The sequence below is a fragment of the Herpailurus yagouaroundi genome, unplaced genomic scaffold (assembly GCF_014898765.1).
Source record: "Herpailurus yagouaroundi ecotype Mexico unplaced genomic scaffold, PumYag 181, whole genome shotgun sequence".
Classification (NCBI taxonomy): Eukaryota; Metazoa; Chordata; class Mammalia; order Carnivora; family Felidae; genus Herpailurus; species Herpailurus yagouaroundi.
In genome coordinates, this window is record NW_024412412.1 from 17,438,555 (window position 1) to 17,726,912 (window position 288,358).

The window sequence follows — 288,358 nt, forward strand, 5'->3', positions numbered from 1 at the left end:
ATGCCAAGGGGTGCTGATGTGCACTGACAGAATGGGGAGTGGGAGAGGGCTGGGGAAAGTGCTTTCACAGATACGGAACCACCAGTGTCAGCCCAGGCCCTTGTTATATGTGCATCATGTGCCCTCCTGTTGACCTCCCAGACACTCTGTGGACAGCCACAAATTCCCCAGAAGGCCAACCGCACGCCCCCCCCCCCCCAAACCCTTGCAATTGGAATCATTATATAATGAAAGTTTCCACTTTCGTCAGAAACACCAAGGGGAAAAAATAGTGTTATTATGTCAGTACATTGCTCATTAACACATATACACACACGGAGGCCTAAGAGTGGGTCAGTTTTTTAAAACTATTATTTATAGTCAAATTCTAAGTCAAATGTATTCAAGTGTTCACCAATTCCTTCTCTCTCTCTCTCTCTTTTAAACTTTATTTTGAGGGTTAGGGTTAGGGTTAGGGTTAGAGAGAGAGACAGAGAGAGAGAGGCAGAGAAACAGGGAGACAGAATCCCAAGCAGGCTCTGTCCTCAGGGTTTGATCTCAAGAAGGGTGAGATCATGACCTGAGCAGAGATCAAAAGTCAGACGCTTAACCAACTGAGCCACCCAGGCACCCCTTTTCCTTTCTCTTTCAAGAGAGAAGCCAAAGTTTGTTTTCAACCATCAAGCTTTATTTAGGTATTATTTACTTATCTGAAAATACACCCGTTGTGTGTGTGGAGATCAATGTTTTTTAGTGAATTTATAAAACTGTGTAATCATCACTACACCCCAGTTTTAAAATGTTTTCCTGCACTTCCATAAGTTCCTCATGTCCATTTGTAGTCAATCGCCTCTCCGATCCCCAGCCCCAGGCCAAGCACTGACTGCTTTCAGCTCTACAGATATGCTTGTTCTAAAAATTTTATACAAAAATTGTTTCTCGGCCTTTTGGCTAAGATCATGTGTAAAAATTTTACACAAATCAAATAATACAACAGGGGGTCTTTTTTTGAATGCTTCTTTCACTTAGATGATTTTGATGTTCACCTGTGTTGTGTATGTGTCAGTAGCTGATGCCTTTTTATTGCTGAACAGTATGAACAGTATGCCAATGTATAGATATACAGCATTGCTTTTGTTATCAGTTCACTAGTTGGTAGACATTTGGGTTTCTGATTTTGGATTACCATGAATACGCTGCTGCGAACATTCAGATGCAAGCCTTTGTGCAGATTTAAGTTTACACTGTTCTTGGGTAGACAGCCAAGAGTGGAATTTTTATTCCAGATGCTAAGTTTATATTTAACTTTTTAAAAGAAACATTGCTTTCCAAAGTGATTGCATCATTTTACATTCCCTTCCGCAATGTATGAGGATTCCAATTGTTCCTTGTCAACACTTGTTATTATCTGAATTTTGATTAGAGCCATTCTAGAGTGTGTGAAGTTATGTCTTACTATGATTTTGCTTTGCATTGACCTAAAGATTTATGATGTTAAGCATCTTTCCAAATGCTTACTGGATATTTTTTATATTTTCTTTGGACAAATGTCTATTCATATCCTTTACCCATTTTTTAAATTGGGTTGTTTGTTTTAAAGTTTTATTTTTTATTTGAGAGGGACAGAAGCAGTATGAGTGGGGAGGGGCAGAGAGAGAGGGAGAAAGGGAATCCCAAGCAGGCTCTGTGCTGCTGACGCAGAGCTTGATGTGGGGCTTGAACCCATGGAACCGTGAGATCATGACCTGAGCCTAGACCGAGTTGGATGCTTGACAGACTGAGCCACCCAGCCACCACAGGGTTGTTTGGTTTTTTTATTATGAGTTGTAGATGCTGTCAACTGAAAGGAAGGCACTCAGGGTAGGTTAGTAAATGCTTTATTCATTGTCTTAGTAAGAACACAGCCCAGGAAACAGTCCTTCGCATTGCTCTGAAGAATAGCTCTGGAGTTATAGGGGATTATATGTCAATAGGGGAATGGGGTTTACACGCCTGCAAGCACTTCTCCAAATATTTGTGTGTCACAAGGCATACGGTTTGGTTGATAAAATTAAGGTTTACTGATTTCCACATAGACATGTGTAAGACCCCTAGGTGATCTTAATAAATTATGTTTCTATCATAATTGATTATTCAAAAATATCATTTGCATGCCTCTGCTTAACTGATTTTCCAGTTCTTCCTGTTATGTTTTTAAGTTTTTATTTTTAATTCCAGTTAGTTAACACACAGTATTATATTAGCTTCAGGTGTACAATACACTAATTTAACACTTCCATACATCACCCTGCATTCATCACAGGTGCACTACTTAATCCCTATCACCTAGTTCACCCATGCCCCCCACCCACCTCCCTCCCTTCGGTCAACCTTTGTTCTCTACAGTTAAGATCTCTTGGTTTGCCTCCCTCTTTTTTGTTTCCCCTTTCCTTGTTTGTTTTGTTTTTTAAATTCCACATAGGAGTGAAATGATATGGTATCTGTCTTTCTCTGACTTATTTTGTTTAGCAATATAATCCCCAGCTCTGTGTCATTATAAATGACAATATTTCATTCTTTATGGCTGAATTATATTGCATTATATAATGCATTGATAGGCATTCTTCTTTTGTTGTTGTTGTTGTTGTTGAAGTTTCCTTTTTCTTAATAATTTATTTTTTAATTTACATCCAAGTTAGTTAGCATATAGTGCAACAATAATTTCAGGAGTAGATTCCTTAATGCTCCTTACCCATTTAGCCCATCCCCTCTCCCACAACCCCTCTAGCAACCCTCTGTTTGTTCTCCATATTTAAGGGTCTCTTATGTTTTGTCCCCCTCCCTGTTTTTATATTATTTTTGGTTCCCTTCCCTTATGTTTACCTGTATTGGATCTTAAAGTCCTCATATGAGTGAAGTCATATGATTTTTGTCTTTCTCTGACTGACTAATTTCACTTAGCATAATACATTCTAGTTCCATCCACATGGTTGCAAATGGCAAGATTTCATTCTTTTTGACTCCCAAGTAATACTCCATTGTATATATATACCACTTCTTCTTCTTCTTGGTGATGGAAAGTATGGCTGTTTCCATCATTTGGCTATTGCAGATAATGCTGCTATAAACATGTACATCTATCCCTTTGAATTTGCATTTTTGTATTCTTTAGGTAAATACCTGGTAATGCAATGGCTGTATCACAAGGAAGTTCTATTTTTAACTTTTTGAGGAACCTCCACACTGTTTTCCAGAATGGCTGCACCAGTTTGTATTCCCATCAACAGTGCAATAGGGTTCCCCTTTCTCCACATCCTCACCAACATCTGTTGTTTCTTGTGTTGTTGATTTTAGCCATTCTAACAGGTTGGGGTGGTATCATATTGTGGTTTTGACTTGTATTTCTCAGATGATGAGTGACATTGAGCATCTTTTCATGTATCTGTTAGCCATTTGGCTGTATTCTTTGGAAAAATGTCTATTCGTGACTTATGCACATTTTTAAATTGGATTATTTGTTTTTGGGTGTTGAGTTTTATAAGCTCTTTACATATTTTGGATAGTAATCCTTTATTGAATATGTCATTTGCAAATATCTTCTCCAATTCTGTAGGCTGCCTTTTAATTTTGTTGATGTTTCCTTCCCTGTGCAGAAGCTTTTTATCTTGATTATGTCCTAATAATTTATTTCGTTTTTGTTTCCCTTGCCTCTGGAGACATATCTAGAAAGAGGTCGGTAAGGCTGATGTCAAAGAGGTTGCTGCCTGTGTTCTCCTATAGGATTTTTATGTTTTCATGTCTCACATTTAGGTCTTTAATCCATTTTGAATTTATTTTTGTGTCTGGCGTAAAAAAGTGGCCCAGTTTCATTCTTTTGCAAGTAACTGTCCAATTTTCCCGACATCATTTTTTGAGGAGACTTTTTCCCATTGGATATTCTTTCCTTCTTTGTCAAAGAGTTATTGCTGTAGGTTCATTTCTGGGTCTTCTATTCTGTTCTATTGATCTAGCTGCCTTTTTCCCTCCAATACCATACTGTTTTGATCACTACAGCTATGTAATATAACTTGAAGTTGGGAATTGTGATGCCTCTAGCTTTGCTTTCTTTTCTTTTTCAAGATGGCTTTGGCTATTTGGGGTCTTTTGGGTTCCATACAAATTTTAGGATTGTTTGTTCTAGCTCTGTGAAAAATGCTGTTGGTATTTTGATAGGTACTGCATTCAATGTGTAGATCTCTTTGGGAAATATAGATATTTGAACAATATTTGTTCTTCCAATCCATGAGCATGGAATGTCTTTCCATTTCTTTGTGTCCTCTTAAATTTCTTTCATCAGTGTTTTATAGTTGTCAGAGTACAGGTCTTTCACCTCTTTGGTTAGGTTTATTCCTTGGTATCTTATTTGTTTTTGGTGCAACTATAAATGAGTTTGATTCCTTAATTTCTCTTTCTGCTGCTTCATTATTGGTATATAGAAATGCAACAGATTTCTGTATGTGGATTTTGTATCCTGCAATTTTATTGAATTCCTTTATCAGTGCTAGTAGGTTTTTGGTGGAATATTTCAAGTTTTCTATATAGAGTATCATGTCATCAGCAAATAGTGAAAGTTTTACTTCTTCCATACAGATCTGGATGCTTTTTACTTCTTTGTGTTATCTGGTTGCTGTTGCTAGGACTTCCAGTACTGTGTTGAATAATAATGGTGAGAGGGAACATCCCTGTCTTGTTCCCCACTGTAGAGGGAAAGCTCTCGGTTTTTCCCCACTGAGGATGATATTAGCCGTGGGTTTTTCATACATGGGCTTTATATGTTGAGGTATGTTCCCTCTAAACTTACTTGGATGAGCATTTTGTTTTTTAATCACAAATCGATGTTGTACTTTGTCAAATGCTTTTTCTGCATCTATTGAAATGGTCATATGGTTCTTATCCTTTCTTGTATTAATGTAGTGTATTATGTTGATTGATTTGTGAACATTGAACCACTCGTGCAACTCAGAAAGAAATCCCACTTGATCATGGTGAATGATTTTTTAATGTATTGTTGGATCCAGTTTGCTAGTATTTTATTGACAATTTTTGCATCCGTGTTCATCAGGGATATAGCCTGTAGTTCTCTTTTTTAGTAGTCTTTACCTGGTTTTGGTATCAGGGTAATGCTGGCCTCATAGAATGAATTTGGAAGTTTTTCTTCCTTTTCTTTTTGGAATAGTTTGAGAAAAACAGGTATTAACTCTTCTTTAAATGTTTGGTAGAATTCTCCTCTTAAGCCATCTGGCCCTGGAATTTTGTTTGTTTGGAGGTTTTTTGATTACTCATTCAATTTATCTTCTGGTTTATGGTCTGTTCAGGTTTTCTATTTCTTCCTGTTTAAGTTCCATAATTCATATGTTTCTAGGAATTTATACATTTCTTCCAAGTTGTCCAATTTGTTGGTATCTAGTTTTTCAAAGTATTCACTTATAATTGTTTGTATTTCTGTGAGTGTTGGTTGTTATTTTTCCTCTTTCATTTGTAATTTTATTTATTTGCGTATTGTCTCTTTTTCTATAAGTATGGCTAGAGGTTTATCAAATTTATTATTTTTTTCAAAGAACCATCTCCTGGTTTCATTGATCTGTTCTATTTTTTGTTTGTTTTTTTTTTTTTTTTGTTTTAGTTCCAATATAATTTATTTCTGCTCTAATATTTATTATTTCCTTCCTTCTGCTGGCTTTAGGCTTCGTGTATTGTTCTTTTGTAGCTTCTTTAGGTTTAAGGTTAGGGCGTTTATGTGAGATTTTTCTTTCTTCTTTAGGTGGTTCTGTGTTGCTATATACTTTCCTCTTAGGAACACTTTTTTCCTGCATCCCAAAGGTTTGGGCCATTGTATTTTTTAAAATTTTCTTCTTTGATTTCCTGTTGATCTATTCATTGTTTACTAGCATGTTGTTTAACCTCTATGTATTTGTGGTCTTTCCAAATTTTTTCTTGTGGGTGACTTCTCATTTATAGCATTGTGATCAGAAAAATTTGAATGGTATGATTTCAAGTTTTTGGTATCAGGGTAATGCTGGCCTCATAGAATGAATTTGGAAGTTTTCCTTCCTTTTCTTTTTGAGGCCTGATTTGTGACCTAATATGTGATCTATTCTGGAGAATGTCCCGTGAGTACTTGGGAAAAATGTGTATTCTGTTGTTTTAGGATGGAATGTTTTGAATATATCAGGTCCAGTGTGTCATTAAAAGCCATTGTTTCCTTGTTTGTTTTCTGTTTAGATGATCTGTGCATTGATGCAAGTGGAGTGTTAAAGCCCTCTACTATTATTGTATCAGTATCAATTTGTTCCTTTATGTTTATTATTGTTTTATATATTTGGGGGCTGCCATGTTGGGTGAAAAAATATTTACAGTTGTTAGATCTTCTTGTTGGATTGTCCCTTTTATTATGATGTAATGCCCTCCTTTATCTCTTGTTACAACCTTTGTTTTAAAGTCTAGTTTGTCCAATATAAGTATTGCTTTCTTTTGCATTCATTAGTGTGACAGACGTTTCTCCATCCCCTCACTTTCAGTCTGCAGGTGTCTCTCAGTCCAAAATGAGCCTCTTGTAGGCAGCATATAGATGTGTCTTCTTTTTTGTCCATTCTGACACCCTATGTCTTTTTATTAGAGCATTTAGTCCACTTACATTCAAAGTAACTACTGATTTATATTTACTGTCATTTTATTACTTGTTGTTTCTGAAGATTTTCTGTAATCCTTTCTTGTCTTTGTTACTTTTAGTCTCTCCTTTCCACTCAGTGAGTTCCCTTTAATATTTCTTGCAGGGCTGGTTTAGTGGTCATGAACTCCTTTAGTTTTTGTTTATCTAGGAAACTTTATCTCTCCTTCTTTTTTTTTTTTTTTTTTTTTTAATTTTTTTTTTCAACGTTTATTTTTATTTTTGGGACAGAGAGAGACAGAGCATGAATGGGGGAGGGGCAGAGAGAGAGGGAGACACAGAATCAGAAACAGGCTCCAGGCTCTGAGCCATCAGCCCAGAGCCCGACGCGGGGCTCGAACTCCCGGACCGCGAGATCGTGACCTGGCTGAAGTCGGACGCTTAACCGACTGCGCCACCCAGGCGCCCCTATCTCTCCTTCTATTCTGAATGATGGCTTTGCTGGACAGAGTATGCTTGGTTTTTTTCTATTCAGCAGATTCAGATTTTTCCTATTCAGCACTGTAAATATAGCAAGCCATCCCCTTCTGGCTTGCCATGTTTCTGTTGAGAAACCTCCAGTAAGCCTTATGGGTCTTCCCTTGTAAGTTAAGGATGGCTTTTGCCTTGGTGCTTTTAAGATTTTTTTCTTTTTCACTATATTTTGCAAATTTACTTATAATATGTCTTGGTGTTGACCTGCTTTTGTTGATTTTGATGGGAGTTCTCTGTGCCTCCTGGATCTGGTATCTGTTTCCTTCCCCATGTTGGAGAGTGTTCAGCTATTACATCCTTAAGTAATTTTCTGCCCCCTTTTTTTCTCTCTTCTTCTGGGATTGTCATTACATTTGATAGAGTCACTGACTTCCCTAAGTCTATTCTCATGTTCCATAATTCTTTCTCTCCTTTGTTCAACTTCATTATTCTCCATTATTTTGTCTGCTAGGTCACTAATTTGTTCCTCTGCTTCTTCCAGCCTGCTCTTCATTGTATCAAGCCTGTTTCCAATCTCATTTTTTAAACTCTTTTATCTCTGTGGTAAGGGTATCCCTGATTTCTATCCTTTCTCAAGCTCAGTGAGTATCCTTATGATTGTTGCTTTAAATTCTCCATCAGGCATGTTACCATATCTATTTTGCTTAGATCTCTGGCCATGGCCTAATCTTATTCTCTCATTTGGGATAAATTCCTCCATCTTGGCATTTTGTCTAGGTCTCTGCCTTCATCTGTGTATTAGAAAAGACACTTATGTTTTCTGCTGTTCAACATAATGTCTTTATGAAGAAGAGCTCATGTAGTGTCCACAGCCTGGCACTTCAGGGAGTGTCTCTGGTGTGTGCTGCCTGCACTGTGCTGTTGTGTTGTGGCTTCTCTGTCCTTCAGGCTGGTCGTCTGCAGAGGCTCTCCTCGCCTGTTGTGGGCAGTGTTTGGTCCTTGGCCTGAGTGTGGTGAGCTTTAACTAGGTGTGCTCCGGTCTGCTTGTGAAATGATATCTGATACTACTTTCAGGAGAACTAAGGCCCTGCAGGACTCTCTGGTTGGGAGATGTGGTGTGGGCAGGGGTTTGTGCTGGTTTTCTGGGGGGAAGGGCCCACCCCATTGGGATAAAGGCAAACTTGGCAGAGAGGGGTAGTTTCACCACAGCACATGGGGTTGGGGCTTGGTATAAGCAAGTTAGGCAGCCAGTGTAGGTGCTGGCCTGCTTTCTGCAGGTGGCTCTATCTTTATGCTGAGGGGTAGGAGAAGGAAATGGCTCCAGTCAGCTCCTTTTTTCCCTTAAGAGGTGTCTCCATGAACACTGCCTCTCAGAGACATGCTCCAAGAAATCAAATAATCTCCCAGCTGTGTACCCCAGGAGTTTTTCAGATCACTGTTTCCATGCTGTCTGCTTCTGGTGTTTTTGCCCCCTCTCATTTCCAAGCCAATGGCTTTGGGGAAACTTTCTCCTTGTGCATTCCCCTGCGTGCTCCTCTCTCTCTCACTCTTCTCTGTGTCCATGGCTCCCTCCTCTCCACAGTACCCACGATCCATTTCTCCCCTAAACTACATCTCTGCCCTTCCTATCATCCTTGATGTGGCCTCTTCTCTCCCATTAGTCAAGGAGTTTGTTCTGCCAGGCTGCAGGTCTATTTATGGGGTATTTAGGATGATTTAATAATTATCTAGTTGTATTCAGGGGATGAGACAAGCCTCAGGTCCTTCTACTTCACCATCATCTCCCCTCTCCTATAAGCCAGTTCTTCCTGTTATTGGTATCTCCTTCAGGTATCAAGGAGTCACAGAAGGCATGGGGCATGGAAAGGTCACAAAAGGCTGACATCAGTCACCTACTACAGTTTTAGTGTACAATGTTCTTCATAGATTATGGATACAAATCCTTTATAAGATACATGATTTGAAAATATTTTCTATCAGGCTAGGGTTTGTCTTTTAACTTTAATGGTATCTACTGAAAAACAAAAGTTTTAACATTTTGATGCAGTCCAATTTATCAATTCTTCTTTTATAGATCATGATTTTAATGTTACATCTAAGAAATCATTGCCTAACACAATTTCAAAAATATTTTAGCTCACATTTCCACTAGAATTTTTACAGATTTATCTCTTACATTTAGGTTTATGATCCGTTTTTCATTGATTTCTGTGTATGGTGTCCTGTAAAGATTTAAGATTATTATTATTGCTTTCTTTGCATATGAATATCCAATAATTCCATTGCCATTTGTTGAAAAAAATATCCTTTCCCCATTGAATTTCTTTGGCTCCGTCAAAAATCAATGACCATAAGTATTAGGTTTATTTCTGAACTTTCTATACTGTTCCATTGATCTATATGTCAATTTATGCTGATCATACTGCCTTGATTATTGTAGCTTTATAATAAGTTCTGAAGTTTATAATAAGTTCTGAAGTTCCCCTTTGTTCTTTTGTAAGTCATTATCCCTGTACTACTTCTTCCACTGTAGGCAATGGTTTAATTTCTAATCCTAGAAGATTATGAAAGAAGAGATCATCTTTTCCTTCACACCTCTCTCATGTGTTAGGATCTTCTTACTGGCTCTTATGTAAATCAGTTTTTGCAACATAACATACCACCTCAGAACTAGTGGCTTAATAGAACACACATTTATTTAGCCCACAACCCCAAGAGTCAGCAATTTGGGATGTGCTCAGCTGAGCAATTTTTTCTCTGGCTCTTTTTCATGTGTCTGTGGTCAGCTGCCAGCCCCTTTGGTAGTTCTCCTTCCGGAGGTTGACTGGATGGCAGCTGGGGCAGTGGTGGGTAACTGGGTCATGTGTTTCTCACCATCCACCAGGGTAGCCTGAGCTTGTTTCCATGGTGGCAGAGTACCAACAACTCTAGAAGGAAAACTTTTCAATTCTCTGCTAGCGTATCCTCTGTCCCGTTGGCCTAAACCAGTAAGAAAGCCAAGACTAACAATAATTTGGAAGAGTTTTGCCAAAAGTGAACACAAGGATGTATGAACTAATCGAAGGTACTGCTGGGGTCAATCTACCACAGTTTTTGGCAACATGGTGAAATTACCTGCTTCAAATATGAAGAGAACCAAGTTTCTGAGTATGAACCAATCAAAATTTAGCAAACCAGTTATTTCAAAGTAACAGTTTGGGGTCATTGGGACTTATTCTTCCACAGATTTCCAATCCATAGAGCCCACATCTCATCCAGTAGCTAACACCAAAGACTAAGGACATAGGGAAAGAAAATGGTTCCTTATAGTTTTCCTTAGGATCACAAAACTTTTAGATTGGGGAAACTAAAAGAGTCCAAAATATTTCCTCAATTAGAACATTTAGGGACCTTCAATTCCAACCCTTCCTATCTTAACATGATTTACTTTTAGAACAGAATAATCTTAGAGATCTTCAGGATCATAAAGACCAAATCTGAAGGTTGTACCTTAGAGCTTCATTGAAAGGGTAGTGCTCTTTACCTGACTAAGTCTAAGCACCAGGGCATCCTGACATTAGGATTCACCACTCCTGTATAAATAATCAAACCACACAAGTGTTTTCCTGTATTTTTTTCTGGAAAAAACATCACAAGCAGCTATTAGCGTTTTGGTAAGAGATGAAGCTTTAATTCCTAATTCATAATAGTCAAAATTAAATCATTTTTATCTTTTTTCTCACTATCTATGTTAGACTCTCTGCTGCCATCACTGTTATGAAAACATTTGGAATATTTTAGCAAATGCGTGGGCTTGGAAGTAGATGAGAGGCAGGAAACTGCACGGTCTGGGCTCAGATTGGTGAGTTAAGATTACCTGCTTCAAGCTGTAAGTATTTGGTGAATAGTTTCAGTATGTTATAACAGTAGCTATGGATTAAATATATTCTTGAAAAAAAATTTTAATGTTTATTTTTGAGAGAGAGAGAGAGAGGGGGGGAGAGAGAGAGACAGAGAATGAGTGGGGGAGGGACAGAGAAAGAGAAAGAATCCAAAACAGTCTCCAGGCTCTGAGCTGATAGCACAGAGCCCAACATGGGGCTCAAACCCACAAACCGTGAGATCAGGACCTGAGCCGAAGTTGGACGCTTAACAACTGAGCTACCTAGACGCCCCTAAATATATTCTTTGGGTCAACCAGGAAAACTCACCACCTGTGACATTATATTGAAAACAATAATTTAGCAAATAGCTTTGCAAATATAATCTCTTTGAAAACTGGGGTAAATCTGAGTTGTCTTTATTTCAGAACATTATAGATAAAAGCTGGATCAATATGAGAATTTGGGAAGACTTTTCTGGCTAACCTAACCAATTAAATCAATTCCATCCAGGCAATATAAGTAAAGTTGATTTTCTCCTCCTCAGGCAAGTTTGTTGATTAAAATGATTATTTTAGTATTTTATGGTGGGACTGCAGATGTGGAACTGGACCCGACAAATTTAAATCATTGCCAGTCCAGATCACTTCAGGTGCCTAGTAAGACTAGTTGCTGTTTTTGTTTGTTTATCTGTTTGTTTTTTAAGGTTTATTTACTTATTCTGAGAGAGAGACAGCATGAATTGGGGAGGGGCAGAGAAAGAGGGAGAAAGAGAATCCCAAGCAAGCTCTGATACAGGGCTCAAACCCACAAACTGTGAGATATGACCTCAGCCGAAACCAAGAGTTGGATGCTTAACTAACTGAGCCACCCAGGCACCCCAGGACTAGTTTCTTAATGTTGGTTGTCCTGGCTGTCATTGTATAAAGAAGCTTCTGAGGAAGTGAAGGCTTGTCCTTCCTCAGAGATAGGTGTAGTTGCCGCCTTGTAGAATGGAGGTTTAATTGAATCACCTGCGGGCTTCAGACTCTGTTTAAATACGTGGATGAAACAAGAAAGATGATGCCTGACAAAGACAAGTGGCTTGGTTAATTAAATTAGCAGTGGAAAATTTACAAGCTTTAATTAGTATAAAATAAGCCACAGAAATAAAGATAGTGATTAAAGCAGACTAATCTGATGAGAATCACAATGTGCGTTGTTACAGGCTAGTTGATGGTAGAGACTCCCCAGCGGAGTCTGGCCAGATGCAGGAACCCACTTGGAAGAAAAGGGTACTTTGCACCCAAGCTTGGAGCTGCCTGTTGGATTGCTAAATCATTTGGGGGGGGGGGGGATTATGCCAGAAAAACACTGTGAGAAGCGTGGGCACTGGTGAATTGATAAAAGCCTTCTTTCTGGGAGAAAGCCTATAAAATCCATGACCACCTACAGTGAAGGGAGCTAAAATTAAACTTCAGAACCCTCACTAGCTGAGCAAGATTTCACCCAGCCTCTCAAAACTTCAAACTTATGAAAAGTCTGGAGAGTCAGAAGGTGGTTAAGTTGTCCATACTTTCTTAGTTCACACCCACACAATGAAAGCAGTGTCCATTCGAGACATTTAGACAAAGAATATCCAAGTATCCTGTGTGTTGAGAGAAATGTTAAATTCAATGCAGTACAAATCACAACATTAAATTACCATGTAAATCCTCTCCAATGTTCAGTTTCTTGATCTAACTTCTATCAAATTAATTTTAGTTTATGAGTGTAGGTAGATGGAAACTGTCCATTTCCCTTCAGCAATTCCCAGTTCTCCCCCTATTTTCTGGTTTGTAAAGCTTCCAATCACCTCAAAGCCGAATGCTAAAACAGGTCACGTGTCTCCATTATTTTCTATGTGCATATGCGGCATCGTGCATGAGGCTCTCGTAATGTTTAGATAGTCATGCACCAACATAAACCGTGACAGAACTTCACTTTTCAAACAAATCATAACCAAAGTTTTTAGAAGATATTCAATTATATATTAAATAAAATGGCCTGGTTTATATTGACTTAGGCTTCTAATATTTGGTATCAACTATTTTAAATGTTTATTCCTTCAGTATGGGTTTATTATAAGAATAGATTTTCCTTCGGTGTTGCAAATGCTGAGACATAAGAAGAAATTCATTTTAAGTGGCTCGTCTTATGACAGAAGGTTATGGCCATTTCAAATCAAATCATTTAAAAAAAATAGACATTTTTATTGTTAATTTGATGGCATAGATTTCAGCCACAATTGTGTCACCGTGGTCTACTGAGATGATTTAGTTCAAAATAAACCAACATTCTTCACTATAGAGTTTTCATTAAAAATATCTACTAAAAGAAGAGAATTTTCTTTGGTGCTTATGGCCAGAATACAAAAAGGTGGAGTGAACGACTGCCAAAATATACTTGGATTAAGTTTATTAATTCACTTCGTTATCTGTATCTAATTCATCAATTATAATTCACAATATATAATTGATGGCTATCACAAAAGATGATATGAAGTTCAATTTCAATTGCACTGCTATGCATTTGATAACAGAAATGTTTTTTTCTCAGCCAATGAATGTTTGTTGAGAACCCCAGAAGATGCAGGATTCTGTCCTCTGCGTTGGTATCTTTTTCAAAGAATATATGTGATCTGATGAATAGATAAGATAGTTATCTTTCTTAGATTTTTAATAGAGACACACTGCTAATGTGTATTCAATACAGATATTTAGAGATACAAATAATAGCTAGGTAGGACATTGATTCTTTAAGTTCAGAGTCTGTTCTCCCTCCCTCCCTCTCTTCTCAGTCTGAAAGCTCTTAGGTGGGGCTGAGCAAAGCGGGCAGCTGTAAGTGGCAAAGGCAGTGACACAGGACAGGTGTTGCTTGAGCAGGTCAAGGATGGTGTCTGCACTGACTGGGGTGGGAAGTTGAAGCCCCACTGAGAGGGGTTGGGATAAGCAGTTTTCCTGCACAGGGAAGGACAGGTGGAATGCTTACGGAAGCCCCAGAAATGGGTGGAGAAGATCGACTGGGTGAAGAGTCCACCTGTGGGATGATTATGGCCTGGCCTGTGGCGTTGGGGCTGTGGAGGGTGCAAAGGGCATGTGCATAGCCTGCCAAGGAATACAGAGCCCAAGAGGGAGGAGGAGGCTCCCTGTGTGCGGGCACCGATGGTGTGAGCCACCACGGGATATGAGGGCTGAGAACAAGGTGAGGAGGGCACCCTGGTGGGAGACAAAGGTGATGGCAGCAGCATCTGTGTGCAGATTGGAGCCCTGCATGCAGACGGTACCTGTGCAGGGGTGAGGCGACTGTGGAGGGGGTGGTAAGAGAGCATCCACATGGGATTAGTGGTGCAGTGGTTTGCTGGGGGCACTGGTCACCCTGCGGCGACTGAGTGAATAAGAGAGTATAATGAAGATAAAAAGAGACAAGTTTCTCATTGTAAGAAACTGAGAAAGAAAAAAAAAAATGGAACAAACCCATGGGGTTAATTTGGAATTATGGTATTGGTTTGAACTCATGGTTTTCAGTATATAAGTATAGATAGATATATACCTATATAAATATTGATCAGGATGTACGTGTGTGTGTATATCTATATCATATGTGCATGCACACACACACATATATTTACTACCTGTATCCAAAGAGAGAGCTTAAGAGCAATGATATTCTTGTGTCACCCAGATGCTGAAACCTAAAATCCATGCTCCAGTAAAAGAACTGGGATGCCTTGGAGAAATGGCTGATTCTAGGACGGATCAGGATAATTACATAATAAATGTGAGGTATCTCATTATGATGGAAGATAAGGAAGTACTCAAAAGAAAGAAGAGGACATTTCAAAAAGACATAGAAATCCAGATGGCCAAACAAGAAACAGGTTTAGCATCAAAACAAATAATAATAGTAAACATGTTCCTTACAGTAGACTACCAACTGCTTAAGGTATAAAAAGTAAGAGGAAAACCATGCGGCAACCATCGTAATAATAATTCAGGCAAGAAACATCAATGGATGCAGTGAAGTGGTAGAAAATTTGATGAAGAGTAGAATAGGCTCTTAAATTACCTTCACAAAGCGATGAAGAGTAATTTCTTCTGTAAAGAAATCTGCCACACAAAACTTAACCAAGTGATCAAGGTGAACATTAACATACAGGACAAAGCAAAATGACATAGCGCTTGATAGGGTGCAATGAGACCATAGCATCACATTCACGATATCTCTGCCAAAAACAGATAGCCCAAACATAATCATGAGGAAACATCAGACAGCCAGAGTGGAAGATATTTATCTGAACAACTGGCATGTAATTTTCGAAGTTACCAATGTCATGAAAGCCAAGGAAACCCCAAGGAACCATTTGAGATTGCAGCAGATTCGAGAAACATGGTCACCAAATAGGGTCCTCAATTGGAACCTTTTGCTAAAACACATACTCTTGCCCAGTTGGGGAAGCTTGTATGTGGATTAAATGGTGGTAATAAATTAATATTAAGTTCTTTACTTTATTTATTAAAAAAAATTTAATGTTTATTTTTGAGAGAAAGAGAGAGAGAGAGAGAAAGAGACAGAGTGTGAGCAAGGAAGGGGCAGAGAGAGAGGAAGACACAGAATCTAAAGCAGGCTCCAGGCTCCGAGTTCTTGCACAGAGCCCGCCTCTGGCTTCGAACTCATGAGCTGTGAGATCATGACCTGAGCTGAAGCTGGACGCTTAACTGACTGAGCCACCCAGACATCCCCTAGGTTCTTTATTTTGATTATTATATTGGGACTTTGTAGGAGAAAATATTACTTGTAGGAAGTACATTCTAAAATAACTGAAGGTAACAGGACATAGAGGCAGCAAAACTATTCTGAATGTTTGAAATCATTTCAAATCATTTCATTGAAAAAAAATATATCAGGAGTCTAAAACAGTCTGTTTTCCAGAGCTGCCTTTGTTATGACCTGGGTGTTTGAGGGAGGAGGACAAATCACTTCAACTCTTTATGTTTCTATTTCTTCACCTCTTAAATAAGGGAGTTGGACTAAAGCACCTCAAATCTCTTTAGAGATCTAATACCATCAGGTTCTCAGGTGTCAATCAGGAACATTGTACTTAGGGGTTAGGCAAGAAGGGGTAAGTGGTAAAAAGCTCTGGAAGAGGAATCATCCTGGTTGCATTTTGTGAGAGTGGAGATTCGCTGTGTGCCAGAAAGAGGAAGAGGGATTGTGCAGGCAAGGAAAGTGCTCAAGCATGCAGTCTGAGCAGAAGTTACACAACAGGAAGAGACAAGATCTTATCTTTTTGCTGAAAGGCTTCTTGATTCCCCTCCCTCTCTTCATCCCACCTTCCTTCCTCCCTCTAGCAGTTATTAAGCAGTTCCCACATTCAAGGCACTGGGTGAAATACTGTGGAGGGTAGAGGCAGAAAGGATAGTTTCTGCTCTCAAATTGTCTTCAGTCTGGTAGAAGAGGAAACACACAGATAAAGCAACAGCAACCACAGCACCAAAATCCCCCCCAAACTCTGCTTAAACTACACCAAGTTTGCCACTCTGAGGTTCAGAATTGAATTAGCCTCTTTCTTGTCCAACAATCATTCTCCCTCCCCTCCCCCAAAGCATTCTTTCCCCTTATTTGATTGTTTTATAGACTAGGTGACATGTGGCATTGATAGCTGTATGTTTCATCAGGAAAAAAATAAGCCTTGGTCAAGTGAGCAGTACTCTACAGACTATCTGCTTAATGCCTCTAGGAATAAAATGGAATTTATCTCTTTGATTTTTAAACCTCAGAGAAACTCTGCTTCCCTTTTCCTACCACAGGAAAAACTGCAATTTAACAATTGATACATGAAATGATTAATTTTATTAGGGTGAAATTGTGAAATAAAATACAATGTGGATTGGGTTCCTCTTAATATAAGCCATCTTTTTAAGCTGGTAAAATAATAATATGTATTAATTTATATAATATTGTTATAACACTGTACTGTGCATTATATTGTAACATCAGGGAATTTATATGTATGCCACTGAAAATCAGTAAGGGACTTAATCCACAAAATCCATATTATTTTCTTTATCAGTCATTTTGAAAAGACAGAAAATTATAGTGCTTGAATAAAATATGTTTTTAAAACGAATTTTCCAAATAAAATTTCCCCTAATGTTCATCCTTGTTCATTAAGCCCACATAAAAGGGACCAAAGCAGCCATTAAGTGGAGGTTCAATGGCTCTCTGTTTAAAGGGAACGCTACGGTTCCAACCCATAATGTGTCTATTGTTTTGGAAAATGCTAATTGTTAAATTGATTGTGATATTCATGTTCTGGCACTCCAGTTGAACACTGCACAATGCCCCATGTGATGATGGAGAAGAGCTTGCTGTTTGATGCACAGTGCTTGGCATGTCCACGTCTATCTCAGTTGTGAAAGGTTGTTTCAGGGCCTTGTTTTTCTAAATGTGAACGGCTCAGACAAGAGAATGGTAACACAAGATACTAAATTATGCTTATTCCTTTCATCAGTGAAGTCGCTCAGATGAATAGATGGGGAGCAAGGAAACTGCATGTTACATATTTATAATGGATTCTGAGGGTGGCTGAGAAAGCCAACGCAGCTTGGTTGAGTGCAGGATGTACTGGGAGTTGGGAACGTGGTTCTGGTCCTGCTCTGGCTCTCTCTGACTGTGACATTGGCACATTACTCTTTGGGTTCTTATCTAAGAAGAGAGGATTAGGACAAAATATTTTCTGAGTCCCTTCCAGTGCTTTTAATATGAAATATCACTATGTTAAATTTCTCACTTGTTACGGCACTTAATATGGAAAACACTGACAAATAACTTCCAAGTAATTTTTCATCAGATAGATACCAAGTCCCTTTTATGTTCTGAGAACTGTGTCTATACCAAAAGTGTAGGATTAATACATGTAGCATGTGTTATCAGGAGTGTATAATTTAGCCTAATACTGGCAGACTAATGATAAATTTAGGGCGGTGATATTATAACAAGTCCCATAATATAACTAAATGTAATGCACAATCCCAGATTTGATGCTCAAACAGAAAATAAATATTGCTATAATGAACATTGTTGGAAAAATTATACTGAATTAATATCAAATTTCCTGAGGGAGATAATTGTATTGTGGTTATTTGAGAGAATATCCTGGTTCTTAGGAGAGACATGCTGACATATTTGGGGTCATGATATCTGCAACCCAGTCCCAAATGATTCAGTAAAATGTATGTTTATGCACACACGCTTATACACATGTATGAGAGAGGCTGAAAGCAAACACAGCACAATGTTTACAATCGGTGAAAGTAGTATATGGATATTCCCCCCCCCCCCCTTTTTTGAGAGAGAGACAGCAAGAGGGGAGAGGAGGGGCAGAGGGAGAGAGAGAGAACCTCAAGCAGGCTCCACACTCAGTGTGAAGCCTGACGCGGAGCTTGATCCCATGACCCTGGGATCATGACTTGAGCCAAAATCAAGAGCCAGATGCTCAATGGACTGAGCCACCCAAGTGCTGGGTATTGCTTTATGATTCTTAAATCTTTTCTGAACATAATAGCTAGAAAAAGTAATGTGTGATAAAATGTTACAGGAATGCAAGGATAATTTCATGCAAGATAATTATAATAGCTAGTCTAATAAAACAGGATGTTAAACCATCTCATTTTATAAGTCTGCGGCCCCACAGATGAAACATATTGGTGACAAGTGTCCAGTGATTGATTGTGAAGAGTAGCTCCATTCTCATCCCCCACCCCCACCCCCACTGGACGAGGTAAGATGTGGCCCAGATCATGTCCAGCTCATTGGTTTCTTCCAGCTCATAGGCAAGAAGATTATTCTGAGGCACAAGAATGGTTAAGTAACTTGCCCAAGGTCACACAGTAGGTGTGACCAAGGAGTCAAAATCAGGCTTTGCCAAGTGGTCTCCTACCTTTACCACTCTATAGTGCCTCTAATAATCTTATGTGAACTCAGTTTGGATGTTTCATGTTTTCTTTTTCTTCTTTCTGTCTACTTTTGCAAGTTTAGTTTGGAACAAAAATGTCCAAAGGAGCTCAAACCATGGTTGGATTATTATTAGTGAATTAGACAAATTGAAACTTTGCTGATCGGATTACTTCCAGAACCCTGATCGTTGTGATTTGGCCTGTCATAATGATTGTAAATGGTTATCAGTGATTTATCTGGTCATTGATTTTGAAGACTTTTAGAGCAATAAGATCTAGTATATGTAGCAAATTGGGTCTTTAAGTATATTTTTAATGCATATAAAATCTGTATATCTTAAAGGAAATAACATCCAATTCATCATGAGGAGAACTGAGATTAAAATAGGAAGACTGATATTGAGCACACCTCCAAACTTTTCTCAGCGCTACTCTTACAGGAATGGTGTCTCAGGAAAGATGCTAGATCAGCTTGAGGCAGGATAAGACTTCATTTTGAGTTTAGGGAGCTGTAAGTATTTTGGAAGATACTCAGGAATAAAGTCATGAAATTTTCTTTTCATGTTCATAAAAATATAAGGCACCATCACTTAGACAAAGACACTTTGGGGTGAAAATGGTGAATGCTCAAGAGCCTTTAGAAAAATTATCTACAAGGGTGCTTTACTACTAGAAGAGGAACTGGCATGGGAGGAGAGAGGTTACACTTTAAACTTAAAGGAATATGGTAATCTTTGGATTCTGCAATTTGGAGCAAACTAGTCTTGCATTTTATTCCTCTGGTGTTTGTTTCTTTTCACTGTGAAGATTCAACCTTCAAAGCAGAACCTGACAGGTTGTGCTCTGCTCATCCAGCCTTCTGGGCATCTGTCTTCAGGTGAATTATAGCAGCAAATCCGGGGGTTCACTCCTGTTCTTGGTGCTCGTTCATCTCAACCGAGTGGCAGCAGAGGCCTTAAATGAGCCATACAGAAGTGCGTGCCACAAACATCTTCAACTGGGAGTTTTGAATAATGTTGCTTTTAGGTTTTCAAAAAAGTTTTCTCCTGTTCATCACGAAGCCTAATGAAAGCCTATTTTGCATTCTGAGAGGAGGAATTGTAATGTGAAAATGTCTCAGAATCCAAATTATTTAAGCAGTAATCCAAAGAAGTTCCTTGTCAGAAGCAATATTATTTTGTACGTGCTACAGAAGAGGAACCCTTGAGCGCTAACCCCCCAGAACTCTTGAACAGTGACTGGTGTGTATATATCGTGAAGAGAGTTACACCATTAATTCTTGATACGTAACGCATTCCTTTCTTTGTATCTGATATTATTTTTTTTTTTAATTTTTTTTCAACATTTATTTATTTTTGGGACAGAGAGAGACAGAGCATGAACAGGCGAGGGGCAGAGAGAGAGGGAGACACAGAATCGGAAACAGGCTCCAGGCTCTAAGCCATCAGCCCAGAGCCTGACGCGGGGCTTGAACTCACGGACCGCGAGATCGTGACCTGGCTGAAGTCGGACGCTTAACCGACTGCGCCACCCAGGCGCCCTGTATCTGATATTATTTTTAATAGTATTTCTGTCAATTCTCTTGAGATAACAAGTTGTCTACATTGGAGACATTTTTATTCATTTTGTCTGAAATTTATACCTTTTCCTCATTTTACTTTCTTTTTTTCAGTTTTACTGAGATGTAATTGATATACAGCACTCTACAAGGTTAAGGTGTACAGCATAATGACTAGACTTACACATGTTGTGAAATGATTCCCACAATAGGTTTAGTTAACATCCAATATCTCATATAAATACAAAAAAAAAAGGTTTTTGTTTCCTTGTGATAAGAACTTTGAGGACTTCCTCTCCCAGAAACTTTCAAATATGCTGTATAGTTGTGTTAACTATAGTCACCACGTTATACATTCCACTCCCAGGACTTGCTTATATTATAACTAGATGTTTCTTCCCTTTGACCACCTTCCCCCATCTCCCCCACTCCTTGCCTCTGGTAACCACAAATCTGATTTTTTTTTTCCAGATTCTAGATGTGACTGAGATCATGAAGTATTTGGTTTTTTTTTCAATATATGAAATTTATTGTCAAATTTGTTTCCATACAACACCCAGTGCTCATCCCAAAAGGTGCCCTCCTCAATACCCATCACCCACCCTCCCCTCCCTCCCACCCCCCATCAACCCTCAGTTTGTTCTCAGTTTTTAAGAGTCTCTTATGCTTTGGCTCTCTCCCACTCTAACCTCTTTTTTTTTTTTTTCCTTCCCCTCCCCCATGGGTTTCTGTTAAGTTTCTCAGGATCCACATAAGAGTGAAAACATATGGTATCTGTCTTTCTCTGTATGGCTTATTTCACTTACCATCACACTCTCCAGTTCCATCCACGTTGCTACAAAGGGCCATATTTCGTTCTTTCTCATTGCCATGTAGTACCTCCATTGTGTATATAAACCACAATTTCTTTATCCATTCATCCGTTGATGGACATTTAGGCTCTTTCCATAATTTGGCTATTGTTGAAAGTGCTGCTATAAACATTGGGGTACAAGTGCCCCTACGCATCAGTACTCCTGTATCCCTTGGGTAAATTCCTAGCAGTGCTATTGCTGGGTCACAGGGTAGGTCTATTTTTAATTTTCTGAGGAACCTCCACACTGTTTTCCAGAGTGGCTGCACCAGTTTGCATTCCCACCAACAGTGCAAGAGGGTTCCCGTTTCTCCACATCCTCTCCAGCATCTATAGTCTCCTGATTTGTTCATTTTGGCCACTCTGACTGGCGTGAGGTGATACCTGAGTGTGGTTTTGATTTGTATTTCCCTGATGAGGAGCGACGTTGAGCATCTTTTCATGTGCCTGTTGGCCATCCGGATGTCTTCTTTAGAGAAGTGTCTACTCATGTTTTCTGCCCATTTCTTCACTGGGTTATTTGTTTTTCGGGTGTGGAGTTTGGTGAGCTCTTTATAGATTTTGGATACTAGCCCTTTGTCCGATATGTCATTTGCAAATATCTTTTCCCATTCCGTTGGTTGCCTTTTAGTTTTGTTGGTTGTTTCCTTTGCTGTGCAGAAACTTTTTATCTTCATAAGGTCCCAGTAATTCATTTTTGCTTTTAATTCCCTTGCCTTTGGGGATGTGTCGAGTAAGAGATTGCTACGGCTGAGGTCAGAGAGGTCTTTTCCTGCTTTCTCCTCTAGGGTTTTGATGGTTTCCTGTCTCACATTCAGGTCCTTTATCCATTTTGAGTTTATTTTTGTGAATGGTGTGAGAAAGTGGTCTAGTTTCCACCTTCTGCATGTTGCTGTCCAGTTCTCCCAGCACCATTTGTTAAAGAGACTGTCTTTTTTCCATTGGATGTTCTTTCCTGCTTTGTCAAAGATGAGTTGGCCATACGTTTGTGGGTCTAGTTCTGGGGTTTCTATTCTATTCCATTGGTCTATGTGTCTGTTTTTGTGCCAGAAGTATTTGTCTTTATCTTATGTCACTTAGCATAATGCCCTCAAGGTCCATCCATGTTGTTAAAAATGACAAAATTTCCTTCTTTTTTTTTATGGTTGAATAGAGATTTTCCTTTTGCTGTTATCCTGTGACAAATACAGGCCATAATATGAATTAACCGTTGGTTGCATTTAATTGATTTATTATATAATGCCTGCTTTACTTTCTGGTTGGTTCATGTATACAAGTACTGTTTCTGTTCAGTTTGGGAGACACGCTGGGGCCTCAACAGAGAGGGGGGGAATTAAAGTTATACACAGGATCAGGCTAATGGAATTCTCCTGTGGAGAGCTGGTGGTCTGTACACGGGGAAGGCTGGTGTTTTATATAACAGTGCCCAGGAAACAGTGGTGACCTTGGTGACAATCCAGGTAGGGTTGCTGTCCCAGGGATCTAATCAGTTGAATAGGACATGGACACAGGAAGTCACCAGACAGGGGTAAAGATGCAGTTACAAAGATGTGATCACCTTAGTTTCAGGGAGTTCTAGCTTTAAGGAAGGTCACAGCCAGAAATTTAAGGGTGGAGGGAGTATGCCTAGTCCCTGAGGTTAGAAGTTTGTTGGTAACGTCTTAATGCATTTGAGGTCTAACCAAAAGGGCTAAATTTCAGGGTAGAACCCCAGCCCCGGTGGCAGAAATAGTAGGCTCTCTCCAGAATGCAAAGGGTCTTCAAGATAAATTCAGACTGTGACGAGGCCTTAGTCTAAGCTGGTGACTGGATTATGGATACTGAGTTGGGTCAGAAAAATAAATTCCATTTTTCTTTGTTGGTAGTCCTGGGGTTCATTGCCAGTTAGGATTTGTTCAGGTGCTTAGTGAGGCTAAATTTTTCAGATACAGGATCAACAGTCTTAGGGAAGACTTCAGCGGTCAGGAACCAATAGATTATAAAATTTTTGAAGATGCTTATGTCTGTTTCTATCTCAGCTCCCAAAGCCTGGCATATGGCGGATACTCAGAGCTGAGTTGATATTTGTGAATTGTGCAGTCTGGTTCCCAAAGGATATTAAGTAAATAGTTACATCCATGTCAAGATTTGCATGTCTAGATCTGCTTAGAATGATTCTAGGATATATTCAGATGAAAGATCTAGTTTATTTTCCTATTTATGAGAATGATATTTAAAAATATTTCCTTTTAGTGTTTCACTTACTAAACTAAGTTAAAATATTAGCCCTTTTAAAAACGGAATTAAACCTCATACTCATTTCTTTATACCTCTAGATCAGTTATTAAGAATGCAATTGTGGTGAGGCTTGCCACATTGAAAAATTAACATTACGGAGATGATATTTCTGCCAACTTCAGAGTTAAGACATTGCTGTCATTATTAAAGCAGGATATTTTTCATATATATAAATGACACTTCTGAAAACAATTAGAGGAAGTGCCACTTGAACATTAACGGGGGATTTGTCCTATGTCATTCACATTCCCTCAACTTACTTGCCTTAGGAATGTTGCACAGACTTACATCTCTCATACATTTTGTCCTCAGGGGTAGTATATTTCTTCCCCCCGCCCCCCATACAGCAATTCACAATCCAGTGTAACAAAGCATGTATATTTTCCATTGTATTCCATTATTTTTCCTGCCTAGGGGCTCTGTTTCCTTATAAAATTGTGCTTGCTGAAATTTCCTTGGTAGTTACTAAGTTCAACATGCTCTTTTTTCCATATACGAGACCAAAACTCAGAGAGTTCACATAACTTTTTGCCTGTGGCCCAACAGTTGCTAATGCCTACATCCAGATATCCCATTTTCCAAACTATTCATTTTTAAATACCATCTATCTCAAATTTGAAAACCACTGATGAAGTACTTATTTGATTATTTTTTATCACCATCTATAACCAGTGGATTTGTATGATCCCTATTGCAGGCTTCTCCCCTTTTTGAGTACCGTCTACTGTTCTCTAATTAACTCCATTGTCAAGCCACATGACAACATCTAGATATCTGAAATACTCTGTAACAAGTCTTTGTGTTCTCATGAAGGGCAATACTTAAATGAAAAAAAATTTTTTAGGGCACCTGGGTGGCTCAGTCAGTTCAGGGTCCAACTTCAGCTCAGGTCATGATCTCATGGTTTGTGGGTTCGAGCTCCGCGTCCTGCATCAGGCTCTGTGCTGACAGCTAGGATCCTGGAGCCTGCTTTAGTTTCTTTGTCTCCCTCTCTCTCTGACCCTCCCCTGCTCATACTGTCTCTCTCTCTCTCCCTCTTTCTCTCTCTCAAAAATAAATATTTTTTTAAAATTTTTTAAAAAGAAAAAAAAACCCAGGAAAACATTTTTTAAAGTAGCCAAATATCCAAATGTTTTCTAAATTCCCATGTTTAGGGACACCTGGGTCGCTCAGGTTGGTTGAACACCCGACTTACTGGGCTCAGGTCGTGATCTTGCGGTTTGTGACTTTGAACCTTACATCAGGCTCACTGCTATCAGCACAGAGCCCACTTTGGATCCTCTCCCCCCCTCTCTCTCTGCCCCTCTTCTGCTTGCGCTCTCTCAAAAATAAGCATTAAAAAAATAAAAATAATAAAACGAATTCCCATATTTATGGCATTCTGTGGAGAAAGTCTCCAGATAAATATCTATAAACTTCAACCTTCAAACTAAAATGTCTTCCACGTGGATATTTCCTAAAGTCTATCCATGTTGTTCTGTGTAAGAAACTGAAAGACTAATGTTGCCTCTGCAGAAATACCAACTTAATGTTTTTGAATCCATCTTTCATATTACCTCATCTATTACAATGTAACTACATTTACGTTTATATGGGTATTGTGTTCTTGATGGTATCTTCTGATCTGTATCATCATCAACGTGAACATTAAGCCCATAATTAATGTAATACCAGCAAATAGAAAGTAAATATTTGCCAAGCATTATCAATTAATATGTACTCTGGGCCACGAATTTATGTATCTCTCTGTATCTGCCTTTTTTTTCTTTATAGATGATGTTGCATAAACATACTCAAATATTCTGAAAGCTCAGGTTAACTGTATTTAAAATCATATTTTGCATGGCAATACAGGCAGCAATTGGCCTTGTGCAGGCACTTCTTTGAAAGGGATACAGAAGGGTGCCTGGTTGGCTCAGTCGGTTTGGATTTCAGCTCAGGTCATGACCCCAGGGTAGTAAAATTGAACCCTGTGTTGGGCTCCAAGCTGGGTGTGGAGCCTGCTTAAGATTTCCTCTCTCCCTCTTCCTCTGCCCCTCCCTTGCTCACCAAATGTGCTCTTTCTCAAAAAAAAAAAAAAAAAAAAAAAAAAAAAAAGGATATTGAAATTGTCATTAATTCTCATTTGCATTAGATTCAAGTTTATATCCTGAATAATGCCTCATGCACTTATATTGCCTCAGGATTTTATAAATTACTCCTATAAAAATAAAAAGGAGTTAATTGAAAAGAACAGAACTTATAGCATACTAAACAATATTTGGCTTATTAGTTAACTCACGTATATAAAATTAATTTATAAACATTATGTGTGTGTTTAATATAACTCTATATGTATATGGCCACTCATTTATGTATACATACTCCTGCCCACATAGTCAGTACCTATTAATTGAGCACTTACTTGATTCCAGGCACGTGGCTAAGACAGGAAATACAGCATGAACAAGACAAACCTGGCACCCATTCTCCTAGATCCTGTCAGGCACAAGAGCGCCCCTAACTTCTCCCTCGGCAGGCATGGCACAAAGACGTCCGTGCCCCTGAGCCTGGATCTCCTCAGGTCGGGGCTCTTTGGCAGGGCTCTTTGACTAGATCAAGAATGGCATGGGAATCAAAACCTATTTGCCATTCCTGACTGTATATTTACGTGTATACGTAGCAGGCTGTTAAATTAGATGTTTCCATCTAGAGACCCAGGCACAATAGATAACAAGAACCAAAATAAAATTTGCCCTAGACTACCATGATGAAAATTATTAATTCAAGTTTGAACTTTTTATTTGGGGACTGGTTACATGATTTGGGGTCTCTTTCCAGGAGCCCTTCAAGAAGATCAAAAGTAAGGGTTGACTGAGATTGGGAAACGATTTTGTGAGAACAGTTTCTCTGTAGAAATGGTATTAAGAGCCACAGCGCCCTTAAGGGGTATAGCCCTTTCACCTAAGGCTACGGACGACTTGGCAAGTTTGCAGTTAAAGGACCACAGGGCACTGGTGCCCCAGTCAGGCTCGAGAAAGCTGCACTGGCTTGTGTGGAAGAGAAGAATGCTACGGTTGGGAAGAAAATTCATTCCTCACCAACACACGTCGATAGGGTGTGACTCCAGCATCAGAGGGCATCACGCTGATGACATTTAAAAATGAGTCCTGCCCACAGGGTTTTCCCTCCCGGGTAAGAGGATCCAGGTGCTAACTAGGCGTCCCATCGGGGACAGAAGCTGAAGTGGGACTGAAAGCCACAGGCTCAAGGAGAGACACTGCCATGTCACAGGAGTGGCAGTTGATGGGGCCTGCAGAGGGAACTTCAAAGAACTCACATAAGCACCTACACAGGAAAGTCAGCTTTAAAACACCTGCAAGGTCTAGAGAGCATGACACCTGCCTATGACAGTGGTGGTCATGTAGGAAGTACAGGTATTTCCATCAATTTTATATCTAAGCTCCCCAAACATTAGCTGGTGGAAGCAGAAAGGAAGCTTCTTCTTCCCCACTGCTTGCTACAGGCTTCAGCTGAAGGCAGAACTGAGATTTAAGTTTAAATAAAGTTAGAACTTTGCAATATCTGGGAAAGGAAATTTACACTGCTTGAGCAAATTTGGTGAAGTTATCATAGCCCTTTCTATTATCTCAGAGTGGCCAAAAGGTTTCTAAAGGTCTTCATTGTCACTCAAGGGCAGGAGATGGGCTGCAAATACTGAATGGGTTTAAAGGGATGGAGGGAAGCAAAAATAAAACTGCTTATATAATTCACTCATTCATTTATCCATTCATCCAGTGAATATTTATTAAACACCTTCTATGTGCCAGGCACTGTTTTCAGTGCTAGATACATGTGAGTGAAAAAAAAAATACTAAAAAAAAAAATCTTCTGCTCCACAGAGTTTTGTTTTTAATTTTTTAAAAATGTTTTATTTATTTTTGAGAGAGAGACCAAGTGTGCATGGGGGAGGGGCAGAGAGGGAGGGAGCACAGAATCTGAAGCAGGCTCCCAGACGCAGGGCTCAAACTCACGAACCGCGAGATCATGACCTGAGCTGAAATCAGACACTTAACCAACTGAGCCACACAGGCACCCCTGCTTCACAGAGTTTCACACTTACGGAGTGTATGTTTAATGTCAAGGAGACGCATACACATAAGCACACAATGATGAACAGGTGTACGAGTGAGTTGCCCAGACATTCTATTTTCTACCATTTCTTTACAGTTTTGGTGAAACCCAAAGGTAGTATAGATAAGGAAATCTCATGATTCTGGTCTTCTCTGTTGACCTGATTATATGTGAGGCTGTCCTTGAATGAGTTCTATGATCATCTTCATTCATATTGCCGTATTCCTGCATCATGGTTGCTAAGTTAATTACCCAGCTCTCCTAGTCTGCAAAGTTCAACCTTAAAGTACTGCTTTTTTCCCCAACTATGTATATAACTCAACTTAATTTGGCTTTGGATATTTTGTTATAACACTTCAGGTTTATGCTTAAAATTGTTTCCAGGGCATAAAAATGGGCCACTGTCCTGCTCCTCAGTAAACAAGACCATTGAGAAGAAATCTGGACTGTGCTGACAATTTCTGCATGCGTTTCCAGGCAGGGATGAATGCGAAGGATTTGTATAATGCAATTTAATCAGGATCTGGCTCATCATTTGCTTTGACCACTCCTCTCTCTTCCCCCCCTGACTCCCAAATGCACACGGAGACATAGCTTGCCCAGCAGTTCCTACTGGTGCAGGGCTGGACAAAAAGATCACTTTGACTCACAATGGGAAGAGAAAAATGTTTATGCTGAATGCTCTGTTGTGGTGTAAAATATCTTAAATGTAGTGTGTAGCTGTCTTTCTGAAAAATTTGCTCTATAATTCTTTCATCTTCACTTATGTGTGGTGGACCTAACTTAAAACCAATGAAGTCCAAATTTTACAGTTGAAACATTTTGATCATTTAGCAGAAGGAAAATGAAGTCCTCTTTTAATTAAAACATTAAAATAATTAACTGATCTATATTTAAAATGAAAAATTTATAAAACACATAAAATTCTAAATTCTTCTGACAGACATTTGCTTAAAAACTTTTTGGGCGTACCTGGCTGGCTCGGTTGGTAGAGAACGTGACTCTTGATCTCGGGATTGTGAGTTCGAGCCCCACACTGGTCATGGAGCTTACCTAAAAAAATAATGTAAAAAAAGCTTTTTGAAAATATCATGCCCAGTTTCTTCTCATAACAGGGGTACCTGTTGCCTAGTTTCGGGCCCATAGGCTTTTTTAAATGCCATATTGATGTTCCTTAAACTGTCACTTGAAATTTTTTTTTAAGTTTTAGTTCTCATGTATAGTAAGAGCCCTTCAATGTTTTTGTCAATGTAATTTAGCATTATGAACACCCGGGTTGGATGAACAGTGTTTATTTTATACTGGGCCACTTCTACTTGTGATATGGATAAATAACATTTTACCGTCAAGTTTGTTCAACAAAACCATTATTGCTTTCTTGCTGTGCAGACACGGCATTTGTTTCTGCGTCTGCTAAAAAATAGTACTTGCCTTTGAGAAGCATATCATCCAATGTGTTGGGACGAAAGAGAAATGTAGATTGTCATTTATACTTTTATAGTGCATAGGATGTAAATTTGTAATTTTAATAAAATGTGTTAAAAGCCGAGGTAAAAATATGTGCAGAATGTTACCTATTTCTTTCTAATTTCTAATTCCTGACTAACTCCTATTAATGACAGACTGGCACTCTGACACGAGACAATAGGTTATAAGGAAAGGTTACACATAAAATTGATCAGAAAGACTGCAAATGCTGTTGTTGCACACATGAACTGTGAAGGGTGCTGTTAATCCTGAAGAAGTATGTGTTAATAAACAACGTATATTGAATATACTGATTAAAGCTGTCTGATTAATCCAACAGTAAGTGCTCTAGAGCCATTAAATTGAGCTTTCAGAGAATTATCATCTACTTGAATCTTTTTAATTTATCAAATGCTCCTAATATATTATTTACCACTCACTGGTTTTTGAAGTCACAAGAGTAATGCTATTTGGACACTTAAAAATACATAACTGGAGATAAATTAGCAAAATAATAAATCATCCAACAATTCATCTTACCTTTCTAACCTTACGTCATAGTTAAAGTGTTACTCACAAGTAAATCTCTGGAGACACTGTGATAGTACAGTGCCTAGTTTCAAAGTACGTATTCATACAAAATTCCCTTTGCCTGCCAGCTGGAGCTAGAATTCGAGAATTGTACACTTCAAGTACATATTTAAGGAAGAGCAAGTATGTCGACAGGCTGTGATAGAAGATACATAATGAACAGAGTCCACACACTCAAAGCTTAAGTGTTCAGGGAAGTAGAAACTATGTTATGGGACCAGAAGATTTAGGGAACATTACAATAGCCACAGACGTGGCTTCATCTAAACATTAACATTTTATAAAATACAAAAATACATATTGTTAGTTTTATGAATAAAGTTAAGAAGTTTTTAGATGGGATGAGCCCATAGCGGTTGAAATCAACATCACCTGCAGACCTCTGACGGTCAAAATGATTCTGTCCATAGAATGAATAAATTAAATAAAATAAAATTTGCAGTTGCGTGTATGGGTGAGCATTTCAGTATAAATAACATTAAATTAGACGTGGCTATTCTTCTACATATTGCCATTTTTGTCCTGCTCACAATCCATTTGCCATTTCTCCCCAACTCCCAGCTCGCCCCAGGGAAGTAAGATAGAATCAGGGAATCTGAAAGAGTAGTGTGATGTGTGCAGGGAGTAGAGGGCACAGACAGAGCAGGAAGTGAAATGTCGAGTGGGTACAAGAAAGAACAGGAGCCCAGGATAAACCACAGCAAGATGGAATCACGCTCTTTTTAGATGTTACATTTCAAGGTTGTTCCTGAGTTTTATTTTTTAGGAACTCCTGTGGTATTTGTTGAATCTGACCATAATTTGGTCCCTGGGGCAAAAGGGCAAATGTTTTGAAAGAGTTTCTATGTATAGATTTGGCGGGGGGGAAGCATTTTTATTCTTATACAGAGATTTCTAAAGTCAGTAGTTGGTTGACCATCTGAGAATCTCAGTCATTATTGTTGCTTCCCCAATGATGGAGGAAGATATGATGCCATTTGATGCCTTGTCATTTCAACCTTCTTGCATCCGCTTTCCATCAGATGTTCCCTAATATAGTTTATTAAATCTGAAGCTGCATACCCATTATTGAGTAGCTCCTAAATAGTTTTTAGGCAAAGTATATCATAACAGTTCAATAATACTCTTCTTACTTGACTTTAAAATGCCTTCTCTTAGTCTGTTGTTGCAAACAACATTTTATTCTATACAATATTTAGGTGAAGGACCATGGGAAGGAAATGTAGAATTAGTTGTAGAGATAATGACCATTACTATAGATCTTAGTGTGTTGAAAAGTGGGTGTCCTGGGCAAATTCTACAGGTAGAATTCTGACAGATGGGATCAAATATCTCACATATAAGAAATTACCCCTAGAAATATTCCAGCTTTATTTAGAAAAGTAGCTAATTTTTTGTGAAAATGCAGTTCTGCCTCTAATTTTAGTGCATCTAGACAGAGAAACACACACACATATGTGTATATATGTATGCATATATAATATATAATCCTATATTTATGTAATCATATTATATATAGTCATTATAAACATATATATATATATATATATACACACACATACAAATAAATTTGTCATCTAAAAAATGTTCTAATGGTAAGACTATGGGAATACCTTTGGAACCTATAAACATCATGCTTTTTGGGGAAAGTGTTCATTTTCTATATCTATTTAAATTATTCTTTTGAAAAGCATTTCATAGGCTTTCTGCATGTGCAGGATGTTAGGTAGAAATCTAAATTATATTCTAGTTTGGTGGGAATATACCTGCCTTTAATACATCACAATGACCTCACAAGAGGTATTTCTGTTGCCTCACTTGTAACTCTGTGATGTAAATTTTGACGCTTCACAAATTGGCTCTGATGGTTATGACATCAACAACTGCTATACATCTCCTTGGTTAGGTTACATGCTTAATTAGTCATGTTTCATTTCCTTTCTGGCTTTCACAGAAGTTTCTCTTACATGACATTAGTTTTGGAAGACAGCATCCTCTGAGGACTCCCATTCCCCCATCTTTAGAGAAATTCCTTCTTGAAAGAGGCAAATTAGCACAACGTTGCACCCAGACAGGAAAACGGGGTTCTGGATGTGGAAGGTGACTGCGGACAGAGATTTCAAGATCAAAACTTTCAAAGTATGTTTCTGCCACTTCCCGTGTCACGTATGGGATTGCACTTCGTCTCTCTTTACTTCATTTCACCTGTCAGTTAAAAAGGGCATAATATTTATGTTCACCATGTCTTGCAAGTCTTTCAATTTTTTGATTTTTTATAATGAACTCTTTGTTCGTATTGAAGCAAGCCCATATTATTAACAAATGATACGGTCACAATGAAAAACTCCCTTCCTATGCAGAGAGCCCAAGGGACAGCTCCCTTTCCTATTTTTCAGCTGTACACCTTTGCAAATGGATGAGCCTTGCGCCACTGCCTAAAGGTCAGAAAGCAAAGGATCTGCTGATTCAGCAGGAAGGATAAAACCCTAGAGTTTCCATCTCCCTACCTAAAATACCTAATCTCTTCTTCTTTGTGGAAATAAAACCTGGGAACACTTAGGGAAGACCAAAGTTTGATTTTTGCTGAGACCCCAAAGTTTTGTCCATAATGTCTGTCTTCTGGGACTCTATTATTCTGGTAGCTGCACCAGAGAAATAAGAGTTCAGGTGTAGCTCACCCAGCTCTCAAAGGTTCTTAGAACCACAGTCTTCACCACTGTGCACAACTCAAGGAAGCTTTCTCCTGCAGTTGTTTGTTCATTTAGAATGAGGGAATACACATAAACTCCTGACCCATTGGACTGATGGAGTCCAAATTTTGAAAATATCTTCCCATTTTATTCTTTTTCTTATCTCTCATCTGGTGTTGTCACTCCAATGAAGAATACTAACACTAAAGATCTTTTTTTTTTTTATGTTTATTTCTTTCTTTTGAGAGAGAGAGAGCACGGAGAAGGGACAAAGAGGGAGACAGAGAATCCCAAGCAGGCTCCAGGCTGTCAGTGCAGAGCCCGACAGGGGGCTCAAATTCATGAACTGCTTGATCAAAACTGAGCCAAAATCAAGAGTAGGATACTTAATCTAATGAGCCATCCCAGGTGCCTTAAACTAAAACTAAACTAAAAACTAAAGATCTTAAAGCTAAAGTACTTAATTCTAATTACCATTTTGGAGCTAACAGTTTTTAGGGGGGCAAAACTATCACAAACACTAAAATTAGATTTGGGGACTGTTTCCATTATAATTGTAAATTTTCTTCACATTATTACCAGCCTACTTCTTTCAGTAATAATGAGGAATACTATGGCCATCGCTGTTTAAGTCTATGATTTAAAGTGTGTTTACTATTTCCCATGTAGCATTAAGCACTAAACTAAGAATTTCACCTGCCGAACTTGAATTTCACTTGACAGCCATAGCAGGTGGCCACTGTTACTGCCCTCATTTTATAGACGAGGTGTAAGAGGTTAAGAAGCATTTACAAGGTCCCATCCCAGTAATTGGCTGAAAGAGCACTGAGACTCAGGTTCGTCTGCCTTCAAAACTATCTGTGCCCTCTCCTGATGACCATGCAATGCTCTGTTAAATAGCATGATGCACTACTGGTTAGAGACTTCTCATGTGAATATTTTTTTCACTGATTTAGGGTTACAATAATCCCATAAAATAGACTGTCAATGTAATAACAACTGCCAATGTAGTCTGTACATTTTATAGCCTGATGAATAAAAGAAACCTCTCCTCTTCTACGTGAGCAGGAGAGTGGCTTGTTTGGGTAGGTCTCCTCTTGTGCCTGATTCCCCAAAACCGTAGCCTCTATGTTTCTAGTCTCTGCAGAATTCTCTAGTCTGCTACTGTGGCAGGAAGAAGGCATGGGAAAGACGCAGTCATCGATTATGTGAGAAAAGGGATTGAAATGAGAGACACAACCCGTCAAAATTTCTTCTTAACCACTATGAATGCCTCAACATCGGTCAGATGTTCTTTTGTGTGTTTCTCCAAAGTGTGCTTACTGATTTTCTTTTCCAATAAATTTTAATTTTTAAGTGGTACATACATATAATAAAAACTTAAATAGGAAAAAAAAAAAAAAAAGACACCTAAAGGGCGTGTAACAGGAAAAGTCTGTATTCTCTCTGTTTCACCTCTCCCACTTTCTAGTTTCACTGTCCAAAGTGACATTCAATTCCTTCAGCTCAGTCCACTGGTGGTAAACCTCCATATCTCTAAAGAATATGCTTAGTAGGCTGGTACTTGACTTTTTAACTGCTGATATTACTTTCATCCTATTATAAGAAGCATGACATGAAGCATTTCACAACTTTGGCTAAGTCAACAGAATGTACTATCAGTCACTGATGAACTAAATAATGTCCCAGAAAATTAGCACATACTTTTGTATTTTTTTTTAATATATAGTTTTCTTCTCCATTCTGTTTTCTGTCTCTGGAATGACTGTTTTTCAGGTTAAATCTCTAATATCCTATATTCTTTCTCAATTTTTTTATCACTGTTATTACATAGTCTTAGAACTATTCTGTTCTTTAGCTTCTGAGCTTTTCTACTTATTAGTTTTTATGTATCAACTTTCAAGCACTATATTTTGATCTCTAATTATGCCTCTTTAAAAGTAGTGGATTTTATAATTTAGTGGAAGCACTGTCTTCTCTAATCTCTTTGAGGATACGGATTATAGGATTTATTTCCCTTTTGAGTGTGTACATGTGTCTCTGTGTCTGTATATTTGTTATTTCTTTTGCTTTTATATCTCTCAAATTCTGCATTTTCTTTCAATGTCTTGTGATTTTTGTCCATAAACTTATTTTTTTAATTTTTTAATGTTTATTTATTTTTGAGAGAGAAACAGTGCCAGCAGGGGAGGGGCAGAGAGAGAGGGAGACACAGAATCTGAAGCAGGCTCAGGTTCTGAGCTGTCAGCACACAGCCTGATGCGGGGCTCGAACCCGTGAACTGCGAGATCATGACCTGAGCTCAAGTCAGACGCTCAACCGACTGAGCCACCGAGGCTCCCCTAAACTTATTTTCTAAGAGCAAGACTTGAAAAAATTGTTGATTAGCTCTGTTTTTTTAAATTAATTAATTAATTAATTTTGAGAGAGAGAGAGCAGGGGAGGGGCAGAAAGAGCGAGAGCGAGAGCGAGAGCGAGAGCGAGAGAGAGAGAGAGAGAGAATCCCAAGCAGGCTCTGCAGTGTCAGTGAGGGGCTTGAATCCATGAACTGTGAGATCATGACCTGAGCTGAAAGAGTTGGACACTTCACCGAATGAGCCACCCGGGGAACCCCAAGAAGCTCTGCTTAGGAGGAGACGACTTGTCAGTTATTGGCACCACTAGAGCACAGGTCAATTTAGCTTTTCACTAGGTATGTCCAAACATCAGTATCCAGAGGCCTTTCGGAGAGGAATCTGCTGAGAAGTCCTTATCCATCTCCTATGACAGGCAACGCAGGGCGAACAGGGTGCAGGAGGACCAACTTGTGTGCAAGCATTCTGAAGTAGGTCCAGAGAAAAGAGTTGAGAATTCCATAATCCTCAATTTGCGTTTCCTTTTTTCCCCTACTTTATTTTGCTCACCCCAATTCTCTACTGTGTTTTGTGCCCCCATATCCACAGATTCTGTCCAAATGATCCACAAAAGAGCACCCAGCCTCCTGAGGGGGTGAGAGTGGATGATTTTCTAGAAAAACAGAAATTAGGATATTGATCTCACAAAATTGGAAAAATTTAATAATCTGTTTACCATAAAGTAAATATTATTTCTATTTTAAAAACATAATTTATTTTCAATTGCACAAATATTATATTAATCTATTCTCTTTTGACCACATTTGACCAATACAAATAAAATCTTTTTCCGCTACAATCAACTTCAATCTCCTTCTCTCTTCTTAATAATAAAGTATTATTAATTTAATATGTGTGCTTCAGTGACCTATAGTCTGTGTACGAAAACTGATTCTCAATATTTTTATTATAATTTACGTTCACGTTTCTTTATTGTGGTGGTTCTCCAAGTGTTGTGCCCTGATCAGCAGCAGTAGCATCGTATGTGAGGCTGCTAGACATGCACATTCACGGGGCTAAAATTAACAACTCGGGAAACAACAGATGTTGGTGAGGATGCAGAGAGGTTGTTACACTGTTGGTGGGAATGCAAACTGGTGCAGCCACTCTGGAGAACAGTAAGGAAGTTCATCAAAAAATTAAAAATAGAGATATCCTACGGCCCAGCAACTGAACTAATAGGTATTTATCCAAAGGACATAAAAATGCTGATTCGAAGGGGCACATGCACCCCAGTGTTTATAGCAGCCCTGTCAACAATAGCCAAAGTATGGGAAGAGCCCAAATGTCCATCGACGGATGAATGGATAAAGAGGAAGTGGTATTTGTATACAATGGAATATTCCTTGGTAATCCAAAAGAATGCAATCTTGCCATTTGCAACAATGTGGATGGAACTACAGTGTATTAGGCTAATCGAAATAAGTCAGACAGAGAAAGACAAATATCATATGATTTCACTCTTCTGTGGAACCTAAGAAACGCAACAGTTGAACATAGGGAAAGGGAAGGAAAAATAAAATTAGAACAGAAAGGGAGGCAAACCATAAGAGACTCATACAGAGAACAAACTGAGGGTTGCTGGAGAGGAGGTATGTGTGGGGATGGGCTAAATGGGTGATGGGCATTAAGGAGGGCACTTGTTGGGATGAGCACTGGGTGTTATATGTAAGTGATGAACCACTAAATGCTATTTCTGAAACCAATACTGTACTATATGTTAACTAACTGGAATTTAAATAATAAAAAAACAAATGCACATTCATGGGCTCTACTCCAGACCTACGACTGAATCAGAAGCTCTGGCGATGGGGATTAGCAATCTGACATGCTCTGAAGTTCAAGAACCACGGATCTTGAGAATTCACAGTGATGATGGTGAAGACAGATTATGAAAATTGGTCCAGAAGTCCAGTGTTCGACAATGTTCAGAGATGACAGAACATGATGTTTCCTGTCTCTTCGAATACTTTTCATGAATACTTCTCATGGTAGGTCAATGAATAATGATAATAGAATTTAGATCATGGAGAACTTAATCCTGGTCTTATTGTTGAAGACCAGGGAAGAGAAAATACTTAGATTCCTCCGGCCCTCCCACTCTCCTAAAAACTCTAGGGAAGCAGCAGGGTTATTAGAGATGACGGCAATGGTGACACCCTTTTTCAATGCTTAATAAAAGCTGGACAGAAGCAAACGCTTTCTATCACCATCTCTTACCAAGCAGAGAATAAGATTACATTTCTGGCTGTTTCAGTTCAGTTACACATCAAAATTGTATTTCCCTTTACACACTAGTAAAAACTTCAGATTAAGAATTTGGAGAATCAGATGCTTGCAGGGACTGGGCTGTTTCTTAAGAAGCTGTGCACCACTGGGAAAATTACTTTTGCTCACTGGTCCCTAATTTTTCCCATGAGCAAAACAGAAATTGGACTGTATGACACTCTGTCATCCCAAGATCCTGAACACTGGTGATACAAGGCAGAAGGAACTCTAAAACGAGGAGATGCCTCCAGGAAATTGGTTCCCGTCACCAAGTCGGAAAAACTCCAGAGCCTGGACATTCCTTATCTCATCTCCCTTTGGAGGACCTCATGACTCATGGCTTGTCCTGCCTTTTCTTTCTTCTTCTACAACCTACCCAAGGCCAGCCTACATCTCTCGGGTGGCACTCAGCTGCACACACTTGCCCCGGGAACACGTGCCAGGAAAGCAGCAGGTGGAGTGGTCCTTGCCATGGAGGAGGGGCTGGATTAGCGGGGGGCTCTGCTGTGGCTCCTCATCAGTGAGCAGTGACATGGCTGGGAGGCACTGGCCTGGTCAAAAGAACGTTCTTTCACTTCTAGCCTGTTCCCAGCACGCTCCACGGAATGTACTATGCTGGCTAAGACTAAGAGTGTAGATAACATAGCCTCAAGCACAATCCTATCTCCTAATTGGAAAATTCCAGGACTGTAGGGGAAAGGTGAGGTGGTGGTGTTGCGCATCAGGCGACAGGCAGCTTAACACTCACGATTTGATTGAGAAAAATGGAATTATTTTATAGTCCAGTGGGGTCCGAATTGTTATTCTACTCAGATCTTTATTGCTTGGCCCTTGTTAATTTAATAAGCAATCTGTATCCCTGGTACAGAAAACAAATAGGTTTTATAAGAGAGGGTCTAAAACTGAAGTGGCAATAACATAACCGAGAACATAGTTTTATTTATTTTCCTCAGTGGCAGATTGTATTTTCTGTAATTTCTGTGCAAACAAACCAATATGGTATTCTTCTGAAGGGCATAATTGGAATGACAAAACTGTGAAGTCTCCACTGACTGTACTACCAGGGAAATGGACGCGGGGCCACAGTAATTTAATTTTACCAGGAGCTACTATTCGACTAGATTACCACAAACACGAGGAAACTTCTGCAACACTTCTCACACACTTTGCCCCCAAATATTGCTTCTGCTTTGGAGAAATTACTTTCCTAAAATAGCACCTAATTAAAAAACATCTGTGTGTACAGTGAACAATAACTACATTAATATGAGTTAACCCTCTAAAGAATAACTCTGGCATCTTTTTCTTTGCAAATGTCTCTGGGCGACGTGCCAGGAAAATACAATAAAATTTACTAGCCTGAAAGTTGTGTCTTTCCTTTCCCTTTCTGTCTATCCATCATCTATGCCATTCTTAAAAAAAAAAAAAAAAATTCTTATGATTTTACTCGAAATTTGAGAACCTTGCTTTATAAGGCAGAAAACTGCCTTATATTTTCAGTGTTACAGTTTGTTTCAATGGCACGATATTACAGTCTCTTTGTAAAACCATCATCTTTCTTTGAAGTTGATTCCACACATTTTCAATGATCTATATTTTACACATACTGATGCAAACCCTTCATCACTACACCTCACGGGGCTCTCATCCCCGCCTTGTTGCACTTTGCATGGTCTCTTCCTCTCTCTGAATCATAAGTCACAAGGAGGCAGGGCCATTTCCAAAATCAATTCCTGGCAGAAGAGAAAGGGCCTCCATGCATCAGGAAACCATTTCAAAGGTTAACAGTTTATCCAAGGGCATTAATTAAACTTCTTTCATAAATAAAGGCTCAGTGCTGTCAAAAGGTGGAGTGCATGAGGAGACAATTCCAAGGCTATAGCTTCCTTCACAAAAAAGAAATGAAGCTCTTCTCAGACAAAGCCTATTAAGCACACTCACTTCCAGATTGTTAGATGTAACAAATGAGCTGGAGAGACAGACCGCGGAAGAGCCCTTAATTCAAGGAACAAAGGACACTTTCTATGTTTTCTGGCATTGTGGTCCCGTCTCTGAAAAATTCCAAGAGCACCAAAGAAGGGGATAATTAAGCAATGATTAATACCAAACCAAAGATGACTCTTGAGGTTCATTTGATATCAATTTCCTTCAGGGAGAGTATCTGCTTATTCCTTATAGCACTGATCCCCATCTATAAGATTAAAAATTACACAGCCCTTATTAAACAGTTTAAAAGAAGTGGAGAATTTTCTTCCCTAAGCTTTGACTGATGAGATTCTCTGCCAATTTATAAAATAAGAAAAATGGAAAAATTACAGAATAAACCATCATAGTCACTTTTGTTAGTGAATTTTAATTTTTAGGTTCATTTTCAGCATTGGGCAAAATAACATCAAGGGCAAGGAAATAAACAGCCTGACTTTTGTTGTCACATGGGTACCAAGCCATATCAAGATGAAGTGCAGGCATTAGAAAATTGTAAGTGAATACTGGGCAAACAGAGACCCAGAGCAGCTTATCCACTACTAGGCACGTATTTCTTCGATGTGAGTGAGAGACATTGTTATGGATTACACAGAAAGTAGATAATGCAGAAAGAAAAATCAGTTTAAAATATATTTAATAAAGGGGCACCTGGGTGGCTCAGTAAAACATCCAACTCTTGATTTTGGCTCAGGCCATGATCTCACGGTTCATGAGTTCGAGCCCAGATTTCGAGTCCCCATCGGACTCTGTGCTGGCCGTGCAGAGCCTGCTTGGGATTCTCTCTCTCTGCCCCTACCCCACTTGTTCTCCCTCTTTCTCTCTCTCTCAAAATAAATAAATAAACTTTACAAAATATTTAATAAAAGTTCAAAAGATAGTTTAAGAGGTCTTTTTTTTTGTATAGAAATTCAACTGAGTTTTAAGTGGAGACATCATAGCTGCTAAATCTTTCAAAGCTAATTGACACAAAGGGATAAAGTATAATCAATCCCTAAGCTTCAGCTTCAGGTTTTTATTTTTGGTCAGAAGAACTCTTTCCAGGCATCCATTTGCAGTGGCTAGACATTTTCCCTTTCTCTTGAAGACCCAAATAGTTAAGGGCAGAAAAGCAAATAAGGTGGATTGTTTTTAAGGTGGACAATGTCAGGGATGGCCAGGCCTGGATACTGGCTAAGTGGATAAAGGCAAGGGAGACGTACCGAACGTCTGACCACTACTAGGTACAGGGGATGGTACCACCCAGAATCTAAAGCACCAGAGGCAAGGTTAGGGCCCAAGGTGCAGAGGAATCAAGAAGAGATGAGGAATACCTCCCAGGACACAGAGACGTGCTTCGTTCCATTCTGAGAGTAGATTTTCTGACTGAGACAGAATTGGCTTAAGAAACCATAACCAAGATACACTAAAGATTCAGCTACTTTATTTTTTCTAAATATTTATTTATTGAGGGTGGGGGAAAGGGAGAGAGAGAGAGAGAGAGAGAGAAAATCCTGAGCAGGCTCCACACTGTCAGCTTGGAGACCAACAAATGACTCGACCTCACAAACTGTGAGACTATGACCTGAGCCCAAACCAAGAACTGGACACTTAGCTAACTGAGCCACCCAGGAACCCCAAGACCCCCCATTTTAAATCACGTGATATCCAAATCTTCTCATCATATAAAGAGAGGTTGGTATATTCTATGTAGGGAACCATACTATAATAGCAGGGAGTATCTCATTCAAAACTAATCAGGGAATCAAAACCCAGGGAGAAAACGAGATTTGGAGCCTTGCAGGGCCCTGGAATTCATAGCCCAGAGACTAGAATTGTGGAGACACAGAAATCAGATGAGGGATCCAAGAATTCCAGAATTGGAATACATGAAAATAAAAATCCCACAAAATAGATGAATCTGACAATTTTCATCAAAAGAAGATACAAATACATAATATTATGAATGAAAAGGGGCCCACACTACAAATAGAAACTAAAAAGATAATGAGAACGCTACCAATAACTATGTTCCTATAATTTTGGAATCTGAGATGAAACAGAAAAAATGTAAGGGAGAATATATATACATGCAGACATGATTTCAAGAGGGTTAAAAGCTCAAGTAATCTGTAGATATTAGAGAAGTTAGTCTGTAAATCTTCAAATAAAACAGCTAAATAAAAATAAAAACAAAAAATACTGAAATAAAACAGCAGAGCCAGGAGTTTTACAAATGAATTTTACCAAATGTTCAAAATGCAGGCTATCCTTTTTTTTTTTTAATTTAACAAACTCTTTCTAATGGTCAGAAAAGAGGGAATATCTAACTTATTCCACAAGAGAAGTATAATCCTTATATCAAAAGCCAGATAAGGCATGTAAGAGGATACTACACATCAATTTTACTCTTTAAAATATATGTAAAAATCCTAAAAATAATAGAGATTTAAAAAACTAGAAAATCAAATCCAACATATATTTGGAAAGAGAATATACCAAGACAAGATTGGGTTTACCCTAAACATATAAAGAGGAATAATCTTTAAAAAAATGTTCTTCGGTTAGAATATTGTATACTAAGCTGGATCCCCATAACTGCTCTTAAAGGCAAGACTTTTTTCTTCTTTTTTTTGGTAAATTATTGTATTCCTAGTCCTCAAAACAGATCTATACCCGTAGCAGATAGATTAATAAACTAATTATTGTGGTTGTTAAAGTGAATGACAAAGGGTGTACAATCTCATACAATATACATTGATAAAATACACACCATATGTTATCATATGATATGTATGCATTTTAAGTAAAGTAATGGAAGTATGTGTAACACAAAGAATAAAAGTAACTGAAGACTTAGGCAAACGTGAACTATGTATAAGAAAGTAAAAAGATAGCTTCTAAAATGGTCCCAAATTCCTCACCTTTTGGTATTCATGCTTTTGTACAGTTCTCTTCCTTAGAATATAAGCTAGACCTAGTGACCTCCATCAAATGAACAGAATACCCCAACAGTGATGGAACATCACTTCCAAGATCAGGTTACAAAAAGACATTGACTTACATTCTATTCCCTCTCTATTGCTTTCTCAGTTGCTTGCTCAAACTGCCATGCAGTGAGCCATCCTATGTAAAGGGCCCTCTGGCAAGGTACTAAGGGGGGGGGGGGGGCTCTGACCAACAGTCAGAAACTATGGAACACAATCCAGCAACTATGGAATACAATCCAAGAAACTGTGATGTGCTGAATCCTGTCAGCAATCATGTGAGTGAGTTTGGAAGAAGATCTTCCTTTTGACAAGCTTTCAGATGAGAATACAGCCCAGGCCAAAGTCTGATCACAAACTATGAGGTCCTGGGGCAGAGGCACCCAGCAAAGCTGTATCCAAAGAAATTGTGAGAAAATAAATGTTTGTTGCTTTTAAACGCTAACATTTTAGGTAATTTGTTATGCAGCAATAGCTAACTAATACAGTTGGGAATAAAATAAATACATCATAATGTATATTTTTGTATTAGCTGGTGGATACACAATTGCTAGAAGCCAAGATCCTGTCTCTAAGTTAATGGAGAGTCAAAGCAAAGAGGGACATGGTTTACATGTAACACACTGTTCAGATCATAAACAAACTTTAATTGCTTAGGAGAATCATAGCGTTTCTTCATTTGGGAGCCAGAAGCTAAAAGGACCAGTAGGAAATATCTCTTCTTTTTAAGGTGATCTCTGGTAATAGACTAGGTTATGTCTTTAACATTATCACTACACTGAATAAATAATGATCCACAGGTCCACTCTCAATAGCTACCATCTCTCAATATTTGTCAATGACAGAATACTGAAGCTTTATGAGTGCTTTTATGAGAGGCTACAAAAAGAGTATAAACACATGATTCTGATGGTCAGGCTTGACCTTAGAATAAAATTAGAACATCCAGATGTATGGATGAATTAAGGCTCTAAATATTTTTTTAAATTTTTTAATGTTTATTTATTCTTGTGCGAGAGAGACAGAGCACGAGTGGGGGAGGGGCAGAGAGAGAGGGAGACACAGAATCCGAAGCAGGCTCCAGGCTCCGAGCTGTCAGCACAGAGCCTGACACGGGGCTGGAACCCATGAACCGTAAGATCATCACCTGAGCCGAAGTCAGACAATTAACTGCCTGAGCCACCCAGGCACCCCCTAGCTCTATTCTTAATAAGAATTGGTGAGCATAAACTTCACGGTTGTAATCGGAGCCAAGAACCAAAAGTAAAGATAATTTGTGATGCAATTTTGAAAGAGGTCCATACATTAAAAATAAATCAATAGGGCAGAGGGTAGGATCAAGGTCCTTCTACAAAAAGTAAGTATAATATCTGACGCTTTTCCAGTACCCAATATAGACAAGTCACTGCAATAGGAAGTTGTTCATGTAGGAAAAAGCAAGAGCAGTCCACCCTTTTTCAGCTCTTGTGGTCAATGCCAACTACTTATGGCATGTTATCTTGTCTGTGAAATACAATAGGCCTATGGAGGGCTACCAAAGCTTTCCAGGCCCCATAGTTTCAGATGTTATGCATTTCTCTCCTTGGAAGTGCCCATTTTATCTTGAAGTGGGAAATAACTACATAAGGTGTTCAGAAATGGATAGTATCTGCTTACCTTCACTCTCTAGTAGTATATATACCCTCAGAAGGTCAAGTTTTACTTTCTTCAAAACCAGATGACCTTAAAACAGGAACCTTATGGGGCGCCTGGGTGGCGCAGTCGGTTAAGCGTCCGACTTCAGCCAGGTCACGATCTCGCGGTCCGTGAGTTCGAGCCCCGCGTCGGGCTCTGGGCTGATGGCTCAGAGCCTGGAGCCTGTTTCCGATTCTGTGTCTCCCTCTCTCTCTGCCCCTCCCCCGTTCATGCTCTGTCTCTCTCTGTCCCAAAAATAAATAAACGTTGAAAAAAAAAAACAAAAAAAAAACAAAAAACAGGAACCTTATAACAGGAACAGCATATTTCATGTGCTATACAAGACTAGGTAATAATTTTTTCAATTAGAAGATTTTATTAAATCTACTTCTCTTTTCCTTATACCCCTATAATTTTCTGCAACTATTACTTTTTCTGTCATACCTATCTTCTTGATATATTTGATAGGCTTTCTGTTTATGTAGCCTATTAGAAGAGCAAATCTTTTCTGCTCTGTCTTTTCCTCAATATGACCAAAGGGAACATGAAATCATGGGGATTTATGGAGGGAGATTTGTAAGTCTTTTCTTATTTAGTTGTACTGTGAGATAGAAGTTAACTTTTGGACCCTCTCTTCAAGAACAAGTTATTTTTTATCAAATAAGTTCATGTTGTGGATCGGACACGGATGAAGTGTTTCTATTATAACCTTGTTAGGTGTGTTAGAGTGCTCTGAGTTCTAGAATAATGGTTTGCTCTCTTGCACACACTTGACTTCCATTTCCGACTACCCTCTCTGAACCACCCTTGGACTGCTGGAGAGTAAATGTCTTTTCACATAAACCTGAACAGTCTGAGGACAGCTAAACTACTCACTGCAGCCATTTTAATAGACACAGCAGATTAGCGCATGACTGCCTCAGCTATTGTAACCATTACTGATTGAAAACACAGTCTACAAGAACCAATTAATAATGTCATGGCTGCTTTGTAGCTTGTTGAACTCACGTGGCCTTACCCACTGGTAATTGTGGCACTCTAGTGTTCAAGGAATAATCAAAACTTACAAGAAAAATAAAACTATAATGAAAACCATTTTAGAATATGAATGTGGCATATGTGAATTGAATCACTCATTATCCAAATTTCTTAGTTGACTTGTTCAGTATTTAGATAATGATCCCAGTTAGATATGGAAATGGTGAGACCAACTGATATTACCTCAAATGTACTGAAGAACATTCACATATGTGGAATAAAGTATTACCCAAAATAATTAACATTCAGCCGCAATTACAGAATGAACATATTGCCTTCTCTATCTCAGCACTGCTGTGTTTTATTTTTTATGGGACTTACTTATTTAGTAACTAATCTAGGATATTTGGTAATTTACAGTGAGGCTCCTCATCATTAGTGTGAATTAACAAAATGGCTCTGTTGTCCTTGGTAATTAGTTTGAGTAGGAAATGAGGAAAAGACGACACATTTTGAGGGTTGCTCAATACTACCTTTATCTTTCTTTAATGTCTGTGAGCTAAATATGGAATTTTAATTTCCTCCCTAATTATCGAGGAGTTTTTTTGCTAAATGGGCATATCCCCCAGGCACACTTGCTTATTTTCACAATCTGTATTTTCACCTCACTCTTCTGAAGTGTGTTATTTATGAACTTGCACGGTAGTTCCCAAACATTTCTACAGGAAAGAAGGAAAAACTAACCACTGTTAAACAGCACTGAAGAAGGTGTTAAGCCTTCTTCAATGATATCATCTCCTGGGGTCTTCCCATTATCGCTTTGAAATGGTGTGGGGCCTGTTGACATGAGTACTTTCCTGGCATTCCAGGTGGGTAAGCTGGTATTCACACTTAGGTCTAATTCTGAAGCCCACAATCATTGTGACAAAACAGCACATTCTGGTGCACATCCTGAATTGGCTTAAATTTGGTCATCTCTTAAGCATTCCTTCTCAGTTACCCTTGTCATGTGAGGCTGCATAGCCTTCATACCTTTAGCTGGTCAGGGAATATGAGATATTCAAGTTCATATACCTCTATCTCCCCTAGACTTGGCAGATTCCATGGAAACTATTTCTGTAGGCACCAAAAATTCTTCTGATATTGGTATCAATGGACACTTTCTGCCCAAGTAGAGTATGTGAAATATTTGAGTTAAAACTGGGCCTACACTGGAATATATATCTACACTCCAATCAAACAAGCTAGATAAAGACTTGTCATTTGGGTCAAATCCTACATTGCCAACATAGTAAGAATGCAGCGACACTTTATCGATTGTGACATATATTTTAGGCTTTTATCCACCTACTGCTAATAGGTAATAATTATCCAAGTTTTTCAAATGAGAAAAATGTGGTTAAGAAGTTCACCCCAGGGGCGCCTGGGTGGCTCAGTCGGTTAAGCGTCCGACTTCAGCTCAGGTCACGATCTCGCGGTTCATGAGTTTGAGCCCCGCGTCGGGCTCTGGGCAGATGGCTCAGAGCCTGGAGCCTGTTTCCGATTCTGTGTCTCCCTCTCTCTCTGCCCCTCCCCCGTTGATGCTCTGTCTCTCTCTGTCTCAAAAATAAATAAGACGTTAAAAAAAAAAAAAAAAAAGAAGTTCACCCCAGGTCTCATAGCTAGTAAGTGGCGGTGTGAAACTACTATTTTCAACTTGCCCATCATTGGCTGACAATTTCTATTTTCCTGGTATTAGTTATATGTAATATTCTCTCCTAATACTGCCCTTTGGTATTGCATTTATTGTGCTAAGATTTTTTTGTCTGCTCTACCAAGAATTATAATGGTGATTGCAGAAATTGTTTTGAAATCAGTGGTAATTCTTTATATGAAGAGAATTTTGAAAATCCAAATCTTTCATCTTATTACGAAATTAAGACAAAAAGATATAGCAGTCTTCCTGTTGACACAAAGGTAAAACAGACCCTTATGCTTTATAGTCTATTTTCCCCATACAGTTCTTGCTTCATACCTTGAGAGGGTCATCATCCCTGGATTTCCAGATGAGTATTATTCAGAAATTCAGGTAGTGAGGACGAGTAGGTTGTGGCCACTCACAGGGGTAACCAGCTCTGAGAAGAATGATATAAACTTAGATTAAAACAAATGAAAATGCCACTTGCGCTCAGTTATTATTAACCTCACTATGACCAATGATCACACGTAGGGATCTAGCTATAGCTTTGGAAGGGAGACTGATTAAGGACAAGTATTAATGATAACAAGACTGTAAAGAGCCTAAGCTTACCCCAAATTGCCATTTACTGTTCAAAAGTCTTAAAAAGAGAAAATTATCAGAGGATTTATTTAATATGGCTAAAAATAACTTGTAGGTTCAGAAGACCACTCTTATTCTGTGGTCTTCCAAAGCTTCAATTGCACAATGTCAATTTATACATATATTTATACATTTTATTTCTCCATGTGTAATAAGTGCATTAAACATATACAAAAACAGAAAGTAAAATTTATCAAATAAAATATATTCTTCCTATGCTCCTAATGTATTGTCTTGTGATCTCTCTTCCCTTGGATTTTTTATATTCCAATATGGAGCCTAACTCAAATTTTTGCCTTCATGTATTAGCTCACAGAGCTTATATACAAAAGCTATAATTTGGTGTTTTTAGTTCTCATCTTACCATGTTAGGTAAACTGTGGATTATCTCTAGGAAAGTAACAAACAGGAGATAAAGCCTTATTTTACAAATTCCCCAAACCGTGATAGGAACTTGATTGGAGCAACAATGTTCCTATTAACACTGTGCATCACCATACAACTTCTGCTGAATGTATTACACCCTCAAAGAGATGATCCAGTCAGAAGTTGGAGAAAAGAAAAGTATCTGAGTGGTATGTCTGCCTATTCATATTTTCCACTTCTAAATCATATCCTTCTACTGCAAACAAGAAAGGTGGGTTGGGGAGGTCGAGGAGTGAGTGTAAGAAGCAAGGGAACTACAAAGATAGGGAGGAAAAGAACAGACAAAGAAGAGAGGAGAGAGGAATGAAAACAGGTAAGGACATTTGTGAGGACATGATTTACTCTCCAGTAGGGCAAAGTGAAAGTCAGTTAGGCCACCAAAGACCCAGAAGCCCCTTTAGCGACCCTCTGTTGATGGCTTCTTTCCCAGCTAAGTGGGGAAACTGGTTGCATAAATTGCTCAAAGTGCTATTGAAATCTATCTCCTGGAGGATTCTGGAATATGTCTCTATTTGAAGAGCCTCCTGACTGTGACAATGACAAACACCCATTGTAGGACATTGAGAGATGGTGTTAAACTGTGGAAATACAGGGCTTTGTGATTCACATACTGCAGAATATATGCCTATTGATTTTTCTTTTCTTCTAAGAAAATGTCCCTTTGATACATTATGGCTGCAAGATTGGAAAGTGTAGTTTTTGTTTTGTTTTGTTTTGTTTTAAATTGATTTCATTTGATTTTCCAAAAAAATAAATGACATAGAGATTCCATTCAGGTGGACAGTTGTCACACCAAGTATGACACTCCTATAAGTTACCTGGGCCTTAAGACTATTGGCATCTCAGGCACATGAGTGATATGTACATTTCAAGGAGGATTTACTATTTTCTCCACTCCTCCTCCAAGTTTCAAAGGGACAAAAATTACCAAGAGCCAGGAAATGATACTAAAACACCTCACTGGATTTGTAAGATTAATATTTTCATATTCATTAAAAGAGAGAAAAGCTCATAAAAATAATCCACATTATCATCATGATCACATAGTTATGCTGTGAGGCAAATTCATCTATTGGCTACCTACATCTCTCTTTGTATCTAATCTGTTATTCTTAGTCCTTTCTTTAGCAATTGAAAAGAAACTGACAAAAGTTAAGTTTTTTGTTCTTTAGATGCAGTTTCTTTTAACAGCACAAATATGTTTGATAAATGCTAGTTTTATATATGTGATTTATGGCATATGAAAATGATCTCTTGCTAGCTGTTTTCAAATGTCTGTTCTCTTCATGCTAATTGAAATCTAAATGGGAAAATAAAACCAAAAAATCTAGAATAGTTATCTTAGGACAAGTGTTTACAGCCCTTTAAACCGTTATCTACATGATGAATTGCATAGGAAGGAGCCACAGCCATTGAATGCAAAGTAAGAGGTTTCTGCAACGGTTACATTTTATAATTCCCCCTTGATACTTAATTCCTGGTGTGAAAACAAACAAACAAAAAAAAACTTTTGGCTCTTTATTAGCTAACTTGAATATATTTTGTGGTCTACATGAAGTAAATTCTTCCAGGAGTTAATAATCCAGAAAGTATACTTGGTACTTTGAAACCTCTTCGGAGTCATGTATTGTTATTTCATCCAGGATTACACTTTTTGAAAGGAGCGTGTTACCAAGTTAACTGTTCCGTGGGTGCCAGAGAGAATGAAAGCTAACTCAGGGAACTGACAAGAAACTTGGAATAAGCAGCCTTTTTTTAAAAATCCCAGGTCTTCTTAAATAAATTTTATAACAACCTTGGAAAAGTAATTTAACATCCTTTTCCCAATTCATGAAATAGAGGAGGATTGCACTTCATTTACAGGAAAAAAAATTTGTGACACTCAAAAATGTTGATAATATAAATTGGGATGAAAATAAAAACTGTGTCATGTCTTACACCTTTTAAAAAGTTAGAAGTTGTCGAAAATTATGTAAGAAATTAATTTTTAGCCTTTTCCTATTTGTGTTACATTGGGGATTTGGGGTTACAAAAGAATCATAAACTTTGAAAACTGGAAAAACCTCAGAAATAATCTATTTTACAAATGAAGAACTTAAGATCAAAGTAAGTAAAATGGCATGTCCGAATCCTGCTGAAGTTATCCTTCTTAGCACTCAGGTAAGACTGAAAATCATCATCACGCACCACTGTGCCTTCTCGGAGCAAACCCCACTTCAGCCTTATGATGTGAAGTTTGACATGGAAGACGCTTCCACATTCTTATTTGACAATGACTTTCTGGCAGTAGTTGTTCGGTCTGGGGATATTGTTGATGATGATGATGATGATGATGATGATGATGATGATGATGATGGAGGAGGAGGAGGAGGGGAAAAAGAATGAATGAATGAATGAATGAATGAATGAATGAAAGAAAGAAGATGGAGGAGGGGGAGGGGGAAGGGAGTAGGAAAAGGAGAGGGGAAGGAGGGGGAAGGGAGGAGGAAAAGGGAGAGGAGGATGGGGAGGGGGAGGAGAAGAGGGAGAAAGAGAAGGAGAAGAAGGAAAAGGAGAAGGAGAAGGAGAAGAAAGTGATGAAAACAGCCATCACTTACTTGTTCAGGGGTCACCATAAGCCCTTAGTTAAAGGGTTTACTTTGAAGCCCTTAGGATGCATAAATTTGTTTAATTCTCACAGTGCTCTGGGATTGCTACTATATTATTTATATTTTCCAAATGGAGAGACTGAAATAGGTTCAGTACTTTATCAAAGATCAGACATCTGGGAATGGGCAGAGCTATAATTCAGGGTGGTTCCAAAGCCTGTGTACAATATATGAAGCCCCAAGTTAAGGCAGTCAGGACAAACTCCTTAGAAGATGAAGCAGTATTATGAAAAAAAGATACATACTATTGTATTCTGAAGTGCTTAGCACTTTATTATTTTTATTCTTGCTTTCTTTCATTTAACCAGTATTGATGACCACCTCCTCTGTGCCAGGCTCTAGGTTCTATGGGGGCTTACAAGCAGTGAAAAAACAAAACAAACATGGGCCCCATCCTAACAGAACCTACATTCTCATGGAGAGAAGCAGAAAATATACAAACAAATAAGTACGCAATAGTTGTAAGTACTCTGAAGGAAAGTATCACATGCAGTGCCAGAGATCTCTCTCTGTTGGGAGGGGACATAGAGGTTGAAGTTTGAATGGTGAGAAGAGACAGCCACACCAGGATCTAGGATGAGAGAGTTCTTGGCCCCAGAAACCAGTTATGGCAGAGGCACAGTGGCAGAAAGGCACTTGTAGTTGAGGCACAGAAGGCAGCTATGGAACTGTGGATTCATAAGCTGGCTGGGAGGGAGAGTTGGAGGAGGGAGGTGAGTATGGAGAGATAGCTGGGCCAACGAATTTGGGTTTTATTTGAAGTCACTGGAGGGAGCCACATGATTTGATCTATGCATATCTATTCTCAGAGATAGGCTCATATTTTCTGTGAGAACTAGACAGTAGATATTTCAGGTTTAGTGGACTCTCTCACGTGGGCACCACTGTCACTGCTCAGTTCTGCAGCTGTGGTGTGAAAGTAGCCATGGGTGACACATAAATGAATGAATATGGCTGTGTTCCAGTAAAACTTCATGTACAGAATAGTTTGCTGACCTCTCTTCTAAAAGATCACCTGCGCTGCTATGGAGATAGGACGAAGATCTGACAATTATAAAGAGTGAGAATCCCCTGTGTAGTTCAGACAGGCATACTCTCAGAGCAGGGTCATGTTCAAAGAAAAGCCAATCCCACTCCAAAACACACCTGTAAAGCAGTCGTAAATCTTTGAAGAGGTGCCTCAAAAAGAATGTCAAGGAAGATTTCCTTTCCTTCCTCATAATAGACAAGCCCTCCTAAAATCCTTATTTATCATTGTTTTCCCCAATCTCACATATAGTGCTGTCACCTAGATTTTTCTTCCTCTCTCCAAACTCACCAAATCCAGCCCACATCGACTCTAATCTTCTCCTCCTTAGTTCTTCAGAACCTACTATTTCCTTTCATGCCAACAGTTTTCGGTTTTCACTGACTCCACCACTTTGTAAATCATCCATAATCCTCACCGTGTCTACCTTTTCTCCTTTCATGTTTTAATTTACATTGACTATAAATCTAATTAATCCCTTGAAAACAGCCTTGACTTCCTTGTTACTCCTTGGCAACATTGTTTTTACCAGCAAAATCCCAGACTTGGTTTAAACCCAACTATCTTACACTGACTTCCTGAGCTCTGTCTAGGTCCATGACCATGATGCCACCTGACAGTCCACCTGACCCCAATCCCAGCACCTTCCCTTGTACAGCCTCCTTGTTCACTCTTTGAAAGAGCAGTTTTATGACTTTTTCTTTCTCTGCTACCTCTAATATCCCCTCATTAAGATTTCAGTGAATGACATTTTCACATATTAGTTGGAAAACAGAAGTTCTCGGAAGGCAACTTTTTTTCCCACCATTAAATCCGTCGAAACATTTCTATCTTTATCCACATGTCCCACCTTCTGTTCTCTCCTGTGATAGTGGATGAAGGACTCCAGCTCCCATCAAAGGCAGGTCCTTCACCAGTGTCCTCAATCTCATCTTTTTTCACTTTGAGGATTTTATCCTGCAAATAATTCTCCTTGTCTTTGTTTTGTTTTGTGTTTTGCATTTCAGTGTTACATTCTTTTCTGGATTATTACCATCCACTTGCTTTAGTATTTCCTGGTTTAAGAAAACCCTGCTCTGGGCATACAGACCCATATCTCCCTACAACTACTGTCCTAGTTCCCCTTGTCTCCATCCACACTGTCTTCACAACCCACTCCATTTGGGTTTCCATTACCACCAATCTGCCAAAACTACTCTTGTCCAGGTCACCAGTGACCTTCATGATATGCAAGCCAATGGTCAATTCTCTAACACTGCTGAATTTTCTCTCTCAGAAATATGTGACATCATTCATCACTCCTTTCTTTAAAAAGTTCTCCCGGGGCGCCTGGGTGGCTCAGTCGGTTAAGCGTCCGACTTCAGCCCGGGTCACGATCTCGCGGTCCGTGAGTTCGAGCCCTGCGTCAGGCTCTGCGCTGATGGCTCAGAGCCTGGAGCCTGCTTCCAATTCTGTCTCCCTCTCTCTCTGCCCCTCCCCCGTTCATGCTCTGTCTCTCTCCGTCTCAAAAATAAATAAACGTTAAAAAAAAAAAAAAGTAAAAAGTTCTCCAAAACATCACAATTTCATGGCTTTCTTTTTCTTACTTCACTGATACCTATGTATTTCAGTGTCTACATTGCCTTTTCCTTCTGTGCTCAGCACCTTAATATGTGGATCTCAGACTTTGGTGCTATGCCCTGTACATATCAGGATCCAAACCTCTCCCCTAGGATATCTCATCTAATATTAAGGTCTTAATACCGTCTATATGTTCATGACTTTCACATCTATATTTTCAGCCCAACCTCTCCAGAATCATGTGATCACCTATTTGACATCACCACCTCCTTCTCTAACAGGGAGCCCAAATTTAGCAGAGCCCAAAGAAAACTCTTGTTGGTTTTATCACCTAATTTATTTCTGCTCTTACATTTCCATCCACCCAGTTGCTCAAGACTAAAACCTAGAAACTAATGTTGGCACTTCAATTAGCTTCAGTTTCTGTATCTAACCCCATGCTGAGTTTTGTCAACTTTATCTCCAAAATATACCTGGTATTGATCCATTTTTCTTTTAACCTCTACTGTGATCTTCATATTCCATGTCACTTTCATCACAGCATGAGATGCAAAAATTTGCCATAAGTAATCATTAAAAAAACAAAAGCATGATTTCTTAGCAACCTGAAGAAGATCACATTTTGTTCCTATTCAACATCTTCCAGGGGCTTCAATTGCCTTTATATTCAAATGAATAAAGTTGAAATCCTTCATCATAACCTACATGCACCCTCTTCTCTCTCCACCTTCACCTCAATTTTTCTGCCTCTCATCCACTACATTCCAGCTAATAGGTACTGACTGTTTCACATCATTGTTTTATCTCCTTTTTGCCAAGGCCTCTTCAGATCACCCAATCTAATAGAATTCATTCACAGGTAATTTTTAACATCATTATTCTGTATTACTTTTCTAGGAACTTCTGATCATGTCTGAAATGATTTTGTTTGAACAAGTACACAAGAGTGGGGCCTCATATGTTTAGTTTCACCAGGACCTAGAACTGTCTCACACAACGCAGGAACTCAATAAATATCTGTATAAGACATGAGCCCTATTTCTTCTCCTTAATTCTCCAACAATACATCTTTCATCTTTATCTTTAACCTGTAAAATAAAGGCCCAAGAATTGGTCAAGAATAAATAGACTCCTTGTCTGTAGGCAGAAACTAAGGCTAGTCCATGATTACATTAACATTTTATTCCAATAATTAATAAAAATCCACATCTATTGAGTTTTCTTATGTCTTTTATTTCTCTTTATATCATCTAATTTACCTTATGTATTATAATGGGAAGTGGGTTTTTTTTTTCCAATTATCCCTCCTTGAGAGAGCATCCCTTCCTTATTCTGCAGTAATTCTGCTGGAGCCCTGTGATCGGGTGGAATTGATCTTGCTTTCCTGGACCAAAGGCTGGACCCTTTGGACCCATGACCTGGACAAAGTCCTCCTCCCTGGAAACCACAATTAGCTCAGGCTGGTCACATGATCAAAGCATGACTAATTGTTTCTAGGAATTTAAGAGTAGGAAAGTTGCTATATTTTTCTCTGACAGTTCTGGAATTTTATGGGATGTTATAGCTCATAGTACCAAAAAAAAAAAAAAAAAAAAAAAAAAAAGAATGAGCTAGCCACTTTGTAACCATGTTCATAAGACCTGGCTACTGACTGGGAACGAAGCTAACCTAGGGAAAATAGTCATGAATGGTGTAAAGAAACAGAGGAAGAGCTATTGTTTGAGCACATGGATGCCATTTGAGTCAGTTAGCACTTACCATCTTTAGCACTTTTCAATAACTCATGATCGTAAATTCCTTTTTTGCACCTAACACTAATTTGAATTGCATTTCTAAAACCCTCATCCTATGAAGTCTTAACTAATTCAACTTTTCTTCTCATTTTACAGTTGGAGAAAATGAAGCTCAGATAGGTTAAGAAACTTGTCAGAAAGAAAATTTTTTTTTAATGTTTGTTTATTTTGAGAGAGAGAGAGAGAGAAAATCCCAAGCAGGCTCCTTGCTATCAGCACAGAGCCTAACATGGGGCTTGAACTCATGAACTGTGAGATCATGACCTGAGCCAAAATCAAGAGTTGGATGCTTAACCAGGTGCCCCCAGAATGGAAATATTTGAGCAAGCATTTCTGAATTCAAGTCCTATGCTCTTATTCATTACTATATTTCCATATATCAGCAGACTCAGGAAATCTTCATGGATTATAGCTTGAAATTTCATATTCATAAACTACCCCTTTCAAAATTTGATTCTAATGGTAAATAGAATAGGTCTAATATGGACCAGAATTTCAATCATCCTGATAATATTTAAGAGTTTTTCTTCCACTTTAAATAAAATGTTTTATTAGATTTTTTTCCCTTTGGTGTATATCCAAGTTTCTGCACAGGAAAAAACATATTACATTAGCATAATGTTTTGAATTTTATATTTGTTTTTTATTCTGATTTTCTCAATAACCATTATCTAGTCATGGAATGAAGCTCAATTAAATGATGGCATCTGAAGCAATTAAAAATTATGTGGAATTATGTAGATATTGAGATAAGGGTTCATAAAATTTATAAATCCATACCCACAATTGAAGTAAATGTGCAAAATTGATTACTAAGAGAGCATAGGATCTTTTAAGACAGTAAAATATATAAAAACATATTCTCTCCTATATTGGTTGCTTTCCAAATTACACAGAATGAATATGAAAGACTAAAGGAATACAGGTAGAAAAAATAAAAAATACTTAAATTCTCATTTCATACTATTGGTAAGCATTCCAGAACGCACAAATAAGTAAAATCAACATTAGCTAATGCAGGAATAGGAACAAACAAACTAGAACATTCTTTCACTTAGAGGGGAGGTTGACAGAACTCAAAGTTTATGCATACTGAATTGCACCACACTAATGGTCTCATCATACATCATTTTGCTTTTTGTAGATGGTTCTACTGCCCACTCAGTTCATCAAATCAGAAAAGTTTGCCATCTTAAGATTCCTCTCTGATTTGGGTTCAACTTCCCTGTTAGAACCATTTCAGCTTGGCCTTCCTGTCTTACTGATCTTTTTTTTCAGCTTTAATGAGACATAATTAACAAACAAAATTGTAAGACGTTTTAAACGACAGTGTGATGATCTGATAGACACTGTCAAAGGATAACCCCCCCATGAGTTATTTAATGCATTCGTCACCCCACATATTTATCCCATGCCCTTTTGGTTTTGGTGAGAATATTGAAGCTCTGGTGTCTTAGTGAATTTCAACTGTACAATGCAGTGGTACCAACTGTAGTAATCAGGTGATATATTAGATCCTCAGATCTAACATATTCATCCTAGAGCTGGAAGTTTGTGCCATTTTACCAACTTCTCCTGATTTCCCCCACCCCCTACTGATTCTTAAAGACTGGCCACTGCCCTTGTTCAGCATCTCTTGCTTGCTTGATAGTAGAGTCTCATCTTCTTATTAGGCTTTAGTAGGCTCTATTACAATCCAACCTCCATAAAGCTGCTAAGTGGTTATTTAAAAGAACAGAATTGACCATGTCACTTTAATGTTTAATACCCTTGAAATCTCTGTTATTTGAAGGATAAAGTTTAAAAATAGGCTCATCCAAGAAGCATTTATTTGTTAGTCACCTTACCTAGAGATGGGATTCAATGTGGAATAAAATATGGGTCTTCCCCTAAAGGAATGTGAACATAGGTTGGGGGGGGTGCTGTGGAGTCGCCCCACACCAGATCATTTCAATATAACATTGAAGGCATTACTACAGAGGGAACCCAGAGTGTAATGGAGCTCAGTGCAGGCAGATTTAGCATAGCCTAGATTTTCAGGAGGGTTTCCTGGAAGGAGGATGCCAGAGTTAAGGTCTAATAAATCATCCAGGCTCAGAAGGAAGGGGAGCATAAAAGGTTATCCAGGTAGATCTAGGATCAGAAGAAACCATATCAAAGGATATAGCATAGCATTTCTCAATAACTGCAAGCAATTTAGTATTATGAAAACACGAAATGTGAGGTAGGAGGTAGAGGTTCAGACGCGTGGAGAAGAAAGTAGAAATGAGGTATTATGAAGATCGCATGCACGACACAATCATTCAACAACTACTGATTGTTTACTGAAAGCTGCAATCAGGCAGTTGCTGAAGACGCAGAGTAAACCTTAAGTAACTAGAGTTGATAACATTGTATTGTAGACTTGAAATGTGCTAAAAGAATAGAACTTAAATGTTCTTCTCTCAAAAAATAATTAAAAAGAGAGATAAATATACGAAGTGATAGATAATTCCTAGAAGGAGGAAGTCCTTTCACAAAGTACACGTACATCAAATCATCTCAGTGCGCACTTTAAATATCTTGTAATTGTGTCCGATATACCTTAATAAAGCTGGAAAAAATGTGAAAAAAAGGGAATAAAACCTCCTTTCAAAGAACATGCAATCTAGCAGATGGCACCAGGAAATGCTGTTGAAGTTGTTATATTTAGTAGAACTTCTACACACAGAGCAAAGAATTCCAACTCTAGATCATTGCCCTGGTGTTTCATTGTTGGGGAGTCTCCTGAGATGGCTGGGAGTCCTTGTCTGGAGTTTCCTGTTACTGCCTTTAGCTGTTGCAGAAAAGACATGTAACATTTGGGCTGTGCCTGGGTCTCCCACAGGGGGGCTGGCCCTTTCATCAGTCTTTGCACAGTGTCATACAGTTAGTGACAGAGAATGGACCTGAATTCTCCAACACTCCATGGTTCTTCAAGGGATGAGGTAAGGTTCCTGCCCCTCTATCCACTACTTTCTCTGTTCTCCGACAAGTAGATGGATTACTAACCTCATTGGCTCAGAGTTAGGGAATGCTTGACTGGCCACATTTACTTACTAAATAAGCGTGTCTCATTGGTTTCCTACTCCATAAAGCTGGCTAGACAAGAAAGCCAACAGATATCTACTTTTGTCCTCTTTTTTTCCTCACATGTGAGCAGTGCTTGCCTTAGTTTCTTGTGGCCATCTGGTGGTACGATTCATTCCTGGGGGAAGAACAGATTTTACTTGGGTCTAATTTAAGCCACCCACCTGCTCAGTTCAGTTTACCGAACATCTAGGTTTTGTGCTTTAGTGTTAATAATTGAATGGCATTCTAATTTTGCTTCCATTTGTACCACTTAGGTATCCCATCAGAGCAGACATGAAGCCCTGGCAACACTCAGGTGTCCCTGGGAACTCTGGATAATATCACACCTTAATGCCTTTGGAACCACACCCTATAGCTGTAAATGCTCCCCTGTTAGTGGGGAGTAATACAGAGATACTTGGTTTTAATTCTATTTACACTGATATAATTATATAACCCAGACAACTATACTGATGGCAGTCCATTATTCATCTGGCAAATTGTTTCATGTTACACGTGACTAATTTGATCATGATTTGTAATTTATGTGGGATTCTCCTCCCTTCCCCACTGCGATAACCTAACATAACCCATTTGAATTGAATCCCTGTGTGAACACCAGATCAAGTTCATAGACTATCCTCACACTTGTCAGAAGAGAAATATTTACCTGAAGGCCTTTTAAGGCATTTGAAGAATGGGAATCAATGCTTTCTCTTCTGGGCAAAACTGGTAAAAATTCGAGTAACTCTTTTATTACATGTAACAAAAGCTCTTGAACAGAGCTATTGTTAGACTCTATGGATAATTATCAAGGGAAATGCTAAGCTTCCTTCATTAAACACTTGTAGAAGTTATCTTGGTGAGACAGAATTCTTGAAATAAAAAGCATTACTTTGATGAAATTCTGTGTTTCCCTTCGATACCATAATACTATGCCATATTAATATTTTTAAGATTAAAAATCTTAAATCTTGGTGTAACATTTACCATGAGAACTATAACTTACAAAAACTTGTTGTTCTCAAATATAAAGAGTAATGGAATCTGTAATCTATATATACCCTCCCTGCTACAGTTAATGATGGCTCCATTACTTGAAGTGCTCAATAAACCAACTGTTTCATTATGCTGATGACGTGATCAACAAAACTGCTAACTTCACCAAATGTAAGGTTTATACATAAATGGAGACAGGCTGTGGATTCTAGTTGTTTTAGCTTCTTCACATCAATTAAGAAAAATCTTCACAGCCCCATGCACTTCTGGAGGAAGTGTGTGTGTGTGTGTGTGTGTGTGTGTGTGTGTGTGTGTGGTGCAGGAGAGCGACAGTCACTATATTCCACAAGCCATTTATGCTGTACCGAAAATAAGAGGTCAGTTTTTGTATAAAAAATACCAGTTTTACCTTTAATTGTTTTCTTGGAGAACATACCTGCCTTAGTTTTGTCTTTAATTTTTTATTTCTTTTCAGACAGTTCATCTCACTTTACAATTGTGTGGCAGCTTTGAAAATTTGTAGGTGGTTGTTAAAAATTTTACATTTCATTTCAGTTCCAAACCTCAAATAATACATAATTTTTTGTGGGTTATTATTATTCTGTAATTTAGCATTTTCTAAGGATTTGATGCTTTACAACTGTATGGGTACTTAACATCATGATAAAAAGTTTTCAGTAAGTTACATAAGAATATGAATAGTATTAACACAACCTTCTGCCCTCTGAGCCAGTGTTGATTTTATGAAGTCTTTTTGTGTTCATAAGTACAATACTATTGTACCTATTGAAGATTCACTTGACTTTTTTCCATATTCTCTTTAGCAAAAATTGAAACATTGTTCATGGAGGGTATATAACTTCAGACTTAATATGATACTGCCCACATAGAAAGTTTCTTTTTAAAGTGCAATATTATATTACAACAATCAGTGACTAATAAATATAAATAATTCATGTGGATGCATATACATGCACACATTTGATAAATTTATAAAATGATATGAAAAATATGGAAATTCTTTGTGCCAATCTGATGAGTGACATACAGAAGAAAAAATAACTTAAGATTAATAGTATCTTTCCTAACACAATGAAAATTCAAAAAGTTACCCAAATCCAGATGAAGTATTTAGAAGGTTAGAAAGAAAAAGCAGTCATTTGCTTTCTTATATTTGTACTCTATCCAGTTCAAGACTGGAAGCAAAAATTATAAACTACGGAGGAATTGCTATGTTGGGCCATGGAGTCTAGCCCCAAATTATAGACTACCTATATCCCGAGGATCATCCCCTATTTACCAACTAAATTACTTCCAGAAGCCAAATTGTTCTTCAGTAGTAAATTGGGCATTTAGGAAGTCTTGCACATTGTTTAAAATCCCTGAAAGAATCCCACACCCTGTGCAGGGCTGTGCTCTCGCATGGCAGATATTCGACACGAACCCCTGAAAGTCCCCCTCTGCTCTGCTCAGCGTGTGCTCTCGGTCCTCCCCTGACATCCAAGATGGATCCCCCAAACTTGAAGAGCTGTGAGGATGTCATGCCTCATGGATAGGGTACACCCAATTAATGTGGTCTCTCCAGTTTTCAGTCCTGCAATTCTGGGAGAATCTTATTAATCTTAGGATATAGCCTTGACACTGCTTTGTGCCAGACCGAGGCGTAGTAACCTGATGAGACCGTCTCCTGATGAGCTTTTCCAAACCCTGATCATAAACCAGTTATGCAGCCTGGGCGTCTAAAAATAAAGAATATGCTTCCTTCTAAAGAGGAAATATCCTTTCTGTGCTGCAAAATTTTCATCAATGTACACTTTTAGATGACTGCAGGATGCCATCTATTTGGACTAGAATAAGAAATGTTCATTTAACCCCTGCCTCCGGATGTTTACATATTGGTTGTCATGTAAACTTCCCTAAAAGTGATGTTTTTATAAGGAAGATAGGTTTTGGGTAGCACCTTCCTTTTTCTACATTACTTTTCTCTATACATTAACATTTCATGGCTGTAAGGAGAGCTCCACAAAGACTTTGTGGTGTCACATGATAGCATATTTTAGCGTTCAAATACTGTGTTTTATGCTGATTGAAAAATGACAATCTAACTTATGGCCTCTGCTTTTCCTCTTGTTTCCTTCTATCTTCCACTCTCCCCCGACCTGAGACCTGTCCAGAGTAAATTAACATTAACGATTTTATTTGGTTCCAAGAATGCCTTTCTTCCCCTCTCCATCCACCTCTCTCTCTCTTTCTCTCTTTCTCTTTCTTTCTTTCTCTTTCTCTTTCTCTTTCTCTCTCTCTCTCTCTCTCTCTCTCTCCCTCTCCCTCTCCCTCTCCCCTTTTTCTTTATTTTAATGTTCACAGGAGTGGGAAACAAATGCTCTAATCTGTATATACAATTCAAATGATCAAATGTGCTTGGGAACTAAGCTGGACTTCTATGGGTTAAACAAAGTTCAGTTTGAGCACTTAAAGTGTGTGAAAATGAGGAGTACTAACTAATTCTCTTCAGATGTCTGTGCGTGGAAAACCAATACAAGCCGATTTGCTGGGCTTTTGTTTGTTTTTTTTTTTTTTTCTTGCACATCACGGTGGTGTTTTCTTTTCTTTCTTTTTTTTTTTTTTAATTTTTTTTTCAACGTTTATTTATTTTTGGGACAGAGAGAGACAGAGCATGAACGGGGGAGGGGCAGAGAGAGAGGGAGACACAGAATCGGAAACAGGCTCCAGGCTCTGAGCCATCAGCCCAGAACCCGACGCGGGGCTCGAACTCACGCACCGCGAGATCGTGACCTGGCTGAAGTCGGACGCTTAACCGACTGCACCACCCAGGCGCCCCATACGGTGGTGTTTTCAATAGCTCTTTTGCACCAATCAGTAACAGGCCACAATGGTGACATAAGCCTTTTGTTTGCCTCATCTAACTCTGCCCCATTTGCCCTCCTCAGATCCTGCCAACATGAGGAACAAACACAGCCAACACTGGCTGGCTCACAACGTGCCCAGTAGTTCCTGTAACAGAGGGAGGCATTCCAGTGCCCTGTCTGATCCTTCTGACCTCTGACTTCTCTGGATCCACTCTAGCTAATCTTCTTGAGATAAAAAGGCAGTTCTTACTAGGTTCTTACCCTCAGTGCCTGCAAAGCTAAGAGAAGAGCGAGAGGATGGTGTTTTGTCTGCCTCCTGAGTACTAAGGTCTTGGAGTAAGGTCGCAAATTACCAACAGCCTGACTTCCACACCTCGTTTTACCCTTCTCAACAAAATGCGCTCTGGGGCTTAATTGCTGGGCCCTCCTGGCAGCCAGCTCTTTCTTGCACACTGTTGAGCAAGGGTCATGAAGGGTGAGTGGATCATAGGGAAACCTTGTATGTGTATTCTATATGCCTCAGATCACTAAAGGGAGCTATGCAAACATATCAATTTGAGTATCTATCCCTGGGGCTATATTTATGTTCTGGTAAGAGCAGGGATCCAAAACCTAAGACTGCTAAACACACCTGACTGACCGAAAAAAAAATTGACCTTGTTTCCATGTATGTTACTAAAAGAGTAAAACAATCATTTAAGCAACATAAAAAAGAAACTACCTGAGACAGAAAGAAATGACATTTATAAAGACAACCTGCCATTAACGTTATTTTTGCAGAATGTGTATCTTCTTATAGCTTTGTTTTGAAACTGTTTAGATGATGTCAAAGCTGCATAGTTTAAAACAGCAGTAAGATGAAAATAACAAGATAATAATAGTAAAATAATAAAAAGATTTCTTAATGGCCACTTTTTTCCTTAAAAAAATTTTTTAACGTTTATTTTAAGAGACAGAGAGCATGAGTGGGGGAGGAACAGAGAGAGAGGGAGACACAGAATCCGAAGCAGGCTCCAGGCTCAGAGGTGTCAGCACAAAGCCCGAAGTGGGGCTCAAACTCACAGACTATGAGATCATGACCTGAGCCGAAGTCAGACACAACTGACTGAGCCACCCAGGTGCCCCTTAATGGCCATTTTTCAAAAAGTCTAATAATAATCTGATACTTCAATAAGATCCCAAGACTTTAATATGTCCCTCACATTTTACATGTGTTATTTTAAGTAATTATTATATAATCTTGCTGAGGAATTCTTGTTGCTTTCCATTTCATACAAAAGAAAGCTGTGGTTCAGAGAGGTTTTAACATCTGGTCCTGGTCACAGGGTTTGTAAACAGTAGACCCAGGACTGAGTTCTTTTCCTATCACCGACGTTCTTTTGCGTGTTTGAAATTTATTAATAGTTTAAATTGTTCTTTTTTTTTTTTCTCTTTGGTGTAACACTGCCATAGTGACCACAAAAGAAAGAGATCAATTCGAAATGGTTTCTTCTAAGACTTCCTCCTTGGACTTGACCACTGACATAATATGCGCCTGTGTCTGAGCTCTCTCCACTCCAAGAATGAATGAGCCCCAACAGTTCATGAAATTGAAAGGATTATAAAGTGCTGTATTGGAAAAGGAGCAAGAAATCCGAGGAGCATCTATTAGCTGCAACATGCCAATAAAGACGGAGCCGGCACTTTTCTGGCTCGGCCAGCGCCTGCAGCCTCGCATGCCCACAGAGGTTCGTTAGCACACTGAACTCGCCTCAGTCTTGGAAACAAATTGCAAAAGAGAGAGATAAACTGTGAGAAAGTGACCCTTTTATAGCAAGATGGTAACGGTAAAAGGAGAGAAGTAGCCTAGGTAGCTCATGCTTTTCAAATGAATACAAATTTTCAATAGGAAGGAAGATGCAGATTATAGTAGATTCTTAAAAATCAGGAGTGCAAACTTGTCAAATCACTCAGTTGCACACCTGAAGTTAATGTAACATTGTGTGCTGACTATACTCAAATAAAAAAAAATAGAAAAAAACACAACACAAACTTTAAACACTTTGATGCTTCTTTAATTCACATTTATCCAATGACTCTAGTAAAAATACGATTCCCATGTTGAAACGATAATGGAGTTAGAAGTAAAACTCATGACTCATGTTTTGTGCATTTACCTTAGTTCATTAAACATCAGTGATTCTTTGGATTGAACCATTTTATCCCTTCTGCTGCAAATTCTTGAAGTGAAAAGATTCTTGCATTTCTTTTTTCTTTTTTTGTTGGGGGGGCAGATACTACATAGCCATAGTAGAAATAGTAAGAGACAAAATTTAAAAAACTGCAAATTCAAATGTATTATTATCTTTAAGGGAAATTCCAAAGACAAATTTCTCTTCATTGTATTCAGATTTGTGCATAATTTCTTATTAAAACGTATTAAAAGAGACATGTGCTATTTTTTAATGTTTATTAATTTGTTTTGAAAGAGAGAGAGAGAGAGAAAGAATCTCAATGCGGGGTTCAACCTCATGAACTGCGAGATCAGGACCAGAGCTGAAATTAAGAGGCAGATGTTTAACTGACTGAGCCACCCAGGCACCCTGAGACATGCACTATTTTTAAGAAGGATAATACAGAAACAACGAAGCAAAGGTTTAAAGAAAATGGAAAGAGGAGTCCCCTAGGAAAACCACACTTATCTGAGATGTAAAGCGCCACATTGCAAACAGTAAGACTCTTCTAGTCCAACCCACAGGATCTATTAGCTCTGCCTCTATCTAATTGACTTAAGGAAAATCACTAAACCTCTTGGAATATACATTAAGTGAGGGGAAGTAATTCACGTGAGTGTGGACTGTGAGGTGCATTACTGATACCTGCTTCTATTGTTTATCAGTAGCTACCTGAACTCCCATCTTACAATGATCAGAATATCTAAAGAAAAGGAATCATTGACATCATGGTTATTAGCATTTTTAAACAACTAGTTATAGCATTCTTGTCTTTTAACGATGAATTCATTGCTCCTTTCCCATAGCTCCATGACAGGAGTTGGGAGTTACTTCTGGCACCTTCTTGCAGGTATTTCCTAAAAACTGCTGGATAGAAAGTGCTCTAAAGAGACACTCACTTCTTACCCCATGACCTTTCTCCAGAAAAGCAGCAAATGCCTACAGCTCTCTCACATTCATGCACGTTCTCACAGCTCACACCTACCCCACCTGTGGTCCCCAGAGAAGGTTTTGCTTCCTGGACCATTTGAAATTCCCTGCCACATTATTCATTTCACTACCTGGCACAATATAAGGTTTTGATGTAGCTCCCTTTCACAATCCAGAGTCCAGATAGTAGAGATTTCCCAGGGGCCACTCTGCTTAGCTACTATTGCCATGTGTATTTCGAATGGCAAAATCATTTCACTGCAAATATGAGACATTCTGTGTGTGTGTGTGTGTGCGCGCGCGCGCGCATATGTGACCTAAGAAATGCAAGAAGTGAATGGTCATATTTTTTAAAAAGCAACTAAAATGAGAAAACTATTAAAATCTTGGTTAGAACTCTAAAAGGTCTACAGAGGAAACTCTACAATTTAAAAGGCCGCCCAGCCCCATTCTTAGAGATCTGGAAATGCACGTGTTTCGTGTCGTCTCTGAATGTGCCCCTCTTCCTGTCTGATTGAGCTTGACCAGCAGCTTCTGACTCAGGCCTACACTGGTTACACATGGTTAGAGGAATGTTAATTACCACCTGTAATCTGCACAGTATTCTGGAGAAAATAACAAGGGTAACTACCCTTGATGGAGAAAGATAATAGAAATGTAAATGCCATACTCAAAGGTATGGGAATTTCGTGGGCACGTATTTGGGCAGGAACGGGGACCCTCCCATCTTACCAACTCAGGTAAGCACCTGAGGAATAGATTCACCCAGCCAGAGAATGTTAATGCTGATGTTGTAGTCGTGAAGCGATCTTAACAAGCATCCATTCTTTTCACAGGTAAGGAATCTGAGGCTTGAAGAGACTTAAGTCATTTGTCTCATGTAACAGAGATAATAAAATTTAGTGGAGGAGCAAAAGAAAAATATTTTTGAAATTTTACGTTAAGGAGAGTTCCTTAAAATTTTTATTTAGTTTTAATGCTTTCTATTGGTATTAAAATATATTCATCCTTTTCTCCCATCTTGTTGGAATCCGCAATACTGATAAAACGCTATTCCCTGTCTCTTACAGATACTGACATACAGTTCCCTCTGTACCTTCTCCACTTTCAGACGATGGCTGATTCTATCCTTGTCATCCTGAACATTTTAGTTTTCTTTAAGACATGATAAATTAGCGAACAAAAGGAACTCCTTTCCATGACAGAAGCACTTTTGGGAGGCTGAACATACACCTCTGATTCAAGGCTGAGTTATTATAAGAAAAACAGAAAAGGAAGGAAGAAGGTTTTACTTTCCCACCGTTGAAGACAGTTTGTCAGGACAAGAGACAGACACACAGAACGTGCACAGACTTGCACTTCCATTCGGTGATGAATAGGGCAAGGGTTTCACCCATGTTGTCTTTAAAAGCACTGCCTGGAATACAAGATGACATGGTGTTTCTGGAATACAATTCTGCTTGAAAGGCCAAGAAAAGGTGATAGGTTTTTAATGCACATTTGGGTGTCTTCAAGCTCTCTTTCTATAACCAGAATGGAGATGTTGCTGAAATGCTGTCCTCAGAGAAAAAAAGCAAACTGGTTAAAATTCCATTATGTTTCTCTTTGGCTGGCATTGTATAATTGAAGACATCTTCAAAACAGAAACAGAGTGTAGCTTCTTGTGGGGTGGGGGGGAGAGGAAAGCAGACATCAGATGGCAGAGAAATAGAAAAAAAGCATTGCAGCTCCCCTGCAAAGAATACATCGCTTTCACCAGGAAAGTTCCTGCTGCCCATGCTTCCTTCATGAAGTCCAGTCCTTTTGTCTCTCTGCCACCAGAGCCATGTTTCCACCTTGATCTGATCTTGTTTCTATTCTCAAAGCCCTTGGCTTGCTTCGTTTTAGTGGACGCCTCAGACTTAGGCCTACTGTCTCCCCATCTCCCCTCACTCCCTGATTGCCAAATCACTTTGCCCTAATAAGTCTCACTTAAAAACAAAAACAACAATCCTACCTGTACTTGATACAAGTTATCTCTTTTGTCTGGACTGTTCTCATTATTTCAAAGTTCTTTCCATCCTTCAAGGTACTGTCAGCTCCTAGATCTCCCAACGGCAAACCTTCTCTAATTTTCCTGTGTGCAGTGAGTACGGCCATCCAGTCCGGATGAGCCAATGGGTGCGTGACCTCTAGCAGCCACATGGGGCTCTGTGCTCAGAAACGGCCTGCACCTGCTTTGACGCCCTGCTGCTGCCATCTTAAAGCAGGGCTTAACATTTTTGTTTTGCACTGGACCTGCAAATAACACACCTGGGCCTTCCTCCCATACTCCCGAAGTTAAGAGTTTCGTGTCTCCGCTCTAACAGTTATCATCCACATTGCTTTTCGCAATTATTTCATGCATCTCTACCTCCACTAGAGAGGAAGCTCCAGGAACCATAGATCTCCGGTCTCGGGTTCCCACAAGCACCTGCAAGAGCAGTTTGCACAGAGTAAAGTATTGACAAGAAGGCGAGAATACTGCTCAGAGTCCTTCAGGAAAGAAAGGAATAAAACCAACATCTACCGAGGATGAGAGTAGAAAAGCTAATATGTTTTGCAAACTTAATATGCACACATCACTGTGCTCTGCACCGCACGAGCAACAAGTCTAACCTCATCCCCAAAACTTGAGGAATAGGTGCTATTATAACTGCATATAACTTCATATGCCAGGTAAGGGACCAAAGGCTTACAGAGGGAAGGTGTCAGAGGTCACAGAGTAAGCGGCAGAACCAGAGTCAGAGTTGTGTCTGGTTCATATAAAATTGATGAGTCTCTGCTCTTAACTCGTACAGAATTGTGAAATGTTTAAGCAATAAAAAAACCTACCTATGTTCTGACTGGAACCAAGGCCAAGGTAACAAAATTGGCCTATCTCTAGCAGTCCCAACCACGAGTTCGTAACACCCAGACTTTTTTTAATGTTTATTTATTTTGAGAGAGAGAGAGAGAGAGAGAGAGAGAGAGAGAGAACATGTACACAAGTGGGGAAGGGGCAGAGAGAGAGGGAGAGACAGAGACAATCCCAAGCAGGCTCTACACTGTCAGCACAGAGCCCAACACAGGGCTCAATCTCAGGAACCGTGAGATCACGACCTGAGCCGAAGTCCAGAGTTGGACGCTTAATCAACTGAGCCACGCAGGTGCCCCACGTACCCGGACTTTTAAGGTGTCAAACCAATTTCTAATAAAAAAAATCCTATTTTAGGATACATAAACATTTTGCTAGATCTGCCTGTAGCGCCCCCACCTAAAGCCATCCCTTTAACACACAAACTGTCTCTATACTTTAAAGTTATTTCTGAGTCATAAAATTTTATATGTAGAAAGAAAAAGTGCTTCAGACTCTCTCTGAAAGACAGACAGCCTAGGGAGAAGGGAATATCATGGATTCAGCTGAGCAAGTGAATATGGTGGAAAGTCAAACCTGCACCAGTTCTGGGCCAGGACCCTCAGGCAGGTCCACAAGGAGGGTCATGGTTTTCCACTCCCTTCTAACCACCCATAAGCACACCAAACTCAGGAGACTGATGACAAAGGATTAGCGTAAAATGACAATTTACTGAGTTATGTCCATTAGCTGTTTTTCCTCATTTACTGTTAAAATTAGGTTTCGTATAGTGAACAAAGCAGGACTTCTGTTTCACTGCTTGATCCAAATACCTAGCATGGATGAGATGCATATAATGCTTGGAATATATTATTTTAGGAATTTGCATTAAACACATCAGGATATTTCCAAATACAACATATATCTGCCATAGCCCTGAATATGTATTATTTTCTGCAGCACAAGAGAGATTTTTCAATAAAAACCTCATCGGGGTCTGTCTTGCATGTTTTCAACTTAACTAAGCATTCAGAAGCTTGAATCTTTTTACCACTGTTACTCATCTCAGTTGTTTTCAGTAAAAGATTCAGCTTTCACTGCTTCATCCTGGAGGGACCATTATTACCACATCCCTGAGTCTCCTGAAGCTTCGAGTTGTTTTCAACATTATTTTTAAAATTCTTAAAAGAATCATGTCTCTTCCTCCCAACCCCAAAAGAGCACAATAGTAAGGCATAAGAGGTTTGGGCTTCTACTTGGACAAAACTGTACTGATCCAGCATATGCCCACTTCTGCAATGTTGCTCCAAGTTATCTCAGTGCATACTTATTCTCAACCCCTGAAAACCAAAATTCCCCTTAGTTAACTCTAAGGACAAGCTAACCTAGGGTGTCATGTTCCCATCGGGTCCCAGTTTGATACATTTTTAATCCTAATTTTGGAGACAGAGAACCATGTATACAATGACTGATAACAGGTAACGTGTATCAAAACATAGTTCTAATATCACATACATGTCGATTTTGGTGGCAACAGGGAATTTATGAGAAGGATCCAATCTCTTTCTTCCCCAAGTCTTGTGTTTCATAATTTTTCCAGCTGACTAATCACTTTGAAAATCAAACCTTTTTCACTGCAAAATGAAATTGACTTGGGCTTCCACTTCAGATAAGTCAACTGGTCACAAAGCATCTGGTAAAACTGCCAGATAAAGGGCAATGGTTGTATATATTTTTATTAATGCCAAAATGTAATCTAAGTTACACCTACAGTTTTGGATGACAATAAGAAGTTCAGAGAGTTCCCAACTAGATAGTAGGTTACTCATCTGTCATCTTGCAAATGCAGTATTTGAAGGAAATCCATTGTAGAGAATAAAACTTGAGGTTCTTTAGACCCAAAAGCGAGAAGAATTTTTAAAAACTTTAAGTATGTTAGTAAGGACCACTCAGAGAGAGAAGGCGTTTTGTATTTTATTCCACATCTACCTAGGAGTCTTCTAGCTGCTGGAGATGTTAATTGCGACTTTACAGAATGAAAGGGCAGGAATTCTTAGTTCTTTTTGCAGATGGAGAAACTGAGGATGAAATTAAGTTACTTGCCCAAGACAGGACAGTAAATCTGGCTCATCTATTTCCAGAACTTAAGTTCTTTTCATCAAACAATGGCAAGAATCATTTAGATATTAAAATGGCTTCAGGTTTTTTAGCATCTTGATCTTCACTTTCGAAAGTAAATGAGAAATGAGATAGTTTTTACATGTTAGTCCCTACGTGGCTAATAATAAAAGGTCTGTATTTATTTACTTAGAAATTCCTTAATGGCAAAATTTGTAATAATAATCAGGGAAGAACGAGTGATGACTTCTTTCAGTTCCCCCTACAAAAAAATTCAGACAAGAATTTTTCTTTCGCTTCTGCATGCTTCATCGACAGGTGATATTTAAAGTGAAGTTACCAGCAGATCATACTGGGAATCAGTTTGTGCCACAAGGCAAAATAAATCGACCATATTAGAAGAAAGGTTAATAGTCACCTTCGCTAACCCCAGCTTTTGCACCGGGTTTATTATCACCCTTGAAATAGAAGCCGCGTGATCAATTTCAAATATCAGAGCATAACACACACTCCACAGGGAACCCACGAAAGATGGCAGAGGAGGCAATGGCTCTCCAGCTAGAAAAAACCCACAATTTTGATCGTGCGTGGAAAACATCAAATTAAAGCCAGTACTTGGTATTGACTCAGCATACCAGCTTCTCCCAACATTCTGGCTGAAGTTTAATCTTCTGCTAACTCCCTGGAGTGAGGCCTTTACTCCTGTGGCACCCATGCTGGCAACACAGAATTGAACAGGTGCTGGCTTCAAGGGAAGCTTAGGATTTGTTTCTTCAGATGTGCAAAAGAATGCTTACAGGAAAGTGTCTCATAAACAGCTTATAATATGTAAAGAGTCAAGAGGAGTGAGGTTTACAAAGTTCCTTCTTTTCCTACGAATTGATCTCAGGTTTGATAGAAGTTTGTTTTAGAAGGATATTCTTTTTCTGTGTTCCCACGTTGGTCTTCAGTCCTCTGTCAAAGATTTCTTGTCATTGGCTTCCTTATTGCTTTTATTTTGCATAGCTTTATATTAGTCATGCCTAGACCTGTGTGGTCTTTAGCACACTGCTTCTCCTACATCCCAGCTGACGGCACGATGTCTTTCTGTATGTCAGAATGTTGGAGGCATGGAAGGCAATGATGCAAGAGTCACAGTTGTCAGAGTAGGTTGGAGAAGGCGGCCAACTTCTCCATGGACAGTAGCCCATGGACAGACCCTGTCTGGACCCTGGGCTACTCTGGAAATCTAGAAGATAATATCATTGCACACAGCACCAAGAAATAGAGCATTCTGACACCCCGGTAATAGGCCAGTAACTTGGGGGTCATTATTTCACTATGTGGTTGGTGCCAAGAATTTATACTTTAGGCGAATATCAGGATAATTCCACAGGATGTGAAGACAGCAAACTTGAATGAATGAATGAATGAATGAATGAATGAACGAACGAGTGAATGAGAAAGCAATATGAATTCTATAGATGAATTCAGACTTTTAGAGATAGCACTGAGAGATAATCTTCCAGCACTATGAAAGACAGTTCTACAATGCGTGAGTGTCTAAGTGGAGCTAATGATCTTCTAATTGCCTACTGTGTGCTCCGCACCATGCCAGGTACTTTACATTTATGATTTATATAAATACAGGCAATCTTCCTACTAATTATCTGAGAGCCAAACTAGAAGATGATACCCACTGATCCTCACCCCCTGGTGTCTGTGTCTTTGTGCAACCTGTGTAACCAGTAGGATATAGAAATGATGGTGTATGACTTCCCAGGCTAGATCATACAAGCCACATGGCTTCTGTCTTGCCTACTCCTGGATCACTTCCAGACAGAAGCTGGCTGCCATGTCATTAGAACACTCAGGCAGTTCTATGAAGAGGAACACATATGGAGGAACTGAGGCTTCCTGTCCACAACCTGCACTAACTTGCCAAGCACGTGAGAGAAGAGTCCTCCAACCCCAGGCCAGCCTCCAGATGACTGCAGCTCTAACCGATTTCTTGACTGCAACCTCGTGAGAGACCTTGACTGCTACACCATGGTTCTAGTAACCAGCTAAGCAACCCCCCCCCTCACGTTTCATGACCCATAAAATTTATGCAAAATCATAGGTTTTTGTTGTTTTATTGTTTGTTCATTTAAGCCACTAAATTGTGAGGTCATGTATTATACAGCAGTAGACAACTAATAAAGCTTTTATTGTCTTTGCTTTACAGATGAAGAAGTAAAACGTATGAGAGCTAAAGTTACAAAATCCTAAACTTTACTGAGCACCAACCGTAAGGCCTGGGCCATCGGAACTGACCAAAGCACGACACAGGAGCCAAGGAGGAAAGCAGCCAGGAGTGGATGAAGAGGCTGAGTTCATTTGCTCATCCATTCAACAAATAGTTCTGGAGCGTCTACTAAGTGCCAAGGGCTGTCCTGGGTTATGAAGATGTAGCAGTGACCAACACATAAAAATTCCCTTCCTTCTTTGAGCTTACCGTTTAGTGATGGGTGACTGATGATAAAAACACACAAAAAGGTAAGTTAGGAAATCCAGTAGAACTTGAAGGAGAAGCAGGTAGAAGGAAGAGAAAGACCTTGGAATTGATTCCTTCCTGCATATGCAACCCTGTAACAACCTTTAGGTGAGGCTGCCTAGGTGCACAGCACTGCCCTCGGACTTGAAGCCTGTTAGGCGGGGACCTTTTTCTCTTTTGTACACACATCACGTATCCCATTTGATAAGAGTTTAGCCTGGCATATAATATGTGTTTAGTAAATATTTATTGCAGTGACTTAGATTCTCAGAAGAATAAAACTTTGGCGAAGTTAGCTGCCTTAGCGGTTAAACATTCTTCAGCTATTTTAAGGCAAGCGTGTTAAACCAGAGTGAATTCTGCCAGTGTAACTCCTTTTCCATTATCTAGGAGAACAAAACTCATTGTGTAATAAATGTGATTTTCTTCTCAGTAGCCAGACCTGACATTGAGTATGTGAGATCTTACACTCTAAATGGAATATATGAAACATTCAGTGAAGATTCTAGAATCCTCCTAGAAACAAAATACGAGACATGGTTACAAGATACTAAAGCAGACATCCATGGGCCAAAGAAGAAATCAGTCTCACATAAATACAGATTTCCTTGGTCTGCTTAGTTCTACAAGGATCTGTGGGAGCTACACATAACGTACTTCCAACACAATACAGGGAAGTCTAGAGGCTTAATGCTTCATGGTCACAACTACACTGGGGGCACAGGAGTGTCTCTTTTAAACCTTACACTCTAAAAATATAAGTACTACCTTTATAGAAGGGAAAAATTTAGCACTATGTGTTGATCAAAAAGATTTATTACATTATAAAATATTAATGCTCAAGAAAACTTCAAATATCAAGAGGTTCAATCCCCCTGCCCCCAAAGAAAAGTCCAGAGAAATGAAATGACTAAGCTAGTACCCATGCCTGGATTTTAGATGAATCCTTTTAAGAATTCTTATACACATTGTGTTTCTTCAAATAATTCAGATACTGTCCCATGTTGATTCCCAGGAGTTGGCTGGTTAATTCCCAAGGGACTGTCACTGAGCTGGCACAGAAGACAGTATTGCACCCAATTTAGAACTTGGTTCTAGAATCTTATGATCTTCTCTCAAACACCAAATCTATCATTTGCTGAGCAAAGTTAATTGGGCAATTTGAAAAGAATTACTTAATCTTTTTTTAAATATGAAATTTATTGTCAAATTGGTTTCCATACAATACCCAGTGCTCATCCCAACAGGTGCCCTCCTCAATGCCCATCACCCACCCTCCCCTACCTCCCACCCCCCAACAACCCTCACTTTATTCTCAGGTTTTAAGAGTCTCTTATGCTTTGGCTCCCTCCCTCCCTAACCTCTTTTTTTTTTTTTCTTCCCCTCTCCCATGGTCTTCTGTTGTTTCTCAGGATCCACATAAGAGTGAAAACATATGGTATCTGTCTTTCTCTGTATGACTTACTTCACTTAGCATAACACTCTCCAGTTCCATCCACGTTGCTACAAAAGGCCATATTTCATTCTTTCTCATTGCCACGTAGTATTCCATTGTGTATATAAACCACAATTTCTTTATCCATTCATCAGTTGATGGATATTTAGGCTCTTTCCATAATTTGGCTATTGTTGAGAGTGCTGCTATAAACATTGGGGTACAAGAGCCCCTACGTATCAGCACTCCTATATCCCTTGGGTAAATTCCTAGCAGTGCTATTGCTGGGTCATAAGGTAGATCTCTTTTTAATTTTTTCAGGAACCTCCACACTGTTTTCCAGAGTGGCTGCACCAGTTTACATTCCCACCAATAGTGCAAGAGGGTTCCCGTTTCTCCACATCCTCTCCAGCATCTATAGTCTCCTGATTTGTTCATTTTAGCCACTCTGACTGGCATGGGGTGATACTGGACAGCAATATGCAAAAGAATGAAACTAGACCACTTTCTTACACCATTCACAAAAATAAACTCAAAATGGATAAAGGACCTGAATGTGAGACAGGAAACAATCAATAAAACTAAAAGGCAGAATGGGAAAAGATATTTGCAAATGACCTATCGGACAAAGGGCTAGTATCCAAAATCTATAAAGAACTCACCAAACTCCACAACCGAAAAACAAATAATCCAGTGAAGAAATGGGCAGAAGACATGAATAGACACTTCCCTAAAGAAGACATCCAGATGGCCAACAGGCACATGAAAAGATGCTCAATGTCACTCCTCATCAGGAAAATACAAATCAAAACCACACTGAGATTAATCTTTCTAAATCTCTTATAACGTTGAAGTAAAAACAATACATATCTCATGGGGTTTGTGAGGATTAAAGGCAACCTCATAGGTCAACTGCTAGGGTAGCTTCTTAGCACACATAGAACCAGTTCTATTTGAAACACTGTTATTGTTGTTGTTATAATCAAGATTCTCAATACGGATAGGATGAACAATATAGGTGTTAAGTAGACATGTGATGATCATTTCACAATATATACAAATATTGAGTCATTATGCTGTACACCTGAAACAAACATGTTACATGTCAATTATATCTGAATAATAATAAGTAGATTCTCAATATTTTTAGAATGCCCTGAAGTCTAAGAGATAAGATGCTCCCCATGAATCAAAAGAGGCAAGAAGCAGTGTAGTCCAATGGCTGGCACCTGGTGCAAGCAGGCAGAGACAGTAACAGGGAAGGGGGTTCCTTTGGCTTCAGCCTCATTCCCAAGTCAACTCAAATAATGGAAATGAAAAAAAAAATGTGCTTGTTAAGACAAATTCAGCATTAAAGCAGGTCCCTAAGGCCCCCTTTTCTGAGCCTGCCATTTCCAAGCTCCTTTAAGTAGAAATTCTCACCAATTGTCCTCCGAAGGAAGATGGGAAAAGTGACTGGGTGTCCCCTTGGTGATATTTTATACTCCAAACTGGGCATTAACATTAGAGAATTATATTCACAGGGAACAGAGACCCAGTTTGTGAGCTTAGGGGCAGGAGCACATGAGTCTAGCTCTCAAAGAGGCAAGAAATCTTCAAGTCCAGAAGTCTCCGTCGGATCCCATGGTACAGAGTTTGACACAAGTACGAGATCCTCAGATTGTGAGCCTGCACTTGAATCTGAACCAGGACCCATGGTGTCTGCCTACAGGGAAAGGAGATAGGGTTCTTAGACTTTGATGTGTCGGTATAACCATAACCTTATCAGAATCAGGCATCGCTGGGACTAAAATGGCTTCAATCTGGGAAACAACATGGGAGTGGATTTAGCCACGGCAACTAAAAGCTTTAACCCCTGGAAATCAGGATGAAAATGCTTTCCCTCCCTTGGACAGGATTGATTCAGAAACCTGATGAGGCCTGTGGATGTGTATCTGCAAGTGGGTTTGCGTGTGTGCAAATGTGGTAGTACGTCTGTGCTTTTTGGAACACAGGTTTCTGATCAACCTCTCATTATAAAAAGTAGGTTGGAATAAGGCAAAATCTAGGGCAGTGAGGCCAAAGAGCTTACATTTATTCTTGTGCGTGTAGCATGCGATTTGTTTTATTTAGGGATATTTATAGTATCACGATACATCTATAATACAAAGTGAGATTCCTTTGTATACCATAGGTCACAGATATGCTCAAAAATTCATCATCTATAGATCTGTAAATATGTCTACATCTAGGAGTAAAAATGTTTGATTACTGAATACTTCCATTTCTAAATGTATCAGAGTGGGGTTTATCTGTATGTGTTTGTAGTTGGCAGAACAATCACCTCTAAAATATGTCCCTGTCCTAGGGGCACCTGAATGGCTCAGTCGGTTAAGCGCCCGACTTTGGCTCAGGTCATGATCTCATGGTTTGTGAGTTTGAGCCCCGTGTCGGGCTCTGTGCTGACAGCTCAGAACCTGGAGCCTGCTTCGAATTCTGTGTCTCCCTCTCTCTCTGCCCCTCCCCTGCTGGTGCTTTGTCTTTCTCTTTCTCTCTCTCAAAAATAAACATTAAAAAAATGTTTTTAAATATGTCCCTACAAACTTTGAATCCCTAATCCTTACAAACTTTGAATATATTAAATTACATGGTAATGGGAATTAAGGTAGCAGATGAAATTAAATTAATCTGCTGATTTTAAAATAGAGAGAGCACCCCGGATTATCCAGGTGGGCCTGTTGTTAACCCCCAAGGTCCTTCCTTAAATGCAGAGGAGGAAGGCAGAAGAGTCGATGTGAGTGACAGGATATGAGAAAGACACGATTGGCCATTGCTGGCTTTGAAGACATCAGGAACCTATGAGCCAAGGAATAAGGAAACTTCTAGAAGCTGGAAAAGTCAAGGGAATGTTTTCTTCCCTGGAGTCTCCAGAAAGGAATGAAATTCTCTGACACCTTGACTTTAGCTCACAGGGACCCAGCTCAGACTTTGATGTCTAGAAGTGTAAGATAGCAAATCCATACTGTTCAAACTACTAAATTGGTGGCAACTGCTTACAGCAGCAACAGAAAACTAACATAGTTATACGCGTTTTTAAATTTTATGAAAACACAACTGATTTTGAAAAGTGAAAAATTCAGAAGATGCTTCAGTACTTAGTCTGAGGAGTTCCATCTGGAAGTCAGAGCACAGGAATGGTGTTTTTGTTCCATCCAACATCCTCATAAATAATACTTATGTTATCTCATGTATACTCTTTGACGCCTTGCAAAACTGCACACCACGCCATATATTTCCTAAACAGCAACATTTAGAGCAATCGTTTCCATTTAAATGCCACTTTCTACAACCATTTGTTTCTTTTTTCTTTCTTTAATGCATTTTAATTAAAGGTAAGAAGAGAATAAAAAAGAGATGGGAGAACTACGGCAGCTGTAATGTGCGGGTGTAAGATATTGCAGTCTGAAGCCTTATGCTCAGTCTGAAGGTAGGATAACAGTGATTATAGATATATTTCTAAATGAAATTCTACATAAATCCTAGCTTTCAACATGAGACCTTATGGCAGTCCAAAATAACACTGGTTCTTTGTGAATACACAGTGTTTTTTCGTGATATTTAATTAATTCTAATGATGGCAGTCTATGTTGTAAGCGTACACTCAACAGAGAGACATCTTATTTAGAAAATATAAAAATTGCACAAATAATTATTGGGTGAATGCTTGCAGTTGTTAAAAAAGTGCCAGTTTTGAACATAATATTTTAATGCGCAGAATTGCTTGTCCTCGCCTAAAACTTGCAAAATTAAACAGTCGATGCAAGAAGTCTAAAACTATACAAAGGATAGTCCGTTTAATACTGGCTTCCTGGGGCACCAGGTTGGCTCAGTAGGTTGAGAGATCAACTTCGGGTCAGGTTGTAATCTCATGGTTCGTGAATCTGAGCCCTGCTTGGTGCTATAGGCACGGATTCCACTTTGGATCCTCTGTCCCTCTCTGCCCCTGCCCTGCTCACACTCTCTCAAAAATAAATAAACATTAAAAAAAAATACTACTTTCCTTCAGGGACTCTACTGTATTTAGACCAACTGGAATGTGCTTAGGGAGAGCAAACTCATTTTAACATTAGCATAAGCAAAACAAGTGTACCTCAAAAATATTCTACTGTGAAAGGTCTCTGTCACCCTCTGCTTTCCATATACATTGCTATCTTTTAGTTATCATGAGTGATCATAAAACCTGTGAAATACATTTCTAGTAAAATGTAGAAGTCAACAATGGCAAAATTAAAATAAATAATATCCCATTTCCTACATCATTAGGCTAATAGAGAATACTATTTGTGTGAATTGCAGGAATTGCTAGTGTATTGTCATTCATTATTAATAGTAATAATTTTCTTGCCATGGAACTAGTAGCTGGCCTTGTATTTTAAAATACAGTTAAGTCCCACTGCTCCTTATCTACCTCATAAACAATTCTATTTCCTGATGTTCCACTCCTCTTTCTATTGTAAATTCTGCTTAAGCCTTTCAACATATTTATGGAAATTAATACCTTACTGACTAGAGTTCAGGGAGGTATTTTTAATTTATACAATAAATATGCACACATACAAAGCTGAAGCAAACATACCCACTTCGGTTCAATTATTTAACACTCAAAAGGAGAAATAATAAACTCTTAGTACTTAATATTAAGAGTTAAACTATGTAGAGAGAGACTTGGATTTAATCTTTCTCTACTCCTACCCAGTTGTATGGTCTAGGGCAAGTTACTTATTATATTTGAATCTCAGTTTTGGTCAAATGGTCAAAATTATCATCTAAGTACTATATATGTTCATTTAAATTAAACACAGTATATTGCCTACCCCAAAGTATCCTACCCCTGACCCTCTTCTTTCCCACCAGAACCCTGATTTGGTTCAGATAGTTTGACCTGAAGGTAAGAAGACCCAGAACCTGTTCTAGAGGTAGATATGACCTCCACTGGCCAATGAGATATAAGGAGGGAAGGAGTCAAGGAGACTCTCTTCATCTGTCGCCTGCGTTTCACTTATGTACACAATTGCAAGAGAACGTGGTGCTTTAGGGTTGCTCCCCCATCTAGTGGCTGAGAAAGCAAGGAAGATCAGGAGAGATCCCAGCAACCACCTACTTCTGAAATTACTATTTGGTGGGAAGAAGCCCTTCTTGTTTCAGAACTGTTGCTAGGGTATTCTCATATTTTCAGCTGAACTCCATACCTACTAGGGATTTAGAGACTGTTAATGCACCAGGAAAGGTTAATGTTACTTTAGTAGAGTATAAAGTATTCCACAACAGATATTGGTAATATGTTTTGATAAGTTCCCAGATGGAAGAGAAAATTCCAGTTGAGAAAATTATGGAAGACTTCATGGAGGAGAGATCAATCCCATTGGACTTTGATGGGTTTTCAGTCTTTGAGCATGGAAAGGCTGGAAAGGGCATGTGACAGGATTCCATTTTGAGGGACCAAATGCTTTCCCATGGAGATAGTAATGGTTCAAGCTTCAGGGTAACTAGGAGGAGAGCAAATGAGATATGTGAATATCTGGAGTTTTTACTCAAGACTCCAGGTTTTCCTTCTCTCCCAAAGCTCTCCAAGCATATCATCTGTGGGTTCTTTAGGACTTAGACCAAATGAAGCATAGATTTAGTTTGATAACTGGCTTTAATAGTTTCAGAACATATGCTTCTGCTTAAATTTTCTGGTTTTATTATTTTTAAAGAAAAATTCATTAATTTAGTTTGTCAATTAGTAAAACACACACACACACACACACACACACTCAACAACGATTCGTAGGATTTGTGCTACTTGATTTCAATATCACCACTAAGCAACACACAGTGTACATGTAACAGAGAACAAATGGGCAGAGAAAGAATAAAGTATGCACAACCCCATCTTTGATTATTCTATAGTATAGGCTGGGCATGGTTGCTATCATCATGGCTCAGGCTCTGGCATAGAGAGTGCTCCCACGGCTGATCCAGAATACTCAGGGCTGGGATGAGCCTCTCCCCACACCATGTTATAGGCTAGCCTAAAACTGGCTAGGGCCCACTTAGTTTCTCTCAGAAACAAAAGGCATAACAAAGAAACCTCAGGCCCAGGAACAGAGCTAGGGAGTATGAGATCACATGAGCTATTGATTCCCTTGTATTCCCTGGCTGGGCTGGAACGAAACCAGAAATAGAAAAGGTGGGATTTGCTCACTGTCACATAGTATCTCATCGTCATGTCATCTATTTTGAAGCATTTCAACTCATCTTCAACCTTTTCCAAAATTTTTATCTCTTTGGGTTTCTCCAACTGACATTTTTAGAATTTTCCTATTTTTGGTGGAAGTCTATTTTTGAAAGACACATCTTTGATTACCTTGAATAATTAAAAATAAAAATAATATTGAAAAAAATTACAGAGACCTATGAATAGACAAGGACTGACAGTTATTAAATATTATTATGTTAGACAATAGTATGATTTTGTTAGGTGGTGTTACGAGGCATTAATTTTGCAAATTGGTAGTTTGCTCAGTTACATGCTAGTGAGTGGTGAAATTAGGATATAACTTAGTTCTTCCCTTTGTTCATTCATGTCTACTGTAGCTCAGTGCTTACCACACTGGATAGGGGGTAGAGAAATTAGAAACAGAGAAAGAAAGAAAAAAGACTACAGTTTAAATTCAATCAAATTTTTGATTTTTTAATCAAGGGAGTCTACATTGATCAAGTACAGAGGAATCATTTGTTGTCAGAGTAACTGATCTTTTTGTTTGTCTTTCTTAAGGCTGTGCATTTTAAACACTCAGTGAAAGAGAAATTAGTGACACACTGAGATGAAAACAGAAAATGTCCCGTACCTAATATAGTTACCATTAAATAGAAAACACAACAATTCTTGGTTGCACGTCTACTAGAAGTAAGGTGCATCCTTACACATGAAGATAAAGATATGGTGCTTGTCTTTACTTGAATATATTATGCCCCTACATTGTGAGGTATAATTGTTCATAGTAGTTTGAAGCCGCTAAAATAGGTATTAATTTAAGACCAGAAAAAATATATTAGGATCAATTCTTACTTTGTACCACTGACAATTAAAGCATGAGATAATTAATGACTTCTGAGGAATGATCAATGTTTAGTTTTAAAAAGTTTTGAAATAAAGATTATTTTAGGCTTTAAAATTTTAAACTTTTAAAAATTAAATAAATGTGACATTTAAAAAGAGGGCTGTTTTCCCTTTAGTTTTTGGACTGTATTCTTTGAACAGCCCCATTAACTAAAAATCAATCTTAATTGATAGTAAATATTTGCCATAATTTTAAGAACTCTGAAAAAAATGGAAGTCATCAGGTTTTAATAGCATAGCTTTGGGGATACAGTATACACCTAAATTATATTCACCCGTAACTTACTACATAAGTTTGATTAATTTAAGTGTGTGGTAAGTTCTTTCTTGTTAATATAAATGGAACATTAGTGTTTCAAATAGAAGAGGAAATAGAGTAGAAGAAACAACACAAATATTCTAGATTATCTGGGCTGTTTTTAAATGCTTTGTTTCTTCTCTTTAATTAGGTTATATCTCCAGTCTATAATTGAATTAAAATGGTTGTATCTAAATAATCAAATTTCCCCCATACATGTTTCTTTGGTAACATCTAAATGTTATAGTGTAACATGTACAGTCAAAGGATGGTGTTAAGTCTTCTAAAAGAAGTAGAACTGTATGCTTTTAGTCCCCTCCCTCATCCCATCAGATTTATTTGTAACAATGTAAAAACAGAATTTTAAATTACTCTCATATTTTTACACTGTGTTTTTTTTTACCTCTGGAGGATGAAATTATCTAATTTTTATTTTGTTTTACTTTATTTTATTTGCACTCCCTGAATTTTTTAAACATCAAAATACAGGGGCGCCTGGGTGGCGCAGTTGGTTAAGCGTCCGACTTCACCCAGGTCACGATCTCGCGGTCCGGGAGTTCGAGCCCCGCGTCGGGCTCTGGGCTGATGGCTCAGAGCCTGGAGCCTGTTTCCGATTCTGTGTCTCCCTCTCTCTGCCCCTCCCCCGTTCATGCTCTGTCTCTCTCTGTCCCAAAAATAAATAAACGTTGAAAAAAAAAAAATTTAAACATCAAAATACAAACTTTATAATCAGAAAAAAATAAGGCTGTTTTATTTTTTAAATAATCATTTTATTATCAAAACCTTATCAGAATAAGGGAGAATCCTTGCCATTTTTAATGTTGTAGACACATTATTCACTAAGGATGATTTGTTAAAAAAATGAAGTCCATGATCCTCTAGGGTTAACTACAATATTGTATTGAATGGATTAGTGGATAAGCTCATAAATGCTGGCATGGAAGGGGTAGAGTTGAGATTCCAGCTCCGTTGTTTGTTATCTGTTTATCTTGGGCGAAATAGATAACGTCTTTTTTCTTCAGCCTCCTCTTATGGAAATGGCTGTAAAGATAGTAGCTAGCTTATAGGGTTGTGTGCATCCAACGTGTTAATCTACATACACAGAGCTTTTAGCATGATACCTGACACATAGTCAGCACTCTTATGATGCTATATTAGGTGTATTATGAGCCATTAATAGAATATGAAACACTGTAGAAAAAATAACTTAAAAGACAGAAAATAAAAAAAATATTAAAAAAAAACCCCAAAATATCCACTAGTATTTCCCCCAGGCCCTTTTCTCCCTGGAATTACTCTCTAGATAAGAGGGAAATTGAATGTTTGGCTTAAAAAGACAGAGGTGAATGATGCCAGCAGATCTGTGAGCACTGGACACACAGATAATTTATGGAAAAGAAAATACAAATGACTAATTAGCAATGAAAATTTTACAACCTTAATAATAATCAAGGAATTGTAAATTAAGTATAAGATGTGGTTCACTTATCAAATTAGCAAAGATTATCAAATAAAGGTGAAAACCTAAGGCTTCCAGGGTCAGAAGCACATTTTTACACACTGCAGATGGGAATGGAAATTAGTCAACCCTTTTGAAAGCAATTTAGCTACATACAGAGAAAACATGTAAATTACATGTAAATTACTAACTCTCTTTTGGGGGAGTTATGCTAAGGAAGTAAAGAAATGTTCATGGCAGCAATATTTATAGCACTAAAATTTTCAAATAATCTAACTTCCAACAAGAGGTGATTAGTTTAATAAACTAGAATACAACTTCACAGATGGATATTGCAAAAAAGAGGGATAATAGTGATACTCATAAGTAATTTCTAATGACTTATATTGGACAGGGAGTGCTACTGGATTAGTGCTGATTTAGTTTCTTCTATGTGTGGGGAACTCTGTGAGCATGTTCTCCTAGTCTTATGCTGCCCCATCACTCATCCCCTGACATGACTGGTAAATTCGGGATAGAAAACTGGACATGAACTGCTATATACTTTTTTTTCCTTTGGGAAACCTTCTGCTGTTTCTCCTCAGCAACAGAATCTTTCTCCAGAGCCATATTCTTTCTACCCACATAAGAAAGCCTGTTGTTCTATCTGGTGTTGCCCAAGATAGCGCTCTATGTCTACCTACTTCTGAGATTCAGTTAGAGAGCTTATGTGACCATCACATGAAGCCAATTAGGCAAGCTTAGCCTTTATTAATAAAAGTGGTATATTGATTTCCCATCTCTTTTTCAAAAACCTGGTGGGAAAGAAAAGTGTTATATTCTAGAAGTCTCTCCAGACATGCCAATATTTGAAACTGCCCATTAATAAAAGCTCCATAACAACTTCCTCCAAAATGTGGAAGCGATTTTAAATCAGTAAGTATATTTTATTTCATAGTTTCTGTGGATCAGAAATCTAGGCATGGCTTGGCTGGGTGCTGCTGCCTCAAGTTCTCTCACATGGTTGCAAGAGCATTTGGGTGAGGGCTGTGGTCTCATCTGATGGCTTGAATGGGGAGAATTTATTTCCAAGCCCATTCATGTTGTCAGAATTCATTTTCTTGCTGGCTGTTGGCATGAGGCATCCCTCAGCTCCTTGCCATGTGAGCCCTTTCACAGGACAGCTGACAACATGGTAGCTCCCTCACAGTGAGTAAGGGAACAAGAGATATTGTGCAAGACAGAAGGCACACATGGTCTGTTTGCAACCAGTTCTCATAAGTGGCATCCTTCTTAGTTCTGCCATATTCTATTCTCTAGAAATGAGTCACCAAGTCCAGTCCACTCTCAGAGGGAGGAGTTTGCATAAGGGTGTGAATGTAAGAAGGCTAGGATCTCTGGGGAGCATTTTAGAGGCTGCACATCCCCCAAACTAACATTTACCACAAGGCATACACATACATTATCACATTTAATCTTTGTAACTGCCCAGTGAGACAGTTATGTGATTATCCTATTTTTAAAATCATGAAGCTGAGACTCAAAGATGTTAAGCATCTGGCTTAAGAGCTCACAGGATAATAAGTGGTTGATCAGGTATTGGAACTGTGGCCATCTGCTCTCAGATTGTGTCCACTTAACCACTTGGAAAATAAGGGAAAAGTGAAGTGTAGATATGTGAATGCATTTCAGGACCCTAGTCATGTTAAAAAATACACAGAAAAAGGTGGGAGAAAATATGTTAAAATGTTAAAAACATTTAAATCTTTGTGTGGAAAGACTATGGATGGATACCTTTTTCTATTTCTTTGTGTGTGCATATTTATTGTCCAAAATAAGCTGACTTTTCCTTTATCTACTATGGGAAGAAGCCATGAGCCAAATAGAAGATATCCTGTTCTCGTGGAGCATATACTAGTGCACCAAGGGTGTGGCAGACGGAGTGGTCCACCCTTAATGCAGACGATGAAGGGCATATTGTCTGTAGAGAACTAAAAGGAAATAATAAACCCGCCAAATGTCAGTCATCTTTTAAATATTACTCAATTTTAGACAAATTCAGGGGTAAAACAGTCTTTCCTCCTGGAGCATACTGTTCCCAGCATTCTTCCCCTTCACCATTTGATTAGTCTGGGGAGAGAGAAACACGGACACACACGTGCATACACACACACATGTTTATATGCATGTTTATATATGCATAAAATATATAAGTAAAATTATTTATTTATATATAAATAAAACTATGTTAGTACTAAATTCTACAAAAAAAAAAAAGCAGAGTCTAGGAGATAGTACATGATGGGAAGGAGTGCTTTTTAACTAGGGCAATGACATATAAATGAAGAGATGAATAAACTGAGGAAGCAGTCTCTTATGGGGGGCCTGGGTGGTGCAGCCGGTTAAGTGTCCAGCTCTTGATCTCAGCTCAGGTCATGATCTCACAGTTTGAGAGAGTTCCAGGCCCTCATCAGGCTCTGTGCTGTTGGCACAGAGCCTGCTTGGGATTTCTGTCTCTCCTTCTCTCTGCCCTGTCACCGCTTGTGCGCTCTCTCCCTCTCTCTCTCAAAATAAATAAACGAACTTAAAAAAGTTGAGGAAGCATGTGCTGTTTTTATAATCAGAGAAACACAGACAAAAACTAGAACTTGGGTGTCCCATGGAACCTACGATCCATGAAAATTTTACTATTCTTTCCTTTCTACATCCAGTTCTTTAGTCATCCAGTTAATCTAATTTTATTGAGTGTCTACTATGTGGCAAGCACTTTGCTAGGCACTGGGAATTTAAGAGTGAGAAAACTAGATACTGTGTCTTCTACCATTAGTTTTAGAACAGAATGGGGAACGCAGTGTTAATCAGAGGATGACTGAGATACAGAATTGTGAACTGTGACAAGTCCTAAGAGGAAAATGCTGGGCTGCTTTGAGAGAAGAAAACATCTATGGGTGGTCGGTCGTGCAGTCTGCCACGGAGGTTACTAAAATTGCAGTCACAAATGCCATCCATGTGGGAAAGATTATATAACAAAACAGAGAATCAGGTTAAGGTAAGCACCTTGACAGATTTCAAAAAATTAATGGTCAAGTACAGGGAATGAGCTGCAAGGTTCCCTGAGGGGAACAGCTAGGTAGAATGAAGGTCAAGTGCACATCAATGGAAGAAGGCTTTTCCAGATGAAGGCGAGGGCAGTGGGCAATAGTGTTGAATGAGGTGAAAGGTCAGGTGGACTAAGAATGAAAAATACCTCAGTATTTAGTGACCTCGGTATTAGTAAGCCTAAGGACAGCCTTTGTAGATTGGAGGGGACTGACAAGTCAATGGAAGAAAAGGAAACAGAGACCACATGTGTAAATAAGTTTTAAAAGATATTTGAAATAAATAAACATTTTAAAAAAAAGGAAAGGGGTGCCTGGGTGGCTCAGTTGGTTGAGTGTCTGACTTCGATTCAGGTCCTGATCTCATGGTTCATGAGTTTGAGCCCCACCTTGGGCTCTCTGCTGTCAGTGCAGAACCCATTTTGGATCCTCTGACCCTGTCTCTCTGCTCCTCCCCGGCTGACGCTGTCTCAAAAAGAAAATATTTTTTAGAAAGACAAAAGATACGCGATTATAAAGAAGAAAAAAAAAGGAGTAAGTTGGTAGCTGAAAAGTAAAGCCAAGAAAGGGTTTTGGATTTCCTTTCTTTTTTAAATATGGAAGAGACTATAGTTATTGACATACAATGACTGTGATTTTGTAGAGAGAAAGGAGGTTGGCTGACAGTGGGTGTTACCTGAGGAGGATGGGGAAAGAACCCACACAGGTTTAGAAAAGAAGGAGTCTCCTTTAAGACCTATTGAAAGTCCTAGTCCTGCAGTCCAGCCCTCTCTTTCACGCAAACAAAGGGAACCTTTAAAATGTTTAAAAAGTGTAGATGCTTAGAATTGGGGAGCCATGAAATGCAAACATCATGCCCAAAGATATTTTTCCTTACTCATTTCACTTTTTAAAGCACTTTTATATGAATTCATTATTTTTATCCCCACGACAACCTGGTGAGGTTGTCAGGACACACGCCAATCAATTCATGTGACTTATCTATGGCAACCCAATGTCAATCTTGCTATTTATAAAGTATCAAGTGCCCCAGATCTCTTGACTGTCATGCCAGTGCATTTTTTAAAAAGTACACTACATCCTCCTTGGCTTCAAAATCCGTTAAGTACAATCACGAAATTCATAGCTTAAAGATATAAGTTGAAGACAGTCAAGACAACACCAAAGAGAAGGTCTGGCTCATTTACATCTTGAGATCCAGTGAGCTGTTTTCTTTACTCTTATCTGAAGGGAACTACTTCAAACACCAAACATAAAGTATGCTCATGAAACCCACAATGTCTTCCACGTGAATTGCAGTATACAGTCAATAACTGCTTGCCTTTGTACTTTTTCAAAGGTCTGCCTTCTCAGTACAGTTCACCTGAACCAACCCTGGGGACAGAAGCTCTCAGAGAGCCGAGTTCCTTAAGCTCTGAAAAACCTCTCAGAACCCTGTGCTTCTTGTTCTGAGAACCCTGTGCCTCTTGTTTAATAATAAAAGCAACAAAGAGTGGAGAGAGCCTTTGCAGTTGGGGGACATTGGATATTTTTTCACTAGATTTGTGTGTATGCAGGAATATTCTGGAAAAAAAAAAGCTGAGCTATACAGAGGTAAGTAATAACATGAATACAATTAAATAAATACTGTTAATACTTATCGAGTACCTACTATTTTCTATTTTCAACAGGTTAAGACCATCTCAACTTAGTGTTTTACTATTAGTCCATTTTTAATGCACAGTCTCTTGACACAGCATTAATCCTCTTATCAAATGAATGCCTTGGCTGGTACACATACGGAGACCTGGATTTCCTTGGAAGCACAAGGAATGTAGACCATAGCCAACTTTTTGGAGACAGGCTATAGCCTTTTCCAAAATGTAATGAGGGGCTTAGAAAAATACTGATCTTATTTCCAGCTCATCATTTTGCTCTAAGACACATTCAGGGGTGCAGTCAGTTCTTGTCCATTCTCTTCTCCAGCCATGCTGAGCTGTCCCATGTTCTGTCATAACTCTTGGCATTTATAAATCCTCTCCCTGTTTCTTGGAATCCTCTTCATCTCTTCTCTCACCTCCAAACTCCGTCTCCCCCTGACACCCCTATTAGTCTCATTAATTCCAATTCACCCTCATTCTTGCTCTATAAAGTCTCCTCTGACCACTGTGCCTCCCAGAGCGTCTGCATGAAGAGTCATGACACTGTCTGTCTTTCTTTGTACCACCTCTCAGCCAGATACCAAAGAAGGAAGATTCCTCAGGATAGAAATGATGCCTTGGACACGGCTGAATGTCTGGAGCCTAGCACAGTGCTAGATACATTTAAGCATTTGAATCCAGAACTGTTGTTGGGCCTTTGGCCATTGTTGGCTCCTGCTTACACTACTTCCATTTTCCCCTAAGATCAACTAATGGTATCTATTTTGCAAGGTACTCTAAAAATTAGTGTTCACTCAACACCAATTTATCATTGTTTCATTTGGAAATTATTTTACTTTAGACCAGTGTTTCTCAACGAGGACATGAGCCATTTAGCAATGCCTGGAGACTTGTCATAACGGGCCTACTGGCATCTAGTGGATGAAGGCCAAGGATGTTGCAAAACATCCTACAATGCACAGAACACTCGCCACAACCACAACCAAAATTATCTAACCCAAAATGTTAATAGTGTGGAGACTGAAGAGCCCTGCTTTAAGACTATTCTCAGTCTTTTTTATGTGAGCCCATCATTTCTTCTTCACTGTAACTCACTGGCTTTTTATGGTATACACTGTGCTCATTTCACACTGTGCCTATTCTACTTGCTAGGGTAACAGGTGAAGTGTGGTTGGCAATGGGATTTAAGGCATAAGAATAATCCTTTCAGAACTTGGAACTGAGACTGTACAATCAGGCATTCACTAGGTATGGAATAATTGCCAAGCATTAGTATTCTAAAATAACCACATACAAAATGTTCTGGAAATTTGTTGAAATAAATTGATTATCTGTAAGAGTTACGCTAATTCTTTTCAGTTACCTTGGATTATGTGGAAAACAGAGAAGCAGCAGAAGTAATGAGATTCAGTTTATCCCCTCTTTCTATGCAGGTTGTAGGGCTGGGATTTACTTCTGAATGCTGCTGCTATGCTCAATTTTCCAAACAAGTATGAGGATTTGTGCTCAAACTTCTCAAAGCACTTGAAAAATATACTTTGTTTGACCTCAAGTCGTTTAAGGAGTTCAGCAAAACCTCACGCACTTGAGGATAGGTCAACCTATAGTAGATATGTTTAAATCCAGCCTTAAAAAGATTTGGCTCCTAATCATTTTATAGTGATTTTACAGTTTGTATTGATTTTCTTTTTCTGCTAAATTCTATAAATTGTATAGAAATTCTTTCTTACATTCTACCTGTGAGGTTGGTCATTCCATTTCAGTTTTCTTCTCAAGACTCGTGTGATATTTTCCTTCCCCCTTGATTCTTTCTTCTACAACTAAATATCCTACAAAGGAATGCCTGGTAGTTTCAACCAGATTGAGTGTTTACCTGATGCCCAGACTACTGGTGGCTTGGTTAATTCCACCAGATAACTCTAACATCGGAGTATACTTACTATAATGAATTTAATTTTAAGTGACTGGCCATAGTGGTCAAAATGGCAGCTTTTAGCCAATACATGCAGAGGAATAAATGAAATACAAATCTCGGACTCTGGATTCAGGGTCCTATTTTCACACTTAATTGCTTTATATATAAATGATGGGAAAAAGGGAGGAGACCAAGATCAGGGAAAGGTTGACTATAATGGAAAACCTGTAGAAGGCACAGCTTCAGGGTTGGTTTGATTTGACAACTCATCCTTGTACATGAAAGAACTGGTCCTTCTCATGTTCCCATCCACAGTATTTGTGTTTTCCTAAGATTGGCTGCCTATCCATGATAGCAAAACGCTATTGTTCCAGGGTTTGATTAGCACATCACACAGACTAGAAGAGAAAGTGTTTCTGTTGGTTTATCTAAAAGAATGTGAAAGTTTCTTTTCCAGAAATCACTGCAAAATTGCCCATGCATCTCACTGGCCCTTAAATGTCATGTGCCATTTTCTAAAACAAGGTCTGACCAGGATAATGCCTAAACTGACTGACTTAGGCCTGGAAAATGGAATCCGTTTTTAGAACAAGAGGGTGGCATTATCCTGATTTGGTTCCCCCTGAAAGTGGGAGTGTACATCCTTCCCCATGTTCTGTTACAACGGCCAGTTTTGTCTGTCTGTCTGTCTATCTATCTATCTATCTATCTATCTATCATGTAAATTCCTAAGATCAAGCCCTCTGACTTATTTCCCTTCATATTTCCAGATCACAGCACATTTCCTTTCATATCACAGCCACTCAAAATTTTGTTCAATATGAACCAAAAAGGAGTTTTCCGATATAAGCTGCTATTAGGCATGTTCCATTTCATGGATTCTAATGTCACTCATTTATTTTTTTTTTTTTAATTTTTTTTCAACGTTTATTTACTTTTGGGACAGAGAGAGACAGAGCATGAACAGGGGAGGGGCAGAGAGAGGGAGACACAGAATCGGAAACAGGCTCCAGGCTCTGAGCCATCAGCCCAGAGCCTGACGCGGGGCTCGAACTCACGGACCGCGAGATCGTGACCTGGCTGAAGCCGGAGGCTTAACCGACTGTGCCACCCAGGCGCCCCTCACTCATTTAGAGTATATGTGATGCCTGGGAATAAACAGGTGAACAATGATCCAGTCCGTGCTCTTAACGAATTTATAGTCTTAGAAGAGAGACTAAGACAAGTATATAAATAATTTCAAAAAAATGCAACAACACTACAGCAGAGCTGTAGTGAGGCACTTGCTAGACTTTTCTTGGAGATGAGGAGGCATTCGAGAGGAAGTCACACCTAAGTAGAGATCTGGAACACTTGTGGAAGTTCACAATGAGAGGCGGCACATGGGGAGGGGCAGGAAAAAGAAGATGGAGATGGCTATGATAAGACATGTTATGATGTCTCCAATTTACTTCACACAGTATCACTGGATACAGTGTGATTTTATGTATGTTCCATGGGGGTGGTCAGGAACACACATCTCTGTGTACTTCCATTATACTCTTTCTTTTCTTTAGGGCCAAGCCAATCATTCTGAAAGACACCTCTCTAGTCATTGTGTGTCCTGTGGCAGCCCTGGATCTAGGCAGCTGGGGTTGAATTCCAGTGTCCACTGCTCTAATCAGGAACACACACCTTTGGGGTATTCAGTTCATGTATAATGAGGAACATAATTCTACAGAGTCAGCTCCTGAAAGTGTTTCATCTTTATTATCTTCTATCAACACCAGAGGGGTTTGTTACTTAGCATAGTTAACCTTAGAAATGCGTCTGAATTGGTGACATTAGGAGTTTGCAGGTTAACATGATGGATGTTAGAAAGAGGCTTTGCACTGGTGAGACAATGGTGTTCAAAACATGTGGACTGGCCAATGGTACAGAACAGAGAACCCAGAAATGGACCCACAGACATATGGCCAACTCATCTTTGACAAAGCAGGAAAGAAAATCCAATGGAATAAAGGCAGTCTCTTCAGCAAGTGGTGATAGGAAAACTGGACAGCGACATGCAGAAGAATGAACCCGGACCACTTTCTTATACATACACAAAAAAACTCAGAGGATGAAAGACCTCAGTGTAAGACAGGAAGACATCAAAATCCTCCAGGAGAAAGCAGGCAAAAACCTCTGTGATCTTGGCCGCTGCAACTTCTTACTCAACATGTCTCTGGAGGCAAGGGAAACAAAAGCAAAAATGAACTACTGGGACCTCATTAAAATAAAAAGTTTCTGCATAGCAAAGGAAACAATCAGCAAAACTAACAGGCAACAGACAGAATGGGAGAAGATATTTGCAAATGACATATCAGATAAAGGGTTAGTATCCAAAATCTATAAAGAACTTAACAAACTTAACACCCAAAAAACAAATAGTCCAGTGAAGAAATGGGCAAAAGACGTGAATAGATACTTCTCCAAAGAAGACATCCAGATGGCCAACCGACACATGAAAGACTGCTCAACATCACTCATCATCAGGGAAATACAAAGCAAAACCACACTGAGATACCACCTCACACCGGTCAGAATGGCTAACGTTAACAACTCAGGCAACAACAGATGTAGGAGAGGATGCGGAGAAAGAGGATCTCTTTTGTACTGCTGGTGGGAATGCAAACTGGTGCAGCCGCTCTGGAAAACAGGGTGGAGGCTCCTCAAAAAATAAAAAATAGAACTACCCTACGACCCAGCAATTGTACTACTAGGTATTTATCCAAGGGATACAGGTATGCTGTTTTGAAGGGACACGTGCACCCCAATGTTTACAGCAACACTATCAACAATAGATAGCCAAAGTAAGGAAACAGCCCAAATGTCCATTGATGGATGAATGGATAAGGAAGATGTGGTACTCAGCAATCAAAAAGAATGAAATCTTGCCCTTTGCAGCTACGTGGATGGAACTGGAGGGTATTATGCTAAGTGAAATTAGTCAGAGAAAGACAAATATCATATGACTTCACTCATATGAGGACTGTAGGACACAGAACAGATGAACACAAGAGAAGGGAAGCAAAAATAATATAAACACAGGGAGGGGGACAAAACATGAGAGACTCTTCAATATGGAGAACAAACAGAGGGTTACTGGAGGGGTTGTGGGAGGGGGGGATGGGCTAAATGGGTAAGGAACATTAAGGAATCTGTTCCTGAACTCATTGTTGTACTATCTGCTAATTTAGATGTAAATTAAAAGAACAAAATTAAAATAAATAAATTTTTGAAAAGATAATTATTGAGGTTTAAAAAAAAAAAAGAACATGTGGATTGGCAAAAACCTTTGGAGACATTCCCATTCTTGTAAGAACATGGCGAAAATATGACACAATCCACATGACCTCATCCCTCCAGGATGGTGCCTGAGGTCTGACCTATTAATGATTCTGTGTCCAATTATTATTTAAGAGGATGCCAACTATAATATCGGCTGGATCTTAGCTGTAACATGTGGTTTCTTTGCCTTGAGTGAACCTCTCCTAAGAGACATGATAACAGCAGGCAGGATGGGGAGCTGGGGCTGAGGCTTAGCTGACACCGATGCACAGTGAGGGTGCTCTCAGCCTGTTGTCTCACTCACCAATCTCTACTGGCAATACCTATTATTAATAACAGCAATAATAATAATAAAACAATAAAGCTCCAACATATTTTGTGAACCAATCGACCTAGAACATTTTTCTAAACTTTTTTTTAATGTTTATTTTTTGAGAGAGACAGACAGAGAGAGAGAAATGAGCAGGGGAGGGGCAGAGAGAGAGAGAAAGACACAAAATCTGAGGCAGGCTCCAGGCTCTGAGTTGTCAACACAGAGTCCGATGCAGGTCTCAAACTCATGAACTGCAAGATCATGACCTAAGCGAAAAGTCTCCCACTCAATGGACTGAGCCACCCAGGCGTCCCAGAACACTTTTTTTTTTTTTAGTTAGTTTGTTTATTGATTGATTGATTGATTGATTGATTAAGAGAGAGAGAGAGAGTGCATGCGCAGGGGAAGGGCAGAGACAGAGCGTGAGAGAGAATCCCAGTCTCTGTGTGTCAGCACAGAGCCTGACATGGAACTCGATCCCACAAACCATGAGATCATGACCTGAGCCGGAACCAAGAGTCAGATGCTCAACTGACTGAGCCACCCCAGGCACCCTGACTTACCACATTTTCAAGGAACCCGGAGTCAAGGAAGAACACAGCCTAATCAGATACATCGGCAGTGCAGAAAAAGGAACAGATACTATACGAGTGGGGAGAAAATGAGGATGGCCTGGCATAGAAGCCAAAGACAGGGGTCATTCCAAGGTTGTGGGGCGGCTGGTAGAGAGTGTCACATGCTCCAGGAAAGTATGACAACATGAAGACTGAAGCTTATGCACTAGATTCAGAAACGTGAGGATCTCAGATGGCCTGAATAAGTGAGGCAGCGAGGTGACGAGAAGTAAAGTTCAGAGTAGGGAGCTAATACTTGCCGTTTGCTATGTGCATGCCACCTGTCCAGCCCTTTAGCTGCATCAACTCTGCAGCCAAGATAAGTAGGACTATATTTCCCCTTTTCCAGGTGAAGAAACTGAGGCACAGAGGGGTTGGGTCACTTGAACTCATTGATATCAATGACACATTGAGTCATTGATAAAACCTGAAAGAGGAGACTCTAATTGGTTCCCTGAATTCAATTCCTGAACTTTGAGAAATTGGCTTAAACCAGCCATCAAACTGGCTACCAAGATTTTACTTCCCTCTCTAGATGTATGGCACCCTAGGTCTGTGGCACTAATTCAGTGTCCTGGTTATTCCGACCCCCTCTGATCTATCTCCATCTCCAGATTTATGGCCCGAACTCACCATTCTGTTATTGCAACACCCCCTAAATGGTCCCCTTCCCCTGACCTCACTCTCCTCCATTGTACCGTCTACACTGCCTCCAAATTCAGCTGTCCACTCCTCACCTCTGCATTCGTTTCCTATTGCTGCTCTAACAAACTACCATAGACTCAGAGGCTTCCACACAAACTTCCTATCTCGCAGTTAGGTAGGTTGAAAGCGTGCTATGGATCACACTCAGCTAAAATTGAGGTGTCATCAGAACTGCATCACATTCTCAAGGCTGGAGAAAGAGTCCATTTCCCAGTCTCGCTCAGCTTCTGGAGGCTTCCTGCACTGCTTGGCTTGGGGTACCTTCCTCTGTCTTCAAAGGCAGCCATGCTGGTCACGTGCTTCTTACATTGTATCACTGACGTCTTCTTCCCCTTCCGCTTGTAAGGATCCTTCTGATTATATGAGGCCCGCCCAGATAATGCACGATAGTCTCTCTCCATTATGGTCAGTCGATTAGCTACTTTAATTCTTTGCCATGAAATGTACCATATTCACAGGTCCCGGTTTTAGGCCGTTGACGTCACTGCAGGGCAATACTCTGCCTACCACGATGGTGCCTCTTGCTACCACTTACTCTATGCTCCAGTCAAACCAGAGAACTTGCTGTTACTGGAAGAATCATTCACATTTACACTTCCACGCTGCTCACGCTGTCGCTGCGTCTGAACGACACTTTCCTCCCCTTTTCTATATATCCTTAAAGTCTCAACTCAACTGTTATTTTCCCCAAAGCCTGTTTCAAGTGCCCAGGCAGAACCAAAGCTTCTTCCTCTATCCTCCTACACCACTTGGCTTACACTACCCATTTCAGGTCGATGTAGTTTCTGGGATTCTCGTGTATGCATAAAGAGAAGCAGAAATGTTGCTGAGATGCTAACAGGCAATTCTGTGCAACAGCTGAGTAACTCATACTCAAGGAGAAGAGTGGGAATCTCATGTTAATGTTATCATTTACTGCCTTTATAAGTATGACTTGTTTCTGGCTAGGTCTCCAACCTGGCTAAAAAAAAAAAAATGACGTGGAGGTACATGAAGAGAGGCATGCTGTGCTAATTAGTAGATCCTCTTTTCTGTGAGTGGACAAAGAGCAAGCTCTCAGACCACAGATTCCCCAGAGAGTAGAACAAAGGAAGATTTATTCTGGAGTATCAACATCCATGTTGGGAGCATCAGATTTCCCCAAATGTTTGCTTCAATTTCGTTGGAGAAGAACTTCTGGGGTTTGGCAGCTGGGTAGCATCAGCCATATTTGTTTTTCACCCGGGATAGGAACTGAGGGATGTAAGTGCTGATTCAAATAATCTCTGTCTCTGTCTGGCTGCATGCCACAACCTCAGCCCTCAGCAGCACCTGCTGACTGGAGCCTGGTGCCCCCCACAGCCTCAACAGACCTGGTCTAGAGCATCTCCGCAGCATAGCAGTAGAGAAGGCTGTGCGCACCCCTATCTCTCAATGCCTTTCAGAAATCTTTCAAGGTCACACACTGGTGTTGAAACTTCACCTGCATCATTGTCTTTCATAATTTAATTTTATTCCTCAGTGTACTTATGGGCCTTTATTTCATTGAGCCCTACCGCAACAGAAGGCCTCTATCTGACCCTCATAACTTGATGTGATGTGTTACACTGCTCTTGTGCAAACTCATGTTTCTCTAATCAAGCCTGAACTGCCTTCGGAAGTGCCCATCTTTGACTCAGTTTCTTTGGGGCTCTGGAGGACCCTTCTTCCCCCTTTGTTCCTCTATGTTTATGAATAACCCATCAAGGCCAGGTGAATTCCTATTTCCTTCATCAAGGTGATCTAGCTAATTGTGGCTTCCCCTTCTTTGAATTATAATTAATTATTATCACATGAAAAAGACATGTTTCTATAAAAGACAATGTGACACTAAAGATACTTTTATTGTGTAATTATTTGTATGGTCTAACTAATTAACGCCCTACCTTATTCTAGAAGTTGTTTAAGGCATGCCACATATATCTTCACTGTAATTCGAATTAATTTGCTAAAATCAGTGCCTCTTTCAGATTACAGCATGGTGCTGGATATACGGCAAAATATCAGTACAAGGATGTACAATTTACTGATTACATAGAATTTATCCTACAACTGAGTCCTCTGTCTCTTTCCCACACACACTTTCTTTGTAATTATCTTGCTCATCTTTTTTTTTTTTTCCTTTTCCGAATCTTCCAGAGGAAATGGGTAAAGAAGGCAAACAAATCAGAAGAGATTTAAAACAAAGTGGGAACAGAATTTTAAAAAGGTTTAAATTTGATTCCCAGTTGGTCCCTCTCCTCTTCCTTATTATGTTCATGAATTGTGTTTATCTTTATTTGTGCAACAATGAACATTAGCATTCAATGGTCGATTGGTATGTGATAGTTGAATGAGCATTCTTATGATATTTAGTCAATTTCATAGTGTGTCCTGTTAAATTAACATAACTTAAATGAGGTCTACAATTTGAACATGTTCTAGGTACTGGTTTTTTTTTAAATTTACTTTTATAAACAAGAAGATTCTGCTGACAAAGTGAAGTAAAACTTTTTCCATCATGAGGACTAGGAAAAGAGAAGGGAGGGAGTAGTTATCTCCTTGGTTAGACAGAGTATATCTCTCTGGCCGGGCACCACAGGACATGGCCGTAGGTTTCTGACAGACTGTTGCATTATTAAAGTCAAGCTCTCTCCTGGTAGCACATACTATTATAGCAATAATCTCTGTAGGGAAACCCTTCTTCTTGTTTTGGCTGGAGGCACCACTGCATCCTTGAAACTAGTATTTTGTTTGTTAGTCAGAAGCTTCCTGGACAGCCAGCAGCTTTCCCCTCTGGTGCTGGAACCCTGGCCCTGAGCAGTTTTTGTGACATATTATTTAAGAATCGTTAAAGGCATGCTTTGGTCATGTTTCTTATCTAACACCCATTTTGAAAGTAAAAGCTAGAAATTATGAATGACAGCAAGGGGGAATTCAAATTAGGGTCAAAATTTACCCCTTTCCAACTGTTTCAATAGTTTATTTTCCATTAGCAGAGATTATTTGCATTAATTTTCATAGTCTTCCTTTTTCCTGAGTACAAATTCAAATTTTGTATAAAAATGAATGTATACCTTAAATTAACATACAATGAAGATAAACATTAATTAATTTTTATACATAATTGCGTATATATATTTTTAAAATTTTTTAACACTTTTATTTATTTTTGAGAGACAGCAGAGTGAGGGAGGGTCAGAGAGAGAGAGACACACAGAATCTGAAGCAGGCTCCAGGCTCTGAGCTGTCCGCACAGAGCCTGCTGTGGGGCTTGAACCCACCACCATGAGATCATAATCTGAGTTGAAGTTGGACGCTTAACCAACTGAGCCACCCAGGCACCCCAGAATTACATATATTTTATCCTTCTATCCATCTACCTAGCATTCATCTATAACATGAGTGAAAAGAGACTATATGTAATATTCACGTCACTATGTTATGTACCAGGCAATTTAAAATTAGATCTGGATATTTGCAGGCTAGCTAAATCTGAACTGAAATGAACACTCTATTAACAATGTAACTAAAGATTATCACTCTATGGCACATAGGGTATGTGATAGAAAGCAAGCCAATTATTAAGTAAGTGGAAAAGGCAATGGGAAGTATAGCTACGGGGTGCAAACAAACTGATTGAGAATTTAGTTAATTAGAACTGAAGAAACATAAGGAATTTAGTGTAGGACACCTGGATATTTAGTATTTTGGCCTTTGTTGTACAGAGTCCTAAAATATCATCTTTGGAATATGTGAGTGGGCCACATTCATATTCTGCTTAAAGAATCTATTTTTTTTCCTCAAATTTAAATTCTAACATTTAATGCTATAGACAGCACTGTCCAACAGAACTTCCTGTAATGACAGATATCTTTTATATCTGCACTGTCTAATAAGGTAACCACTAGCCACATGTGGTTATTAAACATTAGGAATGCGGCTAGTGTGACTGAGGAAGTGAATCTTCAATTCTATTGAGTTTTAATTCATTTACATTTAATAGCCACATGTGGTTAACAGCTACCACATTAGTGTAGTAAGAGACTATTCAAAGTATCAATTTGCCAGTGTTTAAGACTACTTAAAGTGTAAGATATTTCTTAATTACAAAAAAAATAATTTTTTGAAAAAAATAAGTGTGTGTGTGTGTGTGTGTGCGCGCGCGCGTGCGCACGCTTGGAAAAAGTTCATAAGACTTGGTTTTATAGTAATATTATATAAAAACTAAAAATGGTGCTATAAAGTAACATGGCTAAAAAACATGTGGTCAGTGAATATTGGTACATATGTAGCAATAAAACACAACAGATTTACTTTCAAATAAGTCCCATGCAATACCAAAAAAGTATAGGTGGGACTACATTTCAATGAATCTCCCTAACTAAAAAGGCCATGTAAAATAAATTTGATTAAATTCTTCTTAAGACAATCATAATTCATGAATACAATCCATCAAAAAGAAACAGTAAGCATACATAAAGTAGTGATTTTGAAGAACATTAAATGCCGTGGTCTTGCACTCAGCAAAGTGAACATATCATTGATTGTTATTACATAACTATAAACAGGTAAACAAGAGTAATAACTCTAGGACTTTTAATAACGGTAGCTGTATATTTTAATCTCAGATGTTAATACAATAACTCAAATTTCATCTTCAATTAGCCTTGTGAAATAAGATTTATTGTTTGGTTTTAAGAAAATAAAATGACTAATAAGCTCTGAAGTTCCTGTCTTTGCTGTGATCACAGGTGGCATTTCTTGCCATCACCTGCCTCTCCCCCTCCCTTTTCTTCTTTGATGCTGAGCTTTCCAATATTAATATTTTCTCCTTGGACACATATTAATTTGGGGGAAAACAGACCTTATTCACTGACCAATATATCAATGTATGGATTTTTCCACACATACCTGATACACCAATCAAGGTCCAAGTATTACTGTGGTTTTAAATGTGTATGTGTGTAAGGGGTACATTTGGGGAAAGGGAGATAGAAAATTTTTAATTTGGTAGAGTCAGGAGTTAAATGATGCAGGCCTGAATCTAGTTACAGGCAGTCTTATAATAATGAGCAAAACCCAAGACAACATAACAGGCTGTTCTTAGAAAATATTTATTAGACCAGGCAGCATCTACATTTGGAATAGTGAGACGCTAGCTCCTGTAGTTTGGAATAGATTTTGTGACTGCAGCTAAGTCTATAACTAGAGTTTAAAAGGATGATAAAGAATTATGTGTTCTTTCAACCATTAATTTTAAATTCCTTTGCAAGAGTGTGCATTGAAAAAGTAGCACAAAACAAGTAGTTAGGAGACTGTATTATTTTTCTGACTCTTCTTTACATCTCTGTGATCTAAAATAGATAACGTCATTGGATCTCTGTTTCTATATCCATAAAATGAGCAAATAATATAGATGTTCTCTATGACACATTCAATTAAAAGAAAACATTCTCTGGAATAGAAAAGACAAAACATTGTACACGTAGTGACGTTTTCAGAAAAGGCATCTGTATTAGCTTTGTAGGGCTGCTGTAATAAATTACCACAAACTGGGTGGCTTACAACAACAAAAATTCATCCTCTCACATAGTTCCAAAGGCTGAAAGTTGGAAATAAAGGTACAGGCAGGGCCATGCCTTTTCCGAAGGTTTTGGGAAAAGATCTTTTCTTGCTGCTCCCTAACCCCTGATGGCTGGCAGAAATCCTCACTGTTTTTCTTGGCTTATCAATACATCACTCCAACCTGTTTCTGTCTTCATGTGATCTCTTCCCCTGTGTATCAGTTCCTCTACGTCCGAATCTCCCTCTTCTTATAAGGATAACACCCTAATCCATTATGACCTCACTTTAAACTGATCACATCTACAAGAATCCTATTTGCAAATGAGACACAATTCAACCCACAAGGACACCTGAAGGCACAGTCTATTTCTGGTGAAGGAGCTACAAGTCTCCAAGATATTATTGATATAGTCCTTCTATAGACATAGAAGAATGCAAAACAGACACACAGTCTTAATATATCTTGTATATATACATATTTTTTCAATGTTTATTTTCAAGAGAGAGAGAGAGAGAGACAGACAGAGGGAGAGGGAGAGGGGGAGAGGGAGGAAAGGAGGGAGGAAAGGAGGGAGGGAGAGAGAGAACAAGTGGTAGAGGGACAGAGAGAGAGGGAGACACAGAATCCGAAGCAGGTTCCAGGCTTCAAGCGGTCAGCACAGAGCCCACTGCGGGGCTCAAAACCCACAAACCGTGAGTTTATGACCTGAGCCAAAGTTGGATACTTAGGTGACTGAGCCACCCCGGTGCCCCAATATTTTGTACATTTTTTGACACAAAAGTCTGCACGTAGACACAGACATAAATTAGCATTTGTTATGAATGCAATAAATATGAAGTAAAACAAAGAGATAACTCTGTTTTAGTTTTAAATAAAACCAACTCATTTGTTTGAAGGTGTGAAGACAGTCTCAACAGGAGAAATGAACTTGGGAGAACCCAAGAGCCTTCACAAAATTATCTTAAACTTGGACTGACCATAGACTCATCTCTGCACCCAGCCTTGAATTCTCCAAGACTGGGATCTTACTAGTACTGCAGAATTGCCAGCCTCCCTCCCTGTGCGCTCTCAGATGAGCACAGTTCGGAAGAAGCGAACATAGCAGTATAGCATCCCTGTTAATTTCCAACAACACATCTCACAGCCAGGCTGACCACAACTCACTGTCATTGTTCAGGCAGTCTCACCCTACAGCAAGTTACGCAGCAGCCAGCTACACGTGTTGCAAATATTTAAGGACACTGGGGTTTGCTCACCAGATGCGTCTACGCGATAAGTAGGTATGTGTTAAGTGGTCTAGATACTTGAGTCAGCCTGACCTATCTTTGGAAAATTCAATGATTTGGACCAAATTAACCATGGAGAATGTAATTTCAGAATTAGGATAAACATTTTTCTAAGTGATTTCTGAAATTATATCTACAGGTGAGAGAGAGTAGGTTAGTTTGGAGGGCAGGGATAAATAAATTATTTTGAAGGCCCTGACAGGAGACTAAGACCAAACACATGCATCTTTATTCTCTGCAGCTTATTATGCTCATGCATTGTTCCTTCCGTGGATGCCAGAGAGACAAGGATCCCTGAAGCAAGTAGAATATGTATGTATGTATGTATTTATACATTTGAACAATCAATTCTAATTACTCATAGGTTCAATATTTGTGAATCTGCCTACTCACTGAAATGCACTTGTACTCCCCAAATCAATACCTGTGCAGTTTTCATGGCCATTTGTGGAGACCCGTGCAGAGCAGCCAAACACATGAGCTGATCTCTGCACATGTTCCCACCTGAAGTGGAACAAGGAGATTCTCTGCCTTCCTGTTTCTCCTCTCATACTATAAACATGTGTCCTTTAGATGGTGTACTTAGTGCCACTTTTATGCTTCTTGTTGGTGATTTTGCGGTTTAAAATGGCCCCTAAACAGGGGATGCCGAGTACTGTCCAGTATTCCTAAGTGTAAGGTTGTGCTATCTTACAGAGAAAGTAAGTATGCTAGATAAGCTTTGTTCTGGCATGACTTATAGTGCTGTTGGCTGCGAGCTCAATGTTAATAAATCAATAATGCACCTTGAATAGGATTTCTTTAAACACAAACACGCATAAAATAAGGTTATGTATTGAATGGTTGACATAAATGTGACCAGAGGTTTGCAACAGACTATATTCCTTCTAGAGAAATGATTCAGTATTCCCTAATTCAGTGTTCACAATGGCTGTATAGAACACAACTACCATGAATAATGAGAATCAGTGGTGTATGTATGTGTGTATACATATATATATATGTATATGTGTGTATGTATATATATTTTTTAAATATACCTTAAATATATATATATACACCTTATATATATAGCTTATATATATTCCCTGTATATACATATTCTATATATATCCACATATGAAACAATGAAGTTGGACACTTACCTCATACCATACACAAAATTTAATTCAAAATGGATCAAAAACATGAATAGATTAGCTAAAACTATAAAACTCTTCAAAGAAAACTTAGGAAAAAAGCTTCATGACACTGGATTTGGCAGTGATTTCTTGGATAAAATGCCAAATGTACAGGCAACAAAAGAAAAAAACCTGATAATTGGACAATTAAAATTTTAAATTTAAAAACTTTTGTGTAACAAAGAACAGAATCAAGAGAATGAAAAGGCAACACATAGGATAGAAGAAACAGATGCAAGTCACATATTTGATAAAGGCTTCATATCCAGAAGATAGGAGGAATTCCTACAACTCAACAACTAAAAGTAAAACACCCGAAAAATGGGCAAAACACTTGAATAGACATTTCTTAGAAAACAGATATACAGGTGACCAATTGGTACATGAAGAGATGTCCAACATTCCCAACCATAAGGGAAATGCAACCAAAAGCTCAATAACACACCACCACATGCCCGTTAGGATGCTTATACTAGTAATTATAAATAACAGAAAACAGTAAGTGCTTATGAAGATACAGAGATATCTGAATACTTGTTTACTGTTGATGGGAATGTAAAATGGAAACCAGTATGGCAGTTCCTCCAAAAATTAAGCACAGAATTACCGTATGATCCAGCAGTTCTACTTCCGGATATATGCCGAAAAGAACTGAAAGCGGGATCTCAAAGAGGTATTTGCACACCCATGTTTACAGCAGCATTATACACAACAGCCAAAGTGAGGAAGCAAACCAAGCATCCAGGAATGAATGAATTAATAAAATGTGATAAATACATGCCACAGATTGTTGTTCAGCCTTAAAAAGAAAGTCTGACATGTTCCAAAATGGATGCACCTTAAGTACATTATGCTAGGTGAAATAAACCATCACAAAAACCCAACATTACACTGAGTGCCTACAGTAGTCACAGGGACAGAAAGTAGCCTGGTGGTTTCCAGGGGATGAGGAATGAGGAGTCATGGTGGGGGGCGGGGGAGACGGGGAGTCATGGTTTAATGGATACAGTTTCAGTTTTGAAAGACGAAAAGTGTTCCGGAGATGGATAGGAGTGACTAAGTACAATGTGAATGTATTAGATACTACTTAACTGTACAGTTAATAATGGTTGAGATGACAGATTTTGTTATGTGTATTTTGCCATAATTAAAAAAAAAATACGTGGCTTACCACAGTGGAATTTAACATTATGATAACATTCTTCTCTTGTGTCATTTTAACCAATAAAATCTCGTGGTCAGTTTTAACAGCATGTAACCAATAAGAGCATGAAAAGAAAACTAGAATAAAAAACTATAAAATCTAATGTCTGACATAAATGTTTTTCAGAAGCCAATAAACTACATTAAAGGAAAAACAAAAACTTAAATGACACTGAGTTACCTCATTACTAGCACAATGGATTCTGAGAATAAGATTCAGTGATTCAGGAAAACAAGTGTTTGAGAAAAAATTCCTACAAAAATCTGCCATTCATAGGGAATTTTAAGAAAGGTAATACACTACTTCCTTTAAAACACATGCATAAAATATTCACACACACGTTAAGAGCAGCTGTAAAATTCTTGGAACTTGAAAAGATGACATGAATGTCCTAACACTTTCTTTGCACAGTTCAAGCCTGCTCAGCCTTGATTTGCATTTGCAAATGACTTTTTCTAAAAAAAAAAAAAAAACAAAAAAAACTGTTCAACTATTTGTTTTGCATATTTCAGTTCAGACTGGGCATGCACAGCAGAGGTTCATGGCATGTAAGTGTTATTCAGGTGCTGACATTTGCAAGTCTGATCTATTAACATGAATGTCCCCGTGGCCCACTGGTTACCATTCTGCTCAGCTAGGAAACCCTGGTAACAGTGAAGGGGGTAGGCTCTGTGGGTTGAGTTAAGACTGGTGTGGTGTATGGAATGCTTTCTTATCTTCAGTGATGGCAGGTGAAGTGCCTCTGGGAAGTTTTTTCTCAGGTTACAGAGCAAGCTTTAGTATTTTGTGAAATGATCTGAGGTGTGTAAGAAGAAAGCAAGCCAGAGCCTCTATAACTGTATTTATTCTAATGTGCCGCTTCACAGCTTCAATATGAGGCCCTGGAGGCACTTTTTTCAGGCAAGCAGAGCACAGTGGAAAGAATAGAGGCTTTGGTGAATGACACCATGAGTTTTGAATTTGGCTCCTAGTTTAAGAACTTTATGACCTTTAGTTCAGTTAATTAACCTCACTGATGTTCAGGCTCTTAATCTTTAAGTTGGAAATAATAAGACTTCTGCTTATGAGATTATGGCATGGATTAAAGAAGATGATGTATTAAAAGCTACTGAAATGCCTGGCATGTAGTATGTGTTCAATAAATGATGGCTGGTATTGCCATTTTAATTCTATTCCTACTAATTTTGAGAAGGATGTCTTGGGAAGGTAAGATATTCTTTCAGATTCAGAAAGGACTCCTCACCCTTGAGAGATGAGAGAATCACAAAGAAAATGTTGCATCTTTACTCCCTATAGAAGTGAGTAGCTTAACAGGGATTTGATTAATTTGGAGCTTTTAATTTTAACCTGATAGTTTCAGAAGCATGCTGAAAACAATGGAAAAATTCAGACACCACTTTCTGAAACTATGTTTATCTCAGAGATTAAGTACAAGTCCTGGAGGGCAGAACCAAGGTTGTTGGTTTTATTATTATTAATAACTATTATTATTCACAACTTTACCATGTTGAATACAGTGCACCCTGTTAATTGAACGGAATTTAATTCCTGGGAAACCTTGGAATGAATTACTCGTGCTTTTGCTACTAGAGTTGCATGAGATATAAACTTCCTGTTTTACATGAAATCTGCCAGAGAGATTTAAAATTTATCAATCCTCTTAGCTTTGCTGCTTTTAAGACCACAAAAAAAAAAAAAAAAAAAATGGCCTGTCTCGGAGAAACCTTGCATATTACAATTCAGTTTTCAGACATGGCAGGAGCTCATTCAGGGTGGAATTTATTTCACATTACATTTGGGGCATGCATGAGATTTAAAAGCAATGCTTTTTCTCTAAAGTACTCACTACAAAAGATATATCACACATACTCAGGCTATTTAAAACTCAGCGAGGGGAATATCAACAGACTTTTTTTTTTTTTTTTTTTTTTTTTTTACCAAGTGTGCTCTCTGATCAACTGGAGAAATAAAACTTTTCTTATGAAAAGCAACAAATTGAAACAATTCTGGTGCATAAGGCCTAGGGGTACCTGTCCTATTTGGTTAGAATTTTGGGCAGCTTCTAATCCAGAAGTAGTGTTTATATAGGTGTATGTGTGTATGAGTATTGTTTCTGCCCTTATGCATGGTTTTCTGCCTTTAACACCTTCAGTGCTTTTAAAGAATTTTATGAAAGAATAAACCATTGGCAATTTTTTTTTGCTTGCGTTACAGATGTATCAATCAAGAATCCCTCAATTGCAAGTAGCAGAAATAAAACTAATGTTGCTTTTCTTAAAAAAGAAATGTATAGGCTCTTCAAGTGGGTCATTCAAGAGGTGACTAGTTTCAGACACAGTATGATCTCTGATGGAATATTATTAAGGGTGCTGTTTGTTCAGGGAAACCGTGCAGTTAGTCGTGCAGCCACTATGGAAAACAGTATGGAAGCTCCTGCAAAAATAGAATTACCTTGTAATCTAGTAATCTCTCTTCTGGGTATATACCCAAAAGAAATATGAACAGGATATCAAAGAGATATCTGCACTTCTGTGTTAATTTCAGCATTATTAACAATACCTAAGATATGGAAACAACCTTAGTGTTGGTGAATGGATAAAGACAATCTCATAAATATATACAATGGAGTATCAATTCAGCCACTAGAAAGAAATCTTGACATTTGTGTCAACATAAATAGAACTTGACAGCATTATGCTAAGTGAAATAAGCCAAAACGAGAAAGACAAACACTTCATGGTATCACTTATACAAAGAATCTAAAAAAAAAAAAGTCAAAATCATATAAATTGTAGAAAAGTGGTTTTCAGGAGGGGGATGGTGAGAGAGATAGGGAGAGGTTGATAAAAGGGTACAAACTTTCAGCTACAAGATGAATAAGGTCTGAGGATCTAATATAAAATGTGCTAAATAGAGTTGATAACACTGTATTGTATCATTGAAATTTGGTAAGAAAGTAAATGTTCTCACCAAAAAAAAAAAAAAAAGGGTAAATATGAGAAGTCACGGATGTGTTTGACATGGGAGGAATTATTTTACAACGTATACATATATCAAATCACCATGATGTATACTTTAAATATCTTACAATTTTGTATGTTAATTATATATAGCTCAATAAAGTTGAAAAAAGAAGAAAGCTTTTTTTTTTCCCCTCTCTGTCTCTCTCTCTATATATCCCATTGGTTTTGTTTCCTCCAGATAGAGTCCAGAGTGGAGGAACATATACATATGAGAGAGATACATACAGATAGTTCTCATATTCCCCAGGGAACACTGCTATTTTTTTCAAATGCCACATTGTCTCACTCTTCCTTTCTTTGCCCATGTTCTATCTCTACTGTTTTCCCTTTTATCTTGGTAGTACCTATACAACTCTCAAAAATTCTCTAAGAAGCCTTTGCTGATTTGCTAGTTGTAATTTGGTTTTGTGTTCCCACTGCACTCGGTGCATGCCCCTGTTCTGTCATTCTGCAGTCATGAACTCTGACTGCCCTCCTTGAGGACTCTAAGCAACTCCAGGGTAGGGACATGCTATCTCCAAAGCCACAGCGAAGACCTGACGTTAGTGGGTCTTACTGTTATTTTATTTTGGAGGCGGGAATAAATGGAAGTATGTCATCCACTTACTCCAAAATTTCTTGAAGGAACCAAGTTTATCACTTATTCAGATAGATTAGATGAATCACTGCACTGACACAAATGCAGGTGGGCAGTGCCTGAGGAAGTCATCACACAGGGAAAATCTCTAATACCTTCTGAGTTCTCGGCACAACCACTGGACCACGAGGTTTCTGAATCCAGTCCTCTGCTGTGAGTTTTCTACCCAGGGGCTCAGTCACCCCAAACTGCCTGTTACAAACCAATCTTTTCTTAACCTGCCCTTCAGCATGACTTTTCCTCTTGGGAGAAATAAAACAAAATGTTAATAAATCAATGACAAACGTCATGTGAAAGCGATCATTGATAAAACCTGAAAGAGGAGACTCTAATTGGTTCCCTGAATTCAATTCCTGAACTTTGAGAAATTGGCTTAAACCAGCCATCAAACTGGCTACCAAGATTTTACTTCCCTCTCTAGATGTATGGCACCCTAGGTCTGTGGCACTAATTCAGTGTCCTGGTTATTCCGACCCCCTCTGATCTATCTCCATCTCCAGATTTATGGCCCGAACTCACCATTCTGTTATTGCAACACCCCCTAAATGGTCCCCTTCCCCTGACCTCAATCTCCTCCATTGTACCGTCTACACTGCCTCCAAATTCAGCTGTCCACTCCTCACCTCTGCATTCGTTTCCTATTGCTGCTCTAACAAACTACCATAGACTCAGAGGCTTCCACACAAACTTCCTATCTCGCAGTTAGGTAGGTTGAAAGCGTGCTATGGATCACACTCAGCTAAAATTGAGGTGTCATCAGAACTGCATCACATTCTCAAGGCTGGAGAAAGAGTCCATTTCCCAGTCTCGCTCAGCTTCTGGAGGCTTCCTGCATTGCTTGGCTTGGGGTACCTTCCTCTGTCTTCAAAGGCAGCCATGCTGGTCACGTGCTTCTTACATTGTATCACTGACGTCTTCTTCCCCTTCCGCTTGTAAGGATCCTTCTGATTATATGAGGCCCGCCCAGATAATGCACGATAGTCTCTCTCCATTATGGTCAGTCGATTAGCTACTTTAATTCTTTGCCATGAAATGTACCATATTCACAGGTCCCGGTATTAGGCCGTTGACGTCACTGCAGGGCAATACTCTGCCTACCACGATGGTGCCTCTTGCTACCACCTACTCTATGCTCCAGTCAAACCAGAGAACTTGCTGTTACTGGAAGAATCATTCACATTTACACTTCCACGCTGCTCACGTTGTCGCTGCGTCTGAACGACACTTTCCTCCCCTTTTCTATATATCCTTAAAGTCTCAACTCAACTGTTATTTTCCCCAAAGCCTGTTTCAAGTGCCCAGGCAGAACCAAAGCTTCTTCCTCTATCCTCCTACACCACTTGGCTTACACCATCCATTCCAGGTTGACGGCTTGCTATTGCTAGGCTAACTTTCCCATCACACTTTAATTCCTTGATGGTACCTTAACGTAATCATTCTCGCATCTTCTCTGATATCTAGCAAAGATTGTAAGCACAGAAGGAGCTGAGGAATATGTGCTTAGCGGGGTGGATTTCCAAATTCATGAATTATCTGGGAGGGAATTACGGTCTTCAATTTTTTTTTTTTATTGTTTGTTTATTTTTGAGAGAGAAAGAGAGACAGAGTGTGAGCAGGGAAGGGGCAGAGAGAGAGAATTTGAAGCAGGCTCCAGCTCTGAGCTGTCAGCACAGAGCCCGATGCGGGGCTTCAACTCACGAACTGGGAGTTCACGACTTGAGCTGAGGCTGGATGCTTACCTGACTGAGCCAACAGGTGCCCTGGAATTATGATCTTTCATTAAACAGTTAAACCCATTAGGTAGTGAACTTTATTGTTCAGAAGTTCTATGTATCAGACAATGATGCCATCTGTGGGGAACTGTAGGAAGGAAGTAAAATTTTAGGCACAGTTTCAGTGACTGAAAGGTAGGACTCCATGTCAACCCAAAGGGCTCGACACTTCCTTCACGTTGCCTCTGGGTTTGAACTGTATTTGAATCCTGATACAATTACTATTCTTATTTAGGAGAGCGTTCTCAATTATAGAGCAAGACATTTATTTTTTTTCACACTATTCTTATGTGTTGTAGGTTTCCAAAAGGAATTATAAAAATTACTCTGATGCAAGTGGTACATATTCTTTTTTTTTTATTTTTTATTTAAAAAAATTTTTTTTTCAATGTTTATTTATTTTTGGGACAGAGAGAGACAGAGCATGAACAGGGGAGGGGCAGAGAGAGAGGGAGACACAGAATCGGAAACAGGCTCCAGGCTCTGAGCCATCAGCCCAGAGCCTGACGTGGGGCTCGAACTCCCGGACTGCGAGATCGTGACCTGGCTGAAGTCAGACGCTTAACCGACTGCGCCACCCAGGCGCCCCTACAAGTGGTACATATTCTTAAAATGAAGATGTGATAAGCAGGTCCTTATAATAATAGTTGTGAACACCTTTTTATCACTTTTTGATATCTGGATTAATTTTCAAAGATGGGATATTTTTCCACTTCTCAAAAGTATGAAACATTAAATAAGGATTATGTCTATTTTTGCCAGGCTTTTAAATACAGCAATTCATTTAAATGTCCAGTACTCTTCACTGGACAGGTGAGAACGATTCTCAGGACCTTTGAAGGCCTTTTCCCTTAGTCCCAGAACTGGGTAGGTGGGATTCAAACTCCTCTTTTTTTAGCTTAAAAGCACCTGGTATTTTAGGTATGAGTCTTACATCCTTGAGGCACCTGAATGGCTCAGTCAGTTGGGTGTCCGACGCCTGATTTTGGCTCAGGTCTTGGTCTCATGGTTATGAGATTGAGCCCTGCATTGGGCTCTGTGCTGTGTGTGGATCCTGCTTAGGATTCTGTCTCTCCCTCCCTCTCTGTACCTCCCTTACTCATCTCTCTCTCTCTCTCTCTCTCTCTCTCTCTCTCTCTCTCTCAAAAAGAAAACAAGAAAAAAGAAAGAAAAGAAAAGAAAAGAAAAGAAAAGAAAAGAAAAGAAAAGAAAAGGAAAAAAAGATTATGGTGTGATGAAGTAAAAAAACATATAGAGCATTTGGAACCTAGAGTTACTGAGGTCTGGGCAAGTCAGTTAGTGTCTCTGAATTTTAGTTTATTATAAAAATAGAATGAAGCCTACCTCATCACTTTGCAAAGATGAAATGAGATAAATAAAGCCGGTTTATTTTATTATGTTTCATTCCCTACCAGAGTTTGGGAAATGGGAGACTCTGGTGCCATAAAATCCAACGCTCCACGGTACCACCCCCGCAAACTACAAATGAGAATTCCTCCTGAGTTGAACACCAGATGTCCTGTAGGATACAAACATCCGCTGACTAGAAGGTTATTTTTCACATTCCCATGGGCAAATTATTTTTATGACATGAACCCATAACTGGCATAGGATCTCCAAATGGAATGTTTTATAATGAAAAAGGAGGGGGGTGGTAGCTGGCAGCCTGAGGTCCTGGTGACAGGGGAAGCAGATTTTCTTGGAACTGGCATCTGGGTGTTTTGCACTGAGTGAGCGAGAGGGTAGATTTCCTATGGAAGCCGGAGGGACCAGGAAGGAGCTCTGCCCCACTGCGCGTGTCCGAGGCTGGGGTGCCACCAGCACCACTCACACCTGTGCAGGCTGCCCTTGGGTCCCCCTCTCCGCACCGCAGCCAGCGCCTGGCTGGAATGGCTGGTGGGTCTTTCTTGGCCCGGCAGGCTTTATATGTGGGTAGTGGTCATCCTGCAGTTGGCCTGGATTCTAGAACTTGACTCCAAGTCATTTTTCTAAGACTGACGAGAGTCCCCGCTTCCTTGATGTTTATGTGCAGAACCACTGAGGGTCCTCTCCTCCCCACCACACACATCCGTTAGGAGGAACAGGGTTATCTCATCTTTTCCCAATACACACACACGGGAAACAAGTATCTGAAACTTTGGAATCTCAATCTCTTCTACTGGAAACACAGCTTTTTCCAGGAAAATAGGCAGAGGAACTTGAAGAAATCTGACATTAAATTCTTGTGGCTCTTTTACCTTTGCTCTCCTGAAAAACTCTTTATCCGTTCTCTTGTTCTCAGGAGAGGGCTATTATGGGTCTAAGCAGAAGGTAACTGGTCCAGTGTCTTCAGCGAAACCTTGGGACCTGCTGGCAGTGAGGAGAGGAGGGATGCGTGATGACAGGCGGCACCCAAAATGCTCATTTGTTGTCGCTTTGGCTCAAGTGCCCCCAGGAGAGAAGCCAGATTCCATGTGATTAGAGTATCTGGTTTGTCGCGTTCTTACAGGCATAGCAGTTTTCACCTGGAAAAGAACGTGAGTTCACCTTCCCACTGGACAGAGAGGGAAACTCCCCACCACTGAATGATGTGAATGGTTCTGGACAGATCAGGGCCATGGTCCAGACCTGTCGACTGTTCTCGCACGCCAGGCTGCCAGTGACCTTCTGCGTATGACTCTGCTCCGTGCGTGGAGCTTCAGGTCCAAAAGCTGGTGTGCTGCGAAAATGGCCAGGTTGCATATGCTGAAACTCTATTTCAAGTTCAATTTGGCAACAGTCTTAAAGACCTTAACTGAAATAGTACTATTAAGCGAGGCTCAACTCTCTCCATCTATCACATTTGAAGCTTTTTCATTAGGGCCACTACCGAACCTTCTTTACTTGGGAAACCTATTCAGCAATAAAGAACCTGACTGATCAGTGGAATATGAATTTTACTGCTGTGTGGAGACATGGTTTTATTGTGCCGTCAGGGAAAATGAGATCTAATTGGGGAATGAGTGACTTATAATCCTCTCTGCATCATTCCTGCTGTCCATTAAGGCACGAAGCCAAAGACTGCTTCCTCTTAGACGCAGCCTGATTTTTAAACTTTTCCTGGATTTCTTGTTTCCCTTAGATCCTAGATCCGGCATAAACCTAATGCATCTAGCACACATTTTGGCTCCCTAACAGTTCCTGAAAAATTCCACTCTATTTTTTTTGGCTGAAGGTCGTGAAAAGCCAAAAATACAAAAGAAAGAAAGGTTGGGGAGGACATTTAGAAAGCGCATCTAGATTGCCAATTCAGATGGCTAGGCTGGGACCATACATGTGGAAGGAAGGGAGCCATGAATCAGTAATTCCATGTTAACAATGTAATCTCACTTCAATTACATGATGATTTTAGCCAGAGTAGATCTGGCTCACAGATGATGACTCCAACTTTTCCTTGCCCTGAGAGCCTGGAGGTTGCGGACTGAGCCTCCACTTGCTCTGTACACAGGGCTTTGGTGCTCCAGCCATTTAAGGAGTGGTGGGAAACTGACAGTCCGTTTCCAGCACTCCTCTGTGCTCTCATATCAAAGCAGATGTGCTCTTGGGAAGGGTAGGATTATTAGAACATCCCTTTCCTCTAATGGCTTCTTTTGCACTTCATCCAAGTCCACTTACTCTCACACCAGTGGTTCAGAAAATCAGGCTCATTTATTTCTCTCAGAGGCAGTGGTTTCCCACTGCGTTGACATATGCTATGTTATGTTGCATTTTGCATCAAGATAGTTTTGAACACGGGTACCCTTACTCACAGGTTTATCTATTGGAAAAGAATAATGGCTGCATCATACTGATGGACATCGTTGCTGAGATGGACGAAACCTGATTTCAAATCTGGAAAGATAAATTTGACTATCTAAATAGCCTTGGTCAATGCAAAAATCTCTGGCTAGGAAAGTCATGTTTTCCTTCTGATCTGGAGCACCTTAGTGGTAATTTTTTTTAATCAAGTGGGAACAAGAGAGAAAGGAGAGACACCCAAATGGGGCTGGAGAAGAAGCAGATTTGTTTTTACATCATCGGACTGCAAGGAGAACCTCCAAGAACAGACATGATCACCCCCGGGGATTTCGAAGTTACCTGAAGCCAAGTGGAAAACAAGGGCTTCTTATTTAGGAAACGCACTTAAACATCTTCTAATGTAATAAACAGGCAGGGACACTTTAGCTTTTTACCAAAGAACAGTACATAAACATAACCATACCCAACTCTGTAAGCTGAGCTGATTCTCCCAGTCGGAAGTGTACCTTTGGAAATGGCAAAGGGACCTCCGCAAAATGTGGGTAATGAGAGTCAAACCCGAACAAAGCAGCAAGTCTGGGAAAAGAAACCCAAGCACCAAGACATTCAGTGAGTGGAAAGTGCTCGCACACATCTTTCACGAAAGTTAGAGTGCGTATTGAAATCAGAGCCAGTGGAGCTACACCCAGTGCTTTGCGAGATTTTTTTTTTTTCAACGTTTATTTATTTTTTTGGGGACAGAGAGAGACAGAGCATGAACGGGGGAGGGGCAGAGACAGAGGTAGACACAGAATCGGAAACAGGCTCCAGGCTCTGAGCCATCAGCCCAGAGCCTGACGCGGGGCTCGAACTCCCGGACCACGAGATCGTGACCTGGCTGAAGTCGGACGCTTAACCGACTGCGCCACCCAGGCGCCCCGCGAGATTTTTGATACCATGTGATTTCTGTGTGTGTGTGTGTGTGTGTGTGTGTGTGTGTGTGTGTGGCTATAAAGACAGCAATAAAGACAACACAAACCCATTCCTTTCCTTCTGTAGAATCACACTAGATTTTTTTAAAAAATAAAAACTGTACTATCAAACTAAACAAAGCCACCAGGATTGAGAAATGTTGTCCTGGGAGTTGGAGTTTTTAAACTGGAAATTAGTAATACAGAAGTAAACTGGAAAACAAGGCAACTCCCATTGAAAAACCCTTTCAGGGGTGAGAAGAATGTATTTCCACTTCCAGCTCTACTAAGTAAGTTATTTCACAGTCTTTGTCATATTACTTAATCTTTTTAAGTCCAAGTTTTTGTTTCTTTGTTTTTTACCTATGAAATGAGGGCCCTGGATCTACTGTGTTCCAGCTCTAGTTTTTGCTATAATTTTTGAAATGTTAAATCAGACAAAAATGTTGGCTCAAATTTAGGCAAACTGATACAAAAATGTTTTAGGAGGAGGCAGCATGGAGGTTGACCTAAATAATTTAGAAATCTGCTTTGGGGCACCTGGATGACTCAGTTGGTTGAGCATCCGACTTGAGGCTTAGGTTTGTGAGATGGAGCCCTACATCTGGCTTGCTGCTGTCAGTGCAGAGCCTGCTTGAGATCCTCTTTCCCGCCTCCCCCCCTCCACCTTCTCCTCTCCCCTCCCCCCTCCCTGTTCCTCTGTGTGTGCTATCAAAAATAAAAATAAACATTAAAAAAAGAAATCTGCCTTAATATTATACATCATTTTTAAAGTGTAAGCTAAAAACTCATGAAGAGTAAGATGTTGTTAGAAATTAAATTTGAGAAACAAATTAAGTGCATATTAATGATGAATTATTTTTGTGTCCTGGTATAAATGGACTATCAGCCGAAGAAACACTCTACATGTTTATAAATATTAAATGGAACTAATGCCTTCAAACACACCACGGAAGGAAGAATCAAAAAAACATCTAAAGGTAAGCAGACAATGCTGTCGGTTCTGCAGGGTCTCAGTCTTCACACAGAACTGAGGGTTTAGGGTGAAAAGGAATTTCAGTTTCTGTTGTGAAGTATGTTTCTTCAAAGATACTTATTTAAAGCAAAGTTTACAGAAGAGACGAAGGAAATAAAAAGCAAGCATGGGATTTTTTTTAAGTAAAAATGTCCTAATTATTAACTTCTCTGACACTGAACACTATTGTTTCAAACCCTCAATTTCAATATTTGTTTTATCTGTGTATCCTAGAAACAATGATATTAAATGGTAGCCTTTTGCTTCTTCCTTACACTCAGTGAACAAACTCTAACTTTAGCTGTGTCTGTCCTTACACGTTTTTGTTAGCTATATGAAAAACTTCCTAGCATAGTTTTATGTCCAGGAGAAGCACAATTTTTTTTACTTCTGATGTTTTTTTCCCAGGTGCAGGCAGATCCTGAGTTGCAGCAATGCTGGACTTTCTCCACTGCTGGTGGAGTGACCCATCTGATAGGTGAGTCTGGAGAGATCTAGACTCTTTCTCTTTATTTTCTCTTAACAGGAAGCTTGGGTAGAGAAGAACACATATATCTCTAGTCCTTCAAGCTTCAGGTGTTACGGGAACTGCCTGTAGCCTGGATAGGTAAGTCTGTTTAAAACTGGGATTTAAATTTAGGATGCCTACTTTGCTTCAGATTTAAGCCTAACACATCGGTCTAAAGTTCATCCATAACAAAAGCAATAATTAGGTTCTCATCTACCTCACCCTTTGACCTTATTTCTTAGTTGCTTAAGAAGATAGTAGATATTTTAAAATATTGGACCCCCTTAAAGATTCATTAAAATGTCTACATCCTCCTTCATGGAAAATAGGAGAGATGAAAAAGTCTTCTTAGATACCCAATTGTGTAATCTTTATGGCCATACTGTGAATACAGAATAGTCCTCCAGGATATAACTTATTAAATGAAATGTTTTCAAGGACCAAGTAAGGACATTTGCTTCTCTACTGATTGTCCTAGTATAATGCAATTTAGAAAATATATCAGCAGACTTGATTTTAAATCCTGATGCTATTACTTACTAACTGTATGGTGTTGGAGATATCTCTTAATCTGAACTTCAGTTTTTTCAACAGCAAAAAGTATGATAACCAATCTGTTATTAAAAGAGTGCATATGAGAAGCTTAACAAATACTGATCTAACTTTCTCTTCCTATATACACTCCTTTTCATCAAATAAATTGTATGAAATTTATTTATGAACTGTATGCTATGTTGGCAATTAATTCCTAATGGAAACATTCTTGGGAATGCCTATAATAGAATGTAAAAATATGAAAATATTTACATGAAATGTATATTTATAGAAAATAGAAGCTTGTCTAGGTTAACTACAGGAGTTATCATACTTTTTTAAAAGTAGAATTGTAAACAGTACAAACAAAAGTCACTTCCTAAATTAATTCTTACATAAAAAGTTGGTTGTAACAATGCTTTCAAGTGCACAGCACTTTGATGTTCAAAGACCCCTTACAATTAAAGAGTGTCCTTTCTGTGATCATCTTGTTCCTTAGACTATCTGGAAGATCCCCTGAAGAGGATGCTGAGATGATCTAAACCAATCTTCAAAAATCTCTAGTCCTCAGAAAAGCAATTTTCTTGTGGGAAACCTGACCCCATCTATTTGCCTGTGTTCAGAGGTGTTCATCTTTGCTGTGCATCAGGAACACTTATGGACATTTCTTTAAAATATATACCACCAGGGATTATGATTCAGACATTCTGTGATAGGCTATAGGAATGGGTATTTTTTTTTAATTCCCTACATATAATTCTGAGAAATAAAGATTGAGAACCACCACTGGGAAGTTTTCAGTCTCTATTGGGTGGGTTCTAGTGAATCCAGGGGGATCACACAGTGATCATCAAACAGCATCCTGAATTCTTGGAGGAACCCAGAACTAATTTTATTTGACTGATTTCTATAAGATATTATCCAAAGCTCACTGCCATATCTGCCTATTAGGGGGTATACCAGGCTAGATTTCCCCTATAGTGTCCAGGAGGCTAATCCAGAACTTTTTTTTTTTTTCCTGGTATGTAAAGAGTAACATAACTGTAACCTGACTTGCTTTTATCAGTCACCACTGCTTAACATTTCTTTCCTGAAACTTAGCAACATGTTAAATGGGAATTCAAGGATTCCATAAATGGTCTTTGACTCTATTAATACTCCATTCTTTCTTCTATAGATGTGGCTTAGTGTCTCTTATGCCCACTTGGTCTACTTTGCATCTGGGTAAAATTTGGTTGCGGATGGTTGGCGGTTATTCGAAGTCTTTTTCCAGATTCAATTTGTATCCTATAGGATTTAGAACTACAAGAAATTCACCCAAGTATAAAAACAAATAATGAAACAACACATTTGGTGAGCTCAGGGAAGGGATTTGATGCTGACTGGCGGTTTGGATTGAAGGGAAATATTGAGGATTCGCTTTTCAGGGTAGGATGTGGTTGCCTCATCCTGCTGCCAAATATATTCTGAAAGACACCCTTCTAGGTGGTGGTTTCTTTAAGGAGACATGATTAACTGAGCAAGATTGTTCTCTGTTGTGGTTTTGGAAGAACAACTGGGTAAGGCCACTGTGTTTAAAGAGCATATTTGTTGTGTCTAAATTCCAGTGTCTGTCTATAACTAGACCCACGGTTTAGATCAGTAATTTATTTAATTTCTGATTTAAACTCATGCTCTGACTCTTAGAGAAAACTATGCCCAGGAAGAAGAAAATTACCAGAGCATTCACCATTCCCAAAAACCTTTCAGTAACAGAGGACTTCGACTTGTTTAGCACATGACTTTAGAGAAACCACAAAGCTTGAAAATACTAATTTTTTCATTAAAGTGCCAGAAAATTCAAACCCAGAGTTTTAAACAGTGGTTGTTATATACTATTAATAGCTCTAAAATAAGCAACTTTTGGAATCAGGATGAAAGTTAATTATAGAACTTCTTTGCCGTAGCTGTTTCTATTTACATCTCCAAACCACAGAAGCAAATAATGTAGACTTTACTAACACATCAGCATCTTCTTGTCCTTCTCTTAAGTTTCTGACTTCTTTGAAGCTACTCTTAAAGCTTTCCCTTAAAAACACATCGTAACCGAATATTCCCAGTTCAAGGACAATTTCAGTTTGTAGTTTTTAGTCTAAAGGAAGTCTTCTTAAAATGCCGAATCTCAAGTCACTTATACCCCCAAGTAAGACAAAAGATCAAAGCTGTTGTACACAGGGTGCATATTATCCAGTCTGATTTGTATGTAGTCCTTTTGTGATTGTTTGCTTCATCAACAGCAAACACAACATAGTAGGAAGAATCAAGAGCGTGAAGTTATCTGCTATGTAGTGATCGTTTCCACCACCAAAATGTAAGTGTGACATTTGGGTTGATTTTTAAGAAAAAGAAAAATTTGAAAGTGAAAGTAACTATCCAGAGCAAAAATTTTAAGATACTGCAAAGTCTAGCAGAATTGCATGTTTTGTTTTCAGTCTTAGCCAATTTACATGGCGGCAATTGACTCAGTTGGGGTGGAGAGCTGACTGATTATGAACGTCATTCTCTCCAGCACCCCGCCTCACAGACACGCCCAGCTGACCCTGAATTAATCAGTACCCACCTACACCAGTCTTGGCTGCACATTAGAATCACCTGGGGAGCTTTTAACAATCGCTATGCCAGGTAATTAAATCAGACCAATTAAATTACCATCTCTGGGGGTGTGGTCCAGTCGTGAGCAGCTTTTAAAGTTTCCCAGGTGATTACAATGGGCAGCCAAGGTTATAAAACCGCAGCTCCCTATCTAGATACATCCATGAGGTTCTGATTACCTTAGCATTTCTACTTTTTATTTTATACAGAATGGGGTAAGAGGCTGCCTAGGACTCCCAGAACATTCTCCATTTGTAAAAATATCCCTGAAATGGACAAACAGCCTAACAGAAAGTGAGCACAAGACAAAACATGTATGTCTCTCAAAGACTGTAACCTCATATTCAATCTCATAAGTAACTGAAATGCATTTTTCTAAAAGAAAAATCATTAAGTACCTATTATATTATAGTAATGATTGCAAAGAACTTAATTCCCAGTGCCCTTGGGATTATGAGAGGGAAGACATTCTCATATATTCCCAGAGGAGTGAAAATTGGCAGACTTTAAAATAACAAGAACTACAACTACTAAAGAAAATACCTAACATTTAATGAATGGTAACGATGAGCCAGGAACTGTTCTAAGTACTCCTAACTCACTTGATCCTCATGACAGTTAAGTGAGATAAATACTGTGATTATCCCCATTTTCAGCAAAGAGACTAAGGCACAGAGGCATTGAATCACACAACTAATAAAGAAATGGGACATGGGGCGCCTGGGTGGTGCAGTCGGTTAAGCTTCCGACTTCAGCCAGGTCACGATCTCGCGGTCCGAGCCCCGCGTCAGGCTCTGGGCTGATGGCTCGGAGTCTGGAGGCTGTTTCTGATTCTGTGTCTCCCTCTCTCTCTGCCCCTCCCCCGTTCATGCTCTGTCTCTCTCTGTCCCAAAAATAAATAAACGTTGAAAAAAAATTTTTTAAAAAGAAATGGGACAGGGATGCACATACCAGTATTCTAGATCTAGAGCCTGTGTTCTTTGGTACTCACAGCAAGGTAGGGAAACTTGATATTGTGTGTCCAGGTCTCAAAGAGGACCCAGTATATCAAAATTCCTCTTTTGGGACTTGTCTTAAGAAAATGATCAGATATATGTTTACTTATGTCCACTAGGAGTAAAATAAAATATTGAAAAAATGGGAAACAAGATGAAAGTCCACTAATAGGGGGTTGGTTAAGTTAACCATGTTATAATCATATGATGGGATGATATGTTCCCATTAAAAACCTTGTTGTAAAGCGATTCTTTCCAACCTTTTTCACATCATGACACGTGAAGAAAATGACAGTATTTTTATATCACACGAGGGCAAACAGTCAAGGGGGCTGGAGAATACTGGTTCTGGAAGCTGGTGGCACATGTCCAGCCAGCCACTGCAAGAGGTGATGGAATCTTATCTTGACATGTCTGTAGTGTATCCCCAAAGATTAGTTACAAAGTACTCATTTGTAGGAACATATTATGCTACAGGCAAACGTTCACTAAATTTTGCTAAATGAAGACAATGCCAACTATAAGGAATCGTAATACATTCCAGGCTAATAACTCCATCAGTACATATTGGTACAGGTAGCCATAAACCCATACCAGTTGTCAAACTATTAAAGGAATTCTGTATCTGCTGGTAAATAGCCCATGCACCGACAAGCCCACCAATGCCACTGCCACTGCCACAACCTCTGCTGCCACCACCACCCATGGCTTCTCCCAAATATGGCAAATCTGGACTTCCTCAAGATAAAGCAGCTATGAAGTAAAGCCTGAAAGGGGAGTTTGGAAGGAAGGTTCAGGGCTTTATTCTGATTGGTTGGTGTCTAAGCTGTGCAGGTAGTTCAATGTTTTGAATATTACCTCTGCATATTAAAAAAAAAATCTCGGGGGGCGCCTGGGTGGCGCAGTCGGTTAAGCGTCCGACTTCAGCCAGGTCACGATCTCACGGTCCGTGAGTTCGAGCCCCGCGTCAGGCTCTGGGCTGATGGCTCGGAGCCTGGAGCCTGTTTCTGGTTCTGTGTCTCCCTCTCTCTCTGCCCCTCCCCCGTTCATGCTCTGTCTCTCTCTGTCCCAAAAATAAATAAAAAACATTGAAAAAAAATTAAGAAAAAAAATCTCGGTAGGGAAGAATTTTTGGAAGAATATGTATTGCAGATGTTAATATTTATTCGCTTTGTACTTTTCTGGATTTTTCTACTCATCCGCTTTGATCAATTATATGTTTATAAGTAGGAAAAATAAAGACCAATACATAATACTTTTTAGAATTGATCTTGTGATTATGGTTGAATCTGAATTCTTAAATCCTGATATTTACGAAAGTATCTTTGGCCTTCAAAGTAACAGAAGGCTCCTGAACTGGCTACTTGAAAGGACCCACTGGTTGGGATGAAGAGGAGACTGTATATCAGCATGGTAACCTAAAGATAAGAGTCCTTTTCCCAATTGCTAGATACCACAAAAAATTCTCATAATCTTGTGGAACCCAGGGAAGGAGATAGGCTCCCAGTAATAACTGAGATGGAGTTTTAAAGACAAAATATGTTGATTTAAAAGTAATAAAGGACTATGTTCTGTCTTGTCATTCTGGGTTTCTGGGCCAAAATTCCACACAAACACATTGTTGGGGAGAGTGCCCGCCCATGCTCAAATCAAACGACACTTCCAACCTCTGACGGGGCCAGTGCTGCTGTGAACCCACCCTGCCATGATTTATGCCAGAGAAGGTCACCACTGCCTGAATGATGCGGTTCACTTCTCAGGGTGGCCCCCAATCTGCAGCCATCTCATCTGCCCAGCGAAACAAAACACCACCATCTCTGTGTGCTTTCTAATTCCCGTTATAGCTTCAATGTGTCTACCAAGAGGATCCTTTGGTGTGGCCTTCAGCCCTTCACTCTAAATTCACACACATACACACACACACACACACACACACACACACACACACACGAATGAATGTCTGGCTTTTCCTGATCTTTTTTTTTTTTTTAATATTTATTCATTTTGAGAGAGCATGAGAGAAAACAAGTGGAGAAGGCGCAGAGAGAGAGGGAGAGAGAGAAGTGGAAGCAGACTCTGCACTCCCAACGCAGAGCCTGACACGGTGCTTCAACTCGTGAACCAGGAGATCATGACCTGAGCTAAAATCAAGAGTCAGACACATAACTGACTGAGCCACCCAGGCGCCCCGTCCAGATCTTTTAAATAACATGTGCAAACAAAAACTACTAATTCCCTTTCCCGCAACACAGCAGGGAATCTTCTCTCTTTCCTCTTAGCTGCTGGGACTGTCCCCCACTCCCATCCCACTGGTTTATCCTAGCAAAGGACGCTAAAAGAGCTCTGCTTTCCTCCTGGAATCCCATCCTTCCCTAAGTATGACAAGAGAGAACAATGAGGCCCACCTGCTCCTCACTGGGGAAGAAATACACAAAGCGAGCTTAAGTAAATCTCCATCTCAATAAATATCCTTTCACATACTTTCAGATGTGCGCTGCTATTGAAAAACACTCAATATTCATTGAATGAATGGTGGCCAAGGATATATTTGAACAAACAAAGTGTCATCACAGCACCTCGATAATTTGGAAGTTGTCTATCACACAACGGAACCATAGAACATAGCTAAGAACTGAGAAGAAAACAAAACAGATGTCTTAGAACACTTTACAACTGGGCACTATCAACAGAGGCATCATTTTAGTCTGTTTATATGTTACTTACAGTTCAAGTCAGCCAGGTTTTTGGGTTTCTTTGGTGAAAGGCCTTGAATTTTGGAGCCAGAAGGACTTGGGCTCGGATTCAAATAAATTTAACCCTTTTCTTAATCTGCAAGGTAGAAATAATGACATTTAACCACAAAGTCATACTATGAGAATTAAAGGAGCTAACATATGAAAAGAATCTAATGAAATCTTATAGATAAAAATGTATTTAATAGTGACTTCTTTTTTCTCCTTTTCCAAGACCAAGGCAGACTGGAAGCAGAAGACGAGGAGGTTTCAAAGATGGACAGATAACAGTGACAAGAAATAACAGGCCTAACCTGACCAGAAAGGATATTATGTGGAAAAATAACTCAAAACCACCAGGATCCTTCTTCACTTCCAAGGCCATCACTGGGTCACAGTAACGAAGAAAAGGTGAAATTATATTCAGTATCTTTCTCAGAAGTTGGTGAGACAGGACAGGGACTGTAGACTACTTCTCTCCAAAATAAATAAGATAGAAAATGTTGGGGCTGGGAAGCTTTGCTCAGGGTAGAGGAAAGGGGAGGTGCCACCTTATAAGAAATGGATATACCCGAAGAGCTTGGGTTAACTCTATCCATGGAGCAGAGGTTAGCAGTCTTTCAGTAAAGGGCCAAATAGTAAATATTTTCAGCTCTGTGAGCCACAGAAGGCCTCAGTTACATATATTTCTTTCACGTGTGTATGTTTGTTTTGCCACACTTTAAAAATGTAAAAAAAAAAAAAGTTCTTAATTTACATGCTGTACAGGAGCAAACCACAGATTGGATTTAGCCCACAGGCCATATCCTGTACAGGATTCAAGTTAAGTGCCTTTTAAAATCCATTACATAAAATAATGGGTGAAGTGTTGACGTCTGCATTTAAGTCACCTCACTAGAATCGAAACTTCATTTACTATCATTTTAAATAAACGCACTAATTGGGGTTTACTCATGTTAATATGCCTCTGCTTACAAATGGGAATTTTAACCAACCCAAACAATAAATGGCAAAACTAGGACTCCTATACATATCGGGGAGAAAAGTAAAACTGTATCACAAATAAGAGCTAGCATTTATTGCAAATGTGCTCCAGGCAACATATATGTGACTTGTTATGGACTGAATTGTGCGTCCCCCTGGCCCCTGCCAAATTCATGTGTTGAAGCCCTAATCCCTGGTGTGACTGTATTTGGAAACAGGACCCGTAAAGTAGTTAAGGTTAAATAAGGTCAGAAGGGTGGAGCCCTAACTCAACAGGACTTGTGTCCTTCTAAGAAAAATGCACACCAGGAGTGTGTGTGCCCAGAACACAGGTCACAAGAAGCCTGCTTGTCTGCCAGCCAGGAAGAAAGCCCTCACCAGGAACCAACACTGCCGGCACATCGATTTTACACTCCTGGGGTAAAGTCTGCTATTGAAACCACTGAGTCTGTAGTATTCTGTTGTGGCAGAGTTGGGGTTTGAACCCAGGCAAACTAACTCAGGGTCATGCTCTTAACCAGGTTACAGTGACATTCTTCTCTGGTTTACGGTAAAGATGGCTTCCCACTTAATTAAATAGCACTCATAGGAAGAGCTAACTAGCATCTAATAATGGGACTTGAAATGCTTTCACACATGACCACCTGAAGATTTCTCTAAGTGTCAATCATACAAATTTTACTGCTTCCAAAAGGAGCTAAACAAAGAAGAGATTGATGGCCTATTGCTTGGCAGGGTGGATGTTGGAATCTGCCCAAGGGAAGAAATATGAACCAGATTGTATTTTACCCCTTATGCCTTATATAACATATATGCACCTACAACGTACACCATGGCAACTTTTGTACAGACATTTTTATATAAACCATTTTTTTGTGCAAAATGAAATGTATACTAAAGGAAAGATTAATTTCCAAAATAAACTGGTCTTCCAGATTTTATAGATGTGAAGGGGATGAAGCAGACATACCCAAGCGGCCCAACCTTTATTTTGGCAATCTCCTTTTACCCTCTTTCTTTCCTCGTTGCTCCTGATCTCTGAACTCAGAATCCAGCATTGGCTAATCCCCAGTGGTGTTACACTAGAGAAATGCTCAGGCTGGGCTTAGAGGTTAATCCTGAACTGAATTAACTCCTAACTGATTACACAATTGAAGACTGTTGCAGGAATAGGAAAACAATGGCTAATATGGGCAGAGAATTATCATTAAAGGTTGTCAACTCTTGCGCTTACCCGGTCTGCAGGTTTAATAATCAAATACATAACCTACATGATTTTGAAGGGGCTCATCTGAATATTCTGAATGAAAAATGACAATCCAGGAGGGCACAAAAAGACCCCACGTTGCAAACCGGTTCTCTGGCACCAGTGTTAGATGAATCAAATTTATTCCATTCTGTACCTTCAGAGGTATAGAAATGACTTTCTGAAATGTTGAAGGAGGCATTTTTAAAAATTTCTTTTCTAGAAAACATGCACTGAATACCTCTCGTAAATATTCAGTTGGATTATGGTGGAAACAGCCTGAAACATAGATAGTAGACTTCATAACTTACTAAGTGTTTTTTTGAGAAACATTTATTACAAAAGATTAGTAACTAACCCAATACAAAGATACTAAAGTTGATTGTCATTTTTTTTCTCTCACTCTTCCTTTATATGGTTGGTATTCAAAATGTTAAATCTATGACTGGTGTGGTTTGTCTGCTGCTAAAAAAAATGGAGCAGTGTGACTGCTGTATATGTGTTCAGGCAAGAGTAGCTTATGTTATTGACAGTATTAATATGATAGTTAGCACTTTTTGCATTCAACCATCAACATTTAAGAAGCACCCAAAATCTAGAGTGCCTGGATGGCTCAGTCGGTTAAGGATATGATTCTTGATTTCGGCTCAGGTCCTGATCCCACAGTCCCAAGAAGGAGCCCATGTCGGGTGGTGTTCCGCACTGAGAGTGGAGCCTGCTTAAGATTTTCTCTCTCTCTCAAAGAAAACAAAGAAAAAAAGAAGCACCCAAAATGTGTCAAGCACTCTTCTAGATACTTTGGATATACCTTTTGGATATACAGTGAGTAAAACAAAGATCTGTGCCCTTGGGAAGCTCACTTCTAACAGATGGAAAATGAACAATAAACAACAAGCAGGACAAATAAGTAAATCACTGTATAAGTTTGGAGGGAGACTCCAGACAACTGAAAATGCCCCACGGCAGGGCTTGGTGTTTTGAGGAAAAATAAGGTGACTGGTCTAAGGGTGGAGTGCTTGGGCAGGTGCAAGTAGCAGGAAATGAAATACAAGATGGGACTGAAGAGGTGGCAGGATGGACCAAGCCACACAGTGCAGGGTGAGATATGGGCCGGGATCTGGTTTGGTTTATGCAGAGTGCCGTGGGAGAAAGCTACTGGAGGGTGCCCACTGGGAAGTGATGGAATGTAACTGACATTTTCACTGGAGTACTTTGGCTTCTCTGTGAGGAAGACCCTAAGGGGGCAATGGAGTAAAAGGGAAGACTTAGGGGCTCTGAGCCAATTGTGGCTTGGACTGGGGCGATGGTCAGGGAGATGGTGAGGGGTGGTCAGCTGGAAAATAATTTGGAGAGAAGCCAGTAGGATGTTCTAATATGTGAGGGGTGACAGGTAAAAAGAAGTCCAACTTAGTTTTGCCCTAACTGGGACCGTGGTAATTTTGGGAACAGGATCTCTTCATCTGTACCAGGCAAACTAGCCGTGTAGAACCAGCCAGAGTAGCTATAGTCAGGCACCTTTTAGGAAGTTATACCCAGTGATCATGTGGAGGCAGAGAGCCTGGTGCATGATATGTAATGGTTTGCAACAAGCATCAAAAACAAAAAGAATAGGATGGAAACAATATAAGGTATCAGAGAACACCACATATAATAAAGAAAATACGCATATTTATATATTTGTATGCACTTAAATCTCTATATCTATATCTATATCTATATAAAGGAAGCAGTGTTTGCATATAATAGATCAGGATTAAAAGTAATTCTTACTATGGATTTAGGTCAAAAAATTTGAAAGCACCTGACCCAGTATGCCTCTCAGAGCACAGCACATTGTAGATGATTCAGTGGTTTTGTTGAATTAGAATGAAAACAAAAGAAAAAATATGAATTGGTCTGGTAATAAAACATTTCTTTTCTTTGTCCTAGGGAAGGGGCACGAGGAGAGAAATGTAGTAATCTTTTTCCTCCATGTTAGCTATGACCACAGACCCAGTAAACTGTGCATACAAAAAAAACTTAGGGGCAGTACTTCATTATTACGCAATTTCCAGGGACAGCACTGTCCTTAATTCACAGTGAAACAGACTGAAAGGTCAGGGTGAGTGGTGACAAGCAGTTCTGCCTATTTCCAATGGTAATAAAGTTTTGATTCCCTGACCAAGGTATTGCATTGGTTGACATGGGCCTGGAGCCTATATTCAGGCTTACAAGTCCATATTCTTTTAACACTTAAAATATATTAACTAGAAAGCATGCCATCTTTGGTGAATGGAAAATAGTTTGTTGTGTTTGGTGCAGTTAGGGAGAGGCACAGACTAAACTGGAAAGGCCAGTGGTAATTTCGGGGCTATGAGACATGCAGTCTATATGCCAGGGATGCTAGGTTTAAACATGTGCGGAGACGTGTTGTAGAGCAATCCCTCCACTAAAGTAACGGATTTAGTATTTATATCCATGCTTTTTTAAAGTTTGTGGTCAGTGACTCCCTATCTCCTGGATGAACAGAGCTAGTCAATTGCCTGCCACAGGAGAGTTCAGATTACTACATCAGAAAGGCAGAGTGGGGGAGAGGGGGAAGGAAAGAAAACAAAAAAAACAACCAAAAAAAAGTAGATGTTTTTCTCCAACACAGTTTTTTGAAGCTCATCCACCCTTCCATTGCCATTTTCACTGACTACCTGAAACTATTCTTCCAATGAGTTGAAATACTCATAGGCCTTTTGACACAAAGTGTGGAATTTTTGAGGGACTATTGGTGACATGGAAGAGAACACTCTTGCTCCCCTAGCACCTGACTCACTATGGGAAGTCAGGACAGTGGAAGGAACCCAGCGCCCACTCCCTCCACGGCCACTGGGTTCTCTTTGGGCTACAGGGTTGAAAAGGAGGAAGACTGGAGAGGGGGAAAGCCATGGGGAGTCTGGTTAAGATGTAATGGAGGCCTGAGCCAGAACACAGGGACACCAGAGAGGCCACATTTTCAGAAAAATATGTTTCAGATTTTTAGTTTACAAATTTCATGAATTTTATCTTGAAGATTTTTTAATTTTTTTTTTCAACGTTTATTTATTTTTGGGACAGAGAGAGACAGAGCATGAACAGGGAAGGGGCAGAGAGAGAGGGAGACACAGAATCGGAAACAGGCTCCAGGCTCTGAGCCATCAGCCCAGAGCCCGACGCGGGGCTCGAACTCACGGACCGCGAGATCGTGACCTGGCTGAAGTCGGATGCTTAACCGACTGCGCCACCCAGGCGCCCCCTGAAGATTTTAAAACCTAGGCTGCTTTCTCTTCTATCTGTGTAATATGAAATAGCTTTTTCACTGGCATGGGAATTAAAAAAATTAGTCTAAGCAAAACATAATTAGAAAGATAAACATACTTCCTTCTTAAGCATATGATATATGCATAAGCCTAATCGAAAATATTTTGCTGGCTTTGCTATTCAGTATTATCTGTGTCACAGCTCCCCATTCCCACCCCTCCCTCTGAGGCCCATTAGAGCAGATAATTATGAGTTGACTTGATATAGGGAAGAGCCAAATTAAGCGGTGATGTAACCAGTGAGAGCCACGCTAATCCTTTCCATCCCACACAGCAGGTGATTCTCAGACAGGCTCTTTACCAGGCTGATGGTTGGAAAGTTTTAGAAACGCAGTCACAATTAATGGCCGTGAACCTAGGCAACAACTTAGCCTCTGTAGAGATCACGAATATCCTCCCCTCTTTCTTTCTTCTTCTTCTTCTTTCCCTCTTTTTGTCTGAAGAGTTTGGCATCATGTTAAGATGCCTGGCATTGTGATTCAAGTTCTAGTTTCTGAGATATTCCAAATGATCCACTGCTGGCGCAAACAGAAAAATCTCATGTTGTATGGAGCACCTGTCAGGCTTCACTGCAGGACATCAACACACTATTTCTCGTCACTTGACAGTATTTTGGTTACATTCACCACAGCTTCCTTATATAAAACACTGTTCTCTCTCCATTTGTGTAAGTGTGCAAAAAGTTCCCTTTAGGTGTTTTCTAGTGCAAAAGTTGGAGAAGGCATGAGTAAAATTTCTGGATATACATACTTAAGCTTTCTATAATAAATGATTTTTAAGTGACGATTTTAAGCATAGTTAAGCTAACTTACATTATATTTTCGCTCAAGCAGATTTATATACAAAAGCATTCTATGGCCCATGAACAAAAATGACATGGCTGGGTCACTGTCAACAGGCTTACATTTAAAATTATCTTCTAGGATTGGGAATGAATGTATGTTGGTCCCACCTTCATTCCCTGCCAGATCCCGTTTGCTGCAAAGCTTCCATTTGTAAGTCTATTGGTTGAGAATAGGGGAGCGGTTGCCAAATATCTGAGAATAGAAAAGAACTTGACTTACATTACCATAATGTTTTGTCCAGTTGAACCTAATGACTACATCAACAGTATGTAGCATATAATGTTTTTATTTATTTAATAAGAAGTGTAGTGAAGCATTTGAAACAACCTGAATCCCCAATGAGAGACTGGTTAAGTAAATTATGAGTTATAAAGAGATATAAAAATGCTATAATATTGGAAATGGAAAAGGAAGCAGATAAATCATATACTTGTGTTTATAAATATTAAAATTTAGGAAAATGTACATTTATTGAAAAAAGAAACTAGTCATTAAGATAGCAGAATGGTTATATTATTTCTTTGTTTGTGTGTCTCCTGATATGATGCTCTGAGAACACGGCATCAGTTATACTAATACCCCTGTGAAAAACGCATGAAGTAGATCTGATCATGAGGAAACATCTGACAAAGCCAAGATGAGGGCCAGTCTCTAAAATAACTGGCCTCCACTCTTCAAAACTTTCAAACCCATGAAAGACACACACACACACACACACACACACACACACACACACACACACACAATGATGCCCCATTCTGGATTAAAGAAACTAAAAGAGACATTTAAAACTAAAAGCAATGTGTGATCCTGGGCTAGAAAAAAATTTATAATAGATTCTATTAGGACTCATATATATTTGCTAACTTCAAAGAAAACTCATTCTTAATAAAAATGATTGCAATTTTAGCCTACGGCCACTTATCACAAAACATTCATGTGGAAAATAATTCAATAAATAATCACATACTTTATTTTACAGTAAAAATTCAATATTTAAATACAATATGTAAATATCAGTGATAAAAAAGTAAAGCTTTAAATTTCAGTGAGTATTTTACTGACTTTTTATTATAAAAATTTGAATTTTCTTTAAAAGTCTTATATTTTTCATTTGCCTTTCCAATATTTTATAATAAAAATTTCTTGAAGTTGCTTTTCTACGTTGCTTATATTTGTTAGAAAGTTTAATTATCTTTGATATCCCTGTCAATATTCCAGGAAAAGACAAAATATCAGTAGTCTAACAAGGACAAGTACTTGGTCATTATATTGCTTTTTTTCTTGGCTTAGTGAAACTAAATTTTTACTATTTAAACTTACAATGACAAAAAGGGATATTCTTTTTTCTTAATAAAAATTAGCCCTTAAGAAATCAAGGGATATTCTTTGTTCTTAAAAACTAAAATTTGGGGTGCCTGGGTGGCTCAGTCTAGGCTAAGCATCTGCCTTCAGCTCAGGTCATGATCTCATAGTTTGTGGGTTCAAGCCCCACGTCAGGCTCTGTGCTGACAGCTCAGAGCCTGGAGCCTGCTTTGGATTCTGTGTCTCCCTCCCTCTCTGCCCCTCCCCCATTTGCTCTCTCTCAAAAACGAATAAAACATTAAAAAATTTAAAACTAGAATTTAATGATTTCAGATTATTTGAAGAGAAAGCTTCATTTGTAGTTGAACTAAAAACAAAGCAAAGAAACAACACAAAAACAGAGGAAACGTATTTGACCATAATTATATTGTTACATAGAAGCAAAAAAAGAAAAAGAGTCATTATATTGTAACTCTTTTTTTACACTGAAACTTTCTATATATTGGGCTTAGGATCCAATTCTGCAATTTATTCTGTCTGATAGTCGCCATTTTCATTTTGTATATGACACCAGAATCTATTTTATTTACCATAGCAGCAAATCTCATGGGTTAGAATTAGATTCTAACAAAGATGTCAGTCTGCCTTGGTGGATGAATTTTCAGTTCAACTACAACAAAGAAAAATCCTATCTCAATACCTTACTTACTTAAAAGATTATTTAATGTTTTTGCTTTGTTCTTTTGGATTAGCTGTAATTGCAGAAAAGAAGTCTTCATAGTCCAGAATGACAACTGTTACAACTGTAATTGTTCCTCCAGTCTTAATGACAGGTTTAATTTAAAACTGCTCCTTCTCACTCAGATTACTGTGAGACCAACAACTCTGAACTGCTGTTTGGAGTTAAGAGTTGGCCATGGTATAGAGTGAAGATAATTTGATCTCCACAGGAATTCAGATTCTAATTTGAGCCTCATTAATCAGTGTTCTAATCAGGGAAACTAATCAACTGTATATACTGTAAGTTTATCTATTAGAAAGCCTTGGATTTCTCCCAGAGCTACAGCCAAATATTTCTTTTTTTTTTTTTAATTTTTTTTCAACGTTTTTTATTTATTTTTGGGACAGAGAGAGACAGAGCATGAACGGGGGAGGGGCAGAGAGACAGGGAGACACAGAATCGGAAACAGGCTCCAGGCTCTGAGCCATCAGCCCAGAGCCTGACGTGGGGCTCGAACTCCCAGACCGCGAGATCGTGACCTGGCTGAAGTCGGACGCTTAACCGACTGCGCCACCCAGGCGCCCCTACAGCCAAATATTTCAAATGGCAACCAACTTTGCCTTGTCATTGCTCATACTTGATCATCAGAAAATCATGTCTATGTCAGGAAAACAAAGGGACTTTGATTCCATGTGTATGCCAGTCATTTGCCTGCTAAATGCTAATGGAGCCCACAGTTATGCCACATTGACCTGCTTCAACACAGTGTAAAGTGAAAATTTTCCCTAAAGTCCTTGTCTTTCTTATACTTACATTTGCATTTGATCAAGATAGCATGAAGTTTAGTACTATCCACATTTACACATAATTTTGTATTTTAAAACTTAAAAAAGTATTACTAGGTTTCTTGCTTGGGGATGTGACTCTTCTACTCAATGGCCATTTATTATGAAGCTATTCTGTACCAGACACTGTGCAGATAAGAGTAGATAAGATAGTACATGTGGAAATGAGACAAAGGGAAAGACTGCAGAGGAAAGATGAATAACTTTGTATTCACCATGTATTAATTTACCTTGATGGATTTACAGGTATAATACATCTGAACTATAACATCAAGAGACAACAAATAGATACATATGCACATTTGTTGGTTTTAATTAGTTAGCACTTGAAAATAAAGGACTGAAGCTTTTCCTTCTCTCTTGGTTCACAGAAGCCACTCCATAAGATGGGTTGAAAGTACAAGAAGGTACCAAGTAATCTCCCCCAATTATGAGTTCCTGCAAGAAAGTCTAGTTCATGGACTTTTATCTGCGCATTTAGACTAGAGTTATCTTCTTAGAGATAAAAAGAAGAGGAAACTGTGGGCCAAATGAGGCTAGAAATAGAAGGCAAATCAGATTTCACAGTAAAAATCAAAGTTTTTGCATTAAGACCTCGCAAGAGACTATTATAGACAAAGCAGACAAATCTTTGCACTTGCAGATTTCACATTTAAGATTTAATATTACAATCTGTCTTTGCCATGAGACAGGGAGTGGTTTTGAAAATTGTTCGATATTCAACAATACAATGGAAAAATAATATAAAACTTCTGTAAAATGAAAGGGTGAATATTATAAAAGATGCAATATTTCATGTGGCCAATAACGGCGAAAGGATTGCTCAGGTCACAACAAACTCAATGACAAATGAAAGACTAGCAGTCTAGATGAGCTAAGAATGAAAGAAAAGGAAAGGAAACAAAGCTAACAAATAGTAGTAAATAAAATAGAATGGCTTAACCACTAAAAAATTAAGAAAGATTATGGGGAAAGTAGATAAAACCTAGAAATTATTTTAAAAATTATAAATATTTAAATTTTGCTTTAAACTCAAATGGGGACTAAAGAGAGAAGAGGGCTGTGTAGGAGGACGCCGGGCTCTCCACATCCTGCTAATCACTTAGATTCCACCCACACCTGCCTAAATAACCCAGAAAACCGCCAGAAGACTAGCAGAACAGACTCTCCAGAGCCAAGTGTAGACAAGAGGCCCACGGAAGAGGGTAGGAAGGGCGGAGAGGCGGTGCGCGCTCCACGGATTGGCAGGAGGGAGCCGGGGCGGTGGAGGGGCAGCCAGCCCATCCAGCAAGGCAGAGCCCCCGAGTCTGACTTGCAAAGGCGGAAGCTCCAGACTCCATGAGTTCTGACAGCCAGTGGGAATTAACATCTGGAATGTTATAAGTCAACAGCTCTGCTCCGAGAGGGGTAGACAATGGGAGGGAGAGTTGTTGAGCCCCGGAAGATAGAGCTCAGCTGGGCTGGGGAACAAAGGTGCTGGAAAGCACCATCTCCCTTGCCCATCCCCCAGCCAAAATCCCAAAGGGAACCAGTTCCCGTCATGGAACTTGCTTGCACTCCGCAAACACCCAATGCTGTGTTCCTGTGGATCCATCCTTCTGACGGGTATGCCTGCCTCCCTCCTAGTGCTGCAGGGCCCCTCCCACAGTGGACCACCAAAGGCAAAGTGAGCTAAGCCTGCCCCTCTTGCCCCTGTGCACCTTGCAGATCCACCCTGGCTTATATGCCAGATCCCATAGAAGCAGTACCACAAGCCTGGCAGTGTGCAAGTAGCCCAGAAAGGGGCCACACCACTCCACAGTGAGTCCTGCCCCTGGGAGAGGGGAAGATAAGATACACACCAGTCTGACTTTGGCCCCAGCAGTGGGCTGGGGGCAGGTCTGACTGCAGCCCCGCCCACCAACACAAGTTACTCCAGACATAATAGGGGAAGAGCTCTGCAGTTCCGCACCACTCCAGGGACTGTCCAAAATGACGAAACGGAAGAATTCTCCTCAAAAGAAATTCCAGGAAGTAGAGACAGTTAACGAATTGATCAAAAACGATTTAAGCAATATAACGGAACATGAATTTAAAATAAGTCATAAAATTAATCACTGTGCTTGAAAAAAGTATAGAGGACAGCAGAGAATCTATTGCTACAGAGATCAAGGGACTAAGAAACAGTCAAGAGGAGCTAAAAAATGCTATAAATGAGGTGCAAAATAAAATGGAGGCGACTACAGCTCGGATTGAAGAGGCAGAGGAGAGAATAGGTGAATTAGAAGATAAAATTATAGAAAAAGAGGAAGCTGAGAAAAAGAGAGATAAAAAAAATCCAGGAGTATGAGGGGAGAATTAGAGAACTAAGTGATGCAATGAAACGGAACAATATCTGTATAATAGGGATTCCAGAGGAGGAAGAGAGAGTAAAAGGGGATGAAGGTATTCTTGAACAAATCATAGCTGAGAGCTTCCCTGATCTGGGGAAGAAAAAAGGCACTGAAATCCAAGAGGCACAGAGAACTCCCTTCAGACGGAACTTGAATCGATCTTCTGCATGACATATCATAGTGAAACTGGCAAAATACAAGGACAAAGAGAAAATTCTGAAAGCAGCTAGGGATAAACACGCTCTAACATATAAAGGGAGACCGATAAGACTAGTGACAGATCTATCTACTGAAACTTGGCAGGCCAGAAAGGAATGGTAGGAAATCTTCAATGTGATGAACAGAAAAAAACATGCATCTGAGAATCCTTTATCCAGCAAGTCTGTCATTCAGAATAGAAGGAGAGATAAAGATCTTCCCAAACAAGCAAAAACTGAAGGAATTCGTCACCACTAAACCAGCCCTACAAGAGATCGTAAGGGGGATTCTGTGAGTGAAATGTTGCAAGGACCACAAAGTACCACAGACATCACTACAAGCATGAAAACTACAGACGTCACAATGACTCTAAACCCATATCTTTCTTTAGTAACACTGAATGTAAATGGACTAAATGCTCCAACCAAAAGACATAGGGTATCAGAATGGATAAAAAAACAAGACCCATCTATTTGCTGTCTACAAGAGACTCATTTTAGACCTGAGGACACCTTCAGATTGAAAGTGAGGGGATGGAGAACTACCTATCACGCTACTGGAACTCAAAAGAAAGCTGGAGTAGCCATACTTATACCAGACAAACTAGACTTTAAATTAAAGGCTGTAACAAGAGATGAAGAAGGGCATTATATAATAATTACAGGGTCTATCCATCAGGAAGAGCTAACAATAATAAATGTCTATGCGCCGAATATGGGAGCTCCCAAATATATAAAACAATTAATCACAAATATAAGCAACCTTATTGATAAGAATGTAGTAATTGCAGGAAACTTTAATACTCCACTTACAACAATGGATAGATCATCTAGACACAGGATCAATAACGAAACAAGGGCCCTGAATGATACATTGGATCAGATGGACTTGACAGATATATTTAGAACTCTGCATCCCAAAACAACAGAATATACTTTCTTTTCAAGTGCACATGGAACATTCTCCAAGATAGATAACTTACTGGGTCATAAAATAGCCCTTCATAAGTATACAAGAATTGAGATCATACCATGCATACTTTCAGACCACAATGCTATGAAGCTTGAAATCAACCACAGGAAAAAGTCTGGAAAACCTCCAAAAGCATGGAGGTTAAAGAACACCCTACTAAAGAATGAATGGGTCAACCAGGCAATTAGAGAAGAAATTTAAAAATATATGGAAACAAATGAAAATAAAAATACAACAATCCAAATGCTTTGGGATGCAGTGAAGGCAGTCCTGAGAGGAAAATACATTGCAATCCAGGCCTATCTCAAGAAACAAGAAAAATTCCAAATACAAAATCTAACAGCACACCTAAAAGAAATAGAAGCAGAACAGCAAAGACACCCCAAATCCATCAGAAGACAAATAATAAAGATCAGAGCAGAAATAAACAATATAGAATATAAAAAAACTGTAGAGCAAATCAATGAAACCAAGAGTTGGTTTTCTGAAAAAATAAACAATATTGATAAACCTCTAGCCAGGCTTCTCAAGAAGCCTGGGAGAAAAGGGAGAGGACCCAAATAGATAAAATGAGGAATGAAAATGGAATTATTACAACCAATCCCTCAGAAATACAAGCAATTATCAGGGAATACTATGAAAAATTATATGCCAAAACTGGACAACCTGGAAGAAATGGACAAATTCCTAAGCACCCACACACTTCCAAAACTCAAATAGGAAGAAATAGAAAACTTGAACAGACCCATAACCAGCAAAGAAATTGAATAAGTTATCAAAAATCTCCCAACAAATGAAGAGTCCAGGACCAGGTAGCTTCCCTGGGGAATTCTACCAGACATTTAAAGCAGAGATCATACCTATCTTTCTCAAGCTAGTCCAAAAAAATAGAAAGGGAAGGAAAACTTCCAGACTCATTCTATGAAGCAAGTATTACTTTGATTCCTAAACCAGACAGAGACCCAGTAAAAAAAAAGAGAACTAAAGGCCAATATCCTTGATGAATATGGATGTAAAAATTCTCAATAAGATACTAGCAAATCGAATTCAACAGCATATAAAAAGAATTATTCACCATGATCAAGTGGGATTCGTTCCTGGGCTGCAGGGTTGGTTCAACATTTGCAAATCAATCAATGTGATACAGCACATTAATAAAAGAAAAGATAAGAACCATATGATCTTACTGATGCAGAAAAAGCATTTGACAAAATTCAGCATCCTTTCTTAATAAAAACCCTCGAGAAAGTCGGGATAGAAGGAACATACTTAAACATCATAAAAGCCATTTATGAAAAGCCCACAGCTAATATCATCCTCAATGGGGAAAAACTGAGAGCTTTCTACCTGAGATCAGCAACACTACAGGGATGTCCACTCTCACCACTGTTGTTTAACACAGTGTTGGAAGTTCTAGCATCGGCAATCAGACAACAAAAGGGAATCAAAGGCATCAAAATTGGCAAAGATGAAGTCAACCTTTCACTTTTGCACATGACATGATATTATACATGGAAAATGCGATAGACTCCACCAAAAGTCTGCTAGAACTGATACATGAATTCAGCAAAGTTGCAGGATACCAAATCAATGTACAGAAATCAGTTGCATTCTTATACCTAATAATGAAACAACAGAAAGACAAATAAACTGATCCCATTCACAATTGCACCAAGAAGCATAAAATACCTAGGAATAAACCTAACCAAAGATGTAAAAGATCTGTATGATGAAAACTATAGAAAGCTTATGAAGGAAATGGAAGAAAATATAAAGAAATGGAAAAACATTCCATGCTCATAGTTTGGAAGAATAAATATTGTTAAAATGTCAATACTACCCAAAGCTATCTACACATTCAATGCAATCCCAATCAAAATTGCACCAGCATTCTTCTCGAAGCTAGAACAAGCAATCCTAAAATTTGTATGGAACCATAAAAGGCCCCAAATAGCCAAAGTAATTTTGAAGAAGAAGACCAAAGTAGGAGGCATCACAATCCCAGACTTTAGCCTCTATTACGAAGCTGTAATCATCAAGACAGTATGGTATTGGCACAAAAACAGACACATAGACCAATGGAATAGAATAGAAACCCCAGAACTAGACCCACAAAAGTATGGCCAACTGATCTTTGACAGAGCAAGAAAGAATATCCAATGGAAAAAAGACAGTCTCTTCAACAAATGGTGCTGGGAGAACTGGACAACAACATGCAGAAGGATGAAACTAGACTACTTTCTCACACCATTCACAAAAACAAACTCAAAATGGATAAAGGACCTGAATGTGAGACAGGAAACCATCAAAACCCTAGAGGAGAAAGCAGGAAAAAAACCTCTCTGACCTCAGCCGCAGCAAATTTCTTACTTGACACATCCCCAAAGGCAAGGGAATTAAAAGCAAAAATGTACTATTGGGACCTCATGAAGATAAAAAACTTCTGCAAAGGAAAGGAAACAACAAAACTAAAAGGCAACCAACGGAATGGGAAAAGATATTTGCAAATGACATATCGGACAAAGGGCTAGTCTCCAAAATCTATAAAGAGCTCACCAAACTCCACACCCGAAAAGCAAAGAATCCAGTGAATAAATGGGCAGAAAACATGAATAGACACTTCTGTAAAGAAGACATCCAGATGGCCAACAGCCACATGAAAAGATGCTTAACGTCACTCCTCATCAGGGAAATACAAATCAAAACCACACTCAGATATCACCTCACGCCAGTCAGAGTGGCTAAAATGAACAAATCAGGAGACTATAGATGCTGGCAAGAATGTGGAGAAATGGGAACCCTCTTGCACTGTTGGTGGGAATGCAAACTGGTGCAGCTGCTCTGGAAAACAGGGTGGAGGTTCCTCAAAAAGTTAAAAATAGACCTACCCTATGACCCAGCAATAGCACTGCTAGGAATTTACCCAAGGGATACAGGAGTGCTGATGCATAAGGGCACTTGCACCCCAATGTTTATAGCAGCACTTTCAACAATAGCCAAATTATGGAAAGAGCCTAAATGTCCATCAACTGATGAATGAATAAAGAAATTGTGGTTTATATACACAATGGAATACTACGTGGCAATAAGAAAGAATGAAATATGGCCCTTTGTAGCAACGTGGATGGAACTGGAGAGTGTGATGCTAAGTGAAATAAGTCATACAGAGAAAGACAGATGCCATATATTTTCGCTCTCATGTGGATCCTGAGAAACTTAAGAGAAGACCATGGGAGAGGAGAAGGGGGAAAAAAAAGGGAGGGAGGCAAACCATAAGAGACTCTTAAAAACTGAGAACAAACTGAGGGTTGATAGGGGGTGGAAAGGAGGGGAGGGTGGGTGATGGGTACTGAGGAGGGCACCTTTTGGGATGAGCACTGGGTGTTGTATGGAAACCAATTTGACAAGAAATTTCATATTTAAAAAAAACACAAAACAAAACAAAACAAAAAACTCAAATGGGAAGTAGGAAATCCGATACCTCTAGAATATAATAAATATCATGAGGAAAAATAAAAGTCCAATCTGCTATTATTTGATTAATTTTTATTCTTAGAACACAATTTAACTTAATTTTTATTAAAAATGAAACAAACTTATTTTATAATTTTGCAGAGAGAGAGGGAGACACAGAATCCGAAGCAGGCTCCAGGTTCTGAGCTGTGAGCAGAGAGCCCGACATGGGGCTTGAATCTACAAACCATGAGACAATGACCTGAGCCCAAGTCGGATGCTTAACTGACTGAGTGACCCAAGCTCCCCTACAATTCACGGACTTTTATGGAGAAAATTTCAGTAAAGCCTTGGCCTACCCCACCCTCCAATATTTATTGTACTATCTGTCTCTTTTATATGGATGTACTTTAAAGGGCTTTTATCAAATACCAGTGATCAAGAGTCATCTTTATGTGTGAACAGCTTTCAATGCATTCCAATTTTGAAGTCCATCGAAGTCAAGCAGTTCACTTTCATTTTGGATCAGCAAATTGCATAATTCTCTACAGTCCCTATTATCATATTCATTTCAACAGATCATAAGACTGTCTTCTGTGTTTAGGACTCTCTATGCTAAAAAAATTAAATAAATACCTCAATTTTTGTCTCATTCATTTATCACATCTGTATATATGCAATTTCTATCATTGCATAAGAAATCATCACAAAATTAGCAACTTAGAAGAGCACACATTTATTATCTGTTTCTGTGGGTCAGAAGTCTGGGCAGAGATTATCTGAGTCCCCTGCTCAGAGGTCCAAGGACTTGGCTGGGCTTTAATGTCATCTGGAGGCTTGGCTGGGGAAGATTTGCTTCCAGGGTCATTCAGATTATTGGCATAATTTTCTTGAGGCTCTATGACTGGATGGCATTCCTTGGCTTTTCACTGGTTGTCAGGTGAAGGGTACCCTCAAGTCCTAGATGTTGCTTACAGTTCCTTGCCATGTGGCTTCTCCTAAATAGTCATTAATTCATCAAGCCCACAAAGATGGACTTCAGTCCAGTCTGCAAAGACAGAGTCTCATATAATACAACATAACTGTGGAAGTGATATCCATCACCTTTGCCATATTTTATTCATTAGAAGCAAGTCATATCCTACCCAGACTCAATGAAAGAGATTACATGAAGGTATGAATATCAGTGGGTAGAAACCATTAGGGGTTATGTGAGGAGCTGATTGCTCCAATTCCCCTCCATCAAAAACAAAAATATGTGACTCTGGAAAATGAAATATAAGGTTACATAAAATGGGTTAGTTCCCAGTCATGTCATCTTTGCATATTCAGAAAAATTATATGAAGTTTACTAAAAGTAAGGAATGTCTTAGATTTTTTAAATTCTTAGTACTATATTAAACTTTTTTTTTTAATGCTTCACCAATTTCCGTGTCATCCTTGTCAGGGGCCACATTAATCCTCTCTGCATTGTTTCAATTTTTTAAGCTAACTTTTTAAATTGCTGGCCTATTTAAATTTCTTGAAGACTGGATGTGCTTACTAGTGATCTCAAATTGTAGAATGTTGTGAACTTCTGGAGAAAGATGGTGGAATGGGAGGACCCTAAGGTCCTATCTTCCCATGGATACAACTAGATAACATTCATATCAGTATGATATGAATCCAAGGGGAAAAAAACCCAAAGGGGAAAAAAACCCAAGGGGTAAAAAACCCAAAGACTGGCAGAACCAACTCCAACAATTAAATATAGAAAAGAAATCATATCAAAGAGGGTAGAAAGGGCAGAGGTGGGGGAAGCTAAATGGACCTGTGGGTCTGTCTACTGGAAGGAGAGACCCAGAGGCCAAGGGAGGTGAGAAAAACAGCCTATCATGCCAGGAAGCCTACACAGAGAAGACAAATCCCATAACATTTGGCTTTGAAAAACAGAGGGGCTGAATTTTGTAAGTTCTTATAACCAGCGGAACTTATAGCCTGGAACTTTAAAAATCAGTGGACTTGGCCCTGGGACAGCTGGGAGGGTGATAGGAAATGGAATCCCCATCTCCAAAAAGACAGCACAAAAATCAGCCCACAGCATAAAGGCAGCAGTTTGAAAGATGCCTGGAGCATACTGGAGGGAGAGTTATATACTAATCACAGAGCATGTCCCACCGGGACACAGATCCCTGGGAAACTCTTCCAAAAACAAAGGAGATGGCAAGTGCCAATACCCTCCCCTGTCTGCAACATAAACATCTGACCATCTGTGGGATCCAGTGTAGTTCAGGCATTCAGTACTTAACTTGCTTATGCTGCACTCTGCACCCTCCAGTCTGACCTGTCTCAGCCCCAGCAATGTAGGTCCCTTTCCCCAGAAGACTGGCATGAACCCTACCAACACTGCATCTCCTAACTGTGCAATTGCAGTGCCTTGGTCTCCTTGGTGATGATAGTGGCTGGTCACCTCCTGCTGGAGGACATGCATACCTTTTCAAAACCACATGCCTTACCCTCCCACACTTTGTGGAGTGGCCTCTGCCTCCCCTTGGGCAGACGAACAGTACCACCTTGTTAAAAGTGTGTACCCCACTATTTCAAAAACAGGAGACATGGTTGACTTTCCTAACAGAGAGCTAGCTAGACACAGTGAGGAGACAGAGGAATGTGTCCCAGATGAAAGAACAGGACAAAATTACAGCACGAGACCTAAGCAAAACAGAGACAAGTAATATATCCAATAGAGAATTTTTTTTCAATATATGAAGTTTATTGTCAAATTGGTTTCCATACAACACCCAGTGCTCATCCCAAAAGGTGCCCTCCTTAATACCCATCACCCACCCTCCCCTCCCTCCCACCCCCATCAACCCTCAGTTTGTTCTCAGTTTTTAAGAGTCTCTTATGCTTTTGCTCTCTCTCACTCTAACCTCCTTTTTTTTAAAACTAATGATCATAAAGCTACTCATTTGACTTGAGAAGAGAGTGGAGGCAGTGAGACCCTTACCAAAGAGATAAAAAAAGAACCAATCAGAGATGAAGAACACAACAATTGAAATAAAAAATAGACTAGACAGAATAAATAGCAAACTAGAGGAAGCAGAAGAACAAATCAGTGACCTGGAGAAGACAGTAATGAAAAGTAAACAGCTGAGCAGGTGGGAGAAAAACAATACACAAAATGAGAATAGACACAGGGAACTCAGTGACTCCATTAAGAATAATAACAGTCACATTACAGAGATCCCAGAAGGAGAAGATTGAGAGAAAAGGGGGAAATGAAAACTTACTTGAAGAAATAATAACTGAGAACTTCCTGAATCTGGGGAAGGAAACAGAAATTCAGATCTAGGAGGCACAGAGAGCCCCTAACAAAATCAACCCAAGGAGGTCCACACCAAGACACACAGTAATTAAAATGGATAAAAGTAGTGATAAGGAGAGAATTTTAAAAGTAACAAGAAAGGGCACCTGAATGGCCCAGTCAGTTCTGCATCCAGCTCTTGATTTCAGCTCAGGTCATGATCTCACGTTTGTGGGTTTGAGCCCTGCATTGGGCTCTGTGCTGGCCATGTGGAGCGTGTTGGGATTCTCCCTTTCTCCCTGTGTCTCTGCCCCTCCCCAGCTCATTCTCATTCATTCTCTCTCCCTCCCTCCCTCCCTCCCTCTCTCTCTCTCTCCTCAAAGATAAATAAACTTAAGGAAAAAAGCAGCAAGAAAAAGAAAACAGTTATAGGGAAACCCCATAAGGCTATCAACTGATATTTCAGCAGAAATTCTGAAAGGCAGAGGGGAGTGGCATCATAAATTCAAAGTGCTAAAAGGAAAAAAATCTGTAGCCAAGAACACTCATTCCAGCAAAGCTATCATTCAGAATATAAGGAGAGAGAAAGATTTTCTAAAACAAAAATTAAAGGAGTTCATGACCACTAAATGAGCACTACAAGAAATATTAAAGGGGATTATTTGAGTGGTGAAAAAAGACCAAAAGCAACAAAGGCTAGAAAGTAACAGAGAACATCATCAGAAACAACAGCTTTTTTAGGTAATACAGGGGCAGTAAATTTATATCTTTCAATAATTACTGTGAATGTAAATGGACTAAATGCCCCGATCAAAAGACATAGGGTAATAGAATGTTTAAAAACTAAGAACCATCTATATGTTGCCTACAAGAAACTCATTTTAAGACCTAAAGACACCTGCAGATTGAAAGTGAGGGAATAGAGATTCATTTATCATGTTAATGGACATCAAAAGAAAGCCAAAATAGCCATACTTATATCAGAAAAACTAGATTTTTAAAACAAAGACTGTAAGAAGAAATGAAGAACATCATTATATCATAATTAAGGGGTCTACCCATCAAGACGTAACAATTTTAAATATTTATGTCCCCAACTTGAAAGAACCCAAATATATATATCAACTAATAACAAACATAAAGAAACCCACCCATTGATAATAATAAAATAATCATAGGGTACTTTCACACCCCATTTACAGCAATGGGCAGATCATCTAAGCAGAAAATCAACAAGGAAAACAATAGCTTTGAACGACACACTGAACAAGATGGACATAACAGATATATTTAAAACACTTCATCTTAAAGCAACAGAATACACATTCTTTTCAAGTGCACAAGGAACATTCTCCAAAACAGATCACATATGGGGTAACAAATCAGCTCTCAACAAGTACAAAAAGAATGAGATAATTCCATACATTTGTTCAGACCACAAGCTTATGAAACTTGAACTGAGCCACAAGAAAAAATTTGGAAAGACCACAAATACATGGAGGTTAAATAACATCCTACAAAAGAATGAATGGGTTAACCAGGAAATTAAAAAAGAAATTAAAAAGTACATGGAAGCAATTGAAAATGAAAACATGACAGTCTAAACCTTTTGGGATTCAGTAAAGGCAGTCCTAAGAGGGAAATATATTGCAATACAGTCCTAACTGAAGAAGCAAGAAAAGTCTCAAATATACAACCTAACATTAAACCTAAATGAGATAGAAAAGGAACAGCAAATAAAGCCTAAAGCCAGAAGAAGGAAAATAATAAGGACTAGAGCAGAAATAAATGAAAGAGAAACAACAGCAAAACAGTAGAACGTACCAATGAAACCAAGAGATGGTTCTTTGAAATAATTAATAAAATTGATATACCCATAGCCAGACTGATCAAGAAGAAAAGAAAATGGACTCAAAGTCCTAAACAAAAGAGGTTAGGTCACAACCAACACAACAGAAACACAATCATAAGAGAATATTATGAAAAATTATATGCCAACAAACTGGGAAATCTGGAAGAAATGGAAAAATTGTTAGAAACATATAAACTACCAAAACTGAAACAAGAAGAGACAGAAAATTTGAACAGACCCATAACCAGTAAAGAAATTGAATCTGTAATCAAAAATCTTCCAATAAACAAAAGTCCAGGGCCGGACAGCTTCCCAGGGGAATTCTACCAGACATTTAAAGAAGAGTTAATACCAATTCTTTTGAAGCTGCTCCAAAAAATAGAAATGGAAGGAAAACTTCCAAAGTCATTCTACAAGGCCAGCATTACCTTGATTCCAAAACCAAAGACCCCACTAAAAAGGAGAACTACACGCCAATTTCCCTGATGAACATGGATGCAAAAATTCTCAATAAGATACTAGCAAACCAGATCCAACAATACATTAAAAGAATTATTCACCATGGATCAAGTGGGATTTATCCTTGGGTGCAGGGCTGGTTCAATACCCACAAATCAATCAACATGCTACATCACATTAATAAAAGAAAGGATAAGAACCACATGATCCTCTCAATAGATGCAGAAAAAACATTTGACAAAACGCATCATTTCTTGATAAAAACCCTCAAGAAAGTGGGCATCAGTGGAACCTAACTCAACATCATAAAGGCCATATATGAAAGACCCACAGCTGAGATCATCCACAATGGGGAAAATTGAGAGCTTTTCCTATGGTCAGGAACAAGACAGGAATGTCCACTCTTACCATTGCTATTTAACATACTACTGGAAGTCCTAGCCTCAACAATCAGACAACAAAAAGAAATAAAAGACATCCAAATTGGCAAGGAAGAAGTCAAACTTTCACTATTTGTGGATGACAGGCTATTCCAATTAGGAAATCCAAAAGATTTTGCCAAAAAAATTGCTAGAACTAACACATGAATTCAGCAAAGTTGCAGGATATACAGTCAATGTACATAAGTCTGTTGCACTTCTATACACCAATAATGAAACAGCAGAAGAATAAATAAGTGAATCAGCCCCATTTACAACTGCACCAAAACCCATAAGACACCTAGGAATAAACCTAACCAAAGATGTAAAAGAACTGTACTCTGAAAACTACAGAAAACTTATGAAAAGAATTAAAGAGGACACAGAGAAACGGAAAAGCATTCCATGCTCATGGATCAGAAAAACAAGCATTGTTAAAATGTCTATGCTACCCAAAGCAACCTACACATTTAATACCATTCCTATCAAAATACACCCAGCATCCTTCACAGAGGTAGATCAAAGAATCCTAAAGTTTGTATGGAACCACAAAAGACCCCAAATAGTCAAAGGAGTCCTGAAAAAGAACAACAAAACTGGAGGCATCACAATTCTGGATTTCAAGCTAGACTGCAAATCTGTGGTTATCAAGACAGTATGGTATGCCACAAAAAAGTGGACACATAGATCAACAGAACAGAATAGAAAACCCAGAAATGGACCCACAACTGTATGGTCAACTCATCTTTGACAAAGCAGGAAAGAATACCTAATGGAAAAAAAAAGACAGTCTCTTCAACAAGTGATGTTAGGAAAACTGGACAGCAACATGCAGAAGAACACTTCCTTACACCACACACAAAAATAAATTCAAAATGAATGAAAGACCTAACTGTGAGACAGGAAACCATCAAAATCCTAGAGGAGAAAACAGGAAACCACCTCTTTGACCTTGGCCAGGGCAGCTTCTTACTAGACATGTCGCTGAAGGCAAGGGAAGTGAAAGCAAATATGAAATATTGGGATTTCATCAAGATAAAAACTTTTGCACAGCAAAGAAAACAATCAACAAAATGAAAATCAGCCTATGGACTGGGAGAAGATATTTGCAAACAGCATATCTTATAAAGGGTTAGCATCCAAAATCTATAAAGAACTAATCAAACTCAACACCCAATAAACAAACAATCCAGTTAAGAAATGGACAGAAGACATGAACAGACACTTTTTTCCAAAGAAGACATCCAGAGGCTAACAGACACATGAAAAGATGCTCAACATCACTCATCAATAGGGAAATACAAATCAAAACCACCAAAAGATACCACCTCACACCTGTCAGAATGCCCAAAATGAACAAGACAGGAAACAACAGGTGTTGGTGAGGAGGTGGAGAAAGGGGAACCATGTTGTAGTGCTGGTGGGAATGCAAACTGGTGCAGCCACTCTGGAAAACAGTAAGGAGGTTTCTCAAAAAGTTGCAAACAGAACGACCCTATGATCTAGCAATTGCACTAGGTATTTACACAAAGGATACAAAAATACAGATTTGAAGGGGCACATGACCCCAATGTTTAGAGCAGCATTACTAACAACAGCCAAACTATGGAAAGAGTCCTAATGTCCATCGACTGTTGAATGGATAAAGAAGAGGTGAAATATATGATATATACATATATATCATATATACACATATATCATATATACCCATATGTGTGTGTGTGTGTGTGTGTATATAATGGAATACACACATACACACACACACACACACACACACACACACTGGAATATTACTCAGCCAAGAGTAAGAATGAAATTTTGCTATTGGCAAAGACGTGGAGGGAGCTAGGGTATATTATGCTAAGCAAAATAAGTCAAAGAAAGAAAAATACCATATGATTTCACTCATAAGTGGAATTTAAGAAACAAAGCAGTCAAAGTTATGGGAGGGGGAAAAAAAAGAAAAAAGAGACAGGGAAACAAACCATAAGAGACTCTTAAACTGAGGGTTGTTGGAGGGGAGGTGGTCAGGGGATGGGCTAGATGGTGATGGGTATTAGGAGGGCACTTGTTGGGGAGCCTGGATGGCTCTGTCAGTGAAGCGTCAGACTTTGGTTCAGGTCACAGTCTCATGTTTCATGAGTTCAAGCCCTGTGGTGGGCTGTGGACTGACGGTACAAAGCCTGCTTTGGATCTTCTGTCTCCCTCTCTCTCTCTCTCTCTCTCTCTGTCCCTCCTCCACACACGCTTTATCTATCTCAAAAATATATTTTTTTAAAAGGATGGCACTTGGGGAACCTGGGTGGTTCAGTCAGTTAAGTGTCTGACTTAGGCTCAGGTCATGATCTCACAGTTTGTGAGTTTGAGCCCCACATTGGGTTCTGTGCTGACAGCTCAGAGCCTGGAGCCTGCTTTGGATTCTGTGTCTCCCTCTCCCTCTGTCCTTTACCCTCTCTCTCTCTGTCTCTCTCTCTGTCTCTCTCTCTCTCAATAAAAAAAATAATTAAAAAAAAAGGAGGGTACTTGTTATGATGAGCCCTGGGTATTTTATGTGAGTGATGAATCCTTGAATTCTACTCCTGAAACCAATATTGCACTGTATATTAAGTAACTAGAATTTAAAATTTAAAATTTTGAAAAGAAGAAGAAGAAAAAAAAGGAGTGTATGCAGCCAGTGCTTTATATATGAGACTTTGATATAGAATTGAGCTGGCATTAAAAAAATCATTCATAAAGAATAGAATATTTGTTAAATCATATTAGAAGAAATGGTTTCATTATGTAGAGAATAATGAGCCTACCTCACATCATATTACAAAATAAAGTCCTGATGGTCTGTTGAGATATATATTACAAACAAATCTATAATGCTAATGAGCGATATGCCTTTATATCTACCAATTTTTATAAAAAGATTTCTAAAAATATCATCATCCAGTAGTGTCATAAATCCTCAAACTCTGAATTGTATTATTCTAGCTCTGTTTAGCATGTTTACATTCAAGAAGAGGCTAGATCTTCAAAGAGAGAGCGTCCAAACCTACAAAAGTAAAGAGAATAGGTTTCGAAGAGGCCATTAGATTTGGTATCCAGTAACTTGTTTGTAAGTTTAGAGAAAGGAATTTCACTAGCCAGCTGGGGGTATTAAAAGCACCCAGAGCATTTTGGACATAGTATAGGTGTGGACTCACCTTCAGCAAACATTTGGCAACAAACAAGCTTTTCTCGTCAAGCCATTGAGGAAAACAAAAATGCTGTTTATTTTAATTTTATTTGGAGATGCAGACACGTTCCTGTAGCCAAAGCAAAACTTGGAACCATTCTGGATTTTGGTCTCGGAGCTTAGGTTTACTTTTGTGTTTAATAAAAGAGTCAACAGTACTTTTGACAATCAGTGGTTTTCCCCCAAGTCCTGGCTAACATTATCTCCCTTCGCAAACCAGGCTCCTGCAGCCAGCCTGTGGTAAACAATTCCTGAAAGCGTAATAACCACTGCCACTCTTGCCTCCTCAATTACTGCTTTGCCATCTTCCCAGCTCATGTTGTAAACATTCTGAAATGAAGACCCTATAAACCCAAGCTATCGGCCTCCATAAGGGAACATGTCATTAAAAAAGAAAAGGTTTATAAAGGCATTATTTTTTCTTGGCCAAGATAATTGAATGCATTCTTTTCTTTCCTCGTGATTCATTCTAAATGGTAAGAGTTTTATTTCCAGAAAATGTTTTTGAGATTACTGGAATTTAGTAGCAAATACAGAAAATAATCCATCCAATATTCTAAATAATGGGCTGGAGAGTAGGAAGCATTTTGTACGTGTGTCGCCCGATAGCGGGAAACCTGAAGCCAGTTTATATAAGGAGAATAGAGTCTGTCACTGTAGCAGAAGAGAATTCTCACCTTGCCTCACCGCTATGGGGAGCAGTCCTCCTGGATAGAAAAGTCAGAAGGCAGCAGAAGATAACATTTCTACTTAACACGTGAAAATAAAATTCTAGTAGTGAGGATTTTCAGAAGGAAGCGTGGACTTTTCAGAAATAGTGAGTTCCACGTCACTAGAGGTATTCAGGCAGGGGTCGGGTAGATGTAAACAAACAAACAAACAAACAAACATTGTCAAAGCATTCATAAGGCCTCAGTGACTTTCCAGTACTAAGAGTCTATATTTCTGAAAATTCATTTGGGGGCTAAAGTTGTATACATCCTTGTCATGCATGTGATTCTCCAGCCTCAAGGGTCAATGAATTGGTTTTACACTTCACTTGATGCAGACGAGTTGAGGGGGACAAGTGGAGGCTCTCGTATGCTCTTTGACTCCATAGAGCATTCTCAAGGAGTCAGGGTTGGAACAAGGAGGAAAAATAAAAGGCATAAATGTTTCAGGGAGCATCACTGGTGTGGGAAACTCTTGCAGTGTTCCCTGCATGAGAATAACACGTGGCACAAACAAAAGTCCCCATAAGGACTTTGTCAGGGATTGTGTTTATCGTTCTTCCTCGTTTGAATTCTTTTCCTCCCACCCTTTCTCTACCCATGAAAATTCACGCTTTCCTGTCCTAAGTCACATGGGACTTCCCCCATAAAGTAATTTACTGATTCATAAAATAAAATAAACACCAGAATCTCCTCTTACATGCTTCCCATAGGTCTTTTCCTCTATTCGGTTTTAGCGCTTAGCAGGTACTTATTACTTTTATTCTAAAAATATCTTCCCTCACCTACTAGAATCTAAATTTTTGAGGACAAAGACTGTGTCTAATCGATCCTTATATCACCTAATGTGTGTAATTCCCTACCTTAAACCTAGTAAATCTCAAAAGATATTAAACGAATGGGTTAATGAACAGGATGTTCTGTATAGAGGGAAAATGCCAAAGTTGACTTCTTGCTGCAGACACCTCCACTCCTTTCCTAAGATCTCCCCTACATGCTCTTTTATTTCAGACTTTGTGCTGGAAAACAACAGAATTGAGAAAATACGAGGGGTACAGGGTTGGGAAGTTTGTCAGGGGCATATGTAACTTTATGAAATAGCAGTTTCAAAGATCAACTTAGAGTTTTTTCCCCTTTCAGATAAGAAGCACAGTGTGTGAGCGGCATTGGAAAGAGGGAAAAGGCCAAGTGAAGTTCAGTCACTCACCACAAAAGGCACTAAAACAAGACCATTGAGAAAGGTACTGGGAAAATGACTTTCCTTCAGAACTGCAAACCCTGTCAACAGCATGAGGTAAACCTCAGTCAACACACTAAGTGTGGGGAAGGTAAGAAGATTTCAAGCAACTCAAACACAAAGAAAAAGCTTTTTAAAACATTAGTGACTCTTTTCCACATTTCCACTTAAGCTCTCTCCATAAGGGAAATATACTCCCGTATTCCACAGCAATATATCTTTTTTTTTTTTTTTTTTTTAACATGTAGCCCATTGCCAGCCACCTAGAAGTGGAGGTGGAGATGTTGAACAGCTACCTTGGAACCGAGTTCTTAATATGTGTTCCGAGGGTTAATACTCAGTGAAGCAAAGCGGATGATGGCCAGATAAAACAGTCACAACCCTCAGATGGAAAATAATGTCGCTGGGCAAGCCAAAATATAATTTCTCCTCTGACTTTTCCCTCCAGGAAGTTCTTGTGAAAAACACCTTTCCAGCACAATAGTCATCGAACCCAATTATATATTTTTAGACACTACTAACCATTCTTTTTTTTTTTCTTTCTTCCATTTCAAGAAAATTCTGCACATCTGGAAAGAACAGCAATGAAGAACAGGAGCTGGCGCTTTCGTGCTCGGCTCCTACTGGGCATGTTTCGTTTAATTTCCTCCGTTTTTATGACACTTTCCTATGTTGCTACTCCAGACATTCAATAAAACACCTCACCACGTAGGAAGCATGAGGGAAGGAAAATCTAAAGAAAGTCTGACAGAAGTTCTGAGCGTCTGCTCACCACAATGATCAGCGAAGGCAGGCAGGAGCATATACTCAGGTTTCTGAAAAACACTTCTCTAGGGTCTCCCCTTAGTCTCTGTGTAAAAACTCGGCTGCCTTTTGCAACTCTGATTCCTTGTCACACAAACCGTCTTACTTGCATTCGGCTTCTATAGTCTGACCTCTTCAATGTCAGAAAGAAGGAGTACAAATGGCCCTATGGCTGATTCGGTTTTCCATACATCTCTCATCTCATCTACAATCAATCAGTTTTTCCAATCAGCAAGTGAGAAGCCATTTCTTTCTATCTTCTTATTTACAGAGAAGCAAGAACTAGTTATGGAAACTATCTACAGCAAGCCCATAGTCTGGTCAAGACAAGGAGGAATTAGATATGGGATTAAATAGGTCAAGAGCTGAGTCATGACCTGGGCTTTAAGCACAATGAGGAAGCAAGCACGACAAGGTTGAATTACTGAGTGCCTAGGGAAGCCATTTGTTTACAAAAGGATCTGAAGTAAATGAAGAATACTTAGCACCTAGTCTCTGGGGATTGATTACCAAAGAAGAAACTGTCTTTTGTTTGTTTACAGTATGTGAATGAGTTCCAGATCCTTGCTGGATGTGAGGTGAGGAGAGTCTATGACAGTACTGGGTGCCCACAATATGTGAGAAAAGAAGAAAAACACAAAATGAGGAGGACATGGGCATGAAAGCCAAATTTTAACCATTCTGTAAACTTTTCAGGGAATGACTTGTGGCCTATTTTAAATATCCCAAATTAGCATTTTCCTTTACCACATTTTCTTCTTGATACAGGCACACTGCCAGTTAAATGGAGAACAATTTCTCTGTCATATCTCTACTGGGAGGAGTGATAAATAAATCCCTTGGTTTATTTTTTAATTTTTTCTTATTCATCAAATATTTGTAAACTTGTCTTCAATTCATGCAGACCTCTGCAAGACACTAAGCTTAGAATGGACTTACTCTTAAAATTTAATTTTTAAATTTTACTGTGGAAACATGAGATCTACCTCTTAAAAATTTTATTAAATGTACAATATATTATTGCTGACTATAAACATGATGTTGTACAGCTGATCTCTAGAGCGTATTCATCTTGCTAAACTGAAACTTTATACCCATTGCTTAGTTATCTCCCAATTTCCACCTCGTTGCCCAGCCTCTGGCAACCACCATTCCAGTCTTTGATTCTACGAATTTGACAATTTTAGATATCTCATATAAGTGACATCACTCAGGATCTGTCTTTCTGTGACTGGCTTATTTGACTTAGCATAACATCCTCAGTTCATCAATACTGTCACATATTGCAGAATTTCTGACTTTTTAAGGCTGAGTAGTATTCCACTATATGTATATACCATAGTTTCTTTGTCCTTTCATCTGCTGATGGATTTTTAAGTTGTTCCCACAGCCGTTGTGATTAGTGCTGCAGTGAACACAGGCGCACTAATATCTCTTCAAGAGCTTGATTTTGATTCTTTTGGTTAAATATTCAAAAGCAGGATTACTACTTCACATGGTAGTTTTATTTTTATTTCATTTTTTCCATAAAGATTGTATATACGTAAGGTGTGTGACATGATGTTTTGATACCCATATACAGTAAAATGGTTACTACAGTCTGGTTTGACCAACGTGTCCCCATTCTTCCACCTTATTGCCCTTGGTAAACAGTATTCTGCTCTCTGCTTCTAGGTATTCAAACAATTTTTTTTTTTTTTTAGATTTCCACATTAAAAAAAAAAAACGAGATCATGCAGTATTCTTCTTTCTGTGCCTGGCTTATTTCACTCAACATAATGTTCTCCATTTTCATCCATGTTGTCACAAATGGCAGCAGTGCCTTCTTTTTAAAAGCTGAGTAATATCCCACTGTATGTATATACCCAAATTTCTTATGCATTTATTCATCTGCCAATGGACAGACTGTTTCTGTGAAGGCTGCTATAATGAATATTGGAGTAAAGGTATCTTTTCAAAGTACTGATTTTATTTCCTTCAGGTATATAACCTGAAGACAGACTGCTTGATCATATGATAGTTCTATTTTTTTAATGCTTATTTATTTATTTTGAGAGACATACACACACATACAGAGAGAGAGAGACAGAGAGAGCGTGCATGAGTAGGGGAGGGGCGGAAAGAGAGAATCCCAAGCAGGCTCGGGGTATAGCCCAATGAGGAGCTTGACCTCATGAGCTGTGAGATCATGACTTGAGTTGAAACCAAGAGTTGGACACTTAACTGGCTGAGCCACCACAGCACCCCAGAAGATCTATTTCTAATGTTTTGAGGAAGCTGAATACTGTTTTCCAATTTACAAACTTCTCAATAGTGTATAAATGTTCCCTTTTCTCTACATCCTCACCAACATTTGTTATCTTTTGTCTTTTTGATAATAGTCATTTTAACAGGTATGAGGTGATATCTCATTAAGTTTTGGTTTGCATTTCTCTGATGATTAGTGATGTTGACAACTTTTTTATATACCTGTTGGCCCTTTGTATACCTTCTTTGGAAAAATACCTATTCAGATTCTTTGTCCATTTTTAAATTGGGTTGTCTGTTTTACTATTGACTTGTATGAGTTCCTGATTTATTTTAGATATTAACACCTTATCAAATATATGGTTTTCAAATATTTTCTTCCATCCCATAGGTTGCCATGCCATAGAATGCCTTTTTATTTTTTGATAGTTTCCTCTGCTTTGCAGATAATTTTTAATTTGACATAATGCCACTTGTTTATTTATGCTTTGCTTGCCTGAGCTTTTGGTGTCATGTCCAAAAAATCATTGCCAAGCTCAATCACAGGGAGACTTTTCCCTACATTTTTTTCATTATATTTTTATGGCTTAAGGTCCTACGTTTAAGTCTTTAATCCATTTGAGTTGATTTTTGTGTGTAGTGTAAAAGAAGGGTCCATAAATTCCTTGATTTAAAACAAGATCCTTCCTTTCCTCCTTTCTTTGCTTCTTCTTTCCTTCATTTCCATCCTTCCCTCCAACCTTTCCTCCATTTCTTTCTTCCCTCCATTCCTTCTTTCCTTTCTTCCTAATTTAGTAGACAAACCATTAGATAAAGATGTGAAAAACTATCATCCTCACAGTTATAGGAACAGCAACCTGGCAGGGGCTTCCAGAATTTGAGTGAGGTAAGGAGAGTGTCTGGGAGAGCTGGTGCACTGGTGGCAGCCTGGCACTGAGCAGTGGAGCATGCCCAATTTGGGGAAGATATCTGACAGGGGAAGTGGGTAGTGGCAATCTGGTGTGGAATATTAGAGACTGGGTTGGGTGAAGATGTCTTCCATGTGAGAGAATGACAAAATTAGTTGCTGTTACAAGGTACTGAGGAACCTAGCAGATTGAGGAGTTTGTCTACAGCAGTCATGGAGGATGAGGAGGGTGGATAGGAGAATGATGATGGCTATAATAAGAGTTGGGTACATTATGAAAGGAAATAATCAATTATATACACTGAGAATAACTGAGTCAGATTTTTGCTGAGGGAGAAGGAAGTTACAAATGTGGAAAAAGGGAAAACTAGAATAGACTCTGCAATGTTGGATTGGAAATGGAAATATTAATGTGAATTCATAGTTTTCAACTGATAGATCATAGATAGATATGGATGTAGATATATAGACAGATAATATAATTATATTAATTTAAATATATATATATATATATATATATATATCCTAGCTCTGTCCTGAGACAGTCTGAACGCAGAAATACCCCACTGGCAATAAGCATATCTTTCGCTCAGCTCTTGCTTTATAAATACCATTCTCCACTAAAAGAAACCAGGGTACCTTGGAGAAATTTCTGATTCTTCGGCTGGGGAAGAGAAGAAAGAGAAGGAATATTTTGTTGTACCATAACATAAGGAAATGTTCCATAAATGATGAAACCAAATGTCAAAAGGATACATGAACCAGCGTGAGACTCCTCCTAGTCTAATCTGGGATATCTAAACATCAAAATAAATAGTAACTGATTATAACCAATTGAATAAAAGAAATCCACAAGTACATGCAAATATCAATGAATGAATGAGAAATGAAAGATTTTAATAGTCAAATGCCAATTAATAAATACAGAAAGAACTACCATCACAGTAATAGTAACCTTGGCAAAAATATCAATGCATGTCAAACATTCGGGTGAAAGTTAGATGATATACAGGAATTTTACATAGATTTGGTGAACGTCTGCACAAAACAATTAGAAAGATAAAGAGAAAATCTTTACAATGGGGAAACCTGGAGGAAACTACCTTAATCAAGCAGTTATGTTTAATATCACCAGGAATGTCACAAACTGAATTTGCTTATAACTTGCTTATAATTTGCTGAGGTACAATGAGAATATTGCTATATCTTTGTTTTCTGATATTCCTGACAATATTTAAATTAAATCTAGACATGAAGAAAAATCAGACAAACCTAAATTGAGAAGCATACTACAAAACAACTGGCCTGTAATTTCTAAAAGTTAAGTCATGCAAACCAAGTAAAGATGAAGGAATGGATCCAAGGTGAACCGGACTAAACAGACTACGCGTCAACTAAATAGAACTGGATCCTTTTCTATAAGGGGTATCATTGGAAAACGGTGAAAGTTTAATGAAGTCTATGGATTAAGTGGTAGAAATGTATCTATTTTAAATTCCTAATTTTGATGGCTATATTTTAGTTAGGTAGAATGATGTCGTTGTGAGAAATTCATATGTAGGAGGTGACAGGGCATCAAGTCAGAATCTTAACATAAAATGATTTAGGAAAAAGAAAAATAAAAAAGCTCTTGGTACTTTTCTGTCAACTTTTGTAAGTTTTGAATTATTTTTAAATAAAAATTTAAATATACCCACAGAAGTATGGATAAAATTGGGGAAATCTGAAGAAGAGCAATAAATTGTATCAACATCATAAACCGGCTGTAATATTGTACTATAGTTTAGCAAAATGTTTCCACTGAGGGAAACTGGTTAAAGGTTATGTGGAAATTTCTTATCCTTTTTTTTTTAACAACTCCATGGGAATCTACAATTATCTCAAAATTTTTAGTTATGAGAAAATTAGATTAAGGGGAAGTAGTACTGAGCATAGCCTCTCGTTCAATCTTTGTAACAGCCATGACATTGGTATTGTATTCATTACACAGATTAAGAAAGTGAGGAATTTATTTATTTTTATTTTTTTAATGTTTTATTTATTTTTAAGACAGAGAGAGACAGAGCATGAGTGGGGATGGGGCAGAGAGAGAGGGAGACACAGAATCTGAAGCAGCTTCCAGGCTCTGAGCTGTCAGCACAGAGCCCGACGCGGGGCTCGAACTCACGAACTGTGAGATCATGACCTGAGCTGAAGTCCGATGGTTAACTTACTGAGCTATCTGGATGCCCCCACCTTTTTTAATTTTTTTAAATGTTTTATTTATTTTTAAGACAGAGAGAAGTGAGGAATTTAAATAAAAACTTTAAAAAAGAAAATAAAGTGAGAGAGTTCAAATACTGCTTAAGAGTCAACTGTTAGTAAATAGAAGACATGGAATTGGATTAGAATTTTGTCTGGTTTTACAGTTGGAAGAAAATCTTGCTAAAAAAAAAATCTAAAAGAAAGATTCCAAATATACTCAATCACTGTTATTAACGGAAACTAATAAATGCACATTTTTTATTACGTGGATTTAAAATTAAAAAAAAATAAAAGAACGAAACTAAATTCTCTGGTCAGACCACGGGGGTACATAATTTTGATTACTAAGATCCCAGAGTACTCAAAGTTCAATATAAACCTGCTAATAACACTTTCACAATTCAGCTAAAAGGAGAGTAGTAACACCCTAAATGCAGTCCAAAGTGCAGGAGAAATTCTGTCTTTGGTATTTTCATGGCAGAAATTACAATTTATAACCGAACAGTTAACAGTAAATATGAAAGCACAGGTTTTCGAGTAGAAGAATGGACACAAGATGTAGGGGAGAGTATGTGGATTATCTAAGAAGATTTTATCCTCTGAAATTAGCAAATGTTTAGTGTTGTATGCATAGGATATGTTCTCTAAGGGAAGACAGATTCTTCTATAAAAAAAAAATCACACCACAAGGCAAATAAACTCACTGCTGGTTGTCCTTTCTCTGAAAACAAGGCTTCTGCTCTATGACTAGAACTCCAGCTGTAGTGCATAGAAACATCACTTACAGAGCGAAGCATGGGGTACACTCTAGATGAACAATGGCTGCAAAGTGGAGAAAAATTGCATATACATATGTGGGAGCATACTGGAAAGCCAATTATTATTTAGTATTAATAACATTATTAAAAATAGAAATTGGAAAGATATAAATTGCTCACAGAGAACATATTTCTGACTTTCTCTGGTCCCAACAATGAAGAAAAAAAAAAGATTGTAACATCTGAATCTATGCAGGAAGGTTCAAGAATGCAATCATCTTTCTTCTCCCAATCTGACATAAAGCTTAGTATATTATTCACTGAAAAATATGCTTCAAAGATGAAGACACATAATAATAGCAAATATTAGGTAGCCTTCTCTAAGTTTTCCAAAGTTACCAGTTGGCAAAACTGACCTAGGTAAAAACTGAAAGAACAGCTTGGATATACTTACACTGATATTTTATTTTATATATTTTTTATTTATTTATTTTGAGAGAGAGAGAGAGAGAGAGAGAGAGAGAGAGAGAGAGCAAATGGGGGGGGGGGGAGGCAGAGGGAGGGAGAGAATCTTAAGCAAGCTCCTCACCCAGCACAGAGCTTGATGTGGGCTCGTGGGTCATGACCTGAGCTGCAATCGAGAGTTGGACACTTAACTGACTGAGCCACCCAGGCGCCCCTTTACTGATATTTTTAAAAAGCTGTATCTTTATGTATTTTGTAGGCTGCAACTCAAGAATTTAAAAAAAAACTATCTTATGGGAAGTATATTTCAAATGTCTACATTTGTCTACCAGGTGTATGGAGATAGCTGGGCTAAGACCTCATATTAACCTCTAGACTTCCTGTAAGAATGATTAACTGAGAGATTTAAAGCAATGCTCCTTTTCTAGTCTTTTAAAACACCAAGAGTGCTTAAAGAGCTATACTTAGTGTCTACTAGAATTATTATCTAGTGCATTTAAATAATGTGCATTTAAATGAATAATATACAATTTAGGTCAGATTTTTTTTTACGTTAAGTGTGATTAAATACATTTTTCCCTAATCTTCAATTATTATTCATGCAGGTTTTCTCTCATTCTTGAGGAAAATTAGCTCATCCCTAGTCTTTACTCAGTCATACTGATTTTATGGTACTTATCACTGGCTCCTCATGTGGGAGTTAAAATACCTTATTCAAGTATCAAAAATTTTATAGCCTTTTTCTCTATCTTCTGTAGACTTCTATTTCCCCTTATTATCCCTCTGTTAAGAGAGACATAATTAATTTCCTCTTGAAAACTATCAGTACAAAGTTATAAGTTACCTTTCAAGTTTCAAGTTTTCACTCTGCTTGTCCACTTCCTTATATTCCAATAGAAATTATGTATCTGAGCAATAAAATGGTCTGGAAAAATGATGAAAGTCTTTTTAAATTTTCAAATAAATGTTATCTGCACATGTACTTTAAATTTTTTTCTCTAGGTGACTTTCCCAATCAGGTATTTTACAATATTGTGTTTTACCTCCTTTCCCCTTACTCAAGTCTAAATGTTTCTTAATAAACTAGAGCACACTAACAAACTATTTAAATGTTGGGGCACCAGGGTGGTTCAGTCAGTTGGGAGTCCAACTTTGGCTCAGGTCATGATCTCATGGTTCGTGGGTTCAAGCCCCACATCGGCCTCTGTGCTGACCGTTCAGAGCCTGGAGCCTGCTTCAGATTCTGTGTTGCCCCCTCTCTCTCCCCAGCTTGTGTGCTCGCTCGCTCTCTTTCTCTCTCTCTCTCTCTCAAAAATAAACATTAAAAAAAGAAACTATTTGAATATCTTTAATTGTTTTTTCAAGAAAAGGGGGAAAGCAAAATACTGGACACAAACTGAGAGATGCGGCTCAGTTAGTTAACAGGCATTTTTACACATATGTTCAGAAAATATTTTTCAGACTTCAAATGTTGACCATACTTTCTCCCACATGTATATCTTCAGGGTGAGTTAAAATGCTAATATTACGTAGTCTGGTCATTGAACAATGTCCTATTTCGACCCTGCCCTTGGAGAGCCCCAGGTCATCAGGCAACAATGAAAGAATTTGAAAGATTATCTGACATCATACATTTTTTTTTTAATTTTTAAAAGTTTATTTTACTTATTTTTGAGAGAGAGAGAGAGAAAGAGAGGAAGCAAGGGGTTGAGAGAAAGAGAGACAGAGACAGAGACAGAGACAGAATCACAAGCAGGGTGCAAGCTGTCAATGCAGAGCCTGATGCGTGACTCAAACGCAAGAACCATGGGATCATGACCTGAGCCAAAAACAAGAGTTGGACAATTAACCAACTGAGCCAACCAGGTATCCCTGAGATCATACATTAAAAATTTTTTTTTCCTTTGCTTTTGAGGCCTCTTTCCTTACAGAAAATTTAGAAAAGTCGGGTTGGAGTAGAAGTACTGTGAAGGAAAAGCCTAGAGTTGTTAGCTCTGCTTTAGGCTTTAAGGAAAAGAACAGGTGCAGTTCTTAAGGCTTCCACAGCTGGCCAGCTGAACGAACATTTGGCAAACAGGATTGTGGCAGGAGCCCAGCCAGGAACAAATAGTTGTATTTGTAGGGGCATATTCTTTATCCTCTCTTTTGGGAACTTAAGAGTAATCAACAGGTAAGGGGATAGGTCTGTAAGTCCAGTGAAGGCAAGAGCACAGCTTCTGGTGGAGCTAGCAGAATGGGACTCCCAAATCCGGAAAATGGTGGACAGCATTCCATACCTAGTGTCATTAGTTGTTTTGAAAACAGCAAGTGCCTTGACTAATAAAAAATCCTGGTATGCCTGGGTGGCTCTGTTGGTTAAGCATCTGACTCTTGATTTCGGCTCAGGTCACGATCTCACAGTTTGTGGGGTCAGGCCCCGTGTTGGGCTCTGTGCTGACAGCACGGAGCCTGCCTGGCATTCTTTCTCTCCCTCTCTCTCTGCCCTGCCCTCCCCTCCTCTCTTCTCTTCTCTCTCTCCCTCAAAATAAATAAATAAACATTTAAATACAATCCTTAGTAAGAGAAATGGTGAAATGTGATCTTATCACCTTAGATTTCAGGTTGAGATGCCAGGAAGACAAGAAGTAAAAGTTATTTTGAGAGACTGTATCATTCACAGAGAAATAAACTGTCATAAGAAGCTGATTCTGGGCTCATCAACAGAGAGAAACAAAAATAACCCTTCCTTACCTAAGATAAGCCTCCTTTTACTATTGATAAAAGTGTGTCAGGGAATTTAAAATATCTATTGCCTAAGATGCTTAAGAAACTTTAAAAAAACAAAACACTTGTGAACATGAAAAGCAAAAATATTAATTTCTACTTCAATTCTTGCTAATATTCATTTTACACACTTATAATTTGTTAAAATTATTTTGTTTCCTTGTTATTTCTTATCTCATTGTGACTTCTGCAATTCACAAAATATTTATGCTTCCAAATACTAGCATAATTCTATAAAGCATTTTAATATAAATATTATATTATTCATGTAGTCTGATCCTCAACAGTATTATTACATGTAAACAGGTTTTTCTGAGGGAGGAATGAGCCAGTACAGAGCGCTATAGGGTAAGGCAGCACTGCAATTTATTTTTTAACTCTTACTGCAATTTGAAATGGTAACAAAATTGTTTTTATGTTTTTGTGCATTTTATTTGGTAGTGCTTGTGATTTCTATTTCCTTATGGGTAAGTTTTGTTTTGTTTTGTTTTGTTTTTAACTATCACGACTACTTATTCAACAGATTGTGCCTGGTAACTTTATATATCTGTGTGTGTGCGTATGTGTTTGAGATCAAGCTTTTATCAGCTCTATTTGACATATATCCTGTCACTTACAGGTGTCATTACCCTATTATAATTTATCACAATTAGCTCCATTTTTATATATTTAAACATCCATTGGCGATATTTCCTTTGATGATACTTTTCTTAATAATACTGCACTTATTTCCTCATTCACACAGGCCTTTATCAAAACAGAAGTGTGGGCAACTCCATGTAACATGAGAAAGTCATCTACAGAGAAAAATAAACTGAAGTAACGTACTTTCCCACCATGGTTACAAATAATCCTGACGTCTCTAGGCTTAATTTGCCATTTTCTAGGGTGCATTTTGTCCAATGAAAATGAGTTAAAGCAAGTTTTTTTTAAATTGGAAATTTATAAATAAATATCCCTACTAATTTATATGTTTCTGTTTGTATTTATACTTGGTAATTCCTGTACTATTCCTTCCATTATAATGTATCTTTCAAAATTTACATGAAAATATATTTTAAAAATTATTTTTATACCAGGGTAATTTCAACTGCATAAACACTTCAGTGTACAACTTTTCAAGTGTGAGAACTTATAATTTTTTGATCATTAACCTTAATATTGGGACTCTATTTCACTGGCAACTACCCACCAGAACAAAATAGAGTATTCTCCATCTCTCTCTTTTTCTCTCCATCTCTCCCTCTCTAGATAGTCCTGGGGTAAACATTAACCATCTAGATCAGTTTTTTCGAAGTTTTTCCCCATGCATTTACCTACTTCAGATCACATGAGATGGTTATTAAAATGCAGATATGTGGGTCCAACAAACCTCGTGAATTAGTTTCTGTGGTGGAGCCTCAGGTATCTGAATTCATAACAAGTCCCCCTGGGGACTCTCATATACAATAAAAAGTGAAAACCAAGATTCTAGATATTTTCCTTCTCTAATCTCAATAACACCAAATATAGTAAGAGTTGTATTACCCAAATTAGAGGATATTTTTAAAATAAGAAATATTTAAGGATGAATTAGAAATTATTTTTCTACACCAATAATGAAGGTTGTTAAATATTCTGCCCCAAGATTTGAAATAAAGAAACTTAGTTCCTTTACCTATAATAATATACAAGTGAGCATGACTCGTTATGTGAGTTTCTTTAATTTGATATTTTAAACCACATACTGAAGGATAGCATACATATACAGCAGTACCCAAGGCCCAAGAGTAAGCTCAATACATTTTCAAAAGTGAGCATATCCATGTAATCAGCACACATATCAAAAAGAAAACGTAGTTGGAACACTTTCTCCCGCTATCAGTCACTGCCATCTCCCTTTCTGACTACTATAGACAGAATACCGCAGATTAGTTCAGGCTAAATTTGAATTTTATATACATTGATCATACATTATATGCTCTTCTTTTTCTGGCTCAGTTTCTTCAGTCTTATCTTTGTAAGATCCATCCATGTCATTGCCTCGTGCTATTCTTATCGCTATATAGCATACCATTTTATGAATATTCCACACTTTATCATAGATAGAAATTCCTGGACCAAGAATATGAGTATAAGTTTCCCAGCCAGTAATAGGTATGCTTAACTTCAGTCAATGATGTGCTGAATATTAAACAACTAGGTCTCTGGGGTGAGGGAAACAAGCAAACTCTGATTTGTGGCATTTGTCAACTTCTGTGGTGTAAATGTTATCACCTTTGTCAGTTTCAGTCAATCAGTGGTGGGTCTCACAAGCCAGTTAAGTCTGCTTCAGCATACCTTACAGATACCGCCAAAGTTTTCAAAGAAGTGCACAGCACTGTATGAAAATTTTGATTACTCTCACACTTGACAAGGGCTTTTACTGTTGTTTTGTTGTTCTGTTTGTTTTAGCAATTCTGGTGAGTATATAGTGATACTTATTACGGTTATAATTTGGATTTATCCAACAAAAGATATGTACAGCATTTTTCCATAAATTTATTGGTCATGTGGATATCCATTTCTGTGAAGTGCCATCCATTTATTGGAAATGTGCTATCAAATTTTTCTGTTGAGTTGTCTGCCTTTTCCTTACATTTCTGTATGAGTTTTTAAAATGTTAGCTATCTAAAATGAGAGTCTCTCTCATTCATCATAACTCTCCCGTACAGCTGGATATCTATTAGGGAATCCCACACTACTGGGCATAGACTTTGGGTTGCAGACAGACAGGGCCCACTGAGTCTTTTCAAAAGTGACTTTGCTGATCTTTAAAAGTGTAAATCAGAGCATAACGTTCTTCGCTTAAAAACCTTCTAACGACTTCTTTTTGAAGTTAGGATGAAAACGTTGCTTTCTACAACATACACTTCCCTACATTATCTGTCAGACTTTTGCCTACTTGGTGCCCTTACCTTCTACTGTCACTTCATCTCCTGGGCCTACCCCTAGAACATGCTGGGCTCCTTCCTGCCTCAGGGCCTCTGAACTCACTCCCTTTCCTGTGCCTGGAATGATCTCTCAAGTTTGCACATGGCTCTCTGCTTCTCATATCTGGTTCTCAACCAAAATACCCTCAGACAGGCCTTTCCTGACCACACACAGGCAACCTCCCTTCTTAGAAAGTTCCCCTTTTCATCACTTCATAGCAATTACTACCATGAGAAATGGTCTTATTTATTTGTTTACGTATCTATTTTCTGTCTTCTGCTTTTTAAATAATGTGCTGTATGAAAGACACTCAATCTCTTCATTTCACTACTGTATCCAGTGCTTAGAACATGGCCAGGTACATAATCAGAACTGTCAAACAAATAAATAAAATACTTGTATTTTCAAAAAACACACAATTTTGGGTTCTTCCTAAACTTTGGCTCCTAGAACACTGCAAACAATTACAAAACATCATTTGGTTCTTAGCCATTTTTCGTAAAAGGATTCTCTGCTCTTTCCAAAGATGTTATCTTTCCTATCTTTAACTCGACTACTATGAACACATTTTTCTCCTCTGATGATTCAAGTCAGTGCAGATTCTTTATGCCTCCTTAAGATGCACAGTTTGAGCTACTGGGACAGAGACAGAAGTCAGAAATATACAGAAGGCCACATGTGGACACCTGCTATATACCAAACATTGTTCTAGGTGCCAGGAATGCAACAGCAAACAAAACAGGCACACTTAGGGGAAACACAAAGTTAGGGACCAGTCCAATCTTCACAAGATAGGAAACAGCAAATGAAATAAGTGTCAACATGAGGATATCCTTCTGAGGGATGAAAGCAGACAAGGGTGTCAAGGAAAGTGAGAAACACAAGGAGATTACATAGCAGGTCCAGGGGAATTCTTGAAAATAGCCTTCTTTCTCGAAGTTTTTATTTAAATCCCAGTTAGCTAACATACAGTGTAATATGTTTCGGGTGTACATGTTAGTGATTCAACATTTCCACACATCATCTGGTGCTCATCACCAGTGCCCTCCTCAATCCCCTCAATTGCCTATATAACCCATTACCCCTGGGTTTCTTTTGAAAATATGTGCAAATCTTGCTGCCACTGTCATAGCATTTGAATTAAACATCTGCTATATTTCCAGGGTTACCCCCTTCATTCTCCTGCCAGGGTGAGTTCTGGTGCTCTTGGCATGGTGGTGGTAAAAGGATGTCATGAGATATAGAGGAGTTTATAGATGGATCATGTTTTCTCAGGCTTTCTCTTAAGAACCATGCAATTTCATAAATACTGTAACTAGCATTGTTGTGACAAGACTTTAATATTGCTCAGATGACAGACTTATGTTCCATAGCCAAATGAGATGCTGAGGGTGCTGTGGTCAGGCTAAAATGGATTAATGCAAAACATGATATGGGATTACATTAGAGTTAAGAGGAATTTGAGATAGAATATAGTTGGTGTTTGCTATGCAAATTTTAGTTAGATGGATGGAACAAAACTTATGGCAAGGGAGCCAGACTTGCCCCTTAGTACTGGAGTGTTCCCTGGGAGCTTGTCATCAGGTCAGAGTGGTTGATTTTGATTTGATTTGATTTGATTTGATTTGATTTGATTTGATTTTGGAGAGAGACAAAGTGTGAGTTGGGGAGGGGCAAAGAGAGAGGAGACACAGAATCTGAAGCAGGCTCCAGGCTCTGGGCTGTCAGCACAGAGCCTGATGCGGGGCTCAAACTCACCGACCATAAGATCATGACCTGAGCTGAAGCTGGACACTTAACCAACTGAGATACCCAGATGCCCTGAGGGTGGTTTTTATTCTAATTTCACTTGTGTGAAAGTGGTCAGGGCATGTTATTCAGCTCTTGACCAGGTGATCATATATACAAGCTATGTCCCCACAGACACCCAGTCTCTGCAGAGTCACATTAAAAGGAAACAGGTCTGACTCCAGAAGCTGTGAGGCATCATCTTTGCTTTCCACCTTCTGAAGAATTCTAGCCCAGGCATTTTGCTCTGTGTATGACACAGGAAGTTTCACATTGCCTGCTTTCTAGACAAAATGTCCTCTTTCTGTATCATACATTCAAGAACATCATGCATACATATAATAATAAATAAAATATTTTCCTATTCCTTCATGCCATTCAATACTTTTTCACTTGTTCCTACTTCTTTCTTTTTTTTTTTACATTTATTTATTTTTGGGAGACAGAGTGAGACAAAGTGAGAGCGGGGGAGGGGCAGAGAGAGAGGGAGACACTGGATCGGAAGCAGGCTCCAGGCTCTGAGCTGTCAGCACAGGGCCCAACGTGGGGCTCGGACCCACAGACCGTGAGATCATGACCTAAGCCAAAGTCAGACACTCAACCAACCGAGCCACCCAGGCACCCCTGTTCCTACTTCTTTCTTAACCCTCACTCAACACACTCTCATGAACAATGTCCGATACATCTCTTCCAGACTATCGTACTACACCACTGCCTTGCCCTGTGCAACCACTGGACAGTGCAGTCTCAGACACTACTGAGATTTGGGGCCTGCTATTTGGATCTGGGATCACAGTGAAGAAGCCAATAAATGACCTTTCAAACATGAATCCCTGGAATTGAGGGGAGAAAAGCTGTGAATAACTTGTTTTTTTTTCCTATTACATTGCTATTATGAGAATCACATTGTGCAGATAGCTTTGGGAATGAGAGGATGAAGCTATAACAATGGAGAAATCTGGGTATATGTGGAAAGAGCGTGCTATCATAAAATTCTGCAATGCACAATGGAATAGTCCATTGATTTTGTTCACTGGTTATATAGCACCAGAATTTGTATTCAAGAGTTTACTGGAAATTTTACTCTTTATCTGATAAGGAGAGGCAAAAATACGATACATGAAATTTAGTTTGATATTACTGAAAGGAATGCCTCCAAACTAGAAGATAAAGTGAAGGTTGGACTTAGACATAGTATGGTCAAAAAGCCAAAATACTCTACAGTATTTCTGAAGATATGGTGTGAAGAAGGTCATCTTCCAAAGGGTCTCCACATTCACAAAAATAACCACATGGCCCTGGATAGGGATTGATTCATCATGAAATATAAGGATAAAGATGATCAGAGAAAGGGAGAGAGAGAGAGAGAGAGAGAGAGAGAGAGAGAGAGAGAGAGAGAAAGAAAGACCAATGGAGACTGAGCTAGAAAAAGGAACTAAGCATGAGACAAAAACTGCTTCTAGATTTCTAGTTCTGTCCTTGATAGCAGCATATGATTTGATAACCACTTAAAAATAACCTTAGAAAAACAACTTGAACAAATGCAATTTCATAGAACATAATTTGTTGAAAGCAGTTTAGTTGAAAGCAAGTTGGTCAACAGGTCATTTTGGCTGAAGTGATGATGGGGTTTAAATGAAAATTCCTAGACACTGGTTTTTCTAGTATTAGTCATCTTTGGTAGACCATGGGGCACTCTGAAGACCTTCATACATCATTACATATTTTTTTCCAATATAGAGGTATTTTTCTACTTTTGCCATTTAATACCTAATAGAATGTTCAGTCATGTTCTTTTCATGTTTTACCAATTATTTCTTTTATTCTTACCTTGTTGTTTTTACATTTATAATTGATATAGAAATTATTCCTGCACACTCATAAAGATGTTGGAATAAAATAAATACCTAACATTTAATAAGGTGCCTAAATAAATTATCTTAAGTTACAAAATAATGATGTGATCTCACTTCTGCTGACAAGTAAGATGCACAGATTTATATAACATATACTAACCATACTTTACACTTTAGAAAGCATAAGTTGAGATAATAAAAAAGTTAATGCAAAGTTTAGAAAGGTATAATTCTAGTTTTTTTCCTGCTCTTATTTTATTAATCATATTTTTTATGTTTAAAATAAAACAAATATCTCTTCCAACATGGAAAAGTAGAAAGAGAAGCACATAATCATTAATTAAAAAAAGAACTGAAACTTTGAAGGATGGGATTTTTCTACTTTAAAAATGTCAATTCAAAAACTATTATGCCTATTCTGCTTATCTGGGTATATTTCCTTTTTGTGCAAGGGTAAAATGGAACATGGCTTGCTTTCTTTTTTATTTCTTTTTTTAAAGTTCATTTATTTGACAGAGAGAGAGAGTACATGTGTGCACGAACAGGGGAGGGGAAGACAGAGAGGGAGAGAGAGAATCCTAAGCAGGCCCTGTGCTGTAAGCACAAAGCCTGATTCTAGGCTCAGTCTCACAAACCACAAGTTCATGACCTGAGCCAAGATCAAGAGTCGTATGCTTAATTCTTTCTTTCTTTTCTTTCCTCTTTCTTTCCTCTCTCTCTCTCTTCCTTTCTTCCTTCCTTCATTTTCTTCCTGTCTTCCTTTCTTTCCCTCCTTCCCTCCCTGTCCTCCCTCTCTCTCTCTTTCTTTCTTTCTTTCTTTCTTTCACCACTTTAGTTTGACATTTGAGTTACTCTAATATTTCTCTATCAAAAATGAAAGAGTGGGCATAATTGCCTAAGAATGAGTTAAAAATGTAGGTAAAAACAGGGAAAGTAACAAGCAAAATAGGAATAATTTCTTGATAACTGGCACTGAAATATTAGAGAAAGATATCTACAAAATTCTAACATGGCAAAATAATTCAAACTTTCCACAAATAATACTTTTTGCATTTATTTTTTTTTAATTTTTTTTAACGTTTATTTATTTTTGAGACAGAGAGAGACAGAGAGTGAACAGGGGAGGGGCAGAGAGAGAAGGAGACACAGAATCCAAAACAGGCTCCAGGCTCTGAGCTGTCAGCACAGAGCCCAACGCAGGGCTTGAACTCATAGACCGTGAGATCATGACCTGAGCTGAAGTCAGACGCTTAACCGACCAAGCCACCCAGGCACCCCCTGTTTGCATTTATTATATATAAGCATATTCCTGTATTACTAGTAAAGGTAACAAGTATAAAAGACTTGAATAACTCAAATAAATATGGAATTAAATGGAAGGATATTTAACATTTCAAATCTTTTAATACCTAACATCTAATTGAGTCTTCAAAGTATTACCTCCTCTGAAAACTATTTCCCCACCTGCAACCTCAACTAAAAGGAAGAAAGGAGAGGGAAAGTGAGAAGATAACAATTATTGAAGATCCATACTACATACAGGGGTTTCTTAGGCTTACAGGAATTCACATACTATAAGAGGTAGAGTCAGAAATTATATCCCAAGAACTCTCTGGTTTTGGGTTGACTACACATTACTATAGTATTTTCATGTTTTATATATGAACTGAAAAATAGAGAATGCTCACTGAGTAAGAAAAAGATTTCTCATGAGTATTTTCTTTGTATGGCTTTTCCTTAGAAAGTGTTGAGTGATGACCATAACTAATGAATTAGGACATAATGGTTAGCTAGTTGGAATTTTCCTTCAAAGATGAATACATTTAAGTACTTCAGGTTGATGAATTCTTGTCTACATATTCAAGATGGATTAGGCAATTATCCAATAAATCAGGGTGAAAAACCTATTACAGAATAAAGATAGGGGTGGGGGTTGTTTCTGTTTCTAAGATTGATGGCTTAAATTAGTTGAACTTACTATCTTCTTAATTTTCCTAGGACAGGGATGACCAAACAAATACTTTTCTTAATGGGTCAGTGTCTTGCATATACAAAGCCCTCAATAAATATTTGTGGCAGAAAAATGAATTTAATGTAGGAATGGTTTCAAAACATTTTGTATTCATGTAAAATGCCATCATATATCTATTGTATAATGTTTGTTTAATGTTCTATTATATTTAATTTACTCTTTATAAGGTAAAAATATGTTTTTAATTAATTATTCAACATTAATATCTGAACCAGAAGATAGCAGAGAGTAACAAACCTATGGAAAAAGCTCTTGGATCATTTGATTCAAAACTGAGCAATGAAATGGACAACTTGAAAGAAATCACGGAGATGTGTTCTACACAAGCACCTTCAGAGACACCCCAGTTTGAGGATGCCTGGGTGGCCTGTGCACTGTTCTCATACTTTTCTATATTATTGTTAGACTGCTTATCACATACATCTCAGATCTAAACTGGTTGTACATTTCTCCCAACCCTTTCCAGGGTGTGCTACTACACCATCTTTATCTTAAAGTAAACAGAAAACCCAGAGAAATCTACAAAGTGAGGATTAATAAAGTGGTTTAACAAGGTTGCTGAATAAAAAACTTAAGGTACTAAAGTCACCTTTAGTACTTTAGTACCTCTAAACAAATAATGCTTAGAAATCGTTAAATAAAGGATACTACGGACAATGACAGCAAAAATGTGGCATAGGAATTAGTCCAGAAGCAATACACAAGTCTCTTATGAAGACTCACATAATAATGGAAAGATATCCAAGATGACCTAAATAAATGAAAAGTGAAGTCACATGATCATGTATAGTGATTGGGGGAAGTCAGTATCATAAATTTGTCAGTTTTCCCCCAAACTGATCCAGAGATTCTTGGTATTTCCAGTCAGATTTCCAAAAAAAAAAAATTTTTTTTTCATGGAACTAGACAAGCAGATTTAAAATCATATACGCAGAACAAAGCACCATAAATGGCCAGTTATTCCTGAAGAAAAAAATTAGGTCAGGATAATGTGCTCTAATATATGGAATTCTTAGTAAATAGCTATAGTAGTTAAGATAGTCAATATTACAGAAAAAAAAAAAAACAGATAAATGAATACAATGAATAAAGAATCCAGAAACAGAATCATATGTAGATGGAAATATGATAGAAATAAAATTATAGATCAGTGGATTTGTTTTGGGTTAATTTAAGATAATTTCCAGATTGATCAAAAAATTCCGTGATAAAAAATGTCTTAAAATGTTGAAGATAAAATAGGAAAATAAATTTATTTCTTAGTGGTAGCAACATAGTTGTCTAATAAAAACAATTATAGCTGAGTAAGTAAAAATGGCTAAATTGTACCACATTAAAATTAAGAACTTCTGTTTTTAATAAAAGACAACAGAATGAGAAAATAAGCAAACTTAGGACACAATATCAGCCACATTTAACACTTCCAACTGATAAAAGTTAGCCAGAACATATAAAGTTGAATATACAAAGAAATTATTAGACTTCTGGGGAAGATGGTGGAATAGGAGGATCCTAGGCCACATTGTCCCATGGATACACCCAGATAACACCCAGATCAGTGTAAATAACCCAGAAATTAACCTGAGGACTGGCAGAACAGACTCTCCACAGCTAAACATAGAGAATCCCTCTCTGTTCCTCTCCCCCACTCAGACAGGCAGGCAGGCAGGCAGGCAAGCAAGCAAGCAAGCAATAAAAATAAATAAATAAATAAATAAATAAATAAATAAATCTGAATTATCTTTAAAAAACAAATTAAAAAACCCAAGACCCATTTATGTGCTTCCTACAAAAGACTCATTTCAGACCTAAAGACATACAAATTGAAAGTGGAGAGCTGGAGAGAATTTATCATTCAAATAGATGTGAAAGAAAGCTGGGGTAGTAATACTTACATTGGACAAAATAGACTTTATTTTTTTTTTATTTTTTTTTCTTTTTTCAACGTTTTTATTTATTTTTGGGACAGAGAGAGACAGAGCATGAACGGGCAAGGGGCAGAGAGAGAGGGAGACACAGAATCGGAAACAGGCTCCAGGCTCTGAGCCATCAGCCCAGAGCCTGACGCGGGGCTTGAACTCACGGACCGCGAGATCGTGACCTGGCTAAAGTCGGACGCTTAACCGACTGCGCCACCCAGGCGCCCCATAGACTTTAAAACAAAGACTGTAACAAGAGCCAAAAATGGACATAATATGACTATGAAGGGAAAAATCGAACAAAAAAATATAACAATTGTAAATATTTGTGCACCTAACATGAGCACACACAAATATACAAAGCATCTATTAAAAAATATAAAAGAGGTATTGGCAGTGATACAATAACAGTAATGGACTTTAACATCCCACTTACATCAATGGATAGATCACCCAAAGAGAAAATCAAGAAAAAAACAGTGGCATTGTATGACACAATGGACCAGATGGATCAAATGATATATCAGAACATTCTGTCCTAAAACACCAGAATACACATTCTTTTCAAGGTCACATGGAACATCCTGCAGAACAGATTACATGTTATGTCACACAATAAGTCTTGACAATTTTAAAAAGATTGAAATCATACCATGCATCTTTTCTGATCTCAACACTATAAAACTAGGTATCAACCTCAAGAAAAAAATCTAGAAAGAACACAAATTAAAAACTACATGAAGAAAAATGAAAATGAAAACACAATGGTCCAAAATCTTTGGGATGCAGCAAAGTTGTTCTGAGAAGGAAGTTTATAGCAATACAGGGCTACCTCAAGAAACAAGCAAAAATGTCAAATAAGCAACCTACATTTACACCTAAAGGAGCTAGAAAGAGAAGAACAAACAAAACTGAAAACCAGTAGAAGGAAGGATAAAATAAGGATTCAGGAAGAAATAAATGAAATAGAAGCTTAAAAAAAAACAAAAAACCAAAAAACTCACAATAGAAGCCAGAAGCTGGTTCTTTGAAATGATTAACAAAATTGATATATCATTAGCCAGAATCATAAAAAAATTATAAAAGAATATAAAGAGAAGACTCAAAATCAGAAATGAAGAGGAGAAATAACAACCAACACTACAGAAATACAAAGGATTATAAGAGAATATTATGAAAGATTATATGCCCACAAATTGGACAAATTACAGGAATGGATAAATTCCTTGAATCATATAACCTCCCAAAACTAAAGCAGGAAGAAAATTTAAACAGACTGATTAACAGCAATGAAATTGAATCAATAATAAAAAAACTCCCAACAAACAAAAGTCCAAGACCAGACAGCTTCACAGGTGAATTCTACCAAACATTTGAAGAAAACATAACATCCATTCTTCCCAAACTATTCCAAAAATAGAAGAGGAAGAAAGGAATGCTTCCACATTAATTCTGTGAGACCAGCATTATCTTGATATCAAAACCAGATAAAGACACTACAAAAACAAAACAAAACAAAAAACTAGAGGCTAATATTGCTGATGAACATAGATGCAAAAATCGTCGGCAAAATATTAGGCAACCAATTCCAACAGTACATTAACAAATTATTCACCACAATCAAGTGGGATTTAATTTGCAAATCAATCAATGTTTACATCATATCAACAAAGGATTGGATGAAAATCATGATCATTTCAATCAATGCAGGAAAACCACTTAACAAAGTAAAACACCCATTCATGATAAAAATCATCCACAAAGGGCGATTAGAGGAAACATACTACAACATAATAAAGGTCTTCTATGAAAAATAAACACATTAAACATCACTCTCAATGGTGAGAAACTGAGAGCTTTCTCCCTAAGATCAGGAACAAAACAGGGATGTCCATTCTCACCACTTTTATTCAACATAGTACTGGAAGTCCTAGGCACAGCAATCAGACAACATACATACATACATACATACATACATACATACATAAATGGCATCCAAACTGGCAAAGAAGAAGTAAAACTTTCACTATTTGCAGATGACATGATACAATATATAGAGAACCCTGAAGACTCCACCTAAAAACTACCAGAACTGACAAATGGATTCAGTAAGATTGCATGATACAAAATCAATGTACAGAAATTTGCTGCGTTTCTATGTGCTAATACTGAAACAGCAGAAAGAGAAATTAAGAAAAATCCCATTTACAATTGCACCAAAATAGTAAAGTATAAAGGAATAAGCCAAAGACATGAAAAACCTGTACTATAAAACATCAATGAAACAAACTGAAGATGACACAAACAAATAGAAAGGTATTTCAGGCTCATGGATGAGCCTGAACATCCATACTAGCCAAAGCAACCTACAGATTTAATCCTTATCAAAATACCAACAGTATTTTTCGCAGAACTAGAACAAACTATCCTACAATTTATACGGAACCACAAAAGACCCTGAAGAGCCAAAGCAATCCTGAAAAAGAAAAACAAAACTGAAAGTATCACAATCCCAGATTTCAAGATATACTACAGAGCTGTAGTAATCTAAATAGTATGGCAATGACACAAAAATAGACACATAAATCAGTGGAACAAAACAAAGAGTGCAGAAATAAATACATGATTATATGTCAATTAAATGACAAAGAAGGCAAGAACATGCAATGGGTAAAAGTCTCTTTGACCACTGGTGTTGGGAAAACTGGGCAGCTACATGCAAAATAATAAAACTGGACCACTTTCTTGCATCACAGAAAAAATAAACTCAAAAGGGATTAAAGACCTAAATGTAAGACCTGAAACCATACAAATGCTGGAAGAGAACACAGGCAGTAAGTTCTTTGACATTGACCATAGTAACATTTTTCTAGATAGGTCCCTTGAAGCAAAGGAAACAAAAGCAGAAATAAACTATTGGGAATACATCAAAATAAAAAGCTTCTACATGGTGAAGGAAATAAGAAAACTAAAAGGCAACCAATGGAATGGGAGAAGATATTCATAAATGACATATCCAATAAAGGATTAGTATCCAAAGTATATAAAGAACTTATATAACTCAACACCCAAAATACAAATAATCCACTTAAAAAGTGGACAGAAGACATGAATAGACATCTCTCCAAAGAAGACCCATAGATGGCCAACAGACCATGATTCACCACCACTTACCATTAGGGAGATGCAAATAAAAACTATAATGAGATATCACCTCACACCTGTCACAATGGTTACAATCAACCCAAGACACAACAAGTACTGGCAAGTGTGTAGAGAAAAAGGAACCTTCTTCTACTGTTGGTGGAAATGTAAACTGGTTCAGCCACTGTGGAAAACAGTATGGAGGTTCCTCAGAAATTAAAATGAGAACTACCCTATGATCCAGCAATTACACTACGGGGTATATATCCAAATAATACAAAAACACTAATTCAAAGGGATACCTGCACCCCTATGCTTATAGCAGCTTTATTTACAATACCCAAGATATGGAAGCAGCCCAAGTGTCCATCAATTGGGGAATGGATAAAGAAGTGGTATATATACATATATAATGGAATATTATTCAGCCATAAAAAAGAATGAGATTTTGCCATTTGCAACAGCATGGATGGAGCTGGAGAGTATAATGCTAAGTAAAATAAGTCAGTCAGAGAACGACAAATACATATGATTTCACCCATGTGTGGAATTTAAGAAACAAAGAAATAAGTAAAGGGACAAAAGAAAAAGAGAGAGAAAGAGAGAGAGAGAGAGAGAAACCAAAAAACAGACTCTTAACTATAGAGAACAAATGGATGGTTAGCAGAGGGGAGGTGGGTGGGAGATGGGTTAATTAGGTAACAGGATTAAGGAGTGCACTTGCCGAGATGAGCACTGGGTGATGTATGGAGTTGTTCAAACACTATATTTACACCTGAAACTAATGTAGCACTGTATGCGAACTAAATGGAAATAAAATAAAAACTTTAAAAAAAAATTAAAAATCATAGGTATAAAGGTATTATCACAATTAGTTGCCATTTGACACTCAACCTACTAGGAGAAATTTTAAAGTCTAAAACTAGAATTGTTCAAAAGATTGGGATTCTCATTAATCAGTGGTTCTCTGGGATACAATTTGGCTTTACCTAGTAAAGGTAAACACACATATTACCTAAAAACACTGCAATTCCACTCCTGAGAATGTACTCTAAAGAATCTCTTGCCTATATGCAGCAAGAAAACGCACAATAAAATGTTCATAGCTATGTTTTCACAAGAGCAATGACCTGGAAGCAAATCAATGTCTTGTAACAACAAATGAGAGTCAGGGCACCTGGGTGGCTCAGTTGGTTAAGTGCCAGACTCAATCTCGGCCCAGGCCCAGGTCATGATCTCAGTTTGTGAATTCGAGCCCCGTGTGGGGCTCTGCTCTGGGGGTGTGGAGCCTGCTTGGGTTTCTCTCTCTCCTTCTCTGTGCCCCGCCCCTGCTTGTGCTTTCTCTCAAGATAATTAAACATAAAAAAAAAATTAAGAACAAAAGAGAGTCAAATATTTAAACATGCATTCAAGTCAAAAGGATAATATTGAGCAACAAAAGAATATCACATGTACACAAATCTACATACATATGTGGTATTATAAGAGGGAAATCAGGCCAAACTAAATAACATATCACTTAGGAATACTAATATGTTTACATTATTATTAATAAATTCAACATAATGGAAAAGCAAAGTTATTGATAATATACAATGATGGCTAAATGAGTATCTGTCTTATCATTCTTTAAATATTATATACTGTACACATGTTTGGCACGTATTTTGATAGTAATATAAAATAATGTGATGAAATAAGTTACAACGTGAATTTATTTTTTAACAAGTTACAAAGGAAAAGTTGAGAGACTTTCTCCTCCCTGTATCTGAAAGTACCCTCTCAGATGTTAAAATTAGACATGCAGTTTTGGTAAATTACTTGAACATCATTTTCAACAAGATTTCATACTTTCTTGTTAAAAAATAACTCACAAATATTTACTTTTGCTGTCATTTCAATTTCCATAAACGAGTTTATTTCAAAAAACAGTGACTTACTGTTGGATTTATATTTGTTTTTTCTTTTTTAAGAAAAAAAATACATTCTTATAAGAAAAACACACAGTCTAGTGCAGCATCAAGTCACGAGAGACAGGTACGAGGAGGGTGGTAGGTGAAAGGTTGGATTCCCTTGGGTATGAAGAGATCTGGTGTATTCTAAATGTAGATATCATTTTTCATAGGCAAAGTAACACGAAGTGTGTTGCCTCCCGTTGGTCACTGACACAGTGAGGAAGACCAGCTGAGGGAGGCTCGGGTGGTGGGGAGCAGGACGGAAAACAGACTGCCAGCCAGATGGACACCGTTCATTACAAACTGAGCCACTGGCTCAGGGCATGACTCTGGATGAGCCGTTTGACTGCCTTGTGTTTCAATTAAGACAGCCCAAGGAGGGAGGAAAAAGCACAATCTAATTGAAAAATAGACATTGTATGTCAATGGAGATTTCTGATGATAAATCTTTGATAGCACTGAGAAGTAACTGTTGGGTGACGGTTAGACCCCAAAGTCTGGGTCACTGAACATCAGCAAGTTTATTTTTAAAGCCTTATTTTTCATTGTGACACCTTCAACTGGGGATCAGTGCCTTGGCAAAACATCAAGTCACACATTGCACTACAAGTGAAATATGCTAATTATATCTTTACCATTTTATAAAGAATTTCACAGCAGAAGCTAATAAGAATGTATGATAGATAAAACACTTATGTCGTGGATTTACTAATTTTTGACAGCTCTTTTAAAAGCAGGCAAAAAAATAAATAAATAAATAAAAAATAAAAGCAGGCAGAAGACATTATTGCTGAGACAGCTTCAAAGAGCTATTTATTATTTAAAGAAAGCATGCGAGTATCAAAAAGAGGTTGGGCTAAGACTTGGGAGAACCAAGGAATCAAGAGAATACAGAAGAAAAACAGGTAAAAATTGTCTCCTATTCTCTCCATTTCATTTGAGAAGCTCAGAATGAAATACCTTCTCTTACATAATGGAAGAGAGCAGTTTGATGCAGGCAGAAAACGATACTAAGTGCTCATTACTTTTCACTGTGCAATTTAAATACTCAAGTGCATCAATGGAAAGGAGATTTAAATAGCAAGCTTCATTGCTATTTGCTCCTAAAAGAAAACGATCCCTACAGATTACCACATTTCGTTAAAGTCAACTTGGGGATGAATAGTAATTCTGCAGTTTGAGAAGAAGAGGGGCATGTGGGAAAACTGAAGCGTGAACAAAACAACAGTTGGGCTGTCTTCCATTGTTTATCGGGGCTTTGGGAATTCTCTGCAGCTTTGTCTTTCATGGTTGCTTAATAAATAAAAGTACAGTACACAGCCTGCATGTTTGGGGCGTGATTCACAGAATGGTGCTAATTCACCTAAGGGACCCTGCCTGGCTTAGTCCAGGGAGCACATCTTCTAAGCATCTGGAACCACACTGGCAATTTTCCCAAAGGCCAAGGGCTTTAGCTATTTTGCCAGTCATTTACATAGACTGGCTTAAATTATGCAGCCATCTGTATTCTTATGCACCTAGATTGAGTAAAATGAATGTACAGTCTTGAAAGCATCCATCCCTGATGTCCCCTTCACGCTGACTTTTATTCGTTTCAAACAACGGTGGAATCCGGGACACACTGAACGGTGTTCATTTAGAAAGCTCATCCGTCCTCATTTGCTTCATAGCCCACCACTTTGCCTTCTCAGTATTGTCCACCCGAACTACCATGGGCAGTTTGCAATACTGCCGGGAAAGCAGGCTCTGTAGTTGGGCTGCTGGGCGTAAAATCTCCCCTATGCTATGTGTTCATGTGCGATGTTGGGCAAATGACTGCATTTCTCTGTGCTTTGGCTTCTTGCTTCTCAAAAATCTAAGGGCAATAATCTTACAGGGTTCCTGTGAGGAAGCAATGAATTTAGCACACTGTTTGACATGCAGTAAGTTCTCAATGAGTACTGCATGTAATTATCAATATCACAGGTCATGATTGTTATTTTATCCCATCCTAGACAGAGTCACTTTCTCCAGGCAGCCCTGACTTCCTCCACTGCGATGAGGGTCACCTATTAGTGACACAGGGAACAGAGCCAGGTCGCCACGCTTCCCAGGGATGGGAGCTAATCCACAGGGGAACTGCAAAATATGGAAACTCCTTAGATGGCATTCACAATATTGCAACCTTGGTAACGTCATACAAATGCCAGGTGATATTTAACTGCAACTACAGCGGGAGGAAAGCAGAGGGTGGGGGCGGGGAGGGGAGGGAAGATCAAAGACAGATGACTCAAAAGTGTGTGCGCATTACCTCAAAGGGCAACTTGACGCCACTACCCTGATGTTCTAGGAACCCCAGGATTTTGGTTACAAGAGTTGGGTGGCAGCCTAACACAGAGTAAAAGGACTTTCTGATTTTGACAGGAGGGCAATCGGCACTATAGGCAGAAAGACAGCAAGTACTTAAGATTATTTTAGGTCTCGAGGAAAAATGACTCAAACATATATTGCAAATAAAGTTTATAAAAAATTCTAAAGATGTGAGTTTAGGGGCACCTGGGTGGCTCAGTCGGTTGAGCGTGCGACTTCGGCTCAGGTCATGATCTCGTGATCTGTGAGTTCAAGCCCCACATCAGGCTCTGTGCTGACAGCTCAGAGCCTGGAGCCTGTTTCAGATTCTGTGTCTCCCTCTCTCTCTGCCCCTCTCCTGTTCATGCTCTGTCTCTCTCTGTCTCAAAAATAAATAAAACATTAAAAAAATGTGAGTTTATTTGTGGATATCAGCTAATGAAATGCCTAAGGCAAGACAACTAGATTTTTTTTTTATGATATTTTGGGGAAGATTGCTTATTTGATTGCTGGAAATTAAATTTGTTAATAGATGTTGCCGGTGCAGACATATATGTTATTCTCCATATAATTATCAAAGAGGGATTTGAGTTAGATCTGGCATACAAATAGGGAATTTAAATTAAAAAATAAATGTATATCAATTGTATACAAGAGCTTTCTATTCTGTCTTGTTACTTGGCATTGTCATTGCCATCTTCCCAGGGTATGTATTTGTGTGCACGTCACAGTTCCAAAACAGGAAAGAAACTACAAGAGAAGCTGGTCTTTCTATTCACTTGGGTGGAGTTAAAAGTTGTTCACACTGTGTAACATGAGAGAAAATCTAGTCTTCAGTATTTCACCTGTCCAGCTGCCCCCAATGCAGCCAGATGGAAAGTTGAGGGAACAAGGGCTTGCCCTTCTAGATATTTGGGTAGATCTTTAAAAACGCTGTTCTGGTGTGCCTGGGAGGCTCAGTCGGTTAAGCGTCTGACTTTGGCTCAGGTGGTGATCTTGCAGTGGGTGAGTTCGACCCCACATCGGGCTCAGTGCTGACAGCTCAAAGCCTGGAGCCTGCTTTGGATTCTGTCTCCCTCTCTCTCTCTCTCTGCCACTTCCCCACTCATGCTCTGTCTTTCGCTCTCTCTCTCAAAAATAAACATTAAAAAAAATTTTTTTAAATGCCTTTCATTAGGTGGGCAATGAAAGTTGGCCAAATGATTCAGGAATAAATACTATAGTAAGTATTGATTTATGAGAGCACTTTAGGGAGCGCCTGGGTGGCTCAGTTGGTTAAGCATCCACTCTTGGTATCGGGCCAGGTCATGATCTCACTGGTTCCTGGGCTTGAGCCCTGCGTTGGGCTCTGTGCTGGCATCATGGAGCCTGCTTGGGATTCTCTGTCACTCTTTCTCTCTCTGCCCCTCCCCCACTTGTGCTGTCTTGTCTATCTCAGAATAAATAAACTAATAAGCTTTAAAAAAATGAGAGAACACTTCACTTTTGACAGGTAGGCTGGAGGAGCATTGCAAATGAAGGCTGCCCCTACAGGGGGAAAGGTAAAAAGCAGGGGTGTTTTGAGCCTGGGCTCTGATTAAGTAAGACCTATATTCAATTTCTGACTTTGACAGTTTCTAGCTGGATAAACAATGGCCTTGGGCGAGTTAATGGAACATGCTAGGGCTCCTATTTTTCCCTATTAAAACATAAAGATTTTAGGTTGTGTTGTGAGCCTGATAAAATAATTAGTAATTATTATATTAACTAATAATATCATTGACTTTGCATGAGTATAGGCTGTTATAAGCTGACAGTATAGATACTGTACGATACAGAGAAATAGGCATGGGTATAAAGAAATCAATGATGTGAAGACAGAGGAGAGGACATATAAATTCAAATTTCACAGCAGTAATCAAATAATATCTACCATCAGATGGAGCATAAGTAGTTCCCATCCAGGCCTGCAGTCTTCTGGACCTGTGTCATGCTGCTTAATGGCCTTGATGGGCTACATCTTGTCCCTGGTTAACGAGGGTTCAGTGGTCTTGGCTGGTTGCAGCTTCACAAGACACAGAGGCCATGCATGCTCATGTTAGCGTCTAATTTTATTTTTCCCCTAGAAGTTGTTCTGAATTGACAATTTAGTGTTCAGCAATTTAAAATCAATTGGATTTGTTTTTCTTTTTAAGTATTTGTTTCTGGGAACACCATGGAAAAGCACAGTGTCAGGCTTTTGAATATTTATATTAAAAGCAAAGAAAAAATTATAGAAGGAGATTAAATGCTTTAGTTTTCTTGTAATCCTTTCACCTTTCCCGGTCTTCTGTCTACCTCCTTCCCTGCCCCCTACTTTGGTGAACAAATCACTTATTATCAATTTACTCCTGAATATCTTGAACAATTTTGATGAACAAACATATTCTCTGAGTCACAATGCTTGGGGAACCACATGTCCTTTTTACATTTCACATTCACCAGAGCTTTGGATTTAATTATACTAGAGAATTCTTTCCCACTGAATTAAGTATCACACTTCAATATCAAAACTGCACTGAAAGCTCTGATATTGAACTGGTGTAATTTTAACCTTCTAAGAGAATTGGTTGGTGTGGAGTTTCTATCCAGCTAGTACATGCTTTGACTTTATGAAACCTTCTTTGAAAAGTGTCTGATTACTTTCAGGGGTGAGGTCTGTCCTTTTGTCCTGACAAAGCTCACTTTTCCATTCTTGCTGCCAAAATGTTTTGCCATTGTGGGATTTTCCCAACTGTTGCTTGGAAGTCAAATTAAAGGTCTTAGGCAATTTCAGCTTTAAAATGCCATGTAACAGACAGAATGGAGGCGAGACTGAATTCTACCAGTAAGCAAGTTAGGTCACTTCTACACAGCCATGGACGAATATGGATAGAACCAAAACATTTCGGCTTTTCACTTTGCTACTGCTTTATAAGACAGACTTAAAAAAAAAAAAAAAAGGTGGAAACTAACTTTCTACTGCTAGAGGAAAAATTATTCTAGAATTTGTTTTAATAGACTCGGATTCTCAGAGTCTTTAGGAAATACAATGGATGTTTAATTAATTCGTGCATCTAAAACTTAAACCACATTATTTCCTTTTCATAGGCTGAGTGGAAATAATTCTTCTACAGGGACAATCTAACCTTCCTTTATGCTTCTTGCTTTCTCAATGTCTCATCTCAGCATGTGTTTTTACAGTCCCCTTCGTACCCAAAGCCTGAGTTGGCTGATAACAAGAACAAGATGGGAAAAAAGTGATTAGATTGTGTATGGTTTAATTACTTTCCTCCTGCTCTGTCCCCACTCCCCACAGCCCTATGGACCTACTCATGGAGAGAATTGCTGGAGCTAGACCCCAAACTCCCGAGAAGCTACCAAAGAACTAAGTGGCCAGAATAGAGAAGAACTGTAAGTCAGAGATCCTCACTGATACATGGAGGGAGAAATAGAAAAAAAGCTGGGAGGGGCGCCTGGGTGGCTTAGTCGGTTAAGCGTCCGACTTCAGCTCAGGTCATGATCTTGCGGTCTGGTCCGTGAGTTTGAGCCTGTGCTGACAGCTCAGAGCCCGGAGCCTGTTTTGGATTCTGTGTCTCCCTCTCTCTGACCCTCCCCCGTTCATTCTCTGTCTCTCCCTGTCTCAAAAATACATAAAATGTTAAAAAGAAACTTTTTTTAATTAAAAAAAAAAAAAAGAAAAAAAGCTGGGAGTCTTCAAATAACCTAGTAACATGCAAAGAGGAGAGAGACCTCTTTGAACAATTTCCAGACTCAGAGAATGAAACGTATTTAGCACTGGACCTGTTCAATAAGGATTTTCCTGCTCCGTCTTCCTACCTTCAATCCCTGCTGCCCACACCTGGAGGCATAGAAGCAGCAGCTATTAAGAAAGGAGGGAAGGGGCACCTGGGTGGCTCAGTCGGTTAAGCATCTGACTTTGAGTCCCACCTCGGGCTCTGTGCTCTCAGAGCGAGGAGCCTGTTTCAGATCCTGTGTCTTCCTCTCCCTCTGCCCCTCCCCCGCTCATTCTCTGTTTCTGTCTCTCAAAAATTAATAAGCGTTAAAAAAAAAGTTTAAAAAAAAAAAGGAAAGGAGGGGAGGGGCACATGGGTGGCTCAGTCAGTCAAGGTCTGACTCTTGATCTCAGCTAAGGTCATGATCTTGCGGTTTGTGAGTTCAAACCCCGCGTCGGGGCTCTGTGCTGACAGCTCAGAGCCTGGAGTCTGCTTCGGATTCTGTGTCTCCCCTTCTCTCTGCCCCTCCCCTGCTCATGCTTTCTCTCTCAAAATAAATAAATAAACTTAAAAATAAAAGGAGGAGAGAAGGGAAGAAACTGATCATTTCTTTTTCCTCAGCTGCATGACAGAGAAGAATTATCTTTCAATGAAGATCAAAGTGTTGATTACTTCATAGAACCAAACATTCTATTAAAAAAAAATTACTGTGTATTTTGTGTCTTAGGTCACCATTGGACTCTAAAAATGCTCAGAAAATAAAGGAACTGCTTTTTATTTTTATTTTTTGCTTAACCCAGGAGTAAGATAAAATAGATTGCTGGAAAACTCAATGAACATAAGAATTCAATTAAGTTTGCTTTGTGATAAGCATCCCACACATCAGGTTTGTGCACTGTACTAGTTACTGGTGACCTCATGAAATTTGGCCACAACCAGAATCCTAGAAATCTAGTTTCCCCATAAGATACTGGAAAAGGATAGAAAATCCGAACTATTTGGAAGAGCCTCCTTTTAGGGATAAATATTTATCATCTGTAACGCATTGGTCAAGAATCAACAGCTCATGAGTGAGACGTGAAAGACGGCCGAGAAAAAAGTGTAACGTTATGGCTGACATTTTCACCAGTTTATGGTGTACCTCAAAGGGTATCAAGTTTTCTCTCTCGTCAGGAACATGTGTAAATCCTGGTGGAGATGCAAGAGGGCTTTGTGGCTTCCTGCTGCCGACTCTGGAGTATGATACTACTTCTCAATGCTGTATTTACCTGACCAGTGAAGTCACTCGGTATACAAGGTCACAGGTCATATCACAATTCCTGGGCTTTGCTTTTATTTAGTCACTAAAAACTTTGTTTAATGTTTGTTTGCTTATTTATTTAGAGAGACACAGCGACAAAGCGCGAGCAGGGGAGGGTCTGAGAGAAGGAGACACAGAATCTGAAACAGGCTCCACGGTCTGAGCTGTCAGCACAGAGCCTGAGGCTGGACCTGAACCCACGAACCGTGAGATCATGACCTGAGCCGAAGTCGAAGACTTAACTGGCTGAGCCACCCGGTGCGCCCCTGCGGGGCTTTGCTTTGAAATAGCATCGCTCCTTCTTGCCAAAAATCCATCTAACAATCTTAAAACCGGAAGCAATCCGTGAGTGACTATGTTCTTACCTTAAAGCATCACAAGACTCCCAGTGTGTGGTTTCCATTCTTTTCCAAGAAAAGTCTAACGCCACAAGAATTTAGAGAACAAGTCGGCTGTCACCGCTCAGAGGGATTAAGCAGGGTCAAGGATTATTTCAAGCATCTGTTACTAGGGGTATAGATGCCATAGACCCAAAGAGGAAGATGAGGGATAAATATACAGTAGACGCCCCCCCTTTCCATGGGGGACACCTTCATTCCAGGACGCCACAGGGACGCCTGAAACTGTGGACAGTACTAAACCCTAGGTATACTGGTTTTTCCCATCCATATTCACCTATGATAAAGTTTAACTTATGAATGAGGCACGGTAAAAAAAAAAAAAAAAAAAAAAAGACTAACAGTAAAATAGAATTATGAAACTATATTGTAATAAAAGTTATGTGAACATATTCCCTCCCTCTCTCAAAATATTACACTGTATTGCATTGACTCACCCTTGTGAGGATGCGAACGACAAAACGCCCACGACTGAGGAGAGGAAGTGAGGCGAGTGACGTAGGCCTTTGCTGCGTAAAATTAGGTTACTATTCACCTTCTGAGGATTCGTCAGAGGGAGGGTCTTCCGCTTTCAGACCGCGGTTGATCTCGGGTCATTGAAACTGCGTCAAGGGAATCAGCAGATAAAGGGGAACTAGTGTTGGGGAGTTTTAAGTTAAGTTTTAGGTGAAAGTAATGCTACTTTTGAATTGTAATGTTAATGAGACAGATGGAGACGTTTGAAGCGTGGAGGAGCTGACAGTGTATTAAATAAGGTCAGCATAAGGTTAATTCAAGGTGAAGCTACGAGGACATTGCTCACCTTGAGGCTAACCACAAGATACCATTTCCAAACTGGAGTTAAAGCAAAAGAGAAAGATGGAGAGCTTCGAAGTTAAGAGAAAGGAAGAACGTGTGCCTATTTTGATGACCTGAAATCTTAGGAGTCAAAAATAAAAAAATATCTTGTGAAAATCCATAATTACTAAAGACCTTGATCATATCAGTAAAAATACTGGTCTTTATATTACTTTTCAAAAGTCAAATCTGGGTAAAAGTATTTGAAAATGGTGTTAGAATGGTTTCATATTTGTGGAAAGTATGATTTAGTTATAGTGTATATAAACCATAAACATATTTAAAGATATTTATTTTACAGAAAATAAAATACCTTTGCGAAATATTACAGAGTTAAAACCAGAAAATATTCTACTAATTTTATTCCCGACATTAAAGTACTAACCATCATAGTCTCAACTTCTTCTAAAAGTAAATTTTACCCAGAAGGGTCAAAATAATTTTAATGATCTCACTGCAAAAGTCAAAATGCTGTGTTCATTGGGATCTCTCATAATAGCCTCGCCCATTGTAATTATGCTTATATTTAACTTCTGAATATACGTAAAATAATAAAAATCCAAAAGGCTGTCTTCCCTTCCCCCTTTCCACTCATTTTTTACCTTTTCATGCCCCCTTCCCATCCCTTCCTTCAGTAACTATGTGTATATCCATGTTCAATGTACTGTACTAGGTGCTTTGGCTGATGATGATAAGATAGAGTCCAGAGATAATATAAAGCAGGTACAAATATAATTATAACACAAGTTAGAATATTGTCTGGTTCATTAGTTATGAATTATTGAATGGTGGTTATAAATGTTGAATGAACAAATTCTCTGTTCATTTCCGATTGATTCTGTCTAGGTGTTAATGTAAGACAAATTAGGATGGAGTGATGGTTAATTTCAAAACTCACAATGCTATAATTTAAAAAAAGTAAATAGATGCATTATGAAGCAAATAAGCCTGTTGTGTACTTTTGAATTTCATATTGATTTAGCTTTCTGCAGAATATATGCAGCAGTGTAATTAATTTTGAATGATCAGATAATGTTATTGTCAGGTTATACAGATTTAATTCATAGCAAGCTCTTAAAAGTGAGAAGTACATAAAACCCAAGCTGTTGACTATTAGTTTCAGTAAGTGCATTGAAGTAATTTTTCACAAGTGCCCTTTAGGTAATTCAGATTTTCAGACTTGATCATGAACCTTTCTGGTTCATTTCTATGCCACCTAAATTTTAAATATATACAGGAAAATTTGTAGGTCAACATGGTGATAAAGTCTAATTTGGCAGGTGAAGGAAAAAAATTTGTTGCGATTTTAAAAACTAAAGCATTTCTTATTATGCACTAGTTATACTTGAAAAGAATTTCCTAAATCTTATGAATTCACTTAGCGGCGCACACACATCTTAATTACATAATTACTTGAAGCAAGCACTCTAATCCATCTTGTTCATTTTACACTTTATAAAAGAAACAAGCTAATTATGGCTTTACACTGAAGAAAAATACAAACTTGTATCATATTTACAGGCTTCATTGTACACTCTGCCGCTCAGACATGAAATAAGTAGAGAAAAAACACAAGTGGTCATTATGCTGCATGCTGTAACAGTGTTTTTAAAATGTTAAAGATACCATTGAACCAACCCTTACTAAAGGGTGGAGGGCATGCTGATCAGGGAGCCACGCTCCCAGAGAATAACTTGAAATGGACAGGGTGAAGATTTATGTGCAGTGATGGAAGAATGAAGGAAATGTTAGTACAAGGCACAGGCCAGCCTGATGACAAGTGAAACATTAATGCGTAATATTCAGGCATACCATGCAATATACAAGCAAGGAGAATGGCAGAGAGGAAATATTTGAACATCTACTTATATAGGCTCACTCTCAAGGAAGGCAACTTTGCTACTGCAAAAGCCTTCAATTGAACTATAATAACCTGATATACGGTCCTTCAAACTTATGTTTAGAAAATAATAGACAAATCAAGAGCACTGGAACCATAGGAAAATACTAGAGTGTGGTATATTTAGAGCCCTGGAACCATGGATACTGTCATAATCGCATGGAACTCAGGTGGTGCAAGAGGTTCGATCCAGTCTCAAGCCCATCAGGTGTGATCTCGGATCAAGTTCATGCTGGATCAATGGTTGGCATACAACTCAAATGAGGTGTATTAATTCTGTGGCAACTCCTCAAAATGCCTCTCTTGTTTGGGGTCCCCTACATGAAGTGGCAACCTAGAAAGGATATAATCTTACAACCATCAGGGTAGGCAAGGCTCAATTTGTGCCCAGAGTAAGAGCTAAAGGTCCTTCATAAGCAGAAATTAGCTTGGAAATGGGATCACTGCTTGCGCCAGAACTGTGAGCAAAGCGTCTATGTGAGTCATGTGTATGGGTAGTGGCATTTTACAAATCTAGCAAATTTACAGTCAAAACATCAGAATTACTTCAATCACTTGATTAAATATTACAGGGGAGTGTGTGTCAAATCTTATTTCTAGTTAGCAATACCATAGTTTTAAACTACTACTTGATTACAGATTTTGATTATAAAATCTGAAGTGAGATCGTTTTTGGCATATAGATGATGCTTATTATAGTCAATTTTATATTTTATCTAAAGTAAAAACTGATGTCCTGGGTCACACGCAATTAATTTTCATATGTTTTACACATTTGTTACAAAGGCAAACCAATGTCCAATGTGAACTACACCATCTTCAAATGATTGATTTTAGATAGATGAAGTTGTTCTTCTAGACACAAAATTGTCCTGTTTTCAATGTGCGTACCACTTTTCAAATAAAATGAGGATAAAATGGCAACTATTTCCTTTTGAAATTTGATGTTTTCTGAATGTGTATATTGACAGTATTTCTCCCAGTTATATGACAGTTATTAATATTACACTCAAAAAAATCTCAGTGAAAAGTTTTATCATGAAATCTATTGATCACTATTAGTTTAATTTCACTTACATTACTTTTAATAGGAACAAAACCTTATTGACCAACAAATAATTTGTTGTACACATCTGCTGGGAGATCAATTTCCACGCGTCTCTTGTTTTTACATGTCTTGTGATCAGAGGCAGTGACTGCTGTTTTTCTGTGCTATTTTTTTCAAGGAATTTTTTTTATAGCTAACAGCCTTGGGAGATACAGTGTCGCTCTCTAAGGCAGAGGCAGGATTTCCTAATATAATAATGATAGGACATGATATGGGATATAATATAATGTAATTCCTCTAGAACACATGAGCAGACAGGTTTACTATCCATTATATAAGATTTGAGTTCCCTAGGCTCAGGGATCTTCTTTAACACAACCCATTGCAGGTACAAATATCACCTGGCCCCCTTAGAGTTGCCCTTTGGGAGTTTTGTTCATAGAACTGGAGGAAGGCAATGCTGATATTTCTTGAGTAATAAAGTCCTTTGCCTTTGTCTATGGGTCTCACGGCTTTTGACAGAATCTGTGAAACTGTGGTGTGCTTCTAGTTTGCTAGAAGCAAACTTCTAACTTCTAGTTCACTTCTAGTTTGGATTGAACCTCAGACCGCTCATTGTTCTGAACATCTTGAAAAGAAACAAAGAACAGTGGGACTACTTCAAGAGGGGAGGAAGGAGACAAGGTTTTCCCTCCATGCACGCTTTCTGAATTTCTACCCTTGGCGTTACATGTGTAGGTGTATTATATTAGTCTGGTTTCTTTAGTTTGTCATAATCTCCTTTGTTTGTGGATATGTGGGGAGGGGGGCTTATGCGTGCATACGTGTGTGTTGTGTGTTTGTTTTTACAAGGGAACAGCCCCCTAAACAGTTGTTGCAAGGATTCAGGAGCTTAGATTTTAGAAACAGCTGGCTGATTTTCCCCCACCACCACTTTAGCTAAGAGGAATGAGACAATATAGCAGATAGAAAACTATATACCACTGTTTAACTTTAGGTCTACAGAGTATTGAAATATATTCAAATAAGGTTTGACAGACTTCTGAACTGATCTATAAAATGAAGTGTGTGCAGCCTTTGCCTTTATGTATTTCATGTTAATGAACCAGGTCAGACTTTCTCTCTTTGCCGAGAGTGGGCCTGGTGAGCGGAATATACACGGTGTGACTTCTGACAAAGGAGGATTAGCTCCAAACACATGGTGGGCTTTCATGGGGCTCTGGGAAAAAGTCTTCCTGAAATAACTCTTCCATTTGCTCTCAGATGCCTGGAATTCTTTATCACCAAAAGGAAATCCTTTCATCCAATGTTTGTAGTAAAGGATTAAAATGCATATACACTGAGAAAGGTGCCTCCTCGCTTAAACTGACTCTGTGGCATATATGAATAATAGATTTCCTGAAAGCAGGTCTTCAGTCTTAAATGGGTAGTAGGACATACCTTTATGCAGAAGAGGGAAATGGCATCACAATGATTTTGTTATTTAAGATAACTATCACTAACCTAATCCGGGGCTGGCAGGTAGATTTTACTTCTCATGCAAACTCTACTTAATTGTCAGCGGCTTCCTAGTGGGCTTTTCATGAAGAATTCTGGGGCATAGTGAAATAGCTCTGGGGTCAGTTAGCCATGGCTGCCAAAGTACCAAGGGAAAGTCGATACACACATGCTGGGTATTTGGTATCTCTGATCTACATTACTGGTTGCAAATGGCTTTCTAAAAGTAACTGTGCCCATTTAGAATATCACAACATCTATGGCCAGGAACTGATGCTTCTGGTTCTTGCTTCTGAGTTGAGTCCCCAGGTTCAATCAGAAGGTCACAGATATCGGATGACTAATAAATTCTGGCACCAAATAAGTCATCAAGGATCTACTAGTGACTGGGCAACCTGGCTAACTCCGCTATTGTTAAAAATGTTTTTCTACAAGTGAAAGAAACTCAACTTTAACCAGCTTAAGCCAACGGGGAAAATTAATAGCTCGTGTTACCAAATTACAAGAAGGGCAGGGGTGTGGCCTCAGAGCTTGCTAAAGCCATGAATTTGAATACCACCAGGATGCCCTGATGGATGGCCAGGTCCCTCATTGCTACCAGTTTTTGTTTCTCTGCTTAGTTTTGATAGACACATATTCTGTGTGATGCTGGTAGTAAAGATAGCAGCAGCTTTTGAGTTAACTTACTGTTTTGGAATTAGCATCAAGCAGAAAGGGACTCTGATTTCTTAGACTCAATTAGAGAAAAAAGTAAATGATGACAAGGGGCCAGAGACTTTGGGCAGAATCATGATAGACTACTACTGACCTTACTTGGCTTCAGGGTTATCACTGGATGTATCTGTGGCCAGGGACGTATGTTTCTAATATGTCAGTTTCCTCTTAAACCACAGACTTTAAGTCATTTTGCAAAAAGGGGAAGAGTTCTGCTCTTCCCATTGATTCCATTGCTGGGCAGTAAAAACCATTAAATGTCTTGCCAATTCCTAGATTCCATAGGCAATTTTGATCAGGGACAGAAATCTTACCTTCAAGAGATGTATTTTATTTCTACACAACAAAAAGAAGTATGCTAATTTTCTTTAACAAAAATTCTAGTAGCTTTCTGTCATCTACAAGGAAATATATCATTCCCTAACATGGCCTAAAGAGTTCTCAGTCTTGTTTTCCACCCGTCTTTTTAGCCTCCTTACCTGGCATTCTCTACCAATTCAACTACCTTCCATCCCATAAGTCTAGCCTCTCATTACTCAATCATCCTTCAGATAAGCTATGTTCTTTCCTGGGTTTCTGCTTCTGTCCCTCTAACATGAGCTTCTCAACTCAGAGAACTTCTACCTATTCTTCAAGATCCAGCATAAAACTTTACTCTTCTAGGAAAACTTGAACATTTCATTTCCTCCCTCATCCTTCCTCACAAGGACTTATTCAGTCTACTTTTCATCCTTCAGGAGCACTTCACTTTTTATTGTTCTATTATAACACATCTCCTTGTATTTTAATAGTTTTATTGATGTGTAATCTATGTGCTGTAACATTTATTTAAACCTGTAGTTCACTTGTTTTTAGTATACTCACAGAGTTGTACAACCACATCACCTAGTTTTACAACATTTTTATTAATTATTCCACAACCCTTGGACTTGTTAGTAGTGATTCTCCATCTTCCTTCCCCACCCCTAGCTACTCCTCTCCTACAGCTCTAGGGACTACTCATCTACTTTCTTTCTCTCTAGATTTGGCTATTTTGGATTGTTTCATATAAATAGATAAATGTATGTGGTCTTTTGTGACTTGCTTTTCACTTGGAATATTTTAGACGTTGATCCATGTTATAGCATGCGTCAGTAATTCATTTTCTTGAGCTTGTTGAATAATATTCCACTGCACGGATATCACATTCTATTTATTCACTTATTGGTGGATGGACATTTGGGTTGTTTTCACTTTTTGATTATTATGAATAAAGCTGCTATAAATGTTTGTCTACAAGTGTTTGTGTGGCTGTGCATTTTCATTTCTCTTGGGTAAATACCTGGGAGTGGAATTGTTGGATAATGTGATAATTCTATGTTTAGCATTTTGAGAAACTGCCCAAATCTTTTCTGATCTGGCTGCACCATTTTCTATTCTTGCCAACAACCTATGAGGGTTATAGTTTCTACACAGCTTGTATCTTAATTATCATTTACATATGTCTTTTCCAATAGACTGAAGACTGTGTTCTAGTATGAGCTGGTTTTCATTAATCTTTATCTCATCAGGATTTTCCTAAAATATGCAAAACACTAGAGGAGAGAAGAAAGATTGAGGTTAGGAAACAGCTTGATAAATAAAAATTATTCCAGGCTTTCCATGAACTAATTTTTCCCAGCATTCTTAACAGGATGGGTTTTAATATATTATTTAGCATGATTTCCACACATATTACTGGTCCTTCATATCTAAAAATAATAATTTTGTCAATATTTCCTCAGGATTTGACCAAGGTTCCATGAGAAAGTGATATTGTAATATTTCTGGATTTGATTTTTTAAAGTATAAATCATTCAAATAACTACATCCTTAGCAGCAATTCCATTAAGGGAGGGGCAAAATTATGTTCAGCAGTGATTCTGAGAAAAACACAAGAGAACTTAGAAAATCTAGTTTTGCCCCAAAATAATTTAAACTAAAAATAAAACTATAAAACTAATGGGATATTTCTCAACTAAAAACAATCAAATAATATTCTGTTACACAACAGACATTGAATTTCACCATGGCCCTATCTGTTTATATAAAATTTTCCGAATTTACACGGATGGTGTGAATTGCCCACAAGTTCAAAGGGGTGATTTTATAATATGTACAATTCTGCACTTAAATCTTCATTGTGCAAGAATGCCAAGCATTTTCCTGGGCATTGGAAATACTGTAGCAAATCAGGGAGGCAAGATCTCAGCTCTCATGGGGCTTGGAGGCTAATGGGAGAGACAGCCAGACAATTAACAAAAGAACAATAAATAAAGACCAAAACGCTGTAAAATGCGTGACTTAGAAACGCTTCTGTCCAGAACTGAGACACCAGTCAATCAATCACCAGCAGTTATAGATCACCCCCCCAGGGTATTAGTACTTGCAAGCATCTTGGAGTAAATAATTGAAATTTTCCTTTGTGCAGTGAAATAGAGGCTCAGGAACTGTTCTAACAACTTTGGATTTTAAAAATGCTTCAAAATGGTGTTACACTGTGATTACCGAATATTTATTAGGAGACCCCAGGAGGCTTGTCCTGGATGTACACCAACGTGTCTCCACATTGTTTCACGATGAATTCTTCTATTGAGTTCATAATTTGTATCACTGATTTTAACAAATTGACACTAAACTTCTACAGGTTTAATATTTTCCCCAACCTTCAACCATGTAAGGACATGTTCTTCATGATAAATCTTCAATGCAATCGTATGTATTTCCAGCGTAAGTATGTCAGATTTTCAGAATCAATTTTTCTTGATGGTCTGACTTGAAAGATATTACATTATAAAAAGAGACTCAGTTATCATTAAAAAAAAATCTAGTTTAGTAAATCCACATTGATCCACATATGACTACCTTTCAGGGTAAAAGAAATCCTGATCCTAAAATTTTATTATATTTTAATCTAATTTTCATATTTTGGGTGCAGATATTAAAATGAATCACATATATCTTCACTACTGGGGTCTAACCTAAAACAAAAATTTTCCCAAATGGCAAGATCAAGGAAAGATATACGAGTTAAAAAACATAATTTTATATGCTATGTTTTTATCAATACAATACAGAATGAATTGAGATGATTTTGTTCTATCCTATATACAGTGAGAATAGCCACTGTGAGTCTGCAAATGAATTTTTCTCGTTCACAACTACTCTGGAAATCTCTGCCTTACAGCAGATTTGACACTTAAAAATAGGGGGAAAAGGTGTTTCATACTAATATTCTTGAAACATGATTTGATTGAAATCTTTTGAAACAGTCATTTCCTTTAATTATAGTATGTTTTTGAATGATATAATTTATGACATTTTTATAGCAAAAAGATAAGCCATAAAAAGTACCCTACGAGACATACAACCCATATTTTGATTTTATGGGTAAGAAAAAGCATTCTTTTTTTAGGGTTTTCTTTTCATGAGAATTCAAAATCAAATTGTGCAACAGCATGTAACACAATAAGAACACATATTGAAAGAAATGATTTCTGTTGTTTTGTATTATGTTGATTGGTTGTCCATAGGTGGCCCAGGAGGGAACTGAGTTATAATTTTTATTTTTATTGCTGCAATCTACTTTAATTTATAAATGCTATCTTGCATGAGTTTACAATGAAGATAGAGTTAGTGTGCCTCAATATGCAAATTTGTTAAAAAAAAAAGGGCAACTTGATTCTTGTTCAATTACTTAGGAAATCAACTGTAAGCCCACTGTCACATTGAGAAGCACAGATTTGTTGATTTTACTTCACTACTTTCCATTTGTCATTGCTATTTGTGTATTCTTTTTGCATGTTCTCCACACTTATATGTGATGGCTATTATATGTGAAATTTCAGGAAGATTAATATACTGAGGTCTGAAAATTCAAGTGTGCCAGTAAGCATTGTCTGGTAAACTATGCAAATATTTCCATGTAATGCTAGTCTTGAACTTGACTAGCAATTGGTCACCCTTTTATTTTTATGCAATCCTTTTCTTTACTGATTTTTTACAGTAAACACATTTTACTTATTTAATCCATTCACTGATCAGATATTCATCTGAAGATGCTATATGGCAAGCATTATCCTGGGCATTGGAAATACTGTAGTGAATCACAGAGGCAAGATCTCAGCTCTCATGGAGCTTGGAGGCTAATGGGAGAGACAGCCAGCCAACTAACAACAACAACAAAAAAAAACAATAAATAAAGATCCAAATGCCAAAAAAACTAAACAAGGTAATGCGGAAAGGGAGCTTGGGGTGCTTTGTGAGATGGCATAGTTAAGAATGGCCATTGTTAGTAGGTGACATTTGAGCGGAACCCTCAATAATAAGAGAGAAGAAACCATGTCAAGATCTTAGAAAATTTCCTTCCAGACAGAGGAAACAGCAAGGCAAAGATTCTATGTCTGTGATTTGCCGCCATTTACATTTACCTAGCTATTCTTTACATAAACATTTTACCCATGCTAATGGGGCATAAGAGTGTTTGTCCTTATTCATTTTACTTGGAGGGTTGTACAGTTTGGAGGAAAGATCAATTGATGATCATTCTCTATATTTATCTGCCAGGATAACATACTGTATTTTACTGGTGCAAGTAGCTGTTGGGGTTGAACTCTCCTGTGTTCTCGAAACTAGACCTTCTCAGGGCGCCTGGGTGGCTCAGTGGGTTAGTTGTCTGACTTTGGCTCAGGTCATGATCTCACAGTTTGTGGGTTTGAGCCCTGCATCGGGCTCTGTGCTGACAGCTCAGAGCCTGGAGCCTGCTTTGGATTCTGTGTCTCCCTCTCTCTCTGTTCCTCTCCCGCTCATGCTCTGTCATTTTAAATAAAAACATTTAAAGAAAGAAAAAAGAAACTAGATCTTCTCTTGGGATTACCAGTGCTGAGAGTATCATATACAGTATCATAGAGTATCATATAGAGAGTATAATATCATATGTAGTATCATATAGAGTATCACATAGAAAGCGGGTGGGGGGCGGGGTCGGGGTGGGGGATGGATAGCTTTTGCGATGAGAAGAGAAACCAGAAGTGCCAGCCTCTGGTCTAAAACAACAGTAAAACTCTGTCGTATTTCAGGTTTCGTTTTGTAAGGAAAAGCAATGAGTTTATTTTCCAATATATCTGTGTTACCATGCTGAATTGCTATTTTCATTTCTGTCCTTAAGAGCACACAGATGCATCAATCCTTAAAAAATAGACATTTCTGATTATTGTTCCAAGGGTTCTCAAATTGGCTTTTGCACTTGGTAAAAGTACAATAAAAAATGTGACTATAAGGCTGTGTATATATACATATATATGAGTGTGTGTGTATATATATATGCATATATATACACACACACTCATATATATGTATATATACAATGTATTATATATAACATAATACGTATACATTTTATATACACACGTAGATATGTACATGTATATACATATTTATATCAGAATTACCAAAATCCACTAAAACTATCAAATAAAACAGAAAAAAATTAGTGATACTCCCTCCAAAAAGTCAAAGTTAAGAGGTGTCAGGCATCTGATCAGCCATATCCAGATGCTTGCACATACACACTCAAGCACAAGCACTCATATTCAACCCCTAAAGAGAGGGGTGAGGTCAAAAGGCTTGACTGAGGTCATACAGAGTCATGGTGGTTGATCTGAGACCAGGGCTGTCAATTCAGTTCAGAGTTTCCTCCCAGGGAATATGACAGGCCAGCATAGAAGGTACTTGCACATGGCCTTATTCTTTCTTACTCTCCTAATTTGATTATTTTTTCTTGCCACAGTAGTTAAGTAGGATATTTTGGCAGGCATTTAGAAAGAGGAGTGCCACATAAATGTAAACGAGCTGGTGGGCAATTCTGCTGTGGGACTGAGGAGAAATTAGGTATTGGCAATGTCCAAAGGCAGAGAGGGCCATGGCTTAATGAATACCCAGTGTTGCTGATAACTCAGACCTTCTTTTTTCTCTGCTGGAAAAAAAATTATAGGGCTCAATTGCTCTTTAAGCATTTATAAAGGGGAAAAGAAAAGGCTAGCGTTTGAAACACTGCATTTTTGGCTTTCTTTTATTTTTAAAATTCTCCTTATTGTTACAGCCCTTTACATCATGGTTGTAAAAATTATTCTATAATGCCATGCTTTTCTGTTTTTCTTACCTTGAAGAATAGTAACCAATAATGACATTTTTTTCCAGTTGCTACCTATCACCCTACTGCAACCAATTATCCCTAATCATAAGACACTCTCTTTAATGCATAATGGTTTTGAAGAGTGTTCGTCTTAAACCTGATATCTTATTCCATAGCTGGAGCTGTAGGGACTGTTCCTGAATATTCTCTAAAACATTTCTTGCAATTCAAATGAGGCTAGCCAACATTGTTCCCTCAAATCTTCCTCATATGGAGATTCTTTTGTCACCCGTCCGAACGTCAATGTGCCTACTAACGGGCAAATTTTAAGAGGTACAAAAATATACGTATGCTTTGTATGAAGGACCTGAAAAAGACTAGACGTGCGTTTTCGAATCCGATATCCTTGTAGAGTGTTTCTTTGTCATAGAGTTTCTCACTCTCAAAGATCATTTGCTAATCTGGGACCGGGTAAACTCAGCCATGAACAAAAACTCTTAGAGAAAGGGGTTGCTGATCGTTCACCTTTCAATGGCCAATGCACAGTCAGAGCTTGAGCCACGAGCAGATTCTCAATACAGGTTCATATGATTCATCACTGCACGTGTTCCATCTCTCCTCTTATAGAACAACTTGAATAAAGCAAAGGAAGTCTGTCTCCATAACTAAAGTGTCTCATCAGATCAATGATCTGATACATAATTTTGTGTGCTTATTCTTCTTTTTGTAGCTGAATGGATGCAAATGATCAACACTAATGTCACAGAACTGGCATCAGGTAACAATATTCTCAGGGTTTCGGTTATACAGTTTCCAATATGTGCAACCCTGTTTTATAACACCATTCATAGATGTTACAATAATTGGCAAAAGACCACATATATGGTTCCCATCACCTTGAATATCTTCCAGAACTCACCTTGTGAATGACTTCTTAAACCCTGATCCCCCTCTGCCTTTTCTCTACCAGCCAGAGCCTTCCCAGTTTCACCCAGACTAATTTCACAAAGCAAATACTCAGAATCAATTGGCAAGTGATTACAAGTCATTAGCTTCTTGCTGGGCTAATTAGAAGTCATTAACTTTAAGGGTCAGGACACAGAATATCCTTGCCTTAGGTTTCTGAACCCAATTTGAAGCTATACATGAAAAAGAACATCTAAATACACTTCCCAGAATACATTTAAAAAGTAGTAAGAGTTTCAATTCTGAAGAGCCTCAGTGGTGTTACAAAATAAATAAATAAACATACAAAACTACAAACTCACTTTTGAAAAATGTGACATCCCACTGAGTTGGACTCTGGCCAAAAAGCCTACTAGATCAATTCCTATAATCCAAGGTGGTTACCCAGGGGCAGCTAGATACTAAAGTTCCAGTTTCTTTGCCCTAGAAGTGTCTTGGCTACTGGAGCACTGTCGTATTAGCCCACATTACCTGTGGAACTCCCACGTGTGCGTGCACATCCACATCCACCTGCACATATCACCACTCACACAAGTACGCATACACACCTAATTACTTGATTGCCTGAGAATGAAAGGCAGAATAGAAGCCAAGCTGTAGAACGTATTTCTCTTATTCTTTTTTTTTTTTTGAGAGAAAGAGAGTGAGTGGGGGAGGGGCAGAGAGAGAAGGAGACAGAGGATCTGAAGCAGGCTTCAAGCTGACAATAGACAGCCCGACATGGGGCTTGAACCCACTAACCGTGACATGAGATCATGACAGAGCCAAAGTCAGACACTTAACCAACTGAGCCACCCAGGCACCCCAGTAGTTGCCTTACTCGAAGTGCTTGAGTCTGTACTTAACATTTGATAACTTATATACTCACCCTTAACATAGTAAAGCTAACTTTGCTAGGTGTTCACTAGGCATTTAAATTATGATGTTTCACGGTTCTGTAATAGTACTAATGTTTACTTGTTAATGACTTTATTCATCAAAGAGATAGACTGTATGAAAATAGGATAAAGAGATTTGAAACTGAAATGATTTCAGACATTGAAACTATTTTATGAACATTTCAATTTAGGTTCAGAACTTAAACTTAGCTTCATTAGAATTTTGAATCTTACTCTTAATCACTGTGTATATCTCAAAAAATGTATGTACTGAACACAGGCTATGTTTTAATTGATTGAAAATAACATTATAGGTTATTGATTAAAGAACAGGCTGGGGAATGAACAACCCTGGCTTTGAAGAAGTTCTCAACCCCTTACAGCTCTGTTACATTGAGAAATATAGTTAACTTTTTTTTTTTTAAGTTTGAGACAGAGAGACAGAGACAGAGAGAGAGCATGCAAGCGGGGGAGGGGCAGAAAGAAAGACAGAGACAGAGAGAGAGAGAAGAGAATCCCAAGCGGGCTCATGCTGTCAGTGCAGAGCCTAACGTGGGGCTCGATCCCATGAACTGTGAGATCCAGACCTGAGTCAAAACCAAGAGTCAGACACTTCACTGACTGAGCCACTCAGGTGCCCAGTAAACTTTTCTAAGTAATATGGAAGTAATAAAATATCAATGATGGTGTATATTAATATATGAAAGCTCCTAAAGCAGTGTTTTGTACATAATAAAATCAATAAATAATAGTATCATGAAATGTCCAATGATTAATTTTAGGGCTAACCCCTTCTGTCTTTATACAGATATTTTTGTCCTGGCCGTATTTAAGAATTTTAAAACAGACTTAATTTATTCCCAATATTAATATGTAGGTAAGAAGCTAGGAAGTATAGGTATTTCCTGTGACTACAATCCATACAGAAAGGTAGAAAGGTGGCATGGTGATCTAATCTTTTGGGAATGGCCTATGTTATTTTCCCCACCCCCATTTACTCTGTCACATATTTTGTCACCACTGACAATTTGCACGCTGAGATTACTCTCACTTATTATGCCACTTATTCCTTTAAATCCTTGAACATATTTACTATAGTCTTAAAAATATTATCTGCTAATATCAATATCTGGATGATATTGGATTGTGTTTCTAGTAACTATTACTTCTTCCTAATCATTTGGGTTTTCACTCATAATTATAGGGTTTTGCGTATTAAACATCTTGGAAAGATATATCATCAGGACTCTGGCTAATATTCTGTTCTTTAAAGGCTACTACACTTTCTTTCTTGGACAGTTAATTACCATTATATCCTTTTGATATTGTTAGATTTAGCTTTTCTCCTTGTTAGAGCTGATCTCCTTAGCCCTAACTCATAGCACGTGCCCAATATTCTGGACTGTAGCTCTCCCTCCTAAGGTGTGGCCTTTCCAAGGTCTCCGCTGAATGGCCAACAATCTCAGCAAGGTCTCTCCATTCTGAGCAGACTGGACTTCAGTCTCCCAGAGACCGTATCTCCATTCAACTCCCAGTCTCACAACAATTACTCCCTGGTAGGCCTGCCAGAGTCTTGCCTCTGATTTACACGATAGTTCTCAGGTAAGAACCTAGGCAGAACGTTCATTCAGACATCTCAGACTCCTCTGTATTCAGCTGGCCCCTCTCCAGAGTCCTTACAACAAATTCCAGCCATTTCTGTATCTCTGAATTTCAATTTGTGCCTCTTCAGCTCTGCCAAACCACTGGGCTCTTTGCTCATCCTCCATGAACTGTGGTTTAGAAAGGGTCTACTTGGAGAAAGCTTGGATTAATATTGGATGAACCTTACGCATTTGCCTTTATTCAAGGATGAATCCTACACTGCCTCTTGTCCAAAGTTGGAAATGAGTTCCCTTGTATTCTTTTTTCTGCTTTCCAATGTTTACAGTAGAAGGCAAGTATAGTATGAGTTACCCAGTCATAACTAGAAGCGGAAATTTGGGAATTCCCTTGTTTTGATAATAAGGCTAGGCTTGCCTGAATAGAGTTGAAGTGTACTTTCTCCCTTTCTATTTCAAGAAATAGTTTTGTTATTATATTATTCAGATACTTTATTATATAAAGTTGGGAATATTTGCGTTGATCTCGCTCTGGTTTCTCCGTTTGGTTCCATTGACCCGTATCTGTTCCTCTGCCAATACTACGCTGTCTTGACTATCATAAAGCCTTAGCATGGAGTAGAGCAGTTCTATGCACTTTTATTCTTTCCAAGATTAATTTAGTTATTCCAGGGTCTGTGTCATTCTATATAAACTTAGAATATGCTTCTCTATGTCTGTAAAAATCCCTGCTGGAACTTTGATAAATATTGTATTAATCTATAGATCAACTTAGGAAGAATGCCCGTTTTTACTATGTCAGGTCTTCCAACCCATGAACACAATATGTCACTCCTTTTCTTTAGTTCCTCTTCGGTTTCTTTCATCAACCTTTTGTAATTTTCAGGATATGAATGCTTATATGTTTTGTTAGATTTATAGCGAAGTATTTCATTTTCTCTGGAGTAATGATAAATTAAATATATCAAGATAAAAACTTTAAAATGTTTGGGGCGCCTGGGTGGCGCAGTCGGTTAAGCGTCCGGCTTCAGCCAGGTCACGATCTCACGGTCCGGGAGTTCGAGCCCCGCGTCAGGCTCTGGGCTGATGGCTCGGAGCCTGGAGCCTGTTTCCGATTCTGTGTCTCCCTCTCTCTCTGCCCCTCCCCCGTTCATGCTCTGTCTCTCTCTGTCCCAAAAATAAATAAAAACGTTGAAAAAAATTTTTTTAAATGTTCAAGTAACTTATGGGAAGCCTCCCAATGAGAAACAGAAGAATGAGAAATATAGAAAAATAAACAAAAGCAAATGATAAAATGGCAGAAGCTCTAACCTATCAATTATTATGTGAAATATAAATTGTCTAAATATATCAAATAAAAGCAGAGTGGCACAGTGGATTAAAACTCATGGCCCAACTAACTATATGCCATCTGTAAGAAACTCACTTAATTTTATTATTTAAAAATTTTTAATTCCAGTACAGTTAACATACTAGTGCAATATTAATTTTAGGTGCACAATATAGCGATTCAACAATTCTATGTTTTACTCAGTGCTCATCAAGATAAGTGTACTCATAATCCCCTTCACCTACTTCACCCCCTCATTTCTTAAACAGTGTTTTTTTGTTTGTTTCTTGGGTGGTTTTTTTTTTTTTAATTTTTTTATTTTTTAAAGTTTATTTATTTTTTTGGGACAGACAGAGACAGAGCATGAACGGGGGAGGGGCAGAGAGAGAGGGAGACACAGAATCAGAAACAGGCTCCAGGCTCTGAGCCATCAGCCCAGAGCCCGACGCGGGGCTCGAACTCACGGACTGCGAGATCGTGACCTGGCTGAAGTCGGACGCTTAACCGACTGCGCCACCCAGGAGCCCCTCTTGGGTGGTTTTTTTTTTTTGTAGTTTTTAAAGTGTAAAACCTGTTCATTATTTGAAGATTAACATAAATCTTTCTATAAAATAATCTGGACTCAATAATATTTAGATTTTGATTATTCTATTAAATAATTATATCATGATTATCAGCCTTTTTAAGGTTTCTATATGTTTATAAATAATTTATCTTATTAAGAAAATTACAAATTTCATTTAAGGCTAAGAACTTACTGGCAAGGAATACTTTTTTTTTTTAAGTTTATTTATTTTGAGAGAGAGCACAATCTGGGGAGGGGCAGAAAGAGAGGGAGAGAGAGAATCCCAAGCAGGCTCTGCACTGTCAGCCCAGAGTCTGTTGCAGGGCTTGAACCCATGTAAGATCGTGACTTAAGCTTAAATCAAGAGTCAGACACTAAACTGACTGAGCCAGCCAGGCACCCCAGCACAGTAACACATTTTTAAAATATAAAACCCCTTACAAAACCATGTAAACCAAGTATAAAAATGGCAAAGAATTTGGATAGGCACTTCACAGAAAACTAATTGTGCAAGCTAGACGTTCTGCTAGGCAGTGGAGAAACAATAGAAAAAATAAAGCAAAATTAAAACAAACTCACCCATAAGTTACCTGCTTTTTTTTTTAAATTTTTTGAATGTTTTTATTTATTTTTGAAGGAGAGAGACAGACAGAGCATGAGCAGGGGAGGAGCAGAGAAAGAGGGAGACACAGAATCCAAAGCAGGCTCCAGGCTCTGAGCTGTCAGCACAGAGCCTGACACAGGGCTCGAACCCACAAACTGTGAGATCATGACCTGAGCCGAAGCTGGACGCTCAACTGACTGAGCCACACCCAGGTGTCCCAAAGTTACCTGCTTTCATGAAGCTTACATTTTTGTGAAGGATTCTGAAAATAAGTAAGTAAAATAAATAAGCATTTATACCAGATTAGGGTTGCAATATAAAGGACAGTTGGGGGCGCCTGGGTGGCGCAGTCGGTTAAGCGTCCGACTTCAGCCAGGTCACGATCTCGCGGTCCGGGAGTTCGAGCCCCGCGTCGGGCTCTGGGCTGATGGCTCGGAGCCTGGAGCCTGTTTCCGATTCTGTGTCTCCCTCTCTCTCTCTGCCCCTCCCCCGTTCATGCTCTGTCTCTCTCTGTCCCAAAAATAAATAAACGTTGAAAAAAAAAATTAAAAAAAAAAAAAAAGGACAGTTGGAGCCAGGCAAGCCAACATTAGAAATAGAGAAATGCATAGATCCTGACATAGTAATGTTTTATTCAGATCTGAAGGACAGACAGAGCCCAGTGTGCCTGGAAAGTACTAAATGAGCTGGAGAATGAAGATGAGGTTGAAGAAGTAGACAGTACCCAGATCAGAAAGGACATGTTACCCCAGAATGTGGATTTTTAATTACCTATTCTGGAAAGGCATTAGGCGGTATTAAACTGTTGGTGACAATCTGATTTGTATTTAGCTGTGTGGGGAATGCACTGGAGGATACCAAGGCAATAATGGAAGGTGGGAGACCAACAGGAGGTCGAGGCATTAACACAAGTGAGAGAGAATGGTAGCTCGAAATAGAGATGTAGCAGTAAAGAAGGAGACAAATTCAGATTCTGGAAATACTATAGACTTACTGATGGATTGGAAGTAGGTGGAGAGAGAAAGAGAGTAATCGATGCTTCTAGGATTTGGGTTTGGGCTATCCAGGGAGGATGGCATGCAATTTACTGAGATGGTGAAAACTAAGGATGGGAGACAAGGGGCTTTGTTAAATTTGAATTTAGACCGAAAAAGAGATGACATTCAATAAAGGATCTATAAATCCAGAAGTCAAAGGAGAGGTTATAACTAGAGAATCATTAACCTAGACCTACCTGGGCATTTAAAGATAGTCAGGCTTAGCTATGGCTAAGAATAAAAGATAAAAAGAAAGGAGAGTCCAGAACTGAACTCTCACTGGAAGAGGGTTAGGTCTGAGAATCCGAGAGCAGAAAAGATTTTAAGAAGAAAGAAATAACACCTTGAACCGAATGCTGGTGAGTAGGTGAAATAGGGGCAGAGAAGTGACCACTGCCAGAGGCAACGTGAAGATCATCAGTGATCCTGACATGAGCCATTTCCATGGAGTGGAGAGGACAGACCCCAACCAGGTGGAGACTGAGAAGAGAGACAGCAGAAAGCAGTCATAGACAAGAATTGTGGTACACGGTAAAACTTTGGTTTGTGAGCCTAAGTTGTCCTGGAAACATGCTTGTAATCCAAAGCACTTGTATATCAAAGTGAATTTCAAGAACCATTGGCTCAGATGTGATTATGTGACTTTTGGTGTCACATACTACTCGTATTGCAAAGACATCACTCGTTTATAGAGTTAAAATTTATGAGAAATGTTTCCTCGTCTTGCAGAGCATTTGCAGAACAAGTTCCTCATAATCTAAGGTTTTACTGTATTTTGTTCTGAGTGGAAGCAGAGAAATGAGGCAGTAACCGAAGTAGGATTTGGAGAAGGATTCTCTTATTTTTAAGGTGGGAGAGCTATAAATAATCCAATGTTAAATGACTCCTTGAATAGGACAGTGACCAAGAAGGGAAAAAACAGGTCTACCATTTAAGTTTGAGGGCCTCAGAAAGAGTAACTGTACCAATCTGAAAATGTATGAAGGCAATAAAAGCTACGAGGTGAGTTGACCTAATTTTTTCCTTACAAGTATAAAGTCTTTTTAAAACCTATTATATTGAGACTTCTCAGTGCCTCAGAAATTGTTGTCCAGCTCCATAATTTTCACTTAAAAATTTGAGATCAAAGATTTAGTCTTAGAAAATACCCACAGACATAGAAGTTACAGGAGGAATTATGCAGAGTAAGACTGGGTTAATGGGAAAGAGGGTCAGCAATTTTGTCCAGTGCAGTGTGCAGATGGCAGGAGAAAGGCTGTTGACTTTGATCTAGGAAAAATCACAGGTTTCAGTGAACTTAGGAAACATGGAGACCAAATTGCAGAGAAAAGTGGATGCTGAGTGGGAGAAAATCTTCTGTTCAAAGAAATGGAGGCACCATATGTAGGAGAGAAATGAGATGGTAGAAAGGAGGGGGAGCAGTCAATCAATCATTACCACCAAACAAGAACCTACCAAAGTAAACATGATAACTTTATGGTATACTTAGAATACTTGCTTCTCATTGAAAATGTTTACGAAGGCACCCACATCATCAAATGAAAATTAAAAAACAAAGTGCTCTAGAGTTAAGTTAAAAAACTCTACACGTGTTCCTGTTCATAAAGAATGATGACTTAGAGAGTAGACAAACAATAAAATTCCAAAAACAGAGTAATTTGATGTAATAATAACAGAATTGAGCTGTGGGTCAGAAGTTTTGAGCTGTACTACAAATGAACTGTAACCCTGTAGGTTTCAGTTGTCTTATCTATAAAGTCTTATCTATGAAGGTCTGAGTTAGACCTTCGAAGTGGAGGTCTAATGCATCCGCTTTATAGATAAGACATATATATTTCCATTAAAAAAACTTTTTAATGTTTTTATTTATTTTTGAGAGAGAGAGACAGAGTACAAGCAGGGGAGGGGCAGAGAGAGAGGGAGACACAAAACCTGAAGCAGTCTCCAGGCTCTGAGCTATCAGCACAGAGCCTGACTTGAGGCTCGAACTCGTGACCTGTGAGATCAGGACCTTTGCCGAAGTCGGACGCTCAACAGGCTGAGCCATCCAGGCGCCCCTATATATTTCCATTTTTGAAGGTGGGTCCAAAGTTCAGTGAAATATAGGAAGGAATCACCAGAAGGAAGCATGGAGATCCCACAATGCGCTTCTCCAGTTAGAAGAAATCCTGCAAACCCACAGATATTTTTCCGCATCTATAGGTCTATGACGTGTAGATGAGTCAGAACAGGATACCTTAATTCTTAGTTTACATTGGAGGCAGGATCTGTGAATAGAATCATATATGCTGTTTCTTGTGTAGTTCCTGCGGTTGCCTTATGATTAGTAGCATGCGTGGACTAGCATAGAGGGATTTCATTTTTTGAGGGCTTGGAGACATTATCTGATTATTTAATACTTCCTTGATTGATGCTAAAACAAGATAATAGTAACCTGGTATTTGTCACTATTGAAATCTTGCTTCAAGTGCTCAGTGTAATCCTTGTAATCTTAGCAAAGAGTTACAATAAAGATCAAGCTAACACCTGACAACTGTTTAACATTTCATTTGTTTTTAAAATACAAAGCAAACATTCAGATTGAATTATTTCCTTAATCCATATGGATCACTTTAGTCATGAGCAAACTAGATGAAAGGCAGCAACACTCAATACCGTAGCTCTAAAAAGATTTCTCCAGCCTACTATTTAACAATATAACTTTCAAACTGCATACGATCATTCGTGGGTAAGCTTTGCAAAAGCGACAGCTAACTGTTCCAGCTTCATTCATTCCGTAAAGGTGACTAGGGAGCATTTGTCCCCGCGTCTCTCACTGACTGCAAAGTGAAATTCCCAAGGAGTTATTTTGACTCCAAGATAGGTGTTTTAGCAAATATCACAGACCTAGCTGCACTTAGCCCCAAGTAGGCCAATTAATTGTCATGACCCAGAAGGGAGCATGGAAAGGGATATATTAGAAAGCAAACCCCTTGATTTTCACATCCTAATCACAGAGGTCTTATCTCTAGAAAGACGTCTATGAAAGCAGCTTTGTTATTTCTCCAGATCCTTTTAGGTAAATAACCTAGGCTCTGATTTCTGCATCAGCCTTTCTTTAGCCCCTGTGAAATGTGCTGTTCTTTAGACAGCCTAAGTAGAGCTACATTATTTTCCACAAAATAAGCTTTTATCTGTAAAACAAAACATAAATCTTAGAACCGGGCTGTTTGCGGCAACATCCAGATCATAGCATTCTGACTTTTTCCCCCATAGTGGAGACTTTCCCTAATTATGTTCTACCACCATCTGAAACAAAAAGTAACATTTTATTTTACTCTGGAACACCAGGCCCTGGAGTGACTCTAATGGGCTCTGAGAATTAAAAGCAAGAAATTAGAGCTCTTTCTTGTGTCTGCTCTTGTGGGCTGGCCTCATGGTACAGTTGAAGGAGAGCTCACACAACCCAAGAAACGAAGGTATCATAGTATTGAACACTTCCATAAAAATGGCATATGACAAAATGGCAGACAGGTTAGTAATAAGTGTCTATAAGCAGACAAAGTATTGTAGGAGTCAAAAGTTTCCAGAGAGAATGGGCCTAACTTGGTGGCTTTCCCATTATCTCTAGATTTATCATAAATGAACAAGCCACGCTGGTTTATGACGTAATTTATTTGCTGTGCAGATTGCCATTAATTTTAGATCAAGAAAATGCTCTACAATTATTCTAATCTGGTTTAAACTTTTCAGAGGGATGTATATTTTTTAATGTTTATTTATTTTGAGAGAGAGAAGAGAGCGCATGTGCACGTGGGGGAGAGGCAGAGAGAGAGAGAGAGACAGACAGACAGATAGACACTGACTCCAGGAGCAGGCTCTGTGCTGTCAGCACAGAACTCGACATTGGGCTCAAACTCTTGAACTGTGAGATCATGACCTCAGCTGAAATCAAGAGTCTGATGCTGAACTGCCTGAACCATCCAGGCGCCCCTGGAGAGATCATTTTTAAAAGTCTATTTATTCCTTTCCCTCTTTTGTTTGCTGGGACTTTGCTGGATTTAGTTTTCTGTCAAAATACGGATTTAAGTTAATCAAATAAAGTTTAAATTTTTTGTATATTAACTCATGATGAATTAATGATTAAATTGATGGCAAGAGAAATAGTACATTGGTCACATATATACTGGTATTTTTCATCACTGAAAACATATATCTTACCCTGCGTACATTCACTATATATCAGAAATTACTCACACATTTCTGAGTTACAAGGCTTTCAAAATTTGCCATCCCCCAAAACATCAAGCCAGTGCTGAGCATATGTTTGCCTTTTAATTATCACTTAATAGTAATTCTGGGCCTTATTTTTAAAGATAACTTGGCACAGAAATTGACATACTTTGTTTATTGGCAAGTTCCATGTAGCTTCTTTTCCTGTATTGTTGTGTTTCTTTAAACAAATCTGTCAATATTCACAGAATTAGATAAATTAGAGCTGGAAAAATCTTCCTGAATGATAGAGACTTTTCCTCTGACTCACACCAAACTACCGTCTACAGCTTTTCTTATCGTTTGGCCTCGTTTTACCACAACATTAAGAGTAATGTATGTGACATCAACTTTCCTCTTCTAATACTCACGTCTGTCCAGAATTCCCTAGTTTGGAGATGACTATTTTTTTTTTCAACGTTTATTTATTTTTGGGACAGAGAGAGACAGAGCATGAACAGGGGAGGGGCAGAGAGAGGGAGACATTGAATCGGAAACAGGCTCCAGGCTCTGAGCCATCAGCCCAGAGCCCGACGCGGGGCTCGAACTCACAGACCGCGAGATCCCGCGAGATCCCGCGAGATCGTGACCTGGCTGAAGCCGGACGCCCAACGGACTGCGCCACCCAGGCGCCCCTGGAGATGACTATTTTTAATCTCTGTTTTGTTTCTTATCGTGTATTTTTCCAAACTGGATCGTGTTAAAATTACATACTTTGTTTGCTTTTTGGCTCCCAGATTCACACACTCCAAAGAAATCTGTGTATGGTAGTTACTGCCGGGAAGCTCATCCAACAGGCTTATTGAAAGGTCCACGGAATCATGTTATTGCAAACCATTCATTTGCCCGAATTCCTCTGTAGAGCAAAGTGGAATAGAAATAAACAGAGAAAGTATTTCACCTAGTAGGTGAACCAAAGATGTGGGATTCATCTACTTGCTCTGTTCAAATCTACACTGATGTCACACTGAAATTTGTGCTGCTTGAGAAATTCAGAACTCCTCTCTCAGGATTCCATGGCTTTTTTTTTTAAGTGTATTTATTTACTTTTGAGAGAGAGCAAGAGAGAGAGTGAGAGAGCACGAGCAGGAGAAAGGCAGAGAGGGAGGGAGACACAGAGTTCCCAGCAGGCTCCACAGCGTCAGCACAGAGCCTGATGTAGGACTTGAACCCAGAAACTATGAGATCATGACCTGAGTCGAAATCAAGAGTTGACTACTCAGCTGAGCCACTCAGGCGCCCCATGGTTTCCATGGCTTTGCACATTCTTTCCTTTTTTCCCAACACGGTCTTCCCAACCCATTTAATATTTTATTCATTTTAAACACCTTTATAGAGATATAATTGGAGCATAATAAACTGCACATATTTAATGTATGCAATTCGATGAGTGTCTATTTCCCAACTTTATTGTTATAGGATTGACATACAACATTGTGCAAGTTTAAGGTGTACAACCTAATAACTTTATACATGTATAAATTGCAAAGTGATTACCACAGTAAGGTTAGTTAACACATGATCACATAATTATGTTTTTTTATCCTGGGAAGGCATTTTAAGATCTGCTCTACTATGCCACACTGATAAATTAAATTTTATCATAGGTATGCATATATAAGAAAAATGCAGTATATATAAAGTTCAGTACTATCTATGGTACAGTATTGTTTAACTGTAGTCTCCATGCTGTGCATTACATCCCTAGAATTTATTTACCTAATAATTAAAAGTTTGTATCCTTTGACCACCTTCCAACATTATTATCCTCCCCACCCCCAAGAATCTATTCACTGTATGAGTTTGTTTTTTTTAGATTCCACCTATAAGTGAGATCCTACAGTATTTGTCTTTCTCCATTTGACTCACTTCACTTAGTGCAATGCCCCCCCAGTTTCATGTACGTTTATGCAATGAGATATCACCCCACATATCTGAGATGATGGAGAGAAGAGAAAGAGTAAGAAAAGTAGACAGCCACAAAGATCATTCAGTTCACTCTTGTGGATAAAAACTCAGGGAGAATGGAGGTGGGGCGGAGGGGCGGTGCAGATTAGATCATGAGGAAAAAAAACTAAGATCAGAGGGGGCTAATACTCCTTTTTCCATCTGGAACTTTGAGAGAAGGCTGCTCACTGGGAAGTCTCATATGAACAAAGGAGACTGCAGGGGAACCGCCACCACCGTAAGGGAAAGCATGGAACCTCGGGGCTCAATAGCTGTGGCACAGCCATAGCAGGACCGCTGCGCCATGGGGCTCTGAGAAGTGGCATGGTGCAATTAGGCAGAAAGTGGCCTGGGTAATTCTTTTCAAGCTTCTGTGTGTCATGGAAAGAATCTAGAGGCAAAAGTCCCTTGAGGTAAAGGGTGAACAAGCCTGCCTAGAAACAACGCTGAGAGATCCCACGCTGGGTGGATGGCCCTGTAAGGTGCCACACTGTGGATGAAGCTGAGATCCACAGGCATCGACAGCACCGTGAGCAAGGAATGGCCACAGTCCTTAACAGTAATTACAACAGGCAACAATTTCACCCAACACTTTGGAGTAAAGGCAAGCAAAGATGCAAATAAAACCTCATTAATTTAAGTCCCTCTTTCCCTCTTGCTAGCAGGGTATCTGCTTTCCCCTTCATTCACCTAGATGCCATCTTGTACAGGAGTTGTGTGTTGTCCACATACATTTATCGTTCACGCGTGTGTGCACGCATGTGTGCTATGGAAATGCATGCAAGAGGGTGGTATTAGCTGCAATCCAACAGAGAGCTTTCATCTGAAATAGCGGAAGTTAATAGACTATTACTGTTTAAACACGAGAAGAATGACCTATACTATCAATGGTCAAATGAAAGTATTTCTGTTTTTCTCCTTCTCAGCTGGATGGTATAGACAAAGATTAGACCTACTACAGAAAATGTTTAAAACCCCAACATTTTATTTCCAAATACATATAATTGTGGCTGTCACTCTACTCTTGTGCTACTCTTAGATTCAATACATAATTTTATTTGGGAAAGAAGAGTAAAACTATATTAAAATTGTTAAATGTGCTCTTTTTTTCCCTAAGTATTTTTTTAAGTTTATTTATTTTGAGAAAGAGAGAAACAGCACAAGTGGGGGAGGGACAGACAGAGGGAGGGAGAGAGAAGGAATCCCAAACAGGTTCCCTCCCGCCAGCACAGAGCCTGATGCGGGGCTCAAACTCATGAACCATGAGATCCTGACTAAAAGCCAGACACTTAACCGACTGAGTCACCCAGGCACATCAATGTGCCCTTTTCTAAAAATGGAAGCCAGTATTATTGGCGTTTGCATTACATTTTCTATCACAGTATGCATGCTCTGCCATTACAGTCATTAGAATTGAGGGAAAAGGAGACAAAGGGCACGTCTGGGTGACGAAGTTTTGCTTTATGCTAGGTGTGCTTTCGTGGATCCAGTTTATCTTGCCAAGTTTGGCCCTCCTTAAGGATCTTTCACACTTTGAAGGAGACAAGTTGAATAAGACAAGGTCCCCATGCTCAAGAATTTTACACCTTATTAAGGGAAATAAGACAGACACAGATAAATCTATAAAATCAGGACGTAAGGCAGTGCAACAACAGCCATGTGAACAGGGCAAATGAAATATATGCCTCAGGCAACAGAGACTGAGTCTTACTGAATTTATTTTCACTTCTGTTACATCCCAAGCACTACACTTGTATGTCATGGGGAAAAAGTAAATGATAAAGAGAGATTTCTAAGTCCAGCTGATTTAAAAGACCCTTTAAAAGAATTAGTAAAAAAAATTATTCTGATTTCACAGCAATAGCTATATAGAAAAACTAGGTTTTCTCAGTTTTTCTAGATTTCATCCTGCATGCTCCAGAATGAAGAGATTTTCTTTTAACTTTCTCTTTGATTTTATTCTCTATTCTTTCCATTCCTGCTGCCCTATACAAACAGCCCCTTGGTGATATCTGACCCACAAGGCCCCTGGGTCACCTCTGAAGAAGACTGGCATTTAAATAGCATCAAAGTCTGTGATTTCCCCCAACAGAGAGGGTGTAAACTGACGTGGGACTATGGTGCCTAGTGGCTGGATTTTTGACCCCGGGATTCCCATATCCCTAACACTTCTATTTTTGGAATACTGCATGGCTATTTCAAGAGTCCGTTCAGGTCTTTCGAGGAGTAATACCCAGCATTTCTCTTTCTGGGAGAAAGTAAGCCAATCCTCTTGGAGATGCTAGGGAGACAATAGCCACAGTGTTCTAAGTAATCTACTTTAAAGGTCTAATTCTTAAAAGATGCATTTTACAATTTTTAAGGCATATTATTTTCACAGTAGAAGCACTCAGGGTAAAGAGGCATACAGGGTATTTTTAAGAGATTACACACCGTATTTTGTCAGAAGATTTTTTTTTCCTATGATTTCATAGCCTCTCCCTCTTGGAAGGGAAGAAAAAAAAAACGTTTCTCTGTTTCTCTCCTTCTTCTTGCTCTTATAACTGTACTAGGAAGTCCAAGGAAAGAGTTCAAAGACACTCTAACAATTGGCTGATCAATAATTAGATCTCTTCCCTCCCCCATTTAAAGGGGGGTAGATTGTGTAATTGAACTGGTATCTTGGCTCAATGCCCAGTGGAAATTTCAGGAACAGAGGACAGTGTGTCTCCGCAGGTTGTTTCAAATAACTCTTGTTGGCTTCTTTAGGGAGATGGGCATTCACATTAGGCCAGAAGGTTATTAGATCTCCATGAGGCTCCGTCCCACTACATGCCATGAGCATTATTCTGTCAACACAAACGTCATTAGGATCTGCTAAAATTGAATTACTCTTAGCAGCTTTACAGCTGTCTTACAACATTTGACAACTACCAAGAGACGCATCTTGGCACCAGTGAGGATTCTTCATTGGGCCGATTTGTATCTAAAAAGTGTGGGAAATGAAGTGGAATAACAGTATCGCTGCTCCAATGTATAACGTTTACCAAATAAGTATTGAGTTTTTTCTCTTGAATGCTGGGATTGATTTTTCTACGCCACCCACACCCTCTCTGACTACCTTTATAGCCCTGGCGACTCTAAATGAATTGCAGGAAAATTGCTTCTCTACTGTTTCACAATGCTCCCCTTATCTGACTGCCACAGCTGTCACACATCCAAATGCTCTTATTTAAGATGTCCTATGGCTGGAAATATTATTGTTTATGTTCTTCAGTGGCTGAAGAACGTTATCATATTATTTGGTGGATTTAATTCATTTCTTCTCTTTTGCTTCATGTCTAATGTTTTATTGTCTCCCAAACATACCAAAATAGATGCTTTCCGTCTCTTCCATGTTGTTTCTGTGTCTACTGTTAGTATTTATCCAAAAGAAAAATTAAATTTCAGATTGTGAGGGATGAATCTATGCTTCGCAATTTACTCTTTAGATTTTGGTATTTCTAGTGTGAACCCACCAATAATGCTGATCCTTTTTGATATTACTAATAAATCTTCAAGGTCATTACTCAGGCTCCCAAAATATGAAGCAGTAAATATTTCTACAAGTTCTTCTCTATGTTGTTCTGCTCATTTTCTTCAAAATTAGATGTCCTTAAAAAGCACACAGAGAGTAAAATATTGCATGGAACAAAACACAATGGTATGCATTTCAAAACTCATAGGATTAAAAGCTTTGGATGCGGTTAGATTCTATGTGCCTATATTTCCTTTTAAAAGTACTTTAGTTCAGTTTTTTCCTGTAGTTAATATTATTTATTCTGAGAGTTCTTGTCATCGAAAGTATGCATTCTGAGATTAAAACAGAATGCAGTCAAAATATTACATAAAAGATACTATATTAATATTTTATAATATGTTGCCCAAGATATAGATGGATCTATACAAATAGAAATTTCATGAACTATTCTTGTCTAATAAGTGTAATCAACTCTGTTTGAATGGATATCTATATGGACAGCTGGCATACTTTGATGACATTCTCAAATAAATTAAAATCCTTTTTAACATCTTTTAGTTGTCCTGGAGCCTGAGAACGAGGTAAAAACTAACTCATATTTGCCACAAGAATCGGGGCAGGCTATTAGTGAAGTTCATGGAAATGGCAGACTTTCATATGGAGCACCAAAAGTTTCTGTTTCATAAAATTTCCCTCAAAATTATTTGTCTGAGAAATACATCATTTACTAAGTAAATGCAAAATGTTGGGGAGAGAGTCAAAGTCGTCACTCACAAAAAACACTGAAAGCCACAGTGAAAAACAGCACAACTCTGATAATGGGCAAGAATGTATTTTGCGATTATTTTCCACAACTCCAAGGACTGGGAAAAAGCCCATGGTGTCAAGTAGGAAAAAAAAAAAAAAAAACCAAAAACAAACTAGAACCCCTGGCCATTATTTTGAGGATTTGATCAAACTAGACACTCAATTGCGATAATTTTAGCCAAATTTCTCACTTTTTCCTTTACTTTAAAAATATGTAATTGCAGGTATTACTAAAGAAGGCCCTGTTAACATTGAAGACAGACTTTGGATTAGTTCTGAAAGTGAGGAAGGAATCCAGGAAATCAGCACTGGGGTTGGAGTGTCGGAGAATGAAATTTTTCTATATTTGGAGGAAGAAGTTTTAGCTTAAAAGTAACACGAGAGATTGTAGAAATGTAGCATAAGGTTGGGAAAACCAAATTCAACTAGATTTCATAGTAAAGGTAACTCGAAACTACTAGAAGATCTACACTAAAACAAAAGAAAGGGGGATATAAAGAAATGATTTTTAGAAGACAAAAAATGTGTAGCACTTGGAACCCTATCACAATATAAGTACTCATATCAGAGTGACTGTAAAACATACTACTCTGTTCTTAGAGACAGATTCTAAGGTTATGAAATGCAGAGGAATTTTTTTTCTTTTTTGAGAGAGAGAGAGAGAGAGAGAGAGAGAGAGAGAGAAGATGAGTGCATGGGAGCAGGGGTGGGGAGAGGGAGAGAGAGAATCCAAAGCAGTCTCCAGGCTCCACAGCCAACGTGGAGCCCCAGGTGGGGCTCGATCTCATGACCGATATCATGACCCATCTCATGACCAGGAGAGAATAACCTGAGCCAAAATCGAGATCTGAAATCAAAAGTCAGACACTTAACCAACTGAGCCACCCAGAAGTCCCATGGTAGAATAATCTTAAAATTATCTCTGTTGTTTACTTCTAATGGTAACTGTTGTTTTAAGAACCAAGAGTTGCAATGAAATAGACAAGTGATATAATTATTGGGGCGCCTGGGTGGCTCAGTCAGTTAAGCGTCCGACTTGAGCTCAGGTCATGATCTCATGGTTCGCGGGTTTGAGCCCTGCATTGGGCTCTGTGCTGACAGCTCGGAGCCTGGAGCCTGCTTCAGATCCTGTATCTCCCTCTCTCTCTCTGCCCCTCCCCTGCTGACACTGTGCTTCTCTCTCTCTCTCAAAAAGTAAAATCATGGGGCGCCTGGGTGGCGCAGTCGGTTAAGCGTCCGACTTCAGCCAGGTCACGATCTCGCGGTCCGTGAGTTCGAGCCCCGTGTCAGGCTCTGGGCTGATGGCTCAGAGCCTGGAGCCTGTTTCGGATTCTGTGTCTCCCTCTCTCTCTGCCCCTCCCCCGTTCATGCTCTGTCTCTCTCTGTCCCAAAAATAAATAAACGTTGAAAAAAAAAAAAGTAAAATCATGAAGATATGATTCTAAAAAGTAAAATTTCTAGCTCTCTCCATTGGGAAACTTCAAAAGAAGTAATATTCCTTGTAGAAACCAGCACTCCTCAAGAGTACCTGGGTGGCTTAGTCAGTTAAGTATCAGAATTTTGATCTCAGCTCAGGTCTTGATCTCAGCATTGAGAGTTCAAGCCCTACATTGGGCTGCACTGGATGTGAAGTCTATTTAAAAAAAAAAAAAACAACCCACAAAATCAGCACTTCTCACACCAAAATATCATAATCTAATTGTCATTCACACTGAAGGAATCAGGGACCCTTACAAAGTGGCTGGTTCTAGAGGGGGAAGCAAGGAGGTTGGGGGAGAGCAGCCGCGACTTTTACAGCACACGTGTCTTACAAATTCTAAGAAACAAAGTATGAAAGACTAATGGGGCAATGTCAAAAGGACACAGTAACCAGCCTGAAATGTCTCCTCCCACTCCAAATTGGGACAGTTAAACGTTAATAACAGTAACTATAAAGCATTGAAATCCATAAATATATCCTACTGAGTAGATAATAAGACATAGCAAAGAGAATAAATCAAATGAACTCATTTGTCATCATCAGACATGAATAATATTCTTACTTAGATAACTGGTAATTAAAAGATGTGAACTCGGGGTACCTATGTGGCTCAGTCAATTAAGCACCGGACTTTGGCTCAGGTCATGATCTCATGGTTCATGAGTACAAGCCCTGCATTAGGCTCTGTGCTGACAGCTCAGAGCCTGGAGTCTGCTTTGGATTCTGTGTCTCCCTCCCCTGCCATTCTCTCTTTCTCTCTCTCTCAAAAATGAACAAACATTTTAAAAATTTTTAAAAAGATGAGAACAAAACATTTATCCTATTTTTAGGATCCTATTTTTAGGGTTTTTATTCATTTTTTTTTAAAGTAGGTTTCATGCCTAGTGTGGAGTCCAACACAGGGCTTGAACTCATGACCCTGAGATCAAGACCTGAGCTAGGATCAAGAGTCGGACACGTAACCGACTGAGCCATTCAGGTGCCCCATTTATCCTGTTTTTTTTTTTTCTAATAAGAACTGTAATTTTAAGGTAAAAAAGTCACTCTAGTTGATAAAGAAAACCTTTTATTTATTTACAGAAGCATATTAATGTAAAAGCAATAGAATTAGAAAAATCATCATTTTGTTAATTTTAACAAAACATCCAAGAGAAGAAACTTCAATGGATGTGGACACTTTTTGGTGAAATGTTAGGAAACAGAGCATTCACGTAATGCTGAGTATCTCTCCACAGATCACTTGTTAATTGCAAAGGAGGAAATGTACATTTCTGGTGGAAAATTCTGACTGTAACAGAAAGGATTCCAATCCTTTAGCACCACTTACTAGTGAACCACTCAGACATTCTGTAAATGAAATGCAACAAGAAATACCAATTTTCTCCATGAACTATTCTTGCCAAAAGTGTTTTACTTGTATCTAATCATGATACTGGTTTTAACTTTTAGTTTACAAAAAATACAGAGGATGGAGAAACACGCAGATTACATCATGAAAACACCATCAGACAAATGCAGAATGTAAGACATTCTACACGGCATCTGGTCTGATGTCTTTAAAAAGTTAATAGCTTGGGGAGAAAAAAAGGGAGGAAGCTATCCTTGATTTAAAAAGACTTAAGAGACATAAATGTATTGAGTACTTTTTGATTGAATCCTGATTTAGAAAAAAAAAGTTAGACATTTGGGAAAATTTGAATATAGACTATCTGATATTATGAAGGCATGGCTATTCACTTTCTTAGGTGTGATAATGCTCGTGTGATCATATGGGAGTGAGATGGTGAGGGATTCTGAGGTGCCTACCTGGAAAAGCATATCTTCGGATAAAGTTGCTTTATGCGCTCCCTAATCTTGCAATTTCAGCCTGTTTCAAAATGAAAGCTCTTTAAATACCTGTCCATTTGTAGTCCTGTCTTCTGAGGCATTTCTTTTACAAAATAAGAACTTGCAGAAAACCTCAGGACCTCTCATAGACCCGTTTCTCTAGCTCACGTAGCAGGTGCTAGATACCATCAGGAAACCCAAAGATAGTCACTAGCGTGAAGCAAACTCTAGGGTCCACCTTACAAATGGTTTCTCCCTGCAAAGACCAGACCAGTCAGAGCCAACATGGACCCCAGCCCCGACTTTTCACTGATTTTCCCCATCATCGTAATGCCAAAAATCACACCAGGGGTGAAGACTTAACGAATGCAAATAAAACATACAAGGTCTGAAGACGCCGTGTTCTGTCAATAATGCCTGTGTGCCCAGCTTCTTGTGTTTTCTGCCCCTACCTGCTTAGATATCACTCCTTTCCTGCCTCAGCCCCTTCAAAACCTTTCCTTAGCCACTGTTCAGGGAGGAGCCCGGTACCCCGTTACGAAGGCTGTCTCCCCCATGCGCAGACATGAGCTGGCAATAAATGCTACCTGTACCATGCTTGGCCTCACGTCTGTATCTACACAGAAGAGTCAAAGGACCTGGAGGTGGGTAACAGGAGAACATTTCTTTTCATACCGGAGAATTTAGAGGAAGGTGTCATAATCTTTATAAAAAACATTTTACATGTTTAGCCAGATAGACATAAATAATGATATAAGTATAGATTTACATAGAGTACAGATCTCGACTGGCCTAAAATGCAAACCATTAACTATAGTTTAATGTGGATGGTGAGTTTATGTCTTTTTTGTGGTGTTCTTTCTATTTTTCTATATGTTTTAAAATTTTTACTTTATTCATTTTCTTATGAATGTATGTAATCTTAAAGGCCCAGAAAGTACAATAAAAGGTGTACTAGCTCTATTCCCTCAGGGCTTTCGCATAAGAGACTCAAATACTTTGCTTTCATGATTGAAGTTCAAAGAGATAAGCAATTAATTTGGGGAAATCAGTAGTTCTAAAGGGAACTCCACTGTTGCAAACTCTGGAAAGGTTACCTGTGAAACAGACAGTCTGGAATTGCTTCAACGTGTATCGTTAGGAATTTAGAATATCCTGGAGGATTCTTAAATCTAGAAATTCTCTGGGGGCAGTTTCAAAGTGGGATGGCCCAAATCAATCTACGACCCTTTCCCTAAGCCTTTTTTGGGACCAGGCTGTCCTTGTAAAAGTCCTCCAGGTCAGCACATGTCTGAGATCTCACCTCTCAGCCCAGATATTCCTGAGCCAAAGTCAAAACACTGACTGTCTTGGTGTGCACTTTTGCTTTCAGGAGAGCAGGCGAAGGTAACTAAAGGTCTCATGGCCAAGCCATCTAGTGCCTCCTGCCCCCCCCCCCCCATCAGAATTCCCTAGGATGGCAGGTTAGTTTAATAAATTCATCCGCTCAGTAACACTTGGCTAGTCTGTAAATGCCCTGTCACAGGGAAAATACATGACAAAAAATGCCTTGTCCATAAACTTCCACCTTGAGTCCAAGCCCTATAAATCAATTGTGCTTTCAACAGCCTCTTTTTAATCCATACCAGTCTTATGACGGGTCCTCTGCTTCTTAGTTCATTGAATATGAATTTCAGTGAGTGTCACTTATTTTATAGGGAAAAATGTTTTTCACTAGGAAGGAAATTCTTTTTATCTTACTAAACTTGGACATCATAGTTTAGACATTTCCATTCTCTAAAACATAAAACATCTAGTGCCTGGCCATTACCCTGACCACTAAATCAAAATGTTCTTCTAAGGTAGAATGTGTTAGTACTTAGAAAACTCATTAAGTCAGAAAGTATTCATTGAGCTCCTACAGCTTGAAAAGTACAGGGTTGGTCACTTAAGGAAATTGTCAATATGAGCCTAACTCCATTTCTTCAGGGAGTTACAAATATATTTATGGGAGAGAAGGTAATCAATGTGATAGGTTTTTCTTGAATTTAGCCATAAACTATTAATTTTGTACATATAGATTTTATGCCTGGTTTCTTCAAAGTGTAAATTCTGTAAGTGAAAATAATGACTGTCATTTCTGATAATGATATGTATATACTTTCTGTAATCTTTTATTTTTAAGTGTTATGAATGAATCTTACCAAGTATCATATTTATAAAAAAAAGTATGAATATACCATCAGAGTTTCTGGCATGCAAAAGCTAGCATTAAAAAGTAAAATCCGATTCTTCTAGGCCAAAGCGGTTGAACTGAGGTTACAGTCTCAGAAAATGGATTGGTTAGTCATTACATGTGGCTTTTCAAATTACGTATCTATCAACGTTTGCCAGGTATTATTTATCGAAGCTTCTAAGCACTCTCTGGTCAATATCCGGTGTGATAATTTCTAAATGAAAACATTTGACTGTGCGACTCCCCTGTTTACACGCTATCATGGATTTGTACTGAGAGCAGGACGAAAAGAAATCCCCTCCCTGTAGTCTGTGGATTTGCCATTGCAGCTTCATCCCAGACCACACTGCCTCTCCCTCTTCACTCTAGCTACCCGGGCTCTCTTTGACAAAGATCTGCCACAGGCTCTTTGCACATAATGTTTTGTATGCTTGGAAGACACCACTCTCCTTCTGTCACCTAGTTTGTTGCTGCTTACTCGTTTGCTCTCAGCTAAGATATCTTCTCCTCCAAGAACCTTTCTCTGACCACCCTGACTAGATGGTTCCTCCCTCATGTATCTTTTTGTCATACCACTATTCCTACTTGGAATTTCACATACCAACTGAGTTTGTTAATACGGGTCTTCTCCGCCAGAGAGGAAACGCAATGGGGACAGAACCTGTGTCTGATTGGTTCCCACCATACCAGCCCCCGGCACAGAGCGCAGCACACGCAAGACATTCAAAGACCCTTGTTGAATGGATAACCCTTCCCATCTCCTTAAACACACTGCGCTTACACGCTTTCCACCCTTACTCATGCCCTGTGTGTGTGCACCACTGTCTTCTTTTGGGCCTGCAGGCAACTGCCCAGGAGAAGGGATTTGAAGTGGCCGGTGATGGTCACGGTCGTGTCCGCGATGACGGTTCAAAGCCACTAAGGGCTGGCTTGGCGGAAGTGACGTCATGCGACACCCATGGGTTTGGAAGGTGAGACACCTCTAGGGCTCCAAGGAAACTTCTAATGTCCGGAACAAACTTCCCTTCCTTCTTCTTGCGGTTTATATCAATTCCCATTTTAATATATTTAGATCCCAACTGTATACCATTCAGGTTAAATTTCAAATGTTGCATCTGACCCAATCTATAACCTGGTGGCAAGGACTGTTCATACCTCCCCCCGCCCAAATTCACGTATTGAAATCCTAACCCCCAACGCGATCATATTAAGAGGTGGGGCCTTGGGAGGTGAATAGGTCATGAGGGTAGAGCTTTCACAAATGGGATTAGTATCCTTATTAAAAAGCGAGAGAGGGGCACGTCGTGGCTCAGTCGATTGAGCGCCTCTTGATTTCAGCTCAGATCATGATCTCATGGTCTGTGAGTTCAAGCCCCGAGTCGGACCTCTGTGCAGACGGTGCTGAGCCTGTTTGAGATCCTCTTTCTCTCGCTCTCTCAAAATAAGTTTTTAAAAACTTAAAAAAAATTAAAAAGCTAGAGAGAATTCTTTTGTCCTTCTACCATGTGAGGGTACAGTGAGAAGATGGCTCTTTATGAACCAGTAAGTGGCCCGTCACTGGAGGAGATCAACTCTGCCAGCACCTTTATTTCGGACTTTCCAGCTTCCAGAATGGTGAGAAGTAAGTGTTCATTATTTAGAACCCACCCAGCTTGTGGTATTTTTGTTACAGCGGCCCAAACGAACTAAGATACTTGTATAATATATATATTAAATATTATATAAAAAGTTCCTGAGTTCGAGCCCTGTGTCAGGCTATGCGCTGACAGCTCAGAGCCTGGAGCCTGCTACACGTTCTGTGTCTCTCTCTCTCTCTCTCTCTGCCCCTCACCCCTCATGCTCTCTCTCTCTCTCTTCCTCTCTCTCTCAAAAATGAACATCTAAAAAATTTTAAATATTATATATCAAGTATTATATCAGATATTTAAGTAATTATATTAAAGCTCAGTGGCTTTATGGCAGGCAGCTGGAAACTCTTGAGAATCATCCTTAAAATCCTTTCAAAAACGATATGTTTTGGCAAATATTGTGTTATGGATAATAAAAGTCTTTGAGAAACACTCCATTTCTAAACACAAATCAAATATCTTCAATTCTATTAAGAGACTGTAAAAATCTCTTAGTTATACTAGAAATTTATTCTCTCAATATTTAATTGAGAGTCATTATAGGCAAAATAATTTTGACATATAGAGCTTTGTGTTGATGCTGTTTTGATAACTGTTTAACTGTTTATATGGTGTCTGTCTCCCAGAATATTTTTTAAAAAATTTTTTTTTCAACGTTTATTTATTTTTGGGACAGAGAGAGACAGAGCATGAACGGGGGAGGGGCAGAGAGAGAGGGTGTCTCCCAGAATATTTTTAATAAATAATCTGAAATTGATCTACCATGTGGTCGCTACATTTGGTTCAGGTGCCTCACAAATTCAAATTTAAAAGAAGTGATTAGGGGCGCCTGGGTGGCGTAGTCGGTTAGGCGTCCGACTTCAGCCAGGTCACGATCTCGCGGTCCGTGAGTTCGAGCCCCGCGTCGGGCTCTGGGCTGATGGCTCAGAGCCTGGAGCCTGTTTCCGATTCTGTGTCTCCCTCTCTCTCTGCCCCTCCCCCATTCATGCTCTGTCTCTCTCTGTCCCCAAAATAAATAAACGTTGAAAAAAAAAATTAAAAAAAAAAAAAAAGAAGTGATTACGTGATACACATGAGTCAGTAGGGCTTCTTGGGAAAGTTTTCAATGGAAATGTCATTGGGTGGGGAATTGAGGGCATAAGGTATCCGTATAAGGTATCTGCTTTTTAAAGGTATAGTTTTCTTTTGGGAAAATTTTTCAGTCAGTAGAAAGGATATTCCCTAAGGCCCTGAAGAGACAGGAGTTGATAAGAGGTCCTTTGAGACTCTGACACAACATGGAAGAACTTGTACTACCCACCACATAACTCCTAAATCCTGCGCTGAGATTGCTTCCCGGGATTCACAGGGTGGCTGTTCACAGTAATTATGGCTGAGGGAGGGGACGCCGGCTTCCGGTGGAGGTACTAATGCTGACTTTACGGAACAGCTTCTCCTGTTTCTGTTGTTGAAAGACTTTTTGCCAGGCTTCACCTACCACTATAATAAAATGAGAAATTTCAGGTCCAGTTTATGAATGCAATTAATGACAGGGATAATGACTCTGCTGGATTCAGAGTTCCTAAAGTACCTAGTGAGACCTTGATGAAAAGCAGAATTATTCTTGATTACAGGTACAATTGAGATCATCTTGAGAGTATCTAATAAGGTAATGTCTAATAGGATACATCCATAGGACATTTCCAAGATGGTCTTAATTTTATAGAGAAAAGGAGACAAAAAGGGGAAGAGACAGGGAGAAAGAGGTTACTTCTGATCCCTGATTATTATGGAACTAACGATAATATTAAAATTTAATTTTGAAATGTGCATGTGCTTTTTTATAAGATGAAAGGGAAACTTTAGTGCTTTTCAGATGAATTTCTCGAAGAAGAATTCAATGAAAATATGGAAGATAAATGTTCTGGACTAATTGGGTAAAATAAAATATATGCAACAGAATACTTCTCAAGAGTTCTGAAAGATATTCCAATACTTAGAAGCAAATATCCAGTGCCCTGCATGCATTTACGGTGTGAATAATTTCTTTACTGGGGAGGAATGTTTGATGTTTTAAGTTTATTTATTTATTTTGAGAAAGAGACAGAGCACAAGTAGGGGAAGGACAGAGAGAGAAGGGGAGAGAGAATTTCAAGTGGAGCCCAACACGGGGCTCGAACTCACCAAATGAGAAATCATGACCTGAACCAAAATCAAGAGTTGCACACTTAACTGACTGAACCACCCAGGTGCCCCAGAATGTTTGATTTTTATACCAATAGATTTTATAAATTTAAGGAATTTTTCGTACTTCTAAAATGTTAGAATTTTGTATAATTTGATTGCTTGAATCATTAGAAAATCAACTGAAACACAAAATTATATCTATGATTCTTAAGAGACACTATTTTTTCCTACTGTGCACTGACATTTAACTTTATTTCATTCGTGTAATTTGTCAATCTCCTTGCTTGTTTTCTCCTAATGTGTCCTTAATTATTGGGATCCTCTTTTAGGCCACATAATCATCAACAAGAGAAAATTCTCTCTAAAATCAAAAGTCCCACCCTTGAAGATCCCTAGTTGTCTGGTATATTCATGACATAACACAATCCTGCTATAGACAATAGCAGGATTTAAACATTGTAATACTTGTTTACATATCGGGGCTCTCCACATTAATTGGTCTGAAAGGCTCTTTGGGTCTAATAGATTCTGGTTTTATAGTGATAAACTGATCAAAAGCATGTTTAAGAGAGTCACCTGGCACATTTTTTCCTTATTCATATATTTTCTCATCGTGATTGATAAATATCACAAAAAGGAAAAAGCATTATTTTACCATATACTACCACATATTTCTAAGTCACTGTTCAGTACCTGCCATCCATCAGGTGCTATATTATGTTCTTTGCATAGAATATTTTATTGATTCTCACAAGAACCAAGAATATTAAGTATTGATAGGTCCATATTACAGATGAAAAAATGAAATCTGAGAAAGGCATTTTGACTACTTGCATCTCCACACAACCAGAAGTAGTAATAGAACCAAAAGTAAAACTATGTTAGCCTGACTTCAAAAACCGTATTCTTCCAAATAAAACAGGTATTTTTTTATATCTCCAGTGTATATGTAGGGAATTTATAGGAAAATATATACAGTACAGAATAAATTTCCAGACTAAGATATATTTTATTTTTTAAAAAGTAGTGGACCTTTAATCTTACACAGCTAAATTACTGATTATATACTTGCTGACCTGACTTCAGCATTCAGAAAATTGTATCACGAGCTTTATTTTTTGACTTCAAAGTCTTCTTGAAATCTTTTTACTACAAAAAAATAAATAAATAAAATAAAATGATACATGTAACTGGCCAATAAGATACTTAAATAATTATCCTCATTTATTTCAATACGGTAATTCTCATAAAGTGCTCAATAGCTAACATAATTTAATTAAAACAAAATGTGGTCCCAAGGTTTAGCTGAATAGTTAGAAAATCTGGGTTTACTGATGTATTAGTTAGGAAAGACTGACTAGTATAAAATTGCTGATCAAAAATGTCAGTTATTTAACAAACTAAAGGTTTAATTCTGGTATGCATTGTAGTCCAATGTTAACCAATAGGCGAAGATGAAGTCTGGTGGCTCTATCCCACAGAGTTACTCAGTGACCTCGGTTCCTTCTATTCAGTGATCGTGAAATCTTGGAACTTCCACACCAGAAGGTTCTACCTTTGTCCCAATAATAAAGCAAAGAGGAATCAAAGAAGACCTTGTAAGATCTTTAGGGGTCAGATATGGAAGCAATATAAATCACTTCCACACACATTACACTGACCGGAATTCAGTCCTATGGCTCCACCCTAACTTTAAGCAGGGCTGAGAAACAGTCTCCCTAAGCCCAGGAGGAACATAAAAGCAGGTCTGGTGAACACATAGCTCTGTCTCTGCCCCAGCAAGCAAAATACATCATTATCAAAATCACAAGGGGGGACTAGAGTTTTGACAGTGACAATGAAACTCTGGGGAATAGACATAATGTAAGAGGTCTGCAAAAATTCCTCCCTTTAAGAAGAAACTCAGTCTTGGTTCCAAAATTATGAAATGAACCACCAAAGATTGTTCATGTATTTTAGCATTAGAAATATGTCTTACTGGTTTGCCTCTTTTGCAATGCCAGTGTAAGCAAAACCCAAGTGCTTTAATTATAATAGTGATTTTGTAGCAAATTTAAATAAAACTGGAGTGTTTCATAAATTCCCAAACTATGACATCATGTTAAGGCCCTATGAATTCACACCCTATTAAATGTGAAGATTATGAAATTAGATTCATTTTTAGGAATAAAGAAGTAGTTTTCCTGAAATTGTAAATTGTGTCACTGTTAAAAAGAAGAAAAAGACTAATGGTACTATCTCATGCCCAAATATAGAAGCAGTGGTTGAAAAATTGTCTTCCTCCAACTTTGCCAATGATTCCTGAGATATATTACCACATCCTATTTACTGTCCTTGGCTTGATTTCAACTGGAGACTGCCAATTCCTTTTGAAACAGCCAGAAATTTGTGGCAATCTTATTACAAATGGTCTATTTTTTTCCTCATGGAAATATTTTACTTCCTATATTTTTCCATAATATGACTTTGAGAAGAATTTTGTTCCAAGATGGTGGCTGTTCGTCAGTTCTACCAATACCCTTAACCACTAAGCTCTCAGAAAATAATTTCTAGAAAGGAATTTGTAATGTTAGTACTGTTGACATTTTAAATTCAAATTCCAAATTTTATTCATCCATGTATTTACTCATTCACCCCAGAGTATTTTTGGCTTATCTTCTAGATGACAGGCACTGTGTTTACTATGAGGAATCGAACCTCAACAGATCCTAACTTGCGACTCACATTCTTGTGGGGGAGACTTAAGTAATCAGATAAATAAAATCCTGACTGTGAAAAGTGTTATAAAAAAACTAAAGTGGGGTTTCTGGGTCTTTATGTGTTAATAATTGAATCTTTAAAACAGAGAAAAGATTAGAAAATCTACTTTAAGATGGTTTAGGGTGGGGAACTCTTTATGGATTTGAAGTTTAAATGGAGACTTAAAGGAAAATCCACTCACATCAAAGGACAGGAAAAGAGTAAATTTGAAGGCCCTGAGATGGGAGAATTTAGTGTATGACTAGTGCAATGGGTCCAGTGGCTGGAAAAATAAAGGATTGGAAAGGAAAGCAAGGGCCAAGCCATGCAGAACCCTGTCAGTCATGGAAAGCCAAAGGTTTTAAGTGGGAAGCGTCTTGCAGTATCTTGCTCCTACGATAGGAGTTTCATTTTCAGATCATTTTTGTGGCTTCTTGGGAGAGTAGGTTGAAAGGGTAAAAGTTGAACCTGGGAGACCAATGTAATGAATAATCCAGACAAGACGTCACTGTGGCTTGGATCCTGGTAAAGAGAGCAGAGACAGAAAAAAGCAGGTAAGGATCTATACAGAAGCCCCAAGGCAGGCTGGTTGGTGGACCTGAGGGGTAAGAGAAGGGAGGGATCAAAGGTGAATCTTAGGTTCTTGGCTGGTAACTAAGCGTATGATGGCACCATTTGCTGAGATGTGGTTGACTATGCCAAGAAGGTGTCTGGGAGGGTAAAATAACATATTGGGAAAAATTAAGCTATCATTTGAGATGTGTAAAAGTCATTCAATGTAAGCCTGGATCTAGGAGAGAAGTTTGGGTTGAAGTAGCATTTATATTATAGGTGGCACCTACACATGGGAATGCTTGAGATCAACTAGGAAAGAGTGCATATGAGTAAGAAAAGAGTGCTTAGAATCTAGCTGGGAGACCTCAGTATGCAAAAGGTAAGTTGAGGAAAAGGCTTTACGCAGAGTCTATATCCACCTGGCAGTGACTGGAAAAAATGGATTCAAATCGGTGAAATTTTTCTGTCTCCAGAAATTGTGTCAACTGTGGATGCTTGAGAAAATAAAAGAGATGTAACCATGTGTCCCCACCAGATCTTTGGGTCAGGTTCTTTAATGCAAAAGTCATATAGAAAATGCTGTTTTAATGTTCATAACAGACTTCCTACCTAACGTATCTTATAATGTTCGTGTGTAGTGAGATTTCCACAAAACCACTGCCATTTTTATTTAGTCTAGATGTAAAGCAGACAGCATGTCACATTACACATATTGCTAAAATTCCTGCAGCTTAATGTATACAGATTTGTGAATTTTGAATGATTTGAAGTTCATGAATATCTTGAGGTTGGTTTGTTTTGTCTTGTTCAAACCCTGGATTTCATGTTTTTGCAGTTTAATACATTTCTTGAGAGGAAAGAAATGTTTAGATTTCCAGCTACACATAAAATTGTCAGAGGAGATAGAAGTTAAACATATAGAGAAACAAAGGTAACACATCTTGGCAAATATTAGGAAAGCCTTCAAATAGCCTAGGCAAATATAGTCAAAGTGTTTTACTGTTAATCAAAACTCTAGAGAAAGAAAGGTTAGCTTTTGGGAAAATTAATGAATATTGTGGGCTTAGACAAAACATAATTGCTAGGTGCTCTATTTTTTAGAAAAAAAATTTAACCAAATATTTTGATCAGTTATATAACAGTCATATCATATAGAGAGAAAAATGTATAGACATTTTGATTTTTATTATTTTTATCTCTTATGCCATTTCTGTAATGAGCTGATTGTCTACACCGGTCAGGTTAACGGATGGGAAAACCAACACGCCCTTAAATGCCACAGACTGTTTTCAAACCCTTAAGTGGTCCTATCAATCCAATCCATTTGCATGTTTCTTACATGTCCCTTAAAAGGCCAATTTGCTTATATCCCTTTCTCCAAACCTATTTACTAGAGTCCTCATCTATTAGCTCAGTATTCAAGGCCTTCTACAATCTTGCCATATCTAACCTTAGATCTATTTCTCCCACTACCCATTATATCTATTTCTCCCATACCACATCCCTATGTTATGACTAATTTACTCATGGTTATTTATGTAGTTCATGTAACTTCTACCTGAAAATATGTTCTGTATATTTCTAACTCTACATTGTGATTACCTTATTGTGTCTTCTACTCGGTGTCATGTTTCCTTCTTTTATACAAGTGGAAGGCAAGATTGGGTTTTATGTTTCTCTGTCTCGCCTGCATTGCCTAGACAAGCAACATTTTAGAGACTGTAGTTTATCAATAATTGTTTCTTGGTTAATGAGATGATTCATATGCAAGATGCTTTTGATGAGAAGGATAAATAAACATGATCAGAAAGGTTAATGTAATTAGATTAAATCTGCCTTAGAAACTCATGTCTTTGATATTGTTCCATACTAACCCCCACAAAGAAAAACACTGCTGTCAGCAGTCACCTCCTAGATTCCTTTTTTTTTTTTTTTCTCATATACTTATACGAGTAGAGATTTCTTCCTCAGTCCCTGGTGTTTTACAAACAGAACTGCCTAATGTGTGTGATATACATAAAAAGAATCTCATTTGAGGATTTAGTGACTTGGCAATCTTAGACGGATGGTGGACTTTCAGGAGATGTCTCTTTCTTCCTCCCTTCGGATTTTCCGAATTCATTTGTTTATGACTGAGCTCCTAGTGGCTAGGTATTAAGGGAGCCACCTAACCAAGAGATGGACTGTGGAGCAGATGCTGTGGTGACCACCCAGATGCCCCACTAGGATGGAGAGACCTGATTACCTTAGCTGCTGGGACACTGGGTGCTAACATCTGAAACAGCGCAGTCCTGATGTGAAAATCTCCCTGGGTGGAAGGAAATCACTCCGTCCAATGTTATGTCTCCATCCAAGGGAAAGCCTGCATCTAAATGCGGATCAATGTAGGGATACAAAGGACTGTCCCCTGGTCTCAGGAAGAGGCAGCTCTGTAAGGGAGCTCAGCTCTAGGGCTCCCTGAAGAATCACTTGAGGTCTGCGTTGCAAGTACATCGTGGTTCAGACTTGTCCCCTGCTTGCCCCTGATTTGTTTACTGCCTCACATGTATAATCCCCAAGACCAGTCCCCAATAAATAGGGAGCACTTAGATCTCCAATCTACACAGTGTTTCCAGGGAACCAAGCTAAGACGGCCTATATGCATAACAGGCATTAATAATAGCCTCTCCTCACTCTTGCTCTGGCATGGAGAGAGATTTGTATGTGTGATGTTCTGAGCCTTTCAGAACCCCGTGTCGTTTCTGTTTTCTACGATCTCCCTCAAATTTACTGGAATTAATCTCAGTATTTTAGGGATGTATTCAATGTTTCTTTAAGAAGTTATTTATGTTTCTTGTACCTTCAAAAAAGTAGCTAGGCTAGGCTTAAACAAATAAGTATGGCTCCAGGACTCAGAAAACTTGGATTTTGTGTCCGGGCCTTGTATTTTTTTCACTATTTGAGTTTTTCTGCGGCTCAGCGTCTACACTTAAAACTCAGTTTACTTGCATCTACCCTCCAGATATCTGATGATGTTCCAAATGAGATTAGCTGCATACAAATTTGTAAATTAGAAATAGGTTCTCATTTATAAACATAATCCCATTTTTAAAAGAAAAATATCATTATTAAAAATAATCAGTGAAGTTTTCAAAATCATACCCTCATTAACCCCCTCCGATTTTTTTCATATGAATTTTCAAAATTGACTTAAATGTATATACCTTCAGACTTTAGACACTGTCTGTTCTAATTCTCCTTTCCTGCATGAGGAAAGGCTGAGAAGTTTATCTATTGCATGCCTAGAAAAAGATCCATAACTAGTACCTAGGGCTCCCCATTTTCTTAGTGCATAATGGGTAATTTTTAATTTATGAGAATGATAGAAATTTGCTCAAGTTACTTTTTGTATTTTTTAAGTGTTTTATTTATTTTTGCGAGACAGAAAGAGTGTGAGCAGGGGAGGAACAGAGAGAGAGGGAGACACAGAATCTGAAGCAGACTCCAGGCTCTGAGCTGTCAGCACAGAGCCAGATGTGGGCTCAAACCCACAAACCGTGAGATCATGACCTGAGCCGAAGTCAGAAGCTTAACCGACTGAGCCACCCAGGTGTCCCTGCTCAAGTTACTTTTGACTTTCATCCCTACCTACCAGTATCTGCTGTTTCATAAGAAATTATTCCATTCTTTCCATTTTGAGTAATTCAGCTTTCTTTCTTTTTCCTTTCTTTCTCTTTTGATTTAAATATAGCCCGTTAAAATGAGCTTACATAGCTCATTGTTACCAAAAAGAGCCTACCAAAAAATATGAAATGGAGGTGGGACTAAATATAGACTTAATTCAGTAAACTGACATCTCAGCAAATAGTCTTTTTACCTCTGTAGCCAAGTTTGTGCCTGTGTGTGTGTTTTAAAGAATGGCATTTTCACATTGCCACAAAAGCACTCTATGTAAGAAAATAATTCACATGTGCCATGTAGGAGCAGGAGCTATGGGACCGGTTAGAGCTGACTTCTGTCTCTGATTTCTCCATTCCCATTATTCTGTTTGACATTTCTGAAGCCAGTTTTACATTTTAGTAGAGCCATAAATAACGGTGATAAGCTGGAAAGGCTGGAATATACAAGAATAGAGAAAAGAGATAAATAACATATGTATGTTCTGTTACATTAAAGGGCAAGGGGGCATTCAATGTTAGGTAAACCCAATTCCAAGCAGAACACACAGAGTGACCAGAAAAAAACACATGTCAGCCTCAAACCCTTCAATTCACTAGGGCGGGAGAGGTATTCCCAGACCTGAGGCTTCTCTCAGAGTGTGCCGGCAGGGCCCTAAATTAATTGTGCTGCAGGCAAACTTAAGGTGACAAGGTATCTGTCCCCTGCCTGACTATACCTCTGGCAGCTCTTCCCCAAGCCCGTCCCTAAGGTAAGGTCACTGCATTGACCGACTTGGGAGAGAAGCAGCAGCCCCGTGCTCACAGCCGCCTAGTTATGGTGCAGCCCTGCATTAGGTCTTGTAGAAAAAGAAAAGACAGGGGCGCCTGGGTGGCTCAGCCAGGTCATGATCTCACGGTTCGTGAGTTCGAGCCCAGCATTGGGCTCCTCGCTGACGGCGTGGAACCTGCTTGGGAATCTCTCCGCCCCTCCCCCACTTGCACGCGCCTGTGAGCTCTCTCTCTCTGTCTCTCAAAATAAAGAAAAAAATTCCTTCAACTTTCACTCTTTATTTTTTCTTGCTTATTTTTGAGGAGTAGATATTTAAATGTTAGGTTTTCCTTTTCCATGACAGTGCAGAATATACAGAGTTCATTTACAATTTATCAACTCAGCAAACACAGGCCCTTCTTTCAAATCTGGCTAAGAAAATGACTCTCTGTGGCTTCTGGTTAGGCTTGAAAGGCAGCAGGATCTTTGTCCACAAACAGTATACAACAACTGAAGATTTTGAGACTGTTCAATAGCCTATTCCCAAGAAGTGAGTGATTTCAGTGCAATTTGCTGTTTCCGAATGAGAAATAATGGAAATCATAGATACAGCTAGAGGAAGGCTGGATGGAGGCTTCTGTTTCCTTGGAATCTAACAGTCTCACCTGAAAGTTGTCTACAAAGGGGCTGGAATCAAGGTGACAATTGATTTGCCAAAGGCCTGAGGTAGCAACCGACTAAGATAGCAGCAGTCACAAGGGACAGCCTGAGAGAATTCCTGTCTGATAAGAATGAGGATCTTACTGGAAAATCTGAAGACTAACTTGCCAGGATTTGAGAGTAGAAGCAAATGATTATAAGGATTACAGACAATACAGGGACTCTGCTTGAAACAAACAAACGAAACCCAAAAAAACACCACTACTTTCCTGCCTGAGTAATGCCAAGAATATTAAATCAGGAGCATCGACCACGCTGACATTCCTGTCCTGGTGGGTGGAAGGGGGCAGGGATTCAAGTTAGTGCTAAGCTATCCAGTGCATCTTCCCTGCACTGGCCTCTGGGACCAGATGATTATATTCCCCCTTTTCTTTCCAATTCATCTTTCATCGCAAAGCCGTGTGACCCATCCTGTCAGTAAAACCAACCAAGATGGCTGGGAAGTAAGTGACCAGTCACTGCAAGCTGTCCCAAACCAAGGAAATTACATATTTCAACCACTGGTACTGATTTTTTTTTTTTCCTCCATGTCAAGCTATGCAGCTTAGCTGTCAGAGCAGTGAAGTGAAAATAAAATTAGGGGCCAAATGCCCAAGCCCTCAAGAAATGTCATGGAGAAGAAGCAAAAAACAAGTAAAAGGTTTACATTATCATGATTTTTTTTTGATGTTTAAATATATGGATTTTGTTATCAGTGTACTGAAAATGGAATCAGTGACCCATTGGACCAAATACTTATGTTTTAAGAAATGCCTCAAACTTTAAATAAAAACCCTATTTTCCTCTTTTGGATTAATTTTCTTGCAGATGTGTGACGTGACTTGGGAATACACACCTAGCTGAAAAACACACACAAGGGCAGGGCAGAACCTAATTTTCTTACCGTTCAGTGTTTATTGAACAGACAACATAGATTTCAAAAGAAACATGAACTTCTCTTTCGTATCCACTTCGGGGACAGAGAAATTGGATAAGGCAGAATTCAAAGTTTCCTCCAGTGACCACAAAATAGCATTTTAAAATCTTGTAGTGTTTTGCTTTTGCTGTTTTGGGTTTTTTTTTTCTTTTCCTTTTCCTTTGCAGGCTTGTGAATTTCTACGTAGCCCACCCCCACTACCTCCTTATTCCTGCATTTACTAGCGGCAAAGATACATTAAGTAGCTATGCAGCTGTAGGGAATTCACATCACCTGGCTGGGCCTTAGCTTTTTCTCTGTAAACTGAGGGAGTTCGATTAAATCATTTCCTGTTCCAGTGTTTGGGTCGATTTTCTGGGTCTATGTGGATTCGATGTTTGGATGCCCACCACCCCCCCACCACCCGGTGAGGGGGTGGAATATCTTACTGTAGCCCAAAATACTACAGAATGGGTCACAGGCAAAGACAGCGTTCCCATCCATGTGTGGAGGCGAGCGTGCATGGCAAATGCAGTCAAGAGTCCTTAGAACCCCTGCCCCTTTTCCCTTTCCTGTTTTCAGTTTCATATTCTATATATATGCACTGCACTTTGGTGCACATAGAGAAAAGCAATTATCATTCCCAGGGATGATTAAGAAAACTATGAAAAAGGATACTCATGCAAGAATCTTCACATCTTGGGAAGGAAAATATTCATATTGGATGTTGAGCTTATGTCAAATGGCTGAATATACAATTATGGGGAGGTTACTATCCCTGTTATAAATGATCTCCTTGTTATGATTCGAGTTTGTTGAATATTTTAATTTTTTTTTTTAGTGTTTATTTATTTTTGGGAGAGAGAGACACAGAGTGCAAACAGGGGAGGAACAGAGAGAGAGAAAAACAGAATCTGAAGCAGGCTCCAGGCTCTGAGCTGTCAGCACAGAGCCCAACATTGGGCTCGAACTCACGAACCACGCGGTCATGACCTGAGCCGAGGTTGGGCGCTTAACCGACTGAGCCACCCAGGCGCCCCTGTTGCATATTTTAAGATTTTTAATAACATTTTAATTGTTCTACAATAATTCTATTGCCTTTGGAAAATTACTTTTATTTATGCATAACCTCTGTTTTTTAGTAAAATTAAGCTGTGCTCATGTTAGGATGAATTACAAGATTTACAGGGTATATTAGTTTCTCAGGGCTGCCGTAACAAATTGCCACAAACCAGCTGATTTAAAATGAGAGAAATTTATCTCCTCACAGTTCTGGAGGCCAGAAGTTCGATACTGTCAGCAGAGCCGCCCTGCCTCTGAGGATGTTTGGAGAGATTCCTTGCTTGACTCTCTCCTAGTTTCCAGTACTTGTCCTACAATCCTCACCTCTCTTGGCTTGTCTAAGCATTACTACAATCTCTGTCTCTGTCTTCCATTTTCTGGTCTCTTAACAGGACACCCATCATTGGATTTACAGCTCACCCTAATCCAGAATGATCTCATCTTGAGATCTTTACCTTACTCATATGCAAAGGCCCTGATTTTAAATAAGGCCACATTCTGAGATCTCAGATGGACATAACTTTTGGGGGGCACCATGTATCTTTGTAAGTTTGGTCTCTTAGAGCAAATTACCACAGAGTGAATGGCGTCAACAACCAACGTTTAGTTCTCACAATTTTGGAGACTGGAAGTCCAGGATCAAGCTGTCGACAGATCCAGGGTCTGGTGAGAACCCACTTCCTGGCTTACTGATGGCCATCTTATTGTTCCCTCCTCAGGTGGCAGAGAGCAGAGACCGGAAGCAAGCTGTGAAATGGCTCTTATAAAGGCACCAGCCCCATTCCTGAGGCTCCACCCTCATGACTTAATTACCACCTCCTGATAGCATCACATTGCAGATTGGGCTTTCAACCTAGGGCTTTTGAAGGGACAGAGACACTCAGTCCATAATGCCATTCATCCCACCACGTGGGGGAGGTCATGGAACTCAAGTGAAGGGGCAGCTGCCAGGCCTCAGAAGCCAGTGGAAACAGCAACTGGGAAGTTCGTTCTGTCAGTCATTGTCCCTCTCCCTTTGTGGCTGCCTGGATCCTAATTCTGCTTCTCCTTGTACCTGAGCTTCAAGCATCATTCTCTGTAGCCTGGCTCTCTCTATGGTGGAAGAATATCCTGCAGGTCTTGGACTCATATGCCTTTAGCTCAAGGGGCTCATAGAGAGTGATTAACTTCTCAGTCTCCATTCTAAATTCCTACCATAAAAAACAAAACAAAAACCACAATAACCTCATGATCCAGTTTAGTTCAAGCCTCTATCATGAATCTCTTCAGCTACAGTCAGGAGAAAGATCAGGTAAGCGAGGTCTTGGACAGGAAAAGCATTGAATAAAGTCATAATAAGCTGAAGATTATTAGTAAATAAGAAGTTTTTATACTATTTCCACTGTTGATTGAGAAACCACTGAAGTTTTTACAACGATTCCTCAAATACCTCAGAGCCATCTAAAATAGCTTCTAGGTTTAGATTTGCCAGACACATATGATCTATGTCATAAAGTGTCAGTTTTAGTGTTCTTTTATCACAGTAGCACCTGCCGGGACTGTCAGGGGAGTGTATGCTTACTTTCTTGGAAAATATTCAAGAAAACTCCAAGCTGTATTGCCCGTAATTAGGACAACAGGCTAGGCTTTGGTGTGACGGCTTGAGTTCTGTGACGTTTTCTCAATATACGCAGGGCAAGTGATCTATAGGGCCTGTGAGATACAAGCTCTCTGCTGAAGAGAGGTCACTGCATGGCAATAATGGACAAACGGACCCTGAAAGGACAGTGTTTATGTGCTTGGAGGTAAAGTGGCAGTGGGAATAGCGCATGTGTTCACGGGCATGACGGGAAGAATACTCAGAAGACTTTAATGGTAAGTAGAGGGAAATCAAGAGTGATATACTGGGGTTGGAATCTGAAAAACCTCAGGGAGACAGGGTGAAAATACAATGACCACAATTAAGGTCTCCTTTTCTTGACAAATAGTGAGGTCTCAGAAGTGTGGGGAGCTGAGCTTCAGACACGACATGCCAACTCACATGGATGTGAGGCGGCTACTACTTCCGGTACAGCTTCCACATCTCAGAGACATTAGGTACTGTAGTGTGCAATGAGCTACTAGAGAAGCCCGAATAGGAAAAGTGCCACAGGTTCAAATGTCAGAAAACAGAACTGGCCGGTATGACGTAAGAAATTGGCTGGTGCGTGAAAAGCAGCGTTGTTGATTTTATGTACCAACTGCTGAAATAATGCTGGATGTGTTGACTGAACTCATCAGGAATAAAAGGTGATAAGAAAAGCTATCCTATTATTGAGAGAGGCCTAGAAGTGAAAGACAGAGTGACTGGTATGGGCTATAGAGTAAATAGGATGACTTCACAATTGATTACAATATATTAATTTCCTGAATAAATTTTTATGAGTGATGTCCATATGACTGTTATAGGATATGGATGGAATTGTGCCCCTGTCTCCAAATTCCTACACTGAAGCCCTAACCTTCAATGTGACTATATTTGGAGATGGAGCTTTTAGGAAGTAATGAAGATGAAATGAGGTCATAAGGGTGGAGCTCTAATCTCAGCAGATTGGTGGCTTTATAAGAAGAGAGACATTTCCATGTGCATGCACAGAAGAAAGGCCATATAAGGACACAGCTATTTGTAAGCCAGGAAGACGGGTCCCACCAGACACCAACCCTGCAGGACCTTGATCTGGGACTTCTCAGCTTCTAGAACTATGGGAAAGTAAATTTCTGTTGGTTAAGCCACCCAGTCTATGGCATTTTGTTATAGCAGCCCAAGAAGACCGATACATATAGCCATAATCATTACTGCACATACATATAAGTTTACCTAATTTTTCTTTAGGCTATGAAATTACCCTGACCAAATGCTTCTATTTGCAGTAAAGATATCACCTACTATAATTTTCTTTTGGACGAGTATAGTATTTTGTGGATAATTGGATTTTTGATCAAAGGTCAGAGCCAAACTGCCTGTACCGTGGCAGAGTAAGAGATGAGTAGAGGCTGGAGCTTGGGAAATGGAACACTGTGAAATTAGAGATAGAAATCAGGAGCACCAGGCTGACAGCTCTTCATCCTCCTTCTAGATGCACATGGAGTCTTGCTGGTCGCTGCTTCCCAAAAGGAATCAAGAGGGGCACCGTGTCTGCCCATCCATGTATCAATTTTTAGCATACTCCTTTTTCCTGAATGAATATGCAAGACTGTCAAACAGGGAGAAACTGACGTGCTCCGGTCTACAAGACTCCACCTGCTGCGGACTGTGTCTACATCTTGGGCTAAATATATCAGAAACTCAATCTAATTTTGTGGTAATTGTCTATTGGTAGTTTCCTCCCGCTGAATTCTGGGGCCACCTTACATAATACATCTTTCAATTCCTTTTTCCATCCTGGGTTCTATGCTGGGGCCAAACAAGCATCATGTTAATACAGATAGGCACTTTTCGGAGAAGAGTGAAATATTTGTTTTGAATTAAAATCTGGAGGTATTCATTTCTAAAGCTCCCTCTTAGTAAAGACATAGGAGGAAAATGGGGACAGCCCAGGTGAATGATAGAAGGGCTGGTAGGCATCGTAGACTTGGGGCATGTGAGAAGTTTGAGAATAAGGGACAAATGAACAAATTTGTAAAACTACCTTCGGGATGTTAGCAATCAAAGAGCTTAAAAGGGAATGTTTAAAACATTCTGCCACTAGAAACTGAGTAGAACACAACTTACTGAAAAAAATTGATTTGGGATGACTCAATTTGCATCTTCTATTTGTGATTTGTATACTGAAAATATTTGCCAGATTCTTATCTGCTATAGAGTGAACGTGCTTTTCTTCAAGCATGCATTTTTACTTGCCTTTAACTGAGTTATTTTTCTAGCACTGATTCAAACTGACCCACTCAGTTTTTACTGTTTTATCCAGTAACGGTTAATACATAGGATTGCTTGAGTGCCTTTCTAATTGTATGCTAATTCCTGAAATCCTTACAACAATCACAGAAGGTCTGCATTACCGTTTCACAGTCAGGGACACTGAAGCTTGGAGAAGTTAAGGAACTTGCCCAACGTCAGACACAAGTAGTAAGAGTAGTAGAACCAGGATGTGAATGTGGATAGCCCAAGTCCAGATTGCTTCCTCTTCGCTACTTTATCAAAACAAGTAGCATTGCCCATTGAAACTGTACAGGGTATCCTAGAATTTGCAACTTCCATTCAGGATGCCACGTTTATTTTTTCTTATATTCTGAATTTTTAGCCATCTAATCATTTCCATACATCAGTGCATTCCTGTAATAAATAATGTCATTGCAGCATCGAGGCATGAAAACTGAATGTACTACCTTGAACCACTCAAATTTGGCTAGTGAGTAGAACAGTAGTACAGCTATTTCGCCTTTTTCTTTTCTTTTTTTTAAAATATTTATTTGACAGAGAATGAGGGTGGGGAGGAACAGAGAGAGAAGTAGAGAGAGAATCCCAAGTAGGTTTCACACTGTCAGGGCAGAGCCCAACATGGGGCTCGATCTCACACATGGTGAGATCATGACCTGAGCTGAAATCAAGAGTCGGACCCTTAATTGACTGAGCCACCCAGGTGCCCCTCTCCTTTCTCTTTTGACACTCTAGCACAGTACTTTATGGTATAAGATGATGTCAGCGTTGGCATAGATCCAACTCACAGATTGTCTTAACTTTTCTTGAATGCTCTTTAATGCCTCAACATTGGCTAGAATGCATATAAGCAAAATGACGCTACTGGGCAACCATTAGGAGAGGGCTGGAAGTGTGGGAAAGCAGACATGTATGTGAGATGTACACCAAGAACGAGAAGCCCAGGGTCATAGTAGACATCTGGGTGGAAGCTTGCTTTAGCTACCAGAGATTGTAAGAAGGCAACTCTTAGAATGGAAGCCTGTTGTGCCTATTACATGAACTGCAAACGTAGTCTGGGGTCAGAAGTTCTGGTCGGTGGGCCAGCTGTGGGATACTCTCAGGAGAGAGTGGTATTATCGGCTCTGGGCTTGCAGCAGGGCCCAGGGAGTCTTGCCAGTCTAAATCTCATCTTCAGATATCTCAAGTGGATTCCAGCACCAGTTAGAACTCCGAGTTCCTGGTAATAAAAAATGAAATGATTCAGAGACTGGACTTGTTGCTAGACCACAGACTACTCTGGGTCCACCCGCTCATTCTTCTCCTCCAGTATGTCAAGCAGGCCCCAGTGTATCTTAAACAACAGGATCCCGGGGCGCCTGGGTGGCGCAGTCGGTTGAATGTCCGACTTCAGCCAGGTCGCGATCTCGCGGTCCGTGAGTTCGAGCCCCGCGTCAGGCTCTGGGCTGATGGCTCAGAGCCTGGAGCCTGTTTCCGATTCTGTGTCTCCCTCTCTCTCTGCCCCTCCCCCGTTCATGCTCTGTCTCTCTCTGTCCCAAAAAATAAATAAACGTTGAAAAAAAAAATTTAAACAACAGGATCTGGGTTCAGAACAATTTCCCTTGTGCTTGATCTTCAGATGACATACTTCTTTATGAACCAGAAACGTCTTTTGGCATCTTCAGCCACGTGGACATAAGAGGTACAGACATACAGTGGATTTGAGGTGAGGCCATATAATATGGCTTCGCAGTTTTGTTTCCTGGTTATTCATATTTTCAAGGTTGCCACCAGAATGCCTATCCAGGGAACAAAAAGAGGGTGTCGAGGAAGAAATGACAGTGACAAGTCCCTATAAAAGTCTAAATTCACTGATAATCCAATGGGAGAAAAGACATTATCAGCTGCATACATTAACACATTATTAAAACACCCACTCAGGTTTTGAAATATCCATTTAAAATAACTTAATTAAAACCCAGCTGTAAAACTTTCCACACTAACAATGAGACATCTATTTTATTATCATTCTGCATGTCAGTGGCCTTTAAATTTTGAAGATGAAGTGCAGTGCCTTTTAAAAGGAGAGCCAAAAGGGAAAACCTACATAAAATCCATTATGGTCTTAAAGATATTTTTTCCTAGATTTGAGAACATGAATTCCAGTCATCCCCTGGAATATGGGAATAACAGAAAGCACTCTAAGTACAGGACGTCTGTTAGTGTTTGTCTTGTTCGGAGAAATATTAGTCTTCGGCACATTAAGCAATTAAACTGGAAATTTTGAATTGATAGTGTAAAACTGTCCTAAAAATTAGGAAAAAATACATATTCGCATGTTGTTTTATAATATGCCGTCCAATTATAATTTTTTGAAGTATTCATTTATAAACAACTTATTGAGCCTTGTGGAAACCCTAAGAAATGTAGTAATGTGAATTTAAAGCCAGGTTTTCAGAAAGCCACCTTTAATTTTGTACTTTTGGCCAAAGTCCTCTTTCAGCAAATACAAGGGTGAACCGGGGCTCACACTGTGATGCTGATGCCTTTGTTCCTGGCTCACAGAGCACTTGGTACTCCTGGTCCCCTGCTGGCCGCAGTCCTGGGTTTGGACCAGCATCCACACATGTGATTTGCTGTTGCTTCCGTCTTGGAAACCCACACCCGTCCCAGCTGACACGAATGGCTAGTTTTTCCAAGGTTCCTCTCAGATTCCATTACATTGTAGTCATCACCTTTAGATTTCTTTAGAATCTGTGTTTCAGGACCTCAGAAATAAGAATATAATTTCATACCCTAAAATAAAGTACTACCAGTGGCTATCCTACCTAAAAGCCCACAGACAGAATAGATGTCAAGCTATTTACCTTTGTCATTGTCATTCTGGAGACGAAGCTGTCACAGCCATTGCTAGAATTAACAAGTGACTGGAAGGATTATAAACAAGCTCTGAAAAGAAGAACCTATACTGTTAATATTAATGTTAACACAAATTGAGAGATTATGAGCTTCTCACGGCAGAATGTCAATAACACATTTGTTGATTTCTACCTTCCCTCAAACAAATTTTTCCTTACAGGATCTATTTGTAATATGTGAGTGCACAAGAACTTCAATGTTTACACGTTGGAAAATTGAGGTTTTAGAATTAAAGGTGCCATGTGGCTTTTCACCAGGCTTTCCCCTTACTCGAAAACACTTGAGTTTTTCCCGTTTTCTATATTACCAAACCCAGATTCCTCTATCTGGGGGTCAGTCAATGCCTTCCCCAATCGGGCACCATCCAATCCACCAGAAAATATACTCTTGAGTTTCCCATGTACACACTGCAGTTAAGCCCTCCTTCTCTTCATCTATGCTAACCTTAACCAAACTTGAGGCAACTCTCTCAATCCAAAGATTAGTCTCTTGAATATGTAGGTCCTGGCACACTCAACACCCTAATTTAGCACTGATTTTGGTACCTAGGTATACACTACATCCATTTGTAGCATGATGCTATTTAATTATTTTCCATGCCTCACTCTACTTCCTTCAACTGTTTTGGAGGCACGAAACAACTAAATAATGAAGTCCAAAAGCAATCAAATGCCATTTTCTGGGTCAGACACCGAGTGGGTTGGGATGCTTAAGAGTGAGAGTAACTCTAGAACCAGCTGCTTGCCAACAAGGATAGTAAGAGCAGCCCCTCCCTCACCAATAGCTCCTACAGATCCTGCAGCTGTCAACCCAACTGAGAGGCAGTTTCTGCTGCTGTGACCCTGGCTGGGAAATAAGGGCTGAGAAAGTAAAGAGAGGAACAGCAATCTATAATCAACTCAGGACTTTCCGTTGTTATAATCTCATCACTCAAGGAGTTATTTTTAAAATATAGGTGAATGGAATTAACTCTGGCACTTATTTTCAACCCAGATTGGGGGGGGGGATAAAAAAGCAAAAATTCATGAAATACAAATCTAAGATTACTTTTTTTTTTAAATTGTATTTTCTTCCTGGAATTGGCAGACCAAAAGCTATAATAAAATGTTCATAGAATTTTAATATATTAAACTGTAAGTCAAATGCATTCATTTGAAATGCATTTATTGTCATTTTTTATAGTTTTATAAAGTTAAGCATATACTGTATGTCTCCATATTTATACAGATTTCTTGAATAGATCTCTCCAGCAGACATCACCCGTTAAACTTTTATATATCTTAATCTCCAGTGAGAAATACCAAAGTGAAATAGGTCATTTCTTTCCATGGTGGAGCTGCTGGCTGATTCCAAGCTGTGACCAAATGATCTCTCTTTGAGGCCAGAGGAGAAATATGAACATGGTCTTATTTTTCCTTATGTGTATTTTCAAATGTTTATTAATAATTCTACTTTAATGATCATGAGAGTTAACTTTTAGGACCGCTTATTTCATGCAAAAAAAAAAAAAAAAAAACAACTAAGAGAAGAGGTCTTTATCTCTTCAAGACGATATAACTTTGTGGAATTTTTAAAAATCTTAAAGGACAAATGTGTGTTTGGAAAGAAAAATGGACACTGACTTGGAAGCTTATAGTTAAAACACCTCCAGTTACCTTTATATAATCTATACTCTGAAGACAGGAAATGTGTTCCAACTGTTTTAACTTTTAATTGAAGCCAATTCGTATTTTCCTGCTCAGTCATTAATTCAGTCTGTTAGAACAAAATTCTTTTTTTTTTTAAACAAAGTGAAACATAAACAACCCAGAGACTTCCCAAAGAAAATTAAAGAGTGCTACAAGATCCTTATACATTATTCTAAATATTTATTGATTCTGACTCCATATCCTGCAATGTGCCAAACTCTTTGCATGAATCATCTCATTTAATCTTCATGGAAATCATAGGAAATAAATACAATTATCATCACCATTTTATGAGGAGAGGACTAAAGTTTAGAGGGTTTAAATTGCCTAAAGTCATAGAATTTTGGCAGATCCAGAATTCACACCTGGACCTTCTGACTCCAAAGCTAAAGCCTTAAGTCGCTATTCTATTTTGCCTCCAAGACAAAAGTAAGCCTTATCTTTGAGCTTATTTTAAGCTGAAGATGAGAATCTTTTTGAGAGCAACAGTTATATAATGATAGCCCAGAAAGAAGCCTAAGATTTTGTACCCAATTTGTACCCATGCTTGGGTTTTTTTGTTTTGTTTGTGTTTCTGCCATACCAAGCAAATCTCTGACACCCACTTAGTGTCCTACAATTCAACTCAGTTCTGACACTCATTACCTGGAGACAGTGTCAGACCCCACAGGTTAAGGGCTCAGTCCTACAAGACTGCCTCCCCCCCGTGCAAATGCCAACTGCAAATCCACATTGTCACCTGTGATTCTGATGACTAGGCTATAGGTTGGAGTTTCCTACAACCTCCTCCATGGGTTTGGTTAATTAGCCAGGGTTGCTTACAGAACTCAGAAGTGCAGTTTACTGACCAGACAACTGGTTTATCATAAAAGAATATAACTCAGGAACAGCCAAGTAGAAAAGACGCACAGGGCAAGGAATGGAGCAAGGTCATAGAGTAAAATGCTCTCTTAAAGTACCACTCTCCACAAGTCTCCATGCGTTCCCTAACCCAGAATCTCTACAAACTCTATCCTTTTTGAGTTTCTATGGAGGCTTCATTACATGGGCACTGTTAATTAAATCATTGGCCATTGCCAACTGATTCTACCTGCTGTCTTCTCCCATCCCTGGAACTCAGGAGGTGGGACTGAAAGTTCCAACCCTCCAGTCACAAGGTTGGTCCTCCTGGTCACCAGCCCCCAACCTTAGGTGTGTCCAAAAGTTACTTCATTAACATAACAAATGCCCTTTACTGCTCTTATCACTTAAGAAATTCCAAACACTTTAGGAGTTCTGTGCCAGAAAAGGAATCAAAGACCAAATATATATCTTTGTTATGAATCACAATATTACAAAGCCCCAGGCCTTGTATTTTTGATTGCAGGGAAATTTTTCCCCTAAGAGAGGATGAGACGCAGCTGGGTAAAGACTTCACACAGTCCCCTTTCTCCAGCACATAGTCCTAGTGGTCTGCTTGCTTTAGACTAGGATATCTTTGGGGACTGGGGTGTCTCTTGCTGAGCTTACTGACCTTGGGGGTAAAAGTATGTGCACTAGTCTGTTCATTTCTCTTCATCTTTAACTCCATGGGGAGGTAGGAGGACTCAGGCTATTTTTCAAACTTCTTGGATCTTTAGTATCCTCAAGCAATGAGCAGTCATCTCTGTGTGTTTCCCAGAGTTGATGTAATGACATGTTTGAAGACTTTTTGAAAACAAAACAAAATGCTATCCAAACATTGGTTTTCTTTGATATTCCATTAAATTGAGGGTATAAGGATAAAGCAGTTACAATAGACCATCAAATATGGCTCATGAAAAATATTTCTTAAAATGAGAAAATTTAACAGATACACACTTTAATCTTTAAATGGCTTAAATATGGATCATGCCAACATATTGGTGCGATCACTTGTTTTTGTGTAATCACTCGTAGGATGATCTAAGTGGGAACATTTTATTTTTTATTTTATTTTTTATTTTATTTTTAATGTTTATTTATGTTTGAGAGAGAGAGGGAGAGCAAGAGACCTAGCACATGAGCCAGGGAGGGATAGAGAGAGAGAGGGAGACACAGAATCTGAGGCAGGCTCCAGGCTCTGAGCTGTCAGCACAGAGCCCAACACCAGGCTCAACCTCATGAGCTGCAAGATCATGACCTGAGCCAAAGTCAGACACTTAACTGACTGAGCCATCCAGGCGCCCTCTGAGTGGGAATGTTTCAGATGAAGAATTAACTTGTGTTGCCAAATACACTACCAGGAATTTTGGAGTTTGCTAATGAAGGTGGGAATGTGTGGTTGGTAGAACTCTGGAACAGCAGGTGGAAGGAAGGAAAGACAGATTGGGCAGGATGGCAGGATCCCTGACCACTGGTAACAAAACATCCTTTAATGGAGACTGGTTACTACATATACAGGAAAAGTAGTCTTTTTTTTATTAAAAAATTTTTTTAATGTTTATTTATTTTTGAGAGAGACAGAGAGAGACAGAGCACGAGCAGGAAAGGAGCAAAGAGAGAGGGAGACACAGAATCTGAAACAGGTTCCAGGCTCTGAGCTGTCAGCACAGAGCCCAATGAGGGGCTGGAACTCACAAACCATGAGATCATGACCTGAGCCGAAGCCAGACGCTCAACCAACTGAGCCACCCGGGCACCCCAGAAAAGTAGTCTTTTATTTTGTTCTAAACATTCTCAGTAAAACACAAAAGGAGACACCACACTTGCCTTGTGTTTCCAGGACTTTGGGGAAAGCAGGAAGTGGGCAGGACTCCGGAGTCGGACTGATCAATAGCCAAGCCAGCAGAGGCCCAAGGGTGAGCCCAGGGCAGTGGTCACTGCCCAGGTAAGAGTGGGAAGACAGGTGAAGGTGGACTCTCAAGCGGATAATAGAAAACCAATCCTATTTTCAAGTCCTGGAGGAAGAGGCTCCACCAAAGAGAAGTGAAACAAACATTCTGTTACATGTAGGGTAGATCTTTAGTCGCAGTACATTAAAGGAAGGGGGCCATGCGTACAGATGGCCTCACGTTACACTTATTTCAGGGCCTTTCTCATGCCTATGTGGCATTTTCAGCCTCCCTGTTTTTGGTGACTCACACTTAAGCACAGATGCTTCCTCAGTATCTCTAGGGCTGTTTCTAGTAACAGTTGCTAATACCGTCTCTAAAGTGCCATCAAGAAGTTGTTCTTTAAGTGCACCTGCAAGTGTGGGCCCCACTTCTGGTTGCCCTAGTGGTGACGGCTTTCTCTCTCTAACCCGGGAAGATTCTGCCACCCTCAGTCCTCTGCTCTGAGCATTTTCACTCTCCAGTGCCACCAGCAGTGACTTTAGATGTAGCCCTGTTGTCTTGGGACAGGAAGATGTGACTTTCAGGCGGAGCACAACCTGGAAAACTGACAGACTTTGTCACTTGCTGTGGTACTTGGGCAAACTTCTCCAATTTCGTCTACACCAACCACACTGTGGGCTCAGGCTGCCCAAGTTACAGCAGTTGTTTTTTGTACCTCTTCCAGGCACTCAGCTCTGCTTGTTTTCAGAAAAGGGATCCTCTTCTCCCCCAGTCTTTGTATACTTGTGTCTTTGGTTCTTTCACCTTCTGAGGTATTGCCTTCTCTGGATTATCTTTCCATATCACTACCCTAAAATAGCTTTTTCTTTTTTTTTTTTTTTTTAGTGTGGATCTTTCATATATGGCTTTTGTATATGTTGAGGTATGTTTCATATATGTTGAGGTATGTTCCCTCTGTCCCTACTTTGTTGAGGGTTTTTATCAAGAATGGATGCTGTACTCTGTAAAATGCTTTTTCTGCATCTATTGAGAGGATCATACGGTTCTTACCCTTTCTTTCATTAGTGTGGTGTATCACATTGATTGGTTTGCAATTATTGAACAACACTTGGAGTCCAAGACTAAATCCCACTTGATTGTGAATAATTCTTTTGGAAAAGAGTACGGGGTTCCTCAAAAAGTTAAAAATAGAACCACCTTACAACTCAGCCATTGCACTACTTGGTACATACCCAAAGGATACAAAAATACTGACTCGAAAGGACCCACGCACGCCAATGTTTATAGCAACATTATCAACAATAGTCAAATTATGGACAGAGCCCAAATGGACATCCACTGATGAATGCATAAAGAAGATGTGCTATATATATGAATGTATAGTGGAATGGAATATTGTTCAGCCATCAAAAAGAATGAAATCTTGCCATTTGCAATGACATGGATGGAGCTAGAGTGGATCATGCTAAGTGAAATACATCAATCAGAGAAAGACAAATGCCATATGATTTCACCCATATGTGGAATTTAAGAAACAAAACAGATGAACATAGGGGAAAGAGAAAAATAAGAGGGAAGCAAACCATAAGAGACTCTTAACAATAGAGAACAAACTGAGGGTTGATGGAGGGAGGAGGTGGGTGAGAGATAGGCTAGATGGGTGATGGGTATTAAGGAGGGCACTAGTTGGGATGACTACTGGATGTTGTATATAAGTGATGAATCACTGAATTCTACTCCTGGAACCAATATTATACTATATGTTACCTAAAATTTAAATAAAAACTTGAAATAAATAGGTAGGTAGGTAGGCAGGTAGGTAGATAGCTTTTTTTCCTACCACTGTATTTTCTAGTTTGTGTGTGTGTGTGTGTGTGTGTGTGTGGTAAAATACACATGTAAAATTTACCATCATAACCATGATTCAGTATACAGCTGAGTGGCATTGTATACACTCACACTGTTGGCAATCTTCACCATCACCCATCTTTAGAAAAGCTTCGTGTCCAACTGAAACTCTGTTCTCATTCAACACTAACCCTCCATGCCTTGTCCTCCCCGCCCCCTGAAGACCCTGGTAACCACCATTCTGCTTTCTAGCTCCATGAAACCGACTATTGTAGGTTTGAGGTACCTACCACTTTTTATCTCACCACCTGACTTTCTGTCTGCATTCACACATCACAAATTGAAGTTCTTTTCTTAGTTTATTGCTTTAGAGTTTATCACCCATATGATCTACTGAAATGTAAGTGATTTGAGGTCAGGAATCTTATTTTTCTTATTTGCCACGATATCCCCAGACATTCAGCAGTGCTTGCCATGTGGCAAATGCTCAATAAATACTTATTAGATTCATGAGTAAGTAAACACACTCCTGGTCTTTAAGTTCTTTGGGTTTTTCTGCTTTGTGATTATATTCCTAAAATATGTGAGCTATGGTTAGTCTCCTCATTTTGAGAACGTGCTCAAAATGAGACAAATTATTCAAATGAAAATAATTCACAAAAGAATCAAAGTTACGTAACAGAGCAAGAGAGATCATGCAATAGATAGCTGAGGTTTTTGAAAAAATATATGTCATACAGTTCTGCTTTCTGTTTCTTGAGGAAAAGTTTGTTAACCAAAAACAAAAACTTACTCCTAGAGCTGATAAAACTGGACTAGTGAATGCATTTTTCACAAGCTTACAATATGACTTCGGGATGGATATTATCAATAATTAATCAAAGTTCTGACATTATTTAGTAGTAGCCAGAGAAAGGCCATTGTCTTTTTCTGGTCCAGAAAAAAATTTTTTTTTTTTTAATTTTTTTTTTCAACGTTTATTTATTTTTGGGACAGAGAGAGACAGAGCATGAACGGGGGAGGGGCAGAGAGAGAAGGAGACACAGAATCGGAAACAGGCTCCAGGCTCTGAGCCATTACCCCAGAGCCTGACGCGGGGCTCAAACTCACGGACCGCGAGATCGTGACCTGGCTGAAGTCGGACGCTTAACCGACTGCGCCACCCAGGCGCCCCGTCCAGAAAATTCTTCTACACATTTCCATCTTACTTTTTAAAAATTTGTTTTGACTCCTAGTGATCAATGAAATTCAGTTTGAATACATACAGTAACAGAGATGCCACAGTGCCTATTCCTTTTTATTTTGGCTTTTCTTTTATCCAAATAACTTGGCCTTTCTTTGGACCAAGTTATTCAATAAGTGAAAGTGAATTAGGTACACCAAAAAAGGAAAAACATTACATTAAAATGTTTCTGAATCATAACAAGTACAAAAAGAAAAAAAAAAACCATGAAAATGAGTATAGAAGGCCTGATGGATTTTCTTTCAGATTTAGTGCATCTGTCTGCCTTTCTCTTTTGGGGCAATAGTTGTGTAAAAAGTGGACAGTCACAATTATTAATGATCAAATAAAAAGAATACGTTTTTAAAAGTAAATCTCGGGGTGCCTGGGTGGCGCAGTCGGTTAAGCGTCCGACTTCAGCCAGGTCACGATCTCGCGGTCCGTGAGTTCGAGCCCCGCGTCAGGCTGTGGGCTGACGGCTCAGAGCCTGGAGCCTGTTTCCGATTCTGTGTCTCCCTCTCTCTCTGCCCCTCCCCCGTTCATGCTCTGTCTCTCTCTGTCCCAAAAATAAATAAAGGTTGAAAAAAAAAAAAAAAGTAAATCTCATGTCCTTAAACCATCACGAACCATTCACCACCATACGAGTCTCCTACAGGAATTTCTATTCCACAAGCTAATTGTTGGAGCATTTCATAACAACGAACATGTACAGGGCAGACTCATGACTGAGGATATAATCTTATCAGCTGAGGGTGTCAGGGAAGCATTTTTCACCCCTGTTATTACACAATGACTACACTATTAGCATGACAATTCTTTTTTTACCGATTTCCCCAATTTCAGGCGCTGCTTGTATTTAAACATCTTTAAACTAAATCAATAATATCTATACTTAAGAATATTTAACTCATTGGGGTGCCTGGGTGACTCAGCCAATTAAGCAACCAACTTTTGATTTCAGCTCAGGTCATGATCTCATGGCTTGTGGGATCTAACTTCATACAGGCTCCATGCTGACGGTGCAGGGCCTGCTTGGGATTCTCTCTCTTCCTCTCTCTCTGCCCCTTCCCTGCTTGTGCGCTCTCTTTCTCTCTCTCAAAATAAATAAATAAACATTGAAAAAAAAGACTAACTCATTGACAACCTTATTAAAATTGATTCATTTTTGAAATATGATCATTTGTATTTAGAAAAGACTTCTTTTGGGGAGGAGCCAAGATGGCAGAACAACATGGAAGCTTTTTGTGTGTCTCATGTCCATGAAATACAGCCAGACCAACACTAAACCATCCTACACACTTAGAAAACTGATTGGAAGATTAACACAACAATCTGCACAACCTGAACCACAGAATTCAGCAGGTACATGACACGAAGAGCTGAACTTGGGGAGCAAGAAGCCCCGAAAAAACGAGAAAAAACTCATTTTTATTTTCAATTTTCATTAAAAATATCTGTCTTTAATTTTTATTACTATATTTTTTACATTTGTGTAAATTTTTTCAAATTTGACTTTACTTCCATCATTTTATTTTAGTCTACTTTAGTGTACTCACGTTTTCAAATTTTCAAACAATTTCCTTTTTATTCTTTTTCTTTTTTTCTTTTTCATTTCTTTTCTTTTTCTTGAGGCAGAAAGAGAAAAACTTCATTTTTACTTCAATTTCTTTTAAAAATATTTTATTTAATTTTTATTACTATATTTTTTTGCTTTTATGTAAATTTTCTCTAATTCTATCTTACTCCCATCATTTTATTTCAGTCTACTACAGGGTATTCACTTTTTCAAATTTTCAAACGATTTATTTTTTTTGTCTTTTCTTTTTTCTTTTTTTAATCTTTTTTCTTTTTCATTTCTTTTCTTTTTTCTTAAATACAGAAAACGAAAAAATTCATATTTCTTTTTAATTTTTATTCAAAATATTTTTTAAATATTTTTAAAAAATATTTTTAAAAATTTTTCTTACTATATTCTCTACTTCTGTGTATTTGAGTCTACTTTAGTGTATTCATTTTTTCAAATTCTCAAACTATTTCCTTTTTTCTCCCCCCCCCTTTTTTTTTGTTTCTCTAATCTGTCAAATCACTTTCTATACCCAGACCAAAACACACCTAGGATCTAGCATCATCTATTCGATTTTTGTGTGGGTGTGTTTTTAATTTTTAATTTAAATATTTTTTTATTTTTAATTTTTTAAAATTTCCATCTTTCTACCTCATTAATTCCTTTTCTCCCTTCAGAATGACAAAATGAAGGAATTCACCCCAAAAGAAAGAGCACGAAGAAACAACAGCCAGGGATTTAACCAACACAGACACAAGCAAAAGAGCACAATTTAAGAATTAGAGAAATCAGTGACTCATTAAAAAGGAACAACATCCCAGAGGACAAAGAGAGAGAAATAGGGGTAGAAGGGTTATGTGAGCAAATAATAGCAGAAAACTTTCCTAACCTGGGGAAAGACACAGACAGCAAAATCCAGGAAGCACAGAGGATCCCCATTAGATTCAACAAAAACTGACCATCAACAGGGCATATCATAGTCAAATTCACAAAATACTCAGGCAAGGAGAGAATCATGAAAGCAGCAAGGGAAAAAAAGTTCCTAACTTACAAGGGAAGACAGATCAGGTTTGCAGCAGACCTATCCAAAGAAACCTGGCAGGTCAGAAAGGAGTGGCGGGATATATTCAGTGTGCTGAATCAGAAAAATATGCAGCCAAGAATTTTTTATCCAGCAAGGCTGTCATTCAAAATAGAGAGATAAAAAGTTTCCCAGACAAACAACAATTAAAAGAGTTTGTGACCACTAAACCAGCCCTGCAAGAAATTTTAAGGGGGACACTCTGAGGGGAGAAAAAATGAAGAAAAAAAAAAATATATATATATATATAAATACCAAAAGCAACAAAAGATTAGAAAGGACCAGAGAACACCACCAGAAACTCCAACTCTACAAGCATCATAATGGCGATACATTCATATCTTTCAGTACTCACTCTAAATGTCAATGGACACAATGCTCCAATCAAAAGACATTGGGTAACAGAATGGATAAGAAAACAAGACCCATCTATATGCTGTTTACAAGACACCCACTTTAGACCTAAAGACACCTATAGATTGAAAATAAGGGGATGGAGAACCATCTATCATGCTAATGGTCAACAAAAGAAAGCCAGAGTAGCCATACTTATATCAGACAATCTAGACTTGAAAATAAAGACTGTATCAAGAGATGCAGAAGGGCATTATATCATAAACAAGGGGTCTATAGACCAAGAAGACCTAACAATTGTAAACATTTATGCACCAAATGTGGGAGGACACAAATATAGAAATCAATTAATCACAAACATAAAGAAACTCATTGATAGTAATACCATAATAGTAGGAGACTTCAACATCCCACTCACAGCAATGGACAGATCATCTAGTCAAACAATCCACAAGGAAACAATGACTTTGAAGAACACATTGGACCAGATGGACTTAACAGATATATTCAGAACATTTCATCCTAAAGCAGAATATACATTCTTGTGCAGTGCACATGGAACGTTCTCCAGAATAGACCATATACTGGGACACAAATCAGCCCTAAGTAAGTACAAAAAGATCAAGATCATACCATGCATATTTTCAGACCACAATGCTATGAAACTCGAAATCAACCACAAGAAAAAATTTGGAAAGGTAACAAATACTTGGAGACTGAAGAACATCCTACTAAAGAATGAATGGGCTAACCAAGCAGTTAAAGAAGAAATTAAAAAGTATATGGAAGTCAATGACAATGATAGCACCACAACCCAAAACCTCTGGGATGCAGCAAAAGCAGTGATAAGAGAAAAGTATATAGCAATCCAGGCCTTCCTAAAGAAAGAAGAAAGATCTCAGATACACAACCTAACCTTATGCCTTAAGGAGCTGGAAAAAGAACAGCAAATAAAACCCCAAACCAGCAGAAAACAGGAAATAATAAAGATTAGAGCAGTAATTAATGCTATCAAAACCAAAAAAAAAAACAGTAGAACAGATCAATGAAACCAGAAGCTGGTTCTTTGAAAGAATTAACAAAATTGACAAACCACTAGCCCGTTTAACCAAGAAGAAAAACAAAAACACCCAAATAAGTAAAATCAAGAATGAAAGAGGAGAGATCACAACCAACACAGCAGAAATAAAAACAATAATAAGAGAATATGATGAGCAATTATATGCCAATAAAATTGGCAAGCTGGAAGAAATGGACAAATTCCTAGAAACATATACACTACCAAAACTGAAACAGGAAGAAATAGAAAATTTAAAGAGACCCATAACCAGTAAGGAAATCGAATTAGTAATCACAAATCTCCCAAAAAACAAGAGTCTGGGGCCAGATGGCTTTCCAGGGGAATTCTACCAAACGTTTAAGGAAGACTTAACACCTATTCTCTTGGAACTGTTCCAAAAAATAGAAATGGAAGGAACACTTCCAAACTCTTTCTATGAAGCCAGCATTACCCTGATTCCAAAACCAGACAGAGACTCCACTAAAAAGGAGAACTATAGACCAATCTCCCTGATTAACATGGATGCAAAAATCCTCAACAAGATATTAGGCAACTGGATCCAACAATACATTAAAGAAATTATTCACCACGACCAAGTGGGATTTATACCTGGGATGCAGGGCTGGTTCAATATCCGCAAAACAATTAACGTTATTCATCACATCAATAAAAGAAAGGACAAGAACCATATGATCCTCTCAATAGATGCAGAGAAAGCATTTGACAAAATGCAGCATCCTTTCTTGATAAAAACCCTCAAGAAAGTAGGAATAGAAGGAGCATACCTCGAGATGATAAAAGCCATATACGAGTGACCCAACGCTAATATCATCCTCAATGGGGAAAAACTGAGAGCTTACCCCCTAAGGTCAGGAACAAGACAGGGACGTCCACTCTCACCACTGTTATTCAACATAGTATTAGAAGACTTAGCCTCTGCAATCAGACAACACAAAGAAATAAAAGGCATCCAAATCGGCCAGGAGGAGGTCAAACACTCACTCTTCGCAGATGACATGATACTGTATACGGAAACCCCAAAAGATTCCACCAAAAAACTGCTAGAACTGATTCATGAATTCAGCAAAGTTTCAGGATATAAAATCAATGCACAGAAATCAGTTGCATTCCTATACACTAACAATGAAGTGACAGAAAGAGAAATCAAGGAATTGATCCCATTTACAGTTGCATCAAAAACCATAAAATACCTAGGAATAAATCTAACCAAAGAGGTGAAAAATCTATACACTGAAAACTATAGAAAGCTGATGAAAGAAATGGAAGAAGACACAAAGAAATGGAAAAAGATTCCATGCTCCTGACAGGAAGGACAAATATTGTTAAAATGTCGATACTACCCAAAGCAATCTACATATTCAACGCAATCCCTATCAAAGTAACACCAGCATTCTTCACAGAGCTAGAACAAATAATCATAAAATTTGTATGGAACCAGAAAAGACCCCAAATAGCCAGAGCAATCTTGAAAAAGAAAACCAAAGCAGAAGGTATCACAATCCCAGACTTCAAGCTATACTACAAAGCTGTCATCATCAAGACAGTATGGTGCTGGCACAAGAACAGACACTCAGATAAGATCAATGGAATAGAATAGAGAACCCAGAAATGGACCCACAGACATATGGCCAACTCATCTTTGACAAAGCAGGAAAGAATATTCAATGTAATAAAGGCAGTCTCTTCAGCAAGTGGTGATGGGAAAACTGGACAGAAGAATGCAGAAGAATGAACCTAGACCACTTTCTTACACATACACAAAAATAAACTCAAAGTGGATGAAAGACCTCAGTGTAAGACAGGAAGACATCAAAATCCTCCAGGAGAAAGCAGGCAAAAACCTCTTTGATCTTGGCCGCTGCAACTTCTTACTCAACACGTCTCTGGAGGCAAGGGAAACAAAAGCAAAAATGAACTACTGGGACCTCATTAAAATAAAACGTTTCTGCACAGCAAAGGAAACAATCAGCAAAACTAAAAGGCAACAGACAGAATGGGAGAAGATATTTGCAAATGACATATCAGATCAAGGGTTAGTATCCAAAATCTACAAAGAACTTATCAAACTCAACACCCAAAAAACCAATAATCCAGTGAAGAAATGGGCAAAAGACATGAATAGACACTTCTCCAAAGAAGACATCCAGATGGTCAACCAACACATGAAAGACTGCTCAACATCACTCATCATCAGGCAAATACAAATCAAAACCACAATGAGATACCACCTCACACTGGTCAGAATGGCTAACGTTAGCAACTCAGGCAAGAGCAGATGTTGGTGAAGATGTGGAGAAACAGGATCTCTTTTGCATTGTTGGTGGGAATGCAAGCTGCTACAGCCACTCTGGAAAACAGTATGGAGGTTCCTCAAAAAACTAAAAATAGAACTACCCAGCAATTGCACTGCTAGGCATTTATCCAAGGGATAGAGATGTGCTGTTTTGAAGGGACACATGCACCCCCATGTTTATAGCAGCACTATCAACAATAGCCAAAGTATGGAAACAGCCCAAATGTCCATAGATGGATAAATAAAGAAAATGTGGTATATATATATAATGGAGTATTACTCGGCAATCAAAAAGAATGAAATCTTGCCATTTGCACGTACGTGGATGGAACTGGAGGGTATTATGCTAAGTGAAATTAGTCAGTCAGAGAAAGACAAGTATCCTATGACTTAACTCATATGAGGACTTTAAGAGACAAAACAGATGAACATAAGGGAAGGGAAAGAAAAATAATATAAAAACAGGGAGGGGGACAAAACAAAAGAGACTCATAAATATGGAGAACAAACTGAGGGTTGCTGGAGGGGTTGTGGGAGGGGAAATGGGCTGAATGGTTAAGGGGCATTAAAGAATTTACTCCTGAAATCATTGCTTCACTATATGCTAACTAATTTGGATGTAAATCTTAAAAAATAAAAAAATAAAGTTAAATTATTAAAAAAAGAGTTGTTTTTTATAAATATAAAGCATTTTAGAATTCAGATGTAGACAATAAAATAAAGTGGAATGTGAACTATTTGGTCAAAGATATATTGAGATTTATTTGGATATTAAATTTTTCCTGGAAAAAAAAACAAACCTTTTTTTGATATGTATAACTAATCAAATATCTTAATATATTTTTAAATTGCATGACCCTACATAAATGTTAATTATATTTACTTATACTTGAAGTGGTAAAGTGGGCAAAAGTAAATGAGTGATCTTAGAATATATATTTATTCCATTTTAACAGTTTAATGTGAGTACTTTTAGGTTAATCACAAAAATATACAAAATTTTATCTATTTGGCCTAAAAGGCAGTCATTTTAATAGCAGAAAAAATTAAATTTCCCAGCACGATAAGGGTGGCTACAGTCTTTTTAACTAATTTTGTAAGTTATGAGCCTTGATATTTTTCCTTAAAGAACCAGTTTTAGAAGTATCAAGTGAGTTTAGGTGATGAATAATTTTCAAGTAGCACAAGGAGTTCTAAGAGCTAAGTGGCTTTTTTTTTATTGTACTAATAAGAAAGTAGAAATAAAATTGATACCCAGAGAGAATCTTCTGGTCCTTGCTATGCAATTTCTTTCTACTGTTTGAGTGTCATAATCCCAACTAAGATTCCAATAGGCTTGGGTTAAGTTGAACAACTGTGCTGGTTTTAGCACTAAATGTCCAACATCCAAGGCAGACAAATCTAGATGGTTGTTCACCCTAATCTGATGTTGGAGGCACTCAACTCCATGCCTCATTTACTAAAGTCTTGGCAAGTTCATTTTAAGAACACCTTTTCTTACCACTTGCCACCTTCTTCCTGACACACACTTCTCTTATGCTTTTGGTATTCTTTGTTTAAACAAAATACCTCAGTGTGGCATTCCACTTAGGAAGCAATCTGTGGCAAGTAATAGTCTTATTTCCAACAGCCACATCAAAACTTTGCTGTAGGACCTCGCTCTCTGTGAGGGGACTGCAAATTGGCAAATTAAGCTGTGCTACTTAAAGATAATGCATGGTAATCATTTGTATTTCGGGAGAAACTAGCTTAGTACAAAGAAGTACCTACTCCACGGTAGGCATACTGAGAAAAAATAAAGCACTCTAAATGAATGTATAGGGAACAAAAGACTGAATTGAATGGGTGCTAGGATTTTAAACCATGGCATAAGAGGCCTGAAACAGGAGTTATTTTATATAATTAGATATACACAGTGGCCAAATTAATGATAGCACCCTTCCACAGAACCTGGAGATATTTTCAAAGAGGAACATCACCTTTCTTGACTGCATGACAGTAGAGGGGAAAAAACAGATTCTTTTGTAATGTGTTCATTTATCTTTTTTCTTCTTTTTTTTTTTTTTTTAACTAGCTAGGTTTGGCATTTGGTGTTATGGTTTGTATGGGAGTCTTGAGTAGAATACATTGTCTGCGTTGTAAAACTTGACTTAATGTAAACATCTCTCCCTTTCTCATCATATATTAGAAAAGTACATTAAAAAAACAGGTAATCGGGGCGCCTGGGTGGCTCAGTCAGTTAAGTGTCTGACTTCGGCTCAGGTCATGATCTCACGGTTTGTGAGTCCAAGCCCCGTGTCAGGCTCTGTGCAGATAGCTCAGAGCCTGGAGCCTGCTTCAGATTCTGTGTCTCCCCCTCTCTCTGTCCCTCCCATGCTCATGCTGTCTCTCTCTCTGTCTCTCAATAAGTAAACATTAAAAAAAATTAAAAAAAAAAAAACAGGTAATAGAGACTATGTCAGGTTTTAAGCGTTAGCTTTGTTCCCCAGAAAGTTCAGATGTGTTTGGTCATGTACACGAAACCAACAAAAATGTTCACTGTAACATTTTTCTAGGGGCACAAGTCACGTCTTACTTAGGGCAGTGAGTCCATGAGAGAGATCTTGCTTGTATGGTTTTCTCTCTCCACTTTCTCCCTGCCTTACCCACATCAGAGACTTTGTTAGAGCTCTTAAAAGCAGGGCCAGGCACAGAATATACAGAAAAACTATATTACTACAGCTCTGTGAGAACTTAGGCGCTCAGGGAAGCCTGTAAAGGGTCACCAATGCCATGCTACATAACCAAATGTGGTGCGGGGATTGGATCCGGTAAAAGTATAATCTGTGATTAAGGGAACCGCAAGGTCAATACCTGGAACAAGAGTGGGGCTCCTGAATGGTGAGGACCGTTGGCCACATCATAAACAAATTAGGAAAAGCCACTGCTACTATTCATGTAACCTCTGAAGGACACAGCCGTGGCTTTATCAGCTTCTTTCTCAGTTTTGTTACAGACACTCGAAATATCAGCACTACCTAGGAAATGTTGACTTATAACTACTTATAGGGATATTTTAAATGTACTTAGATGTATAGCCTGTGAAAACATAGATAATGCGTATATAATGCATTATACATATAATATATTATACATAATATATTAGACATGTGTATTTAATCTGCCTGGTCTTCTGATTAGGGGAATTTAACCCATAGAAAGAAATTACCATTAGCATCACAGTGCTATTCAGAGGGTGTCATTCAAGTTGAGAAATAATCCTATACTTACAAAATGGAAAAGTGCTTCATGCGCTAGAGTTGTTAGAATAAGCAAACAAAAAGTGTCAAACATTGGGGCACCTGGGTGGCTCAATCAGTTAAGCAGTTAAGCATCCAACCCTTCATTTCAGCTCAGATCAGGATCTCACAGTTTCTGAGTTTGAGCCCAATGGTGGGCTCCACACTGACTGCGCGGAGGAAGCTGCTTGGGATTCTCTGTCTCTGTCCCTGTCTCTGTCTCTGTCTCTCTCTCTCTGTCCTTCCCCTGGTTCATGTTCTCACGCTTTCTCTCTCTCAGAAACAAATAAATAAACATTTAAAAAGTTGTCAAACATCAGGGACACCTGGGTGGCTCAGTCGGTTGAGTGTCCGACTTCGGCTCAGGTCATGATCTCACTGTTTGTGGGTTCGAGCCCCGAAATAAGGCTCTGTGCTGACTGCTTGCTCAGAGCCTGCATCCTGCTTCAGATTCTGTGTCTCCTTCTCTCTCTGCCTCCCCCCTGCTCACGCTTTGTCTCACTATGTTTCTCAAAAATAAATAAATGTAAAAAAAAATTTTTTTTAAGTTGTCAAACATCAAAACTCCAAAATGCTATCCTTCATCCATGGTTGATTTCTGTTACAAATTTACTTTCATTGTTACTTCAATTAGGCATTTAACCACTTTTAAATTCTAAAATCTGTATGGAACCACAAAAGATCCTGAATAGCCAAAGCAATCCTGAAAAAGAAAACCAAAACTGTATCACAAAGCCGTAGTCATCAAGACAGTATGGTACTGGCACAAAAACAGGCACATAGATCAATAGAACAGAATAGAAAACCCAGAAGCAGAGCCGCAGGAAATAATATCCAAAGGCAAAAAGACATCTCTTCAACCAATGGTGTTGGGAGAACTGGACAGAGACATGCAGAATGAAACTGAACCACTTGCTTAAACCATACACAAAAATAAATTCAAAATGGGTGAAAGACCTAAATGTGAGATAGGAAACAATAAAAATCCTAGAAGAGGACACAGGCAGCAACCTCTCTGACCTTGGCCAGGGCAACTTCTTACTAGACACGTCACCAGAGGCCAGGGAAACAAAAGCAAAAATGAACTACTGAGACTTCATCAAGATAAAAACTTCTGCACAGCAAAGGAAACAATCAACAAACAAAAAGACAGCCTATGGAATGGGAGAAGATATTTCCAAATGACATAGCCGATCAAGGATTTGTATCCAAAATCTATAAAGAACTTATCAAACTCAACACCCACAAGACAAATAATCCATTAAGAAATGGACAGAAGACATGAATAGACATTTTGCCAAAGACATCTAGATGGCTAACAGACATATGAAAAGATGTTCAACATCACTCCTCATTAGGGAAATGCAAATCAAAACCACAATGAGTTAGTATTCACACCTGTCAGAATGGCTAAAATGAACAACACAGGAAACAGCAGGTGTTGGCGAGGATGCAGAGAAAAGGGAAGCTGTGTTGCACTGTTGGTGGGAATGCAAACGGGTGCAGCGACTGTGGAAAACAGTATGGAAGTTCCTCAGAAAGTTAAAAATAGAACTACCCTATGATCCAGCAATTGCGCTACTGGGTATTTACCCAAAGGATACCCCAATGTTTACAGCAGCATTATCAAAAATAGCCAACTATGGAAAGAGCCCAAATGTCTATCAACTGATAAATGGATAAAGAAGATGTGGTATATATTTATGTGTGTGTACATATACAAATATATACACACATACACATACATACACACACACACACACACACACACACTGAAATGTTACTCAGCCATCAAAAATAAAGAAGTCTTGCCATTTGCAATGATACGGATGGAGATAGAGTGTATTATGCCAAGCGAAATTAGTCAGAGTAAGACAAATATCATATGATTACAACCAAAACATATGATTTCAAAACAGATGAACATAATGGAAGGGAAAAAGAGAAAGAGGGAAACAAACAAACCATAAGAAACTCTTAACTATAGAGAACAAACTGAGGGTTGCTGGAGGGGAGATGGGTGGGGGTGGGCTAAACGGGTGCTGGGCATTAAGGGGGACAGTTGTTAACAATAAGCACTGGGTGTTATATGTAAGTGATACATCACCAAATTTTGCTCCTGAAACCAATATTGCACTATATGTTAACTAACTAGAATGTAAATAAAAATTTAAAAAAATTAGTTTTATATCAAGCTTCTCTGGGGAGAAAAATGAATGGTACAGAGGTAAAATATAATCCTCAACAGAATCGGCCATCTAATCCATTTTAGATTTTAGGAGAAGTTGAGAAGTTACTCCTTTTCAGAACATGCCAAATGAAATTTAGTAACTCAGATATTTTACAGCAGTACAAAACTGAGTACTAACTTTTACATCTGATAGCCTTCAAAACACACACACAACTATGCCCGTGTATGGGAGGTACATGGGGTAATAACACACAAATGCTATCAAATATAAAGTCTTTCCCACATTCAAAACTGCATTCAACTTTGTTTTACCTATTGCTTTGAACAAAGACTCCACTGAAATAGCATGGAGCAGGATGATGGCAGTCTCTTAGGAGCCATCTTCATAGAGCATCCTGTTTATTACCTGGTACCGTGTTCTCTTTGAAATGTCCCACACATTGATTTTATGTTGATTCCCCTCCTTCCACCCCCCAGGATTTCTCTTTAGGTAGAGATGCTAAGTTGCTAAGTCAGAAATTTCAAGACTTATTCCTTTAGGCTATCAACTGGTACGCACGTATTAGAAAACACAGGCAAGCGATGGTTTCATCATGAGGGCCATGGTGTGAATTTCCAAATAAGTCTGCTTTCAAAATATTGCCCTGAAAATGTGCCACATTACCCTCTTATGTCCCCTGCCCCATCCATATAGCCACCTTGCCTCATTCAACACCAACCCTCTCCACTCCTCTTACGAAGCCATAGTAAATAGAGGAGACACTAATGCAAGCAGGAAGAGGCTTGTGTAAAGACACCTGAATAAATGCAGGGATAAATCCAAGAGAGACTTGCTGCTCACCTAGCTCCGAGTAGGATTACTTGAGCTACTTAACATATCACCCTCCTGCAGACATTATGGTAGAAGCACAAAACCTTACTGTTTTATTGCCTTTTGACTAAATGATTCATTCATCTAGTTGCTACTATTTTAAAATACACTCTTCCATATTAATGCCTTCCCTTGCCACAAGCAGATTGCATGAGAGAATACAAAATTGTGGGAATAATTTCTCATCACATATACCAATCTGTGAGAGTTTTCTTCCAGGCATGTTGCTGAGGATTCTACAAAATTGGTATATAATTATAAATGTAGTAAAAGAATATCTCTCTGTACATCTTTGAAGGGAATTATGCAAGAGAGGTCATCTCATTAAATTTCATCTAGCCAGAGGGAATCTTAGCTTAAAAAGGGGAGAAGTGATTTTTGCAAATCAGGAAAAATGGTGATGATGTATGGCTCACAGACACTTCATTATTTGAAAAACAAACATAACACAAGAGGTCAAAGGTTACTAAGTTTATCTATATAGGATAACTACATTCCATGTTATGTGTGAATAATGAAACAACTAGTCAGAACTCCTACACTGAGATAAACACTGCCTGAGAAAAGCCTGGGATTTCCATAGGATTGAGTTGCACCCACTTACCTGATTATAAGTAAAGTTCTATATTCAGAGATGTATCGAACACATCAGTTAAGTCAGCCCTGTGCTGTACACGTACGAGACATGAAGATACCCCTTCTTCTTGCTAAGAGTTTGCAGGGTCGTTGGCAACCAACAAAGCCTACAATCGCCCCTAGAACAGGGCATGTGCCCCTTCCTGTTTCGATTTCTTTCTAGAACTATGAATACCTTCTGTTTTCTAGGGAGCTTTTTGTAGTACATATGAGTGCCAGTGGCCCAGGGGAGAAGGAGAGAAGAGCTTATCTATTTGGCTTTATATCTTATGTTAAATCAAGTCTATTGATTTCATCAAGCCTGAGAAAATTAATCATTCCACAGCTGTTAATGAATTTAAAAAGATATGCCATGTTGTTACCAAAATTATGGCTGCATTTCTTGACTAGTAAGGGCTGTTTCAGGATACAACTTACAAAGTGATATGAATTTGTGTTTTGGAAGACAAATACATCTCGCATGGATGGTTACCGGTGGACAATTGGGGATTGCTACAGAGAGAGGCCTGAGAGAGAGGCTGACCCATGAGCGAATGGTGACTGATAAGGGGTCGCTCTTTCCCTGCTCAACCTCTGTTCGCGTGCACTACCCTTTTCCACCCACTCCTGTGCCTGGGATCGCACTCCCTAATAAATGAGTCACGTGCCACCGCGCCCTTTGTTTATTGGGACTCAAGACGACAATAATAAAAAATGTTTTTGGACTTTGCACTGTGGTCTGGGGGAGTGAACAACTGAAGTGAATCAGAATGAGCAGAGCCAAATTTTGTATGTCATGCTTGGTGTGGTGATTAAATTCTTCTCTTTCATACCGAAAGTTTCTTATCTGGGTCATGTGAAAACTGAATATATCTTCCCACATAGATGGGGACATTTATAACGTTTGCCTGGCGGCCTGCCCACCCTTGATTGCAAAAGGAAGTAAAAGCTCCGGAGAGAATCACGGAAGACGACAGGAAATTTTACAAGAGAAAGAGAAAGGATTGATTGAGAAATAATATTCTCCTCAAAACTCAGCACCACCAAAAACATCAAGGTTTTCAGGAAAGCCAGTTAAAAGCACAAACCCAGTTTCCCAGACTCAGAGCAGACTCCTTGAGAGACTTCAGCCTCCCCGGGCTACAGGCGGAGATTCAGGTGCAAGAGAGTAACCCGATTGTGTAACGCTGCTCTGGAGGGCTTTGGGGAGAGCTCCACGCACATGCAGAGATGTGTCAGCGAAGTGTGAGGGGAGGCCTTGCACTTCCTGGCTCAGCAGACTTCCCTTAAACAGGACAGTCAGGCAAGGATGAGCCCTCTGAAACCAGCAGTGGCTTCAGCCAGACAGCCTGCGTGGCAAGTGCTCCATACACCTGTGCCTGTGCCCTGTCTGTTCCAGACGCCGTCAGTGCGCCTGTCCCGGATTTCTCAGAGAACAGCGGCTGGAATGTAAAGATCCTAATAATGTCTTTAGACAGACAGACACTAAAGTGCTCCTTCCTGGCAAAGCAGTATAAACCAATGGGGGCATCACGATAACTTTACAATACCTGACTGGGGTTAGAGAATCTTATGGCCAATTGCTTCTAACATGAGTCCTTGTGACTATTTGCCCCTGGGAGTGTGTGTAAATGTGCTAAGTGTCCTGAGTACAGGGTAGGTCAGTTACTGTAGTGACGGTCTGCATTGTCCAACGAAAACAGTTGGACTGTTTCAACTTCCGAGATTCGAAAGATGCTCAGATGAAAATTTCCACGTAGCCTCGGTATTTCTCAGGTCATCAGCCGAGGTCCATTGCAGCAAGGTCTCCTTAGCAGAGAAGAAGGGAGAAGAAGCCATCTTTAGGGTGATGACACATAACCTCCCACAACAGTGGCCAGAGCCAGCATGAGCACACACAGTGGTTCAGTACAGTTGCGGTGGGTGTGCTGATAGATGCTGAATATCAGAAAAGTTAGATGGCAATCGTTTTCTCCCCCTTCCTTCATATGTGTGAAAAGAGTAGCTGATTTTTGTTTGATGACAGATAAGGACGTATATTTGAGACAAGAAAAACATGGCTTGATAAGTGAGACAAGGTTAATAGGCAATACTAAGATACTGAACAGAAAGGGGAGCCTGGGTGGCGCAGTCGGTGAAGCGTCCGATTTCAGCCAGGTCACGATCTCGCGGTCTGTGAGTTCGAGCCCCGCGTCGGGCTCTGGGCTGATGGCTCAGAGCCTGGAGCCTGTTTCCGATTCTGTGTCTCCCTCTCTCTCTGCCCCTCCCCTGTTCATGCTCTGTCTCTCTCTGTCCCAAAAATAAATAAACGTTGAAAAAAAAAATTAAAAAAAAAAAAAGATACTGAACAGAAGTTTAAACTTTATGTATTCCAAACTGCCTAAGCCATTTTAGGGGTCTTATTTTATCAGCGTTACAAAGATGAATGGCTGTTTTCACATTTTCCCACGTCAGATCAATATTGTATCAAGAATTTATTTGGTAATGCTTAGCTGCCCTCGAAGGGTTATTGAGAAGAATAACAAAACTGATGCTTGCAAACTCGTTTTGTAAAAATATATGTAGTATACTCATGTTGGTTGTTGTTACTGCCGTTACAGTAATAGTTTTGATTTCATTCCAATCTTAAGGGGGAAATTGTAGAATATGAATTGCAGTTGTTTTTAATAGTCTAACAACAACTTGTTATGTTAGAGGAATCCCTCTTCAATCTCATTCTACTCAGTCTCGCTATTAAATACTTGGTAAATTGAGTTGAGAGTGTGCTAATTGGATTTGTGGACAATCTAGAGCCAAGAATAAATGCTTTAGGAGAGGATTAAAGTATAATAGGATTCTGATAAACTTTAGGAAATAGGCCAAATGTCCACCAAATGAGATTTCCTAAAGATGTCTACAAAGGCCCAAAGCAGAAAAGAAAATACCTAAAATAACAAAATGCCTTCCTCTCCAGAGCCTTATTGTGCACACGCACAGGTACTGAACTTTTATTCTTCTGGCCCCTCTTTTGTTCTCAATTCAAGTATGCTGCTTTTTCATTTCTCCTCTTTGTTTCCTCCATGTCTCTGTTGCTCCCATGCCAGATTTTCTCCATTGTTCCTCCTTACCTTGCTTGACTTCAACTTTGGTTCTACATTGATCATATTCATTTAATGAAGGATCGCATTGGCTATTTCAAGGAACGGTCATACGGTTCTGAAGTTAGGGATGCGAGAACTCATGGAAATTTTCGTGGAAGCTTTCCATGCATCACGTGGTCAGGAGAGGAGCAGACTGTAAGACTTACTCCAGAGACACGGAGGGAGAGGCCGCCTAACCATTTTCTTCATGTGCATCTTTAACATCAGGGTCTTAACCATTACGAGCGTCAATTCTTGAATCATCTTATGTTTTTCCACAGCCCAAGATCATCATTTTTCTTTAAGTTACTTGAGACACTTTGGTCGCAATCCTTGATCGTCAATGCCTGGGACATTAGAACTGCTTTAGTTTTCTCTTCTATATTGTTTCTGTATGGGTACCCTTATCTCACAATATGGCCACTTTCCGTATTTCTTTTAATGATCTTTAAAGGGTTTTTGATAATGACAGCTAACACGTATAATAGTGAGGCCATACTCTCAGAAATAATCACTAAGTTGGTGTTCAATCTCTGCCTCCTTTTTCACTAAGTCTGACAGGTGCCTTCTATAATTGTCTAAAAGTAGTATTCATTGAGTTGCATTAGGCTCATGTGTTTTATCAAAGAGAACCTTATTATTAAAAGAAATAACTGAGAGAGGTTAAAATGGACACAGCGATCCACCATACACGTCCCCCTCCAAGGCATGCATTGATGCCTCTCTTGCTGGGATGCTAAGAGTCCTTAGCTCTCTCCCATATTCCAGTATAGATGCAGATTTCTGTATCTAATTTCTGGTCCTGAGGCACTTTTAAGACTTAGAACCCATGGACTGAGAAGGAACGGAGTCTCCAAACAAATGACCCTGCAACAGCATGGCAAGTGTTTATAATAATGATCTCCCAGTTCTTCCTTAGGAGGACTGATGGCCATTCATTCAGGCCACTTCACACTGGAGAAATGGGAGCATTGCACCTGATGAATGCCAGGAACAAGGCCCAAGTTGATACTGATACCTGGAGACCTGAAGTATCATTACAGTTCCTCTATTAGTATGGTGGAATGTGGCAGGAGGGGAGAGGGCGGGGGGCAGATACTAAATGATGCTCTGAGACCAGCCTCATAATGGGTCTATGTAGCCTGCTAACCCAATCAGAGGTCATTTTCCTGGCCCTCAAATATGTAATTGGAACACACACACACATACACACACACGTACCCACTTTGTATTTGGTATGGTCCACACTGGGTCCTTTGCCTACAATAAAAGCTATGATAGTGGGAGATCCAGATGAAAGCTCCTGAAAGTTGTCCCTTAAACTGCCAAAATAGTAAATTAAAACTAGTACTGTACCTCAGGGTAAGGAGGAAGAGGGATAGAAACCAGTGCCTCCCCTAAGATCTAAAAGGTAGTTTTCAGCATGTCTCCATTTAAGAGTCATCTGGCTCTTCCAGGAACCAGAAGGATCGTGAGGATGACAGCAGACTACAGGCAGGAGCCCTATGTCGTGTCCATGCCAGATGTTCTGTCTTTGATTAATGACTTAAGGTACATGGCACGTGGCCTTTGATTTGATTTTTTCCTACTCCAATCAGAAAAGACAATTCAGAAGCAATTTACATTCACCTGTAATGTACAAAAGTGTACATTTATAGTTCTTCCCTGGGGCTATATTAAGTTTCTCTCCCTCTGCCATAATATAATCTGCAGTGTTCTGAACTGTCTGAATATCCCGTAGAATATCACCCTGATCCACCATATCATGCTAGTCAAGTTGGACATGCAAGACGTGCCCAGCATGCTGAAGGCCTTGTTTAGATATATGGGCTGCAGAGGCTGGTCAGAATTCTTCCACATTACTACAAATTTTAGGCACTCAGTCACCATGAGCATGCCAAGCATACCAACCCAAATAAAAGATAAATGACTGCATCACACATCCCACCATGAATTAGAAAATGCAATGCTGCTAAGCCTCTTTGGGTTTTGGAAGCTGCATATTCCACACCTGGAAACAGTGATCTGACACAGGTACTTAGTGACAAAAAGGGCCCCAGCTTAGAGTGGGGCCAGAGCCAGAAATAATTCTCTATCATATTCAGACCCTGGGGTAGGTGGTCCTGCCACTTGGGCCACACAACTCAGCAGACCCTGATATTAGAGGGTTCTGAGGCAGGAGAAGCAGCCATACGGAATATATGGCAAGCCCCAGTGAAAGAATCATAGTCCAGGCCTGCGGAGGGCAAGGAGCATGGCCAAACTATCTTCAGTGGAGAACTCCACCCTTTTGAAAAACAACTCCTGGTGTATTACCAAGTCCTGATACAGACACTTCACCTGACCATGACACGTCAAGTCCCGCATGTCTGGAACTCTCTTTCATGAACTGAGTCAGTCGGACACAAAGGTAATCCATCATAAGATGAAAGTGACACATGCAGGATCTAACATGAGCAGAATCAGAGAAAGCACCAGGCATCCCAGATCCTCATGTCATCCCCTATCATGCGGGGGGCACCCCTCTCTCCCAAGACCCGTGTGGCCCCGTGGAGAAAAACTCTCTTGTAAACATCTGACAGAGATTTATTTGTGCATGTGGTGGTTTGGAATGTGGATGCATCCAAAATTGGACAGCTTTATTCAGCGGTGGCCTCGAAAGAAATTGATGAGAAAAATCCTCACAATGGGTAGAGCTTCAAGCAGACAGGAAAACGGACCAAGGCTAGAATAGATACAGATTCATAGGCAGTGGCAAATGGCCTGACCAAGGTGTTCAGGAAACTAGAAGAGGACAGACTGAAATATCAGGGACAAGAAAGTGTGAAACCGAAGAATGTAGATGGTCATACGAGAGCGGGCACAGAATGTGAAGATCTTTATAGTATCACATATTAACTCCTACAAGACGAATAGAAGAATGTTAATACAACCAACTATATAAAATAATTTGGTTAGTTGACATCAGCCAGCTTCTATCTGTAGCCAGCTCTAGTCTGGGCACAAAGAGCCTAAGTGAAAAGTTGTCACAGTGCAAGAAATGGAGGCTATGTATTGGCTCTTGCTTATCAAGGCTGATTAAACTATTGCTGCCACCAGACATCCAACTTGCCAGCAACAGACTCCAAGGCTGAGCCCCAGTAATGGAACTATTTCTCAAGAACACAAACTGGCCACTCAGTGGCAAGTTGGGTACACTGGGCCCTTCCAACCTTCAGGAAGCAGACAGAAGCAGACATACATTCCAGATTGAGGTTTGCTTTTCCTATTACAAGGGTTTACCCAGTGCTTGATCTACTGGCATGGAATTTCACACAGCACGGCATCAGGTAAGTGGACTCACTTTACAGCAAAGGAGATTTGAAATAGGATCCATGAGATCCACTAGTCATATTATATTATGTCCCACCCACAAACTGCAGATAAGATAGAGTATTGGAATGGCCTGCTGAAGGTGTAGCTAAGCACCAGCTCAGTGGTGTTACTTTATGAGGATTAGCCGCAATCCTGCAGGATGTAGTATGTGCCTTGAATCAAAGTCATTAAACAGGACTGTGTACCAAAGAGGAAAAATATATAGGTTGGGGAATCAAAGGGTAGAAGCAGGGGTGACCCTGCTTACTATCATTTTCAGTAACCCACTAGGAGACTTTCGGCTTTCCACCTTGGCAACTCTGGGCTCTGTAGGACTAGACATCCCAGTAGTCCCCAGAGGGTGACATTTTCATGACAGGATATAATGAGAGTCCTACTCAACTATAAAATGTGACTGTTGCCTGGCCGCTTTGGGTTTCTTCTGTCCAAGACCAGCAGTTAAAAAAAAGAAAAAAGAAAAATTTGGTGAGGTAATTGACCTGATCATCAAATGGAAGCAGGACTGCTGTCACACATGGGCCATGGAGGACTATGTGTAGGACACAGGTAACTCCCCAAGGCTTCTCCCTCATGTAGAAGAGGCAACAGTATGGAGGAACCTCAGCCCAGAGCCCGAATTCTGTGGATGTATTTGAAGACCTGTCTGAGCTCCTTCTTTTAGCCAAATTGTGAACCCTCTCTTCTGGGGCACTTGGATAATGGGGACAACCTGTTTATCTCTTTCAGGAGAGATATATAACCTCTCTTTCAGGAGAGCATATAACCTCACAAAGCTTGGCAGGCCGGGTGGCAGTGAGCAAGCAGCTAAGGGTTGCTTGAGCTGAAGATGGCAACCTTCTGGAAGCTGCCAAATTATCTACTGCCCAAATCTCTCCTGGATGCTGTAGCCTAAATGTTAGAGAATTTCTCTGAGTCTGATCCCAAGCCTTGGCACTCCCTGATACATTTCATGTATAGACTTAAATGTGTGGATAGAAAGAAAAAAGGCAATGAATTTAGGACTCAGATATCCTGGGTCTAAGTCTCAGTCTGACACCCTGATGAATTTTTTTTTTTTAATTTTTTTTTTCAACGTTTATTTATTTTTGGGACAGAGAGAGACAGAGCATGAACAGGGGAGGGGCAGAGAGAGAGGGAGACACAGAATCGGAAACAGGCTCCAGGCTCTGAGCCATCAGCCCAGAGCCCGACGCGGGGCTCGAACTCACGGACCACGAGATCGTGACCTGGCTGAAGTCGGACGCTTAACCGACTGCGCCACCCAGGCGCCACTACACCCTGATGAATTTAATACATTTTCTCATTCACAAAAGTGCAAATTATCCAACAAAAGAATTTTTAAGGAAAAGTTCGTGAAAAACAAAAATGTCGGTGAAACTATCTGTTGCAGTGCCTGACATCTAATAGAGCTCAATGTTTGCTAGTGGGTTTGTTTTTGTTTTTGTTTTTGTTTTTGTTTTTTGGTTTTTGGTGAATCTGAATTCTCAACCATAGAAATATATATATTATTAATTTTTCCCTAGTACTATTCTCCCACCACCCAAGTGATTTAGTCAACTTGAGTACTTTTGAAATCTAAGTCAAGACCAGACTTAAAATTAACACATCAAGATTTATTTAACAGTATGAAAATGAAAACAGTTTTGGAAATTAGATGTCTTTTCAGCATTAATTGCACTATTTTCTTATGATATAAACAATACTTTAAAGATATGATTACATTAAATGCACTGACTTTTCATGCAAATAGTTTAATAATTTGGATAGCAAAATAACAGGAATAATCTATTAACTTACCTTAGTGTTTTCTTTGCCGGTGAATTTGAACTTTAGGTTTAGTGATATATATTCTTGCGATTAAAGGTATTATTGTTTTTTTTTTTAAGTTTTTTTTTTTCAACGTTTATTCATTTTTGGGACAGAGAGAGACAGAGCATGAACGGGAGAGGGGCAGAGAGAGAGGGAGACTCAGAATCGGAAACAGGTTCCAGGCTCTGAGCCATCAGCCCAGAGCCCGACGCGGGGCTCGAACTCACGGACAGCGAGATCGTGACCTGGCTGAAGTCGGACGCTTAACCGACTGCGCCACCCAGGCGCCCCTAAAGGTATTATTGTTTACAATTCTTGCTGCCTCTCCCTGCAGGGATTAAAATTAGGCTTGGCCATTTGACTTATTTTGGCCAATGGAAGGTGAGTAGAAGTGATACATGTCACTTCTAAGAGAAAGCCTTAAGATCCAGTGAGTGTTTGCCATATATCTTCCAAATAGTTTCATCATCCTGAGCCTAGTAATGAAGGAGACACGGGAGGGAACTGTCACTGAGTCACAGTGCCCATATAACATGTAGCAGAAGTAGATCACTGCTACTGTAAGCTGCTGAGCTTTTGACATTGTTCCTATGCACAGCTTTTATTGGTTACTCTTTTTTGATTCTTTTACTAATTAACATCTTGATAGATTTAAATTTGCTTGCCTTTGAGAAGATGATATAGTCTTATATTTTTGATTACAAAATGCCCATAGTATTATCACATGTCATATATGGCATGTTCTAAATGGATCAGGGCCTCTGTGCTAGTAAAGTGTATTTGAGTTTTCTTGGAATTAATGGTGGAATGTTAGTACCTAAGCTTCATTAATAGGATTTTATTCATTCCATCCTCCTCTTTCTGAATTTTGGGGCCAACTTATCTATGAACTATTTTCTCTCTTTCTCTCAGACACACACATACACACACACATACACACACACACACACACACACACATTCAAAACATGCTAAAATTTTAGTTCTAATTTTCTTCAGTAAATAGCCATGCATGATTTATATCATTACTCGCAACTCCACCCCACACCATTATAAGGCCTTACTTATACTTACTCCTGTCCTTCCCCCTCCACTGTTGGACATTAGTATTTAATACACTGTTGTTCTCCACATAACCATTACCACATTTAATAGTCAAAGCTGCAAGAGTCTATGGATTAGGAAAAGTGTGAAATTACTGGTTCTTTGTGAACTCTTCTAGAAATGAGTATTTTTATATCTTGTTTTAGAGTAATAGCCTCTGGTCAGAAATGAAAAACAACATAGAAATGCATAAGGAGATAAATGAAAGATACCTGTAATGCTACTTTTCCAGGTACCATCCTCTAGTCAATGTTTAACAGACATTTTTCCATTTTCCTGTGTACATATTAACATATTTTAAACAAAAGTGGTATTATATAATATTGTTCTTTTTTGTTTTTTCTCTGAATTTATCAACACATCTGGTTCATAAAGACATTCATAAAGCTCCCATTTTTACTAGTCAGCATTCTTTAATTAATTTATTTTGAGAGAAAGAGAGAGTGCGAGTGCAGAGAGGGAGAGAGGGAAGGAGAGAGAGAATCCCAAGCAGGCTCCACGCTGTGAGCGCAAAACCCAACACAGGTCTCAAACCCATGAACCGTGAGACCATGACTTGAGATGCTTAACTGACTGAGCCACCTAGGCTCCCCAGGATTCTTAAATTTTAAACAAATAAGTAAACAGAAACTGATTAATTTACAGAGAAAAGGAAACTGTGGGAAGGATATTGGGTAGCTCGCAAAATTAGTCAAATTTAAAAACAGGTCTAGGCGGGAACAGTGAAAGAGGAAGACCAGGTGAGAACTAGCCTTAGGAATCCTAACCAGACATAACTGGCCCTCCACTCGGACTGTGCAGCTGCCCTTGGATCCTGATGGCTTTGTCGGGACCCTTGACTGTACTTTGAAATGTGAGTCTAATGAGCAGATGTGTAGTGCTCATTGTATTCTCTCACGTAGTGAAAGGAATTATGCCCTCGATGTTGGAGGTGAATTATCTTTTCAATAGTCTCTCAAAACATTTTAAGGACCTCTGGGCCTTGAGTGCTTCTCAATTTGTGGCAGTTTGGGGGCAACATGACTTTCCTGCAAAATGGCCTTAAGTGTGGGTGACCCTTCCAAGAATCACTGTTAGTTTTTGAGGTTTTTAAGTGAAGTGGACCATGTAATCTGTGCTCTCTCTTTAGTCATCCCTGTGCCTGACCTTGGGGAGGTTCAAGGTAAGTGAAAGTGGCTCTTTACCCAAGGATGTTTCACAATGATGAGCTGGCGAAGACACTACTCAGCAACTAAGAAGAAAGCACTTAGCTCCGAGAGTTAGATATTTTTCTCTCAGGACCAATTTGATTCTGTGTAGTAAAATCCTATATTCATTATCAAGTAGCGCTGATTAAATGTTCAAATGTGCGCAGTGCTGTTCTAGGAACCATACAAAGAGAATTATCCTGCCCTGTAGGACCTTAAAATCAAAAGCAGAAATTTAATACCTAAGGAGGGTCATTTGGCTCCCTGGGTATGACGAGCAGTGAGTGCTCTGGTCACTGAGGAAAGCTTTACGCTCTTGAACATGTTGTTTTAGTTGAAGAATTCTTCCGAGTTTTCCCTGCCAGGTCATTTAAACCCCACAATCTGGGGAAAGTAGTGAGTGCATGGAGAAAATGCAGGTTAAATGGACTTTATGGGTTTATTTGTTTAATTAATTTGTTTTCATAGCCGATAATACAAAAGAACCTCTGCTTTGGTGATTTTGAACCACCAATTTCTTGAACAAATTACACCAGGCCCTTTTATTTCACCAAGGTGGGTTTAAAAGCGTCTCTGGGGGCCTTGTCCATTGAAGCAATCACGACAGAGTCTTGCATAGTGCAACTCCCTGTCTCTGGAAGCTACAGAGAACAAGTCCCACAGCAGTCCTCTAATAAACTGTTGCACCATTTACTACACCCATCGTGACCATATGCTCTAAATATTCTTATATGACCCATAGTTTTCTGAAGTTTTCTTATATTGTTTCTCCTACAAACCTTAATATTATCCCGGAAATCCCAATATTTAGATGCTCAAAGCTTCATCTGCCAAAAATTATTTTTGTACTTAGAATTGGCACAAAAATTCTTTATTAAATCACTTGTCCCCGCCCCCATTCCTGCTCCATCCCCACTGCTACCACAATGGAAGTCCAACCTTCAGAAAAATCAGTGCAGCCAAAGTAAGCATAGAAGAAGAGAGGCTGCCCAAAGAGATTTCAGGAGGAGTTTGGCAAAATAACATAAGAGTACAATGATATTATGCTCAAAAGTGAAACACTCTGCTGTGTTGTTGACTGTCCCTTGTGGGGAGATATTTGATTTGATTTTTATTATTGCGAAAGTTCTTTTCATGATCTCTGTGCCTAAGGTGTCTCCATCTCTGTTCAGTCTCGTAGAATCAGTGAGACTCAGGCTCACTACACTAGCTCTGATTTTTGGTATCAGGGATCTGACACAGCCATCCAAACAACCCAATACTCTCTAACTGGGAAGAAACCCTTCATATCTGAAATTCACAGAGAGTACCATTCTCTAATCTGTCCTGTAGAATAATATCAAATAATTCATAGTTTTTAAGGGTACAGTAAACATCTGCATTCTGTCCTTGGGTGAAACACAGATGGGCCATAAGGACTTCAGGGTTTGTGTGAACAGATTCAGAGATGACATAGTTACAGAAAGAAAACTTAGAGCTTATAAATAGGCGTTACAAATAAATCTAACAATCTATAAGTAGTTTCAACATAAAAGGAAAACAGCCACTAGAGAATATTGTGCCCATTTCTATTAGAATTATCCATTCTAGGGGCTCCTGGGTGGCTCAGTCGGTTAAGCATCCGACTTCGGCTCAGGTCATGATCTCACAGTTTGTGAGTTCGAGCCCCGTGTGGGGCTCTGTGCTGACAGCTCAGAGCCTGGAGCCTCTTCAGATTCTGTGTCTCCCTCTCTCTCTGCCCCTCCCCTGCTCGTGCTCTGTCTCAAATATAAATAAACATTAAAAAAAAAAAAGAATTATCCATTCTCTTTTATATCACTTTAGTAACTGAAAATGTGTTTTTCTAATTTTACCATAACTAGTTAAGGAGATTAACCTATTCCTTCACTTTTCCTTAAATTCCCAACTCCTTGGACATATATTTAAGAGCATTTAGAGTGTCGGCTCTTCTCCCAACCACTTGAAATCTTTATATCCTGGCTATTTACTTAACCAAGCTAGACTATTTTCCTACTAAATTTTCTACGAAAATCCACATCAGGTTTAAATTTACCCAAAATATTATTGCTCTACTTTTACTCAGAACCATTTCAAATATATCCTAAAATTCAAACTGTGTAACAAAGAGGTTAACTATCATTTTCAAGACTTATTTAAGGTGGCTGACAACATATAACAGTGTATTCTAAACCACTTAAACAGTCATATACTTAGTAACTGATTTATCAGTTTTGAGCATAAAAACTCAATTAGTAGAATAATGGCAGGGTAGCTAGTATCAGATTAACCTCGGGGGGGGGGGCTTTTAAAAAACTACTTAAAATATTTTAATATTATTTGAAGTCACAGGAGAGTGATCCATTTCAAGTAGATAATGGAGAGAAAACAACCTTTGGCAGAGGAGATAGAGGAGATGCTACTGGGTGACATTTACTTTTATGTGGCCTTTGCTTGAGGACACCAACTTGCCACATAGTATGGAACACCCACAATTTAAGCATATAGCCACAGTTCACAAACTGAGAAAGTCAGGTAACAGAGGTCTGACTTGGAAGCTGTTATAGGAGCTTCAAAATGAAGTGTAGAACTACAGAAGGGAAGGCAGAAGTCCCCCTATCTGCATACAAACTTCACCCAAATCCTTGGCTGATTTCTCAAACTATGCGTATAAGGGGAGAACAGTAGGGTCCGATTTCAGCTGAGGCATGTTACAGAGAAGACAAGGCTTATCTAGCTGAATTAACCATCTTCTAGAACAAAAATCAACATGTGAAGGAAGACAACTGAAGAGAATCACTGGAATCTATTATTCAGTGTCCAGTAAAAACTATCAGCATTTGAAGGGAACGATATGAGACCCACAGTCAAGAGACAAACAATTAATAAAACAGGCCTCATGATAACAAAGACAGTGAAATTGACAGATAAAAATATTACACCATCTACTAGACATTTTTTAATGGATTTGAAGGGAAAATATAGTCTTGAGGAATAAACAGATGAGGAATCTCAGCAGAACAGAAACTGCAATGAAATGGAAATTCTAAAACTGAAAAGCACAATATCTAAAATGAAAACAAAATTGGATTACCTTAAGAGTCAATTGGTGATTGCAGAAGAAAAGGTCAGTCAATGAACTTGAAGATGGGTCATCGGAAAGTATTTATTCTGGAAAAGAGAAAAAATAAATTGGAAAAAAGAATGAAAAGTCTCAGGGAACTCTTGACCAGTATCTGAATGTCCTTTGTAATTATGCTCTGAGAAGGAACGAAGAGACAATAGGCAGAAAAAATATTTAAAGAAAAAATGAGCAAGATTTTCAAGTATTTTATGAAAACAAACATAGTGATCCAGCAAACTCAGTAATCTCCAAGCAAGCTTGTAAGTAAGTAAGTAAGATAGATAGATAGATAGATAGATAGATAGATAGATAAATGAGAGACAGAAAAAGAGAGATCATAGTTAAACTGCTGAACACAAGAGACAAAGAGAAACTCTTGGGAGCAGCACAGGAGACACACATGAAACATTTTCTCCAGTGGGACAATGATACCAATGAAGGCTGATTCCTCTCAAATGATAGTTTCTCTCTCTCTCTTTTAGGTTTATTTTTTTTCCATAATCTCTAAGCCCAATGTGGGGCTTAAACTCACAACCTCAAGATCAAGAGTAGCACGCTCTTCCGACTGAGCCAGCCAGGTACCCCTGATAGTCCCTTCTTGTACAGAATTTCTATTTTCATTTATTCCCACAAACTAAGCATCCTCATTATTATTATATGTGGATTTTTTTATTGTGAGGACTATGTCTTTGTTTATCATTTCTACTTATATCCTAGACCTTCCTTCTGGGACAATATTCCTTCTAGGTAGATATTCTTTAGAATTTTTAAAGGTATGTTGGTTGTAAACTCTTACATTTTTTGTTAACTTCTGTATTCTTTTTTTTAATTTTTTTTTAACATTGGGAGACAGAGAATGAGCGGGGAAGGGACAGAGAGAGGGAGACACAGAATCTGAAGCAGGTTCCAGGCTCTGAGCTGTCAGCACAGAGCCCAACGCAGGACTCGAACTCACGAACTGCGAGATCATGACCTGAGCTGAAGTCCGACGCTCAACCGACTGAGCCACTCAGGCGCCCCATTAACTTCTATATTCTTAATGCCTAAAGCCCTCAGTAAATATTGGTTGAGCAAAGGAAGAGAGTCTGTGCTCAAGCCATTATAATAACTAGAAGTCTCTGTGTCTCAATCCCCCCGATGACTCAACTCTGCAATTTCCCTGAGTTTTGTTGTACCCACTCCTAATAAAAAACAATCTCTTTACCAGCACTGTGCCTGAGGAACCCCTAACACCAGTTGAATCTCTTTGGCTTCCTCACTAGGGTTGAGAATCAGAGCAATGAGTTAAACACACAGCAAGAGGTATGTTACACAGTTTGCTGTCCCGATATTCCCACTCTCAATTCACAACAACTACCTTCAAGTGGGTTTTTAAGTGTGGGATTGCAACACGTTTTCCCAGTATATTCCCTTTGATACTCCACTAGGTGACTGTTTCATACTCTCCATTCTCTTGTCAAACCTCCAAATCTCCTTCCTTATCGCTATATCCATCTCATAATCTGGATTCTTATTCAACTGATAAAACAGATGCCGCTAGGAGAGACCCTCCACAAACTCTTCCCAGGACATATGCTCAGCCCAGCATCTGTTCTGTGTTCTGCTCTCCCTGTGTCTCTGCTCCGGAGCTACTCATGATGTTTAAACCCGGTGCTTCCAGTGGAATACCAAAATATGGTTACAGTAAAATCTCCCCACAGCCCCTTCAGTCCTCTTTTCTCCCCCTTTCTGCCAGATCATTCCCATCAGCAAACAAGGTTTTCCTCCCATCTAAAAACAAACTCCTCCCTTGACCCCGTTTTCTTCTCTCAGTCCCATTTACTTTCTTCTCTCAGTCCCATTTAATAGCAACAACACTTGGAAATTATATTTTCTCCCACTTGCCAATTTTTCTACCCTCCTCCTTCAAACCGATCCATTCAGGCTTTTACCCCCACTTACTGGACAAAACCTACGTTTGTCAAGCTCACCTATGACCATGCCATTACTATAGTCTACAGTTAATTTGAGGTCTCCATGTGATGGCATGGAGATAGCATGTGATGTAGGTGAGCATGTCCTTTGCCTTAAAAACAAACAACACTTTTCTCACTCAACTTCCAAGACCCCACCCCCCTCTCCTGGTTTTCTTTTCACCTCACTGGCCACTTTTTCTCAGCTTCATTTGCTCTTTCCTCTGTGTCTCCCAGGCCTTTTATAGCTGGACTGCTTCAAGTGTGGGTCCTTGAATGTCTTTACTGTCTATATTTTCTCCAGTGAAGATCTTACTCGGTCTTATAACTTTAAAACAAACTGACTGCTTCAAACTTTAGATCTTCAACTTGGTCGTCTCCTGGGACTCTAAAGTGGTATCTATCAATCTATCTATCTATCTATCTACCATCATCTATCTATCTATCTATCTATCTATCTATCTACTTACCTAAAGTTCAACATGTCCAAAAATGAGCTCCAATGTTATTTGCCACTGACACAACAAACAAAAAATGTGATTTACCTCGTCTTCCCCATCTCAGTTGACAGCAGTTCCAACTTTCTAGTTGTTTCGTTTCAAAACCACAGTCTTAAACTCCCCTAATTCTCACCCATTTAGTCCACCAGCAAAACTGCTGGCTCTGTCTTCAGCATATACCAAAATATGGCTACTCTTTACCACCTCCACTGGAGATGCCCTGGCCTTAAGACATGATGATCCCTTAAGTGGATTATTTTAATGTTCTGCTTCTACCTTATCTTGCCTTCCTATGGTCTGTTCTCATAGCCACCAGCCAGAACAACCCTGCTCAAATGAACAGGTTGTGTCACTTCTGTGCTCACAGCTTTAAATTGTTTTGCATCTCAAAGTACAAGGCAAATCTGCTCTGATCCCATGTTACTTCTTTGATGTCATTCCCTCCTGTCTTGCTGCTCATTCTTCCATTCCAATCATACTGGAGTCATTCCTTAATCATGCAGGGCACATTCCTCAGGGCCTTGGCTCTGACACCCCCTATCTGTTATGGTCTTTTTCAACACACACACATCCTTAAGAGTCATTGTTTTCCGCTGATACCATATCTCAACTTCCGAGTCCACGCTTGACCACACAGATAAAAGTTGCCATACCTCTCCCAATACTTCCTTTGCCCCACCCCCACAGCATTTATCAGAATATTAGATAACTTGCAAACTGACTTATTTTGTTTATTATTTGCCCTCCTTCTTCCCAACCCCCCTTCAATACACGTATGTAAATACAATTTTACAAGGACGGAGAACCTTATTTTGTTCATGGCTTTATCTCAGAGTCTAGCTTAGTGCCTGACCATAGTTGGTGCTCAGTAAATAATTGTTGGGTGTGGTATTATCATTAATTCAAACATTACTACACATAATTTACTAGAATTTTTATCATTGAAGAATAATAATGTAAATCAAAATAAAAACAAAAATGAGGGGCACCTGGGTGGCTCAGTCGGTTAAGCGTCCGACTTCGGCTCAGGTCATGATCTCACGGTCCGTGAGTTCGAGCCCTGCGTCGGGCTCTGTGCTGACAGCTCAGAGCCTGGAGCCTGCTTCTGATTCTGTGTCTCCCTCTCTCTCTGACCCTCCCCCATTCATGCTCTGTCTCTCTCTGTCTCAAAAATAAACATTAAAAAAAAAATTAAAAAAAAAATTAAAACAATATTCAGGAAACAAGAAGTAGAATGAATTTCTAGATTTCTATCTCTGATTTGACAGTCTCATTAACAATATTCTCTCTCCAGTTATCTACCTATTTGCATATAATTAGTTTCAGATATAGTTATATCAGCTTATATAGAATCCTTTTTTATGTAGGTAGTGAAGTAAATTGTTGCTTAGGTGTTTATATTACTCCTATAGGAAAATTTTGTTTCATTAAGACTATATTTAAATTTTTCATTTTTTATAAGCATTTAAAAAAATGTTATGGTCTCAAATAAAGACAGGCAGTTGATTCTTGTGTTCAGTTTAATTGCCTTTGCGTCTTATTACAATGTAAATTACATATTATAACACATCTAACTATCTGGGAATTAAATATTCATTAGTATCTGAAAACCAGTATAAACCTATATCTGAACATTTGAAACATGAAAATACACCCCAAAGAAATACCAAAGATGGCAAGAATATAATGAAATAGAGTAAAATTAGGAGATAAATATAATTAAAGGTATATATCATATTTGTATAATTGGGTATTTAAAGAATTTTATACAAATATTTCTAGAGTCAAGCTTTAAGATGTTCATTATCACCAAAGATGCTGACTAAAGAATTAAACTACATCATTAATAAAGGATGGTAATTTCACAAAATTATATAAAACATCTTAATCTTTTCTAAGAAGTGAAAATGTTCAGCGTTCAGTTTAACTGATAAAATTTTAACTAATAACTAAAAAAACTTCTTTGTATAATTTTATTTTCCATCTTATTCCATACCTATCTTTTACTTTTATCATCACTTATCTTTATTTAGTTATCATTGAGATGTAGAAATAATTCACAATGCATTAAAATAAATATAATTTTTTAAGGTGGCCATTTGAGGGCCACTTATTTCCATGCTTCATTATTTCACAAGAATCTCACAAGAGCAACAGTTAAAGGAAGAAATAAATTAAGTCAGAATCTCACCAAACCCTCCCTCTCTCTCAATACTGGACAATAGTACACATGTGCTTGGTCAGCAATAGGTTACAATGTGGGACTTGTAATAAATGGGTGTTTGTTCCTAATTCTAGGCCCTGGATCTTTTTCTAGTAAAAAAAAATATATATATTTTCAGTTGTCAGTAAACATTAATTCATTGGAAGAAGATTCTGAAATTCTCTCTGGATTAAAGAAAAAAAAACCTTTATTTTTCTAAATCATTTTATTTTTAATTTTAAACAATCTAACAAGCTCAAAAACTAGACACACATTTCTAACCTAGTACTATATAAATATCTATTAAAATATAATTATGCAGACTATAAACCAAAAGACAGTTTTGAAAAATGGGGTGCCTGGGTGGCTCATTGATTGAGCGTCCAACTTTGGCTCAGGTTATGATCTCAGGGTCTGCGAGTTCGAGCCCCACGTCGGGCTCTGTGCTGACAGCTCAGAGCCTGGAGCCTGCCTCGGATTCTGTGTTTCTCTCTCTCTGATCCTCCCCCAGTCATGCTCTGTCTCTCTCTGTCTCAAAAATAAACATTAAAAATAAATAAAAATAAAAATAAAATAAAAAATGAACCTTGTAGGAGAGCTGAGATCATTTTTGTTTTGGAGTAGTCATTTTTTAAATCTATTTCAAAATGATACACATTTATTGACAATGTATTTGTGCATGACATTGTAATAAGGGCTGATAAGATAAAGATGATATGGTATGTACCTCCAACAAGAACTTAAAGATACTTTTTTTTTATTCTGAAAGTCTACCTCTTGAATTACATAATTAACCCTGGTGAGATGATGTAAGACAGGGGCTGTGAATATTTGTAACTGGTGATCCACTATGATAAACTATGTATGTCACTTGAGGTAGACTCTATATTCTGTGGCCATAAGCTATGAGACATATTCAAGCTAAGTTGTAACAAATATCTTGATCTTCTTGAAAAGTCAAGGGGAAATTTGGGGGGAAATAGTCTGTCCAAAATAAGATATTTGAAAAAGACACTCTTCTAAGAGTTTTTAAAGCTCAGATAAATTGAGCTGAAATGGGTTCCCAAAACTTCTTCTGTTATAGATGGAGGAAATGGGACAGCTTATAGGAAGCTTATAGGAATTATCAAGTGTGAATCATTTATATGTTGAGAATCATTCCTTAAACCTTTACTATCTACCAGTGGTAAAGGAGTTTGATAAAATTGTTTATCAATGATCTTCCTCTACTTTGCAAAATCATAAAATATTAAATCAGAAATAAGAGAAAAATACAGAAAGTGATCTTGCTTTGTTATGGTAGGAAGTTCAAAATTACTTAATAAAACAAAACAATAATGTATAAAGCACACAGTGTATAAAGAAAACACATACAAAAAAAAAAAATCTGGGAAAGTGCCTATTCAATCACCCAATGATGAGCAGTGGGCTTTAGCCTGTAACTTGTCCATCATTCAAGAAGAGATAATCTCTCTCTAGGCACCCAGGTCATGACTGAATTGCTAATTCGATCCCCAAGTTTAAAATGCTTCTTCTTTCACTCTCTAGTTTTTAATAATTCCTGAATAGCATTCTTTGCTTCCTTACAGCTAACACACTCACACATACACTCAAAAGGTTATGTAACATTACACATGACTACTTAACAACGACCTGAATTAAAATCTTGGCTGTACCCTTAGCCAGTTTTATGAAGATGAACAAATAAAATCACCCTCTCTTGACATTACTTCCCATTTATAAAATAAATGTGTTGAACAAATTTTATCCAAAATAGCAAATGTAAGCCTGAGCTTGTTCGCATATGGCTCTGTGGGTTTCATCACGTGTACAGTAGGACCCACTCTTTTATTCAGTTCTCTGGTGATACTGATGTGAAAACTGACAACCAGTAATGTAACCTCGTATGATTTTAGAAACGGAAAAAATCCTAAACACAAATGTAAGTGAAAAATTTTTGATTATCCTTTACATAAATATTTTTTCCCATCTGCTATAAGTAACTATGTTTAGTTACAGTATTGTAGTTACTAACATATGTATATTTAGTTACTATAAGAAATTGTATAAATTATAATAATGGTTATAATTAGATATATAATTATAGATATGGTTATTATATATAACATAGTTAACATACATATATGTATGGATCCTATAAAAATAAGCAAAACAAAATGCTCAATATATAATATTCTTTTATTTTTAAATGTTTTAAAAATGTTTATTTACTTTGAGAAAGAGAGAGTGCAAGCAGGGAGGTGCAGAGAAAGAGAGAGACACAGAATTTGAAGCAGGCTTCAGGCTCTGAGCTGTCAGCACATAGCCCGACATGGGGAGCAAACCCACAAACCACGAGATCATGACCTGAGCTGAAATCAGATGCCTGACCAACTGAGCCACCCAGGCGCTCTTGAATATATAATATTCTTTTTATTTCCCTAATGTTTATTTGTTTGTTTTAAAATATAATTTATTTTCAACTTAGCTAACATACATTGTATATAGTGTGCTTTTGGCTTCAGGAGTAGATTCCCATGATTCATCACGTATTTACAACACCCAGTGCACATTCCAACAAGTGCCTTCCTCAATGCCCATCACCGATTTTCCCCGCCCCCCGCCGGGCCCCCCCCCCCCCCATCAACCCTCAGTTTGTTTTCTGTATTGACGAGTCTCTTATGGTTTGCCTCGCTCCCTGTTTGAAACTATTTTTTTCCCCTTCCCTTCCTCTATGGTCTTAAGTTTCTCAAATTCCACATGAGTGATATCATGATATCTGTCTTTCTCTGGCTTATTTCACTTAGGATAGTGCCCTCTAGTTTCATCCGCATTGTTGCAAATGGCAAGATTTCATTATTTCTCATTGCCAAGTAGTATTCCATATATATAAGTCACATCTTCATCCATGCATCAATTGGACATTTGGGCTCTTTCCATAATTTGACTATTGTTGATAGCACTGCTATAAACATTGGGGTTCATGTGCTCCTATGAATCAGAACCCTTGGATCAAAAGATATATTCCTAGTACGGCTATCACTGGGCTGTAGAGTAATTCTATTTTTCATTTTTGTTGGAACCTCCACACTGTTTTCCAGAGCAGCTGCACCAGTTTGCATGTCCAACAGTGCAAGAGGGTTTCTGTTTCTCCACATCTTCACCAACATCTGTTGTTTCCTGAGTTGTTAATTTTAGCCACTCTGACCAGTGTGAGGTGGTATCTCCATGTGGTTTTGATTTATATTTCCCTGATGATGAGTGATGTTCAGCATCTTTTCATGTGTCAGTTGGCCATCTGGATGTCTTCTTTGGAGAAGTGTCTATTCATGTCTTCTAGCCATTTCTTCACTGGATTATTTGTTTTTTCGGGTGTTAAGGTTAGTAAATTCCTTATAGGTTTTGGATACTAACCCTTTATCCAATACGCTATTAGCAAATATCTTCTCCAATTCTGTCGGTTGTCTTTTAGTTTTATTGATTGTTTCCTTTACTGTGCAGAAGCTTTTTATCTTGAGATTTTTATCTTGAGGAGGTCCCAATAGTTCACTTTTGCTTTTTTTTCCTTGCCTCTGGAGACATGTTGACTAAGAAGCTGATGCGGCTGAAGTCAAAGAGGTTTTTGCCTGTTTTCTCCCCTAGGGTTTTGATGGTTTCCTGTCTCACATTGAGGTCCTACATCCATTTTGAGTTTATTTTTGTGTATGGTGTAAATGGACCTGTTTCATTCTTCTGCCTGTTGCTGTCCAGTTCCCCCAGCAACATTTGCTAAAGAGACTGTCTTTTTTCCCTTGGATACTCTTTCCTGCTTTGTCAAAAGTTAGTGGGCCATACATTTGTGGGTCCAATTGTAGGTTCTCTATTCTATTCCAATGATCTATGTGTCTGTTTTTGTGTCAATACCACACTGTCTTGATGATTACAGCTTTGCAGTAGAGGTTAAAGTCTGGGATTTTAAAGCTTTGGTTTTCTTTGTCAACATTACTTTGGCTATTCAGGGTCCTTGTGGTTCCATACAAATTTTAGGATTGTTTGTTCTAGCTCTGAGAAGAATGCCAGTGTAATTTTGATTGGGATTGCATTGAATGTGTAGATTGCTTTGGGTAGTATTGACATTTTAAAAATATTTGTTCTTCTAATCCACGAGCATGGAATGTTTTTCCATTTCTTTGTGTCTTCTTCTCTCTTTCACGAGTTTTCCATACTTTTCAGCATACAGATTTTTTACGTCTTTGGTTAGGTTTATTCCCAGGCATTTTATGTTTTTGGTGCAATTGTCAATGGGATCAATTTGATTTCTCTTTCTGTTGCTTCATTGTTAGTGTATAAGAATGCAACTGATTTCTGTACATTGATTTTGTATCCTGTGACTTTGCTGAATTCAAGGATCAGTTCTAGCAGCTTTTTGGTGGAGTCTTTCAGATTTTCCACATAGAAGTGAAAGTTTGACTTCTTTGCCAATTCATATGCTTTTTATTTCATCTGTTGTCTGACTGCTGAGGCTAGGATTTCCAATACTACGTTCAACAACAGTGATGAAACTGGACATCCCTGTTGTGTTCCTGATCTCAGGGGGAAACCTCTCAGTTTTTCCCCATTGAGGATGATATTAGCTGTGGACTTTTCATATGTGGGTTTTATGATGGTAAGATATGCTCCTTCTATCCTGACTTTCTTGAGAGTTTTTATTAAGAAAAGATGCTGTATTTTGTCAAATGCTTTTTCTGCATCTATTGACAGGATCATATGATTCTTATCCTTTCTTCTATTAATGTGATGTATCACATTGATTGATTTGCAAATACCGAACCAGCCCTGCAGCCCAGGAATGAATCCCACTTGATCATGGTGAATAATTCTTTTAATATACTGCTGAATTTGATTTGCTAGTATCTTGAGAATTTTTGCGTCCATATTCATCAGGGATATTGGCCTATAATTCTCCTTTTTGTTGGGTCTCTGTGTAGTTTGGGAATGAAGGTAATGCTGGCTTCACAGAATGAGTTTAGAAGCTTTCCTTCCATTTCTAGTTTTTGGAACAGCTTGAGAATAGGTATTAACTTTGCTTTAAACGTCAGGTAGAATTCTCCTGGGAAGCCATCTGTCCCAGGACTCTTTATTCGTTTTAAGATTTTTGATAACTGATTCAATTTCTTGTTGGTTATGGGTCTGTTCAAATTTTCTATTTCTTTCTGGTTGAGTTTTGGTAGTGTGTGGTTGTCTAGGAATTTGTGCACTTTTTCCAGGTTTTCCAGTTTGTTGGCATATAATTTTTCATAGTATTCTCTAATAATTGTTTGTATTTCTGTGGTATTGGTTGTGATCTCTCCTCTTTCATTCATGATTTTATTTACTTTGGTTCTCTCTTTTTTTGGGAAGGCTGACTAGGAGATTATCAATTCTGTTTATTCATTCAAAAACTAGCTCTTAGATTCATTGATCTGTTCTACTAGGTTTTTTTTTTTTTTTGGTTTATTCTACATTATTTTTCTGCTCTAATCTTTATTATTTCTCTTCTGCTGTTGACTTTGGGTTTCATTACTGCTCTGCTTTTAGTCTTTAGGTGTGAGGTTAAGTTTTGTATTTCGGATTTTTCTTATTTCTTGAGATCGGCCTGAATTGCAATGTATTTTCCTCTTAGACTGTCTTGGCTGCATCTCCAAGGGTTTGGACTGTCATGTTTTCAATTTAATTTGCTTCCATATGTTTTTTAATTTCTCCTTTAATTACCTGGTTGAGCCATTCATTCTTTAGTAGGATGTTCTTTAACCTCTATGCATTTAGAGGCTTTCCAATTTTTTTGTGGTTTATTTCAAGTTTCATAGTGTTGTGATCTGAAAATATGCATGATATTATCTCAATTATTTTATATTTATTGAGGGCTGTTTTGTGACTCAATATGTGATCCACCTTGGAGAATGTTCCATGTGCATTTGAGAAGAATGTGTATTCTTCTGCTTTTGGATGAAAAGTTCTGAATATATCTGTCAAGTCCATCTGGTCCAGTGTATCATTCAAGGCCATTGTTTCTTTATTGATTTCTGCCTAGATGATCTGTCTTACTTGCTGTAAGTTGGGGTATTAAAGTCCCCTGAAATTACTGTATTCTTATCAGTAAGATTGCTTATGTTTGTGATTAACTGATTTATATATTTGGGCGTTTTCAAGTTAGGGGCATAAACATTTACAATTGTTAGCTCTTCATGATGGCTACCCCCCCTTAATTATGATATAATGCCCTTCTTCATCTCTTGTTACAGTCTTAGGTTTAAGGTCTAGTTTGTCTGATATAAGTATGGATACTCCAGCTTTCTTTTGACTTCCAGTAGCATGATAGATGGTCCCCCACCCCCTCACTTTCAATCCGCAGGCATCCTCAGATCTAAAATGAGTCTCTTGAAAACAGCATATAGATGGATCTTGGTTTTTTATCCATTCTGATACCCTATGTCTTTTGATTGGGGCATTTAGTCCATTTACATTCAGAGTAATTATTGAAAGATATGGATTTAGTGTCACTGTGTTATCTGTAGGTTTCATGCTTGTGGTGATGTCTCTAGTCCTTTGTGGTCTTTGCAGCATTCCACTCACAGAGTCCCCCTTAAGATCACCTGCAGGGCTGGTTTAGTGGTCATGAACTCCTTCAGTTTTTGTTTGACTTGGAAGGCCTTTATCTCTCCTTCTATTCTGAATGACAGCCTTGTTGGATAAAGGATTCTTGGCTGCATTTTTTTCGCTATTCAGCACATGGAATATTTCCTGCCACTCCCTTCTGACCTACCAAGTTTCAGGGGACAGGTCTGCTACTACCTTTATGTGTCTACCCTTGTAGGTTAAGACCTGTTTGTTCCTAGCTGCTTTCAGATTTCTCTCCTTATCTTTGTATTTTTCCAGTTTCACTGTGATATGCTGTGGTGAAGACCTATTCTTATTGAATCTGAAGGGAGTTCTCTGTGCCTCTTGGATTTGGATGTCTGTCTCCTTCCCCAGATTAGGGAAGTGCTCAGCTACAATTTGTTCAAGTAAACCTTCTGCCCCTTTCTCTTCTTCTTCCGGAACTCCTGTGATACAGATATTATTACATTTCCTTGAATCACTTAGTTCTTGAATTCTCCCCTCATGGTCTAGTATTTTCTTATCTGTTTCTCAGCTTCATTATTTTCCATTAATTTATCTTCTGTTTCACTTATTCTCCCCTCTGCTTTCTTCCTCCATCCTTGCTGTCACGGCATCGAGTTTACTTTGCATCTCATTTAGAGCATTTCTTAATTCGTGTGACTATTTCTTACTTCCTTGATCTCTGCAGCAATATTCTCTGCTGTCTTGCATGCTTTTTTCAAGCCCAGCTATTAATCTTATGACTATTACTCAAAATTCTTGATCAGATATATTGTTTATATCTGTTTTGAGCAATTCTCTAGCTGTTATTTCTTCCTGGAATTTCTTTTGAGGAAAATTCTTCTGTTTTGTCATTTTAGCTATTTTTTTGTCCTTTAGATATTTTAATAGCTTGTTATGTGTCCTGCACCTGTAAGCACTACTATATTAAAAAGGGTTCATACACTGTCCAGGGCCTGGCCCTTCAGGAGGTGTTTTTGGAGTGTGTTGCTTGCTCTCTGTTGTTGTGACTCTGGTTGCTTTATCTCCCTACTTGTAGTGGTGTTTTGGACCTTACACCAGGTTTGCTTTGATTTGTTCATTGAAGCAACCCTAGGAAATATTTAAAAAGGGGAGCAGTGGTAGAAGAAGCCTCATCCCATACAAAGAGGGAAATGACAGGGGCGGGGAAAAAGAAAAAACAAATTACCAGGCAAAGAATCAGGGCAACTATACTGCTTAATCTAGAGAGAGAGAGAAAAAAATAAAGAGATACAGAAGAAGTATAAAAAGAATAGATTAAAAACATCTGCTTAAACAAACCAACAAGCAGAATAGAGAAAGGAAGAGATATGAGGAAGAAAATAAGGAAAAAATAATAAATACATACATAATAAGAATTGACCAAGAATCAAATCAGAAAATGCAGAACTACTGGACCAATATCTGACGGTGGCTTGGAACCAGTGGCTGTGCTGTTCTGGAGGAGGAGCTGTTGGTTTGGTCAGTGTCCATCTTGCTCCCGTAAATAAGTAGTTACCAGGCACAGGGGGGCATGGTTTGGTGTATACTGGTCCTGCCCCCACTGGGGGCCCCCTCTCCTGTTCCCTGAAGCCCACCTTATTGGTGATGGGGAGAAAAATGGCAACATCCCAATCTCTCCCCCCCACTGGTGTCCAGGATCACTTTGTTCAGGTCATCCTCACAGTGCCCTGTGGGCATAAGGAGGTCAGTTTGTCCCGCTCCATAGTGTCCTGCACCTCCCTGGTGCTCAGCTGGGATTCACACCCTGATGTCTTGGTGTGCCCTGGTTCAGGGTAGTGCCACTCTGCCCAGCCAGCTGACAATGGGCTTCTGACTGGTGGGGACCTGCAGAGTCTTTTGTCCTTGGAGCACTTATATACCTTCTTCCAACAGCACTTGAGAGAGGGGAATGTTCTGACTGTACCTCTGAGCTCACTACTCAGCCCATGGCTGGCTCCCCTTCCCCCTGTTTTTTCCATTCCCCAGTCTATGATTCGGGACATTTTTCTCTTGTCCAAATACAATTCTACACTTCCACAGACTCTCTTTCTCTTCCTTTTGTCTCTCCACAGAAGGGGATCCCTCCCCTCCATGACTACACTGCCCATTTTCTCTCTCTCGATTTTCAACCACACACCTTTGTCCTGCCAAGTTGTCCTGGTGGGCCCCTGGAGATGTTTCTCTCACTCTGTAGCCCAGATTCCTGGATTTCCAAGGCTTCTGGCCTCAATAATACTGCATTTGAGTTACAAGGGACCTTCGGGCCTCCCTACTTCTCTGCCATGTTGACTCCTCCCTCCCTAGAATATTCTTTAAAAATCAAGACCTCTAGAGAAACAGCAATTATTTTCATATTTTTTCCAGAAGATGTCTTATTTGCTTTAAACTAGCTTATTTTTTTTTGAACAAAAATTTTACCATATAAACGCTGCCAGTTTCCAGCAGTGATTCTATATGAATGGATAAAAATAGCCAATCCTTCAGATACAGAAATATACTCTATGGTTTTTCATGTGGAAATGTGCTTAATAAGAACTTAATGAGGATCAACCATATGTCAGATACTGCATGATGCATAATGACCTGAAGATAAATAAGCAAACATCCCTGTACTTGAGCCACTTGTTACTGGTCTACCAATCATTTTGTCTTGTAATAAAATCTCCAAGCACTTGTCAAGTTGAAATCCATAATCCTTTTTTTGTCATCTGATTATAATTCAAGTTGTAATAATAAATGAAATTTTACCATTATTCCTGCAGTTAACGTTGTTCCATTTATGCCCAAGTAATTGTCAACTAACTAAAATCACATTAATAAATCAAGCAATTCTACTGAATACACAGGGATTCTGCTAGACTGACTATGGGGGATAAACCCAGATGTTTCCACAAATCGTACCTTCAAGAAAAAAATAAAAGAGTCCTTATATGTGATGTTGGTCAATTTTGTGGTGTAACTATTCCTACCACGATGACTTTCGAGCTACTAATATTTTAACAAATGACTTGAATATTTTATGATCATCTCTCACAAGATGACAATGAGTTGAGATGCTGACATTAGCCAGTGCTAGCAGACCACTAGATAATACATACGTGAGTTATAGTCTTGTCACCTTTGTGTGGAGAAACAGGAAGATATCTTACAGGATCGTCACTTTAGCAACAGTTGTATGGCAACCTAAGAGGAAGGAAAAATAATAAGTGGCTAGAGAAAGCTTTAGAGAGAGATAATATATGGATGGTGTCCTAAAGGATGAGTAGGAGTTCCCCAGTTTGTGATAGAGCAGAGACACAGGGGGTGGAATATCTCGACAAAGGAGGCAGTGCATATCATTACAGAAGGAAATGAATGAAGTATGGTATAATCAAACTTGGAATAGTATGATGTGGCCAGAAAAAGGGGAGGGGCAGTGAGAAGTCCATATGGTAGGGGTGCATATGGTAGGAGCAGGGAGGGTGTGGGGGAGCCTGATTATGAAGACATGTATGTCATAGTAAGGAACTAGGTAGCATTTGATATTTGCCTCAATTTGAATAGTGGGGTGAGATG

The 288,358-nt window shown here is 38.8% G+C and overlaps 1 long non-coding RNA gene and 1 other non-coding gene across 2 annotated transcripts; both read right to left on the minus strand.

Moving 5' to 3' along the window:
• Nucleotides 1-57,666: 57,666 nt before the first annotated feature.
• Nucleotides 57,667-183,328, minus strand: LOC121039716 (uncharacterized). Its single transcript, XR_005794950.1, has 4 exons — nucleotides 183,272-183,328; nucleotides 157,510-157,590; nucleotides 121,780-121,884; nucleotides 57,667-57,725 (listed from the first exon to the last, which is right to left on the minus strand). It is a non-coding gene; the product is annotated as an uncharacterized LOC121039716 (long non-coding RNA).
• On the minus strand, nucleotides 139,458-139,560 carry LOC121040027 (U6 spliceosomal RNA). Its single transcript, XR_005795096.1, has one exon. It is a non-coding gene; the product is annotated as a U6 spliceosomal RNA (small nuclear RNA).
• Nucleotides 183,329-288,358: the final 105,030 nt, after the last annotated feature.